This window comes from Microtus pennsylvanicus, chromosome 10, assembly GCF_037038515.1.
Source record: "Microtus pennsylvanicus isolate mMicPen1 chromosome 10, mMicPen1.hap1, whole genome shotgun sequence".
Taxonomy (NCBI): domain Eukaryota; kingdom Metazoa; phylum Chordata; class Mammalia; order Rodentia; family Cricetidae; genus Microtus; species Microtus pennsylvanicus.
This window is the reverse complement of record NC_134588.1, coordinates 62,884,552-63,172,909: the sequence shown is the minus strand read 5'-3', so window position 1 is coordinate 63,172,909 and position 288,358 is coordinate 62,884,552. Positions and strand designations below refer to the sequence as shown.

General features: G+C 40.4%; 1 protein-coding gene and 1 pseudogene across 6 annotated transcripts; one reads left to right on the top strand and one right to left on the bottom strand.

Annotated features, from left to right (window-relative positions):
* Positions 1–58,437: 58,437 nt before the first annotated feature.
* Cfap20dc (CFAP20 domain containing) lies at positions 58,438–283,961 on the top strand. 6 transcript variants are annotated; one of them, XM_075988575.1, is made up of 16 exons: positions 58,438–58,759; positions 63,349–63,438; positions 65,603–65,656; positions 74,304–74,376; positions 133,083–133,197; positions 146,063–146,219; positions 172,285–172,422; positions 189,051–189,187; positions 189,806–189,968; positions 191,303–191,377; positions 192,525–192,647; positions 197,054–197,385; positions 232,239–232,442; positions 242,844–242,905; positions 270,407–270,501; positions 283,490–283,961. In XM_075988575.1, the coding sequence occupies exons 2-16, from the start codon at positions 63,402–63,404 to the stop codon at positions 283,600–283,602; spliced, it is 1,878 nt and encodes a 625-aa protein (XP_075844690.1). In that variant the 5' UTR covers positions 58,438–58,759; positions 63,349–63,401; the 3' UTR covers positions 283,603–283,961. The 6 variants fall into 6 exon arrangements, with proteins under 6 accessions (XP_075844690.1, XP_075844688.1, XP_075844691.1 ...); XM_075988573.1 differs by having other exon boundaries at positions 65,563–65,656; XM_075988576.1 differs by lacking the exon at positions 65,603–65,656.
* LOC142858812 (proteasome subunit beta type-4 pseudogene) lies at positions 102,364–103,269 on the bottom strand (annotated as a pseudogene).
* Positions 283,962–288,358: the final 4,397 nt, after the last annotated feature.

Here is a 288,358-nt window from a genome sequence, read left to right as displayed (position 1 = left end):
CCTACATGGCTGCTCACAAACACCTGTAGCTCTGGTCCCAGGGGATCCAATGTTCTCAGTGGCTTCTGCAGACACTACAAACACATTGTGCACAGATATGCATTCCGGCAAAACATTTATAAACATAAAATAAAAATAAATAAAATCTTTAAAAAATATTACCTGTGAATTCATAACCCTTCTAAAATGCTATGATGCAAAATTGTCTTCTACACAAAAACATGAACCATGATTGTATCTAGACTATTGGGACTGACATGAAATTTACTCTTTTATTTATAAAAATAATATTAGTCAGAAGAAGAAATAGACATATTTACTTGGAGAATTAAGTGAGTAAATAGTCAATCATGGACTTTAATTATAATAAACATAATTATGTGTTTAAAAGCTACAGGATTCTGTTCAGATATTTTAATATGAAAGTAATTAATTACTGATGTCATACAAAATATTTTTAGCAAAAATAAAAGGGAGGGTTGGAACCATAGCTCCAGCAATGCATGAACTTCAGTCATGTGTGTGCTCTCCAAACCTCAATGTCTTCACCTGTAAATCTGCTTACAGGATGGCTATTGTGGATACTAAAAGTAAACATGATACATGCCGCCACATTCATAAAGTCCTTCACAGTATTAAGAACAGGGTAACAGGAATAGAGAGTTGGGAGACTGTCAGTTTATAAACAAGCTTTGGGTTTGAAGAGAGGACACAAGGATCAGTTGAAGATACTAGAAAGGAGATATTCTATGATACCTAAATATAAACATGCATAATAGAAATAAACTGAATCACCCTTAAAACAAAAAAAATTTAAAAGTTCTTTCCAAACTATCAACCAGAGTTCAATATCTTTCATGTTCTTCAGTCAAGCATCATATTTTTAATAATGAGTTGTTCGTACCAATCCACATCGCTTCCTTTCTGAAATCTATGATAGCCAGTTAGCAACATAGGATACCATCTACCATCTCTCTTCCGTCACTTCCTCATGGGTCCACTCTATGTTCTCATGTCACACCCTGATTCTAGGAATGCTCAGATGTTAGCTGTCTGCTCCTTCTCTGTTTTCTTACAAATTCTAAGCAAATTTTCCTTGGAAAACCGGATTGCTTGGGGAAAACCTAAGAACCTCACCGGTAAATGTTTACTCAAAACATTCTTTAAACGTAGTGCATTGCATTAATTTCCATCTCCGCGACTGCCAATCATTCTGCTTTCTGGCTGAGAACAACAAAAACACCCAGGTAAGAAAAGAAGGTAACACTACTTGGTGAATCATGGCAGAAGGAGCGGTAATTTGTTTTTCCTAGAGCTAATCTGTGTCTTCTAGGTAGTTAGAAGATAGAATATAAGTTCAAACTGCTTTTAGTTTTTATTCCAGGTGCATGTCCACACTTTCCCTCTGCTCAAGGAATCTAGAGGCATAATTATTTCTTGCAATAAATTCCTCATACTCAAAAATCTGACACATTATAAGTTTGCTAATGGTGTTGTTCACACAGACCTAAAACTCTCTGCTTTCTTTAGTCTCTAGGGGCAGAGTTTCCTTACAAAGATTTGAGAATCCGGTGGAACTTCATAGCTCTGCTTCTTCTTTTCAGCTCACATAATTCAGGAAATGAAAATGGAAGCTGTTCAAGCTGAAAATGAACATGTACTATAATTAGAGACCCAGGAAAAGCACTAACCTAGTTAAACACATGGCTTTTATTAGGAAAGATCAAGAATAAAAACATAAAGTTGTGTTGTGAATATTTCTGGCTCATTCTCAGAGATGCTGGCATGAAACTGAGATGAACTAAAATGGCAGCTTAGAGATGGAAATGAAGAGTTCGAGTTAGCAGTCGTGGGCTCTTTTCTGTAGGACAGTTTCACAAGATAGAGCTTGATTAAATGAACCAATGTCAGATCCAAAGAGCCAGTCCCGAGAGTCAGTCTTTTCATGTATAGTATATACTACATAAAAACGGTGTTGTCTACAAACACACCTACCTTCTCTTTTAAGAAAAAAAACAAAAACAACCTCTTTCTCCCAGGGCCATTTAGAACCTCTCTCAGGAGAGGACAATAGAATGCCAATTGATATTTCAATTAGAATGTTGAATAAGAATGCATTAACTGTGAATATGGGCATGGGAACCTGGCTCAAAAAAGACAGGCAGGGTCCTAAAGTACTCACCTGGTCCTTTATTGTTCATCTGCATAAGCGTGACTCTGGACAAACAGTTCTAACACTGTCTTTGCTGAGTGTCATCTGCACATTTACCTCACTTTTATCTCCAACAGTCTTGTTCTCAGCAAGCACTATACAATATTTTCTTTGGGTTTGAAAACTTTTTCCCAGAATACCTCATTCTAGTTTTGTTCTCATTAAGACTGGCCACCTTACCCTATATATGTATATCATACATAAAGTGCCTGAAAAAACATTATGTTTGCACTCAAACATCGACATATCTTCTGACTAACTACAATCTTAACTCATCAAGACCAGGGTGTGGATGTTTATTATTACTCCTGATTTATTATTATTATTATTTTATGTTATTTCTGATTCCTTAAATAGCATTTTGCACAATAGAGAAATAACTGATAATAAATGCCTTAACAATAAAACCACAGTCTGCTGTTCTCCAACGTGCTATTGGTAGAGTAGATATCCAAAAATATTCAATTTCAAAGAAATCTATTCTCACCCTCATAAACAAATAACACTAACTACTCAATCCAGTTTAAAATTAAAAGAAATGCTTACAAAATAGTAGGTTCTTAGCAAAGATCCACGGACATAAAAAAAAAAGTACGAAATGTGTTTCCTGCTCCTCAGAAATGGAAAGGAAATAGGAAGGAGAGCAGGATTGTGGGGAAGAGAGGGACGAGAAAGACAAGGGGGAGGAGGGGGACAACCAAGAGGAGGTAGAGGAGGAAGGGGAAAGTGGAGGACAAAGAAGAGGAGGAGGGAAGGATGAAAGCAAAAAAAGGAGGAAGAGGAATTGGAGGAAGTAAAAGACTCAAAAAGTCTTTTAAAGGTGTGTTATTTTTCTAACCAAATACCATAAATATAAATATAAATGCATTGCAATTTTTATACATGAAGTATAAATCAGATTGCAAGAAAATTGAATTTTACTTGAATAAGCTCAGTGGGAATTAATTTAATTCTTTCAGAGTATTATGATGGTATAATTTAAAATGTAACTATTAATGATTTATAACTTAGAATTAATGTTTTTTTTAAAGACTATTGTAACAAAGGTGTCTTTAAAATAGCAATATGTGTATAGTAAGGACAAGAAAGTGATAGAGAAGAAAATAACCAGCAAAAGTACATAAAAGCTTCCGGGTGATGGTTGTACACGCCTTTAATCCCAGCACTCGGGAGGCAGAGGCACTTGAGTCTCTGTGAGTTCAAGGCCAGCCTGGTCTACAGAGCAAGTTCCAGAACAGACTCCAAAGCTACAGAGAAACCCTGCCTTGAAAAACATATGTATGTATGTATGTGTGTGTGAATTAAATTTAGATTTATCTGTGTTTGTGAATATAAATATCAAGGGCTTAAGCATATTAGGAATATTTAAATTGGCAAAAATTGAATTAAAATCAATAACTTGATATAGTTAAACTCATCAACTAGTTAGGATTTTCTAAAACCCGAACACTTACAATAGTAAGTGTCACTTCACAGCACTTAATCCCAACATGCCTCCTGGCACTTTCTCAGTAGATAACTGAAGACACATCACTTCAGAGGTTACAGATTATCTTAGCTCAAAGACTTGGCCAGAGACAGAGAGAGGACTCGGATGGGAATCTCTCCAGCTCCAAAGACTCTCTTATTTCCACTCCACCAGTCTTTGATATAAGCACATGCTTTCTCCTCATCCCCAGCATCTTTGCCTACATACAGGGTTCTGTTTCCACTGCTGACCAGACCTCCTTGTTGGACTTCTCAAACCAAGCAGAATAATTAACTTTTTTGCATTGCATTAACATAACAAGAAAAGGGAATATCTTTGGGGCTGCATCAGGCAATGCCATGCCATTTCTCAGACCAATATTTGTCTATGACTAAGTTCCATTTTCATCTTGAAAACTTTATTATTGTGCTATTTATCTGGAGGAAGCACAAAAAAATTAAGTTTACAGGGCCAAGTTAAGCTGTGAAGTGTAAGATATAATAAGAAATGATATACTTGGAGTCAGATAAATCGTTTAGCTTTGAAACTAATGTATAGAAAATTGAGCTTAGTCCAGAGAAGATGTAGATAAAATGAGTTTCGAAGCAAATAATGTAATGTGGAAATACATTTTAAATGGAACAATGCTGGAGTTTAATGGATGAAAAACTGTTTTAAAATTGAAGGTGAAAAATTCTACTCTATGGAACAGGAATGGCCAAATAAATAAGTATGGGAGATGTCATGGAAGCTGAGGGTCAAATGACATTGACAGTTGTGGGTATGACAAAGGGACTTCTAAAATGCCATTCAGTAGTCACTTACCTACTTTCCTACAATCATTTCCAAATATAATTAGATTGTTAAATTGTTCCCTATTGTCATGAATCAGACAAGCTAAGTCAGAGTTGTGAGCTTTGTTAGATTCATCATATAAAAAAAGCCATTGATTTCAATAAGTTTTCTGTTTAACTAAAATAGTTAATAAGGGTCAACTCACAGAAAGATAAATAATATATTAAGTAATTTATAGTCTATAAATAGTACTTGTAGGCATCACAATAAAATAAAAACAGCCTTTGTCTACAGAAAGTGTTATGACTTTGGTTACATCATTTAAATATATAGGTTTATAACCACCTAACCCTTGATAAAGAATGCCAAGCAACTAAACAATGCTGAGAGCAGAGGAAACAGTCTTCCCCTGAACCTCCAATTGCTTGTTCAATACCAAGTGTTCAGTTCAAAGATGATATACATTCAAGTAACAATGTATGGATTGAGCATCCAGACTGGATTTATATAGCTAGGAAGATAAGTATATGTACACATATAAATAAACAATTTTTTAAAACAGGCCATGAACTTGAAAGAGAGTGGGGTGTGTGGGAGCAATTAGAGAGAAGAAAGAAAAGGGGAAATTGATGTAACTGCATCTTATTTTCAAATCTTAATATATATAAAGAGTTAATGAACTAAAAATGAAAATGAAAAGAAGTTGTTAGTTCCGTAATTATTTATTGATAATGCCCATGGTATTATGTAGAAAGAAGATAACATACAGCATGATCCTATTTCAATAGAAACAAACATTTGTGTTTATAGCCCTACTGCAATGGGCATACAAAACAAAAACAGGAAGCAGAGGGGCCAAATCAGGCTGCAAAGACACTGAGATGAGAAAATGCTAAATTTTGCAGGCATATGTGAGAAATTACATCATTTACATTTTAAATGCAAATTCATGTTATTTTTGTAATTTGAGAAGCAAATGCAATTTTTCTATTTTGTTCTGGAGACAGTCCTGCCATGAAGCCTAGGCTAGCTTAAAACTACATCAGTTTTTGGAGTACTGGGATACAGGCATGTACCATTATGCTTTATACCACATAAGATGAGGGAGGTCTAATTAGTGAGGAGGAAAATAGATAAGGAGAGAAGACGGGAGGACAAAATAACAGCAAGGATGTTTGAAAAAGTCATATGGGATCATGCTATTGACAATCTACCTAAAAATAACTATTATACGCTTAAGTCAGTGTATAAATATACATATATAAATTGAAATTTCCTCATCTGGACTGACAATGCTCTCTTTAAAAGCCAAAGATTACTTAACAAAAACCTCAACACCAGTGGTAAGAAGCCCAGTTGTTAGTCAGGATCATCCAAGAAAGTCCCAAAATATTACAGGCTATTGCTATTGCCCTTTACTGCTTTCCCCAAGGTGGAGGATAATTTTCTATTGCTGAAGACAACACGTACTTCAGACACAGAACCCAGAAGACTCTGAGCTAAAACTGACCTGAATTCCTCCTCTCTGGGGACCAGTTTTCAGAAGATGTCAAGCAAGGTTCCGAATGAGGGAGAGAACCAATAGTTACCTAGCTATGATGCCCGTGGACCACAACAATGGCCAGCATGGCACCATAACCCTAAGGGTGTAGTAGTTGTATGCATATCTTAGCAGTAACTAACAGCTCCCTAATTGGAGTTAAGACCTATACAGTAAGAGGGAAATCAAGTCTGTTGTTGAAACCTAGCCAACTGCCCAGGAATAGTGAGCTCATGGATCTTGGAGAAGAACCTAGAACCACCAGTTTACTAAACCAGCACAATTCCTGACCACATTCTAAATATTGGTCCTTATATTCATGGATAAGTGTAATCTTCATGACTCATTAAGGCGTGACTTCTCTTTGCAATACCCAGAGACCATTACAGAAACCTTTAACCAAACAAAATGTAGAGTTGTGGAGGTCAGTCCCAAAAGATATATTCACAACACAATTCCTCGGAGATCATTGCAGAAAAACAAGCAGAAAAATAGTAGGGGGAATAGGGAATTTACTGTCAGATTGTGTCCCACAGAAATGTTAGGAGCTCCACCCATAAAATCTCACCAACATGACTGCCTAAACGTGAGCTGAAATTTTTGAAATGAATGTTAACCCTCAAAACACGACCCAAATGTAAGAGCATCTAATCTTACAGAATCACACTTAAGCAATGTTTTAGCTAAGTTTGTGGCATACTGAACTCATTCTTGGTCTGTAAATCCAAACAAGTAGTCAAATTCAACATTCTGCTAAAATAGTCCCCAACATTGTCAAATTAACTGTCTAACCTGAGCTCTGAAACTCTCATGAAGGGCGAGATTACCCAGGAGTTTCTAAAACTCCAGGGGAGTGATTTAGAAGAGGTGGGGGAAGAGAAAGGTTAGAAAAACTCTTTTTTTTAATTGAGAAAAGGAAAAAAAAACAAGTTTCCGCCTCCTCCCAGCCTCCCATTTCCCTCCCCCTCCTCCCACTCTTCTCCCCCTCCCCCTACTCCTCTCCTTCTCCCTCTCCAGTCCAAAGAGCAGTCAGGGTTCCCTGCCCTGTGGTAAGTCCAAGGTCCTCCCCCCTCCGTCCATATCTTAATCCATAGAACAAGAAACCTAGAATTCCTCATTTGAATCATCTGAGGTACCCAGGAGCTCATATACTATAGGGAGCCACGGCCCTGTATTGACGTGATTAATTCAGCCATTTCAGGTGTACCCCAGTTAGCAAGAGGAAATTATTAGTCATGTTATCTATTTAAGTCCCTTAGAAAATCAACGCAAAGGTTACCAACCTTGTACAGAAATGTTGACTAGGTCTATAGGAAACACAGTTATACCTGAGAACTCCAATTCACGTGATTCAAGAAATCTGCTCCAAAGAAGTGTGTAACATTTTGGCCCCACTCCTTAATGCATTTAATGAAAATCTGGTGTTATGGAGAAAAAGCACAGTTTTTGCCAGGGAAGATGACAGGCATGGTGCATCAAAAATCTGAGGCTATCTAGGAGAGAAATACGCAGGTAAAGAAGCCAGAATTTATTGGCCAACCATGTCTTCTACAAACTATGAGGAGTCCCAGGTGTTGAGGTGGCAGGAAGAGCCTGAGGCAGAACAAAAAGCTACTGACAGAGGGGATGTTTACTTATTTTCCAGGGTAAGTAAAGGCTAAAATGTTGTGACCCATTAAACATGTTTTCATCTCTTCCAGAAGCACATCTTTGACTTTATGGACCACTTTCTTTCTCACCGAGGAGTCTAAAGTACCTCATTGTAGTGGCAGTTTGAGGATGGAAGCTAGCTGGACCCTTTGTTTCTCTTACCTGCCACTGTCACATCTTCAAAGTGGCATTCAAGCCACAGAGGAGCAGCTTTGAAACTGCTCTTCTCCCTGACATGAGAGCCGAGCTAGTGGAGACAGGGGGACTCTTCTCATCTACTTAAACAAATGCTCCAAAAGGGAATCTGCATTAAACAAATGCAGGCTGCTCTTCGCAGGCAGGCCGCTCCAGCTGTGCACTGGCACAGGTTCAACATGAAAAGCTCTGGCCCCTCCCCACAAAGACAGGAACCCAGCAGCAGCCTTTTGAAGAAGAAAGCCTCCATAGTCTGCCCAGCACTCGCTTGACTCTGCTTTAGCAGTGTTTACTAGACCAGGTGGGCCTGGGGTCTAGGGACAAAGGAGGCACAGCTTGAGGATGCTTCCACACAGTTAAAGCTGGCCTTCCCTTCACCTTCAAGGTACAAGAACAACATTCACAGAGTTGCACTCAGAAAACATAAACGTTGCATGAAAGGAAGAGTTCAAAGGGGAGAGATTCTCCAAGGGTGAGAAACAGAAGGAGAAGCAGAAACAAAAGGAGAAGGTGGAAGGGGAGGCTGCTAATTCAAAACACTGAGGAGGTTCAGAGCTAAGCTTGCATTTCGGTAGCTCCCACTGCTGGAGACCCTGCTCCTCCAGAACTCACACCCTGTTCCTGATGGTGACTGGCTTCCTCTTAGACTTACCAGTAAGAAGAAAAAGAAGCTACACTTGGGACAAACAAGCCAAAATAACATTAACAACTGAAATATGAACTGCTTTTGTGGTGGTCGGGTATTTTATTACATTGTTTTACAAAATCATGTTAAAAATAGTTTTTAAAAAGTTTTCCATATATATATATATATATATATATATATATATATATATATATATGTCAAAAAGTGCATTTCAAAGCTTTGGGTTTGTGTGAAGATGGTAAAACAGGGCCAGGTGAACCTGCAGAAGGGACGGGTTCAGACATGAAGCAGTAATGAGCTACTGAGAATGCAGGAGATGAAAGAGATTCTTTGGCACTCCGGAGGGGGGAAAAACAACTAATTTTCATAGTACATAATATGTTGCATCTTTTTATGTCACTTACAAAGGAAAAGTTCTTTGGTTCCTAGAGTAAGAGCTTCATCTAAAGCTAAGTTGGCTGACTCTGAAAAGCAATGATTATAGCAAGTGTAATTAAGATAATTACAAGAGAAATGGGTACAAGTCCTTATCAGGATGCAACTTTAAAATGCCATTTTTTTAGGGAAAATGGAGAAAATAGATGGTATTCAAGTATACACATTTAGGCCATTTAGACAAACAACTTTTATTGAGTAGAAGTTGGTTTGAATGTAGCAAGATGTTAACAGCCTCAGGAGAGTCATCAATATAGTCTTTCATGATGGATCAATTTGGAAGAAGCAGTTCTGAAATCCAGCTTAGTCTATGGTTTAGCTTTCCCATGAGAATGAATCACACAGAATTCACTATATGCACCCATAGTGGGCTTCTGCAGGCCTGGGCAATGAGTGTGAAGCTTAATTTATGGATATCTTTCCTTTATGGTAACAATGCTATTGCCAATGAAACTGAGATTGTATCCCCCAAGGCCCACACTCAGTAACTATGAAGGATCAGTAAGCCTTTTCCCACTCTATTGGATATATATTACAAAGCTTCTGTGAAAAAAAAGACATTCACATCTATCAGTTGGTCAGTTGGTTGGTTGGTTGGTTGGTTGGTTGGTCCGTCAGTTAGTTGGTCTGTTGTTTGGTCACTTGATGGGGTAACTTGGCTGTTTCTAACTCACTAGATTTCTCTGTTTAGGTTGGAACTGTGATGATCTTTGACTTGGTTAAGCCTAGAAAGCACTTTTTAGCAAATACATCTTTCTGACACAGTGGCTGGGAGATGTTGGCCATGAACTATGTTGACTTCAGGAACCTATAAGGTTAGCTGCAAATGGTCCAGACTCTGTCACTTGTACCTGTTCATTCCTTCTCGGGCCACCTCTTATTAGAATAGGCCTTTTTGTATAATCGTGTCATAGCATGGATATGAGAATGATCATTTTTGGCACCAAAGAGATTGGTTTTATAAAACTGTACTTCCATCCCAAAAGCTCTGCAAAGATTAATCTGGACCCTGTGGAAGTTGATGAAGTATCTTCATCTCTGAGTCCCCATCATTCTCTAAGGCAGCCCCAAGAAGAGTACATTTCCCACTTTTGACTACGCAGGAAGAGGAAAAAATAAAACAAAAGGAAAGGCGGTCTTGTAAAGAGTCTAAGTTCAGTTCGGATAAGATAAAAGTCCAGGGAGATTAGTGGAAAAAGGAATATTCTAGAAACTGAGACTGTCTGAAATAAGTTACTAGTAAAATCATATGCTTTTTTTCTGGCCATGGAGTAAGCTCACATGCCCCCTAAGATGTTACAGAGCAATAAAGAAGGTTGTAAAAGGTATGTGCAGCAAACTGGTAATGATCAGACAATCATCTCTCCTGCCACACACAGGGCTGTATTCCTGCTTCATTACACTGTGGACTTTTGAGGATTAAATTGCAACTAGCAGATAAATAGCATTAATCCCTTTTGACCACTAAAAGATAGATACTGGGCCCCCAAGTATCCATTTAAATGAAAACAAATGTACATGAATAAGCCAACCTGATGGAAAAGGTGATCAATGCTAGAAAGCCAAATGAAGTCAGATTTTCATGCTTCCTAAGTACCATAGGAGTCTCTGTCTATAGACAGGAACTCTTTATGCAGCCTTGATGGGACTTCTGATTGCTTCATGCAGACCGCATTACAGCTGCATTGTATATTATGCTGTGTTAGCGGCTCACACAGCGTGAGTCACAGGATCAGGAAGGAATGGTTTCTCCTGATCTCTGATTATTATAACTATTTCAGTCCCACGGAAAGGATGCAGAAATGAGGCATGATGATTATCTTATTATTTGATCTTCAAGTAAGCACAGCTATTTTCCTCTACTGCATGAAGTGGGCAGTACTGCCAGGGACTAAAGGAGCACATTTTTGCTTGTCTCTCTGACCTAACACAGTCTTCTTGATAGATACCAAGAAGAAAACTACTTCCTGACTCACAGTCTCTTTGACAATTCAGCCAAATAGGACTCTAATGCTCCAGTAGGTTATAATGATAGCATTTAATCTTATGCTTTTCCCACAGCTGTGGCACTCCTGGTGCCTATAGGTATCTTTTCTCTTCGGGCTCCTTTCGTTTACTAAAGGAAAGTTTCCAAACACTTTCCCTCTTTGCCATGTCCTACACCTTATCATTGTATTATATTTATAACACATTGTGACTGGATAAATTTATCCACTTTTTCATGGGCACAGTAGAAAGCACAGGTAGCTAGCTGGGCATGTGTCGGGTAATTGGAAGAAAGCAATGGTACAAAGGTAGCTCCAGGAGCTTCCCTACATTAGCCAGGAAACCCCTTCTGCTTGGAGTGCATGCCAGAAAGCTCCTCTCATCTCAAGTACCTTCTTGTCTCTCCTCCTCCCTTGGTGCTCCCATCTGGGACAATCCTATGCTTTAAAGGGATTTTTGTACACCACAACTGTCAACATCTGCTCACAACTTAGAAGCTATGTCATTCAACAGACACGTCTAATGAGTAAGAAACAGAAAGCTCACTCCAGAGAACATAAAATAATGAGAGATTGTAAAAACATACACAACTTCAAGAGGATCCCATAAGTACGAATGACACATACTTGAACCACTATTCCCGTTAGGGAGCTAAGGCGAAAGCAGTTTTAGCAAAGACTTTGCTAAATAGCATGAGGGCCAAAGTTTGGATATAGAGCCAGGACCCACATACAAATCCAAGCACAATGTCACACACCTGTAATTCTAGCACCGAAAAAATGGAACCGGAGGATGCCTGAGCTTTGCTAACCAGCCTGTCTCTGGAGAGCAATTGAGAAAGCCTTCTTGCCCTCCACACACGTGTGCCCTTGCAAACATGCTCACTCAAAACACATACGCAAGCACATAAACACAAGAAAAACAATAGCTAATGATAATGAACTTGAAGCAAAGGTGAAATGAATACACCCATCTACTGAAAACTATTCTTCTCTTATGGAAATGACAGCAAGAAGAGAATGAAGCGGATAGCTTTGATTACTTCCTTTAATTCACACTGAGATAATTCAACGTATGGTTAATAATAAGCATTACTTCTGTATTTTTTATCATTGCAAACCTTTGAAAAATACCTCTTTTTCTGTGGTAGCAAAAGGGATAGAAATTAGGAAGACATCGAAGACTGATTAAATGAAATGGACATGAAAGTCTATCTATGATAATCAGAATACAAAATAATATGTGGAATATACAGACAGTCCTTCTTTCAAGATCTTACAATACAGCTAGTGCAAACCGGCATTTGTTAATTTTCTGTTGCTGATAAATCACCATATCCAAGGCAATGTGCCGAAGAAGGGTTTATTTGAGCTTCAGTTCTAAAGGACTAGGGACCATAGTGTAAGGGACAATATAGCAACAGGCTGCAGACATGGAAGCTGGAACCAGAGGCTCAAGCTGATGGCTTACTTCTCGAGCTACAAACAGGAAGCAAAGACGAAGCGGTGATGGTGTGAGGCCTTGAAACTTCAAAGCCCATCCAGAGTGGCATACTTCCTCTAGCAAAACCACACTTTCTAAACCTCCTCACACGGTACCACCAACTGGGGATCAAGTGTTCAAATGCCAAGACCCGATCGGAATACTCTCAACGACCATTAAGTCTATCATTATTTTAAGAGCTAAAAATGAATTTTCAAGATAAGTCTTATTTTGTATTGAGCTTTTATTTCAGTTGGTAGAAATAAAACTGAAATGACAGTTGATAGACCAATTAGAAAATTAATAATGGAGCTGGGAGGTGGTGGTGCATGCCTTTAATACCAGCACTCAGGAGGCAGAGGCAAGTGCACCTCTGTGAGTTCAAGGTCAACCTGGTCTTCAGAGTGAGTTCCAGGACAGCCAGAGCCACACAGAGAAACCTTATCTTAAAAACAATAAAAAGAAAGAAAAAGGAAAGAAGGAAGGAAGGACGAAAGAAAGAAAGAAAGAAAGAAAATAATGTTTTGTCCACTAAGGAAAATAACTCATTACTTTAACCTCCAAAACTGTGTCTATAAACAAGAAAAGTAAAATGATTTTGCTTAAAACATAGAGCCTTTTAAAGTTACATTTGTTTCTAAAGTTAGCATGTAAGAGTCCTTAATAATGTAAAAATTGCTGAGTGTGTCTATTTGAGAGAAGCACAAACCCAAGGTAATTCTAGGTCTCAAGAAAGAAGACGAGGTCTATTGTGCTTTTTCCCTTTTCGTATTAGCTATAATTTTACCAGGTTTCATAGAATAAAATTTTTACATAGCTAAAATCTAAATGTAAAGTAGGTTCTTGTTAATTTCCTGCATTTTTACTATTCTTCATGAGATTTTGCTTATTTGGCAAGTTCAGCTGCTTGAGGCCAGTCCATGACAACAAGGATCTGGGAAGTCTCATTTGCTAAATATCCCCAGCACTTAGCAGAGTGCTTTGGCAAAAGGCATAGTGTTGCCCTTGGTTCTCTTTCTTACAACCCATCTCTGTTGTGAGTCCTACTTATAAAATACTTCCATAACGCTTCAACCACTTCACATGACATAATCATAGGAGACAGCTCCCTTGTGAGTCTCTTGTGCCTTTGGTGTATGAAGCCAGCGTTGACTGCTGTGTCATGAGCAATAAAGACCTTCATCTCTAAGTAAGAGTTTCATGACCAGCACCCAAGAGTCTATATCAGGCTAACTTCCTAGTTTGTAATTCATAGAGCAACATCCCCATCTCTCCTAGTTCCTCGTGGTCTTCCATGCGTCTTTGGCAGTATCACCCATCATTCTCACTGCATTCCCTCCTGCCGGGAGCTCCTGCCTCTTCTGTTTTATCTATAATTTTTCTGCATAGGACAGCAAGAGTGATGCACAGAAAGTACAGGTGATGAGACGTTTCCTTCACACCGTCGCTAACGGGCTCCTGTCTTCACCACACGTGGTGTCTGTCTCTACTCGGTTTCCATTCTCCTCACTGCTCCATGAGTGTTCTCGGCCTCAAATGTTCTGGAGGAACAGAGGTTACAAGATGCTTGTCTTGTTTGCTTGGAGTTTTCTTACAAGGACTCAGAAATCTCGTCACACAGCTTCATTCATGGGCTGTGTTCTGACAGTGCCTAATAAACTCTACATAATTGACTGAGTACAAACTTTCAGTCACTTCAGAGACAGACTTTTGTTCTGTCAGAATTATGTATTATTTAGTATGTAATGAATTAATAATCAATGTTAACTTATAGTGTGTTAGCTAATGACACTATTGATGCCTTAATACGCAAAGGATGAAGCAAGGGTTCCTGAGTTCATACATAGGGTCTATCTATAGTTTTCCTTTCTATTCCAGCTGTAACTTTATCTAGTTGAATTAAAATCCTACTTTTATAAAGGCGTAATTCCAGAAACTATATAAAAAGTAAGTGTGGGAAATTACATACCCTCTTTGATTCAGTTTTACAATAAAAAAAGAATTTCATGGAAAAGAAAGAGTTGTCTTCCTACTGATGGTTGAGTTGATTTTCAGAAGAATAAATAAATTGCCTAACAAGTATTTACATTACTGATATTTTCACTTACAATCTCAATGAAATTTCATTAATTTCTTTGAATTGCATACCAGTTTATTTTGATATTGTTGAGTGACTTTCTACAGAGACATGAATAAATGTCTATTTGCCCCAGATAAGGCACAAAATGCAAGCCAAAAAAAAAAAAGACAGACATTTACATCACTAGAATGCCTAGCCAATGAGTGTGACAACTCACCAAACTATGTCCCTTGTACAACTTGCAGTCACATCAAGGGCCAGGCAGTTCTTTTCCTCAATGATTGTTGTCTCACACATAACCTTGAACAGGGCCCTGATAAAGTGTGTAATTTTCGGAAGCTTCCTTAACTTTGTAAGTTGTGTTTATTTCAAGTTTTATGAACCCTCCTCCTTCCTCCCACACAGGATACTTCAGTTTAAAGGGAACTTGTGCAGCAGTTACCACAAAGGAAAACTTAACACGCTATTCATCACGGAGTCTATGTTTTCAACTTATAGCCTCACACACAGATGTTTCTCAAAAAATATAGTAACACTGGCGATAACTACTTTTACATCTCTGGGACAGAAACATGATAAAATCAGCATAAAAGGAGGAAATGTCTCAGAGATATTGGTTTCTTTAGTGTTGAATCTGCAGTGAGAAAGAACACCACAAAAGCCTGTGAAGGGGAAGCCATTCGCCTCAGGGCAGCCTGGAAGAAGGGACTCTCAAAGCCACACCTCCAATCCAGGTAGGATCCACCTCCCAAAGTTTCCATAAACTCCCTAAATAGCACCACCAGGTAGACACCAGGCGTGCCACACATGAGCCTGTGAGGAGTGGAGTCACCATATCTTCAAACCATGACACTCCAGTCTCTGAAAAATGGCTATTACCAACAGTCTCATCATAGTAACATAATTACTACAATTTTGTTGTATTTTCTTTTAGATTACTTCCTATGACTATTTTTCAGTTTAATTGTAATGAACAAGTCTATTTTCACTTGTTATATAAATATAATACACTCCCACTTTTAGCTATAGTTGTTTTCCAGCCAATATTTTTTGATAGCTGCCTCATTTTGTCAGCTAAATGTATTATAACTTACTCAAACGTTTTTCAATTATTGGTTACTTGGGTGATTTCCAACTGTTCAATAAAATTTAAAAGATTCAGAGAAGAGAAGGGGGTTAAAATACTAGTTTCCTTTTCTTTCTCCATTCTCTCTTCCCTCCCTCCTCTCTTCTAAACCAAAACAGAGCAAGTCTGACCCTTTTGGAGGAAAAGGAACTGAATTTTTCCACTCCTCATTTGCAAGAGAACACTCCTGAATAATTCATGAGTACATAAAGATGAAGGAGATATACAGCATCTAGCTGATTATTAACATAATACAGCCAAATGAAACATTATCCTAAAAAGTCACTTAATTGCAGCTGTGAAAATGAGACTTTGAACATTTTAGAAAGAAGTCATATTTGAGATGTAAATAAATACATTTCAAAATTATTTTAAGATGTTGCCTAGTGCAAATTCTTCCCTATAAATGGTAGTTATTGGAGGTTGATTTCCCACCAACAGCAATGGGAAATCAGCCCTTTCAATGTACTTAGTGAATAATCGAGAGAATAAAGCATCAAATTTCCAAAATTTCTACAAATAAGAGGTAACATAAAATCACCTAGATGTCTGTATATAAATGTTCGTTTTGCTTTTTCATCAGGTGCTGTAAGAAACAACTCAAATGGGATCCGGGAAACTGTGATAAATACTTCCAACATTTGACTATATAATCCCCAAATAAGTATACTTCTATCAAAAATGGAAATGATAAGCCAGTAGAAAGAAATAAGCAAAGACAAAACAAAACATTGGTTTCACTTGGAACCAAGAGTAAGAAGCAGGGAAGACAGAACATGGTATCAAAGTGCGTGAGCTGTTGGAAACCTCAGGGGGTATACCCAACGCCATCTGCTCTCAGGCCTTCCCCAGTGGACTTTTGTTCTGTTCCCTACTGGCTGCTCTCTAGGTCTAGGCATGTCCTGGGATTTCTGAATTTCCTGCTGCTTCCCAGAACCAATGACTTCTGATCATTAGCTCAGCTCTTTACTGTGGTGAAAATAATCCTCCCAGTGGCTTCCCAAGAAGGCAAGTGTGTTGAGTCCTGAATTTTTTCTTTCTCCTTCCCATTATCCTCCTCCATGACCAAAGGCAGGCTCCATGATTACATCCAGCTTTTACAGTGGAAATGGTCTGCTTCCTTCTTATATAACTGGACAATGAATTCAATAATACCTGTCACAACAGCTGTAGAAACTTTCAACACAAAATTGTTGCTATTAAACAACAAAAAATGAACAGGCTGTGTGGTGGTGGTGCACTTTTAATCCCAGCACTTGGGAGGCAGAGGCAGGGGATCTCAGTGGGTTCCAGGCCAGCCTGGTCTACAGAGCAAGTTCTAGGATAGCCAGGAATACACACCTGACTGAGAAACCCAGGCTCAGAACGAAGATAAATTGTCGCTATTCTCCAAGGCGTTTGCTGTCACAGTCCTTGTTATTTGTGTTTTGTCAATGGTGTTTGACCGTCACTCAGGATATAAAGTCAAGAGATGGGTTTAGAGTGCTGTTACTGCAAGCAGGTAAACAGCAGTTGCCTTTCTGGGTCTGTTTGGTGTCTGCGTGAATCTGAAAAGACAACTCTTGTCGTTGAGGCTTCAAACTTGATTAAAGGTGAAATAATTAGAGCTTCTTGCTCTGGCTGGAAAAGTCAGATCCTGCAAAAAGCTCTCAAGGGAAGAGCAGCCTTGAGAAACAGCATGCTCCAGAGAAGGAAAGGCCATAAAAATCCCTCAACAGTCCTTGCCATCGCCTCTTGGAAAAGCTGAGCAGCAAGTTCGATGAAGAGAGACAGAAATCAAATCCAGCTGCCGGCATGCTGCTCTCCAGAGGGAGCGATGCCCCCTTCTGTGGGACTCTCATAGCACACCAGACAACCAAATTTCTTCTCTTGGAAAGGTTAGTGGAGGAAGAAAATCAGCAAACGTTGCTGTTTAGAATCAACCTCGGCTCCTAGAGAAGTCTCAAGTAAAAAGTCAAGATCAAGTCAGTCAAAATTTGAGCATTGATGGAGAAGCCAGTTCCTAAAGCCCTGCCCTAGCAGAGAAGCCATTGGCTGCAAGGGGACAGGAAGGCAGTTTTTCTCAGGGATGTGTCCCTGCCAAGCTGTCTGTGCACCACTGCATGGTCTTCACCCACCCACACACTAGAAGTGCTACCTGGAATACAGTGGATTTGAAACGATAACAGAGAGAGATAGGGGTGCCATCTGGGTGGAGCTGGAGTTGGGGAATAAGAGGTATATATATTCAAAATGAATTGTATACATATATGAAATTCTCAACAAATATTAAAGATATATTAAAAACTGAGGAGACTACTGGAAATATCACAATATGGATAAGATATTACAATTTATCTTTGACTTACTGTAGATTTTCTTACCATGAAAATGGTATTATATTAATATAGGAAAATATATTTACTCTTCAGATATGTTGACTGAAGTATTTGGGGGATAAAGTGTTATGTCTCCAACTTATTTTAAATTGTTCTTAAGTCTGTGTGTATGTGTGTGTGTGTGTGTGTGTCCGTTTGTGTGTGTCTGTCTGTGTGCATGCCCACGTGTTCATTAAGAACGATAATGTGGCTGAATACTAAAATCGACCAAATATGGTGGCTCTCCTAGTGTACTTTAAAATGTTTACTGAAAACTTATTGTTATGCATATTTTTTTCTTTCATTACAGGATCATGTATTTCTCTTCAAACGCAGGACAGCTAATTAGAGCTGTGCTTTCAACCTACATAAATCGAATTGTAGTTATGAAGAGATCCATTACTGTAAGACAAAGTAAAATTACTTTCAAAACAATGAACACAGAGTTCTTCTGGATATATCTGTACGTGTTTGTCTCCTACAAGCCCCTCCTATGGACCCTTCCAAGACAACCCAGTTTGTTTTCACAACACAAATGACTCTTTCTTCCCACAGACACCCTCCATCCGCTTACATGCCATGTAATTAAATGTTATAATTGAAGCAAGTACAGCTGGCAGAAAGTTTGGGGACAGTGCAGCTAGCTGCCTTGTGGCAAGTGAATGACTGGGGTGGTGGGAATTTCAAAGGTCCTGGAGGTCCAGGAGAGAAGCTCCCAGTCCCAAGCTTTAGGTGTGCTTTATTTTCAATGAACTTGCCAGCAGCTGAGCTAGTAGATCATTTGAATGGAGTTTGGTCAGATGGTCTCTGTTGTAGTAAAGTGTGGGGTAAACAGGACTTAATATTGCTCATAAATTGTTGCATTTTGCCTACATTAACTTTCCTTGATTAGATTAAGTATTACCAAGGCTTTTTTTCTCTACTGAAATGGAATAAGGGGTTCGGACTTAGGCTCTGTCTTCTGCAGCAACGGCAGTCACTGCCTCAACAGCCCTTGCGAACCACTGGCTCTTATCATCTTCCAGCCCCTCTCCCATGATGGGCTCTGAGCCTTTGGGGTAAAGAGTGTGCTCTGTATGACCACAGTCATACGTGTTCCCCATACTTCTGTGGCCCTCTGTTCTAACCACGCCCACTGCAAAAAGCAGCTGTTGAGTGAGTGAGGGATGAGAACCACAATTAACTACCATTATGAAGGTAAGTATTTAGAAGGCAGTTTGATACCACAGTCATTTATTTAATTTTATCCAACATTAGAATCCAAGCAAAAGACTGAAGAAATGCTCAGTCTATAAAGTGCATGAGTATCTGAGTCTGATCACCAGAGCCTATCAAATGAAATCAAACAAAAGGCGAGTCAGATGTGTTCAGGAGTGCTTGTAATTCCAGTGTTAAGGGCAGTGACAGGTGGATCCCTTCAGCCCACTAAGTGAGTCGGTTGAGCTAAACCGTATCTGAGGTTGTCTGCTGGCCTCCAGCACAAACGCATGTCCATGTGTGCCACCACCAACGCATACCTCCCAGAGACACACAGACACACTCTTGAACATACATGCAAGAATCCAAACCAAGCCCATTGTAATTTTGTTCCGCCCTAAGCAGATTTTTAACAGAGGTGCCAAGATAATTTAATATCAAATTACAGTTTTCTCAGTAAATGGAACTGTAACTGGATATCTGCATAGATCACAAGACAAACTTGAACCTCCATTTTCTAACACACACAAAATCAAACTCAAAATGAATCATACATTTAAACTTAAAGGTCCAAACCATGAAGCTTGTTTTCAAAAAAAATGGGAGGAAAAGTCCAACCGATTGCAATTGCTGTAGAAAATGAAGCCTAAGCCGGAGGCTCTTTGATTTCATTTTACTTCTTTTCATTAGAGAAAAAGTCCACCCATCAAAAAAGAGAGAGAGAGAGAGATTTTGTAAATGAATCACAAAAATCTTCAGCAACAAAAGAAAAGTGATGAATTTAGACTCCATGAGAGGAAAAATTTCCTCTCTTCAAAATACATGACTAAGAATATGCAACTGTATGCCAGACTAAGAAAGTAGTCAAAAGAATGTCTCTAATGAGGTTCTTACGCCAAGAACATGTACTTACAGCTCTCTAAGAAGACTAGAAATCTGAGAAAATAAACTTGGTCACATTAACAAACTCTGTGAGACCTATGGCCTTCACCACTCACCCGAGTGCCTGCAGAGTGGTCCCAAGTTCAGTTATGGTTGGTATTTCTTACCTCTTGCTGCTGTGTCAAAGGCAAAATACAGCTTCATGAATATGTCTAAGTTTGTTGCATTTCCAGTCTCTCTCCCATCCTACAGTATGTAACAAATTTGGAAGCAGAGAACAGACCTCATGGAAGGATGCTAACCAGCCTCTTAGAACAGGTTCAACCCTGCTCTGTTAATCACACATACCAACTAAATGTTTACATGGCTGCCTGAAAGTAAAGCAAGGAAGGGGATCATAGTAGTCTCCGTGGTTCAGCAGGGAACAGAGTCAACTTAGTTGTCAAAATGTGTTATGATTTGAAAGTAAAATGTTGCCTGCAGGCTCGTGTGTTTGATCACTTGGCCTAGGCTTGTGGAGCTGTTTCTGGAGATTGTGGAAAATTCTAGACATGGGTGCTAGCTTGCAGAAGTATATCTGCAGGGCAAACCTAGAGAGTTATGATTGTCTGAGGTCTGACTGGAGGTCTCTGCTCTCTGATCAATTGTAGAGCTGTGAGCAGGTTGCCTCCCTTGCCACTGTGCGCTCCCTTCTCCAAGGCTTCCTTGCCGCGATGAACTGTATCTTCTCAAACAATGAGTCAGAATCAAGCCTTTCTCTTTTACCTTGCTTCTTGTGAGGTATTGGGCAACAGCAATAAAAAAGTGACTAATAGAAGATATAAGCACTGGATATAAAGTTAACTGCTGTTATAACTGTGTTAACAATGATGAACTGAAAAGCAGCTCTGTGGTGAGCTGGGATGCTGGGGGGAGACTGAGAAATAAACCAGAAATCAAACCTTGTAAAATGTACACTGATTCACAAAACTATATCAAACCCAACTATAATACACAATATATTTCATATCAGCTCGTTCGGGTTTCTATGTACAAACCAAACAACAAACAAGCAGAAACGTTCAAGAAGCCCTACTCTTCTTAGTTACCACGGTGATTTTCCTCAAACCATGACATGTTTCCCATGGGACTCCCTACCTCTGTCCTGCACAGTGTTCTTTGACACCTCAGGGCCCTGCCACAGCAGTTCTGTGTACTTGTAAATCTATACTCTGCTCCCTTCTACAACAAGCCCTTTGTGAATAAAGTGTCCCCTCTTTTTGGGTCTGCCTTCCTCCTTTAAAGCAACTGACTATCGCATCCATCCAAATAACAGCCTACAATCAACTACGCCATCGTTGGAAAGCCCTTTTTGGTCACCAGACCAAAGCCATGAGCCTCCTACTACAAGGGCTCTGGCATCATGTACTTTAGTTCCACTACGTACCCAAGTCCACCATTATAGTGCGCTTGCTTTTGCGGTTGTAAGGTAATGTCTGTTTGAAGTCCCTATGCTCTATTGTATGCCGGGTTAGAAGCTCAATTAGGGCACCAACCCAGTCTTTTGGTCTTGGTGTGACTTTGGCCATTGCAACATTTTGGTAAATGCTCACAGGTGAGGGATTAGATAAATAATACAGAAAAGATCAGTCTCCCATGTAGCAGATTTTGATAGTTCACACAATCATCCTGCCCTCAAGAAGGGGAGTGTAATACCTGCTGATCAAAAGCACCCATGTTGATTGGACAACCATTTTTGGTGCCATCTCCATTTTTCTCTAGGTACCGTCAGTGGTAAGGGAATCGAGCCAGTTTCACATTGCCATCCTCAGTAGCCCAAGGAGCTTCCTTAATCTTTCAAGGGCCTCAATTCAGGCACACCCAAGATCTATGGGTTTAGGTTTAGCAGGTGTAAAGCAGAATTGGAGATTTTATTAAAGATATTTTCATATTGTCTTTAAGTTTGACAGTTGAGAGAAAAAAGAGGTTTTCAGTAGAAAAACATTGCCAAGTGGGTGGTACAGGCTCCGCAGGAGAGAGTGACAATTATGCATCTTAGCATCGCTGATGTTTAAGGTTCTGGCTCGCAAGTTATAGTTCAAGGACTGCTAATGAACCCCTTCCCCCTATTCCTCGTCTCTCTTCTGATAAGTGAGAATATAGGAGGCTCCAGAGGTGCCAGGGTGGTTATAATCTGACCAAGTAAAAGCGGGAGCCACAAGGGATGGGAAATTTCTAGAAAATTTTCAGATTTACAGCTGGAAAGGGGGATAGCCCTAGAATCCATGCATAAAACATTTTCAAAAAACCACTTTAAATTCTTGGTTTTGGTCTCAAATGTGTTTACTCAGCCATCAGCGATTCCCTAAACTACAAAGCCGTGTATCTATTTTCCATCATCTCTGGACTTTTCAGATCTAATGTCCTCTATAACAAGCAAGTTCTTCTTATCCTCTAAATTCCCTCCTCATCCCCATCCCTGTGCATGATAGTAGTCTATATCCAGCTCCAGACTAAATCCTGGATAGCATGCCTGATTCTCCTTTCCAGTGTTCTGTACGTCTAAACTCAGCTTTACCCGTGTTCAGAACATTAGAGCGGCTCCCCTAATTCTTAATTCCCAAATTTGCATGTTACCTTTAGATAGACCATGATGTAACTGTGTAGCAGAGGTCCCAGGCTGAGGTGGAAAGTGAACTGAAGGTCTGGTGGCCATGGAAGTGCAGGGGACACCTCTCAAAAAGAAACGCCCAGGCTGCTGATAGCCAAACTCACAGCAAAATCTATATCTGCCTATTTCCTGGATTTTGTTTTTAATTTTTTTATACAATTCTAATTGCTAGAGGAAAGGAAGAGAGAAATTAAGATTTTTTTCTTTCCCTAGATCTGGTCCAAAGAGGGAATTACTCCCCGCTTTGCCAATTTCCATCTCCCTTTAACAACGTGGTGGTCCTCTGTCACCTCTTCTATTTTTTCTATCGTCCCCTCCCTTGCTATGCCAGCCATTCTGGAAACGTTGCTATATCTCAAAGATACGCATACTCACTGCAAAAATCTTTGTACTTCTTCCCTGTGCTCCAGGCATCCCCCAGAGTCTCCCTGCCTTAACCTTTACTATCTTCAGAGCACAGAGTAGCCAGTCGCACCTGTGCACAGCTGTAATCCCAGCACCGAGAACATGGGGGCAGGAAGACAAGCAGTTTCAGGGCAACCCAGCCAACGTAGTGAGATTCTGTCTTTTAAAAAAAATGATTAAAAATACATCCTTGCTGAAATGAAAGGCTCTTCCTCGTCAGGATCTCAGAGCTCCTATTACTCTGTCATTTACTATCATTTCTGTGCTCATAATGGCACTTATCGCTGAAGACATTGTGCTCCACGTTTATTCATTTATGTTTTTGACACTATATTGTGAACTCCTGGAGGTCTGCCCATGTGGCTGAGCATCTAGGCTCTCAATAATTACCCCACGAATGGATGAATAAATGAATGGATATGAGTGTCAGTGTCCAACTCTGTGGAATGATCTGGCAGCTTGGATTTTTCAAGTTCATTTGAATTTGAATAGGAAGTTAATAACTACGACTAAAAGGGATAGCAATGCAAAATACAATTTAGGAATGATTAGCTAAGAATGATTGCCAATCTCTACAAACCGCTTATGAAAAAATAAAAGCTTTATTGTTGTCATTTCCTAATTGATTTAAGAAATTTCGGGATCAGACAAATTATTTCTTTTACAGTTTCCCTTTAGCCTTCCTCTGGAAAGAGTGCAATCAACTTCTAATTCTGACAGCATTATAGCAATAATGCCGTGTGTCAATGAGGAAATGGCACCATTTATAAGGGGAAACAGCAACATTGAAAGCGGCAGTACTGTTAAATCATCCACTCTGTGATGATTGGGCAGGTAATACATGAGATGTGGACAGAAGATGGGTGTTAATTTCTCTCTCTGTTATCTTACCATTAGAGCAAGAGACGTATTAAATTTCCGAATTAAGCAATAAGAAGACAAAATAACACTGTGATTTCTCTTAGCTAATGCATACTTCGCTGTTAGACTTCCAGGGTACCGGGGAGAACTAGAATAATTACTGTGCATTCCCACGTCCGTTTCTTTAAAGGCAGCAGTCACGCTCCTCGCTCAGACTCTGCTCTGTCCTCTTCTACACCCAATCAACTGGAGTCCAGTGAATCTTATCTGCTAGGTACGTCTCAGAGTTTTCAGCTTGGGTCACTTGATAGTCACTGCCTATCTTCTTCGTAAATTACAAAAATAACTCCCTGAAAGTTCCCCCACATTCACCCTTCCTTCCTTCTGGTTCTGTCTATGCTGCACAGTATTGATATTCTACTATATACATCTGGTCTAGTAACACCCCCTGTTTCTTAAAAGCACACACTGGCCCCCTTTTGCTCTTAGGAAGATCCTGGTCTCTAGAGTGGATATGTGTATTTTGAATTACTCCCGACTTATTTCTTTAGACGAGAGCCATACTGACCTCTTGTTCCTCAAAAATGGCAAGAAATCCTTTTTAGGCATCTTTTGGTTTCAGATAAAAGACAGATTTTATTCTGAAAGTATTTCAGTCCCTTCAGACTCAAAGTCTTCCTGCCATCCTCCTAGCACTGAACACTTTCATCCCAACCCATGTTATAATTACCGATCAAATGTGCTCATAGGTGCAGTTCTTAGCATCTGAATCACAGCATCCATGTTCTGAAAGCAGGTACCTTCGTAGTATCACTCGCTGTTATTCCCCAGTAGTTAGGATAGAGTCTAGCATATAGTAGAAATTTAATAAATATTATGGCATGATTACATGAGAACATATATGTGGCAAATGACAGCAGAGAATTTAGGCTACATTTTAGAGAATTTTCTGAGCATCAACAAACATTGGGATGACATACAAGGAAAAAGCTAGAAAATCATGTCCTGTGTAAATACTTAAAAATGAAATATATTTCTATCTGTCTAGATCTTCACTGTTCAACACAATAGCTACATATGTCTGCTATTACTTTAGAATGTGATTATAGGAAGTTTCAAAAAAATCTGACTTTGGTCCCGGGAATGAGCTCAGCCATATCTCTAGCCCTTTAAATATTTTAAAGCCTTTTTATATCATCTTGATATCAGGAACTAGGGAAGGACTCATACAAGAGGAAACCCCATTCGTGTAAATGATTTTGTAAAGAACTTAGATGTCACAGTTTCTTCAGGTTAAGGAAATAAAACTTATTTCATCTATTTTCATCACAGCCTTGAAGGAAGCAAACAACATATCATGTTGACTCAAGATTAACGATGGAGATCACTGCAATGTGGTTTCTATTTTTGCAGCATTTGAGGTGGATATTAAAGTGTGCTATATGGGTGACACATCTATTTAGTCAAATTCAATTTGTGGGCTTTATATTCTTTCTATGGCCTTTGTTCGTCTTTGATTGTGCTTTCACTTAGAGATAGATATTTTCTGCTGCCATGTGTAGAATTGAATGTGCATAATCTCAAAAGCCTATTGTTCATTTAAATAGCAAAAAAAAAACACGGCTAGTCTTGAGACATGCATTACAGAGACTTAGTTAAAATACATAAATTGTTTCATTAATACTCTTAAATTGCATATTAGTTATTTGTTTAAATGACATTTTGACTACATTAACTTACACACATATTTACTTTACCTTTTTTTAACAGTATCACTGAAAAATTTAAGATGCATAGATCTCATCTTATGTTAACTTTCTATTAGTCCTAGGTGTTCTATAATTTGAATGTTTGATGTCTTATCTCAAATATATGTTGAAACTTAGTCCCCAGTCATAAGAAGTGGGGTGTTGTGGGAGCTGCGGGCCTCTTCCCACAGCCCGGCTCCTGGCTGCCTGCTAGCTTTACTCGAAATAACAACACACAAACTGTATTCTTTTAAACACTGCTTGGCCCATTATATCTAGCCTCTTCTTGGCTAACTCTCGCACCTGGACTAGCCCATTTCTAATAATGTGTGTAGAACCCCAAGGTGCGCTTACCGGGAAGATTCTAGCCTACATCCATCCTGGGTCAGAGCTGCATCACGTGTGCCCAGGAGAGGGGAGCATGGCCTCTGAGCTCACTTCCTCTTCCTCCCAACATTCTCTTCTGTTTACTCCTCCCACCTATGTTTTAACCTATGAGGCCAAGCAGTTTCTTTATTACTTAACCAATGACCTTCCTCCATCAGTGAGGCTTTATAAGTAGAGTTCTTTTTTATTTATTTATTTATTTATTTATTAAAGATTTCTGCCTCCTTCCCGCCTCCCATCCCCCCCCCCCATCAAGTCCCTCTCCCTCATCAGCCCAAAGAGCAATCAGGTTTCCCTGCCCTGTGGGAATTCCAAGGACCACCCACCTCCATCCAGGTCTAGTAAGGTGAGCATCCAAACTGCCTAGGCTCCCACAAAGCCAGTATGTGCAGTAGGCTCAAAACCCATTGCCATTGTTCTTGAGTTCTCAGTAGTCCTCATTGTCCGCTATGTTCAACATGGGATGTACTCACTCATATTTGGTTTCTAGTCATAAATAAAGGACATTGAGCCTATAATTCGTGATCCTAGAGAAGCTAAATAAGAAGGTGAACCCAAAGGAAAACATATAGACATCCTCCTGAATAATAACCTTCATCAGGCGATGAAAGGAGACAGAGACCCCCATTGGAGCACCGGACAGAAATCTCAAGATCCAAATCAGAAGCAGAAGGAGAGAGAGCACGAGCAAGGAACTCAGGACTGCGAGGGGTGCACCCACACACTGAGATAATGGGGATGTTCTATTGGGAACTCACCAAGACCAGCCGGCCTGGGTCTGAAAAAGCCTGGGATAAAACCGGACTCGCTGAACATAAGTAGAGTTCTTATAACATGAGGATCCCACTCCCATGGATGGAAGCAGTGCCTCATTAAAGGGTCACAGGCCAGTTAGGCCTTGCTTGCTCTTGTATTCATCCTGCCACATAAGGACACAAAACTCTTTCTCATCCAGAGGACTTCACGCTTTGGCAGTACAGCTATGAATCTGTGCCAGACACCAAATATGCTCGTGCCTTGACTTTGGATTTCTCAGCCTCCAAAATGTCAGGAAATAAGTTTCTGCTTACTTTAAACAACACCCTACATTTTGATACAGCAGCAGGTTTAAAGACACGCTAGGCGTAACATGACAGGGCAAACAGTGGGTGTGTGTGATATGTGGGAAGGAGTCGTGAAGGAACTTCTTGTGTTGACTCTGTGCTTCTGTTTCCCAGCACCTCCCAGACTCCCAGAGTCCCCTGTGCTGTTTTACTACCTAGACAAATATTTGTTCAATATATTGCCTCACCTGGCCACGCACTCTTTAAAAACTGAATTCCAAAGGCTTTCCTCGTGCTTTTATTTAACCAATATCCTGGTCTGCAAAGTTCAACTTTCTTATTTTTCTGAATTATAAATGATCAGTCTATTGATAGAAGGCTTAGAACAAATCTTGGTATAACAAGTCATTTCTACCTAAAGTAACTAGAAAACAAACACTGCAAGTGGCAACTGTGTTTAAGAATGAATGATACATGTAGTTTTATGAGTTTTCTTTGTATCTCTGAATACATACATGTGCATAAGTGCATGCATATGCATGCACAAACACATGTGTGAGACATTTTTAGGATAGCCATTGAAGTTTGGTCATTTCTACACATTCTTTTCCCTGAAGAAGACCCCAACAGAAGTGGCCACAGGATCCATCTTGATTTCTTAGCATCCAGTCTAGCACAGTGCTTGGCACACCATAAGTACTTAGCAAATCTTTTCATTTTTTTCATTAAATGAACATTGTTTTCTTTATTCTGACCATTTTCTGCCTCTAAGTTTCACATTTACTGTGGTGATTTAAAGGAAAATGGCCTCCATAGGCACACAGGGAATGGCACTATTTGGAGGTGTGGCCTTATGGGAAGGTGTGGTGTTGGAGGTCAGTGGGGGTCGGCTTTGAGATCTCATATGTTCAAACTAGACCCAGGGTGACATGCTCTTCCTGCTGCCTGCCAATCCAGATGTAGAACTCTCAGCTCCTTCTCCAGTGCCATGTCTTCCTGCACTCTGACCACTATGCTTCCCACCATGACAATAATGGACTAAACCTCTGAAACTGTAAACCAGCCCCAATTAAATGTTTTCCTTTTTAAGAGTTGCTGTGGTCATGGCGTCTCTTCATCGTAATAGAAACCATAACTAAAAGACTTAGTATAAGTTCAATTTATAGGATTGTACATAATGAACTATTGTCCAGGATTTTATTTAATACCATTTCATGAGTATGTATTCTTAGTAGATAAATCAAAGATAGAGTCTTTAACTTCCTTACACTGCTTAGGGTTAATATGTAAGCACTTCAAAATTCCAATATATAATGAGCCAACAAATTTTAATCCTTAAACCAAACACCATTTCATTATACACACACAGGACCAGACCATCAACTGATGTTAGCCTTTGAAGTCAACTTGGGTAACAGGGTAAGTTTATGAGTAAAATCATTATTCACACAACTTTGTGAATTTACTTCCCAAACCTAAGTTATTGTTAGGATAGGAGATGTCCAATGAAATACAAAAGCCATTTAAATGTGATTCATTTAAATGCGAATTCTATAGGTATAATTTAAAAATTACTTCAAAATGTGTACTGCAATTTTTTTCTTAAATGAGTGGACTTAGGTGAGTGGAGAAATAATTAGCTGCATAGAAATAATGAGATGTTACAAACCAGCTTCATGTTTGCAGCTTCAGCCAAGGGTTTGCTTCTATGTGAGGAGACTGAAAGAGAGGCAGTGGAGCGTGCCTACTGACTGCCAAAGCTCAACAGGAAACAGACTGGTAGCCTTGATACTTGGGAGCGCTCTGCAAGTGCCTTTGTTTCAACAAAAGTATCTGGTAATATAAACAGCTGAAGGACAAGGAAGCAAGCAGCCATGTTTGGATCCTTTTGCTAATAGGAAAGCAAAATGTACCACTGATCTGGGTCCAAGGTCTGAATGAAATCTGAACACTGACTCCTCAGGTATAAGCTGGAGCTTCAGCATCAGGAGTTTTAATTGGATGATTCTCACCATGGAGTCACCACCTCAAGCAGAGAGGCTACTTTGTTTCACAGCATGGTTTTCTTTGGCACTGGTATCCCAGACAGCCATATTCTCAGTACAATGGAGTTTAATCACAAAAGGTAAGCCTGCGTACTTTGTAAACATCAATAGTCAACCAACATTTGTACATATGAACTGCTAATTTGGCCATTGACACAACCATTACTATTTTCATCTCTAGTGGCCACAGACTGCCTTGTTGATAGTCTATAGGAAATGTGAATGGAAAATTACAATGCCGTTTCAGTACCTCAGTAACTAGCAGTGGGTTGTAGGCATCCCGGCAGTCGTCTCTAGACCTTGCATTTTTCCCATAAGCAAAGAAATCGCCAGCTGAAGCAGATTCAAACAGTTTATATCTATTATCCATGTAGTTGAATTCCTTTATTGTTAAGAACAACAATTTAAGAGCTTGCTGTAGTGTTGCATGCCTTTAATCCCAGGCAGAGGCAGGCAAATCTCTGAGTTAGATAGAGATCAGCTTGGTCTACAGAGCAAGTTCCAGGACAGCCCCAGCTATACAGAGAAACCCCTGTCTAGAAAAACAGCAACAACGAGAAGAAGTACAATTTACCTTGGCTCAAGTAATCAGTATTTGCAAAGAGGTCCCATACAAATTCAGAAACCTCGAAGCAACCTGTTGCTATCGAGCAAGGAAATGAGAGCTATAGAAAAAGAGACAGAGAAAAAACATGAGATTCTGTAGAGTGATGGTGAACATGGAAAAACTCTGAGAATCATAAGTTAGTTTAAGACACTTTATAAGCTAATCATATGTTGATTGTTTGATACTCCAACACACATTTGTAATAATATGTTTCCATAAGAAATGTGGCCCAAGGCTCCTACAATCCCTCTTTCCTCCTTCAGGAGGACTCCAAGAGCTCAGCCCAGTGCTTGGCTGTGGATCTCTGCATCTGCTTCTATCAGTTACTGGTTAAAAGCTATCTGATGGCAATTATGATAGTCACCAATGTGATTACTGTACATGGCCAGTTCTGAGAGGTGTAAGATGGTATCTCAGAGTTATATTGATTTGCATTTTTCTGATAATTAAGGATGTTGAACAATTCTTTAAGTGCATTTCAGCCATTTGAGATTCTTCTGTTGAGAATTATCTGTTTAGGTCTGTTGCCCATTTTCTAATTGGATTATTTAGTATTTTGATATTAAATTGATTATTTGATACTTTGGAGTTCAGCCTTCTGTCAGATGTGGGTTGGTAAACATCTTTTCCCATTAGGCTGCCATTTTGTCTTATGAGCCAGGGCGAGAGGATCAAAGCCATGGAGGGGCCCTGACAGGGGAATCCACAGAGAGAGCTAACCTGAGTGAGATCTTGGGAGCACATGGGCTCTGGACCAATATTTAAAGAACCTCCACAGGACAGATGTAGGCCCTCTGCCTGTGTGTGACAGTTATGTAGCTTGGTCTGTTTGTAAGGTTCCTAGTAATGAGATCAGGACCTGTCCCTGGCACTTAGTTGACTTTTGGGAACCTGTTCCCTATGCTGGATTACCTCACCCAGCCTTGATGCAAAGGGAGGAGCTTGGTCCTATCTCAACTCGATGTGCCATGCTTTGCTCAAGATCCTGGTAGGTCTGCCCCTTCTGGAGAGAGTGAGAGGAAGAGTGAATGAGGCAGGTATATGGGAGTCGGGGATAGGGAACAGGGGAGGAGAAGAAGGGGAAACTGTGGTCAGTTTGTAAAACAGAAAAACGTTAAATAAATAAAATAGAATTTAAAACAAATGTAACACAGATGATGTTCTAGAACAAATGCTGGATTAATTCAAAAAGGAAATAAAGGATAGAAGAGATAGTGTTTGCCAATTCTTTTTTAAATTAAAGAAATTTATTGATTCACACATTTGGTAATACTCTTGAAGGAGATAGTCAATTGAATACACAGTATGGGCTGCTAGGGGCTTTAACAGGATAGAAGATGCATAAGTATAAAAGTCATCTAATTATCCTGATGAGGGCAAGGATGTGGTCAAGGGAGGCCAATATGGGAGGAATAATTCAAAAACAGCTGTAATAAGTTACGAGACAGACAGTTTTTCTATGCAAAAGTAAATAAATAAAATAGCAGTTCTTGGGGCAGGAGAAAATATAAATTTAGTAAAACCAAGAAGAGAACAGATGAAACCTCACAAGCAATCTCAGGGCAGTGCTTATGAGTTCACATTAGGATTTTGTGTTAACCTGAAAACAACTGGAACCATTGAAGGGAAGGAGGGAAGGAGTAGTTCTCATTTGCGTTGGATCTCATTGGAAATCGCATCCAAACTGCAAGTGAAAAAGTTAGAGAAGGACGCATTAGAGGCATAGAATGGCAGTAAAATCATAATTCTACATAGAGATAGAAGGTTTTGTGGACATGAACATGACTATAAGGCCTTGAGAGTTGTTGTAGAAGTTAATAAAACAAAAACAAAGGAAGTAGTACAAAAAAATCAAGGAACTAAGAACTAGCTCTTTGAGAGGAGAAACAAGATCAACAGATCCTTAGCCCAACCCTCCAGAAAGAAAGAGGAGACCCAAATTAACAGAATCAGAGATGGTCAGGGAAAAGAACAAACTCACATATAGTCAAAGCACTATAAGAAATAATTTAAAAACTTTAGTTACAAAATAGTCTATGAATTTGAAGGGGAATGAGGAAGGTAGGAGAGTAGAGAGAGAATGTTGCAATAATCTCAAAAAATCCTATGTTCCATTAGGTTAAAAAAAAAAAAACCTAAAAGAAACTGATGGACTTGTAGATTCAGCGGAACCACCAAAGATAAACTAAGAAGATGTCAAGCAACAACAACAACAAAAACAAAAAAACAAAAAAAACCAGAACCAGATGGAGTCACAGAAAAATTCTACCGGACTCTCAAAGAAGAACTACAATGAATGCTTCTCAGTTGATCATTTGAAAGAAAAAACTAAAGAAGCTCTTCCAACTCCTTCTGCAAAACCAGCATTGTAAGAATACTAAAGCCAGATAAATACACAACAACAAAAGAGAAGTAAAATGAAAGTTTCTTTAAGTTCCAGAAAAGTAGTGGCATCACTCACCAAGGTGAGATTAGAGAGGAGGTCCTGCTTGGGCAGAGGATATAGTTTAATTTGGATGCATAACTTGCAAGTACCTAGGAAACATACAAAGACTGATATACTGGTAACCATCTGTGGCCGAGACTCATGAAAGATAATTTGGGCTTTAAATACAGGCTTTCAAACCACACGGATAGTAGTTGGAAGCCTAGAAGAGAACAAATTCCCCTCAGAAATGAAAGAGATGAAACATAGTTAGAATACTGAAGAGTTGGGAGAGAAGGGATGATGGCAGAATGGTTATAGAAAGAGAAATAATGCCACTGATGCGAAATAAAAGGATTTCACAGAAGAGAAATTGGTCAAGGATGCTCGACTAAGATGAGGACGTATCACTGTCTGCAAGAGTGAGCTCCTTGGCAGGAATTAGCCACTTTGGGAAGAAGGATATGGTGGAACAGTTCAGGACATGGTTGAACTGTAACAGCTTCGATGCAGAAGACAGGTGAGCAGATGATCCTTGACATATGTGTCTCTTAAGAGGCAAATAAGGGAAATGCACGTAATAAGGGTGACCCGGGATTCAGGTGGGGAAGGAGCTGTTTTATTTTGTGTGGTCCCTTGCCTGGGTTAAGCAGACAGCAAGGGGAAAAAAGGATTATTTGAAGAAAAAGGAAAGAATCTTGAGTAATCCAAAGACAAGAAGAGATAGAAAGAAAAGAGAGCATGGGTTTCAAAAAACAGGTAGAATGGACTGTATCCTTTATGGGGGGAGCAAAGAGAAGGAATGGGGTGAAGAAAAGGATGGATAATGCAATCTCTTTGCTGCTAGAGTCGGGAACATTTCCTCTCAGGCTTTCCGCAGTTTCTGCACTTCAACAGAGATGTGCTTTCAACTGAGAGGAGGCAGCATTGGTAAAGTGCCACAAGAGTTGATGAAACAAAAGCACAGAGATACTAATGCCGCCGGAGGAGTTGCTCACACAGGCATGGAGGACATCACAAACAATGGGACAACTGCAAAGGAAAAAAACAAGGCACGACTGGTCTTAATTCATACACAGAAAGTTGTTTATGAAATAGATATGTGGCCATGTTGTGATCCAAGAAGCTAAGAGAACAGCGTATTTATAACAGGATAGAGGGTATGATGAGCGTTGCTGGATGGTGCATGGCTTATGAGGAAAAAGCACAAAAAGGTGAAGAAGGAATGGATTGGAACTCTATTGTGGAGTGAGTAGCAAATGCCAGACCATTATTGACTCCGTGTTTATTGCTTGGGAAGAAAACTTACTTATTAAGGGATGAAATAGGGAACATGCACACTCACGGATACAGAAGAAAGTGATGCCCTTGCCTCCTCATCCACCATGGAAGGATGGAGATAGCTCCAGAACAGATCACCAAATGGTGTATCAGAAGCCTTCCATGTCCATGCAAGAAAGCTCATGCCACCACCCCCACCACCACCCCCACCTTACTTCTTATCTGGTCACATATCAGAGAAAACCTTACCCACAGCAGGTTACTTCCAAATGTCATTGACTAAATGGATGGAGATCCCATAACAAGTGCTAAAGTCTAACATTTATTTGCTTTGTTGTTATCACTATGTCTAGAGATTGGTTATGAACTGAAAACGTTCCTTGTATTCAGCAATAATCTGATCCAGGTATTATGTGGTCCACTGATTCTGACTGGAAGGGTTATCAGCTTTGAAATCTGTCAATATCAATCAGCCCTCATCCCCTCATCCATTATTCAGGACAAAGTCTGTTGTCCTTAAGTAAAAGGTTTTATATGTGTTCTGAGGGATTAACGAATGCCACATTCTAAATTCTACATTATTGCTGCATGATAATGCTCTTGTACACTGTAAAGATTTGTCACTGTTTTGGTTTAGTAAAATACTTATTGCACAGTAGCCAGGGAGGAAATATAGGTGGAGTGGCCAGGTTAAAAGAATTCTGGGAAGAGAAAAGGCAGAGACTCAGTCACCAGCCAGATGCAAAGGAAGCAAGAGGAGAATGCCTCACTGAAAAGATACTAACTAAGCCATGTGACTAAACATAGGCAAGAATCATGGGTTAATTTAAGTTGTAAGAGCTAGTTAATAATAAGTCTGAGATAATAGGGCAAATAGTTAATAATTAATATAAGCCTCTGTGGGTTTCTTTGGGACTGAATGGCTGTAGGACCAGGCAGGACAGAAACTTCCATCTACTCAGGATGATAGACACATTTAAAACTTAATTGATAAACACATTTCCACTCTTATTTCTAGGATTTTCTTAACATTGAATGTGCTTCATGTTAAAGGAGAGGTTTCAATACACAATATTCTATACTGGTGGCTTATTTATTGTGGCTAAGGGCCAGATCACAACTATAGCACGATCACACCACAAACAAAGGGAAATGTAGCAACAGAGCAAGCAAAGGTACACAGGACATGTGTCATTCATGACAAACAACAGAACAACTTGAGGGCATTAATATTCATCACAATGTTCCAGAGAGGAAAAGGAGAGAAAAGCCTGAACTTTACATTTGATCAGTCCCACAAGTGTAACAAAAATTAAAATGTATTGGTGACAGACTCATGAAAGCTAGATGGGAGGATAGAGAGGTGGTGGATGGATGAATAACAGGAGAGACAGACTGACAGACAAAATGACTAAATCAGAAACCAATTAATATCCACTAAAATGTGTTCATTAGAAGTGGAGAGACCTAGCCGGGCGGTGGTGGCGCACGCCTTTAATCCCAGCACTCAGGGAAGCAGAGGCAGGCTGATCTCTGTGAGTTCGAGAACAGCCTGATTTATAGAGTGAGTTCCAGGACAGCCCAAGATACACAGAGTATCCTGTCTCGAAAAACCAAGAAAAATAAAACTGTGGAGAGACCTAAGACTGCATTTGAATATTTAAATAACAACAGGAAAGCAAATGTACTTGTCTTCACTGAGGCTTAACACACTTTATATGTAAGCCAGACCTGGACTAAGAGAATGAAATTGGAGAATAATGAAGAGATAAACTAATCTGCTCAAAAACACATAAAAAGAAAGCCTGAGCTTAATAAAATCTCAGTATTTCATGCACTGTGAAAGACCGTGGTTAAAGTGTGCTGGGACTGCCGAAGAAGTTATTTTTAAAAACTACTTTCAAGTAGTAAAAACTTATAAACTAGACACAAAAGGAAAATGAAGAAAATGAAAGACTTGAATGTTTTTTATCGTAGCTGAACTCTTACTACTTATCACAAACATCTTAAGGATCACATTCAGATTTCCCCTCTACTCCTACAAGCTGTGTAACAAGAAGTTGCCCTACAACCCTACTGCCATTGGCAGGAGCCCGTCATTGACAGGACATGGCCATTACCGCCTCTAGATGATGGGCTAAGCTCCCAAATCATGTGATAAGTCCTTCTTCATTTAAATGTCTTCTGCCAGGTGTTTAGTCCCAACAATGAAACCATGGTTAATACACTAACCATGTCTAGCTGCTGTGTCTCCATCTTAGGAAAGATAGAGTTAGTCTATCCTACAGTGGGCTGGAGATGAGTCCTAGCGATCCTGTTTGTTTCTCATTTATACCATGTCTTTCATTATCAATGTCAGCTACACAGCAAAATCAGCTCCTTTCCTCAGTACTGGCCCCGCGGAAGATCCTAGGCCCCACTGGCTCCAGTCTGATCATGTGACTCTCTCTAACCAAATGACTGTGGAAAGCGTTGAGCCAGGTGTTGCCCTCACATTACCTCACAGACTGAAAGTCAACTGATGATACTGTTATCAGCAGAGAAAATGGATCTCTTTGGCAGTCAGTTTTGTTTGTCAACCTGATTGCATGGGAAAGTGCTTTAATAAATTAGTTAAGTTCACCTCTGGGGGAGTCTGTAAGGACTTTGCCAGGAAGGATTAGGTCATGAAGGCTCTGACCTAAACAATAGCTTAATCTATTGATTGATTCAAAAGTCTAACAGCCTGTTGGGACATGGTAGAAACTGAAGGATGGAGCCTGTTTAGAAGAGGTGAGTTGGGGGTGTAGCTTTGAGGAGTTTATCTGGTTCTAGCCTCAGGATGCCTTGCTCTACTTTCTCTTCACTGTGATAGAGGGCATTATGTTCTTGTTGTTGTAATTTTAAAAAAAAATGCCATGCAACAGAGCTCAGATGGAAAGGTTTTTTATTGGGGGAAAGTGAATGGGAAAAGGGGGAGGGTGGGGGGTGATTGGCCTCTGAGTATAGGAGAAGCAGAAGAGAGGGGAGAGAGGGAGAGAAGAGGGAGAGAGGAGGAGGGAGGGAGGGAGGTAAGGAGAGAGAGAGACAGAGAGGACAGAGACAAAGACAAAGAGACAGGCAGAGGAGCAGAAAGAAAGAAAGAAAGGAAGAAAGAGGAGGTGGGCACGATTCACCTTTTAAAAGGGAATGAGGCAAATGTACACAGGAGGTGCTCTTAGTGGTGTAGCTGAGGATGTATCCTGTCAGGACCTCAAGGGCAGGCCAGTACAGATGCCTTAATACTCTGGCCACCATGATGGTCCACCTTATCACATGTTCCATTTTAATACAGTCAAAGACTCTGAACGCAAGCCTTTAGGGCTTTTGTCACAATGATGCAGAAGTAGCCTGCTTGTAAAGGAAATGTACTTCCTCAGGACTACACCAACCTTGCAGTAACTCTGGCAGATATTAAAAGTGAAGCTACTTGGTTAATCTGTAAAGACAAATCTTCCTCCTGCTGAGGATGAGGAGTCCTTATCCACACTGCATTAAGAACATTTGGAAGTACAAAGAAGAAAAACAAAGCTGATATGATTAGAATGTTCTCACCAGAAAGATTTATTAATCTGCAAAGAGCTGGACTCATGATTAACACATAAACCACTAACCCCCATGATTTCAAACAGAGAGCCCATGAGTGTCGAAGCTATGATCTCAAAAGGATGTGGTTGCTCACTGGAAAGCTCTGAAATGCTTTCTTTCTGGGCATAAAAAGAAATTAAAAAGGAATTCATACAGAGACACAAAAATAGTATTATAATGTAATACATTGAATAATGTTTATATTAAAATAAACCAGCTTGCTAATATTGTCTGAGGTGGATGTGAACACCTAATGAGCTTGGGCAGCTACCCAAAAGGACCCATCCAGAGAACTCAACAATCCCTGTGAAGGCAAACACTCAGCATGGGCTTTCTTCAAAGGGTAAATAGAAAACAGCAAGGCCAGGAGCTAATCATACGGTTTTAGGGAAAAAATGCTACCTTTTTGTTAGCGCCTATTCAGAAAACACTAGTGATATTCCCATCAACTATGCTAAATGTGTAGCATTATAAGTTAACGGGTAATCACAATAATATATAACCAATCAAACAGTGATAACATAAAAATGGGTTAAATTTCTCTCACTGATTATGGAGCTGCCATTGAAATTCTGTATCTACTAGGCCAGCAGCACTGTTAATCCTTTACATTGTGCAGTAAATGAATGGAAACGTGCAAGAATGAGGTGAATTAACTGGCGAACTTTGGACGTTTTCACCTAAGTTTGACCTTCTATCTTAAACTCGTATGTGAAAAACATGGACTGTTAGCTTATTCTTGGAAAACATATTTAAGTCCTACAGATTAATTTTATAGTATTTTAAAGATTTTTTTAAAAAAATATGTTATGTCTGCATGAGTTTATCTGCAGTATAGGAGTGTTCATAGAGACCACAGGTTTGAAATCTCAGGAACTGGAGTTGCAGGCTGCTGGGAGCCACCTGATGCTGGTGCTGGGAGCCAGGTCCTCGGCAAGAGCAATGAGAGAGCTCTTAATCATTGAGCAATTTCACTTGCCCAAGGCTATTTTTAAAGTGTCGCTAAAATGCTTACACCTAAGCTATCCTTGCTAAAAGCAGGGTCTTTGAAAATCTAGAAAAGGTGTCCATTAAGAATGGGTCCAGCCCACAGAACCTGCAGTTTAGTGAAAAGAAGCTTTTGCACAAAGATAAAAGGTGCTCTCTTCTCTTGAAGATTTGATATGACTAAAAGGGATCAAGTCAGATTCCCTCACCTTCCCAGATAAATTATTTTTCCTGTTGCTATGGTGAAACACTTTGACAAATGAACTGGAGGAAGGAGGGGCTTATTTCGGCTCACAGTTCAACGATGATGGGGAATTAAGGCGCCGGAACGTGGAGCACCTGTCTATGTTGCATCATTGGTGAGAAAGAAGAGGCAATGAATGCTTATCCTTGGCTCCTTTTCTTCTTACACAGTCTGGGATCCTAACTCAGAGAATAGCGCCATTTGCCTAGATTTTCCTACCTCAAACAAGACAGCCAGGAAAAGCTCCCACTGGCATTCCCAGAGGCCCTTCTCCCAGGGGAATTCTAAAACTTAAGTTGAAAACCGAGATTACCCTTTAGATTCTCTGCACCTCAATGTTGTTAAATGTCCTAACAGATAACCTGTTACAATATTGGTTCATCCCATAAAACACAGGATAATTATAAAGAACAAGGCAGTAATTATCTTTCTTAATTTTTTATAGAGTAATTTCCCTATGGTTGGGATCTGTTCATAAAAGATTCTATTAATATAATTAGCAGCTGTGATAACCACTTAACACAATGTTTTTGTTAAAGATATTTTGTTAAGATCTCAAATTATTTTCAACCCATTTTTTCCCACTAATGTTTTCCCTCTGAAGGGTAGATAATGTAAAATAATTAGAAGGGGGGGTGTCAAGAAACATAATTTTACATGGCCACAAAGATTCTCTAGTCTAATCTAATGAAAAATTTCAAATTACAACATTATTACTGTAGATGTTATTTTTACTTCTTCTCTAGTTTCAGTGAAGATTATTTTTGTTTCTTTCCCCAACAATTTCCCAATGGCTATTGTGATCAACTGAAGTTTCTCATTGTAATTCTAAGAGTTGGGACATACCCAGAACAAGGAAAATGAGGAAAATCATCAGTGATGGGGAGAAAGGAATCTCTTTAATTGAAGAAAATGCAAAGTGAATTCAATTTGCACAATCGTGTTCTGATTTTCAGCCAAAGGACCATAGAAGTCTTTGTGTTTACTTTTCATTAGGAATGTATTCTGGCCACATTCTCTTCTGGCTCACTGGCAGTCAAGGAAGAAAGCTTGCTCCTCTTAGCCGCTAGATTCTGCAAGCTGAGGCTTGTTCTGTGCATTGAACTGAACAGAAGTAGACTGTGAGCCAGCTTTGAGTTTCAGCTTTTGAATAGTTATTCGTGGCAGAATTCTTGGGTGAGGTGGAGGAATTTGGACTAATAAAATAGCTATGGGAACAATAATAACTATCATTGATTGATATCCTACTATACAGCTAACACTTAATAGGTTCTCATAATTAATTTTTATGTCACAACAATCATTCTAAATCAGCAAAGAAGTTGATTATATAGGAAAGAAACTAAAGCTTGAAATTGTCAAATAACTTACTCGTATCCTAGAGAGGCACAAGTGTATTCTTTAGTGTTTGGGTGGAGTATTCTATAGATGTCTGTTTGGGCCTTTAGATTTAAGGCTTTATTTAACTTCAGTACGTCTGTTTACTTTTTGTCTTTGATGACATGCCTAGTGGTGAGAGTTGGATATTGAAATCTAATTACTGTGTTTGTGTTAATTGGTGGCTTTAGTGTTTGTTTTATGAAATTGGGTGCACCTGTGTTTGGTACATATGTTTGCAATTCTAATATCCTCGACAGATTATTTCTTTACAGACTATGAAGCAACCTTTTAAAACTTCTCCTGACTAATTTTGGTTTAAAATTTATTTTTGTCATACACTAGATTGTTGTGCCTGCTTGTTCCATTGACTTGGAGAACCTTCTTCCTTCCTTTCCCCATGAAATAGTGTCTCAGCTTCAACGGTAAAGTGTGCTTCTTAGCCACAATAGAAAGACAGACTCTTTGTTCTAATCCAGTCTTCTAGTTTGTGTCTTTTTATTGGGGAGTTGAGACCAATTCAGAGTAATTACTGAAACATGTGTACTGATTAAGTCATTTAGTTGATTCTGTGATGTTTTTCTTTCCAAGCTGTCCTGATAATGTTTAACCTCCCCCCTCCTGTGACCTCCTGGGTATGTTTATCCTTCTCTTCAGTACACAGTATTTCTTTCAGTATTCTCTGTGGAACTGGCTTAGTGGTTATATATTCCATTGCTCTTTTTTTTTAAAAAAAAATCATGGTAGTTTTTATTTCTCATTCAATTTTAATAAGTAGTTTAACAGATAACAATCTCGGTTGATTAGCATGAGCTTCCAGAACTTGGAATATGTCTTTACAATTCCTTCTGGATATTATTCTTACCAGCTAAAATGATGTCAAAGAGACCTAAGTCTTTAAACTTCTTATTTCTGAATTGAAATCTAGCATGGGATATGTTAAACATCTTTCCATTATGAGAAATGTGACAAAGTACCCAAGAAACATCAGCTTATAAGAAGAAAGGTTCTAGTTCATGGTCAGTTAGAGATAATGAGATGTTGATCTCTGTGTGGGCTACATCTATCAATTCTATACAGTTCTTTTTTGATTGTTTGTTTCCTTTTAAACGCTAGCCATGTTCTCTCTACCTACTCTCCTTGGTAGGGAACAAGAATGTGGAAAACACATTTTTTTTAAAAATTGTATCTTAATTCTAATTGCCTAATGTATATAAAGAAACTAAGTGATGTGGGATTTGCCTCTGTAGGTTGTGAATATATTTTATTACCATTGGTTAATAAAGAATCTGCTTCAGCCTATTGCAGGGCAGAATAAAGTCAAGTGGAAAATCTGAACAGAGAAATAGAGAGAAAGTAGGCAGAGTCAAGGAGTTGCCACATAGCTCCTGAAGGAGACAGACACCTGAAACTTACCCAGTAATCACAGCCTAATGGCAATATACAGGATAATAGAAATTGGTTAATTTAATATGTAAGAGCTAGCTAGGAATATACCTGAGCCATTGGCCAAGCAGTGTTGTAATTAGTATAGTTTCTGTATGATTATTCAGGTCTGGGCAGCTGGGAAAACTAAGGCATAGTCTCTACTCACAAAATGATACCCAACGTGGGACACAAATGCACAACCCTGAGATTAATAGTCTCATGCACTACTGACTGAGAGGTGGAATCAGGGAGATGCTGTGTAGCCACCAAAGGAGAAAGACGTCAGAACCTTATCAGTAGGCCACAGCCTCATGTGATACACAGAATAATAGAAATGGGTTAGTTTAAGATGTAAGAGATAGCTAGGAATACACCTAAGCCATGTCCAAAGAGTGTTGCAATTAATATAGTTTTTATGTGATTATTTGTGTCTGGGAAAATTAAGGTGCAGCCTCCACTTACACTAAGCATGGCTTCTTCCCCCAAAATGTGTACTGTTGCTTAAACACGGAGTCTTACACTGAAACAAGTAACTTAGAATTTACATTTCTTACATAGTAAGGAATTGAGCTAGATTTTACAACAAATAATCCTGGCTGAAAGAATTGTGCATCTGGATTGTATATGATAACTGGAACTTAATCACCTATGGTAATAGGAAAAAAATACTATGTGGATTATCATAAGGCCCACTTCAAAGTAATGTGATATTCATTGTAAATACTTAGCACCAGGTATGCATGAGTAGTTAACTTCAGTTGGAAAAAGTTAGTGAACGGCTAGCTACATTTTTCAAGTTCAGTTAGTGCTAAACTCAGTTAGCTTTTCCAGATTAAAATCAATGTATAAGTATTGCTAAAGACTCATTTTCTTTTTACCTTAAACTTGAACAGCTTCTTTCAAAGCTACTTTAAAAAAAATAAATGCTTAATGTAGTAGTAGGAGCAGTGGGCAGCGTCCCAGGCACCCGGCCGCCCGCACTGCTAGCTTTACCCGAAATAATTACACAGAAACGGTATTCTTTTAAACACTGCCTGACCCCATTAGTTCCAACCTCTTATTGGCTACCTCTTACATATCGATCTAACCCATTTCTATTAATCTGTGTAGCCCACGAGCTGGCTTACCAGGAATGATCTTAACCTGCATCTGTCAGGAGTGGCAGAATCATGGCGACTCCCTGACTCAGCTTCTTTCTCCCAGCATTCTGTTCTGTTTACTCCTCCCACCTATGTTTTAACCTATGAGGGCCAAGCAGTTTCTTTATTGCTTAACCAATGAAATCAACAGATTGATATATGACACTCCCACATCAGCTTAATTAATGTCATCCTATTTATAAATCATTCAGATCCATAGCAGAAACCATACATGGACAGAGATGTGGACCACTTAGAGACACGCATATAGAATGAGTACCCCACATAAAAGTTCACATCAAATTACCTGAAGCATTGGCAGGAAAACAAGCAGATCATAATCCTTTCCCCATCAGGGCTTTTGCCCTCTGGCTAGGAATGGATGGTGAAATTCCAGACCTTGCTATGTAACACAGGAGAGCAATTCCCTCTGTTTTAGGTCTTGCTATGGCTCAGCACATTTCTGCTGATACATCACACTCTCATGGTCAACAAACCAATCAGGTTGAACCGCATGAATTTCTTCTTTCTGTAGCTTCAAAATGGCGAATTTGCAGTATGATTCCATATGATATTTATATGTTCTATCCATAGTGTCAAAGAAATTTACTTTTAAAAATGTAAAAAAAAAAAACAACTGAGGTATAAGAAAGTTGGTGTCATGTAGTTAGTTTAAAACCAGAACTCAAGTTTTCCTAAGAGCCAGTGCTATAGTCTTATCATGGTATTAATGTACTTTATGGTAGAATGTCTTATGCTCCTCTGACCATTACTGTATTTTTAATTTTTCATTAATCAACCAATAGAATTAAGATATGATGTTTCGCATCAAAACCTAGATTTTCCTTTCTCTTTTAAAATGGGAAACTATTTGTGCTGGGTCTAGAAGCAGCATTAGGATGAAGAACATTGGTAATTGTGTGAGTACAAAGTGTCAAATGATGCAAAAATTTTTAATAATTAAGATAAACGCATTTTGATCCTTTATTTCAAGAACCAGAGTCAGTTCAGAAAAAGCTGTAGCACAAAACAACAGAGTTTTAAAAAAGAGAAGCCATTGTTGACCCCTGCTACTCAAACCTCCTTATCCTCCATTACTGTCTGGGAATTATGGGAATAATCATTTCTTATAAACTTTCTGCTGTGCCATCAGCTGCCCATCAACTCATACCACTGGTCAGGTTAATGAAAGGACACAGAATCAGATTGGGCAATACAGATACTTCTTTTTTTTCTTTATGTGTGCACTTCTTGTGTATATGTATAGGTTTTGGAGGCTCAAGATTAATATTTGGAATGTTATTCTTTGAAGCAGTGTCTCTCCACTGAACCCAGAATCTGCCAAGTCAGTTCGTCTTGTTAGCCAGTTTGCCCTGGTGTTCCCCTGTCTCTCCATTCTGATGTTAAAAGTTATAAGTGGACTGCTATACCCACTGAACATTTACATGAGTTCTTAGGATCCAAACTCTGGGCTTCTTGCTTATAGGATAAGAGCTCTTTAACCACTGAGGAACTTCCCTAGTCCTAAAATAAAGATTTTCTATATAATAACTTTATAAGAAGGCTTTTAATAACCTTTTCTACTTAGTAAAAATGGGGTTATATGTTCATAAGAATATATAGAGATACACAATATTTTTTTTAATCTTGGGTTCCATTATGTATACCGTGGCCCTGTCTAAAGACAAAGTGTAACTCAGTCGAGGCAGATTTAGCGGAGTATTTTAGATCTACATATACTTCCCAGGCAAAAGAGTTGCTGTGATTTGTATATGCAATGTCGTGCCATGGGTATCTGTACTGAAGACTAGGTCCCCAGCTGGTGATAATGTTTTGGAGATGAAAGACACTTTGTGGGGTGGGGCATGGCTATGGGAAGCAAGTCCCTGGGAGCCTGCCTTAGATGATACCTGGTTGTGGGCTCGCCCCCTGTCTTTGTTTCCAGATCTTCATGGGTTGAGTGACTTCTGTTACGTGCTCTACTCAACCGTGGGCCAAGGAGCAATGGAGCCAAAGATGCTGGACTGAAACTTCTGAAACCATAAACGAAAATAAATAACATTCCACTTCCTTTGCTACAGTGAGAAGATCTAACTAATCAGTCTCTTTTCCATTTGTTTCACTCGCCTGCCTTCACTTGCTTTTTTTGTTCTCATCTAAACATTACTCAGCTGTAGAACTTAGAATCAGACCTGTTTCTCTGCCTACCGCTGAGGGGATAAAATACGCATAAATATTCTCTATAAGCCTCTACCTTTTCTCTAAACAGCAGATTTAAAATGGTACTTCCTACTTGATATGTAACTAAAATGACTTGTTTGATTGGCAAATGAAATTACTCAAACAGAGGAACCTATGATTCTGTTCTTTTCAAACTTGTTTCACCTTCCTCTTCTCTGCATCTCAGTAAATGGAAATTTTGATATTAAATACAGAAAAGTTCTCTGTATTTAATTTTACCCCTTGCCTTGAGATCAATAAGTTCTATTGACTACCTTTTAAATACGGTCTACTCATTTTTCTCATCTCTACTGCTATCTCTATAGATTAAGTGTCCTTCCTCTTTCTAAATAAGCCAAAGCCTTTAGACTGGTCATTTGGTGCTAACTCCATTCCATTTAACATTTAGCAGACAAGCTTACATCGCTTTAAGAAACATAACAATGAATACTCTGTGGTGGATTCCTATAATCTCTTGACCCAAAAAGCTGAAGGAGGAATACTGTGAGCTCCAAGTAAGACTTGATTATATAGCAAAACTCTACCTTAAACAAAACCCAAATATCTGTGTGTACGTGTGCGTGTGTGTATGTGTGTGATTATTTCATATCTTCCTCTACTGTAAAACATTATTTTGCTGATGTTTTGTTTCAATTACATTAAAATCCTTTTTATCATAACCTAAAAGCCATATACTATGGTCCAAAATAATCCTACTCCAACAATACTGACTGCTATATTCTCAGGAATGCTATAGGCACACTCTCTCCTAAAGTTCTTTTCTTTTATATTTTCTTGACCTGAAATGTGCCTTCCGGTTTCTTAAAGGAATAGTTGTGTCCTACTTGTCAGATATTAGCTTTCTTTCAACTCCATACAGTCTTCTCTCATCAGCCTGTGCTCAAGTGTTCCCTTGGCCACTCTTTTTCATATTATCTCCATCTTGGAAAATTATCTTACTAATTCCTTCATTCTTCCACTTATATGGTATTCACTAATATATTCTGTGGAGGCCCAAAAATGTGAGCTTATTTTTCACCTTGTCTGAAGGTCAGAGAGTCTGAGGTTGCTCAAAATTGTAGACAACATGTGTGGCTACACATTCTGACCCAGGAGTGGTTACTTAATTCTTTTGACATTAAGATGGCCCCCATAGAAGTAGATCCACTCCATCCCGACAAAAGGTCAGGATATGCAAGCGTAATTCTGCTCCTTCTTCTGTAATATGAGGTTACCTGCAGAGTGGCTGCCTTCAGGACACTTGGTCTAGGGTGGCTCCACAGCCTAACCAACAGAATGTTAATGACCTGATGTCTCAAAGTGTTGAAGTAATTAACTGCTTGAGTTGTCCTTTGTATTATGTTAAAGAAGTCTTTTGTTGCCTTCTTCCCTGTTTATACTGGAGCATAAAAGTGTATGGAAAATTAAATGCGGACGATTTCAGTATTCACTGGGACTCCCTCCCGATACTATCCTATGTTTCTGTTTTATTATTTTCACTTGCATCTTCGTATTCTTTACTATTTTTTCTGATCCCCATACCCCTACCCTGGTAAGTGGTATTTTTGTAAGGCTGGTCCCCAACAATAGTCTTAGTAAGAAGAGATATTCAATAAATATTTATTGAGTGAAGGTCAAGATCCTTGAATGAGTAAGTGCCCATAAGCAACATTAAGCCCTTAGCTTTATATCATCAAAAGGCCTTCATAAACCACATTGTTCTTAGAAATAAATGAACTACCTGAATTAAAACTTAGCTTTGTTATTTAAACAGTAATTCCTATAAACTTGTTGCATAGCCAAATATTTCAGTTTGGAGAACACACAAATCTTTAGTGTAACACCAAACTGAAACAGTATATGGGTCCTGGAAAACAACCCTAGAAGACAAAGTTTAGAATTAAAGACAGCCATGTTAAACTATGAGTAAAGTAGCTGACAAAATGGGTCCCGAAAGAGATTCAGAGAGAGAGAGAGAGTGAGAGAGAAAGAGAGGCTCATGAGACTCCCCGAGGATAAAAAGATGTCTTTAAAGTGTTCCTCTGCTCATTCTTTCTTGTGTTTAGATAACATCAGCTTACATCCACATTTAAGTTCCCGAAGATGCGTACTCTTAGACTATCACATAACATGGCAACCATGGATGGAAATAAAGTGTAAAAAAAAAAATCTTTCATCATGCAGTCATCTAATTGTCATGATTCTTCTGCATAGGCAACAAAACCAAGCAGCCTTTTCAATGATTACTTCGCATCTCCTTACATTTTGCATGTGATTCTTTTAAGTGATATCATTTAAATGACATTTATCAAGTTTAAAGAGTAGTACAGGCATTGCCATGACTCAGCACTCAGACATGCCCTTTCACTACAAGATTCCTTGTGCCCATTTTAATTCATATTTTTCTATTCCAAATCCAGACAAGTCTTACTTTGCTTCCTGTCTTGAGAAAATGTTCCTGCCCTGGATATACTACATAAATTAAATTATATAGTATGAGTTCACAATCATCCAATATATGTTCCTTTCATTTAGCCTGTTGTTAGTGTCTAATCATTATGGAGAATTTATCAGCAGCTCATTCTTTGGGTTGATGAAAAATATTTCACTACAAATCTATCACAAATGTCTACTGAAGAGCTGGTGGACATTTAGAGTATTACTATACATTTTCAAATTATCTTTGTATGGAGTTGTTTGTATTTCTCTTGAGTAGATGCCTACAGGTAAATTGGATACCTTGCACTAATAGTTTTACATTTAACATTCTGAGTTAACTTTTCCCCCAAACACTATGAATACTGCTAAAGCACTTTATATTCTCAGTAGAAATATGCAAAAATTTGTGTTTTTCAGCATGTTTGTAGCTAATTTACAATAACTATTCCAGTGGGCATGGAATGGTTTTAAATTGTGGTTTTAATTTATATTTTTTATAATGACAAATGATATTGAGAATCTTTTCATCAGCTCAGTAGTCATTCTTGTTATTGCATGTGCTTCATTTCTCTTCCTCACCAACCCTTTATTTTGAGATAAGAGTCTATTCTGTAGTCTAGGTTGGTCTACAACTTACTCTGTAGTCCAGGGAAGCCTTGAATTTATGGCAATCCCAGCTCAGCCTACCAAGTGCTGAGATTACAAACATGAACCTAATGCCTGACCATCCAATTCTTCTTTGCTAAAACACCTGTTCATTTATTATTTTAGTTTATATATAAGACTGATTTTCATATATGTCTATAGGTGAAGTTAGAGGTTCCAGTGGTTTGGTATTCTATTGCTCCAACCTATTTATGGAAGAGATTAACACTTCTCTAATGAATTTCCCTGACATATTTGTTAAATGCCAATTTCTATAAAATTCATTTCCCCTCTCTTAATTTTATTTTGTTAAGCTCTCTTTATGCCAACAGCACACTTTCTTAATAACTATAAGTTTTGAAATTAAGAATGTAAAGTTTTCCAACTGTTTCTTTTCTAAATAGTTATTTTGTCTATTCTAGGTGCTTTGCATTTTCATATAACTGTAGGACATACTTTTAATCTATGCAAAATATAGCCAGAATTTCATAAAAATCCATAATTAAATTCTTACATCAGTTACTGGAGAGTTCTGTCATATCAATATTGAATCTCTCAATCTAAAAGCATGGAATCGTCTGAGAAAACTTTCACCTAAAATTGAGATGCTCCATAATTGCTATGAAGAAAGATTGAAATTTTACAGTGTAAAGTCCTTGCTTCTTTTGTTAATCATATTGCAGAAATATTCATTCTTTTAAACAGATATCTAATGAATCTTCTAATTTTTCCATTATATAGAAATACAATTGTAAATCTTTTCAGCTTGCTCACATCACTCTGGAGCTCATTAGCTTGTTTTTGGTAAGTCTTCATATACCACAAAATGTTCACTACAAAATACATTATATAATAGTTATTAGTAAATCCACAGTTGTGCAACCATCATCAGTATTTAATTTTGGAATCTCCTCATCACCAACCAAAGAATCTCTGCTCCCATGAGCAGCCATTGCCATCTTCTTCTACTCCCAGGCCATTACTGTCCTGATCTAATTTCTGCCTCTATAAGATTTATCTAGGCATGCCATATAAATAAAATTATATAACGTGATGGTGTTTTTCACTTATAATATTTTCAAGATCCATCTTGTTGTACTATATATCAATGCTTGATTTTTCTTCATGGCTGACTTTTTTATCATATAGATATCTTATTTGTCATTCCTCAAATATTTATTAGACATTTGTTGATACCCAAATTTTGATTTTTATGATTAATATGACTAGGTAGTCATATATATTTTTTATGTGGATACATGGTTTCAGTTGAATTGCTGAGTAGGGAATATTTTACATATAAAAAAGGAGAATGTAAATGAGGGTGACAAAATAACAGAGTGACAGATTATGTTATATTATTCTTAAATGTGTTTGGTGCTTTCCTTGAGAAACAAATAGACATCCCGCCCCAATGACCTCACCTTTTACCATGTGATTTATTTTGGTCATTAAAATACAATAAATAAACTCTTACAAATAAAAATTCCAGCCTGGGGCGGGTTACTTTTTTCAGAGTTGCTGACCAGAAAGGTCCCATAAACCACTGACCATTACAACCCATTATCACTCTTCTCAGTAACTCTTCAGAACTGAACAGCAGACCCTGTGTTTGAAGATAACACATACTTGCGTCACAGAATATGGAAAAATCAAGCTTATCAGGAGACTTTATCTATCCTGGCTAGCTCTCATATTGCTGAAAGGTTCTTTTGTCCACAAGAGGAAATAATCATCAACTGTCCACAGATGTGAATACTGTGAGCTACAACAATGACTGACTTGGTAAGACTTGCTCATTGATGCACTATGACATGAACAACACCAGAGTAATATTACTTTCTGATTGGATTTAAGTCCTACTCCAAAAGTTAAAATCTATTCCTGGCACCATTATCAAGCCAATACTCTATGGTTAGACAGGTCGTAGACCTCAGGAAATAATCTAATTTTATTATAGTAGTAACCTGACTCCCAAGGACTTATCATTATACCCACCAGACCAATGCATCTCTCAGTCTGAGTCTGAGAAGCTTTTATGTACAATAGATGGTTACTAACATAGTGAGCCACAACTGTCCAAGTCTCAGAGAATAAGAGACTGAGAAGTTCATCTCTATATGAAACATATATAGTACACTCCCTCCTCCCAAGATCCAGGGGTCACTGTGAAAGAGGAGGTAGAAAGATTGTAAGAGGCAGAAGCAATGAATGATGTCAAAGAAACAGTGTCCTCTGGACACAGCAGAACAGCTGCATAGGGGTTGTAAGAGCACAGACAAAACCTGTGCAAGCTCATGTCAAACAAAATCACAGAATTGAGATGAAAATTAGGCACATAATGCCAACCCTAGCTGTGGAGCTATTGGCAATTGTTAGCTGCTGGGGGAGAGAGAGAGTGTGTTTTCTCAAGAGCGTGACCCCCAGTAAGCTGACCATGTTCCAGAACACCTGGGCTGCATAAATTGGTTTTGTAGGATTCAAAGGCGGGGGGGGGACCCACAGAATTCGGTGAGTAGGAAGTGAAAGTGGAAAGTGAAAATGAACCAAATATGTTATATAATGCTGTGTGATGACTAATGAAATTTTTAAAATGAATTCAAGAAGCCACATATGTCAGTTTCAGAGAGAAGTGCTCAGATCCCATACAGGGTTTACTACTTTGCCAGTGTTGCATTACTCAGTATAGCAACATCCACGGGAAGGTCTGACCCAACAGCATAATGGAGACAGCATCAAGTAGGACTAAAGTTAACCAATGTAAGACATGTAACATCAGGAAATAAGCCTTCAGGATTAGAGCATCTGCATTCAGGGGATGTTTGTTCCTGCATCCCAGATGTCCTCAGCTGACTGAAACAATGGTTACAGTGATTACTGACCTTCTCTTCTTTAAATACATTTTAAAAGGCTGTGACATATAAATTAAAAACCATTTCCTTAGATTTAATTCAAAAGTCTAAAAAATTAGAAAAACTATTTTTCTCAGAAAAGGCTTGTCACAACTCTTATCTGTCCATCTAAGTCTACATAAGTTATCATTAACCTTCTTACATAAGATATATATGTTCCCAATATGTGAAAAAATGATGCTAGAGTCCTAATATTCAGCTACAGGACTTGTAATTCCAAGCATACACAAATGAATTTATACAAGATCACATACTTCTCTTTTATACTACACTCATTCGAATTTACATATGTCTCCAAATTAAAATAATCTGTTATGGATTAAAGAGCAAAAATGAATCCTTTGGGTTATTTCATTGGAATGATTTTAATATCACATTCTGGATGTTGTTTAGGTAGTGAAAAATCTTGTAAATTAAATCCATCCAAATCTCAGTATGGTCCAACTAACTACAATGATGTGAAACAAAAGAGAAAACAGGTTATCTACCACCTCAACAGCAGACAGAGGAGACAGGCTATCTACAACCTCCACAGGTGACAGAGGAGACAGGTTATCTATCACCTCAACAGGTAACAGAGGAGACAGGTTATCTACCACCTCAAAAGGAGACAGAGGATAAGACAAGTTATCTATCACCTCAACAACAGACAACAGAGAATACAGGTTATCTACCACCTCAACAACAGACGACAGAGAATACAGGTTATCTATCACCTCAACAGGTGACAGAGGAGACAGGTTATCTACCACCTCAAAAGGAGACAGAGGATAAGACAAGTTATCTATCACCTCAACAACAGACAACAGAGAATACAGGTTATCTACCACCTCAACAACAGACGACAGAGAATACAGGTTATCTACCACCTCAACAACAGACGACAGAGAATACAGGTTATCTACCACCTCAACAACAGACGACAGAGAATACAGGTTATCTACCACCTCAACAACAGACGACAGAGAATACAGGTTATCTACCACCTCGGCAGCAGACGACAGAGAATACGGGTTATCTACCACCAGAACAACAGACGACAGAGAATACAGGTTATCTACCACCTCGGCAGCAGATGACAGAGAATACAGGTTATCTACCACCACAACAACAGATGACAGAGAATACAGGTTATCTACCACCTCAACAACAGACGACAGAGAATACAGGTTATCTACCACCTCAACAACAGACGACAGAGAATACAGGTTATCTACCACCTCAACAACAGACGACAGAGAATACAGGTTATCTACCACCTCAACAACAGACGACAGAGAATACAGGTTATCTACCACCTCAACAACAGACGACAGAGAATACAGGTTATCTACCACCTCAACAACAGACGACAGAGAATACAGGTTATCTACCACCACAACAACAGACGACAGAGAATACAGGTTATCTACCACCTCAACAACAGACGACAGAGAATACAGGTTATCTACCACCACAACAACAGACAACGGAGAATACAGGTTATCTACCACCTCGGCAGCAGACAGAGGAGACAGGATATCTATCGCCACAACAGGAGATAGGTGATAGAGGGAAGTGGCTATTAGGACATGGATGGAAATAAAAAGCAAAGAAGTAAATTTTACAAAGTATAGGATTAACATTGTTTATGACAGAGGCTAGATGGCTTTATGCACTGTGAGGTTTACCCAGGATAGCATAGTATTAAAGTTACATACAGTTTTACAGTTCCAGCACTGGTTTTTGGGTCTGTATATAAACAAAAATGCTTTCTGGAAAGCTAATGAAGAATTTCTTAAACAAATAAAGAAGCAGAAAACAAATCTTCCAAAAATGCCTTTACAGATTTATATTTGTCTATTTGATATTTATCTTTAGCCTTAAATAAATTGTAATGGTATTGTTTAGAAAAATACAAGGATTGGAAATGTCTCAAACCAACTAACAAAGGTGATAAACAAAGAACTTAGGGAAAGGAGTGTAAAAGCTAGAGTCAGTTTTAAATAAGTAAATTCTAATCCCATATCAGGAGGGTAACAGATTGCCTAGGCATATTATACAGTGATTACATTTTTCTTCTGTAGAAATATGAACCCTGTTTCTAATGTCACCATTCTGTTGTCTAAACATAGCTAGCACTAATTTTAATTTAACTTAGTTCGTCATCCATGATTATCCATTCTGGAGATTATTTTTAGTCTTTTGCTCTCACTCGGAGAGCTGATAACACACTATTATAAGAGTAGGGCATGGAAGCGGCTATGTCGCCACCGGAGAACATCATCAATATTATGGAGTTCCATCCATGGGCTGAGCAAATGCAGCCCTTATTTGAATTTCTTGGAACCTGAACTATGGAATATTTTAAATAATCCTATTGTATTTTAGACACATAAAATAAAGGTATCTGATGACAGTAGTAGGTAAATAGGCCTTGGCACTGTCACAGTTTGTCCACTAGCCCTACCTTCTGCACACTCACCTGTACACACAGACAAACTTGACTCATTCTGTAAGACGCATTACTCCCATCAAGAAAGCCCAGTTGATACTTCTTATGGCAGTTTTTGAGAAATACCATTTTTTCCTCCAGCACTGGTTTATCTTGTACTGTATGATGTCCAGTAAAATGTATGTTATATTAGTATCTGCCTCTTAGTGTGGCTGGGGGTTTGCAAGAATGAATGAAAATAAGGAGCAGAGACTGGGCCCTAAGACAACCAAGTCCTTAGAGGGCATTAGCTTGTTGAATTACAGAGAAGCAGAACCAAAGGTGTTGACTGTGCGTCCTACAACTAACACAGTGTCTACATTCCGTGGCTTCTGATGCCCGCTGTTAGATGAAGGAAGCATTATTCATGCAGAAATCCTGATTCAGGAGGAGAGGAAAAATAAGAGTTTTAGAGGGAAGGGAGAAGTACCAGTTTGGGAACTGAAGAAAGATCAAAAGCAGAAGCACTGTGTGGATAAGGGGCTCTGGGCTCTATGCTCTGCACTTAGAAGGAACTTGTTGATGCTGAGTATTTTACTGGGAAGATGGTCATGGTGATAAAATATTCAAAGGCTTAACGTCATTGTTCAGTTTGGTAAATTAATGCACAATTTCATCTTGAAAGAGTAACAAGTTTATTGCCATAAGGTGTAAATATGATTAGAACATACTTTAAAATTTCCGAAGATATAGTTTTTAAAAGCACAGATGAGTTATCCCAGCTTCAAGACTGAAGAGCCCACGTCAGCACAGCCATGACTCACAAACGCTGCAAACCTGTCTACACAGTTAGCAGGTTGTTCAACAGTCTGAGAATTTTCCTCTGTGGCTAGGCCACTTAGGGTCTCCTCCCCCAGCAGCTCTTTATTCCTTGTTATACTACTGGGGATGGGAAGTTGAGCATCTCCCATGTTTCTATTTCTCACAGTCCTGTGACCTTCTGTTTGCCTTCCGGGGTCTCATATCATCAGCCCCCTCCCTTTTGGACGGGGTGTTTCAATTCAGAATAAACTTCCTTGAAATAGGAAGAATAGACTCCCCTTTGTAAAGGTGCAGGAGAAAGTGTTTCGCCCTTTCATCCATTAATAAAAACCCACCACCATAGCTATTGGCAATGCTGGTTTCATTAGACAAGTAAATTAAAATCTGCATGTAGCCTGGCTTTGGAAAACAAATGACATTATCTCTCAGCAGCCTTCTAGACTGCTGTAGCCAGAAGCGATGCTGAGAAAGGACCTGTTGTCTGACTTTGTATTACTCTAGGGTCAAAAACTTCTGAAAACGATTTCTGAGTCCCATAAACATTCCACTGCATCGGCTCATGCATAGGGTACCTCGGGAGCCAGACTATCCAGCATCATGGATGGCACTATAGGGAATTGGCCTTGTGACATGAGAGGAATGGAAGGTGCAGCCCCTCAAGAACACAGGGAACAGGCAGCCTATTGGGAAGTCAGGTTGGTCTAGTGTTGTGTGACTTTACATCAGTTCCAGGATGAAAGGCAGACAAACACATGATCCCACCATCTTTCTTACCTTAGCAGGGACACACTGGAATCAAGGAAGAGATGTTTGATTGTTAGTGTTTGAAGATGTTCTAAAACTCTTGAATGTCCCCCTCATTTTTCCTGGCTAAATGTAATATTTTAAAGAAAATTCTTGTAGTGGAAATTTATCTGATTTTGGCTGCTCAGTGTGGATTCTCCTTCAGTGTAAATGAGCCTAGAGTGTCCTCTCAATGTCCATATCCAGTCAATTCACTTAATCTCTTCTAAAATACATTTCGCAAGTATGTTCATTTCTTTAAACCTAAATGTCTGATATTTCACAAACTACTTTAAGAAAGTATTCATATTTTAACATTCAATACCTAGAATTGAATAATTTAACATTCAATACCTAGAATTCAATACCTAGAATGCTGTTACCCTAAGAACCATTAGGTAGCAGCTAGTCCTTGGGATTTCAAGTTTCTGCATAACTTTTAGAGTTTTTGGTCATCTTAAGTTAGGAAGCAGTCTCCATGAATCTCTGCAATCAGAAGCATTTGCACTAAAAATAGTGTAAGTGTCAAAAAACACATGACGTCATACCTTCTTGTTATCAATAGCCAAACAGATGCCTTGGGTGTCACTAAGTTTTCACAATAATAACTTGTTGAAGACTACAAAATAGACATAGTTCAAAAATTATTTTACCAAATCATCATGATTATAATTCATAAAGTCATTCACAATGTGGAAAATCTTAACTTCAAGTATTAAACATTTCAATGTCATTATGAAATACAACAAATTCTGAAAATCAAACCAATGTTTTTATTCTCCTCATGACAAATAAATTATGAACAACAGCTAAAATATAAACCATAACTAGATTGTGGTATATACATTATATTCTTGGTTCAAAAGAGTACTATTATTTATCAAACTGATAATCATAGACATCTAACTTAAATAACAACTTTGGCAAACAGAGACTCTGCCACCTTTAAAGGTGTTTCTAGTCTATTCGGTTTTAAAAATCATCCTATATCCTTTAATAATATTAATATACCACAAAATTACGTTCTTCATAGAACAAAAATGAACATTTTAAAGCTTGTAAAATGACAAATCCTTAATGTTGTCAAATTAAGTTAAGCAATTTAGTGCAATTACTAAATGTACTGACTTCTTAAAAGATTATCGCAATTAAAGAAACCATTTCACTGTCTTTTATAACACACATAAATAGCTTGTTTTAAGCCAAATTATCTGGGGAGTCTGGCTTCTTATCTTTCTCACAACTCTGGAGGTATAGTCAAATCCAAGATTTTGTACATAGCTAGCATTCATCTGAATTAAATAAGAGCAATTGCTATTATAAAATTGGATCTTGTCCCATCTCCATTTTAAGCTCATGTTCTTAAAGAACTATACATGATATTTCGCTTCATAGCCAGCCACCAGTGTGCGTGTGCATATGTGTATGTTAAGGGTAGCCCTCATCATATGTCAAGCTGATCTGAGTTTGGCAACTTTCAGATTTGCCCATTTCCTGAATAGGCCTAATTCAAACTTGCAAATGAAAATACAACTATTAGAGATTGTAATTTGCTAGGAGCTCAGAGGGCTAAAAGATAGGGTTTGGTCTTGCAGCAAATGATGCTACGTTCTTGAAGACTTAACCTGAAGAAATGAGAAAGGAAAAACAAAACCACATAGATAATACCACTCATGTTTGGCTCTGTAACTTTTTTTTTCATAAAAAGTGAAGCTATTATTCCACGAAGTAGCTCACTGGGTATATGTGCTTGTCACCTGTGGTCAGTCCCTGAGATCCATGTGGTTGAAGGAGAGAAATGACTCATGCAGGTCGTCCTATGACCTCCATGCAAGTGCGTGCGTCCATATGTACACAAAACACGTACAAGCAAATAAGTAGTTAATGAGTTTGATTTTTAATTGAGGTTATTAATTTACGGTTAAACAAGTAAACTCTTATCCATAAAGGCTTGCAGAGAACGGGAACATGTCAAACACAAACATTAACAACAACAAAATACTCAATATGGTTGAAACGAAAGCAGGCCTGTGCACAGGTGGGCTGCACCTGGAGAGCCAGGACAGAATCTGTATCATTAAAACGTGTATCAGAAAACGTGTATGGTTGCATTCAGTTTTTTTTCTTTATTTTGTGTACACCTACGTGTCTGTTATGTGTGGTAAGTGTATGAGTTCATATGGTGTGTGCACATGCGCACGTGTGTGTGTGGAAGCCAGTGGTTGAATCAAGTATCTTTCTCCACCACTCTCAATTTTATGATCTGACAGTGTTGTCACCAAACCTGGAGCTCACCAACTCCACCAGACTGGCTGGCCAATGAGTTTCAGAAATTAACCTGTCTTTATTCCCCTTTTGTCCAGATCTGGGACTACCGATGCACTGGCTTTGCATGGGCACTGAGAGCTGAACTCGGTTTTATTGCTTGCATAGCAAATACTTGACTGATTGGACCTTCTTCCCAATGTTAGTGTTTACATTTTATAAAGATATTCTGACAGCACCACATAGGGTTCTCAACAGAGAATTAATTAGGAGGGTGCTATCCTAGCTTAGGGGAAAGAAAATGATGGGTCAATCAGAGTAGAGACTAAGAAATATTTAGATAAAATATCTACATGTTGGCTGGATATAGAGAGTAATTGTCATATACTATTTTTTAATTGTCATATACTAGTACATAAAAGTTACCCCCCCCAATTCAGCAATTTGCAATATTCACCATAGAAAACCTATGGATAAGAAGTGCTCTCTGATTCAGATTGGCTACCGCCAATGCTGACTGAAGATGAATTATAAAAAAGGGGCTCTGTATCTGGATTTAGAGTCGTCTGAAGGACAGACCTCTGGGCATGTCTCTGAGGGTGTTTCCAGAGAAGTTTGATTAAAAAAGATGCATTCTGAACACATGTGGCACCATTGCAGGGGCTGGGATCCCAGACTAAATAAAATGGAGAAAGTGATCTCTTTGTTCTGACTGTGGGAGCAGTGTGACCCGCCACCTCGTGTTTCTGCCACCGCCCTTTCTTGCCACATGGGACTGTATCCTCTCAGACTGAGAGCCAAAAGAAAACTTACTTTTCTTAAGTTGCTTTTGTCCAGCATTTTGTCACCATAGTGAAATAAGTAACTAATACAGGCTTTGCCTGTCATCTCGTGTCTTCTCATTAGTGATGACAAAAACGAGGTACAGAGGAAAGGAAGGGCAGTGTGACTAAGGAGACAGGATTGGTGAGCTGAAGCCAAGAAATGACAATCGTCAAACGGATTCTCCCGGAGTATACCCTGTTGACAACTTCAATTTGTACTTACAACTTCCTAAACTACCAGAGAACGAATTTTTCTCATTTCCAAGGCACTTTTGTGATAACTTGTTCCATATCTACAGCAAGCTAAAATCCTCTTCCAGTCCTGTGCCCCCCTACCTGTGTTCACAGCATTCCGCCCAAGTTGTGATTATTTTCTCCTTCGTTTAATTACTGCCCATCTCATCCAATATGTAACCCCGGGGCAGGCGGGACCTCTTTCACAGCCAGCCTCTCTGCATGGTATCTGGAGCCCTGAAGACAGCACCTAGCTCAGCATACATGTGAGAAAAAAAACCTTAGCCTTTGAAAAGGCTCAGTGATCTTGCTTAAACATCATCATTTCCAAGGGCCCTTTCCAAACTAACATTCTGTTATTTCTCAAAGAACCCAAGTATAAGAGTGTATGAACCAAAGAGCACATGACCAAACAGCAGTTTACAAAGCATGAGGTAGAGCCTGCGGTAACCTTTTGCTTCTTTGACTGATGGGTTACTGCCTGCCACAGGTAGCGCCTTCCTCTGTTGCCTGGGCAACGCCTCAGCTTAGAGGGAGGTGAAGAACCCTGCAGGGCTCAGTGCGCAGGCGCCTCCGGGGAGCCAATGGGCGCGGCTGTCCAGCCCCGGAGCGGGCTGCGCGGTTTCCGCGGGTGCGGTCGTTTGTGTGCCCGGCGCCGGCGGGCGGTCACGTCGGTCACGCACGGTCGCTCCGTGGCGGAGCCGCACTCCGCGCTATTCCCCTGCCGCCGCGCCCGAAGCGGGGCCCGTGATGGCGCGGGTCGGCGGCCGGAGGAGCCGCTGACGGCGGGCGCGAGGCACCGAGGAGAGCCCGAGCCGGCGGGGCCCAGAGGCGGCCCTTCTCGCCCAGCTCCAGCCGGCCAAGTCTGTGCCCCCAAACCCCGGGCCCTCTGCGGGAATGTTCAAAAATGAGTACCAGGTAACCCAAAAGGGCTTCCTACCCGGGGTGAGCTGGCTTGCCTTCTGGGTTGTGAAGCCTCCACTCCCCGGCTGAAAAATAATTAGTGGCTTCGTCGTCTTGACCTTGAGCTGTTCGTGCTCCCTTCCCGCGCAGAGCTTTTTCGTGCAGAATCAGTGGAGCTGATTACAGAGCAGGTCATGACCCCCCCCCCCCCCCACACACACACACACACTCCAGGCATCCGGAATTGGAATCTGAGCACTGGACACAGCAATCCTGAGATTTCACAAGCACTCGGTGGTTTCACTGTTGATCCCTGGTATCCTAGAAGCTCTTTAGAAGAGTTAATGAATGGATTCCTTTAAAAGCAGGATTAAAGTTAAGCACTTGGGGTGTGTGCTGTTTTCTTTTTCCTATGACTCTCCAGCATTGGGGTACATGAGGATCAGTCGGGGAGTTCTAACAAAAAAAAAAAAGATTTCCTGACTCTTCTAGATCCTGGGAATGAAAATATGAAAATGTAGGTTTGCTTAGCCCGAGTCCGTTTTAAAGCAAGTCCCAAGCCAAGTCTGATTCAAGGATTACATTTGGAACACACTGTTTCTCAGTGTGCCTCAGACACCTTACTCCATGGATGGCATCCCTTCCTCAGCTCACTGAATGGCTTTCTGCCCCAGCTCTCCTGGCTTCATCTTGAAATCACCAGCATCTTTATAGGACTATTAGAGTGTTTAGTGCCCCCCCCCTCACCTTCAGGGTCCACCTCTTTGTGCCTTTATCCTTTTGACCAAACACAACTTGTTCTTAAAGCACTGTGGGCTTTTCCTTTGTCCCATTTTAGAAATTCATTTTATTGGTTAGAGTAAACTTAGTTTAATCTCCCTGCATGTAGATAAAGTATAATGTGATGAAATAACAGATGCCCACTGTTTTTAATTTGGAAAACACAGAAGAAGAAGCGGGGAGAAAAGATTTGCTGTTTCAGTAAGGTTCAGGGATTTCTTTTTAAAGGGGTTCGACCCCGAGTGACCGGGAGAAATAATTCTTGAGGAAAAGGGGCCACAGCCTAGTAATCTAAAAGGGTCATAAACTCCAAAAATCCAGTGGTGCCTCGGGACCACTCCCAAGGTCGTAATCCGCTAGTTCCTAAAACAGTACTGTGATAATCGCACTTGGAAAACCTGTTTTTCAAGATTACAGTCTGGCTTTGTCTTCAGCTAGTAGTTCCTGGTGCAGGGTCGCTGAACAGGCTAGTCCTAGATTTTTGATTCTCCTGCTGGAGGAGTCTGGATTTGTTCAGGTCTTTCAATACTATGTGTGATCCAAAGGTGACTGTCAGTTTACACTTCCAGCACCAGTCTGCACTTCCAGCAATGGAGTTTTTTCTTTACCCACATTTTCTTAAGCATAAATTGTTAGCAGTAATTTTTAATCTTGGTCATTTTTACAAGGATAAAATAAAATCTCAGAGTTTTGATTTACATTTCTCTGACGGTTAAAGGATGTTATGTTTAAACATTTTTTTAAATGTCTCTCAGTCATTTTTAGTTCGTCTGAGAGTTTTCAGTTTAGGTCTATAACAAATATTTTTATTGGATTAATTTTTAATAACTAATTTCCTGAGTTCTTCATATATTTTTAAAATGGGTTTATGATAAGTAAAAATCTTTCCCCACTCTATAGCCTTGTTATACAAAAGCTTCTCAATTCAGGAGATATAATTTATGGTTTCTCACAATGTTTGTGCCACTGAGGTTGTGTTTAAGATGTGGCAAAGTGTGCTTCAAAATTTTTTCTCTGTGAGGTTCAACATAATTTTTATATGCTGAGGCCTTTGGCTCATTTAAACTTGAGTTTTGTACATGGAGATGAATGTAGATCTATTTTCATTCTTCTACATGTTGGTGTCTAATGAGGCCAGCAATATTAGTTAAAATGCTTCCTTTTTCCATTTTCCTATCTGCAAGGCAGACTTAAAACTTAAGAGGAGGATAGCTTACAAACTTTTGGTTGGATGTCCAATGGTTAAAGCCCTAGTTATAATATTCTTATGGGAGATATTAAGCAGCTGGGTAAAATTCTTACAAAAAACAGTTTCCAATAGAAAGCTTAAACAGCTGCCTAACAGGTACTCAAGCAGGTAAAATATAAATCAACAGGTAAAGTATACAATAATCAACAAATACAGTCTATTAATTATAATTCAGCTATGGCAAGTGGGTATATTAAATGTAAAACTTATCCTACAACAGTTTTATTAAAAATGCTGTTTATGGCTAAACCTTCCCAGTTTTGCCAGTTAAGATATTAAACTCTTAATTTAAAACAGTAGCCTGTATCCAGCTCACCTCACCCAGAAATCCCACCTGTTCTGGAGCACAAATGCTAAACTGCCTTTGCAGTTTACAACACACGTAATTTCATGATTTGCTTTGGAGCTAAGGTGCAGACTAAACAACTATTTTAATCTTTGGGACACAAAACTCATTTTAATTAAAATATTAACCCCTCTTCACTTAAAAAGGGGGAAGATTGGGATTCCTGTCACTGTTGCTCAGAGACTAAAACTGATGGTATTTAATAACAACAATGTATGTCATTGTACTCTTAATGAAATTGATTTAATGATATTTGTAACTGCTTATAGATGTTGGGAAAAGTTTGACACATGCTATAAAATGTTTGGGTTTAATACATATGTTAAAAATTTTACATTTAAATCCCTTTTACACTGCCCTAATTTTTGGCAGACAACACACGTAATTTCATGTTGGAGTAGGCATTTAGGAAGAAGATATACCAAAGGCCAGACTAAAAGGTAAATACTGGGTTTAAAAAATACCCTTTCTTCTTATCTGGAGATGGAGTTATTGGTACCCAAAATTATATCTTTACTCAACCTATACGTAATATCTTTTATTTGAGGAGCTCCTCACAGTCTTTTCATTAATGATAGACGCAGGGGCTTAATGACGGGAGTTAGTGTGGACCCTCGCCTGAACAGCACACCATACAGAGGTTGTAAAAACCGGCTCAACATGGCATGGTGACAGGCACAAGGAGTGCCCTCCACATGGCCTAAGACAGGGTACCCTGTGGTCAAAGGCCTGCTTACTTTAGGTCTTGCAAGATACCTTTTATTTGAGGAGCTCCAAGGATGGGCGACTTATGGCAGGACATCCCCCAATCTAAGACAGGGTCCTGAAAACCCGAGGACGGGTAAGGGGGAAAAAACCTGGTCCCCACTCAACCTAAAAATCATAAGACACCCCTCTGTTCCCAGGAAAGGTAAATTGCTTCACCATTCAAGAGGAGGGTCTCTCCTTGTCCCAGTCCCTTCTCCTTTAGATCTGACACCATGGTTGGACTCTGACCTGGTGCCCTCCACTTAATAGCTGCCTGCCTTTATAAAAGGAAGGGGGATATGTCAGGAGCCGTTTTTCCCCAAAAAATTATTACAGGAACCGTCGCCCTGGGGAGTCTGCAGAGAACCCCACACCCCCAATTGTATTGAGAACCATTCTATTGACAGAGCCTACCCCACACCCAATTAGCTGTTAATAGAGAGCTATCTGGGAAAGCGGAACCCGCTCCACATTCCAAACTATCTAGAGAACTAGGTGTGTCAACTCCTGACTTCCTGGCCTTCGTGACCTGACTGAATGTAACCACCTGGCCTACATGACCAATGTGAATTACGTGGCAAAAGTCCAGGCCCCTGTGCCCCTCCCCGCCCCCCAAATTCCTTATCCTATATAAGCTGTAACCCTGTCTCTAATAAACTGAGGCTCTGACAAACCTAGCATGGCCTCCTTCCTCTCTCTTAGCCCATATCTTACAGATAGTACCTTTCCGGGACCCTGGAATAACTGATCAGCCAGGCAGGTTACACCCCTAGACTGAGTGACCCGCTGAGGCTGTTTACAGGTAACAATATTTCTATAGAAAAATATTCTTTTTATTCTTCCTATGTGTCTCCAAATTTATCATAGAGATGTTCATAAAGAACCCCTTTCCACATATACCCCAGTCCTTGGGTCTTTTCTGAACGAGTCTAAGCTGCTTTTCCCCTTTATTGAATAATCTTCAGTGGCTCTATTAAGCCCTTGCTGCATGCTAAGCCTGTATGATCCAACAACTCATTTGACAGATGGATAAATCAAGACATTAACTAACTCCCCAAATTCTGAAAAATTAAAAAAAAAAAAAGGTATTGGAGCCCCAATCAGTATGACTGCTAAGTTTGTAATCACACATGATGGTGAGATTTCAGCTTAGTTTACAGATCAAATTTAAGCCCTTTAGCCTGGTCTTTTCAGAATGCTTGCAGAACTGACCTGTCCCTGTCAAGTCAATGAGATATCTGGCACAATTATACTTACCATCTTTTTAAAAGTGAGTTCCTTAGTAACAGGGTGACCCAAATCACAATGGTTGTGGCTTATAGGCAGCCAGGGTATACAATAGGCACAATAAGAGGGGTAATGTTCTCCCAGATTCGTTTAACTGACAGATGGCTGGAATACTGGTTTTAGATTCTGTGGTAGATACGATTTCTCCCATGGTGTTGTATTTCACTCTGAATTTCTTTCCTTTTTGTTTTCTAGGGAGGTGCATTTGTTGAAATCTTTAGCGCCCAGGGGAAAAATCCTGGAGCAAAATGGAAGATCTTAGGCAGTCCATCTGTGATTTGGAAAGTAAGTGTTAGACGTTAAGTGTCAAATCCTGGGAAGGTTATAGAAAAAGGGGGCTTGATCAGACTTCAGAACTGATATTTTGTTCCTTCGCCCTCAAAGGCTTTGTGTTGTTGGCTTCAGCCTGCCCACCCCCGCCAGACACTACTCCTTAGCTGGTGAAGACTGCCAGGTGGTGTATAACTGCTGTGTGTGCCCTGAGTCCTGCCTTATCGTTGTTGGTGACTTTGATATCAGAGAACATCTCTCTAAGCCCTGGACCACTGAGTTTCTTGAGTTCATCATCTTTAAGGACATCTCCTCAGGCTGCTCCAGCCTTACCATCACTCTCAGACCCTTGCCCTCATCACCACAAACTGCAGGACCTCTGAAATTACCAAGTGAGAAACAGCGGTCTTCCCCTGACCACAGTTTTCGATGCTTAAGGTCACTTGCTCAGTTCCTCCCACTGTGTTTGTTCTTCGGACTGGTTGGGATCTTCAGGCCACAGACACTTCTTTTTCCCTGTTATGTTTAGTTTATTTTCTTTCTCTGAAGTCTCATCTCTTTCTCTTCAGTGCAGAAGCTGAAACATCTTTTCAATCACTGTCCAGTAAGGACCTCGAATGCCTTTGCTCTTTAGCCTATGGTGATGCTTGTCCAGCCAGCCCTTGTTGGACTCCTAGTCTTTCCTTGGCTTCTACCTGGGCTCCTCAGTACTTTTGGAGAAAATACCTAAAGTTTTCAGATCGATGACACTATAAACCCAACCCCAATAGTCCAGAAAATTATCTGTTCTTGTCAGTATCCAAAATGATCCTTTCTTGTTATCCGTTTCCAACCACCAAACTGCCTATGCTCATCCTCACCTAGGGCATGCCCTCCTCACTCACCAAAAGCTGACACCCCAACTTCCCGGGGAAACCAGGAGCCATCAGGCAGAAGCCAGTTCCACTAGCTGCCACCATACCTAAAAAACCTGTCTCCATTGTTATCTTTTTTCTCTCCTGTAGAAGCAAGAGATGAATGCCTTCAGGAGAAGAATAAGAATACCTGTAAATGAAGCTCAAAACTACTATTGAGTGCTTAATATTTGTGCAGCATAACATTAGACACACTACATAGTGTTATATAATGTGAAAACTTGGTGAGAGAGAGAGAGCTACATGCCCCTCTGATAGGTTAGAACATTAAGGTGTGGAAAGACAAGGACCCATAAGTGCTTTGTGACTGTGTTGAAGGGTTGGGTAGGCCTGACATGTATATATAAATAAAATAAATAATATACTTGGCACTTGTATGTTCATCGCAAATACATAGGGGGATGGTATTACCATGCACATTACATGGAATTACTTATTACAAAGTCTTATTTATTAAAAATGGAGTTGTTTTAATTTTATGTTTTCATATGTGTCATCTGTATGAGCATATACGGCATTGGGGGCTCCCATGAATGCAAGAGGACAGCCCCTGGTGCCCTGGGGTGGAGCCAAAGATGGTTGTGGTCTGTTCAGCATGGGTGCTAGGAACTGAACTTGAATCTTCTAGAAGAGCTATCAGTGCTCTTAACTGCTTAGCCATCTCTCCAGGCCCTGAACATACTAGGTAACCGTAATTGTTACATTTAATTCCTATTGATTTTAAATATATAGAGAATTTTCAAAGTCACAGCAGATATGAAATAATACACAATTAATTCCATTTGAGCTCTGGCCTGAAAGCAAAGACCTTCTACGAATTCAGCAGAAGTTAGATGCTTTCTTCTGCTGTGCAGGGAGCGGTGATCAGCCGTGCACTTAGATGGGGATGCATACAGGCAGCAAGAAGCAACTATACCCGCAACAAGTTAGCAGCTTTGGAATTCCTGAAGTTAGAAAACTTTTTTTTTGTTTTGTTTTGTTTTCATTTGGAGGAAACCTGTTTTCATATAATAAGAAACTAGCCACGTGGCTAGTTTTGTTTTTGTTTTCCATTCCCAGCAAGTGTCGGGATAAAAGCATCATTAGGGTTTGGATCTGCTTTTAAGTCTTTTGAAAAAAGGAAAAAGAAAGAAAAAAAATTTTCCCGGAAATTTGCAGTTCCAGTGTTATAAAAGAAAACAAATAAGATATGCTTCAATTACTGTTGTTTTCATTTTGTCCACAGGAGTTTGATAAAGAAGTTAAAAGTTTTGTGTTTATCCTAGAAGGCAGCAGCCAAACCAACAGGATTCAGTTACCGAAGGAGAATAAACAAATCCGTAAGTAAGACTTGTAATAATGGATTTCAGTGTTTGGGAGAATTGTGTCTTATATCTGAGAAGCAAGCATCTTAGTAGGACTTCTGTGGCTTCTACTAGTGTGAAATCATCTGATATTTTTAATATAGAAATCTAAGTGCCATGCACTTTAGAAAAATATCCTCCCTCTCTATCTTCTTTAAATTTAGAACTATTTTAAGTCCTAGAAGATTATTTTTGTAACCACTTATTTTAACAGTATTTGTTGAGCCCTAACTCTGTATGATGGATTTTACACAGTGCTTCTTTACAGAGAAGTAAAAAACATTGGGTTTTTATTAGAAAATCGGGTGGTTAAGGCAAAGTTTTGACATGAACTTAAGAATTATAAGTTATAAGAGCTTCATTTTTTAAACAACAAAAATTGTAAAAAAAATTACACAAGACATTATTATTATTAACAATAATTGATAAACATTTAGGAACATTAATATCTGATAAATATAGACATATTATTTAGCAGACAGCTACAGAATTGATTCCAGTGTGAAAATTAGCAATATTTTAAAGCAGACAGGACCTTAGAAGGTGACTTAAGGATGTGGTCAGGAAGAGCTGTTGTTGACTGAGATGAGGTTAGAATTTAAGGCTCTGTCTCCAGATTAAGCTTTCAATAAAGTGATTAATTTGGGCAATGTATAAATGTAATCAGGTTTTCCACTGACTATGTTTTATGGTTAAATACTAGATTTCTGATATTTTGTAAAAATAAATAGGCAGTTCCTTTCTCTACTTGTAATTTTCTTTGTCTTTATTCACTAAAAATATTTCTGGGTGGTTTGCAGATAAAGCTAAGAGATAGAGCATTACCTGGCAGGCTCACAGGGCTGGGTTCAATTCCTAGCAACATAAATGAAACGTATTAAAAAGAACGTGTATTGAGTACCTTCCGTGTGCCAGGCACTGTGGAAAGACCTGCTATCGGTACCTGATTTCTAATTTTAATTTCCCTTGTAAACTGTACAGATTCTAGACTTTATGTACCATTTCAAGCACTATCTAACATTTTAAATTTTAAGATATCAGTCAGACCATGAAAATTAGGGATGGAAGATGAGTTAATATAAAGTGTTTTGTCAGTGTTTCTTTATAAACTAAGAAATCTACCTTGAAAGAGAATCGATAATTATTATTAATTTTTAAAGTTAGCTTGCTGCCACAGGGAAGTATGGCTCCCTCATAGTTCCTAGTTAGGCATGTAACTGATAGCAGGATGTTTTCCTGTTTTTGTTTTTCATTTTCATATGCATTTGTATTTGTAAGTAAAGTGAACTAAAATAAGTCAGGAAAGCATATCTGAATTTGTAGTTTTTTTCTTCTGTTCATTTGGTTTAGGATATTGACTTTGTGAAACAGATACATTCCAGGGATGTGGCTGTTAAAAGCTGGCCAGTCGTTTTTGCCCTTATCGCTTGGCTTGTAACAACAGTCTGGCTGCCTTTTACTGCCCTCTGCGTCTATACCCATGTCATGATGTTGATGAAATCAGTCGGTCTGGCAGCCTTCTCCTTTGCCTCAGAGAAAGATCCCTCCTTCACCAAAGTGACTAACTACAAACTCCCCCTCCCCCTTCTCTACTTTTATATTCAGAGTTTTTGGTTTTTTTCTTAATTTCCTCAGAAACTGGGTTTAATGTGTTATAATTACCTCTTTAAATGTAACAATGATGACTTTTAATTAGAAAAAAAACAGAAGAATCTTCTAATGTGTTTCTTACACAATGCCCTGCAATTAAAAATTAATCTGGCTTTCCCTTAGCATGGGCAAGAGTATAACAAATGAAACAGTTTGTGTGGTCTCTCTGGCACTAATGCCTTTCAGATGAGCTCTTTGGATGTTTTGATAACGAAGTATGTACTTATTTCTACTTGTTTAAGATGACCTTCTGTGTGAGGTTGGTATGGTTAAACTGTAATTAAAAAGCATGTCTTGAATAGAGAAGAAGTGGCTTTCAATTAACATCTAAATTAAGTTCAATTATCATTATGTATTCCTATTTTAAGAGTTAATATATACTTTATGCAAACTTGACATTTGATAGTTCATTTTTATTTCTGACTATATTAGGTACTTACGAAGAAAGTTTTCTCATGAAATTATCTATGTTTGGCTGCTCCTAAATAATAATCTTTCTGAATTAAATTGTACTCAATGAGTCCTAAATAAATACATCAGTTGTGTTTTTAATTTGTTATTACATTTATTTATTCTTGTTGAGTGCATGCATGCACCATAGTGTGCATGGGGGTCAGAAGACAACATGTGGGTTCTGGAAATGAACTCAGGACAGCTTGGCAAGCAAATGCACTTACCTGCTGAGCCGTGCCCATGGCCCTGTGGTTTTTATTGTTGTTTCTTTATAACCTAATATAAGAAATCGACCTTGAAGGAGAATAATTATTGTTAAAATATTTTTTAATTAATTTGCTGCCAGAAGTAAATTTCCTCATAACTAATCGGTTTTCTATAACATGATAATAGGTTTCTCCACTTGCTCAGTAAGCCATATCAAGCGAATTGAAAAAAGTAAAAGAACAGATTTATTTGGGCAAAGCAGCTCCTGGTTGAGCCCTCCAGCCCCAGAGATTGGGCCAGAGAAGTCACACGCTCAAACTATAGCATGGAGCTAATATACTCTGTATGTAAGGGGTGATGATATGTTCACCACACACTGGGTTTGTGCCCAGGTGTGGTCAAAAACAGACTGCTTTAGTGTGGGGTCTTGGGCTACTGCCAACTTCAGGAGAGGAGTTGCCACAACTGCCAATAATGTGGAACTGAACTTTTTGGTCTTTTCTTTGTTGGAGGTTCTCTGAGGGGTTGGGGTTTGGAGAGAGAGGAGTGGGGCTTTCTGGATCAAGCAGGAGTGAACAATAACTTCTTTATAGTTCCCAAATGGTACATAAAGCCTGGAATCTGTACAGTTTACAAAGGAAATTAAAATTAGAAATCACGTCTTCCCACAGTCGAGTGCATAGAAGGCACTCAATATACACTATTTTTAGCATATTTTATTTATGTTGCTAGGAATTGAACCCAGGCCTGTGAGCCTGCTCGGTAAATAACAGCAGCGTCTAGTGCTGAAGCATGTGTGCTTCTCCAGGGTGTCAGTCATCTTTGTAACCCCTAACTTGGTGATGACATTCAGTTGATGTTCAGATAATTCTATTAAATTTGTCACAGGAGGAACTTTGACAATTCTGTTTCTAATCTCTAATTGTAGCCATCTGCCCTTGGTAATGACACTTTAGTGTGTCATTCACCAGTTAGATAAATGCCTGGCGCCCTTCAGTTTGGATGGTGTTGTATGGAGTTGCCCGTGTGGGAAGCGTCACTGTCATCCATAAATACCCAGCAGGGACTTGTGGGAAGCGTCACTGTCATCCATAAATACCCAGCAGGGACTTTCTGTTCCAGAGTCACATGGAAAGCCACTGGTTTCCCTGCTGCGTCCTCTGAATCAAAGAGTGTGTGTCCGGCCATCGGCATCCTCAAAACCCGAGTTCAGCTGCAGTAAAAGATGAGGATGGCTTTTTGTGGTCCCCCCAGGTCTCCTCATTGCTGCTTGCTATTCTTTTTAAATGATGTCTTGCTCTAGTTAAAATCCTTAAGTGTCTTTGCTCTCACCATTCTTTCTTAAGTTTTTTTTTTTAGTGATTTTATTGAGCTATACATTTTTTTCTTCTCCCCTTCCCTTCAACTCTCTCCCATGGTCCCCATGCTCCCAATTTACTCAGGAGATCTTGTCTTTTTCTACTTCCCATGTAGATTAGATCCATGTATATCTCTCTTAGGGTCTCATTGTTGTCTAGGTTCTCTGGAATTGTGATTTGTGGACTGGTTTTCTTTGCTTCATGTCTAAAAGCCACTTATGAGTAAGTACATGTGATGTGAGTCTTTCTGGGTCTGGGTTGCCTCATTCAATATGTTTCTAGATCCATCCATTTACCTAAAAATCTCAAGATGTCATTATTTTTTCTGCTGTGTAGTGCTCCATTGTGTAAATGTATCATATTTTCCTTATCCATTCTTTAGTCGAGGGCATTTAGGTTGTTTCCAGGTTCTGACTATGACAAAAAATGCTGCTATGAACATAGTTGAGCACATGTCCTTGTGGTACGATTGAGCATCTTTTGAGTATATATCCAAAAGTGGTATTACTGGGTATTGAGGTAGATTGTTTCCTAATTTTCTGAGAAATCACCTTACTGATATCCAAAGGAGTTGTACCAGCTTGCACACCCACCAGCAAAGCAGAAGTGTTCCCTTTACCCCACATCCTCTCTAACATATGTCATCTGTGTTTTTGATCTTGGCCATTCTTTCTATTAAAGTGCTCTTATCAGAGTGAGTAAGTCTTCTGTCTTCCTGTACCAATGGGTTCCTCAGCTCTCATCTTTACCTCTGGGAGCATCCGAGAGAACCAGTGCCTGTTTGATACACTTCTTTCACTAACCTCTTTGGAGATCTCAAACCTCCCTTCTTCATCCTACTGCATATCAGGTTGTTATCAGATACTTTTTGTTTTTCCTCTTCTGCTGCCACCTGAATGCTGCAGGGACCCTGGTCTTTATATTTAGCCCCACAGCTACATGTTCTCCCTGGTTATCAGCTTCTGGATCATGGATTTTTAATGCCATTTCTATCTTCAGTCTTGCACATCAAATGTTTACTAGTCTTTTTTCCTGAACCACCTAAGTGTAGTATATGTAAAGACAGCTCCCAGCTAAGGCTGCTTGGGATCCCCAACCCCTCGCCTTTAATGAGACCCAAATTCTTCATTAAAATCAACTTCTGTTGTCCTTTATTCTGAGTCCATTAAGAAGACATCAGTGGTACTGGGAAAATGATTGGAAGTTTGCCCCCTTCTTACCCTTCAGTACTGCTCACCCCACTCTCTCGGGCAGGGGTTACTGCAGTTACTTTGTGTAGGGCCTCCTACACAAAGTTGTTGTCTGTTGTCAAATTAGCAGCCAGAGTTGGAGTCTTCAGTGACAAGTGAAGCATGTTATCTTCTGAAGAAATGTCCTGTTTCTTAAAGTGAAAATAATTTCTCTCTGGGAATATAACTGTCTGGTTCCCTGTTAACTCTCTGGCTGTCTCTCTTGTTACCTTCCTCGGGCCTGCGTTCCACCCATTCAAGGCTGTTGATGATTTGAAACCCAGCATGCTCTCCTCTTCTCTAGCCTTTGCTAAGATGCCCCTTTGAATGAGGCCCACCTGGCGTGTACTTAAGTTACACTGGTGCTTCATGTTGTTCCCATTTTTTAGCCCCTTGACTTGTATCCTCCCCTGCTCCTGTACTGTGAACAGCACTGAACATGTGTGTAATTGTTTATCATTTTACTGTTTTTCCAACCATTCCAGAAAGGCGATTTCACTGATAGAAACTCTTCCTTTTGTCCTGTTCACCTGATGTACAATCAACTTAATCTGCCTTGAACAAGTGCATGAATGAGCGGCTTCGCACTGATTTTAGATTGGCCCCTGTCTTTCACATGGCCTTCAAGGCTCCATATCACTGCGTTTCCAGTCTATTCTTCTCCCTCTTCAGTGTCTTATACCAACTGGCTGAGCATTTTAAGGTTCATTTCTGCTGTTATGCCCTTCCCCATGGACATCCTTTATCCATTATAAGACAGAGTAATCCACCTATAGTCTGTTCCTCTCTCCTACACCTCTACCGCTCTCCCAGTGGAACCTTGCTTATCCCCTGAGCTCACCTCCTGCATTATTTCTTCAGGACTGCCTTTACTGATCATCTCCTGTCCCTCAAGCACCTGTTGTTAAATACTCTCATAGAACTTTGACCTTCTCTTTTGTAAGACCATATTGCGCATTCCAAGAGAGCATAGAGTATGATGGTCTTTCTTAAAAACAAACAAACAAAGAACCTTCAAGTCTTGTTCACAGAATGGATCAATAATCTTTGTTAAATGATAAGGCTAATTCATCAAAATAATTCTTGGAGGTACAGACAGAAATTATTAGCCCAGTTTTCAGTGTGAAAAAGAAACTAAGGATATGTTAAGGCTGTGAGTGAAGTCTTGGAGTAAGTTCATTCTGAGCTTTCTGGGCAGTGAGGAGAAATGATTGTCTATGGCCTCATCCCACTTCCTGGATGACGAAATCTAGATAAAATGTCCATGAGGTATGCAGTCTGTCCTTTGCTCTAATGAAACAACTCGAAAACCACTGGTTAAAACTAATGGTATTTTACAAGTTGAGTATATTTTTAAATATTTAAAGGAAAAAGAAATTGGGGCTTTGCTCCCTTAACAAGAAATTTCTGTATATTTAAGTACTTGATGGCCATTTTTTAAACTAATGAGGCCTATATTCAGTATTACTCGGAGTGACTTTAAATACAGTGCAGATAAGAAGAGTCAGTGTAAGTTCCCTAGACCAGGGAAACATACTGCAGTGGAGCTTATCCAGTGTTGCTGCCCTACAGAATCAGCTTGTGACATGCTGTAAAGCACTCTTAGCTTGGCCAGGTCCTCCCCCGTTTTGGAAAGTAGAGCCTCGGTGTGTGAGACTGTTAAATGTCAGAGTTCTTTTTGGTTTTGGTTTGCTTGAGGAAAGAGATCTTTCATTTCTAAAAATGATCTTTTACATGCACCTCTTTGTGCTTGAAGGAAATAATTCTGATTCAGTGATAGTTGCAGCATAGATCAGGGGCCTTTTAAAGGACGGGTTTCTCTTTATCTGGTGTTCTCCAGTCGCTATTTACAGCTGAGGGCACTGTGGACCAACAGTGCGAGAGACGAGAGGCTGCCTGATGGTGGCTTATCTGAGATGGCCTCATTTCACTTTGCTTTTGTGGGTTAGAACTCTGGTTGCCATACTGGATCTCTGTAACTGTGGTGGAACACTTTCCTAGAGAATTTTCTAGGGTAGAGCCTTTCCTCTCCCATTCCTGTTTTGCTTAATTTAGATTTCTTCCTGAACACATTTATAAGCTTGATAATTTGAAGGAGATTATCTTTGTATATTTGATGAAAACATTCGTAAGCATTACTAAACATATTTAGCCAAATATGTTTATTTATAGAAAAGTTTGGTATAAAACATAGAAATGACTTATAGTTCTCAGGAATGTTATAAAACTGCTTACTATAAAAATCACAAACCAGAAAGTCAAAAAACAAAAGTTATTGGGCAATTAAAACATTTAAATTTATTAAGTTTATTACTAGAATAAATAGAACATATCATCACCTCAAATCAGTTGCTTTTCTTGGAGTCTATGTCTGTGTATATGGGTGTGTGTGTGTGTGTGTGTGTGTGTGTGTGTGTGTGTGTGTGTGTATACTGGGAATTGAGCCCAGCATTCTGCACTCTAGGGAACTAGGGAAGCATTCTAGCCGTAGCTTAGGTGTGCTCTGAACTTGAGAATAAACCTTGAACTCCTGATCTTCCTATCCACTTTCTAAGTGCAGGATTGTAGGGAACCACCATCAGCTCTGACTCTTTCTTAAGGTCTTTTTTCTGTTTGTTTGTACTTTTGGATTTATAGGAGAAGGTCATAGACAAAGTTATGACATCTTTATTTCATACACAATGCCGAAAAACGTTCCTAACATGCATATTTTTGGAGGTGTGACCATTGTGAGTTTTTGTTGCTTTTTTTTTTTATTTCATCAAGGATTGAACCCAAAATCTCCTATATATGCCTTGCCTGGACTGTTCTACAATGCACCCATCCCAATACCCCAGGAGGGGGGGATACTACTAACACATCTGTTAAAGGCATCATAAATTGAGAGGTCAAAGTTCAAAACTTTAGAGGGAATGTCTTAAGTGACTGGATGTGGAGAAGCAGTTTGTTTAAGCAGGTGCAGAGTACAGCGATCAAAAGTGCCATGTGGTTTGGTTTTCCTCAATATTTTATCCATATGAAACCAGTGATAGGGAATAAAAGCTATCATTTCTTAGTGAGAATTAATTAAGAGCATACTAACGAAGGGATTGTAAATGAAATTACATTCCTCCAGCCTGCTAAGTGTGGACACTGTGAAGATTGCATGCCCAAGCTCTGCTTCAATGAGCCTTCAGTGAAATTTGTCATAATTAGAGTTGCTTTTCTTGAGCTGATCTTCTTTACTGAATTGTTTGGTAAGACTGTAAAACCTGTCAGAGAATAACGATAATTGCCACATGTGTTTATGAGCACCCTGATAGGAATGCATAGTTCAGTTCTCTCTCTCTCTCTCTCTCTCTCTCTCTCTCTCTCTCTCTCTCTCTCTCTCTCTCTTTCTCTCTCTCTTTCTGTGTGTGTGTGTGTGTAATGCAGTTCCATGCTCACAGTCTCTTATGGCATAACCAAACATAATCAAAGAGTGAATAAGATCCTTTTTCTGATTTTCATAAAGATTTCACCAGTGCCACAGACGAGCTTTAAAATGCAGCATTGGCTGCCGTTTGATCCCGCTGTCATCAGTGTCTCCACCTCTATAATCAGGTTATACATCATGGATCGCGCTGACCTGTGTCTTTCTGCTCCTTGAGTGCTGGGCTGCGGGTTGCAGGGGCGCTGACTGTTTGTTTGTGTGCATATATAAGGGGCCTGAACGTTTCATCTTATGTTTTTTCTCTCTTGTTCTAGTTGGACTGATCCAGAGGTTTCTTGTACTTCAGATTTACATACCCCTGGGACAGGACTTCTCCACTGAATTACTGTAAGATATATAGAACTTCTTCTGAATGTTTTATGTGTGTTGGACATTTGATCAATTGCAGCAGTGCTAACAGTCATTAATTGCAAGTGGCAAATTTTTCTTTTGCATTAAACAGTAGTGACTTATCAGGTTGACTTGAAGTAATTAAAATAACTAGTATTCCTTGGATATTGCTGCACTCTGGAATTTCCTGGGAGAAAGAAAATAGGTTTCATCTGTTTCAGAAGGTGCTGTAGATTATGATTTTACATTTTTCCTGTTTCTTTTCAGAACTACGTTGGTTTAAAATTGACTAAAAGACATATTAACACTACTGTAGTTTTGATATATTGGTTCCTTTTGTGTATGTAAAGATAGCGTACTGTATGTTTATTTTCAGTCGCCTTACCTGATTGTTTAGCAAAAGTTAAATTACTTTTATTCAGTAACATTTATAGTGTTATGTGAAATACTAGTAGTAATAAAAATAGCATTTAATTTGTTATTGCATACAAAATTGGGTATTTTCTAAGATTTCACTTCTAAATTTCTGTATTGTAAATAAGCCATTGCAAGGTTATTTTTGTTTGGTTTGGTTTTTAATTCAAAGCTGCACGTGGTTCAGGCTTAGGTATTGGTCTTCAATCCTGGACAAATGTGACTTGGTGGTAAAGACAGATGTGTTCCAGCTTTGTCAGCGTTCATTGTGATCTAAAGGAGAGAGAGCACATTCTTAGTAAATGGGACTTATTAATTTTTCTCTGCGTAAGCTGGGAAATTAGTGATTTTTTTAGGTTGTCAATGAGTCTGAATTTTAGCTTAGAAGGTTACAGCCTTGTTTTCTCAGATGAAACATAGATGGAATGCCATGCACTTTTGTTTTATTCAGCCGTAAACCCCTGTGAACTTGTAAGATCTTCTTTTATCATCTTCCATCTTTAAAACAGTTCTTAGAGAGAGAGCACCAAAGCATCATTTGATGCTCTTATGGACCACTTCCTGGTGTCTGCAGGAAAAAGCATTTTCAAAACTCCAAAGGCATTCTGAAGGTACAGAAACTGCTGGTGAAAGCTTCATTTTCAGCACAGGAGAATATGAGTTCTGAATTGAAAAGAAGGCAAATTGCATTTTAAACTTTAAAGCTCTTTACATAGAAATCCAATTTTCCTCCCCCTTTTAGCTGGATCTTGCCATGACCCACACTTTGAGCTTCTTCAAAGCAGCAGTAAAGGTTTTCCTAGTTAGCCTTAGGCTTGGGGCTGTGAGACCCTCTTTTTTCTTTACAAAATTAAGCTTTATTTGTGCCCAAACACTTGAGCATATCACTCTAGCCTAGGCAATATACTGTCTTTTTTTAAATTTATTTATTTATTAAAGATTTCTGCCTCCTCCCCACCACTGCCTCCCATTTCCCTCCCCCTCCCCCAATCAAGTCTCCCTCCCTCGTCAGCCCAAAGAGCAATCAGGATTCCCTGACCTGTAGGAAGTCCAAGGACCACCCACCTCCATCCAGGTCTAGTAAGGTGAGCATCCAAACTGCCTAGGCTCCCACAAAGCTAGTACATGCAGTAGGATCAAAAACCCATTGCCATTGTTCTTGAGTTCTCAGTAGTCCTCATTGTCTGCTATGTTCAGCGAGTCCGGTTTTATCCCATGATTTTTCAGACCCGGGCCAGCTGACCTTGGTGAGTTCCCGATAGAACTTCCCCATTGTCTCAGTGTGTGGGTGCACCCCTCGCGGTCCTGAGTTCTTTGCTCGTGCTCTCTCTCCATCTGCTCCTGATTTGGACCTTGAGATTTCAGTCCGGTACTCCAATGTTTGTCTCTGTCTCTGTCTTTTTTCATCGCCTGATGAAGGTTAATATTCAGGAGGGTGCCTATATGTTTTTCTTTGGGTTCACCTTCTTATTTAACTTCTCTAGTATCACGAATTATAGGCTCAATGTCCTTTATTTATGGCTAGAAATCAAATATGAGTGAGTACAAAATATGAGTGAGTACATCCCATGTTCCTCTTTTTGGGTCTGGCTTACCTCACTCAGGATAGTGTTTTCTATTTCAGTCCATTTGCATGCAAAATTCAAGAAGTCATTGTTTTTTACTGCTGAGTAGTACTCTAATATGTATATATTCCATACTTTCTTCATCCATTCTTCCATTGAAGGGCATCTAGGTTGTTTCCATGTTCTGGCTATTACAAACAATGCTGCTATGAACATAGTTGAGCATATACTTTTGTTGTATGATAGGGCATCTCTTGGGTATATTCCCAAGAGTGGTATTGCTGGGTCCAGGGGTAAGTTGATCCCGAATTTCCTGAGAAACTGCCACACTGCTTTCCAAAGTGGTTGCACGAGTTTGCATTCCCACCAGCAATGGATGAGGGTACCCCTTTCTCCACAGCCTCTCCAGCAAAGGCTATCATTGGTGTTTTTTATTTTAGCCATTCTGACAGGTGTAAGATGGTATCTTAAAGTTGTCTTGATTTGCATTTCCCTGATCGCTAAGGAAGTTGAGCATGATCTTAAGTGTCTTTTGGCCTTTTGAACTTCTTCCATTGAGAATTCTCTGTTCAGCTCAGTGCCCCATTTTTTAATTGGGTTAATTAGCCTTTTACTGTCTAGTTTCTTGAGTTCTTTATATATTTTGGAGATCAGACCTTTGTCAGTTGCGGGGTTGGTGAAGATCTTCTCCCAGTCAGTGGGTTGTTTTTTTGACTTAGTGACAGTCCTTTGCTTTACAGAAGCTTCTCAGTCTCAGGAGGTCCCATTTATTCAATGAGGCCCTTAATGTCTGTGCTGCTGGGGTTATACGTAGGAAGTGGTCTCCTGTGCCCATGTGTTGTAGAGGACTTCCCACTTTTTCTTCTATCAGGTTAGTGTGTTCGGACTGATATTAAGGTCTTTAATCCATTTGGACTTGAGTTTTGTGCATGGTGACAGATATGGATCTATTTTCATTCTTCTACAGGTTGGCATCCAGTTTTGCCAGCACAATTTGTTGAAGATGCTTTCTTTTTTCCATTGTATACTTTTAGCTCCTTTATCAAAAATCAGATGTTCATAGGTTTCTGGGTTAAAGTCAGGGTCTTCTATTCGATTCCATTGGTCAACTTCTCTGTTTTTATGCCAATACCAAGCTGTTTTCAATACTGTAGCTCTGTAATAGAGATTGAAGTCAGGGATAGTAATGTCTCCAGATGATCCTTTATTGTATAAGATTGTTTTGGCTCTCCTGGGTTTTTTGTTTTTCCATATAAAGTTGATTATTGTCTTCTCCAGATCTGTGAAGAATTTTGATGGGATTTTGATGGGGATTGCATTGAATCTATAGATTGCTTTTGGTAGGATTGCCATTTTTACTATGTTGATCCTCCCAATCCAACAGCAAGGGAGATCCTTCCATTTTCTGGTGTCCTCTTCAATTAATATACTGTCTTAATTAATTTAATGACAGTTAAAGCTTTGATTATTAAGAAGCCAAGAGGTATCCTTAACCTGCTCCTAGCAGGAGACAAGCCTATACCTAAGTAAACCCAACCGTTCTTTGTTCTGTATTGCTTGTGCTCTTGGCCCATTTAGTTATGGGAAACATTTTTGAAAGGTCTTGGCATTAATGATTAGATTGTGAATGTGGTTCACTGTAATCATTGATTCCCATGTTCTCATGTCTACATGGAAAATGAGTTGATTTTCTAAATGATTTTGGTTTTATAATGCTAGAAAAATAAATTCTTCTGGACAAAGGTAAAAATTATTAAATAACATGGATGAGACACGCTCTGCCAGTTTATCTTATATGAACTGAATCTGTTACTGATAGTCCAGGTAGTTCTGTTTCCTGCAGAAAGGACAGAGACCGTGTTTTCCGCAGAAGGAAGATGGAGTGATAGGTATGGATTTCGCTCTAATACATTTTCCCTGCATTAAAAGACAGGCCTTTCTTTAGTACCCTTCGTGTTGTACTGTTCCTAGCAGTGTAGCCCTAGGCGATTTTAAATAATACATTTCTCTAGCAAGCCCGGAAGGTCACCTAACAGAGCCATATCTGGCTTCTCAATATCTCTATTGTCAGAGTGGGGAAAGGCATTTTGTTCTCAAAGGTTCTTGCTGTACATCAAGAGGTTTTCATGAGTGGAGTCTTGCCAGCTAGTTTAAAAGTTTTGCAGTCATTTCCTCAGCCTCCTCTCATGCCTTTTATGCTTCCTAGATGATTTATCATGCCCAGGAACAGGTTATACAAAGTAGGTTGGGGGTGTTTTAGAACCAGCAGCTGCACAGCTTGAGGATCTAGTATTGCTGCCCCTTGGGCCTTTGAAATACCTTGAATTTGTGACTGCTATTTTTTCTACTTCAAAACACCATCATTGCTGTCCTGTCTGTCCTTGCTTTTCTCTGGACTTCCCAGCTTCTTCACTGTCTTAGTTAGGGTTTCTATTCCTATGAAGAGACACCATGACCTCGGCATTTCTTCTAAAAGAAAACATTGAATTTGGGCTGGCTAACAGTTTCAGAAGGTTAGTACACTGTCTTCATGGTGGCGTGCAGGCCTACATGGTGCTCTGTTTTGATCCATGGGCAACAGGAAGTGACCTGAGGGCCACATTGTACATGCTCAATGTCCACCTCCACACCTCACCCAACAGCGCTACACCCCCAGTAGTGCCATTCCCAAAGGGGCATTTTCTTTCAAGCAACAACACTCCCTCAACAGTGTGCACTGCACTTACTGTGAGCACACGTCTTAAAGAGCACACTGGAGTTTCCACAGAGGATGTGAGGATAAGCCCCAAAACCCATAAGGCTCTGCATGTCACAGTTTGTTCTTTTCTCCCACTACATACTCTGCTCTGATTGGGTTTCCTGTCAGGTACTGATGTCTTTCCATTCTTGTGCCTCTTACCCCTCTTAAAAAGCCAGGCAAAGTCCCTTCTTAGATTCCTGTGCACCATTAGTTTCTGTCCCCAACTCTCTCTAATGTTTCCTACTCTTGGGAATCTCTTCTTCCAACAGGCTGCTGCTTTGATCCTCCCCTCAAACTGAATGAGATCCTTCTCTTAAGCCCTTGCCTAGCACCTTGCTCGTTTCCTTTATGAAAACCCTAAAAGTGCATAATTACTGCCGAGAGAGAGAGAGAGAGAGAGAGAGAGAGAGAGAGAGAGATATCTAAGAAGACAAGACCTTGTCTGCTAGACTCGGCATGCTGTTCCAGCTCTTACCACAGGGTAACCTGACACATAGCAGGTTCTGAAATGTGGGTGAGTGCTCAAGATGATGGTGGAGTAACGACTGGCAGAGTCTGATCTCTGCCCTCATACATTGTATTCACTCAATTTCCATATGTGCTGTGGTGACACAAGAGCAAGACCTGTGGGCATGTGAGGTGGGAAGTGGACAGATCTGTGGTGGAACTCTGGGAGACTTGGGGTAACCGTATGACTGACTAATCTCTCCTCTGGGGTAAGGTACAGCGCAGATGCTCACCAAGAAAATTAGCATCAGTAGTAATCATTTCTACTTATTAAACATGATATATCTAGGCGTTCCATTATCATTCTGGATACTTTATTTCAGCTTAATAAATACAAAGCCTAAGCTGCTTGATAGGTCATAACTATTAGCTGTTTGGTCATTGATTAAGATGACATTTAAAAGATGTAGGGACTGGCCCGTGTTTATAGTCCTACTAACTCCTGAAGCCAGGATTCGGGTGTTTAGCTCATGGTGAGGGCCTTTGCTCCACATCTCCATCCCATGCCTCCTTATTTGCAGTCCAGATAGTTTTCTGACTGTTCCCATTTAGTGATAGTATATACACACACAGAAAATACTCCATCTGAATCTTAGCACAAGCTGAAGGTGTGAAGCCTTATTCATCTCAAGGGGCATCTCACAATAGTATACTCGGAGTTCCAAAAGGAAAAGGCTTTCTTGTTGGGTTGTTTTGCGTTTTATGCCTTTGAAACTAGTAAATTTAGTATTCTTTTTAAATGAGAGCCAAGAACTTAACCTATTTGTTGATTCTTTACTTTGGTTCTTGTGTAGGCCTCTATTTCTTTTGTACATCAAAGAATTATATTATTCAGAATCTTGTGCTTACAGCTAAGGTGGCTACACCATATCACAAGGTTCATATTTTATTGAGCATCTGGGGCAAGTAGAGTTTTCACAGTACTGACACTTAGATTTAGAAGGAAGTAGCAGAATCCTTCTTGATCTTTTCAGTACTGATGACATCCTACAGTTTTGGTGTTAGACTGTAAGACTCCCCTATTTTTTAACAAACATCATTTGATTTACACGTTTTGTTATTATACTTCCAAAGTGTTTCAGTTTAACTGAGCCTAACTGACTTGAGTTTCTAAAACTGACTTGGTTTTCTAAAACTGCTCCTTTTTGTTACTTTCCAAACTGTACGGTGGGGACGCAGTCATAGGTGCTTCAGCTCCTGGAGCAGGCACCTGGTACAAAGGAGGAGCACCCCGAACCTGGGGGATTCAGCTGCATCTTGAAATTGAAATCCATTTTTGCTGTATTTCATGCCACCAATCATACTGAATGATTTTGCTATATTTCATTTTTGACCAAAATTGCATTGATTTTAGCAGATACTGTCAAGCTGCATTCGTTATTTTCTCTATCCTGATTCTGTCATTATCTTGATGAGTTCTGAGAGGCATCTTGGACTGTTATGCTGCTGGTGAATTGACATTATTATTCTGTTTTCAGTCAGCTCAGTCAGTGCGTTTCCAACATGTGGGTTGAAAATTCTGGGAAAGCTCATATGGCAGCCAGTGTGCTGCTTGCAGCATTGGGATTCTCAAGCCAAAGGTCTTGAGGGCATTAGTGCTGCAAGGCTTCATACATCGGCCCCTTAGCTGACAAAGGTAAGAAGGAAACATTCTTTTTCTAAAGAGAAATCCCTAAAAGTGTGTGTAACCCTTACAGCTCCAGCACGCTTTGATTCTGCACTGCAACAGTCCGAAGCTGAAATTATACCAGAATAGATTTTAATGGTTTTGACCTGGAATTTGCCTGGAATTTATGTTTGTTCCAGAGTTGTTCTCTTGTTTCACCCACACCTGTTCCATGGCTTTTGGCATGGCATCTATCTTTCTATTACCATTCTTCTTCAGTAAGTTGTAATGTGAGCTGCTTCCTGTCAGAGTTAATTGCAGACAGTGTTTCTTTGTTTTTTCTAAGAAATGTTAGGGCCATGTAGACTTGGAAGCTTTCTTTTCCATCTCTGTATTGAAGAAAATTGAAACATTCTGACAAAGCTGTGCCCTCAGGGTAACTTAGTGAAAGTTCTCCTTGTAAGATCTCCCTGCCATCGACTTTGTGCCTGCCATTCCTACTCAGCCATGTCAGAAACAGCAGATCTTTGAAACCCTGAACCCCGAAAAGCACCCATAGCCTGTAGATGCACGCCTGTTTCTTTCATATACTAGCCATCTTCTTTGGCCTCTTAAAAGCCACCATGATTGAGAGAATCCCTGGTTTTGATAACTTCGGGTCAGAGTGACATTAGTGAGAGCTTTTGAGATTGTGCCCACTTAACGAAACTCAAGCCATTGTGGGAAATGAGCTTTCTTATCTTTTTGGTCATTTTGATGCTTTCCTTTGAAGAACATAATGGTCCCTGTTTCACTCCCAAGTTAGTTGTAAAAGGAGATGTTATCCAAACGCAAAGTATTATATTATTAAGTGAAATCCGTTTTTCCTTCTGTGAAATCTTTTATGTTACCCAGTGAATCCATCTATAAACTACCTGTCTAAAACTGGGAAGAAAATGGCCAGCAGCAGCTCCCTGTAGACAAGTCTATAGACTAGAGTAACCCACACTCCTGTCTCATTGTCATTTAGAATGCATCTCATGTCTCATCCCACCTTCTATTTTTTCTTTTTAAAATCATCAGTATTTAAATCTCATTATTTTAATTATATCCAATTAAATGTACTTGCATAATCAGTATACTTTGTTACATGCATTAGTAAAGAGAGCACTTTAAGATACTTTGCATACTGACTTTCTCAATGTATTGAATTTGCATACCTTAAAATAGGTTTCATGTAGAAGTTTTAGAAAACACATGTGACAGGTATATAAATTAGATGCCATATACTCTCCTTGTTAAACATGTTTGTAAAAGGTCTTTCCTCATGTCTTAATTTGGCTTTCTTCTTTAAATTGCTTCTGTAGCACCATTTCTGCAACCTAGATATTTGTTCAAAATGAAAATAAAATACCTACAAGAGAAAGATATGCGTATGTATATATTTGGAAGAATTCTTATTCTATAAAATCATAATAAAAGGGTACACATTTTTTGGCACTGGGTAGTTAATAATTGCTGTACCAGTCATCAGGGTCTAAGGCAGGGGCCTATATAGCTTTACCCCGAAATAATTACACAGAAACTGTATTCATTTAAACACTGCCTGGCCCATTATATGTATCCTCTTACTGGCTAACTCTCACATCTTGATTAACCCATTTCTATTAATATGTATCGCCACTTGACTGTGGCTTACCAGCACGAGTCTAACCAGCATCGTCTTGGACAGGAGAATCATGGCGTCTGCCACACTTCCCTTCTTCCCAGCACTATGGTGGGGCACTCATGAGCTTGAGAGTCACTGCCATTTATTAATGTGGTTCTGGCGGGTGCTGGATCCTCTGCATGGCAGCCTCATCTTGTGCAGTAAGGATAAGATTAATATCTATTTATTGAGGTAATTATGTGGTCAGTATTGATTTATAACTTCCAGATCTCCACAGATGAGAGTACAGTGATATTGGATTCTCAAGTTACTCATGTGGAACACTTTAAGCTGCCTTTGAACTTTACATGGCACTAGTCTCTGAAGAGAGACCCAAAGTAGTTATTCCTTAGAAGCTTTCATCATTGTTACCTCAGGCTCTTCAACTAGAAAGAAAGATTAGCAGGGACAAAGAGAGAGTGAACTTTCCTGCTTCAGTGAGGAAACTGTTTGGCTACCCACTGGTAGCCATAGAGCTCATATTACAGTCTTGGTACCAGCAGAGTCCTTGTGACCAAACCAAGTGTCAGACCACAGATAGGATCTGAGGGGACACAAGAGGAGACCTGATGTCACATGTGATATCAGAGTTTTGTCCTGTGCTACTTTTTGCTGCCCTTTATCTTCCCTCATAGGATAATTTAGGATGACATAGCGAGTAGCGGATCTCCCAAAGTCTCTCTTTATTTTGTCTACTTTCAGGAGAATGATTCTTCAGTGCCGTGACACATGTTCCATTTGTGTATTATTTATTTATAAACAGGAGACATGTCTTCACTTACTTGCATTTCAATCTGTCCTACAGTATTGTATATTTATTCTGATAGCTAATTTTAATTGTTCAAATAAAAGGAATTTGAAACTGCTACAAAATAAAGGTTATTGCATTTATATAGTTTTACTAATAAAATGTATAATATTTTCATTAATGGGATATTCTCATATATAACTATTATAACGTGAAGGTGTTCTTTATTAGCACATAAAGCAATATAGGATTCACTTGGCTCTGATTAAGTTGGCAAGTATGACATACAAAGAAAATTCCTACTATGGGGAAATATAACTTTAGAATTCTTGATTTTAGAAAATTTCCATTAACTGTGAATCTTTCAAAATAAATGTGTGTGTGTGTGTGTGTGTGTGTGTGTGTGTGTGTGTGTGTGTGCACATAAGTGTGGATGCCTTGAAGGCCGGGGACATCAGGTCTTCTAGAACTGAAGTTACAGGCAGTTGGGAGCCATTAGACATGAGTGCTTGGAATTGAATTCGGGTCCTCTGCAAGAGCGGTACCCTGTAGTGATCCATCTCTCCAGCCCCTCATAATAGGCATAATGATGTATAGATTGAAATACACTAGAATCTTTAGTTGAATGCATCTTAGAATAGTACTTATGTAACTTTTATGGCATTTATCTCAAAATGGCCTTCTTACTTCTATACCTCCACAACCAGATAGCTGGTTCCAATCAGAACATGGAATAATTGAAGGTCTGAGTATGGTGCATCCTGAGGAAGCTATCGTGAAACTGAAGTTTTGGGCCCCATTTATAAAAGATACTGCTCAGATATTGCAATAGATTGAAGTAGAGTTGGTTGGATTGTGTATTATTCACAGAGACTTTACACAGAGCCTGATCCATAGTGATCACTAGAGGATAGTCTCCTGTAGTTGTCATTTCTGAATCCCTGAACGTCTCTAGTTGTTTTCAGTCTGTTGTGTACTTTGGAGGTGGTGGTGGTGGGGAGAAGAGTGAATTAGAACGTGTTTCAAAATTGATGAGATTATAATATTCACACTTGGTGTTAAATTCACATAAATGAAGTTTTATATCTAGTTGAAAGAATGTTTAAAATGATATGGTATTGCTTTTTAAATGGGTCCATATTATTTCTGTTACTTCAGAAACAATAATCTACTTTCCATTATGAAATCTTACATACATTTTGAGATGATCATGTTTATGTGTTTTAGATGAAGACAGGCAACCAGTGCTGAACCAAAAAGGTTAAGATGCACAGGTATAGTTCAACCACTTATTTAAAGTTGGGTAGTAAAACCTAGTTAACTGAAAATAGCATTGCCAGTTCCGATTGCATACAAATTCTGTGTTTAAGTTAGCTGGATATCTACTTTACTTTTAAGATGACTGATATCTCAGTTTTAAGTTACAATGTTCGGTCTTGTGCAGTCTGAGCTCCATCCGAGTACCCTGCAGATTTGGATGTCAGTGGGCGTCATAGACTTTTCTGGGGCTGACTCCTCAGCCTGCTACATTCCCCTTTCTTGCTGTAGCCCCCTTGGTGCCAAATTCCTTATAGCTTTCATGTTGTTGGCTCAAGTGTCCATCCAGCGTAGTTTTAGTCCTTTACCTTTTACAGCGTATCTATTCTCTAAGGGCAAAGCAAGATGTAGATTATACTAGCTACTTTTCTATTGGCTTGATTGAGACCCCGATAAAAAGAAGAAAAATCATTGACTTTGGCTCATGGTTCAGAGGGGAGACAGTCTACCATGGCAGCAAAGGCACAGCAGTAGAGCACAAGACCAGATTGACAGTTAGGAAACAGAGTGAACAGGAGGAAGTGCGGCCAGGCCTTTAACCTCAAAACTTGCCCCAGCAATACACCTGACCTCCCCAAACGACGGCACCAACTGATGACCATGTGTTCAAACTTGAGCCTTTGCAGGATAGTTCTCATTCAGACCACACCATTGATCCTCTAGGAGTATTCCCTGTGTCCTGCAGTTGTAAGTTTCTGCTTCTTAGATGCCCCCATAGTGGTAGTCATGATGTCTTTGAAGGCAAGGACATCACACTCCTTTCCATAGCACCAAGAAGAACTGTATATGCATGGTAAGTTCTTAACAATACTGGCTAAATTGTGCTACAGTGAAAGGTTTTGATGTACTATATGTTGTCGTAATAGGGAGAAAAGAGGAGAAAGGATCACAGTGAGAAAGCAGGTGGGAATAATTAGAGCGGGGTTTTGTGTGGCTTTTCCTTCTCAATCCTTTGTTTCTGGAAACTAATGAGTGGGTTGTCATTCCTCCTTTCATTTGCCCTCCCATGTATCAGGCAAGTTTCTCCTAGTCACACTTCCCTGACAGGATGGCAGTTCTATCAGATGAGGCAAGTTTCATGTGGGTAAGGAGGAATGAACTTTCTCAAGACGGGCTGGAAAGTGGTCTTTAAGGCTGGAGTGAATCTTCTGAGCACCAACTGTGACTGAGATGAAAACTGTTTATAAGCCTATAATAGAACTCCCCAAAGACTACTTTAATTAAAACCGAGCAGTTTTCCCTGTTTATTGGAACACTTTAGTAATCTTACATTTTATATCTACTTCATACTTAAAAGGCTATTACAATAAACGCTTCAAAACAAGGGCAATGAATTCTCAGTGTAGTCGGAGGTGGGTCACATTTGTTAGCAGAAAATAGAAACAGCTATTCTGTTTCATATATATTCCCTTTCCCCCTGAGGTCAAGTGCTATTGATTTATAATAGGACAATAAATATCTGAGCATTATTAAAAGCAGTACACTAGTATTGATATGCCACAGTGCTTTCAAATAAATATACAAACAAAGCCATATATTTAGAAAGTAATATGTTAACATACAGTTTTCTTGAAAACTTAGCTGCTCAATTTTCAGTTATAGGTAATACATAAATCTTAACTAATTTTCCATTTTTGAATAGAAAAAAAAACTTCTGAGGCCCCCAAAAGGCCTATGACATTGCTCAGGTTTCTTTTATTTTTTTTCCAGCATGTGTGTGTGTGCGCGTGCGCACGTGCACGCACACACGCTCGCACACACATGCTCATGTGTGCATGTATATGGAGCATCTCTGTGTATGCGCTTGTATGTGTGTGTGGTTTGTGTGTGGATGTGTGGATGTGTACTTGTGTCCACACATGTGGAGGCCAGAACAAGAAATCAGATAGCTTTCTCTATCACCTTTAGTATGGAGACTGGGTCTCCCTCCCAGGAAGCCTCAAAGCTTACCTACCATTTCAGCTAAGCTATTGGCTAGAAAGCTCTCAGGATCCAGCCGTGGTTGCAGTGCTTTGACCATCAGTGCTGGGGTGCAAGTACAGCCACGCTAAGCTTGTTACCTGGGTGCTGGGAAACCAAGCTCAGGTCTGAATACTTCTAGAGTAAGCACTTGTTAACCCACTGAGCCGTCTCCTCAGCCCACATTCCTCAGGTATCTTAGTTGCAATGTCAGGACTAAAATCCCAGATTTCCCGATTCTCTAAGCCTCCTAGTCCCCCCCACACACACACACAGTGCTAGGGATTGAACTCAGGGCTTCCTGTATGCTAGACAAGTGTTTTCTCACTGAGTGAGACTCTCCAGCCTTTGCCTGGATGTCTGTGCTGTCTTTTTAATGCTTGAGCTGTAAAAAGAAGATGGCATCGGCTAATTTTATAATCATGGGTTTTGATGTATTTTTAAGAGAATTTATTTATCTAGCTGGTATGGATTATTGATTGCAAAGGGCTAATCTGTTACTACAATCCAGGTTTGTTTATTCTCTTACTCCTGCCTCTAAAACTTAACAGAAATATATTATTTGGATCTCAACTAGCAAGGAAAAAGAAAGTAAAGAAAAGAAAAAAAAACTTCATAACATTTTACAGAATCTTTTATTTGAAGGGTCAGAATTCTACCAAATCCTCTCAAGAAAAGTTGGCAAAATATCTGAACAGAGGTACCCAGCGCTCACCTGCTCTCAGGAAGAACCAAAGCTATAGGTATATAGCTGCATATGAATCATGAGCAATTACTAAAACTCAACAGTAAAGAAAAAATGAAAACATCTTAAGATCCAAAAACCTAGGACAAAACCCTAGTCAAAGAAATGAAATATACTGGACTTTACATCATCTCAGTAACTCCTCAGTGGGCTGCAGGGACTGTCGTGAGAAGGGCTGATGTTACATTTGGATAGCTCCAGCAGGACTGGCCAGCTGTGCATGCCTGAGTTGGTATGATGGTCAGCTGTCATCTTCTTTTCCCTTCACCCAGTCTTTAAGTCACAACAGCCCCCAGAGATGAATCCAGAGTGGATTGTGGCAGGACCCACAAAATTCCTTCGAGCTAAAGTGCTTATGAAGCAACTATGAAAATAGTTTTCTGATGTGGGATTCTCCTCTGTATGCTCTGAATATGTTTCATATCATTGGCTAATAAAGAAGCTGCTTTGGCCTTTGACAGGGCAGAACAGAGCTAGGTGGGAAAACTAAACTGAATGCAGGGAGAAAGTAGGCTGAGTCAGGCAGACACCATGTAACTGCTAAAGGAGAAAGACTCCAGAACCGTACCAGTAGGCCACAGCCTCTGGTGGTCATACATAGATTAATAGAAATGGGTTAATTTAAGAGGTAAGAGCTATCTAGGAATATGCATGCACACTTGGCCAAACAGTGCTGTAATATATAGTTTTTGTGTGATTATTTGTGTCTGGGCATCTGGGAAAGGAACACGCAATCTCCAATTACAGTGTTCTGGATGGAGTCACCAAAATGTGAGGAACTGATTAACGGATCACAACATTAGGAAAGTTGAGAGCCACTGAGCCAGATCAAACAACATAAAAGAATAAATAAAATTTAGAGTTGAAAAATAAGATATTACAATTAATACCACAAAATTATAAATTATTAACTTTGAAAACTTGGATATCAATTAATTTAAAAATGCAGAGAAAAACCAAGTTTCTTGACACATATGACCTATCAAATGAACATAAACGCGTAAAGAAAACAAAAATAATGAGTCTTAATCAGTAACAAAAAGCCTCAAAACCTGAAGCTAAGGACAAGATATTTTTAGGATTAAATTTTACCAAAGTTATTAAACTAACATCAAGGCTTCCCAAACCATTCCTCAAAATTAAGAACCCTTCCAGTCTCATTCTGTGAGGTCAGTGCGAACACTTGCAAACATTTCTGCTAAGACCAAGTACAAAACTAGGATGTCCAATGTCACTGTTTGAAGATAGAATTTCCAATGTAGATCAGACTAGCCTTGTACTTAAGTAGCACAAATGCATGCAAGATCCTCTTGCCTCACACTCTTGCCTTAGCGTCTTGAATTTTTAATTGCAGGAATGCACGACAATACCCAGCTTTATTTTTAGAGCCATTATGCTGGAAGGAATGAAAGGAACACAGATTGAAATGGGAGAAGCCAGATTATCCTTGTTTGCAGATTATTCCATCTATAAAAACATATAAAGATGGGATCTGTGTGCTCACACTCATACTTTCCCCCCTTCTCTTACACACACACACACACACACACACACACACACACACACACACACAGGCCAATTAATTTAGAAACAATATAAAATATACAACAACATTTAGCTTTTATATCAATAGTGAATTTCTTGAGAAAAAATATCAAGCTTAATAGCCAGAAAAATAAGTAGAAATATTTAAAAATAAGCTTAACTAACAAGTAATTGACCTTTACAATGAAAATTTTAATACATTGATAAAATATATTGAACATGACATTAAAATGTGGAAAGACATCCTATGTTCATGGATTGAGAGAATTAATATTGTCCATACTTCCCAGAGAGAACTACAGGTTTTCCCAGCAGATCAGCAATAATATTCCTCACAGCACTAGAGAAAAGCAATTGTGAAATGTGTATGAAAGGACTAAAGACCCTAAATCAACCAATACTATTATGAACAAAAAGAGTAAAACAATATCTTATATCAGGAGTCATTGAAAAGCCAAAGAAACTACAGCATCATATTGGCATAAAACCAGAAATATAGCCACATAGAAAAGACTTGTGGCCCCAGAAATCTGGCAAAACATCTACAGTCAGCTGAGATATATATATATATATATATATATATATATATATATATATATATATATATTACATATTTTTATGCCAAAAATATATGAGAGAAAGAAAAGTCCTCTTAAGAAGCCTTGCTGGTCAAATGATATGCACATGCAGAAAATAAAATGTATTCTCCTTCACCATACACAAAAATCCATGAAAATAGGTCAAAAGATTTAAAATAAGACCTAAAACTCCAAAAGCACTTGTGTTAGTTACTTTCTGTTCTTGTGATAAACACATAACCAAAAGCAACTTAACTTAGGGAAGAAAGGGTTTTTTTAGTGTATAGTTCCAGAATGATAGTGTGGTGGTTTGAATAAGAATGGCCTCCATAGGAAAATAGATTGGAATGCTTGGTTATTAGAGAGTGACACTACTTGAGAGGGATTAGCAGGTGTGACCTCGTTGGAGTAGGTTATAACTTGTTGAAGGACTTGTGTTACTGGGGTGGCCTTTGAGGTTTCAAAGGACCAAGCCATTCCCAGTGTCTCTTCCTGCTGCCTGCTGATTCCAGAGGTAGTCCTCTCAACTACTTACTTCTCCAGCACCGTGTCTACCGGTATGCTGCTGTGCTTCCCACCATTACAGTAATGAACTAAACCTCTGACTTTCTGGCAACAGGGTAGGGAAAGCTACCATTAGCCAGCAGAAGGCTGGGTGTGCCTGCTGAGCTAGCAGAAGGCTGTAGGGTACTGATTGGTTGGTTGTGGTTTTCCTAAGAACTGCCTGCTCAACTCTGTCCCATTCTAATGAGCCAACACTAAGGCCTGGTCTCTGTTAGGCTGCTAGGAAAACCTATTTTGGCTCTGGTCTTCCCCCTACCCTTGGTCCTTTCAGCAATAATAGACTAAATCTCTGAAACTATAAGTCAGCCTCAATTAAATGTTTTCCTTTGTAAGGTTTGCCATGGCCATGATGTCTCTTCACAGAAATAGAACAGAGACTAAGACAGATAATGTTCTTCAAGACTGGGAAGGCCAAGCTTGACAGCAGGGTCCAGAAGTCAGATGGTCCCATTTCATCTTTACACAGGAAACAGAGAAAGCACCGACAGTAGTGCACAGTTACAGATTTTGACTATGCAGAGCTCAGTCTGCACTGATTAATCGAGAAAGTTGGTATAGAATCACTGAGGTGGCCTTAGGATCCCAGGCAACGGAAATACATTATTGCTTAAGACAAGAACAGCGTGGAAGAGTCTAATAAAAACTTTTGGCTACTATTTTTCTCTGAATAATAGTAGAGGTTCTCAGAAGTATCTACACATGTTACTTGCAGGTGACTTCTTGTGTATTTACTAAGGAAAGACATTCATTTACATAAATTGTGCAACTTTCAAAAACATTAATTATTGATGTGGTACTATTTGCTATGGTATAGATATCCCATTCTATATAGAAACTATGGCTGTAGTCCAGAATTCTACATGTCAGTATGGGTTGAGTCCTAGTCTTTCTATGTCTTCTTCATCAATGACATTTTGTAAAATTCAGGCCAGTTGTTTTGTTCCTTACTTGGTCTGTCAGTTGTTGCCTTATGATTAGAATCCTCATGTGCATTTCTGGCAGGAATTGTAGGCAAGTGCTATGTGTGTCCTTCTCGGAGATTCCAGGAAGCATCTGAAATTCACATGGGATGACTCTTCAGCCTCTTAAAGTGTTATCCATCACATTGCCTCACAGTCAAGTTACTATGTGTTTAGCCATTGGGGGATATAGCTTGGGACTGTGTGAATGCCTTGCTTATCATTCACTAGTTTACCATGACTTTTGCTTAAAGTAATTTTACTATGAGGACTATAAAATAATATGAATTTTTAATTATCTTCTAATGACACAAATAAGAACCATGTATGGTTGACTATCTTGGCTGTCTGCCTAGCATATTTTGCCACATTGTTCTATCCCTAAATCCACCTGAATCTTGTTATGTAGCTTTCCCATCAGCAACTTGTGTGTCTAACAAAATTGGTCCTAGTACAAGTCCTAGAGTGGTGTTTGATCAGTCAGTTAACCCATCCCTTTCAGTCACATTCATTCTTGGCAGGTAGGAATCTAACGTATGCTCAGTCAGTTTGAGGAAGTCTTAGGGTTTTGTTTGGGATGATGGAGAAGGAGCCCCTGTTTGTAGCTGGACTCATTATTTGATAGGATAAAATCAATATGACATATCAGAAGGGGAATATTATAGAAAAAGTGGGTCAGTAACCACAGTTTTGATACCAGAAGTCAGTTGGTCTTGAAGTTGGGTGGTGTTCACTAATGTGAGCTGTTTTAACAGTTTTAGGTGAGCTAACTTGAGTTGGTTTAGTTCTATTGCTCCTAGTTACAAATAAGTACTAATAATTTTTACTTTGTATTAAAAACTGGTAAGAGGAATGGATGAGACCTAAGAAGTCAAAAAACTTAAGTCCATGGTTAAGTTAACTCAGAGGTTAAGAGCACTGACTGCTCTTCCAAAGGTCCTGAGTTCAATTCCCAGCAACCACATGGTGGTTCACAACCATCTATAATGAGATCTGGTGCCCTCTTCTGGAATGCAAGCATACATGGAAGGAATGTTGTATACATAATAAATAAATCTTTAAAAAAAAAACTTAAGTCCAGCCTCTTGTGTCCTTACCAGCTTGGTGATAGACACATGGCATCGGCTTTGAAGAAGTTACAGTGTCAGAAAGAAGGGTATCGATCCCATCCACTAAGACCTGGGAGTTCACTTTTAGTGGTGAAGTAGCTAAGCCTGGAGAAATGTTAGCTGCATTTGTAGTCATTTAGTTAACTCCATCAACGTGAGGGATAAAAACTGTGGGAAACCAAAGGCTGGTATGGTAGGGTCACCTGAACCTCACGGGAGTCTTTGCAGGTGAGTATGGAAGCTACTAGCATTAGAATGCTTTGATTGATTCGGGTATTCCCTTTCCCCCTTAGCTCTCTCTCTCTCCTTTTCTTCCTCTCCATTTTCTTTCCTTCCTCCCCAACTCTTTCTTCCTGTCTCTTTTCTTTTTTTATCTAGCCTTTTCTGTGTTTCCGGTTCACTTCAAGGCCCACCAACTTAGTGGTACACCACATGATTGAGAATATTGTACTTAAGATATTTAGCTTGTCCACCTATGCCCATTTGTATATGCATGGTTTTGGTAAACCTACCCCCGCAGGTAAGGAGAAGGTTTTGGGGTGTGAGTCAGAAAAAATTTTGAAGTTAGCTGATAAAACAACCATTAACAGGTGCCACCGCCAGCTGAAAGCCTCATAAGTAGGGAGCTTGGCTCATGATACCTTCTTCTCTTGGGACCGCTGCCTCTCAATATTAGCATGTTTTTCTCTCATTTGAATTCTTGCTAAGTTGCCAGCTGTCACAGTTAGGCCTTGAGATTTGGTGTAATCGTTCCCAGATTATTTTTTATTTCAGTGAGCCAGTGCATCACAGAGTGTGGTTCCTGCACCAACGGTTTTGGATTTGCGAGTTCCCAGACCCCCTCTCCAGATGACTCAGACAGAAAAAGAGGTCCCAGAACACTTATCGCAACAACTTGTCCAGAAGATGCTAATGTAACTGGAGCTAGAGAACAACTGTCATCTTGAGTTCGTGCAGAGCTATCTAGCATCCGTCTTCTTGCCAGCCTGCAGCCTTAACTACTGCCTGGTGTGTGAATTTAGAAACCCAGTCAGGCATTCTTCACAGCGCTTCTGAGCAAACCCTGGTGCCTGACTTCTAGAGTAGGTCAGACTTCCAACAGTACCGAGGTTGCTGCCCTCAGCTCTAGACCTACATCCCTAGAACAGACTCCATGTATCCAGCATTTTAAGACATTTTTTTCCCCTATCATCAGAGGTTTGGATGTAGAGGAGGCCACTTGTAATCTCTTTAGTATAATACTGTTTCGCACTTTTGTGAAGCGAGGCAAATGTGAACCAATTGCTGTAGGACTTGATAAGCTGTTGCCGGGAGCTGGCTCTTGCCCCCTCCCTCATCCCTCGCCATCTCCCTACTCTTCCTCTTTCACTTCTCCATTTTCTGCTTCTTCACCCTTCTGTCTCTTTCCTACTCTTTTCATTTCTTTATTGCTCTTTGCTGCCCCATCCTTTTTTTCTCTGCCCTCTCGTTTATTGGATTCTCTTGTTCGTTCCCCTCTCTCACTTGTACTCTAGGAGTAAACTTATTCTAGGGGAGAACAAGATTGCTCAAGGGCCCCGGGAGATGTGATATGACATGTTTACCACTCTGGATGCTAACTGCAGACATTTTTAGGCCTCCTAAAAGGAGTATCCAGATTCTGAAACCTTTCTCTTCTCTGCCCATTAAACAAGAAATCAACAATCAACTTTTCATGGCCATCAGTTCTCAGGCCCACGTGCCCCCCCCCATTTTAATCATTTAAATTATTGTATTGCTATGTTCTGCTAAATGTTTATCACCTCTCTCTTGGTGTGGTGGGATGGGAGTGGGGCTGTCGTGTATAGCACTTGCTTAGTTCTGTGGTATAAATACTCCCACCACAACTGAATTCAGGCTGTTATCTGGATACCACCCATAAGTGCCTGGATGAGGATGGTCACAGTGGACTCCCCTAAGTCAGTCAGACCTGTCTGTATACACTACGGTGCGGAAAGCTCCTCATTTGCACCGCTGACTCCATTAGCTCGCGTGTGTGGGGCTAGCTGTTAGTGTGTGCATGGCTGTAATTTGACACAGCAGATGTCTGTTCACACTCTCACAGACTCCTTCTTCAGGACCGCCATTGGAATAATTAACAGCAGCAGTGTATGATAATTGTCACAGCACCACCTTTTAGTCTGGTTAAGTAAAATCCAATTGCAAACACTGCCAAAGATATTTAAACCTTCCACTGATTTGCAAACTGTTACTCCCGCTCATGTGTCTGAGCTCAGTCAAAATACCACTTGAATTGACATAACTTTTTGGAATATAAATGTCACGAGATTTTAGTTAATATTCAGTTAAAAAGTAAAATATCACCCAGTTACCTCATTTCTTGTATTTACATTCTACATCATTTCGGTTGGCTTTTATTATTCTTAAGTAGCTTCACATTATTTTTTATGATACTTTGTTTCCAGCAACAGCTTTGCATACAGATGGAAATGTTGGAAATCTGGATGGGGCTGATTTTTTTTATTTTCATCCTGTTATGTGATTGATCTGGTCAGTGAACAAGAAATTTTTCAAGGCCATCCATCACTCCCGGCAGCTGCTGAGCTAACCCTTCTAACTCACTGCTTCCAGTCAGTCATGCAAGATTCGGGTTGTAAATATTGAATGCACAAATAACTGTTTAAATTTGCTCTCCTATCTGCTTTATCCAATTTCAGGCGATGAGCAAGCTGATATGTTGTTTGGTGGCAAGAAATAAAAAACAGTGAGTTCAGTGTTGTTCTTCCGTATGTCACAGACTTCATCCTGTTGACAAATATTTGGATCAAATTAATTCTTACTACCTTAAGCTAAATTATAATTAAGCCCACCAAGTGTGTAACTTATGTAGCATTTTTTTTTGGATTTTATAGTCGAACAGTAGGACTGTTAGTAAATTTAGCAATCTGTCATATATATAGTAGCCAATTGTTAAATACTTACGTCTGTGAATTTTGTTACCTTGTTACGGTAACAAAAGCGGTAGTATTTGGGAAATATTTGAGCAGGAAAGAAAAAACAGCAACTGGCTTGTCCTCACCATTATGGTGAGCATGTAGAATCCTGAGCGTGTGCAGGTGTCAGTGCTTCTGCTGGAGTTAGAACAAGCATGCACACTCCCACTAGTATTGATATGCATAATAGATAAAATGCCAACTGTCTGCTTGGACTCCTAAAAGTCTTTCTTGTATGGAATAAATTTATGTAAACTTCCCAAATCTCTGTCTTAAACTTACTATTCAAATTCATTATCCTGGGAACACGGTTTGAAGTAAAAGATGTGCATCTAAGCCTTCATTAGTAGCAAAAATGAACGGATTCCTGAAGAGCAAATGATTGCCTCCCTTCCTAGGCTTGTGGGGTGTTCAGCAGCATGCCATGCGGCAGGAGGATGGCAGCCTCACAGAGCAGCTGGAGCAGCTACTTCTCAGGGCAGCTAGGCAGGCTACTGGGATAGACTCATTCCCCTCTCTCTTGAACAGGATAGCCATGAACTCAGATACTCCGGCCAAGGAAATGCAAGTGAAACTTTCTGGGCAGGGCTCATTTCATTGGCCAGAAGTAGACTGCATGGCTATCTGTAGCCACAGCACAGTCAAGGAACGTGGGTTTGTTTAGCTGAGTTTATGACTGTCCTGACCAACTCTGCTGCTAGCCCCTTTCATCTGATTTTTGTTTTGATGATGGTTTTGGTTCTTTGTTCTTTCCTCATTTTTCCTTCAACTCTGACTACAATACAAGAAAGTGCATCCTACATACAAGGACCCAGGGTGATCTTTTGGAACATGGAGCCACACGCTAGGCGTCTGGTGCTATTCTAGAGGCAGCAACCTGCCTTGAGCTACTTGCCCCTAGATCGAGTCTACTTCTTTTCATTAAACTGTTGGTCCTGGGCTGTTCTTGGAACATAACACTTTCCTGAGGATAGAATACTTCTCTTTCTCAGTTCTTATCTAAGTCTTCATGAGGTTATACATGTTGTTTTCTATTAAAATATGGCCCACTCTGTAATTTCAAAATCAGTGTTCACCTGTCATTGTGTGCAAATAAACTAGACCAGCATTGCTTTATTAATGAGCCTTGTCGCTTACAAATGAGTACTACAAATTACTAATAAGTATTTATGGTGATGAAACTTGCTTTGTCTCAGTGGTCTCATCTCTCAAATCTTACTTCTTTTCTTTCTTAATCTGTTCCTGTCTTCCTCACTGTTGAGTGCTCCTAGCCCCAGGAAGGAAACCAGATTGTAAACGGTAGTGGCAGCATCGTCTGTTCTAGAGGTATGGTGAAACATGCAAAGCTGCTTTATTATTCCCTGCCCAGCATCTTTGATGTGACACTCTTAAGGTTTTTCATTCTGGCTCAAGCTGTCGTGTCCAACCAAATCCACTGCCCACTCTTTTCTTTGTCTGTTTTTGTTCCCTCAGGCCCAAATTGTCTGTAAGACTCCTGGGTTATTGGTAGGACCCACAAACCAATACATCCTTCCACTCTTTCAAGTTACTCCTTCTCTCACTTCTGTGCCTGTTCTTTCATATGCATCTGTGAAATCTCACTGTCTCTTTAAAACTGAGCTTCTCCCTGAACTGGCTTTTCCTATTTGAATTAGTGTCTACTGCATCTGCTGTGGTTTCTGTAACATTCCTTGTACATTCTGTAGTAGAATTTATTTGGTTGATTTGTAGTTGTGCAGGTTTACCTTTTCTAGTAGATCATGACTTCCACATAGACATGAGCTATGTTTTATTTTTCAGCTGTGGTGTCTAAGTTAGCATTTGGAAAAGAGTAGATATTCAGAATGTAGAGCATATTTTTTCTAACAAGAAAACAATTGTTTAAATTATCATTACTTATTCATTGAGTACTAGGATTATTTGATTATTAAATGTGACCCAGCGACACTATTTGTAGTTCATACTCACCAGTTACTCAACAGTGACCCACCCTGGTCGTTGTGGCATGCACTTTCATTGACCCACCATTGTGGTTTTCTCACACAGGCGTGTATCTTTTATTGATTCACACAAACGTGCACTAATGTCCCACAGTTCCGACAGGGGTTGATCCCAAGACTCCTTCGATGCCAAAATCTATGGATGGCTCTGTGTTTACATGCAACTTGTGCACACCTTCCCACATGTTGTTAGTCATCTATACATCACTCATAATAATATAGTGAAAAAGCCATGTAAATAGTTATGATATCCTAGTGTGTGTGTGTGATAAAGACACAATTCTCTGAAAGCACAGACAGTGTTGGTATTTGCTGGCACAAGGACAGGCCTGTCTCAGGTTTAACAGAGGTAGCAGTGATGAGAGGGAGCTCAGTGAGGCTATGGGTTTGCGCAGACTGCAGTGCTCAGGCCCTAGCTAAAGAGGTGGCAGGTCCTGCTTAGTTCCAGGTGCCTGGCACTGGAAGAACAGGCCCAGTTTTTTTGTTAAATCTTCCAGATATTCAACAGGTTTTAAAATGTTTCAGATCACTGAAAAAATATTCCCCAATGTTAAAAGATAAAAAAAAGGATATAATATTCATGAGATAGGGTGTGTGTGTGTGTGTGTGTGTGTGTGTGTGTGTGTGTGTGTGTATTGGAGAGTTTCACTGTATGTTGTCAGCTTGCAGTCCTGCTACTTAAGCATTATGTGTACTGAAATTACAGACATGCACCACCATACCAAGTATATGTTCCTGTGACACAAACTTCATATGAACATTTATAACTGTCTTCTTATACTAAGAGTCTCATATATTTTTTCATGCCTCAAGGAAGCATCAAGAGTTCAGGCTGGAATGAAATCTTTGTCTTTCTTGTGCTTGATGTGTGCCATAGAAAGACCTTTGCTTGTGTCATGCATTTGTGGAGTACCTGCTGTACATCAGAAACTGCTCCAGCTTGTTATGCTACATCAGGACACAAAGCGAAGATCCCTGCTCCCACAGAGTTCACGTTCTCTCTCCCTACAGCTTGAGTGCCTTGTCCTAAAGCTGCACAGCCATTTCATTCCAGGTTTTACATGAAAGTGTTGGCAGTAGAAGCCTTGCCATTCAGCTGCCTCAGGACCTTTATTAGGTAGGAACAGCCAGAGGCAGCAGCAGTAGGTATATTTAACGTAGAGACTGTGTCCGTTAACCCAGTGTGTCTGCTAAATGAGCTGCTTGTGTATTTAGTTTAAGCAAAAGCAATTTTAAAAAGAGCCCTTAGTAACTGAGGGAAATTAGAAAACCTTCATCTTGTTGCAGGTACAGCTTCTGTTCTGTTAGGCTCTGCTGTCTTCCTGGAGGTTAGTTTCGCATCTCTGCTGATATATAGCGTAGGGAGGATTGAATAATCTTTATTGCCACCAGGCATAGTTTGTCATGTAGTCAGATACATCAGTTCTTCCATTTTCAAGTCATGGGAGTAGATAGCAGATGTCTTTAGACTTTTGCGCCAACAAATTGTGCTTTCATCTCTGCGTGACTAGACATGTGACCACTATCAACACTGTGCTGTTATATGTAACTTATATCTTCAATGGCAATACCTGTGGGTTGCTTTGCCGCACATCTGTTGGTTTAGAAATATAAAGAGAAATAATCTAAATATAATCAAACTCTAAAAGCAACCTATGACTTGCTATTTGGAAACATAAGTTGCCAATATAGAGTCAACCTCTAAAGCCAGGTCAGGTCACAGAATAGCTATAAACACGAAAGTTTGCTGCCTAAAACATTTATATGGCAAGTGTTTGCTTCCTTTCTTATTAACTTAAAATCTGCGGCAACTGGTTTCCCTGCCTCTGCCAATTATATACGTTAAAGATTGAGGGGTGGATAGAACCTTCATCTGGCGATGGATGGAGATAGAGACAGAGACCCACATTGGAGCAATGGACTGAGCTCCCAAGGTCCAAATGAGGAACAGAAGGAGGGAGAACATGAGCAAGGAAGTCAAGACCGCAAGGGGGGCACCCACCCACTGAGATGGTGGGGCTGATCTAATAGGAGCTCACCAAGGCCAGCTGGACTGGGACTGAAAATGCATGGGATAAAACCGGACTCACTGAATATGTTGGACAATGAGGGCTGCTGAGAAGCCAAGGACAGTGGCACTGAGTTTTGACCCTACTGCATGTATTGGCTTTGTGGGAGCCTAGCATGTTTGGATGCTCACCTTCCTAGACCTGGATGGAGGGGGGAGGACCTTGGACTGCCCACAGGGTAGGGAACCCTGACTGCTCTTTGGACTGGAGAGGAAGGGGGAGGGGAGTGAGTTGTGGGGGGAGGGGGAGGGAAAAGGGAGGTGGGGAGTAGGCGGAAATTTTTAATTAAAAAAAATTAATAAAAAAAACCACACCAGAGCTCAGTTGAATGAATTAAAAGATATTATGCATACATTGATAAAGATTATAATTTAAGGCTATCATCTTAGTGGACAATTAAGTGAGAAACAGTGTAGTCACACTTATCACTGAAACAGAACTGAACACTTGAAATAAACATAATTTTGATCAAAAAAAAAGATTGAGGGGTGGGAAAGAAGCTAGGTTGTTCCAGTGCATAAAGTACATGTACACCATCAGACACCTGAGCGTCATGTCTGCAGTGGCTACAGTCTTTAAAGCTGTGATGCTTCCCTTTTTCTGTGTTGTTTTCTGTGTGGTTAAGCATCCATTCCCATTAATTACTCTGGAAACACTTGAAGAGAAGTCCTTTTGGTTTGGCATATGACTTTAGGAAAAATCAAACCACCCACGGCTTATACATCTGTGTTTAACTCAAATCCTAGGCAAGTGACTTAATTTTCAGAGCCCCTGGTTTCTACGCATGTTAAAGAAGATACCTACTTGATGTGGTGATTACTACCTAATGATTTAAAGAATGTTTTTAAACCAGGCAAATGCTAGCTCTTATTGTAAAATAGTCATGATGTTTTTTGTCACACCAACGTCCAGAAACAAATCTTGGGGGAGGGCAAAGGCAAAGAAAAATTGTGTCAGTCACTGAGTACATCAGATTCATGTACCAAGGAACAGAACATCAAACCCAGTGTTCTCTACAGAGTCAAACTGTGACTGTTTGTTATGGTGACCAGGATGCGTACCGTTGCATCTCTAAATTCACAGTTGTAGCATCATCAGTGGTAGTTCTTGAACATGTTACTAAAGTGATGGGTTTTAGAGGTTTTATTTTGAGTGATATTTTAAATTAATAAAGTTATTAATAAATATCAGTTCTTATTGGTTAAAGCCATTTTAGTTATGCTATCTAGAAGCACACATTTTCCCAGTGACTTTGTTTAGAAATGGCAGGTGTCGTCCTCACACCAGTGCCCCTTATCTCTTAGAAGGAAGGGAAGGGGAGAGGGTGAGCCAGCCAGCCCACGTCAGGAGTAATGAGGCACCTTGGCAAGCGAAAAAACCGAGTCCCTGGAAGTCATTCTGCAGGTTAACAGACCTGCCCTGTGGCCCCAACCCTAGTCTGTTGGGCTCTGACAATCCACATGTCTTAACTTTATTATTCTGGCTTTTAGGGAGATTATGATATGGCTGTCATGTAAAGGAACTTACCACTAAGCCTGCTGACCTTAATTCTGTGCTAGAAGAAGAGAACTTAGAAGTTGTCTTCTGGCCGGGCGGTGGTGGCACACGCCTATAATCCCAGCACTCGGGAGGCAGAGGCAGGTGGATCTCTGTGAGTTCGAGGCCAGCCTGGTCTACAAGAGCTAGTTCTAGGACAGGAACCAAAAAGCTACAGAGAAACCCTGTCTCGAAAAATCAAAAAAAAAAAGTTGTCTTCTGACCTCTGAGTGTGACCTCTGGTGCACGCTCATGCATGTGTGAACACACATACACACACACACACATATACACACATACACACAAACACAATTAATGCTGTATCCATAAAGATGGCGGTCTGTCAAATGCTACTGTAGTATATTGGGGATTCTAAAATGCCCATATTTAGTCTTGTCTAATAGTTGACCAAGCTTCGCCATTTTTTCTCTCCTTTCAAGCCACACAGAGTCCTTGGGAATCCCCTGACTGCTCTAGTCACGTCACATACACTGAAGCCAGCCATAGTCAAACATAGGCAGCTAATTCTTTGCTGTGTAGAGATTACAAAAGTCTTTTTCTGCAGGGGCTAAAGCTCTGAGCATCATGGCCACCATGAACTTTTTCTACTATAGTATCTCTTCTTGGGACCCATTATAGCTTACAGAGGTACTAGGTCAAATCTTGTGATTTTGCAGCGATAATCAAAGTTTGAGGACAAGAATTAAATACATAAATCACAATTCACAATGTGTGGTGTGTTTTTTGCTTTTTGGTTTTTTTTTTTTTGTTTGTTTGATTTTTTGAAACAGGATTTCTCTGTTTATCAGTCCTAGCTGTCCTAGAACTCACTTCATAGACCAGACTGGCCTCGAACTCACAGAGGTCCACCTGCCTCCACCTCCCGAGTGCTAAAATTAAAGGAGTGCACCACTACCACCTGCCAGTGTGTTATATTAACATTGTTTTAAATTTCCTAGGTCTCTTCTGTTTTCTGTTTTTCATACAACAAGCTTTAATTCTTTGAATTTTGTTTTTATAAAAGAAACTAACCAGGAACAAACCCGTTTGTTTGCAATATATATTTGCATATTAGTTTTTGAGTCATGAAAATGTTTTTAAATCATGTGGAATTAATAAAACAATTCTTTTTATACTTTAATTTAAATTCAGTTTTCTTCGTTATTTCCCTCATCAAATAGTCTTTGTCTCCATTTAACTCCATAAAAGATTTCATTTTATGGTTAAAGATGTAATCAGAACCTTCAGTTTACCTCAGAACTGGGTTATTTCCTTGTGTTTCTCACCTAAACCCCAACTAGGTGGCTCCTGAGCTGTGGCTCAGAAACTCTCCCTCAGGCCTTTCTTTTTTTTTTTTTAAACACTTCAAAGGACTGGTTTATTTTACAAAAGTCTACTTTGAGCCAGCTAATCCAAATACAGAAGGGTACAGCTTCAACTCGACGTTCATCTGTAGTTCATTCAAAGCCACTGATCATGTGGGCGATTTCCCAGTTAGTCTCTGCTGATAGCGGTCCTTCTATCTCAACACCTTTTTCAGTTACGGTGGCGATTTGAAACCGGTTGTACGAGCGGGCTTCTCGCTAGTACAACACTCGCATGCAGCGCTCTACGAGCTCCCGGGCCTCAGTCTGACTCAGCACAGGTTGTTTCTCTAGAACTTCTCGAAGCAGAGGCTGAGCCAAGTATGCACCATAACCTGTGGCTAGAGAAGGGGCTTCATAAGCCACACCAAGCATGTCCACATAACCACGGAAGCTTTCTCCATCAGCATAGCCTCCAATGACCATGGTGTTCCGCAGAGGATTCATCTTGGAGCGGCGGCTGTACATGGCCCTTGTCAACCAGGAATGAATAGCTCCAGGGCTATAGCTATGTCCATCTCCCAACAGCTCTTCATCAATCACCATCTGGCCGAGAACCTGCTTTAAATACTGGAAATCAGCGTAGTCTCCCGAAGCACCCAGCATAGTGCTGTCGTTGACTCGCATAATATGGGAGATATTGCGGAAACGAGCCAGGGAGCCGTAGGAGCCCAGCATGTCTGCAGCAATAACCACTCCGCCGTCGAACTTCACCCCTAGTACCGACGTCCCAGTCACCATGGGGTTCTGGGTCCGGGTGATTGGGCCCTCGCAGAGCGCGAAGGCCAGGTCCATGAGGGCGCAGGGAGTGGACGGCACGCGGTAAAACTGCCCCGGGGCCGGACCCCCGGCTCAGTGGCCAGCCCGTGACTCCCAGAACGCTTCCATCTTAGTCACTGCAGCTAAAGAAGTCCCTCAGGCCTTTCTTTACACAGCCACAGCTGCTCCCTTTGGCTCTGCCCACTCTTCTGACTCCATCTCTGTCAGTGTGAGTTTCTCCGCCCCCCTGGTTACTCTCTGACTCTCCAGGAGCCCAGACAACACTGTGTCCCCACTGTTTCAGGCCCTATCAGGCCCTGCAATGTTTCTAGTCTCCCTTCAGTCCTTCGCCAACATCCCTAAATGTTCTTCTGTCAGGCATCAGGGTCCCCAGAGCACCGTGGTGAGCACTGCATTTCCAGACTGTGTCATCAAGTCGCCTCTCCCTCAACTTAAAAGAGCAGCGTAGGTGTGTGTGCTCTTGTGTTTCTCATCCTCTCTGACTAGCTGCACGGTGTTGTTTTAAACCTTTACCCACACCACTGTACAAGCTGGCCAAAACAGGGAACTTACGCAAACACAACTCTAGCAATTTGGGGGAGGGGAAGGGCAAAGACAGAAAGTTCAAATGTACTTTTTCTATAGAAAATTTCCAAGTTGAAATGTATAGTTCTGGTGTTTCACATACAAAATACAGTTAGACGTAAGCCCCAGAAACCTGTTAAGATCTGTTAAGACCTCTCTGAGTTAGCTCTAGCAGTTACGGACCAATGAGAGGCCCACGTACTATCATTACCATCGTTACTCCTGGCTTAAAGCCATATCACTCAGCCTTTCCTCCTCCTGTGGAACAAGCTTAGTGGGCAGTAGTCACAGGAAATTGCTATGCTTCTTGAGCCTCCTTATTCCCAAGGGAAAGGTGAGTGTGCTATCTGCCTATTCCCGCAGCCCCATGAAGCAGGACAATCATTCCGCAGCCCCACCACACAGGAAAATCAGATGTGATAGGGAGTAGAGTCAAAGCAGGAACTCAGTTTATTACTGTGAGCAGCCACTTATAAAGATTAAGTGACACCCTGTGACGTAAGGGTATCTCCAGCCAATGAGAAGCAGCCAAATTCTCCCCCTGGCTAGAATGGTGTCTACCTAGTTTTTGCTGTCTCATCCTCGCTCCAACTCAAGCCAGGCTTTTCTCTGTCCTATAGGCCTTGAAGTCCAGGCCCTGAGATAATTTTGGCCCAAAGAAATCCCTGTCATGCTTCCTTTATTGACACTGACACTATTTTTATCCTAGCCGAAGTCCCTGAATCAGGTGTAAGGCAGCCTCTTCCTGATGTCTCTGGGCCATCTGTCAGTCTGTAATGTGATGGGATCTATGGGAGCTTTTCAGAGAGACACTTAGTCCTGTTCTTTATAGATCAGTAGTAAACAGTGTCAGACCAGCTTTTTGCTGTTATTGTTTCTTTGACATAGGATACAGTAGGCAGTGAGTAAATATGTTTATATAGCCTGACCTGAAAAACTTATTCAAGATATGTTATTAAGGTAAATATTTTTTTTTACATTAGAGCTTTTTTTTTTTCATTTGCTACAACTGGAAAAAAACACAGCTGTTTGTTGTTGTTTGGTTGTTAGTTTTAGTATAAACAACTAAGAACAGTTCTTAATAAGTGAAATTAATTTTCATAAATAAGTCTGAAAATGACACTCATTGCCTGGCAAGTAAAACAAAAGTTGGTGTTACTTGGGAAAGAACTAATATAAGTAAATATAATTTTAATTCATTTATATCCAACAGTTTAACATAAAAATATTAATTCCATTACTCCAGGTTGTTCAGGCAAACAGAACAGTATCTGTTGTATATTTATTATATGGCTTTGGCTCATAATCTTACAGGGTACGGTGACGGAGACAGAGGAGTCTCATAAGCCATTCAAAGCAAGCTGGAATGCCAGGAGAGCTGGTGATATAGTTCAGACTCAAAGACCCAGGAACTAGGAAAGCTGTCATTAGAAGCTTTTGTTCAGCCTCTGTTCCCATAGTTACTAGATGAAGGTTCTATGGTGACATTTAAGATACTCATCAATCTGACCACAAGGCAAAGCCCTTCAGGCCCCCTCTCCTCTATTGCTTAGGGTCTTAGCTGGGGTCGTCCTTGTGGATTCCTGGGTATTTCTCTAGTGCCAGGTTTCTTGTTGGTCCCATAATGGCTCCCTCAATCAAGATAACTCTTTCCTTGCTCCCCTTCTCTGTCCTTCCTCAATCACCACTCTCCTGTTCGCACAAGTTCTCTTCCCTCCTCCCCTTCTCCCCTCTTCTTCCCTTTCCACCCTCTTTTCTCCCCTCAACTTCATGCTCCCAATTTTGTCAGGTGATCTTTCCAGGTGGATCTATGCATGTTTTCCTCAAGGTTCACCTTGTTACTTAGCTTTTCTAGGATCATGAACTATAGGTTCAATATCCTTTGCTTTACAACTAGTATCCACTTATGAGTGAGTACATACCATGTTCATCTCTCAGGGTCTGGGTTACCCCACTCGGGATGATTTTTTTTTCTAGTTCCATCCATTTGCATGCAAATTTCAAGATGTCGTTTACCGCTGAGCAGTACTCCATTATGTAAATGTGCCACATTTTCTTTATCAATTCTTCGGTTGAGGGGTAGCTAGGTTGTTTCCAGGTTCTGGCTATTACAAATAATGCTATTATAAACATAGTTGAACAAATGTCTTTGTAGTATGATTGCACATCTTTTGGGTATATGCCAAAGAGTGGTATTGTTGGGTCCTGAGGTAATGGGAGCTAATGGGAGCTCACCAACTGCAGCCTGATAGGGAAGGAACCAGCATAGGTCCAAACTCGTCCCTCTGAATGTAGGTGACAGTTGTATGGCTGGGGCAGACTGCAGGGCCACTGGCAGTGGCACCAGGATTTATCCCTACTGCTTGTGCTGGCTTTGTGGGAACCTATTTTTGGATGGTTTGCTCAACCTACATATAGTAGGGAGGGCCCTGGACCTTTCCCAAAGCATTTTGCTTTACCCTCTCTGAGGTGTGGGTAGGGGGGTGGTATGGGGGGTAGGTAGATGGAATGGGAGGAGGAGAGGGAGTGGGAACTGGGATTGGTATGTAAAATGAAAAAAGATAGTTGTTTTCTTTTTAAAAAAAAGAAATTAGTTTTTTTTTAAAAAAAGCTTTAGTTCAAATATTGACTCCAAGTCCCAAGTTAGAAGAATGACGCCTACCCAAAAACAGGCAGAGAGTAGATTCTCCCCTCCTCCACTTCCATAGGCCTAGCTGAGGCCACCCACTTTCCAGAGGCAGTCTGTTCTACTCAGTCTGCCTATCCCAAACCAACTTCCATCTGCATTCCTAGAAGAAATGTTCAACTGAGTCTGTCATTGCACAGTCAGGATGATACAGAAAAGCAATGGTTACAGCTATAGTACATAATGGGATTTGACTTGAAGATGAACTTTATTAGATAGTCCTTTTTAATTTAAATTTATTATTTTGAGAATTGCATACTTGAGTAATATATTTCCATTTCCCTCCCTCCCCATGCTGCTGCCCTACCCAGGACACTTCTATTCCTTCTCAAATTCAAGACTTCTTCTTTAATTCTTAGTCACTTGCCTCTTTATACATCCACAATCACATTCACACTCAAAATCTACTGAACCCGTTTAGTGTTGCTTGTATATACTATGAGTTTAGGGTTGATGACTTGGGATTTGGTAACCTATCAGGCAGCTCCTCCCCAGAGAAAATTGATTCTCCCTTTCTCGGCAACCTTAGATTGCTTGTAGCTCATCGTCTAGGAGTGAGGCCCTGTGAACTTCCCCCTGCCTATGTTGGACTGTTCATTAGTGTTGCCATTATGCAGGTCTTATTTAAGCAACCATGGCATCGACATTTCCTGAAAACAGCCTGTGATGTCTAGAAGACACTGTCTAGCCACAGGTGTTCTGACTCTCTGGTTCTCACACTTCCCAGCTCCTCTCTCATGATTTTTCCTGAGCCTTACCTATAGGGGTTGCATTGCAAGTGTAGCACCTAGGTTTGGGCATCTCTTTGTTTGACAAGTTGTAGTTCTGTTATAGAGTCTACTATTGTATAAAGAAGTTTTTTTTGAAAAGGAATGAGAGCTGAACTTCTTCATAAATAAAAGGATGAGTGTTTTGAATGCAGCTAGATTATGGTGGTTTAGGAAAATACCAATAGTAGATTCCCCTAATGTTTTCTATTCAAAATCATTTAGCCTAATTTTAGAAATGTTCTAATTCCTTCTTGTTTTAAATACAATTTTCATTTTAATTTCTAGAATAATGTTTTAGTGGGAAATTACTGACAACAGTTTCTGCTGAATTACAGTTGAAAACATGAAGACTTGGTGTAGTTTTTTTGGGAAATTTTTCAGGTACAGATGAGTTTGCAGTCTAAAAAATAGATTTGATGGATAGAGAAAAATCTCTCCTGTGATGGCACAAAGGAAAGCAGGCTGCTTTGTGCAACTATATCTCCTAATATTCTCTTCAAAGTGGCTTCACGGGGCCGTGCAGTGAAGGTAGTAACCCTTTCTCAGTCCAGAGAAAAGAGATGTAGATTGTTCAGGCAGAAGGGTCTGGGAGCATGGAGGAAAATGTTTCAAAATAAAAAAAGGGACCATTTGGAAATGCAAAAGAAAATGGAGATCCTGGAGTGGATTGGATTCCTTTGCAGAGGTAGAGGCAGCCTGTCACCTCTCGTGGTACCAGAGCTCCACCTGCTGCCCAAGAAAGGCAAAGAGGCAGAGCTGCTGGCCACGAAGGACCTTCCCCATGCCACCATTACTGTTTAAGTTTTTAATCTTTTTGATCTCTACTCAAAGTCGTTGAAGCTGTTCTCGTTCTTTGCCTCCACTCATGCCTTCCCTTCTTGTCCTGATAAAAATTTCATGTTATCATTTCAAAAGCTGACAGTGTTTAAAAAAAACATAATTGGGAAATATATTTGCTGATTTGTTGAGGTGCCTAGAAATACATATGCATAAAGTACAATTTAGATAGATAGTACACCTGGATAAAATGCATATGGCAAAAACCAAAGACGGGAAAAGGAAGAAGGCTGTATTGCAGCCAAGGAGAACAGCTCTAGTTTTAAACACTTGAATTCTCTGACACTAATCTGCTTGCTGCCTTGGGCAAGTTACTTAACTTTCTATGTGAGCTGCAGTTTCTCAAAAAAAAAAAAAAAAAAAGCCCAGAGTGGATAATAGCACTGCTTTTTCTGCACTTCATAGAATTCTTATCAGATGAAAGACTGGGTGATGCTCCACTTTATCTAGCCACCACACTCTAGCCTCAGCCATGTGTAATGAAGTTTAGAAGCAGAAAAGCAGTACATGCTAAGAGAAGGGCCAGGCCACAATGGCCTGTTTGTATGTGTACACCTGTATAGCTGGGTGTGTCCATGTTTCTTCTCTCCATAAAGGGAAGTAAGAATGAATGTACTTGAAAATTCATCACACACATAACTGTAGAAGATGCCTCAGAAGTCCAGTAGCATTCTTAACCCAGAACTGAATATAATTAAGTCTAGATTTCAGTCTAACATACTACTAGGATCCTGCTTCACAGTGTATAGGGGCTTTAGCAAATATATTCTGAATCTCTGTCAGAGTGTTCTTTAAAAGAATTTATGTGTATATGTTTGTGCATGTGAATATATGTCCATGTATGCCATGTGTGTTCAGGTGCCTGCAGAGACCAGGAGACAGTGTCAGATTCCTGGATCTGAAGTTAAAGTAGATTGTATTTTATCCATTCCATTATGGGTGTAAGGAATCAAACGTGGGTTCTCTGAAAGAGCAGCCAATGCTGTTAATGTCTGAGCCATCCCTCCAGTCCAGACAGCTCTTTTTACAATTGATTGGTAGGGAAGTGTGTCATGTATAACCTGCCCAACAAGGTGAGTTATGCTACAGTAACAGGTTCTCTTTTACAGGATCATTGTCTCACTAAGAGCACTTAAAATGTGGACTGGAAAGGAAGCTTAAGGAAAGTTTTACTAGTACCTGAGGTTTGGGAATGTGAACAAGCTGTAAATCTTAGCAGCTATGGGGAGAAGGAGGCTAGAGAAGAGCAAGAGACTAAAATGTGCTATGTATAAGCACTCACACGGCAGGAAGGTAGATTACTTAAGCTCAGAGAAAGAATGCAAAAGACCAGAATGTCCAGGAAAGCAAAATCCCCCAGCTTATATTCTCCTAGAGAGACAAAAGGTTAAAAGGAAGTTTATTTGGAAAGCAAAACCCAAAGTCAGAGTTAAGAAGCAAATGCACAGACAGTACAGGAGTGCCCAGAAAGCTTGCTTGTGGAAGAGTGCCAAGGATAATAACTCAGGAGGAACATTTGAGCTGCGATCCACAAGTCAGAAAGAGGTCGTAGAAAAGCTGAGAAGAGCATCCTAGACAAGTGAGAGCTGCCCGTGCCCTGTGCAGGGCTTTGTTCCAGGAATCCCAGAGAGTCCTGTGTAATGCTAGGTGCAGTGACCCCACTCCTGCTTGTCGGGCAGATGTGACACTTTGTGTCCACATATAAAATCCCAGCTGCAGATCATCCTTGGGAAGAAGTGCAGTGGCCAAACAGTGGTCCTGCACCTCACATCTCCATGGCAGAGGCTGGCATCCTCTCTGGCAACAGAGCCATTTGAAAGCATTTCTACGTTGATTGACTTTGCCAGTACATATTTCTGTCTCTTTGGAGTTGTTCATTTCTTCAAATATCTCATCCTCCCAGGACCTCTCTGCAGAACCTGTTCACAGCTGCAGTACTGTTTTCAGGGCATTGTCAGCACACAGAATGCATTCCTTGTCCTCCTGGGTTTATTACATACTACCATTTGTGCCACAAACCCCTCTCAGCCACCTGGGAATTGTTTATGCAAATTACTTTTCTTTACTGTGATCTTTATCCTTTATCCATGGGATTATCTAGTTTTGAAACTGCTTTCTTTGTTGGAGGTCCTAGTTTTTCCTTTTCTGCTGTAGCCAGTGCTTCTGTCCTGTGCTTTTCTAATAAATAGATAAATCAATGACGTACTCTTTAATCATAGCCAAATAAAGCTATTGATGGTAAGCATTAATTTTTAAAATGCTTTTCTTGACCAGAAAAATTGCTGATATTTATGTTTACATAAACTATGAAAATTAATTTGCTTCCACTGTTGAAAAATAATCACTTGTGAAATGCAAAATAAGTTTTGTTTATTTCACTGACAGTCATAAGCAACTCAAACATTCCTTTCACACGTTCATTTTTATAGATTCATGATGGAATAGGAATTTATATTTCAGAATTTTATTTTTCTTGGGTAAAGTGGAAATATTTATAAAAATTTATTAATGAATCTTGAAAACTTTGGCCGTGAACTTGTGGCGTGTACATTGCATACTTCAGCAATTCTGAATACTTCTTAAAGACAGGAAATGAGGAATGCTGCATCTAGCAAAATTCTAGGAAGGATTTAAAATGTAATCATCATTAGCAAAGTTCTAAAAATGGCATGTTCTTCCTTAGTACATTAACTTCCTTGCTGTAATGTTGTGTGTTCGCCTTCTCTGTGTATGAGATACACCATTCTTCCTTCTATAGAGCTAAAGCCAGTTATGTGAGAATTACCCCAATTCTGTGTGATTTAGCCATCACCAGCTAACTTTTCCAGATAGTTCTCATTTTACTAAGAGGTTGATATGATGACCTAGGGTGTAAAGGTCACATATTCACACAAAAATAAATAAATGAAAGCAAAAGAGTACATCTACAGAAGAAAGACACAATATAAATTTCTCTTTCTGATCCAGTTGTTAAAGACTTTAAAATGTATGCAAACTATGTGCTGAAGTTTTATCCATATTTTCCTTTATTTATACATTTACATTTATTTTATAGTCAGTCTTGTTAAAATATAATATAGTAATCTTATCTTCTATTATGTTAGATGGGAAAGATGGTTGTAAAATATAAATAATGTAATTATTTTAAATGAGCACTCTCTGAAAGTTTTACTATAATCCTTGACAGAAATATCCCAACAGTTGGAACTACAGTGTTAATGTTCTCTTAGAAAATTATTATTTTTCTTCCTTCCAGGTTAATTTACAGTATAATTTTCAAATCTTACTATGATGGAAAGTGTTTTTAAATTATAAAAATATGATTTAATAAAAGAATCTAAAGATTAGAAATAAAGGCTCAATATTTTAGTGGTATGTTTCTTTTAAGTCTTAAGTGAGGGTACAAATATAGTATCTTGACTAATTAAACTACCATAACAAATTACCATCAGCTGATTAGCTTACCAACAGAAGAATTATATTTGTCACAGTTGAGATGAAAGCATGATTTGACATATGTCAGTTCATGAGAAAACATTAGAAATTGGTCCCATCTCACGCTTCCTGATTATGGAAACTTGTACCCAGCCTGGGGCCATGAGTAACTAGGATGGTAGATTCTCCTCTTCCTTCCATGGCACATGAAGTATGAACAAGAAATAATATTTGATGTTACATTAAGCCATGGTTTGTTAGTTATTATCACTATAGCCTAAACCATTGCCTCAGAGTTTCTAAAAATATGACTCTGCATTTGAATTGATCATGTTTTCATTTTAATTTGTTAGTTTCCCGGTTTTTATTACAAAAATTTTTATATTAAATACAATGCCACCAGAGACAGCCCTCATCATATTTGAAGAGGTTTGGTTTTGTTTTTTGATAGTCATCGAACACTTTTATAGAGACATTTTAGACGAGTAGACCAGGTGCTTTATTCACCCATCGCTCTCCTCTAAGACCTCTCCTCTCCCACTGTCCCCTTTTCTCCTCCACAGTTTTGCTTCTACTTTCATGTCACGTGTGTTTATGTGTCTGTACAAAACCTAGAATTAACAAATGAGAGAAAACATACAATATTAAATTTTTTGAGCCTGCCTTACTTTGCTTTATATGATAATTTCCAGTTGCATCCACTTTTGTACAAAAAATAATTTTACTCTTTTTTTATGGCTGAATAGAACTCTACTATATAGTGTGTATGCCACATTTTTTTATCCATCATCTGTTGATGGATACCTAAACTGATTCTTTAAGTAGGCTGATTTCATAAGTATTGTGATTAGGACTGTAGTAAGCTTGGATGCACAAGAATCTCTGTGGTTTGCTGACTTAGACTCCTTCAGGAATATAGCCACACATATGGGAGTACCTCCATTTGATTTTCATACTACCTGACTTACAGTTATAACCAATAGCTTATAAAGGCCCACCCCCAATCCTCCCCAGCATCTGGTATTTGTTTTCTTGAATTTAAGAGTTCTTGCATGTGCTCTGATTTCATTGAACATTCTTTTTTTTTTTTTTGAGTATGAAGTTTTATTGAAGGGGTGTAGGAGTAGGAAAGGAGGAGACAAAGAGAGAGAAAGGAGAGAAGAGGAGAGAGGGAGCGGGGAAGAGAGGCAGAGAGCTGCCTCTTCAGAACAGCAGGGGAAGAGCTCATTGTCTGGGTTTTCATGCAACTTGTTTTACTAGATCAATTGCTATGGAATTGGTCATTTTCAGTGGGGTGATTTTTCATGTTGTGTGTTTCTGCATTGTGACTTACACATTTGGAGTTAGTTCTTCAGTTGGATTTATTTTTTAAATATTTATTTGTGTGTTTCTGGGGTGTGTGTGTGTGTGTGTGTGTGTGATGTCATGTGTGTGGAGTCAGAGGACAACATGACTTCTCTCCTCCCACCATGTGGGTTCCAGGAATAGAACTTAAATCCTCGTGCTTGGCAGCAACTGCCTTTACCAAGGAGCCATCTCACCAGCCCTGAATTTCTTTTTAACCACCATTTTGTTTCAATTTAAATATTTCAACACTCAAATAGGACTATAAATATAGATGATATATAGTATATGCTATGTATATGATGTAAAAGAGGAATTCGATTTATTTCCTTTCTTTATAGAGGTTATGAAGAATGGTACAGTCATAGACAATGGGATAGAACAATTGAAGTCAAAAAAGAAAAGTTAGTACCTATTGCTACAGAACAAACACGGATCTTATTTTTCCTTTTATTAGAGCTGTATGGTAGAATGGAGGATTCTAAAGAGTCTTATACAATAAGTAAATGTTCATAAAAGGTAAGGAAGACATTTAAGGAAGGGGGGACGAGTATAAAGGTCATCATCTACTACTAGTGGAAATCATTGGCTTGACTGGAGAAAAAATAGCAAGTAGAAGAAGTGGTGGCTTAAACTAGAGAAATAGATACAGATTTTCTGTTTGTTCTGTAAGCAGTAGATTCATGGATTTTACAAGTTAGGAATGTAGTGTTTGTTTTGTTTCTCATAATAGCTTGCTGAGAAGAAGGAAAACAAGAAAAGGTAAGTTGAGGCTGTATAGTCTGGCAGGGAATGGTGAGTTCTGAATAGCAAGAGTAATGAAGAGGACAATTTCAGGCCCTCAGAGAAAATTTTCAAAGCTAATATAAGCAAAGGTAAGGAAAAGTTACAAGCAATCAAAAAAGGTATGGGGTAAGGCCACCATCCCAAGCACCTTCCCAAGTCGCTTTAAATCATGGGATTCCTTAAGATGTGGTGGTGATTGATGAGTGAGAACGCAGGTTCAGAGAAGTTCAGTAACAGCCTGGTACTGGACCACATTCCAGGGCTGTCTCTAGTTTCGATTTGTAGAGGTATGTGTGTGTGTGTGTGTGTGTGTGTGTGTAAGTTTCTAATTCTTTTTTCTTTGGAATTCTACCTCATATTATACTTTTATAAAGTGAAAAGCAATTCAAGAGTCTCTAAGTATAATTTGAAATTTCAAATTACTGTAAGCTAATTAAATTTTCAAGGCTTGTCCTACAGAGGTTGAAAATGCTTTTGTTTCTCTCTCTCTCTCTCTCTCCATGCAGTGAGGCTGCTTCTATCTTCACCATGTGTTGAGTCTGTCCCACTGTGTTTACACAGTCACTGATGCTGACCTGTGCTTGGATCAGGTGCTAGGAGAAAGGGTGTTGACCATCCTCAGACTCTCCTGTCAAACTCATTGAGAAGCCATACTCATAATCAGTCACTTAGTTCATAGTTCATTGACAGTGACTTGGGGATTTTCTGACAAATAGTACTGTCCATGTTTTTAAAGAAAGGAAGCAAATGACAGTTATTGATGGCTTACTCCACGTGACATTCTTTTAGGCTTCTCAGAATGGATGGGAGTATGTCAGTTGGGAAGATCTAAACTTGACAGGACAGAGTCCCATCTCCATTGTGTTCTGACAGAGGCACCCTTCTTTTCCTCAGCCAGATCAGGCTTACATACGTTTTTCATCCTTAATCCAAGGTATTAATAATGAGTCAAAGGATCATAGACACATGATAATAGTGTGGAGAAATAGCCTTGGGACACCCTGGAATTGTGCCTCATAGATGTTAAATTAAAAGTTGAATAGGGTATGTCAAAGTGCTTTAGAGACCTATGCTGCAGTCAGACTGCCTGCCTGATACTCATTACCTAAGTGATCCAAGTCTAGTGCCTCAGATTCCTAATCTATAGGAGTAATAATGTAGCTCCTATAGGCTTGAATATTAAAGGACATTAAATAAAGGTTTGCATACATATTAAATGATATTGATAAATCATGTAACAGGGAAAACCTTACTTTTTTGTTTTTACTTATATTTTTAATGAAGAAACCTTTGAATAAAGTAGCTTCTACAATGCTTATTTGTAATGGTGTTTACACCTGAGTTTTGTGTTTTGTCTAAATCCCTCCACCCCCTGACAGGGTCTCAGTGCATAGCCCAGGCTGGCCTCAGCCTGCTAAGAGGTAACAGTTTGGGCATGTAGCCCATGCTCTGCTTTGTGTAAATTCTTCAAACAGAAAAAACTTAAAGATAAACTATTAGTCCTGAAACTTAAGTTGAGTGTGGATTTTTAAAAGCTGTTTTTCTTCATTAAATTAGAATCCTTATAGTAAACCCACATTTCTTCTTGCTTACATAGTCAGGGTTAAGAGTGGGTTGGAAAACCGCACTGCGAAGACCTTCTACAGATAGAGCTGCCTTGGTGGCCAGAGCATACTGGTCATAAACCCACCCAGGTGCTGTCCTGCCCTACAGATGGCCTCCTAGACAATTTAATGTCACTTAGGTAGTTCCGGAAAAAAAAATGTGTAAATACATTATCCGGATGAGTTGTTTTGCATTGCCTGCAGCAACATGATGAGCCGAATGCCTTTGGTCAGAAGTTTCTCTCAGACATGGCTTACTCGGCCTTAGCACCTTGTTGGCTCAGAGGCTCTTCTGTCATCTGTGCGTGGGTACTACCAAGGGTCAAGGCCACATCTCAGAGGCTCTTCTGTCATCTGTGCATGGGTACTACTGAGAGTCAAGGCCATGTCTCACCATCTCGACTACACTTCTGTCATCTGTGCATGGGTACTACTGAGAGTCAAGGCCACGTCTCAGAGGCTCTTCTGTCATCTGTGCGTGGGTACTACTGAGGGTCAAGGCCATGTCTCACCATCTCGACTACACTTCTGTCATCTGTGCGTGGGTACTACTGAGAGTCAAGGCCACGTCTCACCATCTCGACTACACTTCTGTCATCTGTACGTGGGTACTACCAAGGGTCAAGGCCACATCTCAGAGGCTCTTCTGTCATCTGTGCTTGGGTACTACTGAGGGTCAAGGCCATGTCTCACCATCTCGACCACACTCACTCTACTTTGATTTCTGAACATCATTGCTTCCACTGCCGTCCGTCAGTGTTCATCCCAATAACTTCTGGGATTGCCTTTTCTCCAAGTCCTGAGGATTACTTGACTGTTGGCGGAAGCTAGTTCAGGAACAGGCATGTTCTAGACTCAGTGGTGAGAGACCTGTGGAGGAAACACATTCAGCTAGCCTAGGCACAGTGTATTGTGTTACATGTCATGCTTTCACCCAAGGCCATGGCACATGAGTGTGCCGCAGAGTTACCACCCTTCCTCATGGATGGCCTTGGAAGACTGCCAGTGAAGCCCTTTGTAGCAGAGCCCTCCAGACCACCACTCCCAGTCATTTGATGCTAGAACTTTGGATTGAACCTACTTTCTATCCAGGATTATGAGTTTTAAAAAAGACAGAGTTTTCTTCAAATGGACTTTTTTTCTAATATTGATTTTCCATAAAAGAACAAAAGAAAAACCCGAGGACAAGATATTAAATCTCACCTTTGTGAAGGCATTCCTCTAGGGAGCAAATATAATATGACTCAGAATATCAGGCATCTCAAGCAGGCCTTTGGCAAGATAGTTGGCTTTTTCTACAAGTGTCTGAACTGCTACCACTTAAGACGGGATCAATAGATTTTAGATGCCAAGCGGAAAGTGGAGTTGACACTCTTACGTAGAAGTTCCCAGCCTGGATTTCAGACTTCTCAGATTGAAAGCAGCCCTTTTCTGTACAAATCTGGGTTAGCAAAAGTAGCTGGATCCTTAGGAGCTTTGCATCTGTTTAAGAAAGTGCATAAGCACTCAGTTCTCAAAGTTTTGGAAAATGAACAGTACTGATCAGTTCTCATTGCTACACTGAAATAGCAAAGGTTAGTTTAACTTACAAAGAGTTTATAGGCATGTTCTAGTCTACCTCCAAACCCATTCTTCTTGGGTGTCAAGAGCTGCATCAAACAGAAGTTACTGTATGTGGTGTCATTTTACTCTTGGAAAGCATTTGCCTCAGCCATTTAATTGATCTTATTAAATTCCAAGGGTAACCTCTAACATGTTCACACCTGTGTTCCCAGAGAAGAAAGAGTACTAGGTAAACTCAGGTAGGTGAGTGTATCAAAGATAGGTCAGCAACTGGGCTGCTATTGTCTTCATCCAGAGGAACAATGATGCCATCCTGTCTGTTAGCTGTGACCAAGTGTCTTTGCGACTGACATTTCCTCCTGCCAACTTTTTAGCCCTCCATTCTTCTTGCTCCTCCCTGTTATTTCCTCATCTACTTCCAGAATTGGGGTATTTCCTTGGCATCCGTTTTTCAGCTAACACGCAAAATTTATCTTAATTTTGTCCATGCTTAGGTATGGAAGCAAAGTTGATGGAATGGACTTAAGTTGAGTTACCCACTTTTTGTGATCATCTTTAAAATAGGCAGTATACAAATGAAAACAGTGTATGCTTCTTATTAAAGGGCTGACCATAAAAGCAAGGAGCCCTAGCTGTTGGGTTTCCTCAACACTGACCCTGCTTCTTAGAAAAGTGCTCTGAGATCCAGAACCCTCTGATGCTCCTCTCTCAGAGCAGTGAGACACACATTTGGGAGTTCACATATAGTTGTGTGGAAATGTTGTTGCCATTGTATGTAGACCGTGCTTTGCAGGGTCAGCCCTCTCATCTTAAACAAGCCCCCATAGTCAAGTGTTCTATACTCCAGAGTACTTCCGGTCCCTTTGTTATTTTTCCTCCATTAAAAAAAATGTCAAAATGAGAATATTCTGGCACCAAGATCATCACAGACCCAAACAGATGGTGTTATGTTATTGCCATAGAAACGGCAGCAAAAGAAATAAGCATAAGGCTTGCCTTCAGTTATTCAGTTTTAGATTGCCAGTGCCACAGTAGACATTTTCCTTTGAAGTAGAAAAGGAGTGGAACAGCTGTTAATGCAAACTTTATATAAAGGCTTGGGTATTCTCTTAGATAAAACCATACTACAAAGGAAAAAATAAAAAATAAAGATCAAATAAGTTTTCTTAAGTGCTGCCTCAGAATTATACAGATTATAATTTTTCTTTAGATGCATGGTCTCTGTACAAAATGTCACAATTCTGACATTGGGAGATGGAGGCAGGAGGATCAGGAATGCAAGACCAGCCTTGGCCACATAGTGAATTCCAACTCAGGCTGGGCTCTAGGAGACCCTGCCCCAAAGAGAGAATCAGGAAACACTAGCACTGTGATGAATGAATGGCAGAAGCACTCACACAGAGGAAAAGGTTGGGAAATTTTATTATAAGAATACATCAGGTGTGAACCAGGAGTGCCATGTGGCACCAGTTGGTCCAGGAACACCAGTGAGACTGGCATGCATACAGGTAAGGCTATGTTCACCTACCTTACACTCTGCTGCCATCTTCCATTTGTCCTGAGCCTGGGAGGTGAGTCTCCTGCCTCTCCTCATGCTTTATTAGTCAGACAGACTCTAACCTCAGGACAGTGAGAAGTGCCAAGAGGCCAGAGGGAAGAAAAGAGAGAGCCATGGGCTTTTTTCTTGCTCTGTTTCTTCTTTCTCTGTTTTAGAATTTCTATTCTGATCCTTCTAATAAGAACTTACTGTGGTTCAAGTATCTCCTCTGCCCCTTTACACTTGGGGAATGGTAAGGACTTGACAGTTACTATTTTAGGGAGGCCTCACTATACTTCTTCATTCTGGCCAATCCTTCCCATACATCTACAACACATTATTTCATGATAGTCTCTTCATCTGAACTTTGGGAAGTTAATTCTGTTCTCACCAGGTCCTTGGCTTTGGGAATGAGGCCTGTTGAAGAGAGTAGGCAATTTATAGGCCTCTTTGAGCTAAAAATTTAGATTCTGTTCTGAAGACTGTGTGACGTCACTAAGTTATGTCATTCATCAAGTCCTCATTTAAGGTGACCATTCTATATGTCATTAAGTTAATCATTTGAGGGAAGCAGGAATAAGAAAAAAAAGGAAGACCAGCTGGGAAGCTCTGTAGGTTAGAAAACATGGCACCTAGCCTAAGACAAATGAGTGGATCAACTTGAAACTGGTGGATTTTTCATAAGTGATAGGTTTCTTATTTGAGTCACTGAGAAGCAGTGACAGCAGGTAATTAGGCATTTTTTGTTTAGTGCAATTCATTATCTGTAGTAGGAGTTGCGGGCTGCGTTCCTGGCACCCAGACGCCCGCACGGCTAGCTTTACCAGAAATAATTACACGGAAACTGTATTCTTTTAAACACTGCCTGGCCCATTAGGTCCAGCCTCTTATTGGCTAGCTCTTACATATTGATCTAACCCATTTCTAATAATCTGTGTGGCCCATGAGGTAGCTTACCAGGGAAGATCTTAACCTGCGGCCGTGTCGGGTGGGAGAATCATGGCGACTCCTGACTCAGCTTCTTTCTCCCAGCATTCTGTTCTGTTTACTCCGCCTACCTAAGGGTTGGCCTATCAATTGGGCCTAGGCAGTTTCTTTATTAATTAACCAATGAAAGCAACAGATTAGAAAGAAATCACTCCCGCATCATTTCCCCTTTTTCTGTTTAAACAAAAAAGAAAGGCTTTAACTTTAACATAGTAAAATTACATATAACAAAACAGTTATCAAGCAATAATTACAGTTGCAATATTTACATCTACTTTATCTTTTATCATAACAAAGGAAAACAATAACTATCTATCTATTCTTCAACTCCATCAAAGATTCCAGAAGGATATAATATTACCTAAGCAAACAAGAAATCCAAAACTCTAGAAATGACAGAGACATCTCGCTGCCTGGACAGTCATCCAAAGTTCCTCTGTACTGTTGGGGCATCCATCTTCGGCCTACAGGCCCATAGTTTCCAGCAGACATTTCCATGAAGCAGGAAAATTCCAAAGACAGTTCAGTCACTTTCTGCTGTGTCCTGCAGAATGTCTCGTAGACTCTTTCATGAATCAGGAACCCTGAAAAACCATCTCACCTTTAGGCAAGTTCAGCAGTCCTCTCTCTGCGGGTTCTCTGTGTCCAGCTTATGCAACAGTCCAGGCAAGAGCAGTTTCTTGCACAAATGACTATCAAACTCCATTAGGAGCCTCTTCAATGCCCATCTTCCTCTTGAAGTAGATTGGTGCTGCCAAGAGCAGACGTCTCATTATCATGAAAAGTGCTAAGTTATTAAAATATTTTAAATGCCATATTCTGCAGTCTTTGAAAGATATGAAGAATGCCTATCTAACTGAAATATATCTCTATACATCTAGAAAATCTAACTAACATGACTACAAGCTTGACTATTATTGATGATTATCCATTAACAACCTATATTTCCTAATTATACATTACATTTTAAAAATGAACTACACAATCATAATACCTTACTCAAGATCAGAAATACATATACATATAACAAAATTGACCTTAAACTTGTATCATAAGTCAAGATTTATACCAATGCAAATTATTCATATCTATATCATATCCCCCTTTAAATGTAAAAGAATGTTTGTAAACCATATTTGGGAACATGGGCGCAGCTTTTTCTCTCCAAACTGTTTCCTGCTGAATGGGGGCGCTGTTAATTAGGTCTTTCATGGTATAACCTGTGTGCTAGGTTCCTCTCAGTCGGCAGTTGAGTGAAGTAATTTTTTGAGGGTGTTCAGAGCAACCTTTCAGGAGGGCGTGGTCTATCATACCATATTGGGATGGAAGCAATCCACAGGGTGTCATCATCTGTGAAAACAAAAGAAGAATCTCTTTTCCAAAGTATCATATCCTTAGATCCAAATTCTGAAGTCAAGGTATTTTCAAAATATCTATTTTGGATTAGTTCAGCAGCATTTATAAACGAATATCTTTTAGCAGCTGTTGCTCCTTCCTCAGCATTCAAACAATTCAAACAGAGCATAATAGCATACAGTATCAAAATTCTCTGTGTATTTTCCATCTTTGTGAGCTTTATTTTAACCTCTGTTTTGTTTATTTTTACTTTTATTTTTTTGCTTTTTGAGACAGGTTCTTGGTATCTTTGACCTGGAATAACTCTGTAGACAAGGCTGTCCATGAACTCTCAGAGATCACCTGTCTCTGCCTCCCAGGCATTGGGATTAAAGCCGTGTGCTACCACACCTAGAAGTCACAGTGGTCAATCTCCCTCTGCCTCCCAAGTGTTGGGATTAAAGGTATGTACTACCACACCCAACAACTCTCTTCCTTTTTTTGTTTTTTACTTTAAGAACTTCAACTTTTAGCTTGTACATATTTTTAACACACTGTAAATCATTTAAAAGTTTTCTTTTTTCTTTAAATCTTTCTTTTAATGTATATGTCTCTTTTTTGACCACATGAGTCTTTAATTTACCAAGCAATATCAGTAGGACTAAAGCCGTGGCTTTGACGGCTGGATCCAGCCCATTTCTTAGCTTTCCAGCCTCATGGCTGAGGTACTGGCTGTATCCATGTTTACTGCCACAACTCTATGACATTTCAAGGTCCTTGCCAGCAAGTAAGTTGCAGCATTATGTCCACAGACAACACTCAAGTCCTCTCTCTGTAGTCGGCCCTCCTGCCTCAAACAGTCAGAGTTTGCCCTGGCAGGATGGCCTAGAAAGCCAGCATTTTAAAACAGCACAGCATTTTCCTGCTATGGCTGAAAACAAACAAGCATGCAGTCAGCTTTCCAATACCATTTAAGTGTTTAGTGGCAGGACCTCTTAATGAGCTGCAAAGTTTTGCAGCTAAAGCTGAGTCAGGAAGCCTCTCTTAGATGAGAGCACTTGCTTGCCTGTAGCAAGCAGAGTAGACCCGAGAAATTGTTGCTACCAAGAAAACATGCTTTACTCTTTCCCAAGCTTTCTCAGGCTTTCAGTGGATTCAGTTGCCCCACGTTGGGCGCCATTCTGTTGAAGGAGCTGCGGGTTGCATTCTGCCACCCAGTTCCTGCCACCGGCTAGCTTTACCTGAAATAACAACACACAAATTGTATTCTTTTAAACACTGCCTGGCCTATTAGTTTCAGCCTCTTAACCCATTTCTAATAATCTATGTAGCACCATGAGGTGTGCTTACCAGGAAAGATTCAGCATGTCTGACCTGGTGGCTGGCTGCATCGCATCTGGCTCTGAGAGGAGCTGCATGCTTTCTGAGCTCACTTCCTCTTCCTCCCAGCATTCTGTTCTGTTTACTCTGCCTATCTAAATTCTGCCCTATCAGATGGGCCAAGGCAGGTTTTTTTATTAGCCAATGACCTTCCTCCATCAATTATCTGTAGAAATACCCAGGAAAAAATGTCAAGAAGACAGTATGGAGTTTAAAAAATGAATTGTGTCTGGAGGTCTAAATCAATTTTTATCAACATGCAGATGATATTTAAAATATAGCAGAGTGGATATGGTTTCTATATTTTTTCTTTTTTAGTTTTGTTGTATTAAAGAGAACTTGGGAGCTCCTGGCAATTAAAAGCCTTTAGAAGATATTTGAATGCACACTTTTCAGGGTTTTATTGTTGTTGTTTCTTTTTTGTTTTTGTTTTGAAATAAAGTCCTTCGACATAGTTCTGGCTGTCCCAGAATTCACTGTGTAGACCAGGCAGACCTCAAATTCACAGAGATCCGCCTGCTTCTGCCTCCCTCTGACATGATGGGATTAAAGGCCTACACTTCCATGTCCTGCTTGAATTTATTCTTAAATTTCACCCATAGTGTTGTAAAAGTATTTTGGAAATCAAGTTTAGACAGAAGAGAAAACAATACTTTGGATATCAATTGTAAATACACTGTTTTATTTATGTCAACCACAGAGTACACTTGCTATCTCACTGAACATTTAGTTAAAGGAACAGTACTTTTTGCATAGTATAACTCGTGTAAACATTGTAGCTTTGTGTGGGGAAACTTGTGAATTGACTGAAGACTTAATTTATCTCCGCAGTTCAAACTTAAACCAATAGAATCCTGCTCAGCTAGTGAGTTTTTTTATTTTGTCTAACCTAATTGGGAAATGTTGTTTATATTGATAAGTTTCCAGCTTTATCCAAATTAAAAAGAAAGCTTTCTAATTTCACCTTTTATTTTCTAAAAATGTTGAAAAATAAAATAGCATAAAAATAACACTGATGTATCATTAATATAGCCTGTAATATCCAAAGCAGTCCATGGCCCTGCAGTAAGACAGGCTTTGAGTTTTTCTGTAGATCTCTACAAATGGTTATCTTCTGGCTCCAGGGACGTATAAATATTACCATCTGGCCTTCTGGTTTGTGCATTATTGCACTGAACTGTCACCCCTAGCATCCATTAGAATGATATTGACAAAATGTCCACTCCTATTGAACTAAGTACTCAATAAGCCTCTGTAAGTAAATTGTTGTGTTCCCAGCTCGAAGGCTAGTCTATTGATTCCCCACATGGCTTTGGCCCTGGTGGAGGATCCTTCCTACAGTTGCCTCCTGGAATCCACAAAGTCTTTTTAAAGTCTCAGATAGTAAAGAATCTTTTCAAACATTGCCTGTTAATATCCTGTATATCTTTAGTGTATTTTATTTCAAATGAATAGTTAAGCATTAATCATTGCTTTAGTTTTAAAGGCTTAACGCATTCCAATTCTTATTATATTGTGTGAAAACATATGCATGTCTTTAATAAGAAAAATTGCAATCGCTTTCCAGAAACCAGGTAGTAACATTTTTGTGAACAGCTCCAGAGATTACTTAATGTGTGTATGTCACGTCCCGAGCCCTTTCTGCTTTCTCCACAAATAGAGTCCTAGTGTTCATACTCTCTGGCACTTGGTTTGGTGGTGATAACAACGCTTTTTACCTCGCCTGTCTTGGAAATTTTTAACATTACCACACAGTAACCTGTCTCCTTCCTTTTAATAGCTGCCATATATTTCAGGAATATGGCATGGGTTAGCTCATTAGGTCTGTATGGTAGACCATTGTGCTTTCCCTCTGTTTGAAGTAAGTGTAACAATGAACATTCCCGTTTGTGTCTCTTTATATACTTGTGAAATATCATCCTTTTAAAGAGAGTGAGATTATCATGTAAAAATAAAACAAGAGAATGTATACGTTGTCTAAGGAGTCAAAATCATCTTCACTTACAGTAAGTAAGAAAGTAGAAATGAAAAAAAAAGAAATATCTGAACAGCAAATATTCAAGGTATTTAAGGACATTTGACAGGTTTCCCCTCATTGAATACTGTCATTTTTTCATTTTTGGGAAACAGAAAATTTTAGGTTTTCAAAACTCCTGATAATTGGAAATCTTAGTAATCAGAATTTATTCAGTACTTTATATAGACAATTGGGAAGAGAGCTGGTTTGTGATGTTTAAAAATGTTCTTTATCACTAAATATGTTTTTATTATACATTTTGAAGACTGATCTTTTAAGGTAGTACTATTCATTTAAACAGAATAGTCAATTAAATGGAGCAGGCAATGTTCTGATCCTGCATATGGACAAAAGGGTAGAAAGCTGGAAGGTTATGTTCCAAAATAAAGGCAAAGTTCAGTGACAAAGCATGTTTAGAAGGTAAGAGAGTATGTGGTGTAGATGTCTGTAATTTGAACTCTTTCATGTTAGAGATGGTTATTTTTTAAGTAATCAAATTACACTCAGCTCTAGCTTCTCTAAGGTGAATATTGTTTGAAAACAAAAGCTTTTGTAGAAAGAAGAAAAGCCAATAAATTAAAACTGACAAATAAGAAACAATGTCCTAGACTTGTAACACCTTGCACATTTTTTGGTGTGTTTATGCACACTTGTAAAGCACAGTGAATGCCATGCTAGTGTCTGTAGTTTCTGGTGAGAAATCAGCTATTATCTTAATGAGTATCCTTTTTGCACAGCGAACCACTTCTTTCTTCTGTCTTTGGCTCTCCATAGTGTGATTATGAGCCTTCTAGGTGTTGTTTTTAATTCATTATACATAGAGTTTTCAAGCTTCTTGTATGTACAATTAACATTTCCAATCCGTGATAAAGTTTCTGCCTGTTACTTCTCCACATAGTGTTTCTTTCCTGTGTCTCCTGCCCCTATCCTCACTGGTTGCATATCCCACTGATCTCTGAGGCCATGATTATTTTCTTCATGAGAGTGAAGTTAGATAAATCCTTCTGGTAGAAAGAGCAAAAACTATAACCACCTCAATACAGACAGATGAATTGTGTGTGATGAAGCCCAACATATATTCATAATTAAGATTCCACAAATTAGGATAAGAAGAACTCTAGGAAAGACTTTATATCATATTTAATAGTGGAAAATCAAATGATTTTCCTTATGGCTGTCAACTTGGCATACTTGGGAAGGAATAACCTCAATTGAAGAATTGCCTTTATCAGATTGCCCTGTAGGCATGTCTGTGGTGCATTTCTTCATTGCAGTGACGTAGGGGGCCCAGCCCACTGTAGGCTAAATCTGGACTGTATAAGATAGGTAGCTGAGCTCATCCCTCCATGGTTTGTGCTTCAAGCTCTTGCCTTAAATTCTTGCCTGAACTTCCCTTGATGGTGGAAACAAACAAACAGAAAAAGACAAGGCCCAAGGGCTACATTGTGTTCCAACAAAGCATACAAAGCAGAATTGTTTCTCTTTTCTATAAAGGAAAAAAATAAAGGAGTGTTCAGTGAGTTTAAACTTCAGTAGAAGGTATCCAGAGAAACCTAAGGATATAAAAGCCCTCATGGTAACTGCATGGAATTGAAATGACTGGATAAATATGAAATCATTTTGTACAGGCCTTTAAATTTCAATCCATAGCCATATTACTACAGCCCTAAACATGACGCCATGTATTTGAAGATTCTCTTCTGTATGCTGTGAATATCATTGGTTAATAAAGGAACTGCTTTGTGACTGCACAGGGAATAGGTAGGTGTGGAAAACTAAACTGAATGCTGGCAGAAAGGAGGCAGAGTTAGAGAGAAGCCATGGAGCTGCTGCCAGAGGCAGATGTGCTGAAACTTTGCTGGTGGGCCACGACCTCATGGCAATTCACAAATTAATAGAAATGGGTTAAATTAAGATGTAAGAGTTAGCAAATAAGAAGCTAGAGCTAATGGGCCAAGCAGTGATTTAAATAATATAGTTTCTGTGTGATTATTTCCGGGCTGGGAAGCCAGGAACCAACAAGCGGCCTTCCTTCCAACAATGCTATTTTGTAATCTCACTATACTTAGACCTAAAATGTGTATACAAATTGGTAATTTTTAGATCATAATAAATAAGAAAAATCAAAGACATAAAAACCATTTGGGGTTCAAGAACAAATGACTCTGATAAATGAATTCAGTCTTCAAAAGCCTGACATCAGTTCTGCAAGTTCATTTTAACCTGAAATGAGCATCCCCCAGTGCCTGGACTTGATTGTACATAGAGAAGAACAGTGCAAAGATAACGGAGTAGATGAGTTGATCTGCCCTTTTGGAAGGCTGCTACCATTTACTCAAATTCTTACTGAGCTTTCCAGTGTGAAAAAGATTGTCAATCAAAGATGATGATATAAAAATGAACTGAAGATTGAATTGAAAAGCAATTCTCTTTTCAAGTGGTTTGTAAATCTAGATGTTAAGTTTGGAATGAATGTCGCTAATGACCATAGCCAGGAGAGCTGCGTAACTGCTGATCACTGGAATATTATTACACATTAGGTTGATTTTCCTGTCAACTCCCCATTTTTTTCTCAACATGGTCTCATTATATATTTTATCTTACTGCTAACCCTTAACTATGAGTGCTTGCTTGAGGTTGTAGCAGTGTTTTAACTTATATATATTCTAATGCGTCTTTATGAACAAGAGGAGTAATGCCGCTGTTCCTTCTTTCTCTTTGTTGTGAGGTCACAGGAGGCTTTAAGTGGTGAAAATCAAGCCTGTATTACAAGTGAGGAGCTGCTTTACAAGCAGTCTTCTTAGAGCAACTAAATTGCCCCCAAAACAGCGCCTTCGCATAATGAAGCTTTGAAGTAGTCACACATAGGCATTTATATTCTTTCTCTCATGAATGACTAATTTTAATTTTTTTAAAGTAGCAACTCAGCTTGCTTTCGGAACCATTTAAGCTTAGCACATGATTTTGTTTTCCTCCAAAACCAACGGCTCTTGATTATGAGTTGGGGGAAGGTTTGCATATTGACTTTTGCAGACAGTGGAGAGCTCCTGTCACATTTAGAGGTCTAGTTCATAACCGGGCACATGACCTTTTGAAGATTTTCTCCAGTGTCATATCCACAGTGGCTAGATATACGTGATCTGCTTTGTGTGGCGTGAACCCGTTATAAACTCCATGAGGGTGACACTCATGCTGGGTGCCTGTTGTGTGCTTCCTGTTGAGCCTCACAGCCCAGAGTATTGCCTTTCTTAATACTTGTATTGAGGGCTCGGAAAGATCTACTGTGGCAGAGAAACAACCCCTTCATGTTTTCATACAGTTCTATCTAGAGTGTTCTTTTCCTCAGATGTGTGAGTGATTCCTATCTGCTCTTCATCACACTCTGTCTGATGTATGCCATCTTCTGAAAGAGGTCTGACCTAACTGACTGCTCAGAAATAATGGTTTCCACTCCTGCCGCTCTCTGTTGCCTTCTTTGTTCTCTCATAGCCTTTGTTAGGGATGACACACTATATCATTTCTTTTATTTCTTACTATTTCCCCATGCTTTCTGAGGATAGAGACACCGTGTTGTTCAGTGCTAGTCTCCTTATCTACTCTGTGTTTGGCACTCCGGAAGTGCTCAGTAAATAATTGAACAAACACATAATTTTGGTAAGGTTTTAAAAGAGGAAGCTCATCAATAAATTAAATTAAATTAATTGAAACCCCTGAACTGTCTTTGTAAGTATCGTCATAACCAAATGCAACACTCGGGGACATAAAGGGGACGCACTAGTGGCAACCTATAGTGACACCTGCACTGTTTTAGCAGAATAAAAGATGTCATGGCTTAAAGTCCAAAGTGTTTACACTTTTCATTACAGAAGAATGATAGAGGACTTTGTAGATGTGAATAAGCTACTTAAAGTTAATTATTAGAAAGCTTAAAATCCCCAGTCCACAGAGCTTACTAAATAATCCACAGATAGGCAACTCAGTGAAGGTTATGCCTTGGGAAGCTTCCTCTGTGTCAGGCCGCACCAGTCATTTCTCAGGTATTCTCTAATGCAGACCCAACAACAGTCTTAGAGATCCTGGCCACTCGCTGCATTTGACAAGTGAAGAAATTAAAGCATGGAGATTAAATGATTTTCCACTGTTGTCCAAATAATACATGGTAAAGCCTAGAAAAAAACCTAGAAAATCTTGCTTCAAAATGATTAAACAGAGTGAGTAGGCCATATTTCTATGTGTCTATTGTGTGTGTGTGTGTGTGTGTGTGTGTGTGTGTGTGTGCAAATGAGTGCATGTACGTAGAGGCCAGAGGTTGGTGATGGGTGTCTTCCTCCATCATTTTTACCTTATCTTTTGAGATAAGATCTCTCCAAACCCAGTGCTTACCAGTTGTCCTTAGTGGCTGGCCAGCAAGCTCCAGGGATCAGCTGATCTCTGCCCTCTCCCATGTGCTAGGATTATGGACACACAGCCACACATGCTGGGAATTTAAACTCATGCCCTCTGTTTGGCCAGCAAGCACATTAGTGACTAAGCCACCTTCATATCCCCCAGTATGACATGTTTCTGCTGCAGTTAGTTAGTAGTAGATAATTAAAAACTAACTAACTTCTAACTTGTACTTTTTGAAAACTGTAACCAACTTAAACCCATGTCAGTGACGGAGTCTTTCTCTCAAAATGAAAGGAACCTACCCTCTTATGCTTGAGCACGGGGAACTTGGTAAACTGCGGAGTCCCTCAGCATAGACATCTCTGTGGAAGTTAAAGTGAGTGCTTTCTCTAAACTCTATAATAATGCCAAACTCTATAACCTCTTTAAATGCAATTAAAACATGAGTGTCAAGTAGTAAAATTCAAACACATGAAACTGCATGCTACTCACTTTCAGAAGTACAAGATTTCCATCCTCTTATGGCCTATAAACTGGAGGCTAATCATCGATATAGATCAAAGGGGAAATGAAAAAAATAGTAATAGAAGTAAAAAATATACAATATAGTAAGTCAAAGAGAAATGCACTTCTTTTTAATCTGGAAATTTGGGATGTTATCTAAAAGGACATATCATTTCAAAACAAATTCTAATGGATGATTATAATTTTTGTTGGCAAAACAGAGAAGGGGATTTCTCAGAGAAGTACAGTTGCAAAACTATGAAAATAATAGCATGAATATATTTAATATGTAATAAGCATGCTACTTTTGTAATCATTGCTGCCCCTGCAATGTCCCTACCATGTCGTATTATCTGGACACTCCTCTGTTAAGCAGCTGCAATAGTGGTGGACAGTTTGGTGCAAACTTGCTCGAGATGGATACAGTTGGATGCTAAGATCCCCAGAGGTGTCCCTTCAACTTTGGAGCCTGGACATATGTGGCTGTGTTTTCTTTCTTCTGTTCCTTCAAGTAGTGTATTCTGTAGGTGTTATGATTGTTTCTTCAGAGTCTTCAATGTTGGCATTGATGATGCTTCCTTACCTGTATCTAGAGGCCCTGACAGTACAGTGTTAGCACTGAGCTTTCTTCCCTGGTTCTTACATTGGCTCTTACATTGAGCTTCCCTCCTTGGCTCTTACTCTCCTGATTCTGTAGTCCTGCTTAATAGAATCGCTTCTCAAGATACACATTCACACTTTCCTATTTCATATTCTGCTTTTGGAGATGTGATTCCAAAAGAGGGTGCACAGACAGCTGAATTTATGAGAATAGCCCAATAGATTATATTGTCAAAGTCTCACAAGAGTGAGAGACCTCAGCTAATATTTACTTATAAGTTGAAATGTAGTGAGCTGCAGGCAGGCCTGTTTTTCATCCTGCCCGGTTCCTGTATGGTTAGCTTTACATCTGAAATAGCAGCACACAAACTGTATTCATATAAACGCTGCCTGGCTTATTATATCCATTCTCTTCTTGGCTAATTCTCACATCTTGCTTAACCCATTTCTAATAATCTGTGTAGCACCACAAAGTGGTGGCTTACCGGGAAAGATTCAGCATGTCTGACCTGCATCTATCTCGGGCCGGAGCTTCATTGCATCTGGCTCAGAGAGGAGAGGCATGGCTATTGCCTCACTTCCTCCCAGTGTTTTGTTCTGTTTACTCCGCCTACCTAATTTGCTGTCCTATCAAGAGCCAAGGCAGTTTCTTTATTAACCAATGAAATCAACTCAAAACAGAAGACCCTCCCACATCATTGAAAGGTATAAGTCTTGATACAAAGAACTCTAGTCACTGCTCCAACTTTCCAGTCCTTTCTAAATGTACTTTACTTAGATTTAACAAATGAACTCTCCAAGCAGTACCCACGGGTGCATCTCTTGCCAAAGAGAGATGTTTGGGCAGTTTGCATGTTTATACTTATGTATTATAAAAGCTAGCTCCGATAAACTCATAGATTCTATTTTGCTTACCATAAGTGGTTCTAGAAAGATCAGAATATACTCTACAGGAGCAAACTTCAACTAGGACAGGTAACTTTGGCCTTTCTTCTTTTCTAGAATTCTATATTCGTAAAGCCAACAATTAGCTACCTGCTGCCTTCTCCCTTCCCCATACGCACCCACAATTTCAAAAACACAAATCCAAGTGTCCTGGTTAGTTTCATGTGAACATGACACAAACTAGAGTTATTTGGGAAGAGGAAAACTCAATTGAGAAAATACCCTCACCAAACTGGCCTGTGGGCAAGTCCCTGGGAGAATTTCTTAGTTAATGGCTGATGTGGGCAGGCCAGCTCATTGTGGGTAGGGCCACCTCTTCACAGGCAGTTCAGAGGTATATAAGAAAGTAGATTGAGCAAGCCAGGAGAAACCCTCTTCCAGTACCTGAGAACACTGTGCTCATACGCACACTCTCAACAGACAAAGACATTCATACATATAAATAAAAATAATGGCAATAAAAATAGACAAGACACTGTAACTGTTTTTGATTACTATCCCTAGCCAAGGGTAGAGTGCAGGCTCTTTACTAGCTCTCTGCTTTGAGCAATAAGCTTGTAAACTCCTCACCTTGGCATAATGGCCTTGTGTGACTGGCCCTTGCCTACGTCTTTTACCTCCTGCCCCTTTCTTCCTCTGAGATCCATACCATGTTATTGCTGTTGTCAGAAGTAGGCAAGAATCTTGCTTGTTTTCTGAATTACATTTTTGGTAACTTTCATTTCTTTTTTTTCTCTTTATACTTTTTCACTAGCAAAGAAGTTCCAAGAGACTGGGACCTTTGCCCTTCTCACCTTTTCATCACTGATGTATTCCTAGTACATCACCTGACGTAGTATTTTCTGAATGTGTTAATAAATACATGAATATTCTTGTCATCCTGTATGGCAGTTCAGCCGTAATGAGTCAGACAACTTCGTTGTTTTTCCCTTCAAGCAAAGCAGACCTTGGAACTGGGTCACTGAAGAATTTTTGGATAGCATGGCTCCTCTTTTTGCTCCTTCTCCTTTGTAGTCTTTGTCCTCTCCATCTCTTCCCCAGCTTACCAGAGACATCACTTCATAGTATCCCTGATGCTAACGTTTGGTCCACTCAACATACTCAGTCCTCTGCTGACAGAATAGCTCACACAGATAACTTGAGGGAGGACACTTAATTTGTGACTTCAGAAGGTCCTTCTACCATGGCAGGGACGATGTGGCAGAGCAGCAGCCCAGCTCACCTCATGGTGGGCCAGGAAGTGGAGGCTGCTGCATATCCATTTTCCTCAGCCTGGCTCCAGCCCACATTCATAGCTTTAATCTTAATTGATAACAGCTTGCAAACTTTTCTTGTTTTTAAGTTTAATGATCCTGTCATTTAGTGCAAGAGGAATAGATTTTTTTTCTTTTTTTGGTCTAAAGAGTATTCTGAAATCATCTCATAGTATTATTAATGCTAGCTATTTTCCTACATGATAGACTATTTTACAGCTAGCGGTGAGTGAGATTATAGGTATTTTGCAGGTAATAATGAGATTATAGCTATTTTATAGGTAATAATGAGATTAGAAAAGCAGGGAATAGGAAGCATAGAACTATAGAATTGAATATGTTGTATTTATGTTTGTTTGTTTTGTTTGTTTTGTTTTGTTTGAGACAGGGTCTCATTATGTAGCTCTGCCCAGGTTAGATTCTCTATGTAGATGAGGTTAGCATCAAACTCACATACATAAAATCTGCTTCTGCCTCCCAGGTGCTGGGATTAAAGGTGTGTCCTACCATGTCTGGCAAAAAGAGCTAGTTTGATTTTTAAAAAAATAATTATACTATAAATATTGATAATTATCCAAGAGTGGGCATGTAATACATCCATCGAGAAGTTGCTAACATAGGAGAAGCTATTTTTTTCAGATACAAAGGAAGGTTTTAAGAAAGCATCAGGCTGGCCGGCAGCACAGCAGCAGAGTCAGTGTGGATTTTCAGCCTGGGGTGCTTCCTTTGAGACAGAAAGGAAGGAGCACATAAAAATGAGCCCCTCTCCGTTTGAAGCAAACCTAATCTTTGTGATCATGGCTGTGATCTAAATCTATTAAAGATGTTCAGACTTGGTGTCCTTGGTATCAGTGTGGGGTGACCTGAATAGTGAGCAATAAACTTGTGTATTGAAATTCAAGCTGGAAGAAATGTGCCTGGGAAGTGAAAGCGACAGTTAGTGCTTCGTGTCTGTCTTCACGAAGACCAAGAGCCTATGTAAAATGACAGATGCACTTTTCGGGAGAGAAACCCATAATGTTTTCCTATTTAGTAGGTGACAGTATGTCCCAAGGTAACACAAGCTTCAGGGGCTGAAACAAGCATGGTTATTAAAGGCTAGCGGTTTCTCAGTTCATACAAATTGAATTTTTTCATAGGCTGGAGGACTGTGGAAATCTAGTGTAAAATGATGAAATAAATTAGCATATTAAGTGAATTTATACATTCAGGCCTGTGAGCACTTTGAATTTAAGAAAGAAATTTTATTACTTCTTGAAAGAAAATGACAACTCTTCAATTCTGTGTTCGAACTCCGTGTTGGAAAGGCCTTATTTGATGAATTATATCATTTTAATGATTATCCAAAGAAATGTATTTTAAATTCATGGGAATCTTTCTTCTTTCCTGTCTTTTTCCCCCAGAATTACTGACTTAGGAAACATCAAAAGAAGATTATATTTATCAACAGTCCATAAGGAACTGTCCTCAACCCCTCTTCATGCAAAAATCCCACTCTTCATGATCAAGCGTAAAATTGTAAGTATCACATGAATGTTGCCTAAAATAGGATTAAATTTAACTCCCAAGATACTCATTTTGGGTCCTCTCTATGTATAGGCCTTTTGTTAGGCACTGAGATGCTATTAAAAGTGAATAAAATGCCTCCCTGACCCTTGACACTTGCTGTGCAAAAGAGTATTATTTAAATACAGTGTTACCAAACCTGTGAAGGAGACACACTAGAGAGAGATGCTACCAACTCTGGAAAAGGGAAGGAAATTATTTTTTGACCAGCTGCAGGCTTCATGCAGGGACAGCAGCAGGTGGGCTTAGAAAGCTTGTAAACAGGGAAACATAGAAGACCCAGCACCTCCAGCAAAGGGACAGCTGGGCAAAAGCTTGGAGGCCGGAAGTGGTACAACTCTGAGGAGCACAGGCTAGCATCACTTTTGCCAGCTCTCAAACAGCTGAAGAAGCATGGTCGCACAACACAGCAGCCTGGCTCAGCGGAAGACGTGACCTGCTGGTGATGTCGGAAGGGTCTGCTTGGCTAACTGGTCTCTCTCAAGCTTGGTTCAGTCTGAGTTTTATTTTAATGGTACTCCTCTCAATACCCTGTTTGTGTACCACCTGTTCTAGGATATGCTTATTTCTTTGCTTTAAATTGACCCACTTTTTTTTAACTTCAATTTATTCTTAAAGAAATCTTCATATACGTTGTATAAATGGAAAAGTTAGTGCAATCTTCCAAAATAAAATATGAAGAGGACTGGGGAGATGGCTCAGTGGATAAAGTGCTCACTACTTAAACATAACGATTGGAGTTTAAGTCCCCCAAACCCAGGCTAAAGCTAAGCAGGTATAGCAACCACTTGGAATCCTAATCCTCAGAAGACAGAACAGAGGGTGGGGTCCCTGGGGCCAGCTGACTTGTTCATCAAGTGACCCTGTGCTGATAAATAAAGTGAAGAGCAATCAAGAAAGAACTAATGTTCACTTCAGGCCTCCACACACGTGCACGTGCACGTGCTCCTGCATGGACACTGGGATGGAGAAAAGAACCCTACTAAAGCTGTGATAGGCTGGGATGCAGCTGAGTGACAAGAGCGTGTTGTATGTCTCAGATTCTGAGTTTCACCCCTATCACCACAAAACACACACAAAGAAAGAAGAGCTTTTGGACTCAAAAAAGAAAACAGTTCTGTGGTTAGGAAATTGTTTTGGTAGTGAGGTCTACAACCACTGGAATGGGTAGAAAGTAAAAATAATGTGGCCATTTGCTGTAATTTGGGCTAGCACTTGTGAGGACTGGGTGGTAGCCATAGAAGAACGGATGTGAAGCAACCTGAGTTTCTTGTGTCTAAATGAGTTAAGACACATGTACATAGTAGATACAGTACATCCATACGTGGTGTCCTCTGCAGGAGTAAAAACAAAACCAGGGTGGAGACGCTTGCTGTTTTTAAGTGTGTGTGTGTGTGTGTGTGTGTGTGTGTGTGTGTGTGTGTGTGTGTGTGTAATTTAAACATGTAGTGCAAATACTTTGTACAGCTTAAAGACAGATCATTCTTGGACCTGTGTACATATGAGCAAAACTAAAGGAACTCAATAGGATGTGTGTGTATCTTATATATGTGATATATATATATGTACATATATACGTATATTAATGAACTAATATATTATTTGTGGTATATTATAGAAATAAATTTATATATTTATAAAAATATATTTATATGTAGACATAATATGTATGGTATATATGGGAATTAAGTAATTTGGGAGGGAGATACAGTAGTTGAGAAATGGAGGGGTTAGTAATGTAGATGGAGTGCTCATGTGTAAAATTCTCAAACATTAGTAAAGTTGATTATATTGCTGGTCTGGAAATTCTTGTGTTCTATATCTATAAAATGCAGACAATATGAAACATGTAGAGTATATATGCCACAAGGATGTTGGGATTTACATGTTGTAACAATAAAGCTTTTAGAAAGAGTGTCTGGCAGTACAGAGAGCCCTGGGTAAAGACCATACCTGCAGTTTGTACTTTTAAAGCTCATGGGGTTGGTCCTCTGGAAGGTGCTCATCATTGTCATTGAATTTCCCAACGCCCATAACTTCAAACCTCTGCCCTTCACTCACTTACTTGCCTGTCTTCTCCATCAGACTGTTAGCATGCCCTGTTGAGCTTTTAGCTCTCTAGTTCCTGTCAGTATCTGGTACACAGTAAGTACTCAAATACTGTCCAGACAAACTGGCAAGTCTTAATGTACCTTCTGATAAAATAGTGAGGGTTTTGAGAACAAATTATATAAGCTTTGTATTGTTCTTGGTGATTTCACAAGTGTCTCAGAGTATTCAAACAGATGCTAAGAACTCTTTCTCATGTCCCTCATTTTCCTCCAGATTCAACAATGATGAAGGAGAAAGCTGATGTACTCTCTTCCCGATGAGTGTCTGTTGAGTAGTGTTTTAAGGGCAGTTTCTATCCCAAGCAGTAGAGACGCTAAGCATAACCCACTCATCAGGGACACTATGCCCTTGGTCAATGTGATACCCGCCCTACTTATCTGGTTTGTGTTTTGACCAGGTCGTTCACATTTTTTCTATCCATTATCATTTGTATCTATCTTGACTGTAAGCCTCAACAGAGCTTGCTAAAAGCACTTCAGCTAACATTTAAAAACTTGAAGATCTCATACAAAATTCCTGACTTCTGACCTCGGTTTCCTAATCTGCGCCTACTACATCTTATGATCTTGAAGCCTTTTACTTAATAAGGTGCACACTGTGCCCTGAAACCCTTCTACTTTGCTTAGCTATCTGTCTGAGACTTCTAGGAATCCTGGTTCAGAATAGAATTGCTGAATTGTTCACTGTTCCTGTTCTGTAGCTAAGTACTTTAGGTACCAACAGGCAATAAAATAAAATTCTTATAGCCAAACAGATATGAATATTTATATATAGGCCACTTTCTGTTTCAATTATCTTTAAATGTTAGCCTTCCAAATTTATTTTCCATGGTATTCTTAATTATGAAGATTCACTTTAACCTTTCAGTTACTGAAATTTCTATGTTTAACTTGAGTTTTCAATGTCAAGAACAATTTAAAAAATGATAAACTATCACATTAAACACTGGAAGTACCCACTTAGTCAGGACTCACTGAAATCCATTTCATTTCTTCTTTACTACAACTTTTAATAGTTGGTGGTGGTCTATGATGCATATCAATGTTTTGCTACCAAAACGTGCTAAAATATATAGTAAATTTAATCACGTTTGAATAGGAAGTTAATTATGTGCTGCTGTTCCGAATGAGTCTTTCACTAGAGATAGAGCAGAACAATGTGATAAAGCAATCTCCTCCACTCAGATACCTAGTGTTTCACATTTAAATGGATAAAATCATTCTTTAGGACTTGTACATTATTTAACTAAACTCTAGTGGCATCTTTTATAGAATTTGATTACAAACTAGAGGTCTAGTTTATTGCCCCTAATATTACTCAAGAACCATCTTCCCCATTTTCCTCAAACATCATGCTTCCCTTTGAGCCAGTGATTTGGGGTATATACCCAAAGGCTGCTCAATCATACCACAAGGATATGTGCTTAGCTATGTTCATGGCAGCATTATTTGTCATAGCCAGAACCTGGAAACAACCTAAGTGCCCCTCAACCGAAGAATGGATAAGGAAAATGTGGTACATTAACACAATGGAGTACTACACAGCAGAGAAAAAATAATGACATCTTGAATTTTGCAGCAAAATGAATGGAGCTAGAAAACATCATACTGAGTGAGGTAACCCCTACCCAGAAAGACAATATAATATGTACTCATTCATAAGTGACTTTTAGACATAAAGCAAAGAAAAATCAGCCTATAATTCACAATCCCAGAGAACCTAGACAACAAAGAGGACCCTAAGAGAGACATACATGGATCTAATCTACATGGGAAGTAGAAAAAGAGAAAAATCTCCTGAGTAAAGTGGGAGCATGAGGATTATGGGAGAGGGTAGAAGGGGAATAGAAAGGAAGGGAGGGTAGCAAAGAAAAATATATAGCTCAATAAAAACAATAACAAATTTTTAAAAATCCAGAGTTCACTTCTTGTTGCCTTTGAATCGAGATTTGGAATTTTCACCTCCTTCTTCAGAACTGCCTGCCTATAGGCCATCGTGTCCAACCATGATGACAATGGACTAAACCTCTGAAATTGTAAGCCAGCCAATTAAATGCTTTCCTTCATAAGAGTTGCCATGGTCACAGTTTCTCTTCACAGCAACAGAAACCCTAGCTAAGAATAAAAATTGGTACCGGGACTGGGACGTTACTGTGATAGGCCTGACCATGCTTTTGGTTGAAGGAATAAGGACCTTGGGACTGTGGGTTAGAAAAGCAGTTGAATGCTTTAAGTGCTGCCTAATGAGCCATACTAGTAGGAGCATGGAAGACAGTGGTGCTGAAAGTAATTTGATGAACTGTGGGACCTTGCTCAGGAGATTACAAAGGAGTATGTGGACTGGAGATAGTTCTTGTGATATTTTGGTGAAAAAAAGTGGCTGATTTTCTTCTTTGTCCAAAGAGTCTGCCTGAGGCTAAATTAAAGACTTTTAAATTAAAAATGTACAAATTGAGAAGAAAAAAACACCAGGAAGTAAATAAAGCTAAATCCTATGTGCTTGGAGATAAACAGATTAAGAAATGGAATAAAGGAAGTGATGACCTCAGGACAAGATCCCACCCAGCCAAGTTTCCAATTTCTGAAAAGGAATTAAAGAAAAGTTTAGAGGCTGGTGGAGGTAGTACCAGCCTTTAATCCCAGCACTGGGAAGACGGAGACAGGTAAGTCTCTGAGTTTGAGGCCAACCTGGTGAACAGAGCAATTTCCAGAACAGCCATGCTTAGGCAGTGAAGGCAACCATGAGAAACAGAAAACTGGTAAAGACGTATAGAAAGGCAAGCTTAATCTATAGAGCACGTTTTAAGACAGCCTGGTTTAGGCAGTGAAGGTAGCCACCATAAGCAGAAAGTCAGTGAAGATGTAATTGAACAAGGGAGCCATGTTCCAGGCCCAGCAATCAGCAGAACTTGGCAACTTTGGCCACGTTGTTCTGGCTTTAGAGTCAAAAAGTAACTAAGGAAAATAGCTGAGTACTTACCTTGAATGCAGGAAACCCTGGGCTCAGTGCCCATAACTGCATGAAGCTGGGCATGCTAATGCACACCAAGAATCCAGGCTGCCAGGGGGTAAAGGAAGATCAGAAGTTCAGATTCCTAAGTGCCTACATAGTAAGTTTGAGGTCAGCCCTACCTGTATAAGACCTTGTCTCAAAGAGAGAGAATGGAGGAGAAAAGAAAAATAGGAATATAATCAGAGGTTTCTCTCCCACCTGCCAGTTCCCTAATAACTGCTCAGAGGCTTAATATTACTTATCAATGCTTGACCAATGGCTCAAGCTTTTTATTAGCTAGCTTTTACATTTAAATTAACTAGTATTTTTTAAAACCTGTGCTTTGCTATGTGGTTTGTGACTTGTTACCTTATTTTTTTACATGTCTTCCTTTATTGGCAGCTGGCTTGTATCTCCCAGACTCCACCCTTCTTCTCCTCTATCTCTTTTTGGATTTCCTGCCTGGCTCTATCCTGTCTTACCATATACCATAGTGCCTTTATTCATAAGCCAATGAGAACAACACATAGTCACAGCATACAGAAAGACCATCCCATAGCATGTGAGAACCAACATTGGATATGTCATTGAGCAAATCTGCAATCCAACCAATGTAATCTTCAGGCCACATACTGTATACGTGCTAGAAAAATGCTCTGTTCTCAGAATTCAGACTGGCACAGCAAAAGACCATTTTCAAAAGACCTATGCTATAGATGACTAGGAGCCTATGGAAGCAAAGTTCTTTCTCTGCACAGCTTGTGAACCCAGAGAAAGTTGCATGTGACTCTGACCTGATGTCTGTGCCAGAGAATACCTAGAAATAGAAGGGAGGTGAGGAATAAGAATAGAGGGGAACAAAGACCATGCAGTGGTCCACAGTTGGAAATCTACTCTTAGACTTATATTGAAATAAACCACACAAAAATTGGTCCTGTACCTCTGCTCATGCAAGGGACAAGCCCAATTGCATGTGCACCCACATTAGGGGCTACACAGTGATGCACTTGCATGTAATCTCACACAAGGATCTGGACAGGGACAGGTCCTGAACCTCTATGTTCATACAGGTAATAAAAAAATGCTCAAACTAAAAGTAGCCTCTCCCGGAATTCAGATTCTTCCACACATTTTTGGAAGAAGTACAGCCAGAGCTCCTCAAACTGTTCCATTAAATAGAAAGGAAAACTTACTACCAAACTAGTTTTTATAAAACTAGTATTACCCATACCAAAAGCAGATAAGGATACAACAGCAAATATCATTATAAGCTCAGATAAACTCAGAACTTCTCAATAAAACACGTGCAGGTGGAATTCCAACTACTCATCAATAAGATCATTCACTGTGACTGGGCTTCCTTCCAGGAAAGCAAGAGAGGTAAGGCCTGTGTCTTAGTAAGGGTCGCTGCTGCGATAAAACACCATGACCAAAAGCAGCTTGGGGGAAAAAGGGTTTATTTCATCTTACAACTTGTAGTCTATCATTCAGAGAAGTCAGTGCAGAAACTCAGGGCAGGAAACTGGAGGCAGGAACTGATGCTGAGGCCATGAAGGAGTACTGTTTACTGACTTTCTCTTCAAGGGTTGCTCAGCCTGCTTTCTTATAGAACCCAGGCCCTCACACATCAATCATCAGTCAAGAAAATGCACCGCAGGCCCGTCTGATGGGGCAGTTTTCTCCTTTGAAGTTCCCTCTCCAAAAGTGACTTTAGCTTGTGTCAACGTGATATAAAACTAGCCGTCACAACATACCAATCAGTAGATGCAGAAAAGACCTTTGACAGAATGATTCGTCTCTACAGCATGAAAGTCTTAAAGAAACTAGGAAGAACATACATAAATAAAATAAGGACTATATATGACAAACCCATAGCCAACATTATTATAAGTGAAAGAAAAACTTTGAAGTTCCACCAAAATTAGAAATGGAACAAGATTGTCCTCTTCCTCTGCTCTTGCTCTGTATTGTACTTGAAGGATTAGAGTGATAAGGGAAAGGAAAAAAAGAAATACAAAACAAAATTCAAACTATCTTTTTGCATATAATATAATCCTATTTGTAAGAAACCCTAAGGAGTCCACCAGAAAACTTAAAACTCATAAACACATTCAGCAAAGTAACAGAATATAAAATAGGCATACAAATACCATAAGTTTCCTGTATGCTAAACATAACAAGAAACAAATCAAGAAAAGAGTCCTATTCACAATCATTTTTTAAACATACCTAGAAGTCAGGGTACATTGCTCACTGGTCGAGGTCACAGTCTGCCATAAGCCTAGAAGTTTTTTCTATAAGCTTAGCAGTATGAAACTCCCTTCCTCTCCAGCATGGCTTCCTGCTCTCTACCTGACCTTTTCTGGAGAATGTCCCTGGGCCAGAAGAACTGACCTTATCTAAAAGCTGTCTCTAACCAGATGTCTGTCTCTAAAACCAGATGCCTGATTTATCTGTAGCTCAAACACTGAGAAGGATCACTGCTAGAAGACTGTCTTGTTGCACATACTGGAGACTTTTGATAGGAGCACGCCTCTTAATGCAAATTAGGTGATGCCCCTGCCACTGTCCCCAACCTTTAGAGTCCCCTTTCTTCCTGGAATAAAGAGGTGTTGTAATATTTAACCATCTCCCCAGAGAGCTGTCTCCTATAGCTCGCAAACTGTGGCATCCTGCTCACTCGTTCCATCCCCTCTAATGGAACAAACAGCACCTGGAAATAAACCTCACCTAGGAAGTGAAAGCTTCCTCTACAATGAAAATTCTAAACCACTGAAGAAATCAAAGAAGATGCTAGAATATGGAAAAACCTCTCATTATTCTGGATCAGCTGAATTAATACAGTGAAAATGTTGTAGCACTAAAAGCAGTCTATTTGATTCAGTAGACTCCTTGTCTATTCCAATGATATCATCCCATAAAATAAAACTCATAAGAATCACACGGAAGCAAAAAAGTTTCAGGATATCCAAAGCAAGCCTGAGTAAGAAAAGCAATGCTGGCCATGTTACAATGCCCAACATCAGGTCACACATCAGAGCTATAGTAACAAAAGCAGCATGGAATCAGGGGCCCAAATTAAACCCTCTAAGCTACAGACATCTGATTTTCAAGAGAAATGTGAAAAACATGCATTGGAGAATAGTGGTTTCTTTAACAAATGGTGGCCAAAAAAAAAAAAAACCCAGAATATCTACATGTCAAAGAGTAAAACTAGGCCTGTATTGCTCATTCTCTATAAAAATTGGTTCAGAATGCATCAAAGAACTTAATGTAAGACTGCAGTCCATGAACCTTGCTATAGGAAGATACTTCAATACATAGGCATGAGCATGGACTTTCTGAAAAGAACCCAGGGAGCCAAGGTCATAAAGACTGGCAGATGGGCTTGGGTGAAATTAAAAGGATCTGCAGCGCAGGTGAAATATTTGTATGGGAAGTCCACAGAGTAGAAGAAAATCTTTCCTATCATCTTGTTACCGTGTGGCTCGGCATTTGGAGGGCACCCACTGGTGTGTCTAGGTTCCTAAGTCCAGGTCTAAGAGTTGTACCAGAAACACAGTGTAATTGAAATATAAAGTTTCTTAAGAGAGATAATAAGCCAGGTGGTGGTGGTGCACGCCTTTAATCCCAGCAGGCTGAAGGCAGAGACTGGTGAATCTCTGTGAGTTCAAGGCCAGCCTGGTCAATAGTAAGAGCTCCGAGCTCCACGATAGCCAGGACTGTTACACAGAGAAATCCTCTCTCAAAACAAAAAACGAAGGAAGGGACGGAGGGAGAGGGAGGAAGAGGGAGGGAGGGAGGGAGGGAGGGAGGAAGGAAGAGGGAGGGAGGGAGGGAGGGAGGAAGGAAGAAGGAAGGAAGGAAGGAAGGAAGGAAGGAAGGAAGGAAGGAAGGAAGGAAGGAAGGAAGGAAAGTAGCGACTCTGAAGAAAGGGAGTGATCCACTGAGCTTGGAAAAGACGTATCGTGACTTTAATGATCATGCACAGAGCACCCTCTTTCTCTCGTGCCTGTGTCCTGGCTCCTCCAGCTGTTTGTTCCATGTAGACTCAGTGGGAAAGGCTTTCCAGCCCTTCACTAACTGGCCCCTTTGGTTTATTGATACTGCTGCTGCTCTCTCCAGTCCCTAGTCCCGGCAGTCTGACAGAGGATTAGTACCTAGAATATGTAAAGATCACAGGTCCTCCTCAGGCTTGCACAGCCTCCTCCCACGCCCAGTGGTTAATCATGGTGACCTTTACCTAGGAGATCAGTAAAGTGCAGTTAACAGCATCTATTTGAGAGTGTTTCCATACATTATTCAATCTTGGGGCTCTGGCCTGCTCAGTGTTTTCAGTGGTAGACTAAGAATTTGAATGTATTATTTGGAGGTGGAGCTGTGGAATGTATGTCAGCAGGGGAGAGCCCTGGCTGAAGGAAGTGAGTCTCCTCCGAGAGCCCTGGCCCCTTCTTGTCTCCTCTCTTCCTCCACATCGTCCTTCCCCATCCGGTTTCTGCTTTGTAACGGATCCAGCAGATATGATGCTTCTTATAATATGAACCAAGATAATTATCCTTTTTTCTCAAGTATTTGCTACAGAAAAAAATATTACTGGCATAATATGACAATTCTAAATGTGTACACACTTAAATAAGAAAGCTTGAAAGTGTATGAAAAACTAAGAGAGCTCAATGGGGAAAGGCAAATACAGTGTAGTGAAATTTCAAGAGTCCTCCGTTTGAAACTGTCGGGAAACGAGGAAGACTGTGCTGTGGAAGCGCGGTCAATCAGCCTGCACTGTTCGGCATTTGTGGAAACTTTATCTAATGACTGCAGAGTATATCATTTTCAAGTGGACACTGAGCATTCACTGAGATGGCGAAGACGAGGGAAGCTCTTTCTGTTGCCTGTGTATTAAACCTCACATTACAAACACTTGAGGTCAGTAATTCTTCCCTGCTTCATTAAAGCTATACATAGAAATAGAGTAATTAAAGATCAAGGAAATGTCGAAAATCATAAGGACTTTAATAATGGATGATACCTCCATGAATAATGAAAATATATTTTATAAAGATCAACTATAATTCATATAATCCACTTGTTAGTAGTAAAGTTTATCCTTTTTCTCCAAACTTCATAGCATATATCATAATATTTATATAAATATCAAGTTGTTTGTTGAAGCTTATGAAAATTATAACCTTTATAAAATCTGTTAAACCACAATATACATGTATATATTTCTATTTTCTATAGCCAAGGTGGATTTTTGAAAGGTTTCCCCATTTTTCTCAGGATTCACCTTCTAGATGGTAGACCATTGGAATAAATGTACCAATTATCAGACATTTGTTTAATTATTAAGAAATGAGAGTGTGTGTGGACATGAGTGCATTTATATCTTGATATATTCGTGTACATACACATTATTATTATTATTATTTGAAGACTTTGCAAACAAGCACTAGTCAAGGAGAGGGAATGAGGGCATCATGCCTGCCCTGGACACAGGCTGCTTTCGTGGGACTCCGTTAGAAGGAGGTGGGCTCTAATTCCCTAGCAGAGTGCAGATACTCAGGGAGAGAGCAACAGAGCCTTCAGGTGAGAACACAACCATGTTCAGCTGTGTTCTCTACATGGTAAACTTCTTATTGAAAACCAAATGTGAGTGACATCTTCAAACTTTTCCAAGAAGTAGAGGACTTAAGAGTCATTATTTTAAAAAGGGAAGATTATACAACCAGAAATTAATTCAAAATATAAAAGGGGGGAAGGTGTATGGTAGAAGGGAGGGCTGTCACAAAGAACCGTTTAGCTCCATTGGGTATAATATTACAGTCCTATTAATACAATCTCAGAATATGGAATGCTAGGAAAAAGAGAGTAAACAAAAGATGATAACCCAGGGAGGATGACGGTTAGAAAGCATGACATGTAAGGGAACCAGAAATCTCATCTGACATGGGGCCAGGGGGTGGGTTGGTATCTAAAACAGGCGAAATTAAATAAATTACATAGAGAAGAGAATCAATTAACTGACTTACCAGGATGATCGGGTAGAACCTTGACAGCACTGTGCTTTCATTTGCATGTATGACCCCCTCTGTGGTAACTGTTTAGTAGAAGCCACATGTCTGCTTCTCATGTGTATTTATATCTCCACAAGTGAGGCCAGTGCCAGCACTTAATATGGACTGCATGTGTGGGGGAAGAATCAGTGACATTTTTGGTGACTTGAACTAGTTAACTAGAACTGGGGCATGTTAAGTCTTTCAGGGAAAGAAACAATACTTATAGAATAGTGCTTATATGATGTACTAATGGATAAAGAAAACCCACACCTCCATTCCCTGTGATCTGGACTTGCCCAGACCATCACGTTCTACCTGGTGGACCTATCTCTTGGATTCAGCCTCCTAACCGGCCTTCTCACTTTACCCTTGTTTGACTACAGATACAAGACTATTCTCTGTCTCAGTGATCTTTATTCTGACACAGCCCCACCTTATCCCCAAAGGCCTCCTCTGTCACTCAGAATATTCCTATATCAAGGGTGACCCAAACTTATCTTCCCAGTGCTCTGCATTTTCACATTATTATGTCCAGAACTTCAGAAGCATTTACCTTGTAGAGACTCTGCTAAGCCTTTAAGACATGTTCTGAGAGGCTTGATGCCCTACCCAACACCACGCCCCAAAGTCCCACAATCCAGCTGATTATCATTATCCAGCTATACCTAACCCCACTTCCTCCCTAGTGAGCTCCAGGCTCTATACTCCCCAAGGGACCATAGTATTCTCATGGCCTAGGAATGTAACTTTACTGTTGAGTCACCTACAAAAATATAATCTTTTTGGTGTAGTTGGTAAACCATTCCAGTCTCTATCTGACCTGCTACTGAGACATCATAGGCTCAGCTCCATATTAAAATCAGCACGCTCCTAGAAAAAGCCATATTTATAAACTGTGCTTCTAAAAATAATCAATGACCCCAATATTTAATAAAGAAGTAAATGGAATTTTAATACTACTTTTGTTTTAATTTCAATTTTTTTTCTATTTTTATTCTGCAATATTAAATATGTTTTAATTTCTCACTATTGTTTGCTTTTTTTCTCTCTCCTTACTCAGTCAGACCATAGCATTCATTTGATGAGGTACTAAGGGATCTAATTGTTTAATAGGCTGGAATTAGTACCTGCAAGAGTACTTCAAAATTGGCACACACACAGCATAATTACAAATCCTTTAGAAGGATCTATTTCTGTACAATAGGTTAATTGGTTGTAAGTAGATAGTACTGGGTACCATTTAACCAAGATTCTAATTTAATCCCTTCCTTTTAAAAATAAAGTAGCTAATTGTAGTCAAATTAATCTCCTTGAAAAAAACAACGGGCTCCTTGTCTCTGATGTTCAAGCATTAAGTGTCATAAAGCACCTGCCTTTAACTTCATACTAGCATGGTTCCCACAGACAAAAGATCTACTTTCCAGAGCAGCTCTGGTGTCTCATGATAGGGACATAATAGTCAGCTACCTGATGTATATTTCAGATAATGGTGATTCGTGGAGGAAAATCAAGGCCACTTTTAAGGAAACTTAAGTCAAACAGAAAGAGCACACTGGAGCCAAGTCGGAGGATTCGGATAACGGCCTCAACTCTGGCCATGAGTCTCTGCCTCTGCACCTTAGAAGGTCCTAACTTGTATCTGCTTCCCTTGTTCTTAGTGGTGCAATCTGTGCATTGACTTGGTCGCATTCACCAGTGAGATATTCAAGGGAGCAGTTTTCCAGTCGTTGGATGGAATTATTGTCTCTGCTAACTGTAAGCTACGGAAGATCTTCACTTTAAAATCAAAGCCTCGAGAAACTGCTGATAAAGATGGTAAGCTTTGTTTTCTAGTTTTGAGGACCCTTCTTTGAGAGAAATGTAAAGTAAGAAACTTAAATGTTAATTTAGAATGCAAATGTAAGTTATAGACATAAACGTTTTTTGAATTGAGAACAGTTTTGGTATTAACTACACTGATTTGAGTTGCCACCATCAGTATATGAGGTTCCCCTTTCCCTACACCTTGGCAGTATTTCTGAGATGAGAGAATCTCTATAGTTTTAATTTTCTTATAGCTAGGGATGTTGAACATTTTTTTCACGTTTATTACCCTTTCTTACTCCCTTTGAAAACCATCTGTTTCATCAGCTTACTTAGTAATTGCGTTGTTTTGATTTGGATTAGTGGCTCTTTTGATATTATAGATACTAATTTTTGTCAAATACTGACCCATGCTATAGTTTTTGTCTTCACTCAGCTCATTGTTTGCTTTGTAGTGCAAAGGCTTTTTAATTTCATTTAATCCTAATTCTTTTTTCTTGCTATTGCTTCCTCGACTACAGGAGTCTTTTTTAGGAAATCCTTGCTGATACCTGTATTTTTATGTTTTTCCAACTTTCTCCTCTAATGGCATTACATTGAATTCTTCTATAAAATTTTGTATATAGTTTAAGGATCCAGTTTCACTTTTTCTGTTTGTTTGTTTGTTCACTTTAATTTCAAGATACTTTTGTTTTTAAAACAGTTTTTTGTTTATGATAGTACTTGCCTTCTGAACTGAGATTTAATTGAGAATAGAATTCTCTTTAGGTAGCTGAAAAAGTAGAGGAATTTTTTTTATAGAAGCTGGGTGCTATACAGTATATCAAGGATATTCAGAAAAGCAAGCTTGTATTCTATAGCTATGAATAAGTCAAGCTTGCTCCTACCACCAGGTTGTTCTCCTCACAGATCTGCAGACTCCCTAAGTGACACCACAGTTCTGAACTCTAGATTCTAGGATGTATTATAGCAGCCCCCGTTTACTTTCCTGCCACCCTCCCCAGACATAGATTTCTTCTTCTTGCTTCTCTCTATTGAGTAAAGCATGTTGTCATGGCTACTAATCTGTGGAGCCCAGGTTACATGCTACTAGGGAGGCTGGTGAAAGCACGGGTCTGGTTTCTGTTTTGCAAAGCAGGATTTATTGTATGGGGGAGCCACCAAATCAAGGACATACAAATGACAGACTTCATAGTGTCCTCATTCTCTTCTAACTCTGCATGAGTTTCATGGTGTGATTTGACAGCAATGGTAATTTCCTATTGAATGCATTAGAAATGGAAAAAAAGCTGCTCTTCCTCACACTGTTTGTCTAAAAACTAGAATAAGTGCATTATTCTTAATTTAATTAATATATTTTATAGATTACTCAGCTGTCTAGTGATTACATATGAAAACACAGTCTTGTTACAATGGTTATAAACACCCCAAAATATTGAAAGAATACTAATGCTTTCCTTTTATTTTCACCTGGAGTAATTTTATTAAAAATCAGTTCTTCTAGAAGCTAGAAGCAGAACTGCACAGAGATGTCAAAGGTGGATTTTTAGAGCTTTGTCTGTGACTTTTTGCCTGTGTTCCCCTGGATATGGGTCATTCACACTGTGCCTTTTTGATAAAACATAGTAATGCATGCTGAAAGTTTCCCAGAGATCACAAGTCGATGAGTGCACCTTTTCGTAGTATCTATCACTTACAGGCTACAGTTGAAGATGCTGCAAAAAGCAAAACCTTCTAATAAAATGCTACAATGTGTAGAGAAAATTATATGTTCTCTGTATCAGATCATAGTAAATTAATCATAGCCTAATAAATATAAATGCAAAGAAAAAGTGAATAGAGCTTAGCAAGTGAAATATATGTTTTATTCTCTGATCCCTCTTTAAGCTCCCATCAAAATTATGATCCAGAAATGTTTTAAAGGGTATAAATTCACAAGGATGCAGTGTGGGAGGAGAAAAGAACAACAGACCAAAGGTGCCTCTATATTTTCAAGCTAAAGGTGTGTCTTCAGAGAACAAATAAAGCTGAAGCCTTTGAGCCCACCCAGAACTTGGCCTGAAGCTTGGGAGTTTGTGCTGTCATGGCTGTCATAGGATGAGGGATCCAACTAAAGGCAGGGAGAATGGTGACAGTGGTTCAGGTGGCTTTCAGTGTGTTCCTTCTCTGCCCACATAGAACCACATGGCAGATGTGTTCTCTGAAGAAACTGAGCCAGATAACTTTTGAATTCAGCTGCATTAGGCACATGACACTAACAGGAAGAAGGAATTACTTATGGCTAGGGATGTTTTATCTCAGTTAATAAAAGATGCATCTATAAAAGAGTAATTTGTTCTTACCTCACTTCAATAATTTTATTGAAGCATAGGTATTCTATTGTCAACTTTTTGTATGCCTATAGAAAGCATGTCCAGTCCTAAATATATCCTTTGTATAGTTATAGCAATGAGGACGTATTACTGTGTTTCTATAATCAAGAAATTTGAGCAATCCAATCAAAAATTTGAGCATTAAAAATATCCTGGAAATGCTACTGTCCTCACATGATTGTGTCTGTCTCCCTCCTTGATTTGTCAGATTAATTATGCCTGTTTGTGAACTCAATAAAGCTGGGATCACACGGTGCCTGTACTTCTGTTGTTTGTGAATCTATCTGTGTCAAGGCTACTTATCACTACTGTGCCCTGTGACGTTCACAGAATCACACTTTATCGTTGTTGGGCTGTTATGACTAACACTGCTGGGAGCAGTCTCCTCTGGGGCTCGTAGGCGGGACTTTTTTCCCTTAGCATTTGCCTGGAGCTGAGTGACTACACACTTTTTATTCTTGAGTTATGTGTATTGATTTTAGAATTTCATTTGAATTTTTTATAGCTTCCATGATTCTGAAAGAATTTTCCATCTTGTTATCAAAGTTGTCCGTTACATTAATCAAAACTGTTTTTAAATTCATGTCTCATAATTCCAATATCTAAATCCATTGGTGGGTTTATTAAATTAAATTTTGAGTATACAGATATAATGTATTTATTGTGGAATTTTTGTACCTGGATATGATTGTGCTCTCTCCTTACACATGCCACACTCCGCCTTTCTCACCCACATGTCTGCCTCACCTTTACCAGTCCTCTTAGCCATCAGATAGCCCCCCTTCAGCTTTGAGACCACATATATTCCGTCTCTCTCCCCTCCCATTTAAAATCGCTTTCTCCTTTGTCATGGACCCTTTGTAGTTTCCTCTCCCCCTCTCTCTCTCTTCTCTGTCTTCTCTCTGTGTTCTCTCTGTCTCTCTGTCTCTCTGTCTCTATTTCTCTCTCTCTCTCTCTCTCTCTCTCTCACACACACACACACACACACACACACTTGAATTTAATGAGTTCACATATGACAGAAAACAAGCAGCATTTGTAATTCTGGGTCTGGCTTATTTTATTTATAACATAATGTCTTCCAATTCCACTTATATTTCTATAAATCTCATGTTTTAACGTTACCTTTATAGTTGATTAAAATTCTGTTTCATGAATATACTATGTATTCTTTATCCATTCACCTGTCTATGGACTTCTAGGTTGGTTCTGTTCCATAGCTATTGTGAGGAGTACAGAAAAATAAACATAGACATGGAAGTATCCCTGTGACATTTTGAATTCAGGTGCTTTAGGTAAATATCTGGGAGTGGTATAGCTGAGTGGCAGGGCACTTCTAATATTAGTGTTTTGAGAAACTGCTGCACTTACTTCAATATTGACCGCACCATTTTTAGAATCATGTTTACATTTTGACTTTTTGCCTGCATATGTGAATATGCACCATGTGCATGTCTAGTACCCCTTAAGGCCAGAATGGATTCCTTGGGACTGGAGTTAGGGTAGCTTTTAACTGTCTTGTTGATTCTTAGAATTGAACCCAGTATCTCTGCAAGAGCAACAAATACTCTTTTTAATTAATTAAATTTTTCCCATCCTGGTCACATTTTCTCCTTGTCCCTCTCCTGCCAGCTCTCCCAACTGTCCCCCTGCCCCCACACACACATCCATCCATTCCTCCTCCTTAGTCTTCAGAAAAGGATAGGCCTCCCATCGTTATCAACCAGCCATGGCATATCAAGCTGCAGTAAGACTAGGCACCATCTCTCTTATTAAGGCTGGACAAGGCAATCCAGTACAAGGGAAGGGACCCACAAGCAGGCAACAGAAAGCAGGCAGCAGAGTCAGAGACAGCCCGTGGTCCCTCTCTTAGGAGCCCTACAAGAAAGCCAAGCTGCACAACTGTAATATATGTGCAGAAGGCCTAGGTCGGTCCCATTTAGGCTTCCTGGTTGTCAGTTCAGTCTCTGTGAGTCCCTATGAGTCCAAGTTAGTTGATTTGTTTTCTTGTGGTGTCCTTGGCCCTCTGACTCCCATACTCCTTCCTCCCCCTCTTCCACAAGATTCCCCAAGGTCTGCCTAATGTTTGGCTGTGGGTTTCTTCATCTGTTACCATCAGTTTCTGGTAATAACTTCTGACATTAGAAGTCTCTCTAATGACAGTTGGGCTATGCAACGATCTATAAGTATAGCAGAAATCATTAGGAATTGTTTCATTGACTTTTTTGCCAGTCATGTTTGGTTGTGTCTTAGGTCTCAGCCTCTGAGTTCTGACTCTCCAAGCAGTGTCAGGAGTATGCTCCCTCTCATGGGTATGGGTCTCAAGTTGGATCCACTGGGTGGCCACTCCCATAATTTCTGCACCACCTTCACCTCAGAATATCTTGTAGGCAGGGCAAATTTTAGGTCCCAGTCCCTCCACTGGAAGTCTTGCTGGTTACAGGAGATGTCTGGTTTAGGCGCTGTATCTCCCATTGCTCAAAATCTTAGTAGGGGTCACCGTCGTAGATGCCTGGGAGTTTCCATTGCACTAGGTTTTTAGCTTGTCTCAGAGATGCTCTTGATTCCAGTTGTCTTTCCCAGCATTCTCCCTGCATGCTCCCGCTACCTGATCCTCCTGTTCCCATGCTCACTATCCATCTATACCCCTCCCCTCATCCACCTGTGATATCTATTTCCCCTTGATGTATATACTTCAGGATTCATATATACATGAGATTCATGTATTCCCCTAGAGCCTGCCTTGTTATTTAGCTTCTTTGAGTATATGGATTGTGGCATGTACCGGCACAAAATAAAGGCAATGCAGATATCAGAGAATATTTACCAGTTTATTGTTAAACTTACTGAACCAAAGTTCCAGCATAGCACAGGTAGCGAGGAACAAAAGGGCCGAGCCGCCTCTCCGCGCACCCTTTATTGGCAGGGATTCGCCTGAGGCAAACCCCGCCCTCTAAAGGGAGCTGATTTAACCCCTTTATCTCCCCCTTTTGTCTAAATAAGACACAACTAAACCAAATATAACTATAACAATAATAACAAATGATAAATATAACAAACAATATTGAGAGCAAAAGTTTTGCTAAAGAGTAACTACAATTAAATAATCTTCAACTCCATCAAAGATCTGAGAAGGGAGTAAATATTACTTAACAAAAAAGAGATATCCAAAATGTGCAACAAATGACAGAGACAACTGACTGCCTGGGCAATCACCCAAAATCTCGTTTGCAATGTTGAGTCAACCAACTTTGGCTAAGGCCTAACATAACTGACATACCATTCTCAAATGCAAGGAACTTTCTTAGGATTATCCTACCCTGTCTTGGCAAGATAAGACAATCCTGTTTATATCTTAGTCAGTAGTTGAGGTATGGGTTTTTCTTAACCCAAAGGCCAGTTCTGCCAGGAAGACAAGCTCCCAGTGGAGTGTCTTTGGTGCTCAACGTTCTCTCGGGAGTAGAGTGGTGTTGCCAGGAGTAAATTGTGTCTCAATGGCACAGAATTCTAGGTTAGATTAAAGGCCATTTTCTACAGCTCTTCAAAGAGGCTGAAGATTATACTATCTATACTGAAAATAATCTCTATGTATCTAAAAAACCTGATTAACCTAAAAATAATATGACAAACATGTAATTCTCAATACCTATCTAATTTGAAAACTAAGGGAATAAACAATTGTGCAATGTATGAAGACAATGATCTTCACCTGTAAACAATGTCATTACTTATCAAATGTAAACAATGTTATTACATAAATAGTACCAGAGGTAGAAATGTACATTGTGATATGATAGATGTATCCATACAATATAAGCATACTCTTATACCAAAATAGAGGTAGGAACACTCACATTCAATATTCAATATATCAATATACAAGAAACAGTACCAACATAATTTTCTAAAAACAGTAAGTCACAAATACCAATCATCCCATCAACCCAGTTAATCCCCCTCTTTTTTTTTATATATATATATATCCCTAATTTCATACAATATCTCCCCATCCCCTCACCCCTAAACCAACCACTAAAAGATGTCTCTAACCCTGTGGGCAAACTCTGTTGGGAGAGGGGACGTCGTCCTCTTAGATTGCTTCTAGCTGACATGGGGGCGACGTTCTTCTTAGGGGCCCCTGTGAAAGCAAACGATGGTAAAATTCCCAAATTAACCTTTGACTTAAGAAGACTATAACTAGTCTCTGTGTGTTTCGAGAAGGTCCGGCCAGAGCGTTGTCAAAAATGTGCATCATATGAAATTGTCTCTTGCAATTGGTACCAAAAACAGATCCAAAATTAGTGCTTAAAAAAAAAATTTATGACGTCATAAAAACCAGATTGAGTTGATGTTGTGGGGCCCCATCTTCATCCTGGAAACTTTAAAAATTACTGTAGGAAAATATGTTGCTTGTTATGGGAAATTTAAACATTAACAACAAGGACTTATACTGACATATAAAGAAAGACACAGATGTGAGGGAAGGCAAAGAAAGTTTATCAAGTATAAAATTATTCTTATTCTGTCCCATTTCATGGCTCCTGACCTGAGACAGAAACTTTGAAATATCTCTTATCAACAGGCTTGGAATTGAAGAAGGACTGAGCCATAGTCCAACTCCAAAACCAGCTCTACACATTTATAAAGAAGTGTTCAATAAAACATATAAATATACATAAATATATATAAAACCAATACTTACGATACGTATAAAGAATTTTATTGTTGATGTTTAATGGGTCGTATCTATTTTCCATCCATCAGTAATTAAATATTCAGGGTCCCTCAAATTCTTTGGAGATGAATATTTTCCTGTGGAGATAAGAAAAGAACCCTGCCCCCATCCTATTAGTAAACCTTACCATCTGTATGTCGGTCATCCTTGTGAATGAATTGTTATTTATCTTTTCCAAGTGACTTCTCTTCCTCAAACCGAACCTTTATTAATTTTGACGGTATCCATAATTTTTCCTCACCTGTGGAGATAAGAGCAAAACCCCTTCCCCAACGCAGCACATCTCCTGGCTTCCATTGTGAGGTCAGTACATCCTTGAAATAAACTGGTTGATTTAGTTTAGCAGACTTTTCCATTATCCAATGTCTTTCTGCAGCCGTCGTTCCCTTCTCGTTAGCGTTGAGAAAATTCAAGGTTAACAAAGCATTATGTAACCTATTTCTAGGGGTGTTTTCCACCCCTTTCTGTTTGTTCAACATATCCTTTATAGTTTGATTTGATCTTTCTATGACTGCTTGACCTGTAGGATTGTATGGTATACCTGTAACATGCTTGATATTGTAATGATCAAAAAACCGTTTCATCTTCCTAGAGACATAAGCAGGACCGTTATCTGTCTTTATTTGTGTAGGTATACCCATGATAGCCATGACTTCTAATAAATGAGTGATTACTGAATCAGCTTTTTCTGAACTTAAAGCAGTTGCCCACTGAAAGCCTGAATAAGTGTCGATGGTGTGATGAACATACTTCAATTTGCCAAATTCTGGAAAGTGGAACACATCCATCTGCCAGATTTTATTTCTATGAGTGCTCTTTGGATTAACTCCTGCTGGCAGTGGCGTTTGGTTATAGAAAGAGCAGGTAGGGCATTTCTTTATAATCTCCTTAGCTTGTTGCCATGTAATAGAAAACTCTTTCTTCAAACCTTTGCTATTAACATGATGTTTTTTATGAAATTTAGAGGCTTGAAGCACATTACCAATCAATAATTGATCAATTTTTGCATTACCTTGTGCTAGAGGACCTGGCAGACCCGTATGGGATCGGATGTGTGTTATGTACATAGGGCAAAGCCTGTTCCTGATCAAATCTTGAACCTGGATAAACAATGAGGTTAGTTCTGTATCATCAGGTATAAATTTAGCAGTTTCAATATGTAAAATAACTCTTTCTGCATATTGTGAATCAGTAACTATATTAATAGGTTCTTTAAAATCTCTTAGTACCATAAGAATGGCATATAATTTTGCCTTCTGGACAGAATCATAAGGACTTTGTTCCACCTTACCCAAGTCTTCTGATTTGTAACCTGCCTTTCCTGATTTATTGGCATCAGTATAGAATGTACGGGCTCCAGTTATTGGAGCATCACGGACTATTCGAGGAAGGATCCAAGAAGTTCTCTTTATGAAGTTGAGCCGCTTGCTTTTTGGATAGTTGTTATTAATGTCTCCCAAAAAATTAGCACAAGCTCTTTGCCATGGTTCATTATCTTCCCATAATTTCTTTAGTTCATCAGCAGTGAAAGGCACTATAATTTCTGCTGGGTCTATGCCTGCTAGTTGACGAAGTCTCAGCTTGCCTTTTATAATTAACTCAGAGACTTTTTCCACATAAGTTTTTAGTTTCTTACTTGGTTTATGTGGTAAAAAGATCCATTCCAAGATAATATCATCTCTCTGCATTAAAATTCCTGTAGGAGAAATTTTTGATGGTAATATGACGAGAATACAATCGAGCTCTGGATTCACTCTGTCCACATGTGCCTGTTGTAATTTCTCCTCAATCATTGTCAGTTCCTTTTCTGCTTCAGCTGTTAATTTTCTGGGACTGTTTAAATCTTTATCACCATCCAAATCTTTATTAGATCAGGTGTTATCCCAATAGTTGGTCGTAAACTGGAAATGTCTCCTAACAGTCTTTGAAAGTCATTAAGAGTCCGTAAGCGATCTCTCCGAATTTGTGCCTTTTGTGTCTTAATTTTTTGCAAACCTATTCTATAACCTAAATAATTAACAGAATCTCCCTTCTGAATCTTTTTAGGAGCAATTTGCAATCCCCATTTAGGTAACAGTATCTGTATTTCTTCAAACAGCCTGTTTAAGGTATCTATGTTTGAATCAGATAACAATATGTCGTCCATGTAATGGTATACAATAGATTTGGGAAATTTCTTGCGTATTATTTGTAATGGTTGGTTCACAAAATATTGGCACAGGGAGGGGCTATTTAACATACCCTGGGGGAGGACGGTCCAGTGGTACCTCCTCGAAGGTTGAGAATTGTTATAAGTAGGCACTGTGAAGGCAAATTTTTCTCTATCTTCTTTTTGCAAAGGTATAGTGAAAAAACAATCCTTCAAATCAATAACTATGAGAGGCCATCCTTTTGGTAATAAAGAGGGCAACGGAATTCCAGATTGCAGAGGGCCCATAGGTTGAATAACCTTGTTGATGGCCCTGAGATCTGTCACCATTCTCCATTTACCTGATTTTTTCTTAACCACAAATACAGGAGAATTCCAAGGGCTGGTAGATTCTTCTATGTGTCCAGCATCTAGTTGCTCTTGTACCAGCTGTTCTAAAGCCTGTAGCTTTTCCTCAGCTAAAGGCCATTGCTTTGTCCATATTGGTTTCTCAGTCAACCATTTTAGAGGCAAGGCTGTTGGTATTTCTGAAGGGACATCAATTGCTTGTTCCTGCACAGCCCTAATGGCCGGTTTTGTCCTTTTGTAATAACTTTTAATATTCCTTTCAGAAATATGGGCTCTAGAAGTAGCAGGAATGTTAATTTGAGTATTCCATTGTTGTAATAGGTCACGACCCCATAAATTCATTGCAATATTGGCTACATAAGGCCTTAATTTTCCTATTTGTCCCTCAGGCCCTATACATTCAACCCATCTCGTGCTCTGCCTTACTCGAGATAGGGTTCCAATTCCCAGGAGCTGAACATTTACATTCTGAAGAGGCCAATATGGATGCCAAGATTCTGGGGTAATGATACTTACATCAGCACCTGTGTCCAGTAGGCCAGTAATAAAAATGCCATTTACACACACTCTCAGCTTAGGTCTTTGATCATTTATAGAAGTTTGCCAAAACACACGTAACTCATCTTTCTGATTACTATTGCTTGTAACAGTAGGCATGTGGCTTTTTAATTGTCCTGACAAGGCATGTTCTCTGCAGAAACTGGGAATGTCTGAACCATGTTTGCCATGGGGGCCTGAGAGGCCCCCCCCTCTCACGTTTCCCGTCTGTATCAGGTTGCCTTGTCTATCTCTTGTAGACCTGCATTCATTGGTCCAATGTCTGCCCTTCCCACATCTTCTACATAAACCTGAAGGCTGATTCCTTCTATTCCTGTTATTTCTAGAAGACGCATTATTATTATTTCTGAAAACCCGTTGTTTACAATTCCTTTTCATATGACCCATTTTGCCACAATTAAAACATTTGGTATTCTGGTGTCTCCTTTTACCATTGGAAATTGCTTCTTCTACCCATGCTTCAGTGCCATAGTCAAATGTGTCAACATCTAGTGTATGCAAGACCCATTCTTCCAAGGACGCTGATCTGAACATTAAAGGCCTCAAGATCCTTTTGTATTCCACATTAGCATTTTCATAGGCCAAAGACTTAATTATTATACGTCTTGCTTCTGGGTCAGGTATCCCCATTTGTACAGCTTTAGTTAATCTTTGTAAAAAGTCACTAAAGGGTTCTCTCTGACCCTGTTTAACTGTGACAAATGATTCCATTCTCTGTCCTGGGTCTTGTACTCTGTCCCAAGCCCTTAAGGCTGCTGTAGTACACATAGAAAGTATGTTTTCATCCAAATTAGCTTGTTCCTGAGGGTCTGAAAAGAGCCCTTCACCTAGAATTTTATCTAGGGAAACGTCAATTCCCTTCGCCTTTTCCTGCTGTTCTAAAAGTCTAGCCTCTTGCCTGAATAAGCATTTTCATTTTAAGTGCGGTCCACTCTCAAGGACCGCGGAGCTCAGCTGGAGCCAGTCCAAGGGGGTTGCTTTGCTTGTTGTGGCCCAAGATTTTAGCATCTCTTTAACAAAAGGGGAGTGCATCCCAAAAGACATGATGGCCTGTTTAATTTCTTTGAGATCATTCATACGGACAGGCTCCCATGTATCTTCCTTGATGACCCTAGGGTTTCTGGAACCAACCACCTTTTCTGTTGTTATTACAGGAAAGGCATGTAGAGCTGTAGGTAGAGCTTTGTGAAAATTGTCCCGGAGGGATTTATCCACAGATGTAGTTAAAATTTGCCTTTCTACCCTTTGCTCTTCTTCTTCAGAATTTAGAAATTCTCAATCTTTTCAATTCTATTCACCATTGCTTTTTGTAATGTCTGAATCTCCTGCCCAGAATTATGTTCTAAAGCCTTCATTGAGGATTCTAGAGTATGAAATTTGTCCAGTAGAGATAACTTGTCATCTTTGGACATAATTTTTATGGCATAAACCGTGCCTTCTTGTATTGACAATCTTTCCGCCAATCTGTCATAAGCTTTAGACAAAATTCGATTGTCACATTCAGCAGTTTTGATTCTCTCAATTAACGTTTCAGTTCCTACAGAAAGGGACTGCTGAAACTTACGATCTAATTCAGCTGTTCCTTCTTCCATAGTAATGAATTTCTCCTTAACATCAGAAAGGGACTGCTGAAACTTACGATCTAATTCAGCTGTTCCTTCTTCCATAGTAATGAATTTCTCCTTAACATCAACCTGTACTTTTTTTAGATTTTGCTCAGTTAACCGAGTCATGTTAAACAAAGATTTGTTTTCTTCCTGGAGAACTTCAAACTGATTCTTGAGAAGATTGTTGTCACTCTCAATAGTTTTCAAACGTTCAACCTCTGCCTTAAGAGATTTGATCATTTTCCTATTATCAAACCAAATAGTGCTAAGGAAAATTAAGAATCCCAGGAATATCCATATATGTGGTGTGGTAGATACCTCTTGTAAGATCTCCCAAATGGTGCATTCAAAAGAACTATTGAAATAGGCTGCGGTCACGTTGTCAGACATTATTTAGAAAAGAAAAAGTTCTCTTACCTGTAATAACTGGTTCCTGCCAGTGGTGGCGAAAGAGCCCAGTTGAATCCACGTGTCCTAAATCTGAAATAAAAGGACTCAAAAACAAAATTGAAACAGACACCAAGCTGATAAGTATTTTTTGCCGGGGCTCTCAGGCCGCTGTCACGTGACCTGAGCGCTGGCGGCGGTGGGGGTGGGAGGGGGAGCAGACACAGGCAGCGCGCGCGCCGGCGGGCGGTTGCGCACGGGAAATCTGGCCGGGGCGGCTCGGAACAGAGGCTTAGGCGCTGTTAAAAAGGCTCTGTCGAATCAAACTCACTGCTTGATACTCTAACAAGCAGCAGGGAAAATCGAGTCGCTCAGAATCTCAGCCGTTTCAGCGTGCGCCCAGAGAGACCGCTGCAGCGGCTCGGGGTGCAAGAGACTCCAATTCGGGGCCGGTTCTCGGCAAAGCCCCACGGGGGAGGCGCCAGATGTACCGGCACAAAATAAAGGCAATGCAGATATCAGAGAATATTTACCAGTTTATTGTTAAACTTACTGAACCAAAGTTCCAGCGTAGCACAGGTAGCGAGGAACAAAAGGGCCGAGCCGCCTCTCCGCGCACCCTTTATTGGCAGGGATTCGCCTGAGGCAAACCCCGCCCTCTAAAGGGAGCTGATTTAACCCCTTTAGTGGCATGATTATTATTTATTTCATGGCTAATATCCACCTGTAAGTGGGTACATACCCATGTTTGTCTTTCTGGGGTTGTGGGCACCTGCTTGGTCTCTGGAATTCCTAGTATGGAGTGGCCTCCAGTGTAGCACATTTCCTGCCAAGGTAGTGTGCTGGGATCAAGAGTCCAGAGGAGGGGCTACTTTTGCGGGGATGTTGGACTGGCTTTAAGGGGTGTTAGCAGGAGGTGCTCAGTGTCTTACCTTGGATTCCTGTATCTGCCAAAGTTATGGGCTGGAGTATAGAGCCCAGAGGAAGGGGTGCAGTCTGGAGTTGTTGGGTGAGGTCTAAGGAATGTTAGTAGGAAGTGAGCGATGTCTAGAATCCCTAGGAGCACCCTGGCCTTCAGGAAGGTAGCTGAAGTTGTGGGCTGAGATATAGAGCTCAAGAAAGGGTGTGCTGTTGGGGGTTGGCTGCACCAGTTTGCATTCCTATCATTGAGTATCATCAAAGTTCCTCTTTCTCTACATCCTCGCCAGCATTTGTAGTCATTTGTATTCTTTGTGTCGTTCATAGTGGAATGTGATGGAATCTCATTGTAGTTTTAATATGTATTTCTCTGATGACTTAGGTGCAGAAGTTGTGTTGTCAATGTAACCCTGGGTCTAGGAATACCACAATAAATTGTTCTTTGTATTCTGACCATTGTGACATTTATATTGTCTGCCTCTGCTTCAGAGAGAAACTCCTTTGATGAAGAGTGACAGCTACCCTTATCTGTGGGTATAAGGATGAGTATTTAGAATGGAGCTAGGAATTGGGCAGATTTAGAAAAGTGTTAGCTGAAAGTTCTCCTTTAAGATCCATGAGCCCACTAGCCTCATATAGTTGGGTAAGTTTCTATTATCAGACACAATTGCTCTCCTGTTGAGTGGCCTTTAAGGACAATTAGACCTCTGTTGGTTGCTACCAAAATGTTAGGGCCACTACTGCACCTTTAGAAATATCATGTCATGCTGCTCTTTGTTGTGGTTCATGAGCATCACTGGCAGGTAGGACTATCAGTTGATTCCATCCCATGGTGGTGTAGTACTATCAAATCTAGTCCTCAGAAAGGAAATGTCACGTCCTGTCCTCTGGGTCCTGGGTCTGAAGTGTATGGTGTCTTCAGCAATAAGACTTACCATTGCCCTCTGAGAGCCTACCATGAACAATGGCCATAGCCTATATTATTTTGGGAGTCTCTTGAACAAACCTGACCAACAACTTGAAATGGGGTTTTTCATGACTAGCACTGGGGTTTTTGTTAGATAGTGTATGACTCTTGGGTATCACATTTTCAGTCCAAGTGATAAACACACACACCGACACACACACTTATATGCATGCTTACACTTATATGTATTATACGTAATTTTAGGTAAATAAAAATAGTATGATTCTTTGTCTTTGTCAGCACCCCCCTCATTATTTGACTTCCCTCTCCTTTCCCCAGATAACTTCCCATTTTCCTTCATATCATTCTGCCATACTATTCCCATCTTTAGTGCTCCCCTCATAATACCTTTTGACTTTAAGATTTCTGTGGTTATTCTGGGGTATATACTCATATCTTAAGATTTAGAGATTGAAACAGAACATGCAGCTTTTGTATTTCTGGATCTGAGTCACCTCGATATAATCTTTTTAGTTCCATCAATTTACCTGCAAATTTCATGGCTTTCACTTTCATTACAGCTGCACAGTATTCCATAGTCTGTATGTACCACATTTTCATTATTCATTCATCAGCTGAAGGCTTTTTAGTTCATTTTCTTTTCTAGCTGTAGTGAATAGAATGGCTGTGAGCATGGCTGAGCAAGTATCTAGGAAGTAGGATGCCAACTCTTTTGGGCATATGCCAACAAGTGGTATAGCTGGTTCATATGGTAGATTTATTATTAACTTTCTAAGAATTATCCAGACTGATTTCTTTGAATATGAACAGAAGTTTCACAAAAATTGAAGTAAAAATGGCTAGGAATATCTAAGACACACACACACAAACATTCATCCATTATCTTTAGCAATTAGGGAAATTTATATCAAAACTGTTGGTAGATGTTTCTTTTCTGCCAGCAGCTTCTAAATAAACACACTGGGGCTAATATTAATTACAAATACTCAGCCAATAGCTCAGGCTTGTTACTAATTCTTACATTTATGTTAACCCATATTTCTTAGCTATGCTTTAGCACATGACTTGGTACCTTTTGTCAGTACGACAAGTCCATCTTGCTTCTCTTTGCACCTTGCCCTTCTTCCATCCAGCATTCTTGGTTTGGTTATACTTCCTGCCTGGCTACTGGCGAGTCGGTTCTTTATTAACCAATGAGAGTAATATATATTCACAGTGTACAGGATTATTCTACAAGATTTTCCCATTTTTGTCTAATTAAAAAGGAAGGTTTTAACCTTAACATAGTAAAACAGTTAATAAGTAAGAATTACAGTTACAATATCCAGTTCATTTGTATTTGGCAAATTTAGAGAAAATACTGTACTATTTATCTTATTCTCATGGCTCTAAAATTTTATACTTAATTTACCTTTTATAATAACTAAGGAAAACTTTAATTATGACTATCTAGTCTTCATCTCCGTCAAAGACCCCGGAAGTGTAAAATGTTACCTAATGACAGAGATATCTTGCTGCCTAGACAATCACCCTAGGGTCTTCTGTAATATTGGTGCATCCAACTTTGACCTTCAGTATATCTGACAGATATTTTGAAAAACAAGGAATTTTTAAGGACCGTTGTACCTTGTCTTGGCAATGTTTGGCACTCACTTTCTTTTATGCCCTGCTTATTCAATTTGGACAGCATACTTTCAACAGTTGAGGCAGTGGCAGTTTCTTTGCCCAGATGGCTGACTTCTGCAATTTAAAAAAAACAAATTTACATGGAGTTTCTTTGATTCCCATTGTCTTCTCTAAAGGAGATTGATGCTACCAGGCATATGTGTCTTTCTGTCAAGAAAAACTTTTTGTTTACAATAGAAATGCCATATTCCGTAGGTCTTTGAATATTCTATAAATGTCTGAAGACCATCTACTATCTAAATATATCTTTTTATAACCTTGAAAACATACCTAACATGACTATAAGTCTATTATAAATGACTATTAATCTGTATTTCTTAATTATTCATTACATTTTAAATGAACTGTATAAACACAATATCTTAAACAAGAGTAGAAACACACATACAGCATAATGAAGTTAACCTTAAATTTGTATCAAAAAACCAAAAGTTATATCAGTGAAAAGTATTTTGAAATTAATGGTATTTTTTGGATTAAAGTAGATTCAATAATCTACCCTTTTATCTCATTTGATAAAATATATATGATATATATACCTTATATATGATAATTTCTATATCATATTCCTTTTTTCCTTTAGAAAGATATATTTGAATTTAACACTTTTATTTAGCTTCTTTTTTACTCTGACCAATAACAACTTGTAACCAGTCCTTTAAATGATCTATAACACCCTATAAGTCATTTTTTGAGAATATTGGTGTCATTCTATAGGCTACTTCCTATTGTTTGGAGGCACTGGTATCTTTGGGAGAACCTGGAGAAAATCAGGATAATTGTTAAGTCTTGGTTGGAGTAATCTATGAGGCTGAATCTCTCATCCAGCAGCCTTGAAGCTGTTCTGGATGCAGAATTCAGAGGAAATTGCAACAGAGATACTCTTAATTGCTGGACCGTCTGGGCCATTCATTTTTATTGGTGTTGGTCTCCTTGTTCTGAAATTATGTAATCTTTTAAAGAATACAAGTATGGAATATGTGGTGTGCACAAGTCAGTTAAGGATGATTTTTTGTTTTGTTTGAACAGATAAAATATACATTACATGTCTTATAGTTCTTTTAAGGCTTTTTTTATGTCTGTAGACAAGATTTCAGGGGGACTTCCTCAATAAAACCTGATTTTCTTTAACCTGGAATAAATCCACAACTTCTCATTTCCTGTGGAAATAAAAGCATAACCTCTCCCACAATGCAACATACCTTTTGACTTAAATTCTGAAATCAAGATATTTTTAAAATATAGAGATTGGTTTAATTTAGCAGCTTAATCCAATATCTCTTAGCAGTCAAAAATTTAAAGACAACACAATAACATACACAATGCAGACTCTGTATATTTCCCGACGAGACATGACCCTTTTTCTAATTACTTTGCCTCCCTTCTTAAGGACTTCATTATTTTAAAAGTATATATTTCTTTTTGTGATTGTCTTTACCTTCTCTTTTCTCTTCCAAGCCTGTGTATATTTTTAAACATACTGTAACCTGTATAGAGGGCTTTTTTTCCCATCTGAATCTCTCTTTATTGCATATCTGTAATCTTTTTCTGACCACATGAGCCTTTAAACTGCTAAGCGGAGTGGTTAGGACCAAAGCCTCTGCTTTGTCAGCTGGCTTCTGTAGATGTTAACTCGATTCGTGAAATGACCAGACTAGCTTAAAGATAAACAATTGTCTTTTTACTTATTATAAGGGGAAACTCACGCCACAAGAATGTAAAGTCCAAGTTCTGCTGTATTCTGCAGGAATCACCCAGAGAGAGTGAGCACCTGGTACATCCCAGTTTTTCTTCCTGGGCTTCAGGTAGCCACACCTTAACTAGGTTCCACTTCTTAAAGATGATTGGTTAACAAAGCTTCCCCCATCAGGCTCCACCTTGTTTGGTTCCCTGTGAGCCTAGTTTCGTGGCGGAGGTACTGGCACAAGAGCCACATTTACTGAACCAATTCTGGGGAGTTTTGGGATCCATGTTACCACCAAATAGTGTGCCACCTGCTGCTCATAAACCCCATTAAAGTGTTTGGTAGCAGGCCCTCTTAAAAAGCCATGTGGTCTTAAAAAGCCATGTCTTTGCTTTCTACTAGCAAACAGAGCCCAACCAAGGAAAAGCAGTTATCAAAAAGCCAAGTTTGCCTCCCTTTTGTGTGTTTAGAGCCTTTCTTTAAGCTTTGTCAGGTCTGGAAATTCCGGCCCCATATTAGAACACCATTTGTTGGTGAATGTTTCTTTCCTGCCAGCAGCTCCAAAATAAATACACTGAGGCTTATATTAATTACAGATGCTCAGCCAATAGCTCAGACTTGTTACTAGCTAACTCTTACAATTGTGTTAATACATATTTCTTAGCTATGCTTTGCCACATGTCTTGGTACCTTTCCTCAGTACGACATGTCCATCTTGCTTCTCTGCACTTCATCTGCTCATGACTCCCTGACTCTGCCCTTCTTCCTCCCAACATTCGCTGGTTGGCTGTCCCACCATACTTCCTGCATGACTTCCAGCCAGTCAGTTCTTTATTAACCAATGAGAGAAATATGTATTCATGGTGTACATAAGGGTTATTCCACAGCACAAAACAACTCTGAGATTTTATCCTACCCCAGTAAGAATAGCTTAGAACAAAACAATTGTCAGCAAATGCTGGAGAAGATGTTGGGAGAAGTGTGAGCTCACACCACGATTGCTGTTGCCCATCCCCTCACTCCACCACCCTTTCCCTCCAAATGGCCCTTTTCTGCTTTACTGCCATGAGTATTGCCCTACAAGTTCCTTCCCTTAAGATCTCTTCTCCTCCTTGTGTGGCCCCTTTTATAATTCTGCCCCACAAACAAAACATATAATACAAATTTAAATCTAGCATCTTCATGAGAAAAGCATAGCATTTGTCTTTCTTTACATATCAATTAACAGTTCTGTTTTCTCCTGAAAATGTCATGAATTCAGTTTTCTTTACATTGAGTAAAATTCCTTTGTGTGTAATGTGCCATCTTGCTTGGTTCACTCAGCTGTTGATGCTCATCTGATCTATTCAGTTCTTAGCTGTGATGAACAGTCCATCACCAGAGATAACTGGGCAAGCATATCTGTGGTAGAAGTTAGGGTCTTTGAGTGTATGACCCAAGAGTGATATACCTGGGTCATATGTCAGTTCTAATTTTAGTTTCTTGAGACATCACTATAATGATTTCTTTTTCTTTTTTTTTTTTTTTTACTATAATGATTTCTATGGAGACTGCCCTGGCTGACGTTGTGGAACATCAGCAGAAATTGAGTGTTTTTCTTCACCACAGCCGTGCCAGCATTTGTTATGCTTCATTTTAATTTCATATTCACGGTGGCTAAGAATGCTGAACATTTTCAAATATTTATTGGCCATTGCATTTATCCTTTTGACTGTTTGTTCAGTTTTCTAGCTCATTTATTAATTAGAAGATTTTTTTTTCTGGCACTGATTTTCTCCACATTGGGAAAGTGTTCCTCTTGAACAACCTTCACTGCATCCCAGTCCTCACACACACTGTGCCATGATTTCTATATGGGTCTATGGATTTTTTTAATTTTGTCCCTGGTTTTTTTGGTGACCACATATTTGTGTAGTTTCTCTGGTTTCTAAAGCTATTACTTTATTTTTTATCTGTTGTGATAAGATATGAGGAGTCATTTATCTATGTGTGTATGTATGTGTGCATGTGTGTGTTTGATAAGGCTTGCTTTATTACCTATAATGTGAATAATTTTAGAAATATTACTAGAGCTGCTGAGAAGAATGTACATTTGGTATCTGTTGGATAAGATATTTATTAAATCTGGTGAGCTGAAATTTCTATGTTGATGACGTATCTAAAGACAGAAATGGGTTAATGAAGTCACCTAGTCACATAATTACTAAGTCAGGACCTGGGTGACCTTATCTGCCCATCAGTATTTCATTTTCGAAATTAGGAGCCCTAAAATTCAGTCCATGTATATTTATAAGTATTACATCTCTTGATTTTATTACCTTCATTAATTTTAATGACCTCCCTCATCTCTTCTTACTATTGGTCTGAAATCTGCTCTAGCATAGCAGATGCTATGAATGCTACAATAGCTAACATCTTATTGGCTTGTATTTATTTGTTTGACAACCTAACTTCCATGCTTTGACTCTTTTGTACTGGCTAGTTATATGTCAACATGACACAAGCTAGAGTCATCAGAGAGGAAGGGGGCTCAATTGAGAAAATCCTCCTAAAATCTAGCTGCAGGCAAGTTTGACAGGCATTTTCTTAATTAGTGATTTATGGGGGAGGGACCAGCCCACTATGGGTGATTTCACCTCTAGGCTGTTGGTCCTGGGTTCTATAAGAAAGCCAACTGAGCTAACTGTAAGGAACAAGCTGTGGTACACAACACCTCCCCCACAACATAGCCTCTGCATCAGCTTCTGCCTCCCGGTCCCTGCTGTGTTTGAGTTCCTGTTTTGACTTCCTTTAGTGATGAACAGCTATATAAAGGTGTAAGCCAAATAAACCATTTCATTCCTACTTGTTTTGGTCATGTTGTTTCATCACAGCAATCATAACCATAAGTCAGTCATTTTGCCAGTGGCATATGACACTTGGAGACAATAAATGGTAAGATCTTATTTTTGGTCAGTTATCTCATCTGCAACTTCTAAATGCTGAATGGCGCCTCTTTGCGCTCAAGTTTTCTCTGGGGAGGAGTTTGAAAATCCTTGGCGTTTCCTTGTTTGCTTTTCTGGTTGATTGGATTATTGTATCTTCTTTACTTTTTTCCTTCTTGATATTATAAAACTACTGTGTTGAACAGCTTAGATCCTTTTTATCTCCTTTGATCATCTATTCATCATGAAATTTATTCTTCCCATCCTTCCATGGTTAAGACTGTCTTTCTTAGCCAGGCAATTGTGGCCCACGCATTTAATCTCAGCACTCAGGAGACAGAGGCAGGCAGATCTCTGTGAGTTCAAGGCCAGCCTGGTCTACAAGAGCTAATTTCCAGGACAGGCTCCAAAGTTACAGAGAAACCCTGTCTCGAAAAACCAAACAAACAAACAAACAAACAAAAAAGACTGCCTTCCTTCTCTGCTTCTCTGTGTATGATATTCCTTTTAAGGACTTTCTGCAGCGCATGCTTAGGGGTCCTGAATTGCTTTAGCTTGTACTTGACTGGCAGTACACATATTTCTCTATAAATTTTAAAAGATAGCTTTGCTGGATATAACAATCTTTGTTTACAATTATGTACTTTCATGTTGTAGTAGGAGCGGTGAGGCTGCGTCCCCAGCACCCGGCCGCCCGCATGGCTAGCTTATGCCCCGAAATAATTACACGGAAACTGTATTCTTTTAAACACTGCCTGGCCCATTAGTTCTAGCCTCTTATTGGCTAGCTCTTACATATTGACCTAACCCATTTCTAATATCCCTGTAACACCACGAGGTGTCTTACCAGGGAAGATCTTAACCTGCGTCTGTGTCCGGTAGGAGAATCATGGAGACTCCTCAATCTGCTTCTTTCTCCCAGCATTCTGTTCAGTCTACTCTGCCTACCTAATTTTCTGTCTTCTTAAAGGGCCAAGGCAGTCTCTTTATTTAACCAATGAAATCAACACAAAACAGCAGACTCCCACATAACTCTCAGGGCTTAAAACGTATCATTTAATGCTTTGTAGGCTTTGAGAGTTGCTGATGAGAGATTGGATGTTGTAGTGCTGAGTTTTCTCTACAGTTGAAGTGACATTTTCCTTACAACTTACAGCATGTCCCTTGCATTCTGTTTTTGATGTCTTGACTGTGATGTGAGGTAGAAGGTTCTTCTCTGGTGATACTCACTTAAATTTATAAATGCCTCCTGTGTGGATGTCCATTCCTGTCTTGGATTTTGGAAATTTTCTGCTATCATTTCAGTGTCTAATAAGTTAGATTTTTGTGTCAACTCCTTCCCCATGTATTCTTAGGTTTGGTGTCTTAAACATATCCCAAAGTTCTAGAAAGATTATTCAATGATCTTTCTTGTAATGTTGTATAAATTTATGTATGTTGAACATGTTGCTGCCTCAGCCTTGTTTTGATATTCTTTATTTTACTAGTCTTTTTTCATGATAGTTTTCAGGATGGGGGTTGTTTATTTGTTTGACTGGGCCTTTTATGTTTAGCATCCTCTAATAGGTAGTTTTAAGAATTTTCAATTCCATGCTGAATTTTTACTCATTTTTTTTTAAAATTCCTGGTCCAAATGGTTGTTTCATCTACTTTACTGACTTCTTTGTCTGGGTCCTAAATTTCCTTTCTTCATCTGTGTACTCGTTAATGTCCTCTACGTATCATTGATCCTTTTGAAAAGTAACTCTACAGCCTTTGTCTTGTATTTTAGGTATCTCATTATCTTGGGTTTCTGGTGTTGGGGATCTGTGAATTTGTTGAGGTGACATAGTGGCTTGCCTTCTTATGTTTATTGTGTGTGCGCAAGTGTGTGTGTGTGTGTGTGTGTGTGTGTGTGTGTGTGTGTGTTGCACCTCTGTTGGTATGGATATGTCCTCCAGGTTTTTTTTTCCATTTTCACTCTTTTTGTTTCCACATTTCATTTTCTGAGTCTTCCGGTGAGTTGTCTTAACTGAGTTTGTGTTCCTCATCACTCTCTGAAAGGGAAATTGAGTGTAAAATATAGACAATGATTTGACGGAAGCCCTGTGGTTGACTTGCAGTAGAAGACACTAGTGTTTCAACACAGTCCAGAGATAGTGGGCACAGTGATTCAGAGTGAGAAAATATAGATTATAGGCTTGAGGGGGCTGTTTGTTTCATTTTGTTTTGTAGTTTATACTTTGTTAGGACTAAAGGTATTAATAATTAAATAAAAAGGGGTAAGAGCCAGGTGTGGTGGCATGCACCTTTAATCCCAGCAATTGGGAGGCAGAGGAAGGTCTGTACCAAGATTTTTTTCTTTGGGGCCACCAGCTAGCCCCTAAATCATGACATAGAAACTTATTCTTAGTCATAAATGCTTCACCTAGCTTAGGCTCATTTCTGGCTAGCTCTTTTAACTTAAATTAACCTGTTTCTCTTGATCTACCTTTTGCCTCGGGGCTTTTCCCCTTCTCACTCTCTTTCTGTAAGTCTTACTTTCACTGCCTCTTGTGTGTGGTTGGCTTCTGGCTCCTGGCTCCTGTCCTGAGCATCTCCCCTCATTCTATCCTCTCTTTTCTCATTCTTGTCTTCTTCTCTCAAGCTTATTTTTTTCCCTTTTTTATTCTCTCTGCCTGCCAGCCCCTCTTCTCCTTTCTTCTGCCTAGCTATTGGCTGTTCAGCTCTTTATTAGGTCAGTCAGGTGACTTAAGACAAATGCAACATGTCTTTACATAAAGAAATACACATCCTTACATCTTTAAACAAATACAGCACAAACAGATGTAACACACCTTTACACAGTTACAATAATATTCCACAGCATAAACAAATGTAACACATCTTTGCCAAGTTGAAATAATGTCCCACAACAGACCCCTGAGTTTGATGATAGCAGAGCAAGTACAAGGACAGCAAGGACTACAAAGAGAAACCCTGTCTTGAAAAGCCAAATGAAAAGGGGGGCATGAAGTATAAATAAGAGGTAGAATATATGGATGGGAACTAAGAAACAATAAAGAATATGTTACAGATTAATTATAGAACAAATAAGGATAGTTATAGGGGCCTCTTTGGGTAAAATACAAGCTAAAACAAAAGAACTAAACATTTGAAGTACAAAAAAGTGTCAGGAGGGCTGGGTGGTGGTGGCGCACGCTTTTAATCCCAGCACTCAGGAGGCAGAGCAGGAGGATCTCTATGAGTTCGAGGCCAGCCTGGTCTATAAGAGCTAGTTCCAGAACAGGCTGCAAAACTACAGAGAAACTCTGTCTCCAAAAAACAAAACAAAACCAAAAGAAAAGTGTCAGTATGAGCTGGAGAGATGGCCCAGCAGTTAAAAGTACTAGCTGCTCTTACAGAAGAGCAGAGTTCAGTTCCCAGCACCCACATGGTGGTTCACAAGCATTCCTGTCCAGGGGTTCCAACCTTCTTCTGGCCTCCACAGGCACTACATGCATGTGGTGCACAGTCATACATGCAGGCAATGTAGCTATGCACATGAAATAGAGCCTTTCTAAAGATGTCAATTAAAAAAATAAAGTCAGAAGGTACTATTGTTTTAGGGTAGAGCCCCAGAGACCACACAGTACAGCCAAAGTCCAAAATGAGTAAGAGTCTGTATTAAGTTGGCCTGGGCCTGCCTGGAAACACTTCTCACAGAGCAGTCTCCAATGCACTTTACAGTGAGTTTTTAAAAGTAAAGAATACAGAAACCCTGCATCCTGGTTGGCAGTTGCAGGGGACAAGCAAACAGATTAACAAAAGCCAAAAACATTTTTGTTTTTGACCCTGAGTTTTTAGAACAGGGTTTGGTACTTTGCCGCAGGAATTTTCACAGTGGAGCTAGAAAGAAAAGTGTGGGGGGGGGGGAGTCAGTTTCAGGCTAAATCAAAGATGACTCCAGTGAAGCTTTTCCCTGCCATGCTATAACATTGTCAGTGTTTCTTCTCATGTGACTTCACCCCCTGTCTTTTATAGTAGCTCTGTTAATAGGCAAGGGCTACTAGCCTCAGTAAGTCAAATGACTTAAGTTATATCTCCTCCTCCCTGCTCAGAAGATCTTCTGTGTAAGACTTCACAGAAATCACCCCTATCCGGTGCCTGTCCTTGCCTGACAGCTCCAGTCCCATCTTGCTGTGCTAGGGATCATAGCTTTCCCTGGGGATCGTGGCTAGGCCTCTGGGGAGATCTGGATGATTCTCTTCTTTATTTTGAGTGTATGTTTCCTGGTATTCACCTCCCCAGAAGGATCTCAGATGTTTTTGTCCCGTGGTTCTTGCACAAGGAAGCTTGCGTTTGCTGGCCAGCCTGCGTAAGGCTCCGTGCCCTTCTTGAGTTCCCATGTAGCAGTGCCAGATTAGGAATGATCTCAGCTCATGCTCCCAGCCAGCACTTATACAGCTGCCTTCACAGCCAGCACCACGCTAGGCTTTCCTGCCCTCAACACATGAGCTGTCTGTCATTTCTGTAGTTTTGGAAGTTGCTTGCTCCTCACTTCAATTTACTCAGATAATGTGGTATCCTTCTCGGGTCTCTGATGGAGATCAAAGACTAGATATTTATACTCTTCTTTGTTACCAGATTCAGAAAATAAACTTACATAAGAGATACAGGGCAAACTTTGGTTAGAATGTAAAATAAAATGGAAAAATAAATATATTTTTTAAAAGAGAGATATAAAGTTTATAATGTTGAGAAATATAAAAATTTAAATTGTTTATCTAAGATGTTTTTAAGTCTAAAAACATATTTTCTGATGGTAATACAAATTATGAAAGAAAATAATTTAGTTTAAAACTTTGGACTAAGATAGGATAGATAATACAGGGTTGTTTTTTTTTTTTTTTTTGCCAAAGACATAGGAACTAAACATTGTGAATGTAATTCTTACTTGATAATTGTTCTTATGGTATATAGTTAGAGTTAAAACCTTTCCTTTTTATTTAGACAAAAGAGGGAAATGTGGATATTTTTACACTGTGAAAATGTGTCTTTGCTAAGGCACCTTCTGATTGGTTTAATAAAGAGCTGAATGGACAATAGCTAGGCAGGAAGAGGCATAGGCAGGACATCAGGGACAGAGAGGGCTCAGGAAAGGTAAAGAAGCTAGGAGATACAGAGCAAGCAGGATATGCAGGAGAGGTAACAGCCATGAGCCGCATGGCAGAATATGCATGGATATAAATGGGTTAACTTAAGATATAAGAACTACTTAGAAGCAAGCCTAAGCCATGGGCCAGGCTTTCATAATTCATAAGAAGTCTCCATGTCATAATTTGGGAGTTAGTGGGAAGAGAAAGACTCATTACAGGCTACATCTCTGCTGGCCACTTGATCCTTTCCTGATCACCCTTCTCATGACATCCATGTTAAGTCAGGACAAGTAAATGGCCTGAGCACTTCTGTGCAGAGGACTTGATAGCTCTCCCCTCAGCTTACTTTCTTTCTCTGTTTTCCTGCTATTGTTTGTGTGCTTCTGATGTTCTCTGGCTCTTTGATTCGTAAGAACCATGACTAGTTGGGACTCTTCTCCATGGGTCACAAAGAGGCAGTTTCTAATCTCCCTCTTACCCAGAAATGCCATGTTCTTTCTACAGGCATCACTGCAGAAAGTTGAATAAGTTGTTCCAAGTTGTACTCTAAAATGGTTTTGCCTTACTTGGTTTCATTATAGAGTTTGCTCAATTATCAGAAATGGCTTGTTTGGAGCATGGGTGTTCTTATTTCAAATTGGATATGGTATTCCCTTTTTGACAGATGAACCCACAGATATGATTCCACGAAGCTGTCAACTTGCAACAGATGTTCCTCATGTGACACAGCTGCTGAACATGACAAAAGTCTGCCAAACTGAAATAAAATTTGGAGGTCACCGTCTACGATCAGCAGAATCGGGTATGCACTGAGGTTCCCATAAGCATATGTGTGCCCGTCCCCTGGCAGGTGTCTTCCTCTAAAGATGTCGCTAACCCTCACTCCTCCACAGTTCTGCTCATCTCACTGCCAGCCCAGGCTGACAACTAAAATGAAGAACTTGGCATGTGAGCATTTGACCCCCACAAAACATTCTCTACTTCAGCACTGTGATTTACTGGGGGAGAGGAAAAGGTAGGGAGAGACATGAAACAGTGCTTTTCTGTAGTATGGTTATTCCTCTGTGGAAAATGTTCCTTTACTCAAGTACTACAATATAAACCAAGCAATGCTGCTCTCTGCAGAAACTGTAGGGAGTGACGGAACTGCAGCCAACTGGATGGTCATTGTCAGTTTGAAAAAGGAAACTTCAGTTTAGTTATGGACAGTGCTGCCCTACCTGAGTATGTCTGAAAGTCTAAAGACATTTTTCGAAACCTGTAAGCTGAACAGAATATTCTGAGGCCTCCAGTATTGCACCTGTATACCGACCTCATATCAGTTGGACCAAATCAATGAGATACCTTAATATCAAACCCAATATAACTCAACTCCCTAGATGTTCGAACCCCTAAAACATTTTAAAGTTTATACATTTTACAGTACAAAACATTTTTTCCCAATGGTTGGACTCTCCCGTTGAGATTTTTGGTTAATTTGGCTGGCTAATCTGATTTGGTTTTGGTTTTCTTTTTTTTCCCCTCCACTAGTAATTGCAATGTGCAGCCAACATTAAGAGCACTATAGCACTCCCCCTGGGAAGGTCATATGGGTCACATAACACTCAGATACAGGGAGGTAATTCAAAGGAAGCTAGTCATCTGTAAAGCAGGTCCTGAAAGTGTCCTGTGCATATTCGTGTGTTTATAATGTGTATTTATAATAATAAGAGATTTATGGAAGTATGCTAGTGAGGGGAAAGCAAATTCTTGGACCATTTTTCCTAGGATCAATATAAGGAATGGCTTGAGTGATGAAGGCTGTGTTGGAACTACACCATGGGGGCGTTTCTCGTCCCTCAATAAGGAGACGGTAACATTATAGGAAGCTGAATTTAACAGCAGTATTCCACACTGGCAGGACCTGGGATAGTAGAAAGCAGTGGCACTGAGAGAAGCTGAGGGGGGAGGTGGCAGAATTTTTGGCTTCACAGATGACAAGTATGGCCAAGAAAGTTGTCAAAGCTTGAAAGGAGGTCAAACAGGAACAATTTTTTTTTCGTTTTATTTTATTTTATTTTGGTTTTTCTTGACAGGGCTTCTCTGTAGCTTTGGAAGCTGTCCTGGAACTAGCTCTTGTAGACCAAGCTGGCCTCGAACTCACAGAGATCCACCTGCCTTTACCTCCTGAGTGCTGGGATTAAAGGTGTGTGCATCACCACAGCTGGGCCGGAAAGCATGAACTCTTTATCACCTGTAATTTCTCTGTTAATCTTAATCATTAATTACATGCCACATACCGCAAGTTAAACATCCCTAAAGAGCTGGACCTCTTTTGTCCTCTTTTCAGTACAGAAGAAGTCTGTATGTAAGTAGACACTATACTATTCGCCCTTGATTGCATCATTCCCAAACTAAAACAGCAGAGCGAGAGAATGTATGATGCAAACCTTACCTGTTTCATAATCACCAGTTTGAGTAGGACTTTTGCTAGCAATGAGGCAAACAATGAAAGCGTATTTGTTATATATACTATATCTAGACATAAAGAGAAATAAAAAGATTTCATGCAAGCCATGTTTGTTTAAGGAGCCATGGAAAAATATAAAAGCATAAAAGTAAGTTCATTACCTTTCAGGTGACAGTTTATTCTTAAGATTTGCCACAGAATGCAGGAAGAGTATTTCAATAACAAATACTATATCTGCACCTAATATAGTATGGTAATTTTCAATAATAGTAATGACTAAGCTTTGTAACATGATGGTGATATGATTACAAATTGTCTTTTTAAACCCATGTTTTTTCAATTGAATGGTTTTTTTTTAGTTTGATACCAAGTTTTCTTTTCAATTTCATCTTGCATTACAATCACAGTTCTTGTCCCCACCTCTCCTCCTGACCTTCCCTCAACCCCCCCCACCCAGCCCCCATCTACTCCTCCCAACAGGCAAGGTTCCCATGGGGAGTCTGCAAGTCTGCCACATTAAGGTAGGACAGGACCAAGCCCCTCTCCACTGCATTAAAGCCGAGTCTGGCATTCCACCATAGGGAATGGGCTCCAACAAGCTAGCTCGTGCATCAGGGACAGATCCTGGTCCTACTGACAGGGGCATCTCAGATAGTCCAAGCTTCACCACTGTCTCCCACATACGGAGATCCTAGTTAGGTCCCATGGAGGCTACACAGCTCTTGGTCTAGAGTTCGTGAGTTTCCACAAGCTTGGTTCAGCTGTCTCTGTAGATTTTTCTATCATGATTTTGACTTCCCTTGCTCATATATTTTCCTCCTCCCTCTCTTCAATTAGATTCCCGAAGCTTGGCCTGGTGCTTGGTTGTGGGTCTCTTCATCTGGTTCCATCAGTTACTGGATGAAGGTTCTATAGTGATAGTTGGGGTGTTCACCAATCTGATTACAGGGGAGGGCCCCCTCCACAATTGCTAGTAATCTTAGCTGGGGTCATCCTTGTGGATTCTTGAGAATTTCCCTAGCACTAGGTTTCTCCCTAAATCCATAGTGGCTCTCTCACAGTGACATCACGAAATTTGCAGGCAAATTGGTGGAATTAGAAAAACAAAATCATCCTGAGTAAGGGAACCCAGACTCAGAAAGAAAAACACGGTAGGTACTCACCCACAGTGGATATTAGACATAAAGCAAAGGATAACCAGACTACAATCAACAGTTCCAGGGAAGCTAGGTTACAAGGAAAACCCTAAGAGGGATGCATGGATCGCCCTGGGAAGGGGAATTAGATGAGATCTCCTGTGTAAACTGGGGGCGGAGATTGGGAGGAGGTGAGAAAAAGGAAGAGGATGGGAGATGGAAACATGAGGGAATGGGATGGTCAAGGGAAGAGAGGGACCGAGTGGGAGAGCAATGAAAGAGAGATATTAATAGAGAGAACCAACTGGTTGTTTTATTAACTGTGTTTACAATAAATACAAGTGAATGTACAATATCATTGTCATCTTATTTAAAGCTCTCAGAGGTACTTTAAGTGAATAAGAGTTAATAAATACTAATCACATCAGTGTTACAACTAAACAGAAACATTTTCATAAACTATATTCAAGCCCAACTTACAGAGGAGAATACTGGTATTTCTCTTGCAAATTGGTAAGTGGACTTTTGATGTAATAGTAATCAATTCAATATGCATCATGTATACAGAAAATTACTAATTACCAAAATCCATGTGCGCATTTCTTTTTCTTTGTGACTACCAATTATACTCATTGTAACCCATTATGATTGTGCCTTTTAGGCCAGTCTCATTGCACATGCGTGATAGGCAAGATGACATGAACAAACGTGGTACTGGGTGGTTCTCTTTCTGAAAATATACTTCCGTAGCCGATTTTCGTATATGTGAACTTTAAATCTTACTAAAAGAGAATATATTAATAACTTTTGCTCTTTTTCAAGTGTTTGGTTTGAATGGTATTTCTAAGATTTATACCCAAGAGCAGAGTGTTGTAAGTGTGGATAAGCCAGCAGATGCGTCTTTATTTGAACTATTTGTTTTTTGCTGCCTTCTAGAAAGTGAACTCGCACAATGAAATTTGAATTGCATGAGAAAATGACTGTGTGCTCATATAATTGGCTGTGTAGTATTCATGTAAATTTTGGTATTTTATCATAAATGCACATATTGAGAGATCCCAATGAGGCTTCTAGAGAACTAACCATTTCCTGTGGACTTTCACACCACTAAAAAAAGAAACCTTGGAGTTTTTAAAAGTTTTAGACTGTTTTATTGAATGCTATATAGCTTAATTAAAAGCATTGAATGGAATTAATAGAATCACTGTTTCTAAGAAGCCAGTGTTTCCAAAAAGCTTCGCATTCCCACTATACTCTTTGTCAATTCCCAGTGCACATTAGTGCTGTGCAATCTGATAATCTTACTTTCATTAATGGAACCCCAGTTTAATTGAACCAGAGAATGTGGTCTGGTTTTTGAAATGAAGCATTCAGCATTAATGATAAGATACAGTGCCCCACTGAACACAAATCAAAAGTGAAAGGTGGTTTTCCCTATTATCCAGTTTTTCACAACAGCCATCTAACTAGGTTTTCAATTTCTTAAAAATAAGAGGAAACTGACATCCCTACCTCCTATCACAGCTGTAGACTTGTGAATTAATCCATCTGGAACACAAGAGAAAGAGGGCGGGATGGAGGGAGAGGGTGTAGGAAGGAAGAGGATGAATCATCAAACTGTCTTTCCACCTGGTTAAATCTGTATTTTATTTCTTGTTTAAAGTCCATATTATGAAAGCTAGATTCAAATCAAAAATCACTTTTCATTGTGAAACAAAAAATCTAAAAGGAAAGTGAATTTGTGTATGCTGTCATGAGAGCCAAGGCACCTCCCATAATTCATGAGTCAGTTGAATTAATATTGTGAAAATAGCTATATTGCCAAAACCAAACTGAAGATTCAGTGCAAATCTTATGAAAGGTCCAGTAACAGTCTTCATATGAATACAGAAAAAAATGAATCCTAAATTTTATTATCAAAGGACAACAGACCCCAGATGCCAAAACAGTGTTAAGCAAAAAGACCAATGGTGGTGATATCAATTTTCCCGATTCAGATTATACTATGGAGCCATAATAACAAAAGGAACCTGGTACTGCACAAAAGTAGGTCAGTAGGTCAACAGAGTGGAGTAAAGGACCAAATGAAAACCACAAAACTACAACTACCTAATTTTTGTTAGAAAGATGTCAAAAACATACAGGGATAAAAGACAATCCTTTCAACAAATGGTGTGGGAAAAGCTGGATACTGAGAAATAGAAGAATGGCTCTGTCTGCGATAGTCAGGATTGTGACCGCAGAGTTTTGTCAGCTGGTGACCAATGGAAGCCTAGGTCAGACTGCAGTGTGGTCCCATTGCTGGAAGAGAAAACATGGGGAGCTAGGTAGGACACATACAGAAGCTTTAAATAAGCTTCATGGCTACTCTGGAAGCAGAACTAATGTAGATATGGGCAGGAGGAGAAGCCTGCTTTCTCAAGACACGTTTTATTAGAGCGTTTTAATTTTCTAATTATATCAATGATTTATATTAATAATATATTATGTTAGCCCAATTACTGAACATTTGTCAGTCCTTTCTACATTGCGAGTCTTAAAATTTCTTTAGAATTGATATAGAATTAAAATATATTTCTCTACCAAATACTAATATTTTCACAAATAAGATATAATGGAAGCTGGAATATGATGGCACTCTTGGGATCCGAGCACTCAGGAGGCTGAGACAGGACTTTAAATTTGAGTGCAGCCTTGGCTACATAGCAAGACCCTGACTCAAAAAAATGTGTATGCAAATACATAATAGTTAATATATGTTGGATATCTTGAAAAAGTTGTTGGTTTATATAGAATTACAAAGAAATTAAAATTTATTGGCAAATTATAACATCTAGTAAATGTTGAGCTACTTTTTATTTGTTGTATAAAAATATCTAGTTATTCATCGTTGTGAATTTTAAACTACATCATTTTATTATTATTTTAAATAATTTTCAAATTTAAATATATTTTGATCGTATTCTTCCCCTCCCCCAAGTTACTCAATAACGTCTCCTGTACCCTACCCACCTAACTTTTAAGTTTTCTCAAAAAACAAACAAAAACCCAACCACAACAACACCCCCCCCAAAAAAAAGAAACACTAAAGTGTAACCAAATAAAAGCACACAGACACACACACACACAAAAAAAAACACTTGTGACCAGGAGGTGGTGGTGCACTCCTTTAATCCCAGCACTCGGGAGCCAGAGGTAGGTGGATCTCTATGAGTTTATGATCAGTCTGGTCTGCAAAGTGAGTTCCAGGACAGCCAGGGCAGCAGGGCAGCAAAATCCTATCTCAAAAAAAAAAAAAACAACAAACTGTGGAGTCCATTAATTGGTCAGCTACATCTGAGCATGAGGCCGGTCCTGGAGAGGTTGATAGACCCAGTGACTCTGCACTGGAGAAAACTGATTTTCCCTCTGCTGGGACAGTCATTTCTGACAGGAATGGCGGAACTCATAAAGCCAGCACAGCTGCATGACCAAGACCTAGCAAAGCTGAACCACATGACAGCCACAGTACCACTTTTGGTTTTAGCCTCCGTGTGTCGCTTGCTTGGGGAACTTTTAATATTTGTACAATTTGGGGATATTGGATTGATGGAAATTTTCTTATGAAACATTTAAGCCATCTCCTAGAAGTATTGCTTCTAAGCTTCCCTAGGAAAGTCCTAAGCATCCTACCCCTCCTGCTATTAGGGAGCTATCCTTATCTATTGAAGGTCTTCCTTGTGCCTTTGAGGTTGTGACATACATACAGAAGGCAGAGGTCTCTTTATGAGATATTCATAAAACATCTACCCTTATAAGATAATCAAAACAGAGCAAACTTAAAAAGATCAACAAGATTCGGTGGCCTAGAGGATTTGGCCACAGATCAGATTGTAAGCCTCTTCCCACTGTACACTCAGGCGACTACATGGCGTGGACAGCAAAAAATAACGTTTTTTTTTTAATATAGCCGAAGTTACGTCTGCTATACACAGGGACTTACGTTGATGGGGACAAAATAGTCGTATGACAAACGTGAGTGACTATTGACCTGTAATTTTAATATCTATATAACTTAAAGACTAAGGCTTTATATATTAAAATATTAGATAATCTTTAAACAACTGTACAGCAAATGAGGACAATGACCTCAAAATGTAAACAGTGTATAAGTATCTTGACCAGAGGTGGAAATGTATAGTGCAGTATGATAAATATATATTAAAATTTTATCAACATACCAAGTGTCTTAAGCAGAGGTAGAAACATACAAGCATATAATATGACAAAATAACTTTGCATAGGTATACAAATATTGTAAACAGAAATAGGAGCATATTCAATATAACAAATATAATTTGAATTTATATCAATATAAGAATTCATACCAATGTAAATTGCCTATAAATAATAGCTCACACGTATTCACTCTATTACTATTATTATTAGTGTGAGTAAGCTCACACTAATCTTGAGCACAAATGTAGACAATTACAGTAAAGTAGTCCCACACTAGCTCAGAATGGAGTATAATAAGAGGTTTTTGTTTAGGGTAGACTCACAGAACAACAGTCCTCTGCACAAGCAGAAAACAGGAACCGAATCTAGCAGCCAAGAGAAAGACTGCGCCTGTTTTCACATCTGTTTTTATAGTACCCAAGGCCTTGCCCAAAGTGGTCCAGCATCTCCAAGCCCATTGGCTGAAGAAGTTCCCACCGCACACTTGTTCATTCACTTAGTAATCCCATAGAAACACTAAACAGATGCCGTAATACATATGCAGAGGACCTGGTGCAGATCTGTGCACACCCTGGGTCTGCTGCTTCAGCGGTTGTAAATTCATATGACCTTTGCTCATATTGGTTTAAAAGGCCTTCTTTTCTCAGTGTCCTCCATCCCCTCTTGCTTTTACACTTTCTTCCTTCTTTTCCCCAGGGTTCCCTGAGTTCTTAGGGGAGAGAGTTGATGGAGACAACCCATTTAGGTTGAGTGTTCCCAGGTCTCTTACTCTCCGTGTAATGTCAGGCTGGAGGTCTCTGCATTTGTTCCCATCTGCAGGAGGAAGGTTCTTTGCTGATGGTGGAACAAGGCATTGATCTATTGAGTACAGCAGAATATCATTAGGAGTCATTTTGTCAGTCCTTTTTTTTTAGGCCAGTATTGTTTGGTTTTGCTTTAGATCCGTGGGCTCTCAAGTCTCGGGTTCCTGGTAACCCAGGCAGTGTCAGGTATGGTTTCATCTCATGAGAGGGTCTTAAGTCAGATCAGGTATTGGTTGCTAACTCCCACAGCTTTGTGCCACCATTACTCTAGCTGTCTTATAGGCAGTACACCATTGTAGATAAAAGGTTTATGGCTGGCTTGGTGTTTGTTTCTCTCTTGAGAGCATATGGAACATATTCCTGTAACAGATGCACTGTAATGTAGAGGTGAACGAAGCCTATATGTAAGTACCAGCTTGGCATCTCCATCTTCAGTGAGTTATGTAAATAGTGTCTTTAGTAATGGGGTCCTAGTATCAGTTTGTGGAAAGCAACCTATAGTCTTGGCAACAACATAGGTTATTTTTGGGATTTCCATGGGGCCTCATTGGCCAACAACTCAATTAGATGTAACCCAAGCCCAGTACTGGAAGCTTTGGTGACAAGAGATGGTCAGTTGGGACTGTCTCCCCTGTTATTTGGCAATTTCATTTAGATCACCTTTATGTGTGTGTGTATGTGTGTGTGTATCTATATATTAGGAAGTTCCTACTGTATTAGATTTCCATACTACACTTCAAATGTCCCTTAATTTTTGCCGCCTTTCCATATATTCTCTCCCTCAATACTCTCCACCCCCACTTAATCTTCCAGTTCTGGCCTCCACCTCCATATCCATCCACAGCTATCTCTTTTGTCTCCCTTTCTTAATGAGAGATATCTTTCGCTCTAGTCCCTTTTTACTTGCCTTCTGTGGTTCTATGGATTGTAGCTTGACTATCATTGACTGCATGTTGTAATGGGAGCGGCAGAGCTGCTTCCCACCACCTAGCTAGCTTTACCCAAAATAATTACACAGAAACTGTATTCTTTTAAACACTGCTTGGCCCATTAGTTTTAACCTCTTATTGGCTAGCTCTTAGATATTGATCTAACCCATTTCTAATATTCTGTGTAGCACCACGAGCTGGTGGCTTACCAGGGAAGATCTTAACCTGCATCTGTCTGGAGTGGGAGAATCATGGCGACTGCCTGACTCAGCTTCTTTCTCCCAGCATTCTGTTCTGTCTATTCCGCCTACCTAACTTTCTGTCCTATCAAAGGGCCAAGGCAGTCTATTTAACCAATGAAATTAACACAAAACTCTCCCCCATCAACTGCATAGCTAATATCCACATATAAGTGACTATATTCATCTTTCTTAGTCCAAGGTGCCTCATTTAGGATGAATTTTCCTAGTTCTATCCATTTGCCTGCAGATTTCATGGTGTCATTTTTTAACATAATACTCCATTGTGGAAATGTGTACAACATTTCTTTTTCCATTATCCTGTTGAGAAACATCTAAGTTGTTTCTAGTTTCTGGCTTTTATGAATATTTTCAGATGCACTGTAACTAATGACTGCTCTCTATCTGCATCAGCGTCCTCCAGTAACCCCCAAGGCTCCGATCCTGCTACATTGCTTTGTCTTACTGTTTGCGCATTTATCACCAGCTGGTATTTTTTTTGTTCACTTTTATTAGTTATTTTCCCCCAAACCTATAAATATCCTGGACTAGCAAGATGGCTCAATAAATAAGATATGTGCTACCCAGGCCTGATAACCTGAGTTCTTTCCCTGAACTTCACATGGTAGAAGGAGAGAACTGGCTTCTACAGGTTGTTCTCTGACTTCCACAGGCACACTATATGTGGGCACACCTATATACACTCACATACACATGGATAGAGAGACGGTAGATAGATAGATAGATAGATAGATAGATAGATAGATAGATAGATAGATAGATAGATAGATAGATAGACAGACAGACAGACAGGTAGGTGCTGCTGGGGGACATTACAGCGATCCCTTTATGGTTGTATTCCCTACCACCTAACTTAGTACTTAGCACCTTAATACTTAGAACTTACAAGGAACAGAGGAAACAATTGTTGACTAAGTGATCAAATGAATGAATAAAATGATGCTAACCAGATGATTTAAACACTGTGGATATTTACCAACAACTCATCATGGTCATAATCAAAGTTAACATTTAGTGATCTGTCACTGTGTCCCCAACACTGAAACTCAATTTGAAAACTGTCTCCCACAAGTTTGCCCTAATTCCAACCCAAATCCTGGACTAAATAAACTGTGCTTGCTATCTTTCTCAAAGTAAAACCATTTTCCTAAGCCTAAGGAACAAAAGCTAGGCTAGTGCTTGCCCTTCAATAAATCAAGACCTTGCGGAGACAGCTAGTATCTTGCATATGGCCTTGTATCTCATGGATCTGGCCCAGCTTCATACACAAACCGTTTAAGGTCCTACTCCAGTTCAGCACAGAAAGATGCAATCTAATTGTGGTTTTTAATATTGTTGCATTTCAAAAGTGTCATAAACTTTCTGAATTAATGAGATAAGACTACATACTGATTTTAATTATTTGCAAAAGTTGAAGTTAGATAGTAGTCTCCCAGGGCCTTTCTGCTTGAGGCATTTACCTGTCTGCTTTTCTTTTCATCATACTCCCATGACTGGTAGACCAACAGTTCTCCAAGGGTCTAAGAACAGCACTGGATTGGATACTTTGCAGTGGGCAAAGTGTTTATCTGGTTACCCCACAAGTGCCTTTTGGAATTCCTTACTTGCCAGACTTTAAAGCCACTTCAGTTTGTCCTTCTCCTAATCTCTCCCCCAGCTTTTCTCCCTTTGAAATAGGACATTAAAGTCATATGTTAGCTGCTTAGTTCCTCATAGACCTCATTAATCCCATTGACATGTGTTGCATTATAATATTCATGAAGTTTTGGTACCTATCAATATAATCATTAATCATCCATTTTTGAGATAATAACAAATGTTTTTAGTTAGATGGATTTAACTGACCCATTGTTAAATGCGGGCAACATTGTGTATAATTTAAAAGGGGGGGGCAAATGAATAGAAACATGGTTTTTGAGCCCCCCCCCCATTCCCACCACTCAAACTCTGAGCATAGCTTAGTTTCGTCTATGGAGATAGAATAAGAGTATCACACATAGAGAAGGACTTAGAACTGTATAGGTATCCATCATCCTTTAGGTCTCAAAGAGATTCCCTTGATCCCAAAGATTGGATACCAACACCAACTGAGCAGTTAAAACCTTTTATATTTTTCCTTTGCAACCCCTTACTATAATCATAATTGTTGAATTGTTTATTAATTTATTGAGACTATAAGCTCATTGAATGAGCTAGCGTTCTGTCTTATTCCTGTCTCACTCATGGCCAAGGGTTAGCATCTCACCAGGACTAAAGAATGGATGAAGAACAGAATAAATAACAGGAAATAGATTGTGTAAGCTTTGAGTGCTGTTCAAGATGGAAGGTACTAGCAATCTACCGAGCAGCTACTCCTTCCAAGGCACCACATGAAGTTTGCAACATGTGTAGTTTCATTTAATCTTAACAGAAAATGCCATGACTTAAGTATGTTGTTTCCCCAAACTTATGAATGAAGAAATAAGGCTTAGAAAGGTCAGATGCATTCTCCACCATACTAGAATAAGCCTTTGCTCATGTTTCGTTACATACTGTAAAACAACACAATGTGCTAAAAATAAAGATAACCCGAACTCTGGACCCGGGCTCCAGATTTCCTTCTGAGCTGACTGTGAAATGATAGACCTGGCCCTCAGTGCTGAGAGCTGAAATGCACCAGCTCTGTCTGGTTAAGCTTTGAAAACCTTGCAAGCTTAAATGACTGTAATAATTAGAATATTGTATCCTGAGACAAAACAAAATGAATGTTTATTTTCTCTAAAATACAATTAGAGAGTACACCCTCAGGTTGTACAGTCTAACTACAAAGACATGCACCCCTCTGTAAAATAGCAAAATAATTAATGCTAAATCCCTGACTTATACGAAGTTCACTTTCCACAAACTCAAGCAAATGAAACGCCTCCAGCATGATTTTAATCTGATCTTGATATTTAACCTTGCTTTATGCAGATTGATAATCAATTTTAAAAATAGCTACTTTTAAAATTCAAAGCACATGCATTTCTGCTTATGGCTTCCTTCTATTGAGATTTTTCTTGTTAAAGACGCTTTGTTCCTTCTACTTTTTATTTTAGAAACCGAAAACCTAAATTACTTTGCCTTGTAGATTTAAATTAGGAACCTAGACTAACAAATATGTAACATAATGCACATTAAAGGAGAATTATCTTTGACAGTTAATATGATTCTAAGCAGGGAATTATTTGGACAAAAAAGATTTACAAAACTGGTATGTTCATTGTGGTATCAAGCTTAAAAATATCTTAAATTATGGTGTATTTTGTACTCTTTATAGGTACAAATGTAATTTTTTAAAACAAACTTAAATTTAAATATACTGTGATAGATTATTCTATAATGAAGCCTTATAATAAGTCTTCTTCTGAGATCCAGAATATTATATAGTAACAGGGCAAGACAGTACAGAGGCTACTCCATTTTGTATTCTTGCTGAGGCCATTTCAGGTTTAACTGGAATTTGATATTCTCAATGGAGAACCTCATGGAAAATGACCCAGCTCTATTCTAGAAACCCAAGGTCAGGATGTCCTAGCTAACTTTTCTCAGATCGTGTTAAACTGCCTGTTTGTACAGAACACCTTCCAGCTAACTGCTTGCCTTGGCTCCTTTTAAAACTGCTTGCTTCAAATTGCTTGCTTCTGGGAAGTATTTTCGCCCCCGCCACCCACGCAGCTGCCAAGTGAGATGCCAGGACATGGTTTCTGTCTTTAAAAGGCCCATGTTCTCAATACTCATGGCCACACCTAGACCCCCCCAACACTTGGGTGTGGTCCCAGCCAGGTGGAATAAAGACTGTCAATTGGCTATAAACTATGTCTGAGTAGTCATCTCTGGCAGGCTACCCATAACACTAATTTTCTGTGATTTAAGATGACAGCATTTCAGGTTTAGTGGTATCTTTAATGATCTCTTCGTGTCCACCACTGAGTAAAAGACTCCTTTAAGAACATGAGTGCTCTGAAGAAAAGGGGAGTCACTTTAACTGGGAGCAGAGAGGGAGGTTAATGTACAAAGAGAGGGACGGAGGATAGATAGTAACACTAATGATATTTGAAAAAGCCATCGAGGAACATTATTTTAAAAGCATACTTTAAAATACAATATGTGTCTTTGCCTTTGTGTGTGTGTGTGTGTGTGTGTGTGTGTGTGTGTGTGTGTGTGTAGTGTACAGAGTTTAAATGAAGTTGCACCACTTGAGGTGATAATACTCTCAAGGTGACCCAGAGACTATCTAATAAAATACACTGTATCAAGCATGGGAAACCTTCTTCTGAGTCATTCATTGGTTATGGGAGAGTACAGGAGACTCCAGAACAAGATAGTCCATTGCCATCACCCTTAACTGGGGGCTTATTACTGCAGACACCACACTCTTCAGACACAGGACTTGGAGGATTCAAGCTAGAACTCACTTGACAGTTTCCACCTAATGACTAGGTCTCATAGTATCAGAGGGTGCTGTAAAAGCTTTCCATAGAGAAAAGTAATCAATAGATCTGCCTGGCTGTATAACCTATGAACTAAAATGACTAGCCTGGCTAGATATCCCCAACAGTGAAATAGTGGTAAATATTTTAGGGATAATCAACAGCTTTCTAATTGCATTTAAGGTTCTCTCAATAGGAGTGAATTTATGCCTGATTACTACAAACCTAGCCAGCTACCTAGAGAAGCACTACTGCCGTCTCTCTAAACTAATAAAATTTCCAAGTTGTATTCTAATAATACTTATCCTCATGCCAACAGATAAGTGTATCATTCGTCATCAAAGAAGATTATTTTTGTATCAGGTAGAGAATATTAGAGACCCACAACTGGTGAAAACACAAAGAGTAAAATAGCCACGAGGTGCTACCCCAAATTGATAAATCTGTAACATCCCATACACCTAAGACTCATGAAACATTGGGGTGCAGGGGGCTGCAATTGCCACAGGACCAGGTTGCCCTGCTGTTAGACAATGTCTTCTAGGTATGATGAAGAAGCTATACCCATACCTATGAATTTTCAACAATACGGTTGCATAGGAAAGACTGGCAACAGCAATTGACATGCCATTGTGGCTAGGGGAACTTCACTGAGTCCCATTCCTACATAAAGAGCCACTGACTGTGACCGCTGAGGGAGAGAATCAGTTTTCTCTAGGGAAAAGCTCCCTGGTGAGTTATCTAATCCCAAGTCTCAGGCTGAAACGCATGCCATACTAAATAGACTCAATAGGTCTTGTTTGTGTATGCATGTGCACCTGCATAAGTGTGTATATATATAACAATAATAGAAGGAATCATGAATTTGAATGGAAGTGGGTATGAGCCATGGAGTTGGAGAAGGAAGGTGGTGTTAAAATCATATAAATATAGTGCTCACATTAAAAATTCTCAAAAAATGAAAAAATTTAATGAAAAAGTATAAGTATGAATAGTTGATATGTCCATTTTTTTATTGTGGCTGGAGCTTTGTCGGTGTGATTGCTAAACTCCCCAATCCTTGTTTTACTCTTACATTGCATCCATAACTTTGGTGAAATTAAGTCATTGTCTCCCATTTACCAAACTAGGTTTGGCAGACAGGTCCATAGAATAGAAATAAATGGTCTTTCACTGAAAAGAACTTAAACTGGTCAGAATGAAACTGAACTTCGATGAAGAGTATGAGGAGAAAGCAGAAGAAGGACATTGCCTTGTGAAGAAGAACTTTTAACTGGGCAGTCTCAGGGCAGGGAAGGCGCCGTGAGAGTGCAGATCCAGAGGCCCACACTGTACCCCACTGAGCTTCTCCGTACTCTGCAGCAGCCATTTCCTCAGGGAAGCCGACCTTAGAAAACAATGGTTCTTCTAGGATGTGTTCTACTTGACCATCAAAAATACAAATGACGTTTTTATATATATTGTATATTTTATACATAAAAATATATTTATGTATATATTGTATATAAAATCCATATACAGATCTGTAATGGATTTTACAAATAGGCTAGAATGAGAAACTGACTATGTTCTGTTGATTCAAGTGGACATTTATAAATGGATGGAAAGCTATACATGCACACCTAATGTCTGTTTGATAGTAGGAAGGTGGGAGGTTGTCGTGAGAGCCCTGCTGACATTCAGGGCCTCACCACTCAGGCCCACTGTTAATCCTTGCATCCTCCTTGGGGGTTGGCACGTAAACCCCAGGTGGGTCTTTCTTTTTCTTTTAATTCTAATCATAATTAGAACTATCTGAGAGTTTTAATCCAGCTTCCCTTTGTACTCTTTATAGCCTTTGTATAATAAATTCATTTTCCTTAGCAAAATGTATTAGATGCCCACTCTATATCAAGATGTCAAAAGCAAGCCACCACTGACTTTGCATCTGTTAGAACACACACTACCCGGGATGCTATCCAGATGCAGAAAGGTGAATTTCCAGCAAGTTCTGTGATGAGGGAAATTACCTTCCTGAGGAAGATCCAGAGCCGTGACTGAAGAAGTGGTATCTAAAACATAAAGACAGAGAGGAAGGACATGCCTCCTCACCCTAGGGATGAAATGCAGCGATGCCTCAGGAAGAATGAGAAAGCTAGAGTCTAGAGAGAGTAGCAAACAAAGGTATAAGACCAAGGAGATGTCAAGGCAGGTGTTCACAGGTGATGAGGGCTGAGAGCAACTGGCGAGCCTCTGAGCAGCTGAAGTAAAGTGACTGAAGGAGCCAGTACCTTTCTGCAAGACCTCTGGCTGCTTTTTGGAGAAAGGATGATACGGAACACTGAAACAGCCACAGGAGAACCTAGAGTAATTTGTATACTCACAATTATTTGAGAAATACTATGTACACATTTTTAAAAAATAATAAAAATATTTTAGAGATATAATTTAAATAAAAACATTTTAAGAGAATACCAAAATATATATTGTTTTCTTTTTAGGTCAGCAATTTAAGTAAAATTATTACACAGCTAAACAAAAATTGTGTGCTTTCTCGGGCATTTTCCTGGAGATTATCAATCACACAAGTGGCTAATACAGTGCTTGCTCTGGTGGAATGTGATCCCACACAGAGTTCACGGGGCAGTGGGAATGAGGCAGATGCTCTTAAAGCAACTTTTGTAATAACAAGTACAGGATGCCATACCAGAAGGAAGTGCCCAAGTTAAGGCTAGAGGCAGGGATCAGACCCACTGGAAGGAGAGACTGGAGTCTTATGGGAAGCCTTAAAATGCTAAAAGCATATTCCAAATGTGATAGGCAGCCATGTAACCCTGAAGGTTTTCATCAGGAAGTAAACAAAGGAGGGTTACTTAGAGGATGGCGAATATTTCCTTCTTGGCATACAGCTGCGAATGTTTCCTTCTTGGCATACAGCTAAATTACTTCCTTGCAGTTTCTCTTCAGGGCTGAGTGACTGAATTTGGGAAGTGGGAAATCAGGAGTGCCAGCTACTTCCCAGCTGCTAAAACTCCCTTATCCTTTGCTCTCTTGCCCTATCAGAAACACCCTGTAGATTCTGTGCCTCTACAATACACTGTTTCATTTTGAATAGGTGTTGATTCAAATCCTGTGACATCTGAACTGCACTTTGATGATGTTTGTTACTTCACCCATTAATGGATTGACTTTCTCTAACAAACAGATCAGTTCATCAACAGAGGGGCAGGCAGCATTCGGAAAAGTAAAAGTCAAGATGTTTGCCATATTGCCTTTGGGTCCAGGGTCCTTGGACCACCTCCACTCTCTGGCAGACGGAATAACCTGAGGCTCTCCAGTGAGGTGGGTGAAAGATTCGAAGAGCTTATCCAAGCAAGGGCAGGGGATGGTACGGTATGGGCTGGGGGAAGGAAGGGAAGAGATAGCTGACTATGTGTGCTCAAAGTAGGCTTACATAAATTTGCAGCAGGAATTTTGGATCTTAAAAAGTCTCAAAGTTGTTTCTTTTCTGTCATGTCAACATAATTAAAATTTTTGAGAAATCTTTTCATTAAACATGTTTTTTTGCAAGCAAATATATATGAACATATTTTGCCTTCTCTGTCAAAAGAAATGTTGGATGTAGACCAGTACCCATACAACACGGATTCTCAAATGGTCTGCTTTTTATTTTGAACGTCCTTCACATGTCTGAGATGGAGGATGAATCTTACTCATCTCTATCTGTTGCAATTTTGATTTTTGTGTCTGGGAGACCTGCTTGCCTGCTATTCCCTCTCATGTTATTTTTCTCCTCCATTTCTACTTTTCTCTAATTTTCCTTCCTATCATTTTTTTCACTGCAATTACTCTGTTTTTTCTCACATATTTGTCCAAGTTTTTTTCCTGTATAGACTTTTATAGAAATTAAAAGTAATTCCTTTATTTTTAAACATACATATTGATTCATTTTCCTTACAGACAGTTAGATCCATTGGGTACAAAAATAGCCAATTGTGCCATCAGCCTACAGTAGAGAAGCATGTTAACACCCCACAAGTGCCCGCATTGCAGATACCTGAGTCTGAGCAGCAAGGAGAGAAAGGAAATGCTCACCAAATGAAGCCAACCACACCTGTTCCTGGTAAGCAAGAGTCATGTAGACAGTAAGAACCAGTGGAAAATTGAGAGGTGTTCTTATTGTGATAATCAAGCCGTATTCAGGACAGGGCTAGGTCCAGAAAAGGACCATTTAAAAATGAAATGGGTGGTGGGAATTGAAATATATTTGGAAGGATTGTACATGCATTATTTGTCTTCTCTGTCCTTTTGTTTATTCTCCTATTTCAAATAGCTGTGGTGTCCTGGTTTTGCTTTCTGATAAAGATGCCAAAGTAAAATAGCATCTCATTATCATTGTATTTTGGAAACTCAATGGTTATTTTAAGTTTTCTTACATTAATTTCTGTTTCTGTTTGCAAGAACTTTATTTTCTGTGCTCTTTATTTTCTTTCATTGATGTAAAAAGTGGCTCTGTAGGAAGAGAGCCTCTCTTTTGTCCCATTTCAGATTGCAAGCCCAAGTCTAGCAGATAAGTAAAGTTGATCTGAAGCCCGTATTTATTAGAAAATGGAGACCAGAGCCTGACTTTGAATTGTTTTATAACTTTCTGCCTTTCTTGGTCTAACTCTAGTGTCTAAGGAAAGGGAGAATTGATTTTACTTAAGTTAGAAATGAATGATGACCACACTACACACACTATCATCCACGGAGATAACAAATGGCATGAGAACATGAGCAGCATAGACATGTAGTCCCGGTTCTACCAGTGATTGTCTCTGAAGCCCGGTTCAAAGTTCTTCGCCCGTGGAACCTCGGTTTCCTCCACTATAAAACAAGCCAAGCATTGCGCCAGTGGGAGGTGCCTCAGAAGGTTGCTGTAAGGAGCCAATGACATAACCCAGTGAAGTGTATGATATTGCTCTGAGAAATGAAGGATTTAGGAAATATTAGCTGCTACTATAACTATTATTTAAATGTCAAATTATACTTCAGAATTCTTCTCCAGGTTTGATCTCAGCTCAGCAGTTATCTTTAGAAAACTCCTTATTCTGCTACATTTCCTCTTTATAGGAAAAGGAATTTTCTCTCAGTTTCATTTTTTATGTTTTTTAATATAGCATGTTGCATGGATAGCACAATCCACACTTCTTTCGCCCTCTATTCTTTGGATAAAATTCATCACTTATATAGAAAGTCCAATGTTGAAATAGGCATTAACGCTTATTTTCTGTAAAGGACTAAGTTGTGTCTTTTATATAGCCACAAATTATGTCAAAATGATATTCTCATTATAGTGATAAATATATTTACTGGAGTATTTGAATGAATATAGTGCTTTCTGTTCTGGCTTTTGTTCTCTGGTATGGAAATTTACCAACCAGTCTACCTATTCTGTACCCAATCCCCCTCAACAAGCATCAGCAGGGCAGAGCAACAACAGGAAAGCTCGCTTGAAAAGTGCCAGCGGAGAAGAGGCAGAGGCGCACCGTGGTACGACGGTATTCAGTACTATCTCAGAGCTGCGTATTATTCAGGGCAGTGGGATCTCTCTGCAGGTTGTAAATTTCAAAGGATTATGAGCCAATTCATTTAAAATATAAATGTCTGTTCTGTGGGGATTATGGAAATGAAATTTTCTGCAGAAGTACTGCTCTAGAGTCTGCCCTAACAGAGACAAGTTGGATTCAATAGACAGGAGCTCAAAACTCTCCCTGTCCGCAGGCTCAAGGAAGCTTAAATTACTGCTGCTGTTGTTCCTATAAGGGACCCAAAAGTGTCTGAGGAAATTCCTGCCTGAAGTCTTTACATAAATCGAACTTTATTATCATTTTTCATATTTAATTTATGTCTTTTCTTTTAAAGCAGGCTTTTGTTGCACTGCTGTTTCTCCCTTCGGAGTTTTGCATATGATGTGAAACAGCTTCCAGTGTGAACACTTCCACACTTAAGCATTAGATAAACGGAAGTGGCTGCCGCCGCTAGCCTTTAAAAATGGAATTTAAGACGTGTTTATATAGATTTTCAATGCATATGTTAGTCTTTCCCTTTAAAGATGGGATTTGAGGCATGTTTATATAGGTTTTTGATGTATATATTAGTCTATCTTGAATCCAGCCCAAGGGTGTCAGGAATAAATCTGTTAGTACAATTTTGCAAAATGTTAAGATTCAGGCTTCCAGGTTTTGTGGTGTTTTTATCAAGGGTGGGTAAGGAAAGTACTTCTGCAGTAATGCCACGTCCATCTTCCGAGGGACACGAAGGAAAGAGCTTGTTTGAAAAGAATTGCAATTTAATTCCCTAATGGAATCCATTTGTCGTGGAATCCAAGAATAATATATAAGATGCCTTTAAAATTAAGTGAGTTTGGGAATTTTTTATTACATACTGTAAAATTTAAATCTACAATGTCCTCGTACAAATATCAAAGCATTTTTATGGTAAAGATCTACAAAAATGCAACAAAGCTTTTCTTAAAACATCCAACTATCTGAAGAAAATAAACATAAGCCATAGTAATGACTCTCATTTGCTTTAGATAATTAAATGAAAAAATATACAAAATTAATACCACCTGTCCAGAACAACTTTTCATAAATATCAACAGAATTATACAATGGAAATATTTCTTCCAATAAAGGTAGTTCCTCAAGAAATAGCAGGAATGAAGAGGAAGTAGCCACTGCCCTCAGCATCTTCAGCCAGCCAATGGCAGAACCAGTGAGCTCCAGCACTCCAGAACCCCAGGCTCCTGACCAACCAGGTTAGCATCCTTAGCAGTCACAGAGTTTTCCTGGGGATGTTGAGGAGTCACACCAGTGTTGTCACCACTACCAGGAAAGGTGGGGTCCCTGTCAAGGTTCATAGTTTTCATTAATAAAAGAATTTAAGGATGGGCTCAAAGGGAAAGTTGGAAACAATTTTATTAGACTTTGAAAGAAAAACCCCAAGGCAAGCAAGCTGTAAATCTCAGCAGCATCTCTGAGGGAAAGAAATGTCAAAAACAGAAGGAAAAAAGCCTTGAAGTTTGAGTTAAGCCACCATGGAGGTCAGCCAAGTGGTAGACAAGCAGCCTCATAGTGTTAGGGAGTGGGAATTCTGGGAAGGAAAAGTACAGTAGCTCATTAAATGGTTAATTATTCCACCTGTCTTTATCATGATTTAATGTGAACTCATCTCCATAGGGGTGGGTGGTCTTTCCTTCCTGATAGTTGAACTCTTAGCCAGATGAGTGAGCTGCCCGTTTGGTTTAACTTTTCGTATTAAGGATAGCTCGGAATGCCAGACCTTTAACCAGGCCAGAAAAATAGCTTTCCAGAATTGGTCTCCACAGAGCTCTGGATTTAAGCTCCTGTAACCCAAATATTTCAAACTCAGTCATTTCAAAAAGTGATGATACAATCATTAGCTGAAATTTATCATAATTTGTAAATCTAACTTTTCAGCTTCAATTTTATGTCAAATTTTAATGGATGAAAGAGTACTTTAATACCCAGTGCTCCCATTCAAACATAAAACTTGAAAACTTTGAAGCCTTGCCCTGACACTGAGCCCTCCCCAAAGCCCATCATCTATTGTTACCTCCCCATCCTCTCTATAAATGGGGATCACAGCGCCCATCAACATATCTTGCCTAGCAGGTGTTTGCTACTTTTACAAAGGCAAATTGTTTTTGAGTAAGGGAAAAAGGAAAATAAATGAAAATTGTTTGTAGTTTGTCAGTCTTATTTATGCAGTGTTGAAACCTTCATTAAAATGTTAGGCGCAATTAGTGTCTCTAGCATAAATCTGACTGTGTAGAAGAACTAATTAGATGTTTAGGTGATCATTCTTGCATTTATCTTGTTTGCTGCAATATTGTGATTACACGGTAATTTACATATTTCTCTAAGAAAGCACACCAAATTATTCATTACAATTGATATGGAAATACTTGAGGTAAAAGTACAGATCTCTGGAAAGCTGGTGACAGTGAGGTAGTTAGTATACCTCGGTGTAAAACACTCTCTCACTTCGACATTTTGGCAATTAATAATGTTTGGCAAGTAGGTCATGAGAAATTGTCTAACTGAATAGTGAAGATTCCCAGAATTCTTTCTGTTCCCTTGCTTTACACATCCATGTATATTACAGCACATTGGCTTTTATAACCAATTTCAGCCTTTAGGCTCTGCTCGTGGAAGTTTTATAAAACACCAGGTGTATGTGTATATAAAAAAGACATACAAATCAAGCATATGTAATAATTTCAGAAGATATTTATTTTCAAATAATTTCTCAATACATATATATGTAAGCATATATATATAATTTTACCATTTGTTAAAGTGGAAAGGAAATTCAAATTCACACTAATGTGATGGGTGGTGGTCAAATATATATTTTAAAACAGAGTGTCATCAGCATTTTTCAGTGCTGACTGATATTTTTGTGTTTATAATTGTCAATGTTGGAAGTGCTACTTCACATAAATATATGAGATGTATATAGAGAGGAGACAAAGGACTGACCAAATTTAAGACAACATGGTCCTTATTCAGGAGAAAACCTGCAAAAGGGTCCCTAGTGTAAGACTCAGATCCTGCCTACAGGGTGGGTAGTTGCCGGACAACAAGGGACGGAGATTGAAGTGTTTGCTTTCTTAGCCTGCAGTTAGCCACTGCTGCGGACAGTTGGGAGGTATCGTGTCCAGTGGGATAAAGAGTGCCAAGCCACTAACAGACCATCTCTTATGGTCAGTTTTCTCGGATCAATAGGTCAGGCAAGCAAGAATCTAAAAACCAAGTTGGAACCAAATCATTTTAGTTCTGGGAATTGTGGTTGTTTAACCACAATGGAGGCACTTTACAAATGACATGGTCACAGCTAGCAGCATGAAAGGGCTAGTTCATAAATTACTGGAAACTCTGACCCAATCCTGGGCCACATTTCATTCAGTGATTTTTTTTTGTTGTTATTGTTAAACTCAAGCCAGCAGCTCAGACAGTAAGTTTTTTTAATTAAACATTCTGAGGACAGACATGCTGGCACATGTCTGTAGAATTACTAGCCCTCGGGGAGAGGGGGCTATAGTGTCCCACACCTTTAACCCTAGCGCTTGGGAGGTAAAGGTAGGCAAATCCCCGTGAGATCAAGTCCAGCCTAGTGTACAGAATGAGTACCCAGGAGAGTTGGGGTTATACAGAAGATCCTTGTCTCAAAAAATAATTAAAAAATAAAAGAAAAAAATGGAATAAAAATTTTAACACAATATAATCCAAAACATACCAACCTAATACTTAATGTTGAGGAATGACAGTAGGAAAATTAAAATCTCTCCTTTATATAATTAGACTGTCATTTCTGTACAAGAACAGCAAACTAGCCGGGCAGTGATGGTGCAAACCTCTAATCCCAGCATTCAGGAGGCAGAGGTGGACAGATCTCTGTGAGTTGAAGTCCAGCCTGGTCTACAGACCTCGTTCTAGGATAGCCAGGGCTACACAGAGAAGCCCTGTCTCAAAAAAACAAACAAAAACCCAGAATTTTATTTTATGATCAGTAAAAACGCTACAATTCCCAGCAGTCTCAAATCCAGGGGTTTTAAACAGTATTTGCTTGAACTGCAGCATGTCTTGGTTTGGTGGTATGTGTAGTGCATGTGGCATGTATTCAGCATTGGATTCAATAAAGTCACACCCTGAAACATGGGTGAAGATTATCAAAAAACACCTGGGATTCATTGTGTTGTGTTTCGAATTAGTTTGTGACATTTTGTCTATTCAAAATTTTTTATTGTTAACCAAAATTTTTGCAAACCCAAAGTAATTTATACAACCCAGGTTGAAGACCTGTTTCAGAGTAACACTAGATTTATAAAATTCCACTGTGTGCCTAGCTCCATGCAGTAGGATTTGCTGCCCCAAATAGGAGTGTCTAGTCAGTTTGTTCATCTCACCTGCCCACCCTGACTCACACCACCTGTACCTCTGGGCAGGGATGAGATAAAGTGGCTTCAGGCTCTTCTGGCCATGGACCTGAAAATACAAGTCTTGCTCTACCATATTTTATCAACCCCTTTACCTCCCAGTCACTTTTGTGCAGCAAGTCCATGGTAAGTAACTGATGAGTGCAGTCTTGAACTATTTTCCATTTGTGACACCAATGTCATTTTGTAAGAGGTTTCTGGATCTTGCTTTTACAGCGTAGGCTTTATAGTTGGCAAGTCTTACATGTCCTGCGGTTACTTTCATTGTGGTCTTAGTTGTAATAGATTAAAGGGTCCAACATGAATTATTCCATCTACATCAGAGCTGTGCAGAACAGGTGCAAGGCCCAATACTGAAACAATTTGGGGGGGGGGGAGTACATTCAAGGAAATGGGCTTTCTTCTGTAGTCTTCCCGAAGAAAGGAAGCAATGGTGCCTTTAACTGCATTTACAATAAACATTGTCTTCTCATATTGCCTAGATCAGTTATAAAACCTACTTCAGTGTAGTATAAAAATGAAAGATTTTTTAAACATTTGATAAAAATTTCATCAGCCATATGCAGAATTTTTAAAGAAAAAAATAATAAAAAAATTTTATCAAAGCTTCTAAAATTAAATATAAAATTGTATTTCACCTTGAGAAACCATCACTCAGATTAACAGTATTTCTGTACATATAGAGTTGCTTGCAATGTCTGTGAATTAGTTCAATCAGCAAGAGGCAGAGAAATAACCGTCAGTCATCATTCCATGGTTTCCTTGATTCGTAACCCACACAATGACCAGATGGTCTGGTTAAAAAAGCTTGTTACGTACTGTACTCTCTTCCTGCGGTAAAAAGGGAGGTATTAGTAACTCAAATCCTTTTAAATTTGGACAACTTCCCTCACTGGATGTCAAGTTAATGAGGTTTTGCTATAAAGAACTTGCTGCGAGACAGGTGATAATTATTTCAGACTTACAAATTTCCTGGCCAGGGTTTCAGCTCAAATGGAGAGCAAGTGCAGATGACTTGCCTGTGGCTGTGGGCACTGTTCTGTGGGTAACTGTTTAGCAAGACACAAGATGGTGGGGGAAATGCCTCCCCTGGCTTCTGTCTTCTCTGATAAACCTCCGTTTCACAAAGTGTTACCCTTACCACCTAAACAAACCTTTATTGGAACCCAAGTCTGACTGTTCCCTTCTTTCCCCAATGTCAGATGAGTGGATATTTCCTGAAAGCACTTCTCTGACTTCTGATCCAGCATGTAGCAGTCAGTCTTCGCTCCTGGATGGGGACTCATGCATTGCTTCACACCTGTGGCTAGAAACCAGCAAGGACAGTGAACCTGACCAGGCAGAGGAAACCCGGATGGCTCCCAAGGACATTTTCACCTTTTCATCGAGACCACGATCAGCACCTCATGGGAAGAGTCATGCTATGTCCCCAGAGGGGTACCCGTTCGTTCCGGACCCTAAGGAGGACAGCAGCGTGAGCAGGAGAGACACCAAGCTGGAAGACGATTTTGACGGCACTGACAGCAGCGAAGAGGTACACAGCTTGAGGAGGAAAATGGGCTTAAGGCGCAGTGTCCTATTCGTGCCAGTAGCGTTAAAGCGAGTTGGAGTGAAAGAGTGGGAATCAATTGCTATTTATAAAAACGCAGCAGATTGCTATGTCAGTCAACAGTTCCATCGGGTTGTTATGGTAACTCATAATTTCAGGATTTTTATTATTAACAGCCAATTCCATGTTTAATTATGGAAGCCAGTTTTTCAGTTGTTTATGTTTTTTCATTTTAATCTTTGCCTCACATAATTAGAAATAATTTATAGTTGATAGCAAGACCACTGAAAAGCTGAGACACCAGTGATCAGGGTCTCTGGAGAGGCTGTGCTGTGGTTGCTAAGCATTCAGAACTGACACTTTTCTGGCTCCTTCCTCCCCTGCCATCTTTTCACCTTAGACCTATTAGGACTCATTATTTTCCATATGGTCCCAGAATTTCGAGAGTTGTGCCAATTAAAGTTTAGATAATGAATCATGAATTAGTACTGGGACTCTCCTTACAGGAGGTGTTTTCTGGAATTATTTAGAATATAAATATATTGTAAGTTAGTAAACTGATAAAAGTTTTCTTATAAATTTGTTGAAACTCAATCTGAATATGGCTTAGAAGTATTTGTTTAAAAACTAATTACTACAGCTTTATTTGGGGGTATGTAATTCATCTATGTGTGTGCATACGTAGTTTGTGTGTGTTAGATGCACTTGTGTAAAATGCATGTGGAGTCCTTGGGTGTCATTTCCACCACCTTCTTTCTTTCTTAAGTATGGTCTGTTACTGCCCCCAAGTTCACTAATTAGGTTATGTTGACAGGCTTAGCTAAGCCTTCCCATGAGCAACCTTGCCCCGCTTTATCTGTGAGTGCTAGGGATCAAATTTGAGACTTCCTGCTTGTCAGGTAGGCACTGTACGCTCTTCGTATCATTATGTTTATATTTATATTTTTAGGGTTTACTTTTCATTTTTGAAACAGGGTTTCTCTTTGTAAGAGTCCTGGCTGTCCAGGAACTTTCTCGGTAGACCAGGCTGGCCTTGAACTCAGAGAGATCCGCCTGCCTCTGACTCCCAAGTGCTTGGATTAAAGGCGTGTGCCACCGTACACAGCTCTTTTATCTTTATTCTTAACAATGGTAATTCGTGTGTGTTGAAGAAACATTTTAAAAGTACCATAGTCAAGTTAAAATTTAAGAAAAGATGTGCAAATTATATGACATAGAAATAATTAGAAATCTCTTATACGTGCTTACAAAGTTTTCATAATAACTATAACTGAATGAGAATGCCCTGTGGACAGTGCATTGTAGATCAGGCCAGTGCTTCTATGTGCAGAGCCAACCAAGAATATGAGGACCTTGCTTAGAGCTTTTACAGTAATTATGGGGCTTATATATTCTAATGAATTTTGTCAACAAAATATATGTAGAATCCTTTTTATATAATATTCTGGCTTTTGCATGTGCTAAATATAGTGCATTTTCATGCCACCATGTTAAATGTTGGACATTTAAATATTATACATACCTATGTCTTTCTTCCCTAAATCATCAAGCTGTAAAAAAATTATAAGATAGATTCTTGTCTTCATTATCTAGTAGGGCTTCTATCCCATGTCATCACTTCTAAGTTTGGCCACGTGTTCTGCTTATTCTTACCATTATGCTTCCAAGGGATAGACTTACGTCTTTCCAAGGAGCACATGGCGCCATCTTCCTTCTCTAACCCAAAAGACTTTAATAGTGGAAGTGTCCTGACAGGTGGGAAATAGCAGTTCTCTGGGAAACAATGAAAACGGTTTTATGAGGAACGACCCCGGGAAGAGCACGTCATGAGGAACTTAGCTATTCTGTCCGTCTCAAGCAATCACATTTTAAAGGGAAATTCAGACTTCCAGTTCTGTAGGTTTAAATTTGATTCCACTTCATGTGCATTCTTTTTCTTCTACCTCTTCTACTTCTGATGCCCTTCCATTTTTACTATACAAAATGTATTTATTGATAACTCTATCAAATGGAAAATAAATTCATTTTGCTTTTCCCCCACACTCTGACTGCTTAGCCATCTGCTCGTCCTGTACCCTGCCTGTCTGTGTGGCCCGGAGCATGTGGCTAGAGTCTGTGGTGGGACCATCTCAGTGCTCACTCCTGCCTGGTTCACTGTTATTCAGAGCCTCCAAAGGCCAACAGAGAAGCCTTGCCATATTATGGACTCAGAGACACTAATAAGACACAACCCAAGATAATAAAATGTTAACAAAAGCTGAACTACATTCACTTACATAAGTTTTGTTACAGAATTGATTTCCTTTTTTGTTTGGTTGTTTAATGGGGGGAGGGTGTCATGCTTTTTTAAGGGATAGCTTCTCTCATTTATTGATTTCTAAGCCTTGGGAAACTGAGTTATATTTTTTAGTATTTATTTTATATAAATCTCCAAGTTTGAAGAAAGATTAGTCTAGATAATTGAAGCATCCTTAATATTAGCTACAGTGTTTTAGAATGTTACATCCTTAGAATAACATTATTATAGTTAAGGAAAACATCTTATTGTACAAATAAATGATAATTATTTATTGTACTTGAAACTTATGCTCAGTAATTTAAAAACTTTCTATAATGCTTGATAAGCGAGTGATACTTAAAAAGAAACTAGTTTAAAGTGAGTAACATATAAACCAGGTAGAATCAAATTATGCTCTTATGATAGAAGAAAAGTACACATTCTGTAGTAAAGACTACTCCAAGGAAAGCTCCAGTGATATATTGTCTTTATAGTTTAAGGTGATACTACCTTAATTAATTCACATCTGAGATCACAGTTTGAGTCGCAGAAGTATGAATTTTTAAAATATTCTCTTATACTATCTGCTTGGTGTATATTTTATTCCCCAGGCTGTCATATATACTAATAGCTGGTGCTCAGTTAATTTTGAAATTGTACCTTTTATTTGAAAAGCACATTACAGAAATATATTTCATGACAAGCTATAAAACTGAAAGTACCATGTAAAATGAATTATCTTCGAAAAGCAATTAAAACAGAAGGCTTTGTCTACTGCCACATCATCTAGAAGAGGCCATTCGGTGTTTCATCATTATCCCCAGCATGGCTAGTGGATGCACTTGGTGTGCAAGTTGAACTAGCTTTAAATTTGTTTCACTATTCCCCAATTTAATTTTATCTAGAGCTATAGTACTGTTACTTTCCAGCACCCCAGTGGAGCCTTTGTGGCATGTACGTACAGGAGAGGATGGCTTCAGACTCACACACTCATCCTCTACAACAGTTCAGATTGGAACATTTGGCTCTCAAAATAGCCATCTGAGATGCAAAGTAATATAGACTGACTACTGTCATACTCAGATTAGATGGGAAACTTTTCATAAATTCTTTCCATCCTTTGAATGGAAGCCTGCAAGGGACAATTATGTAAACTACAATGTTAATTACCTGCATTTCTTCTTTCCTGATATTGTTACTTTTAAGTATTTTTTTACATTCAGTAAAGCTATTTTGCTTTATGCTTTCTCCTAATAGAATGTATTACTGGGTTATACTATAAATTATTCACCTCTACATTCCTTTGATTAGCTCTTTCACACATCTGTATACATATAATGGAAAGTATGTTTGATCCACATATGACATTTTATGTTTCTGTATAGTATTAGGAAAATGGAGGGATTTTAAATATATTGCCTCACATTTTATCCCTGTATTTTGTGAATTACAATGTAATGTCCTCTCCAGTCCTGTGTGACTAATTCTTTCGGCCTGTTCGATTCAGTATGCCTTTATTATTATCCACTGAGATAGTTCTGAAAAGGCCACAGGCCTCGTGGTCCCTCCTACTAGACTCTGCGTCATTGTACAGGAGGTGACAGAGACATAAATTACTCCTCTGCTTAAAGCCCAACATTGCGTCATTTTGGGTAGAAGCCACATGTCTTGCAGATCAATGTTCAGTTTTGAACAGGACTTTCAGTAAGAACTCTTTAATATCAAATCCACCTCATTGGAAAATATACTCTATCTTGAACAATTACGAGAACCTTATTACTTCTTCAAATATTCATGAGCTCATACTTCCCTGCCCTGTGCACTCACTGCCTCACAGCAGAATTATGATACTGGAAGAGAGATGATTTGCTCACCGAGTATCAGACATGGCGAAGGCCGGGTCCTTGCTGAGAATGTCCATGTCTTCCTTTCAGTTTCTTTACAGTGGAGTAAAATGAAAGAGAAGACACTGTTCCCACTTTTTTTGTCATCCTCAGAAAACTGTATTTTTACTTTGACAGATTCCCGTAATAGCCAAGAAGTCGAAATCCTTTTTGGAGATGGTTGTTAGGAAGACATTTAAGAAACATTGGAATGGCCAGTCTTGTTCATGAAAGAAGAAATTGGGTTTTCATTTTTGTAACTATATAGCTATAATTTGTCCAGGTAACTATGCTCTTTCCTCAACAACATAAGTATTATCTATACTATCTCAGCTGTTTGCCAGCTCTGTTGTCTAGCTGAAGGGGTTGTCAATTAGCACATTTAAAATTTTGGCCAAATGAAAACCTCCACTCACCAGATTGCAATTCAAGATTGCCATCAAAGGTGAGCTTGGAATATTTCAGATTTTTTTTACAGAATTTTTAAGAATGTCATAGACTTCTTTTCTTTAGGTAAATACAATCATCCATTTTTACAAAGGCTAGCATGAGTTCTGGCCTGACTCATTCAACATAAAAGTTGTGATTCAAAGAGCCTGGGTCCCATCTGCTCTAAGTCAGTGGCCCTCAAGAGTCATTAAAATTATCTTTTCAAAATTACAGCTCATCTAGGGCCATCCGTTCTGTGCATGCAGAAATGATTGTCCAAATGCCCATCTGCACATCCTTCTAAGAAATGTGGCTCAACAAAGGAAGTGCGGGTTCCTCGGGGAAATCATCCCCTTCAGCATACATATGCTGTACTACAGTTAATCAGGCACGCTCTATTGATGTTCCTGGCACTGGGGTTTGATTGAATATTTAACAAACAAATGTTTCTAAGCCCAAGTACAGGTGCTTCAAGATCTTTAGGGTTTTTAAAATGTATGTATTAAGTTAAATCAAAATCGTTGTGTATTTGTTCTTCCGAGAAAGAGATGAGCCAAGATGGAATGGGAAAATCATAGATGCCTCTTTGCTGCTCTGACAAAGTTCATTCAGCTGCTGTGTGAGTTTTCAGTAGCTCCCTGATCAATCAATGGGAGAATGTGGCTATTCAGTTCATTCTTAGGAAGCCAACTTCTCATGCATGTAACAAATGCATAGAACTCACCCAGAAATTAACTCACAAGCAGATTGAGCCCTCACGTATGTGAAATCAATGAATGACATCTATATCTTATAAAAGAGGCAGAAGTATTAATGAAGAAAAGATCAGGGTGCTCTCAAGTGCCTATCTCTTGGTGAAGAATGTAGAATTTTCCTCTAAATGAGAAACTAAACCAGATCACATCAAACTATTAATTAAACTTAAGCTTCTGTCTTATCCTTCTCAATCATCTCAGTTCCCTTTCTGAATCTGGTATAAACTACAATTAATGGTTCAGGGAGAGGCAGTGGGAATGTATCTATGGCTCCCTGTACAGATTCCCTAGTTTGTATGTCCTTTCTTTATATTTAAAATAGCACAGAAGTACATTACCATGGAAGTATACTCACTGGGGTATACGACTTCCTCTTGGCTGATAACCACACCAGGATATAACTTAAGAAAAGTGTGAGCTGAACGCCTAGATACATGCTTGTAAGTAATTTCATGTTTATCAACTCTGCCTATGCCAAACAAAGGGACAGGTTTTCCTGAAGTAACTACTGGAAGCAAAAGAAGTTTGTACCTTGATGCACTGTGGATGGAGAAATAGATTTCCTACCAAGTGAATTCGTTTGTTCAGAGACTTCTAAATGAATCTGGGATTGAGTCACTTTTTAAATTTTCACAAGAGAGTATCTGAGCTCTGGAGGGATCCTCTTCATTGCCTCTTACCTTATAAGTAGTATTGTTTTTGCTACTGTCTTCTCTCTTCATTACAGGTTTTAAATTTTATTCATTTAACTGAATGTAAAGCCTGTAACAGAGTAATGGTGTACCGTGTGATGCTTCAATTCATTATATGTCTTATTATTTAAATCAGGTTAAACATATCTTCAACAATTTATTTATTCATGGCAGATGCCCTAAATCCTTATCTCTAGGTTTCTGGAATATACCGTGCATCATTGATGTTCATAGTTACCCTATGGTGCTGCGCCCTGCCCTGTTGTCTCGTGACTATTTCTTTCTGTAGGAAGCTGTTGGGATTACCTGACAGTGCTGCTATCAAGCTTGGTCTTAAAGCCTCTGCCAATAAGGCTTGCTGGTTGATAGTAAAGATGACAACAGAGGGCCTGTCTCTCAGGGACATATCTTGCTGGTACTAACAGACCTAATTTTTGTTTATACAAGTTTTACAAATAACAGAGGAACATATCAGAGTTCTACAGATAGTAAAGAAAGGGCAGTAGCTATCTCTGTCCATGCCTCAGTCACAGGAGACCCTGATTTTTTCTGGAAGCCACTTCTTGAGCATGCTCCTCCTTCCCAACACTGGGCACTGTGAGGATGTTCACACTGTTGAAGAACATGCCTTTGGATCAAAAAGCTAGAAAGAATGCCAGAGACACTGGAGCAATGCCCAGTCTCCTCAATTACGAATGGATGAGTGGTGGTAACACTTCATTTTCATAAAGATACAAAAAGGGTCTGTTTGGTCTAGTCTAAAACAGAAGGGAAATAGAAGTCAGCAGTTATCTCCTGGCTTAGTTCTAAGACAGCCCTGATGGATTCAGCACTGCCAGACAGCTAGCCAGACAACCAGCCTGCCTGCCTGCCTGCCTGCCTGCCTTCCTTCCTTCCTTCCTTCCTTCCTTCCTTCCTTCCTTCCTTCCTTCCTTCCTTCCTTCTTTCCTTCCTGTCTTTCTTCCTCACTAAAAATTTGGTCTGAGTGCTATACAGTGTTATCTCCTCTCCAAACACAAAATAAAACAAAGCAAAACATTTTCTTCTCTCTAACTGATACAAACAAGTGACAGTGAGATTTCTGTGATCCACACAGCCTACATTCATCCCATGTTTATACACACACACAAGACTGGGGTGTAGTTCAGTGGTTAGGTGCTTGACTAATGTACCCCAGGCCCTGAAATAACAGCCATGGTATATAGGTACATATGTCAAAGGCAGGATGTAGGGGCTTTTGCAAGCAGCATTAATTCAGTAAATATTTATTAGGCTCCTGCTACATGCACAGCATTTTGTAGGCACCACAGGGAATACATGAATAAGAAAAACCACATGGAGTCCTTGTAACAGACCCTATAGTTGTTATAAGTCTGGTAGCCTCCGCCCGTAAGGTGCAGACTCCAACACAGAAATCAGTCTAGCCTTTCCATCATCACTTCATTGACATGGGCACCTCTGCATTTTCTACTCTAGGCCTCCATTTTCACTGCACTTGAATATGCTAGGATCAGAGCCTGGGCTCTGAGAGCCTCAACAGCCAGGCTTACTCACCATTCCTCAGTAGCCCGATCAAATGAGTAATAGTGAGAAAACAGAGGGAGGAGATTTATTCAGTGTGTCTACACTGGGAAGAAGCTCAAATCCATAAATCTAGTGACCTCCCTAAGTCCATCTTCGGGGTCCTGACATGAGGTTTAGATTTAAACAGAGACGAGAGGGATACGTAACTCAGTAGTCCCGGTAGAAATGTGGACTGCCCACCACCCGTGGCTCAGGTCTTCTCGTAAGGTGCTCTGACAAGGAGTCAGAATTGTCTGAAATCTCTTCTTGGGAGACAAGTTCTTCTCTGACTGGCACTTAGTCTTTCCTTACTTCCAGCATGAGATTGCTGAGGAAATCCAGTATCTGGGGCACCACTGTTTGAATAGTCTAATGACCAAAGGGAGGGCACAAGAGTCTGCCCATAGAATGTTCTCTCTCCTGCCAGGACAGTTACACTGTCTCAGCCCTCCACAGCAGTGCTAGTCCCATTCCTTCTGGCCTGTGTCCTCGTGATATTCTGTTTCAAATCACATAATTCTTCATTGCCTCCTGAATAAAATCTCCAGATGGGAGGCACTTGGTCTACCATTATGTTCCCGCCATCCATGTTGACTACCTCAAGACTCTACACATGATGCCCACGAAAGGAAGTGAGCAAGACAAGAGCAGATTCCTTCTGGTTAAAAGCTCTGCTAACTCTGCTGTTCCATGCTCAGCCTAGAGCATGCTTGCTTCCTCACCATCACGTCCTGCATTCTCAAGGGGAAATTTCACCTTCCTGAAAGGATCATTACTCTTGAACAGTGTAGAAAACTAAACAGCCCAACTCTGTCACCAAACATTTTGTTTTAAGATACCAAAATTTGGTAGTGACGGCGCATTTGGTTCTGTTTGGCTATGAATGGAATGTCAAGGAATAGTTTGCTGAAAGTACACATTTGGTGTCAGGGTATAGATCTTCGGGAAACACCTCATTTCTTCCAAGTGTTATTTCCCCCCTGATATTAGCTTATTTAACACTCACTTGCTTACTGTATGTAAATATAAATGAGTCAAATTTGAAAAACCCACCATAATTACATACAATGATGTAGTTGCTTCTTAAAATATTATTTATATCATGCCTTAGTTAAGAGTTTCTATTGCTGGGATGAAATGCCAAGATTAAAAAGCAAGTTGGAAGAAAAGAGGAGCTGATGCAGAGGCCATGGAGGGGTACTGCTTACTGGCATGCTCATCAAGGCTTGCTCAGCCTGTTTGCTTATAAAACCCAGGACTACCATCCCAGGGATGGCCCCAACCACCATAGGCTGGGCCTCCCCTACCAATCACTAATTAAGAAAATGCCATACAGGGTTGCCTACAGCTTCTTCTTATGGAGGTATTTTATTAATTGAGGTTCCCTCCTTCCAGGTGACATAAAACTATCCAGCACATAGCATGAAATTTTTACGGTGTGCTATGCTGTAATTCATAGCACGAAAATAGCCCTGTATTGCTCCTTTCCATTATTTATTATTTTCATGGCCATTGATTTTATATATGTAATTTCTCTTCTCTCAGATCTTAACATTTTTTAGGTTTGCTTTCCCATGGATAAATCACAGAACTAGACATATGTAAAATTTTTCTAGCATTCCCTTTCAGCCTTCCAAGCAATTATATTGAAAAGGATGTTGGTATTTTCCTGGAAAAATACACTTTTCATTGAAATGTTCACATTAAAAAAAGCACTTTATAAAACACACTTCATTATCTACTGCTCTTAAACAATAAAATTACCCGGCAGCACAGGCAAAAAGTGCCTCCCTAAGCCCACATGTCCTTAGACTACCATTTCCTCTGTTAAATAAGCTAAATTCCATAAGCTTTGCTTTTCTCTCTTCCCACAGTTAGCTTAGCATATAGACGAAGTATACCGTTCTCAGATGCTTTCGGCAATTCATGGATCCTATTTTAGATGTTCTTTGAAGCAAATATGTGAATATTTTTTAAATGTACTCTAATTACTTACTTGGGGGTAGAAAAATATGCCTTATTCAGACTACTTACCATATAGAAAGCCATTTTAAAAAATGATTTATACCTATTTGTAATTTATATAGCTATTTTACTTGCTCACAGTTTTCATATTAAAGTAATATATAGTGCCTTATTCATTGATTTATTAACTTGTTAAAAAAACTTGTAGTATATATCTTATTCACAAGTTTCTGCCCAAAATGATTTCCACTTTATTCCACAATGTAGGGTAACCAGCATACCCAGGTTGTTCTCCAGTCCTGGGAACCATGCCTCTGTGTTCACCCACTTAGCGAGCCTGGTAGATATGTGGAAGATATCTAGAAAGGGCCTCTCTGGAAGCAGGAGCACCAGAAAGCAAGAGTTCCATGGTGAGGCTAATAGAAAGAAATAACTTATTTTAAAGTTATTTAAAGTTATTGAGCATGCTGATCAAGGAAGGCTCTAGAGAAGAAAATAACTCATCTAATGTATATATAAAAATCAATCTAATAGATAGCTTATAGAAACAAAGTCTTCAAAATTGGGAGCTCACCAAGGCCAGTTGGACTGTGACTGAAAAAGCATGGGGTAAAACCTGACTCTCTGAACATGGCGGACAATGAGGGCCGATGAGAAGCCAAGGACAATGAAATGGCACGGGGTTTTGATCCTACTTCATGTTCTGGCTTTGTGGGAGCCGAACCAGTTTGGATGTTCACCTTCCTAGACCTGGATGGAGTGGGGAGGAGCTTGGATTTTCCACGGGGCAGGGAACCCTGACTGCTCTTCAGACTGGAGAGGGAGGAGGAGAAAAGTGGGGCGAGGGGGAGAGGGGCGGGAGGAGGGGGAGGGAAATGGGAGGCTGGGAGGAGGCGGAAATTTTTTTTTCTTTTCAATAAATAAATAAAGTACTCTATGGCCATCTGTTGCTTGAGAAACCAGTAGCTTCCCAAACCAGGAAGCTAGAAGCCTTAGAACGGGAGGCAACAATGATGCATCCCCTGCCTAAGACTGAAGGCCTAGGAGACTCAGTCATTGCTGCCAGTCCATACTGAAAGGCTTAAGAATCTTGTCTGATGCCCTTGGGTCATAGCAACAACAGAGTGCAAACCACTGCCTTTCACTGTGTTCTCTCTAGGACAGCGTCTTGCTGGGTAACATTACTAATTTCCTCACATACACACACACTATAAATTACTGCTGTAAATGCCTTTAGAGACACAGCTAGAACGTGCTTTAACACTTTTCTAGCCATTTCTCAATCCAGTTTCGTTGTCAGCCAAGACTAGCCATCACAAATGGATCTGTTATTTGTCTCATACCCTGCTAGCCGCAAAGGAAGGAAGGAAGATGTTCTTAGAAAATTCTAGATCTCCTGATCAAAGCAGAGGAACCTTCTGTTCCACCACATGCCAGCTTCAGCAAGCAAAACTTTCCTAAGCTAAGTCTGGGGAGGGGGGACAGCTGAAATGGATTCCAGAGGAGTCTGCATGCGGCTTGGCTGTGGTTTCTGTGTGGGCAGGACTTCCCGCGAGGTTAGTACTTCCTGCAAGGTTAGGAATTCCCGTGAGGTTAGGACTTCCCGCGAGGTTGTGCTTTGGTGCACTTCTTGCACATTTACAGCGGTATTTAATCTTCATCATGTGGGTGATCAGTAATGTATTTTCTTTCCCATTCAGATGCTTTAGTTCACTTACTACAGCTGTTAAAGAGTATGCTGCACATCCCGGGGTAATAGAATGCCTCATGTTTTTAATGAGAAAGGTAATTATGTGGTTCTCATCATAATAGTTATTTTTTATTTGCCAGTTACTTCCTCTAATTTGAGTGATCAGTGTCTGCAAATTATAAACGAGGACCTGATTTTTGAGCCAAAAGCTTGCCCGTTAAATTGACAGATTTTCAATAACAATCTACATTAGGAGCCATAAAAGCATCATTGCTCTCTTCACGTTCTGGTCTCTGTGCAGCAGTTTCACAAATAATAGATGATACGTGTGAAGGTTAAGAGTAAATCCGTGTCCTAGCTAAAGCCCGAAACTAGTTACGACTGGCCACACTCGCGTCCAGAAGATTGATGCTTCCCTTTCCACGTTAGTGCTTTTCGGTCTGCACTTTCTCATAGAATGCTCTCAGAAACCGGACAATACATGAGATGCTACAGAACAAACCCCACTTTCAAACATCAAAATGTGTGTCTATCATGTCCAAAAAGCAGTCTTTGTCTGTTACAGTACAGGACTTAGGCTCATTTGCGCTCTAAGCCTTTTGTAATAAGTAACTACCTAGTACAAGTCTCGGGCCGCCACCTCTTTATCATCAGTAAAGTGGAAGTAGCATCTGAGCATGTCCATATGTCCAACACTGCACCACAACCTTGTGCACCAAGGTTTTCATTTGATTTTCACAAAGGCCCCAAGAGACAAGGACTCTCATCGTGCCGCTGCTCAGATGGGAAGAGTCAGGTGGAAGCGGTTACACTGTCCAGGGACAACAGCTGCTGTAGTTGGGATTGGAGCATGAACTCTCTGTGTAACCCCAGAATCCCTGTCCATATGCAGCACTCCATGAGAATAACTGTGTGCCACTTCCTTCTAATGCTGGTAACCTCTCTTCAAATAGTACCCAAATGGGGACTGAAATCTGTGTTCACACAGAAAGAGCAATTCACCTGTGTTGTGACCAGTTAGAGTGAAAGTCACCTGTGACCTTCCCACTTTTTTAAACTAGAAATACTCTTAAAACAATCAAAAAAACATTAATTATTTAACCTAGTTATAACTGTAGTTATTTGGCTCTGCTAATGAACTGGAATTCTGGCTGGTCATGTGGGTCCTCTGTAGTGCTGCTTTTCTTGGCCATAGCCAGTGCCAAGCTACCAGGAACCAAGCCTCGTCAAGTCTTTGGGAGGCACCCCTCTTGGTTTTCCCCCCAAAAGTCTGTCAGTCTGTATATCCAAAAAGTAGCTCACGTCTTATCAGAACACAAAAGTAAGCCTGTAAAGGCACAAATGGACTTTAAGTTCCCTGCCTCTCTACAGGGTTTCACATCATAGAAGGGAGTGACAAAAAGAATAAAGGAACAAAAGTTTGGAGAGAAAGCTAGTGACATACTCTGTATGTTCTCCTCACTTAAGAGGCACCTGAGTTAAGGCAGTCCCCAGAAACCCTCTGGATTATTCACAGTTTCAAAGCCCAAGTCCAACACACTTCTTCTCCCGTGAAGTGTCTTTATTGCCTTTGCCCCTGGGAAGACTGACATAACAGAATTTCCAGAGCAATGAGCATGGAAGGGAACTTTGTCTTTGGTGAGGACTAAAGGCACCGCATTGTGGCTTTCCATTCATGCAAAGAAGTTTGGCCTCAGCACCAAAATTCAGACTTCGTGCAGGAAAGATGGCTCAGCCACTGGGGACTTGTGTACTCTTGCTGAAGACCTGAGTTCTGTTTTCCTCCAGATCCGGAGCTCCTCAGCCTCCTTCAGTGCACACGCCCACACGCTGGCACAGAATTAAATGGTTTGAAAGCTCAAACTAGTCCAGTTTTATCTCTGCCAACCTTGTAATCACTGAGACCCATGGGTCACATGCAGATGTGACCAACCATCTTGCTTTAATAGGACATAAAATTATTGAAGGCACCGACTTCTTTGCTCATGTTCTCCCTCCTTCTGCTCCTCGTTGGGACCTTGGGAGCTCAGTCCAGTGCTCCAGTGTGGGTCTCTGTCTCTATCTCCATCCATCACCAGATGAAGGTTCTATGATGATATGCAAGATATTCGTCAGTATTGCTATAGGATAGGGTCATTTCAGGTTCCCTATCCCCAGCTGCCCAAGGAATTAACTGGGGACCTCGGCTTGGGCACCTGGGAGCCACTCTAGGTTCAAGTCTCTTGCCAACCCTAAGGTGGCTCCCTTAACTAAGAATTGTGCTTCCGTGCTCCCCTATCCAACCTTCCTTTATCCCAATCCTCCTTTTCCCCCAAGTTCCCCCCTTCCTCCCCTTTTCCCTTTTCTCTCCCCATCTCCCCTTACCCCCATCCCACCCCACCCCCAAGATCTCAATTTTCTCCCCGGCAACTTTGTCTACTTCCCATAGCCAAGAGGATAACTATATTTTACGGAGGGGGGAGGACCTAGAACTTACCACAGGGCAGGGAACCCTGACTGCTCTTTGGACTGGAGAGGGAGGGGGAAAGGAGTGGGGGGAGGGGGAAAAGGGTGGGAGGAGGGGGAGAAGGGTGGGAGGAGGGGGAGGGAAATGGGAGGCTGGGAGGAGGTGGAAACTTGTTTTTTTTCTCATTTTCTCAATAAAAAAAAAGATTTAAAAAAAATTATTGAAGGCAAAAGGAAGTCTGAAGAGTGAAATTGCAGCAGGAATGGAGTGTTGTTCTTCAGAGACATGCTTGAAGCAGAAGTCCACACTCACTGCTTTACAGTGGCTTCTAGATGTTTGTAACTAAGAACCTGTGAAAGTTGCCTCAAGTGCTATCTATGCCTCCACCACAAAGGAATTCCCCCAGAGACCCAGAGAAATAGCTTTCCCTCAATGTGACTACTTTATTGTTTTCACACAACAGAATTCATCCCTTAAAATGTTCAATTCATCATATTTTAGCATATTATCAAGAGGCAGCCATCGCCACTGTCATTTCAAAAGAAAGCCAGTCCCCACTAACAGCCATTGCCACTGCCCTCACCATGTTCTAGACAGCTACTGGTCTCCCTGACTGTTCTAGACATGTCATACAGATGGCGCCATCTTCTGTGGCCTTCTAGGTCTAAATCCTTTGTGGAATATACATATGAATATATGTGTGTGAATATATGTGTGTGAATATATATATGTCAAAGCACCAATTCATTCTTTATTAGGATTTTCTAGAGGAAAAGAACTGATAAAATAAATGAGTGTGTGTGTGTGTATGTGTGTGTGTGTGTGTGTGTGTGTGATGTATTAGAGAGTCTTATAGGCTGTGGTCCAGCTAAACCAGTGGAAAACCCAAAAATCCAGTTGTTGTTCAGTTCATGAGGCTGGATGTATATGCTGGAATATTGTCACTATATGCTAGAATCCCAAAGAAGCAGGTTCTAATGCCAGTGGATGAATTAACTTGCCAGTGAGAATAAAAGAAAGCAGGCAAAGAGCAAGAGCTCCCTTCTTCCGTGTGTTTTATTTAGGCCTTCATCTGGTGTGGCACAGACTAAAGATGACTCTTCCCACCCTGACAGATCCAGATGAAAAGTGGATCTTCCCACTTCACTGATTTAATTAAGGAAAATCCCTCCTTGGTTTTTAGTTAATTCCAGATATAGTCAAGTTGACAACCAAGAATAGCGATCACACTGTACCTGAATCTTTTATGTGGTTTTTGCCTTATTTCTTGTTTTGTCTACTGAGGGGGTTTGGACTGATTCTTTTTGGGGCTATTACAAATGAGGACACCATGAACCTTCATAGCCAAGTTTTTTTTTTCCTGTAGGCATGTGTATTTGGTATTCTTGAGTACACACGTAAAGGAGATAGATTGCAGGAAACTGCTCTTAGGGAGAGCTGCCAAGCTGTCCCAAAGTGTCCTCTTTGTTTTGCATTCCCAGAAGCAGTGTCTGAGGGGTCTACTCTCTGTATATGCTAATCAGCCTTTCTTCTGCTCTGTCTTTTGTGTGTAAGACATCCTAGTGGCTGTGAAGAGGTAGCTCACTGATTTGGATTTGAATTTCTGTAATGACTAATGATTTTGAACAGCACTTCATGTGCTTATTATCCATTTATATATCTCTTTGTAATAAATGTCTGCTCAAGTCGGTTGCCTATTTTTAATTAGATTATCTTAACATTATTCTTTTGTAAGAATTTTTAATAAGGTTTGAAAGAAACTTCCTTACCAAATATATGATTTAAAATATTTACTTCCACTCTGTGGGTTGCCTTTTCATTTCCTCATGGTGTCTTTTGAATCATGAACATTTTAAGTTTTGATGAGCCTGTTGTTTTCTTCCATTGATGTGTATTTGGCAGTACATCTAAAAATCCAATGCCTGACCCAAAGCCACAAATATTTATACTGAATATTTCTTCTGACACTTATGTAGTTCTGACCCTCCAGTTATCTCTGTGACTATGTAGTGTAGGGCTGTTGTCTACCTACATTATTTAACATGGAAATTTAGTGTTCTAGCATATTTTTTGAAAAATAATTTTTCCCAGTATAATGATATATGAAATATATATAAAATGCATGTATATTATCTCTTCCAGTAATATGTTAACTCTATTAGTCTAATTCTTGTATAAGCTTCAAAATCAAGAAGTGTGCTTTCTCCAATTCGCTCTGCCCTTTCCTCGTTCTTGCTGTGCTGGATCCCTTGCATTTCTACATGACTTTGGGGCTGTCTATTTTGGCATAAAAGGCAGCTGGGATCTTGGTGGGGATTTATAAAGCAGGCCCATCTGTTGCAGGCTTGTTGGGATAATTCTGTGGACCTCTGGAGGGTGGACTGCTATGAGAAGTCTTCTGTCATTGGCACTGGACTTTGATTAGACTAGTGAGAGGCCGGTTCCGTCTTTCTCCTCTTTCTCCTCTTACCTCTCTTGGCTTATGATGTAAGAGAACTTAGTCCGCCGCATGTTCCCAGCCATGTACCTCTAAAACCCCACCAAAGACCTAAATCAGGAAGTCTGCCCGTCTTAGACTGAAACCTCAAAAATCATCAACCAAATAAACCTCTCTTGATGAGCTTATTATCTCAAATATAGCAGTGTGTGATGGGGATCAGACTAACGTGGGATGACGTCAGATCTCCAGATCATATTAAGCCTTAAAACTCATGACATATCTTTCTGTTTTTTAGTCATTCAAAGTTTCCTTTCAGAGGTGCTTCATCATTTCATATACAAATTTTGGCTTCTTTTGTTAATTTATTTACAAATATTTGATCATTTCCATGAATTGTTTTCTTGATTTCATTTTTATATGTCTATTGCTAATAGATAGAAGTACAGTTGATTTGTATCTTATAATCTTGGTGAACTTTTCTGATTGTTTGTAGATTTCTATACATAGGCTCATGTCACTGTAGAAAGATAGTTTTACTTCTGTGTGCTCTTATTTCTTTTTCTTCTTTATCACCTTCATAAACTGCCATTAATGGAAATTTTTTAACTTCATTTATTTTTTACTTTGTCTATTGTAGTCTTGCTATTGAAGTCTAACGCAATCAAATGCCCATACTTGATGCCAAATATAATCTTAAGAATTATACAGGTATCACTGTTAGGCTAGCACTCTCAAGCATGTCATCGTAAATGGTGTTACTACCACCTTTGCTGAACACCTAAAACAGAGCACCTCCAAAGCAATAGGATATTGCTGTGTGGTTCACCTCTGGATGAGAGCATCTGCTAAGTGTATAAGGTCAGGAATTCTCAGTGCTAGAGATTCTCTATTCGATAGGTCATAGCTATTGAAAAATAACACCTTGTAGAGCAATCTATGCAAAGAGAATAGGAAAAAAGTGTATTCAAGTGGTGGGGCTGAGCAGCAGCCCGGGTCCTTCAGTGATTATTTGGGTGGTCATATTTGAGCTGTGCTCATAAATTTACTGAGATGCCAAATATGTAAGTAACCTGGGAATAGTGCTGCCAGAATCAGAAACATTGGATGCAAAACTTTGAGAACAAAGCTGGGTTGTGTGGTCAAAGAACAAGTAGAAGAAGATGTGGTCAGAGAGGTACATGGGGCCCAGGCCTTATTGTTAAAGGAGAGCATCCTCTATGCCATGGTCAGTAGTAAGTATTTGGTGGCGGGGGAGGGACTTTAAGTAGCCATTGAGATGATTGCTTCTTATTTGTCAAGAGTGGATGCAGCAGGCCAGAGTGGGATGAGGTGTTTAGCTGCTGGTTCTGAGACAAGATGAAGGGGAGCTGGAAACAAATGTTTAAGGTGTGGAGCTAAAATGATATGTGGAAGCTGAACTAGGCAGAATTAAGGATGGCCCTGGGTCCAGAAGCTGAGAACCTGGACAGACAGTAATATTGTTCCAGTTATGAAACTCAGCCATTAATTTAGCCTCAAGGTCCTACAACCTGGAGTTGCGGGTGGACACCCCATTGAAAACCTGGGCTCTTACCAAGTGGGAAGCCACTTCATGGCAAAGGAAAATTAAAGGCTCTTCAACTAGGAGGGCCGCAGCTGTCTGTGGGCCCCGACCTGGGAAGGTACTCCTCCTAGGAATGCTTACTGAAATTGATTTGCTGAGTGCTTGGTAAACTTCTCCTTTACAATGTTTTATTCATATTTTAATAGAGTCTCTTATTGTGAAGCTCCAATATTTTTAATTAAGAAGTGCAGCCCTGAGGGTAATATTGCAGCCGTGTAGATAGCTGGTAATTAAACTTCTGTGCATAGACAACTGTGTTCTAACCATTGTGAACGAACCACTTTTAACCCGCGATGGCATTCTGTGCATCTTTAAACAAACAACCAAAATAGACTTATCTAGTGGACATGGTGGCTCCGGATGTAGTGCGTGAGCTGCAGACATAGCACAGGGCACTATACCGCTAAGAGAAGGTAGAAGTTACTGAAAACTGATCATTTTTGTAAGAAAGACAAAAGGACCACCTTTACAACTTCTTATTTTCCTTAGGGGAAAGAAAAGACCTGCCTTCTGAAGAAGGAATTATACAGCGACTCATATTTTTGACTTTTGATTTAATCATCACATCTCCATTTTTTTTATCTCAAAACGCAATTATATAAGAATACTTTTAAAAGGTGTTTTAGGCTTTGTTTAATCTGGGAATTTTTTTTTCAGTTAGCTGCCACACCGTGAGGTGTAAAGGGTTTAGTCTCACTGCCTTCCTGGTGTGTCTGTCTCAGCCCAGCTTTAGAACAGGGAGTAGCTATTGCCATGTTTGCTAAAGAGTAATAAAAGTCTATGTAAATTTTGCTCTCCAAACTTAGAGAAAACTGAATTTTCAAATAATTTTAAAGTTTGAAAGGCCTTGTTCCATTTATATAAAGTTCCACATCCTCAGAGGGAAGCCATCTGTCTCTCTGGATTTTCACTGGAGCATGCCGCTTGCAGCTGTCTCTCCAGCAATACTCCATTGTTTAGAGAATTCAGAAATGTGCTTTTGAGTCCTTAGTTACAACAATATTGCTTTGTTCCAAGCACCTGTTTCAAGATCCGGTTGCCTGCATATCGGACATATGTTCACCTCCCTGGCCCAATTGTACAGGTTCTCTGAGAGGTAATTCCCCACGTTTGACAGTTCCATCACAGCTGCCCGCCCACTGGCTTCATGCTGCCCTGGAGGCCTCTGCCAACAGGCTTCCCCGAACAGAGCACTCCATAAGTCAGGAGCCATGAGCACAGTGGCCCAGAGCACTAACTAGCACCAGACAGACCTACAAGAGCCCAATTGCAGCTCTCTTCCCTTTTTGACGTTGGACTTGTCACTGTGACTTCAGCCCCAGTGACCTCATCTAAAGACCGGGTATGGGAGGAGAGACAGTGCTTGCTCAGAGCGTTATTTTGACTGTGGAATAAAATAGTGTGTAGAATATCTGTCCTGTAACCCAAAGGGTCATTATACAAGGAGAACGGGGCAGTTACTTACTGCTCAGTAGTGCGGAAACCACTATTTCTGGCATTCTAAGGCGAACGAAACCTTTGGAAATTAACAGACTTCCCAAAATTAAGTGTAATGACTGTTGGTAAATGGTTACTATACAGGCATGTACTCCTTTGTCCCATAGTTGATTAAGCACTACATAGAGTGAGTTCATGTGTCCCTTCTGTGAAGTATTTAGAAACAGGAGTGTATATCTTATACAGAAACCACCTTCTGTGCACCTACCCTGGTCCCAGAACCAATCTGCATGTGGCATAGCTTCCAGGTTGATGGACAAAATTAAATGGAGGCAAAACTAACAGCCTTTGGTAACCCCGAGTGCTAAATTACATTGAACATTCCCACCAATTAAAAGCTTTGGGGAAACAGTCTGATATTTGATGTTTTCTCAGAATTGTGCTCTCTCCTGTCTCCACAAAGACAAGGTCTTTACCTAAGTTTCATCCAAGTTTATTGCTGAAACCAAAGACTCCAAGAATAAGTAGCTTTTATGCCGTCAGTAAACATACCTGAATTAGCAGCGGAGCCTGCTTCTAGACACTCTGCTCTCTAGAGTGAGTATTGAACCCCAGATCCTGCTATTGCTACAAAATGACTTGTTCCTTGCAATTTATGACACTCAGTGTCCAGTTGTCTAGAGCAGAAGTTTATGAAAAACGAAGAGTTGAGGGATAGTCTAAACGGTGGGTAGCATCATGGTAGACTAGAAGTCATTAGGACGCTGGTATCTATGTCACTGAGCAGTCTGACATGTGGACAGTACACCTACTGCTGTCACAGAAGCAATTTCAGATTTTCAGAAGTCGAAATTGGGACTGAAGAGATGAAGGGGGCAAAGAGCTTGCCATGAAAGCCTAAGGACCGGAGTTTGGATTCCCAGCACCTGTGTAAATGTCGGGTAGCTAGGGGCCCATCTGAAATCCCAGCACGACAAGGAGACAGAAGATCTCTAGCGTACACTGGCTAGTTAGATTAGTTGGATCAGGGAGTTATAAGTTCAATAGCTAAAGATCTGCCTAGTATATAAGGTGGAGAACAATCAAGAAAGAATTTGATGTTAGTTTCTACTTCCACATGAAAGTGCATACATGTGTAGAAGCGCACATGCTCTCTCTCTTTCTCTTTTTCACACAGGCGTGCACGCACGCACGCGCGCACACACACACACACACACACAAGAAAAAGAAAAACATTAAAGAAATTGTAAGTAGACATTGACCAAACTGACAGAATTAACTCAAGTGTGAGTTGCTACAAATGTCTGGACTCCAGCCAAATTCACTGGGACAGCTGCCTGTCTGTTCTACAACATGCTAATGCTAAGGCAAGTGTCATACTCAAGAAATTTGTCTTCTCTAATGTCTTGGTTTTGTATGTCAAGTAAGATCAATTCTACTTGCCATTTTCCTGTGTTATATAGAGGACCTGGCCAGCAGGGTCTCCAAAATATTCTGAAGCCTGAAGTTTCTGGGAGCTCTTTCTGTAGCCTTTCCTATGGAGTGTTTTCTAATTTATCCTTTCTTACACCGTACTAATGTTTTTCATCAGACAGAAACAAAGAAGCCCATGTTCACACTAAGTTACAAGGCAGTATCACACCCTGAAGTTTCAGAAAGCCAGGTGCCCGTCCCCCAGAGTGAGCCGCTCCCTCCAGTTAGAGCGAAAACAGTTCCCTAACAATTCAGGGGGCAGCTGGACTCCTGTTGGCAGCAAGCACACAGGTGTCGGTGGTTTGTCATCTCGTTCCTTTTATTTATTTATTTAAGAAACTATCTTTTCTCATTTTCTATGCCAAATCCATTTCCCACTCCCTCCCCTCCTCCTGCTCATTCCACTCCCCCCCCTTCCCATCCCTTATCCCACCCCCATCCACCCCTCCTCAGAGAAGAGTAGCTTCCCATGGGGAGTCAATAAAGTCTAGCACATTGCTCTGAGGCAGGACCAAGGCCCTCCCCCCTGTATCTAGGCTGAGCAAGGTATCCCTCTAGAAAGAATGGGTTCCAAAAAGCCAGAACAAGCAGTAGGATCTCACTGCCAGTGGCCCCAAAGTCCACCCCAGCCATACAACTGTCACCCACATTCGGAGGGCCTGCTTTGGTCCTATGCTGGTTCCCTCGCTGTCAAACCGGAATTGGAAGGCTTCCATTCACTCAGGTAAGCTGTTTCAGTGGGTGTCCCCATCATGGTCTTGACCTCTTTGCTGGTGTTCTTGCTCCTATCTCTTTTTCAGCTGGACTGTGGGAGCTCAGCGCAGTGCTTCGCTGTGGGTCTCTGCCTCTGTTTCCATCAGTTTATGGATGTAGGTTCTATAGTGACATTTAAGATAGTCATCAACCTGAATACAGGGCAAGGCCAGTTCAGGCACCCTCTCCACTGTTGCTTAGGGTCTTAGCTAGGATCATCCTTGTGCATTCCTGGGAATTTCTCTGGTGCCAGGTTTCTTGCTAGCCCCATAATGGCTCCCTCAATCAAGATATCTTTCCTTGTTCTCTGTCTCTGTCCTTTTCCCATCTTGACTATTCTGTTCCCTCTAGTTCTCCTCCCCCTCTCCTCCTCCCCTCCTCCCTTTCCGTCATCTCATTGCTTAATCCCATTGGGCCTTTCCATCTTCATACCCCCAAAATTTCAGATTGTTTGCTCTGCTATTTTTATTTCTATAATACTCAGTAACCTTAATTACTTAAGTAACTCAGTCTCTGAAAAAATAATTTAAACTATCATTTATTGAAATCTATGTTGCTTGTCCCATGTCCAAGGCTACTGTTACCTTGAAGATGTCATATCCTTGAATGTGACACCTCTTCAGCTTGACTCTGCCACATTCCTATTAATGTATATTTCATTGTTAAGCTCAAGAAGTACCCTTGAACTCAGAAGGTAGATGCTGAAAAATTGGAAATCAGTTTTCAACTCACCATAAGTTTAATAAAAAAAGAATCCAGCTAAAACTGCCAGAGTTCATTCAGAAAATCAGCTAGTCAGCTATCAAGGCAAAATGTATAAAGGTGTATTTCTATGTAGATCATGGATTAAGGGCATTCTCTACAAACATAACACATCAATACATAAATCGTTTAAAGATTGGTTTGTGGCCCACCTTCCCAAAGTACAGATATATGGGTTGTGCTGAATATTACCTATCTCCTCACAAGGAATTAAACTGAGTCTGATTACTCTAGAATTCTCCTCCTGAGACACTGTAGGGGATGGGTGTGTTTGATGTGCAGGGTGCTGAACCCTCTGTGGCAGACATTTAGCACCACTGCCTCTGATTAGATCTGTGACTGCCATTGGCATAAGACACAGTCTAGACTCTGAGAAGTTGGTCCTTTTGAATGACTGACTCCTGGTTTATGTCCTGTGCGCTGATAGCACATCTTCTACCCTTGGCAAAATGCTCCAGGTTATAGCATGGCTTGGTCTTTAAGTTTTAATTTCCCCCTTGTGTGGTAGACACATGCTGCAGGGTACTGTAAATTGTGGATGAGCAGGGTGCCGGAGTATGTACCACTTTACTGCTCCTGTTTGTTCCCCTGCCTGCTCCTCATTTGTAATATTAGCGCTGTGTCCCCAGTGAATCAGATCAAATTCTTACAGGGATGCTTAGCTCACTGGTGAAGAGATGCCCCAGGATGCTAGTGTATCAGTTACTATTTAAAATGACAGTTCAAGAACCAGATACTCTTGAAAGAAGTAACAGAAGGGAAATGAATCCTCAAATTAAAATTGCAATTAAAGTTTAAAGTTAGCTTGTAAGAATAGGCTTATTCTATTCTTGCTGTCATGAAGGACCCCAAGACAGTTTCCAAAACTGTACTTACATCTGTAAAACTCAAAAGTAAATTTACGTGTAAAAGCACCTCTCTCTCTCTCTCTCTCTCTCTCTCTCTCTCTCTCTCTCTCTCTCTCTTTCAACTTAGACTGATGCTCATTTTCTTCTGTAGCATGGCCCAAGTAAGTTGTCAGGGATTTCCAAGCAATCTGGTCCTCACAGATCCTTTGTGAACTTTAGATTCAGTCATTGTGGTTGGTCATGTAGCAGTGTGGGCACTGTAAGTATATGTTTTGTTCATAATCTGAACAAATTCAAATAACCCTCATCCAGATTAAGAAAGAAAAACAATAACCATACCTCAGAGATCCTATGTGTTCTCTCAGTTACTGCCCATTTCTGTCACTATCACTTTACTGTAGTAATAGGAGCAGCGGGGCTGCGTTCCCAGCACCCCGGCTGCCCGGCTAGCTCAGTCAGTAGAGCATGAGACTCTTAATCTCAGGGTCGTGGGTTCGAGTCCCACATTGGGCACCACTCTGTAGTAATAGGAGCAGTGGGGCTGCGTTCCCAGCACCCCAGCCGCCTGGCTAGCTTATTCCCCGAAATAATTACACAGACACTGTATTCTTTTAATCACTGCTTGGCCCATTTCTATCTAGCCTCTTCTAGGCTAATTCTCACATATTAATTTAGCCCATTTCTAATCATCTGTGTTGCACCCCAAGGTGCGCTTACCGGGAAGATTCTAGCCTACGTCCATCCTGGGTCGGAGCTGAATCGCGTGTGTCTGCCCAGGAGAGGAGAGGATGGCGTCTCTGAGCTCACTTCCTCTTCCTCCCAGCATTCTGTTCTGTTTACTCCACCCACCTATGTTCTAAGCTATGAGCCCAAGCAGTTTGTTTATTACTTAACCAATGAGATCAACAGATTGATATATGACACTCCCACATCACTTTACAACTGTCCCTAGGATCAGTTTTACCTCTGTATTTTCTTTAAAGCCTTCTTTCTTTGCATTTTGCTGGTGAGAGCCAATAAAGAAACCATTTCATGGCTGCATAGTTGTTCCCTGTGTGAATGTAACATCACTAATTATCAGTTTTACTAGGCAAAGGGATAACTAATTTTTATTTTATTTTTTATTTTATTTTATTTGGGAAATGTTAATAATATATTTTTGGTAAAACTTTAGACTTTTAATAAAACTTGGATGAAACACAGGAAATACTTTCATACTACAGAGTTTCAATTAATCATAGCTATTCTTATCTCTGTTACTTTGGGTCAGTATTACTTCACTTCTAAAATAGTAATATGGAAGTGTTACTTTCTCGTCTACTGAAAGGGTTCTTGTGAACATGATCTGCATACTTCTGGCTTGCCTCACATTTTGTTTGTTTGTTTGTTTGTTTGTTTTGTTTGAGGGTTGGAATATATTGCGGTGCCACCCTTTGTAAAGGCCCCAATTAAACATCATCTTCCCTATGAAGTTGACCTGAATTTCAAGCTCCGATGTCACTATGTGTAGTATTCCCTAACAACCACCATCTCTTTCGAGTGGACAAGTATGAAGATACACTCAGCATAGCTTGAAACTGTACCAATATGGTTTGGGTTTGGTAGCAGACTTTACTTTTCTCCTCTGCTGGGGATAGAACTCAGGGACTCATCCATATGAGACAGGCGCTCTAGCATGGCACGCCAACTGTAGCTCCTGACTGACCTCCCATGATTTTCCTGCTGTGTGGTCACAATGGGGACTCATCTAAATGGCATCATACAGATTTATAAATTCCGGGGCAGGAAGAACTGCCAAGTGTTCTCTGAGCTCTGTTCCCCAGCTGTAAAGAAATGGTGAGATTCTTGGTCTCAGTTCTCTCCACATGGTAAACTGAGGCTGAATCCTCCCTTACCCCCAATTTTGCAGCCAGATGTTTAATCCCTTAAGCTATTGCATGCTAAAATCTTGAAAAGAGAATCTGGGTAAAGGACATCAAGTTAAAAGGTTGTTTCCTGTGCCATATTTTATCTTTCTCCTGGAGCTAATTTTTCTTTTGACTTGACATGAAGGCCCCAGGTGGTTATCAATGTGACCCTTCATCATTCTCTGCTGTATAGCTGTCTCATCCCAGCAATCCCATTTGCTTTGTTAACTGTAAGGCTCATGAGAGCAACGGGCATTCATTAATGCATTAGCTCTTAACCTGTGTTCAAGACTGCTTTGGGAGTCAGTTGACCCACTCATGGGCATTCCCTAAGATTATCAGAAAACACATATGTTTACATTAAGATCCATAACTAGCAAAATTATAGTTGTGAAGTACCACTGAAAATAATTTTATGGTTGGGGTTCACCACAGCATGAGGAACTGCATTAAAGGGTCACAGCAATAACGAGGTTGCCTTAATGCCTTTGCAGCTAGTATCTAAGACAGATCACTGAAATTAACCACCTGGAAGACTTAGTGAGCAAAGGGCTTACCAGGAGCAGAGCACAACTGATTGGACAGCCTTCAGCCCATGCCTCATTCCCAGCAAAGCTGATCAGCAGCACCTCCCTGTCTTACAAGGATTTTTGAAGACAAAATTAGGTTGCGGTTACCATGTTGAGCCCTTCAGAAGTTGGGCAGTTCAGTTAGACTCTTGTGTGTGGATCCCCTTGATCTGAAAACCATATGATAGGCCTCTTTTCAAAATAATAAAGAAAATAACAATTTCGCCTTCCTGGTGGTTTTGAAATGATTTAAGAGATTTCAAATCAAAACTGTCTTGGAGAAGTAAGTTAATTACCTGTTTGCCACAAGTTGCTCTACTGTGACCCTAGGAGAAGCTCGCTCCTTCCTTCTCTATGCCCCTTCCAAATGCCTGTCTGAATGCTGGTTATTCTGTATGAAATAGAATCATGAAAATACGTGAAAGAGCCTGGCATGGAAAAGAGTCTTAGTGAGCATTTGTGGAAGGAATCATTGCAGGTTACTGTGGTAGCCCAGCCAGGTATTCCTCAGCCCGTGCTTCACTACTGCCCATGGTGGAAGGATCTTTCTAAAGACCACCAGTTCCACTACAGCAAACTTAATTAGCTATCAGATGTCACTTTGGACTTGAATGTGGCATCCTCTAATTCAGCTGGATGACAATCAGCCCTCGCGTGCTGCATCTCTCAAGTATCCCAGTCCTCTCAGGTCTGCCACCATTGTGTGACCTTTCCTCCCCTCTAAAAATAAGCAAATGAAGAAGAAGAAGAAAAACACAAGTCCAATTTATATTGCCTATATACTCACTGGAGTGTGGTTAAACTCTCAGTAGCCAGCTCCTTAAAGAAAGCTGAGTCTTTCCCTACCTTGGGCTCTGATAGAAGCCGTTGATTATGGAGAGCTACACGTCAGCATCCTTATTACAATTTTTTTTATTTTTTTTATTTTTAATTTATTTATTTATTAAGGATTTCTGCCTCCTCTCCACCACCACCTCCCATTTCCCTCCCCCTCCCTCGATCAAGTCACCCTCCCTCATCTGCTCAAAGAGCAATCAGGGTTCCCTGACCTGTGGGAAGCCCAAGGACCGCCCACCTCTATCCAGGTCTCATAAGGTGAGCATCCAAACTGCCTAGGCTCCCCCAAAGCCAGTACATGCAGTAGGATCAAAAACCCTCTGCGATTGTTCTTGAGTTCTCAGTATTCCTCATTGTCCTCTATGTTCAGCTAGTCCAAATTTATCCCATGCTTTTTCAGACCCAAATTCGGGATCAACCTTATTACAATTTTTAAGAGTTTTCTTTGAGAGTCTCCTGTATAGGCTGTTACTTTGAGGAGTGGGGGTAGGGATTATAACTAAAGTCTTCTATGTCCCTTTTTCTCGACTTTAAGTCTGCAGTCATCAATGCCACTGAAAATGAGCTTCCTTGCTAGCAGGAGCACAGATCATAAATTTCCAAATGATTTCTGGCAACAGCATGGTCCATGGGTGTCCGCAGGGTCAGCACGTGCCACAGACCTCAGGGTGGTCTCCAGGGACAGTACGGACCCCAGACATCAGCACAGCCCTCTGCTGCAGCATAGGCCATAGACCCAAATGTCCCTCAGCAGCAGCATGGCCCATGGACATCAGTGTGGCTTCCGGTGGCACTGCAGACCCCGGATATCTGCATGGGCTTCAGTGGTAACACATAGCCTTCTCTTACACCTGCCATCAATGTCATCGCTAGTTCCACCTCTGTCCACCAAGCCCGCAGCTCTCCATGCCTCCATCTTTCCCGCTCTCCATTGCATATTCTTTCCTCTTAGTGGCATTGGACACTGCAGTGTGTCACACAGTACATCCTTTGGCCCAAATAGCTTTGCACGCGAATGTTCATGGCAACAAGTTGCTGGTCTAGTTTAAGGCGATTTCTGGCAAACCATAAATACTAGACCATCACAAGGGCATGTCTCAGATATCCTGTGGTCGCCCAGAGTCAGGGTGATCTTCTTGCTGGGCAAGGGGGTCAGGGCCAGGTTCTATTTGAGCTCCAGGCTGCCGCATACTTTCCCGCCCTCAGTTTCCCCAAGGATCACTGGACTCTACCTTTGTGCTTTTAGCCTTCAAGCAGCACCACTGCCCCAAACTGTCTAGCAGCAGGACAAGCATTGAGGGCTGAATCCACAGCAGCTCTAAGCTGTGGGCCACCTGACCCTATTCAGTGATGACGTGATTCTGTAGGACCTGCTCCTCCACACCCTCCAGTAGCTCGTAGGTGGAGTAGAGAATGGAGTGAAAACTCAAAGCTCTTAGTCTGGGCTTGGATGACAAGAGTTTGTCAGCCTGAGTAGAAGCCCAGCACAGGGCTTCTGCTGCCTGCACAGGGCTCCAATTTTTAAATCTCAGCCACCTTAATTTCTATTTTTATATGTTTTATATCACACACATTTTAATATAGATGTAGGTGGAGGCACATGCATTAGCTATGACTATAACATATAGACAAGATGCTCGGTGGTAGTGGTACACGCCTTTAATCCCAGCACTCGGGAGGCAGAGGCAGGTGGATCTTTGTGAGTTCGAAGCCAGCCTGGTCTACAAGAGCTAGTTCCAGGACAGGAACCAAAAGCTACAGAGAAACCCTGTCTCAAAATACTAACAAAACGAAACAACATATGGACAAGATAATCGGCTTATAAAGAAAGGAGGGTTTATTTTGGGCTCACAATTGGAAGGTTTCAGTCCTGTTGTTTGGGCGCCTGTGGAGTGACGGCACATATGACAAACAGCAGCATATGATAAAACTAGTCACCTCGTGCCCAGGTGGTGAAAAAGAAAAGAAGAGGAAGATACAGGGTACACCCCAAAATCCCCTTTAACAGCATAACCAGTGACCTAAGACCACCCACCAGCCCCCCTCTCAAAAGTTACACTTCCAGGGATAGAAGATGGCTTCCTGGGGAAAGGTCCTTGCTGCACAAATCTAGATGCCTGAGGTCAATTCCTAGAATCCACATTTAGATAGAAGGAGAAACCCTTTCCACATGTCCTCCAGCCTCCACACATGCACCATGGCACACATGCACAGGCATGCACATGTACACACACAGACAAGCAAAAAGAGAGAGCATTCTGTTCCCCTCCTTGTAAGACCCTATGCCAAGTCCTTAGCACATGAGCTTTTGACAGATATGTGAGAGCCAACACACACTGTTTTCTCTAAGTATAGATAGCGCTAGCATGCTGTCACTGTTCATGCCGTGCTAAGCGTCTGCTGTCTACTAGCAAGTCTATCACACATGCCACGAGGCTACTGTGGCCTCTATGGATGAAGAAACTAAGGCATGAAGAGATAGATGCTGTCCTCGGTCATGGCTGGAAATGGTAAAGCTAGGACCTGGCTTTAGATCTGCCTAATAGAATCATCACCTCCAGCTCTTATTTTCTTCTCAACACACAGTTATTCGTTCAGTCACAGTACTGGCCTATGAATTCTATGGATTGGATACATGGATCCGTCATACTAACGACATCAATTTCTTCTAATGGACATATTCAAGTGTCATTCTCCATTGTAAAAAGCACATATTGGCAGTGACAAGATAAGCTAAACGTCATGGTGTGACACACTGGGATGTTCCTTTCTATAACTCGAAGGACAGGACAAGTCACTTGTTCACCATTGTACCTGAAGTTAGGCAGGGATTCGTATCACCTCTGGTTACTAAACTGTTTTAGTTGAGGTCATTAATATGCCATAACAATCACCTGTTTAAAATAGACAACACAGGAGTTTTAATTCATTCTCTAACCGCCATAGTGACCCTAATTTCAGAGCATTTCCAGCACCCTCAGGGGAAGTTATATACCTCAAAGTTGCTTGCACACCTTTTCCCAAGCCTCTGACATCTTAATCTACTTCCCATGTCTGTTTGCCTACTCTAGACTTGTCAGATAATGAATAACATGCTATGTGGCCTTTGCCTGTGGCTGTTTTCCTGTAGTATAATCCTTTCGAGGGCCATCTAGATGGTGGACTGTAACAAACCTTATTAACCTTTGCGACTGTGTTACATCATATGAAATGGATAAACAAAATTCCATTGGTTAGTTGATAGATATTTGGCTGTTTTCACCTTTTGGCAATTTGAAATAATGCTGCTATGAACATTTGTGTACACATATTTGGGTTTCTCTGCGTGTTTTTTTGATTGGTTGTTTGGGATGTGTGTATGTGGAAGATAATACGGATTTTTGGTTCCTGTTATATATGTTCAGGAGAGTATTTCTAGGTCTCATAAACACTCTACGTTAAGCATTTTGAAAAACTGCAAAACTTTTTTCTAGACTAGCTTCTCCACTTCATAGACTGACCCAGCAGTGGATCAAAGGTCTCATTTTTCCATAGTTGCCAACATTTGTTGTCTATCTTTTTTCACATAACCAATGAAACTAAGGGAAAAGTCACTGTAGCTCTGAGTTGCATGTATCTCCTGATGATGCTGATCATATTGCCATGCTTTATTGTGACCTCGACTACTTCTTCTGACTTTGAAATATTACCTTTTTAGTGGTTTTTCAGTGAAATGTAGATGTTGTACCTCTTATGACATTTTCTCCCAAAGCTGCTTAAAAACTCATTAATGTAATACTACATTCTAACAACAGAAATAATCCATCAAGAATACATAATAACTGTAAATATGTAGAGGCCAAATCTGAGACTTCTTAACTTCATAAAACAAACTCTAGTGTGAATAGAGGGTGGGCTAGGTCAATATCTAGGAATAGTGATGACTCTGGGCGCCCCTCTCATCTTTAGACAGGCGATGAAAACTAAAACTCAGCCAAGGAACCTCAGGTGAACCATGACATAGAGAAAATGGACCTAACATACCTGTAGAATATGCACTCTTCTCAGAAGCCCATGAACTTTTTTATAAAATAGACCACATTCTAGGCCACAAAGCAAGTCCAAACAAATTCAAAAGAATTAAAATGATCCCTTACATAGTATCAGATCGCAACAGAATAAAACTAGAACTGAATAACAAGAGAAACTACACAAAAACTTGGAGACAGACTGGTGAACTCTTGAATGACCCTGTGAGTCATTGAAGGAAACACTGGGAGTTTTGAAATTCTTAAAATCAAATGAAAATTGAAACACAACTACACTGGTATCCTTGCAATGTAATTAAGTTAGTTCTAAGAGGAAAGTATATAGAAATCTGAACAATCTCAAATAAATAATCTAATGATGCACATTGGGGACCTAGGAAAGTGAAAAGCAGCAAAGAAACCATTCAGCAGAGTGAAGAGACAGCCTATAAAATAGAGGAAATGTAGTTGCCAATTGTACATCAATCATGATATTAACATCTAGAATATATAAAGACTTACAAAAACTTAAATATCAGAAAAAAAAAAACAAATCATCCATTCAGCAAATGAGCTGAGAAACTGAACAGATGATGCTCAAAAGAACAACCAAAAATAGCCAATAACTATTTGACAGATGTTTGACACCTTTAGCCATCACAAAATTGCAAATTAAAACTTCTTTGAGAAACCATCCATTTTACCCTATCAGAAAATAAGCAATGACCCTTACACACTGCGAGCAGAAGTGTAAGCCAGTCAAGCCCTATGGAATTAGTATGGAAGTTCCTTCAAACACTGAAATCTATCCTAGGTCCTAAATGTAATCCCCAAAAAATATCCAAAAGATTCTCAGTCAGCATAGAGATTGTACATGCCTGTCTATTGCTGCTATATTCACAAAAGTCTGGGTACCCATCAAAGATGAATGGGTAAAGAAAAGATTTACACACACTAAAATTTTATTCAGCCTTAGAAAAAGATAAATGAAACCATCACACTCACAAGGAAATGGATAGAACTAGAATCATTATGTTAAGCAAAATAAATAGGACAGAAAGACAAATATTACATGTATACTCTCATATAAAGACTTAGGAGGGTGTGGGATTGGAAGATAAAAGAGAACTATGGGAGGGAGAAGGAAGGAAAACAAGAGAAAGTAATGTAATATATATGCCATGAAAAAGAGGTGCTGTATTTGGGGCAGAAATTTTATATAATTTTAACATGTGTGAGCAAAGTGAAAAGCATGATAATAAGTATGACCAAGAAAATACCTTTAATAATGATCAGAGAACGATGCTGCCGTCAGTATGTAAAGGTGTTTTATGAATCAATAAGAAAACTGTAATATGAGTCTTTAATCTGACCAGGTATATACATAGCAAAGTATATACAAAGCATTTACATGATACTTTTAAAAGTAATTACATATATGGAGAGAGGGTTCTTGTGGTACAAGGCTTCTGGACCTATGAATAAAATTTGCTTGGAAAAACTCCTTTTTCAGCCCTACACTCTGAGGTAATGTCTGTCTTTGATGTTTAGGTATGTTGCTTGTATGCAGCAGAAGGATGGATCCTGGTTTTGTATCCATTCAGTTAGTCAGTGTCTTTTTGTTTGCCAGCTGAGTCCATTGATTTTGAGAGATATTGATGACCAATGATTGTTAATTCTTGTTATCTTACTGTTGTTTTTATGGTGGTGGTGGTGGTGGTGTGTGTATGTATGTGTGTGTGAGAGAGAGAGAGAGAGAGAGACAGAGACAGAGACAGAGACAGAGAGAGAGTTTCATTTCTTTCCATTTTGTTGGTATGAGATTATTTTTTGCATGTGTTTTTGTGGGTGTAGTTGACTTTCTTTGGTTTGGATTCTCATCTAACACCTTCTGTAGGGCTGGATTTGTCAATAGGTATTGTTTAAATTTGACTTTATCATGAAATATCATGTTTTCTCCATCTATAGTGATTGAAAGTGTTGCTGGGTATAGTAGTCTGGGCTGGCATCCATGGTCTCTTAGAGTCTGTAGGACATTTGTCCAGGTCTTTCTGGCTTTTAGCATCTTTATTGATAAGCCAGGTGTAGATCTAATAAGTTGGCCTTTTCCTTTGCAGCTTTTAATATTCTTTTTTGTTCTGTATGTCTAGAATTTTTATTTTTGTGTCTTTTTTGGTTCAATCTATCTGCTGTTCTGTATCTTTCTTGTGCTTTTATAGGTATCTCCTTTAAGTTAGAAAAATTTTCTTCTATGATTTTGTTAAAATTAGTTTCTGGGCCTTTGAGCTGAGATTATTCTCCTTTTTTCCTATTATTCTTAGATTTGGTCTTTTCATGGTGTTCCAGATTTCCTGGATGTTTTTTGTTAGGAATATTTTAGATTTAATACTTTCTTTGACTGATGAAAATATTTCTTCTATCGTATCTTCAGTGCCTGAGATTCTCTCTTCCATCATATGCATTCTGTTGGTTACGCTTGCATCTGTAGTTCCTGTTCACTTACCTGGATTTTCCATTTCTAGAATTCTCTGTTTGTGTTTTCTTTATTGCTTCTATTTCTATTTCCAGACTTTGAACAGTTTCCTTGTCTGTTGTTTGTTTGGGTTTTTTTCCTTAGCTTTCTTGGTATTCTTTAAGGGATTTATTGATTTCCTCCAATTTTTTGTTTATCTCTTCTTCAATTTCTTTAAGGGATTTCTTCATTTCCTCTTTAAGGACGGCTTTCATCTTCATAAAGTTGGTTTTAAGGTCATCTTTTTGTGCTTCAGATGCATTGGAATAATCAGGTCTTTCTGGCATAGGGTAGCTGGGCTCAGGTGGTGACATCTTGCCCTAGCTATTGTTGGTTGTGTTTCTACAATGGAGTCTGGACATCTGGGTTTGGGGTGATTATAGGCTTGGGTATTGCTTTCTGAGTTCGTCTAAATTTGGACAGGTGTTTTCTTCCTTAATTTCTACTTCTTTGATCTTCTGATCTTTGTGGCCTGGGGTTCTAGCTGGTGTGATACAGTCCGGTAGGGGGTCTCTGCTTCAGATTGCCTATGTGTGTTTCTGACTTACTTGACTTGCACCTCTTATTCTGACTGCCATAGCCTACTCTGTGGCAGGTGTTCTGACTGGCATGGCCTGTTCCTGGGCAGCAGAAATCCACCCTACTTGAGGCACAGAGCTGGAGAGGATGGCAGTGGGGGCAGACAGGGGCACAGTGGAATGGGTTTTGGGGAACACCATCTAAAGAATAAGGCAGTTCTGCTAGCAGATGTCACTCACCTGCTCCTCTGATAGGTTTGGCCTACTCCTAGGCAGTGGAAGTCCTTTGGAGTTAGTGGTGAGGTTGGAGGGAGGGCAATAGAATGGGTCTCTGGGGACAGAATCTAGGGAGTCGGGCAGTTCTGCTGACAGGCAGGTCCCTCACTGCTCTTACTAGTGTGGCCTGTGCCTGAGCACTGGACATCTGCCCGGTCAGGCACATACATGGTGGGGGTGGGAGTAAGTGAGTGTTTGGGAACCGAATCTAGGATTTGGGGCAGTCTGCCGGGCAGGCAGGTCACTCCTAAAAATGTAATTTTTAAAAATTAAAGAAGAAATAATATTTATTTGTGTTAGCATCTGGAGGCTTACAGTAATAATCGTGAATCACCTACTTTCTGTTCTGCATCAGTAAGATGTCAGGTATGGATTCAAAGCCTTTCTGGATCGCAGACCTTACATTTTCCCACCTCTCATTCATTACCTTCCATGTATCTGTAATTTGACTAAATTTGGTCTTAGTAGTCAACGCTGCTGAAATTGTCCATAACCGTATGAGCCAGGCATCTGTCTAGAAAGGGTGCTTCTCTTTTCAAAGCTCCTTTTAAGAAGGCTGTGGTGACTCAGCCTGCAACCTCAGCACTCAAGAGGCTGGAGTACAATTACTGTGACTTCAAGGCCAGCCTGGGCTACCAGGAAACACTTTTTCCAAAGTGCATCAGTAGTTCATCCATAAGTTAATTAAAAACTGCTTTGAGTTTGGGCCCTGTAGTTAAGCACCCACAAACCCTCACCATGGGACTCCAGCCTGAGTCAGACAGTCATGGCAGTGACCTGTGCTAACTAGTCAGTGGCAAGGGCAGTTAGCTAGACAACTACCATTGGAACAAATGCTAACAGTCAAGACTTTTACATTCTCTGACACATAATAGAAGAGGTGCCCCATTTGTCACTGTCAAAAAAGGCCTCCCCAAGGAAGACTGGCATCAGTTAGCAAGATGGACAACCAGCAGGAGCTAGCATGAAAGAGGAACCAAGGCAGATGCAAGTTTGATGCTTTGGGGTTTATTCATGAAGGCAGTGTGCAGAAAGCTTGCATTGAGTAGGGAGGGTAACCTCTCATGAAGGTGTGAAGAGCATTTGGTCCTCTCCCAGAGGGGAGCCATTGCAGGTAGGGCTGCAGTCAAACTTGCCGGGAGCCCATAGAATTGAAAGCAAGTAACTCTTTGTCTTATCTCTGTCTCTCCGTCAGGAATACAACTGGAGGAACTATCAGCCCAGCCGGATGAGCGAATGTGAGCTGCAGATGCTAGCAAGCCTCCGGCGGCAGCAAAACGAGGAACTAGAAGACCCTGGAGCTCCTCATGGCCTGAGCGCATCCCAGGTGGACAACTGTAATGTTAGCATCAGTACCAGCAGTGATGACACAACCACGTGGAACTCCTGTCTGCCACCTGTGAGTCCTGCCCTTTGCAGCTCTTCCCTTGACTTGAAAAGCAGCAGGCCCATTTCTAGCAAAGCCCAGCCTTACCCAGGGAAACTAGAGCTGAAATGAGGCACCCACCGTGAGAAGCATGCAGAGCTCATTCTGAGACAGTCTTTTGGGGGGGGGATGCCATCTTGTCTTCCACTGTCTTAGACACCCTTGGAAATGGGTGTATAATGATTGTCTTAGCTCTCCTGTGTTCTGCTCAATAGATGAGAACCAGGGCATTTATAAGCACAAATGTCTGTTTTATTCAGTTCTAAAGTCTGGAAAGCCCAGGGTCAAAGGAGCTGCATTTGGCAAAGGCTTCTTCAGGCATCATCCCTGAAGCAGGATGAATGGGGAGAATGGGGTGGGGATGGGCGTGGGAAACAAACTAGTGGGAAGGAACTCCATGCATCTTTTTATTATGAACTCACTCCCACAATAATAGGATGAATTCATTCACGAACACAGAATCTTCACCCTCTAACCACTTCTTAAATACCCCACCTCTCTTTTCCTTCATGTAGGCAATTAAGTTTCTGATGTGTGGACTTTGGAGGGGAGGGATCCTCAGATCACAGAAGTCTATAAAATCAGGCAGTGAAATGGGCTCTGACAGGCCCTACTCCTGGCACAAACCTTTTGCCACATGAAAGAGACTTAGTATTTTCAATGAAATACTTATTAAATGAATGAACAAAAGGGAAAGGCTATAGCTGCGCTAAATACTGTTCACTTATGAAGACACTCAAGGACCCTCTGTAGAAGTCACTAGATGCTTTACTGACTCCTCTGTGTTTGAGGGGCCATGATGGGAGCTACAGATACGCTTTTCAAAGGTTGAATCCCCATGCTTTTCCATGTTAGAACACATTAATATGTTCATCACCCTCACCATGGCCTAGCAGAGAGTGAAATATAAAATAACTTTTACTATAGCTTATACATAGCTATATAAAGCCAGGAATGTAGTGCAGTGGTCATGTCATTGCCTAGCATGTATGACATCCTGGCTTCCGTCCCCAGCACTGAAACAGTTCAATAAACAAAAGCCGACTCTTCTTCCTGTCTGCAGTTCCAACTAGAATAGCAAGAGAATATCTCTGAGTTCTGCGGTGCCAACATAGGTTCCTGATCCTCTCTTGCCTGCTTCCTTAGGTGCCAACTGGGAAAAATAAAAGGTCCTATAGTAAAAACTTAAATTAGGGGCTAAGAGGCAGCTCATCATTTAAAAGTACTCACTGCTCTTGTAGAGGACCTGAATTTGGTTTCCAGCATCCATATGGTGCCTCACAGCCATCTGTAACTCCAGTCCAGGGGAGTTTATGTCCTTTTCCAGCCTACACAGGACCAGACACACATGTGGTACACACACAAACACATAGACAAAAAAATTCCAAGCACAAAAAGTAAAAATTAATAAATCTTTAAAATTTTTAAATTATGCTTTAAAACCACATAAATGTTAACTTCAAATGTGGTGGGCAGAAGTTTTATATATTTAACAAATACTGATTTTAAAATCACTTTCATCATAAAGCCAGTTTTTTCCATGTCTCTTTGTAGGCCTCCCACGTTCAGCATTCCCTCAGCTCATAGTCACGTGTGCTACCTGAGTCTTTCCCACTGCCATTAGTGTCTTACTTCCCAGTGAGAACGCTGCAGCTCTGTCTGTCTTTCTGGTAATTCTTGGTATGTGAGTTGCTTATCAAATAGGTTACACAGACATCAACAGAAGATGAGGCCCCTGTGAGAGAATGTGCAAGTCATCCTGGAAGGTGAAATCAAAGAGACTCCAGGAGATGCAAAGGGGGAAATCATTGCCGATGTTCACTTAGTGCCTTTTATCTCCCTCTCCTCTGCCCCCAGCTTTCTCTTGTTTAATTTGATTTCCTTAGACACAGCCATGATACACACAACTCTTCAAACAGCCTTGGTGCCGGGCAGTATCCACCACCCAGAAAAATACCTATGTCCCCATGCCTTGCCCACAGAACAACGCAACGAAGTGAAACTCGTAAGGGTTGATTGCAGACAGAAGTGAAGCAGGGCTTTCCTTACAGGATGCTCTGCAGCCGTCACTGAGCCACGGTTAGAAAGAGAATGGTGGCCTCCAGATGGAGCTCACTTTGTCAGGAAGGGGCTCGGAGACCAGCAGTACAGAGGGCAAGCTGAGGAATGATTATTTATGGACTGAGAAGTCTGAACTCTTGGTTGCCCTGGATACCGGGTTCTCATCACTGTCCTGTTCTGGCAAGAACTGAAGTCTCCTGCATGACAAGTATGGCTGTAAAAGCACACGACCAAAAATAACACCATTAGTAATGAACCTAATAACCCCTCTGTTCCACCAAATGAGAAACTGAAAAGTCTGTTTTTTTAGACAGAAAAATTTGAAAATCCTACCTTTAGTATTCATAGGATATGTTTATTATTTCATCAACTTCAGTTTGCTCCAATATTGGAACTATCAACAAATGGGAAATTGCATTCCGTAATGAAATCTGCACCCTACTGCTCATGTGGAGTTTAAATAGAGCAATTTACAAGTATTGTTTCAGCCTCTCCGAGAGCTCATGCTTTTCTCCTCAGAAAAGGTGTGGAGATGGTGAGAAGCAAAAGGAAAGGGCTCCTGGTATCACCCCTAGGATGTCCTGCCCTGCTTTTGTCTCAGTGAATGGCGCTACCCTCCAGGGTCCCTCAAGCCAGAGGACTGGAAGCCATCACCTCTCCTCCACATTTTCATTTCCCCATGTCCATATTGGTCTTCAGATCCTAAGGCTCTTCATTTTGTTTCCTTTTTAATTTTTATTTTTTCTTTTAGATTTCTCTATTCTGTTTTATGTGTATTAAGTGTTTGCCCTGCATATGGCTGCTCACCCTGTGCATTCCTGATGCCCTCAAAGGTCAAAAGAGGATGTCCCATCCAGCGGAACTGGAGTTATGTATGGATGGTATGAACCACCATGTGAGGGCTGAGAACTAACCAACCCAGGTCCTCTGCAAGAGTACCCAGTGTTCTTAACTGATGCGCCCTTGCTCCACCTCCTTGCTTCTTAACCACCCCACCCGCCACCACCGCGCCGTCTGACACACAGACGTGGCATGGTGTTGTCCATCTGAATTTCTTCCGCAGTACATCCTCATCCCGTTGCCTCTGGTCTAAGTACTACAGGCTGTGGGTTAGGATTCCTGGTTCTGAAGTCATAGTGTCCTGAATCAAAGCCAACTGGTGGTGAACTTGAAACATAATAAGCACTTAGTAAAAACCTTGGTTTTCAGAGATGGTTTAGGTGTTAAGAACACTTGCTGCTCTTGCAGAGGGCCAGGATTCTGTTCCCTACACCCATGTCAGGTAGCTCACAGCATCCATAACCCCAGCTCTAGAGTATCCATTGCCCTTTTCTGGTCTCCATAGATATCCACACATATGGCCCATACTCACACAGACGTACACACATAAATGAAGTACATCGTTTTTTTAATTTAGTTCTCATTTTTCACACTAGACCTTGGTAAAGCCCAGGTCTGCTCTGCTCTCTTCCCTATGTAAAGCCCTTCAGTGGTTCCCATGGCCTCTTGAGTGTAACATCTCAGTCTGACCCAGAGGGCCGCTGCACTCTGAGAAGGAACCCATCGCAGTCTGACCCAGAGGGCCTCTGAGCTCTGAGAAGGTCCCCCATCGCAGTCTGACCCAGAGGGCCGCTGCACTCTGAGAAGGAACCCATCGCAGTCTGACCCAGAGGGCCTCTGAGCTCTGAGAAGGTCCCCCATCGCAGTCTGACCCAGAGGGCCGCTGCACTCTGAGAAGGGCCCACATCTCAGACTGACCCAGAGAAACACTGCACTCTGAGAAGGCCCCCCATCGCAGTCTGACCCAGAGGGCCGCTGCGCTCTGAGAAGGCCCCCCATGGCAGCCTCACCTTGCAGTCCTCCCCACCCTTCACTCATGCTCTCGAGCCAGCTGTAGTTCCGTAGCTGCACCGTGTGAGTATTTGTGCGCCTTGCACCAGGTTATCCCTCAGCTCCAGACTATGTGAGGCTCTGCTCTAGACCTCATGAGGAGGCTTACTCTATGCCCTAAAACCGGGAACCTAACTCCCAGCCCGAATTTGCTGGAGGGTGCACACCCCACGGCACAGGCGTGGAGGGTGGAGGACAGCTTGCTAGGGTTAGATTTTTTCCACCATGGCAGTCCCAGAGATTCAACCCAAGTTCTCAGGCTCATGGCAAGCACCTTTACCTGCTGAGCCGGCCCCTAAAGAATTTATTTTTAAAGTGTTTTACAATTCACCGCAAAAGTAGAACTTATAGGAATATCAGGTAAATGTCCCTACCCTCACATACATTCAGCATCCTGCATTCTCAATAGGTTCGACTATCGCATTTAGAACCATTAAATAACCATCGTTACCAGTGTCCTCAGTCCTGGATAGAAGACCCATAAAGAGAACCCAGCATCAGGCAGCACAGCTGGTTGTCATTCATTGATTAAATGAAGCAATCAGTAACATGCATACTAAATAATTCCTTTTTATTCCAAAGTAAACTGGTTTTCATCAGCTCCAAAATAAACATCAGCTTTGTTTTGCTTAAGTAAGTCTTGAGTGGCACATGCAACATTTTATGTTAAATATTGATACTAAACATTCAGTATACACCGTGAGAAGCTCTCCCTCTGAGCCAGGCTTCATGAGCAGTTTGTGGGCCCAGGAGACTTAGTGAGGCCACATCCAGTGTCTGTCCTTACAGGAGGACCTCACAGATGCTGCAGTGTGGCGGCAGAGAGGGGGCACGGAGACAGGGAAGTCTTTAGCAACAACGACTGTGTTTGCCACAAGCCCTGATTCCCCAGCATCAGTACAGTTCCGAGTAGTGTGTACCATTTAAAAGGTGTTTAGATGTAATAAATAAGCCATTTAAAAGTGTAATTAAATGTAACCATATTTCTCTTCGCAAATTGGCTTTTGTGGGCTTCTTAAGCTAAGTAAATCAAGCCTACTGAGAAATCCATTGGCCTTTGACAGCCAAATTTTTCAAAGTTTCTAACTTAAACCCAAATTCAATTAAAACAATACTTTACAACTTCTGTGGAAACCTGGCTATAAGTAATGTTTTTGGAGGCATTCTGAAGGAGTAGCCCTCCTGAGATTTGTTCAAAAACTGGGTTTTGTGCAGCCTTGGGAAAGGAACTAAGACTTAGTTACAATAAATTTTGAATGAATGTGTTTCTGATTTTGATTGGCAATAGCATGAAAACATTCTATTCGTGGTGTGTGAGTGTGTGTGTGTGTGTGTGTGTGTGTGTGTGTGTGCTCATGTGCATGTGTACACACACATGAATATAGTTTCATATGATAGTCAAAAGAATTTGAAGTATTCTGGGCCCAAACCCCATGTTTGTCATTTACTAGCATTGTAAAATTGATTCACAAAAGAGCTTTTCCCATATTGCCTTCTGCCAGCAAATGAGCCAAGTTCCTACTGGAACCTGCTGCTCCCTGAAGGTATTTCTTCAAGTTTTCTAGAGCGCTTCCCCCTTTTCATGGCTACTAGAACTATACAGACAGACTGGGACTGGCAGGTGGACCAGGGCCTGGCAGGTGGACCGGGGCCGTGCAAATGGACCAGGGACAGGTGAACCAGGACTGGCAGATGAACCAGAGCTGGCAGGTGGACCAGGGCCATACAGATAGATCGGGCCATGCTGGTGGACCAGGGGCAGGTGGACTGGGGCTGGCAGGTGAACCATGGCAGGTGAACCAGGCCATGCAGGTGGACCAGGGACAGGTGAACCGGAGCTGGCAGGTGGACTGGGGCCGGCAGGTAGACTGGGGCCTTGCAGGTGAACGGGGGCCATACAGATGGACCGGGCCATGCAGGTGGACCAGGGGCAGGTGAACCGGGGCTGGCAGGTGGACTGGATCTATATAAGCAAAGATGCTCTGTGCTTGTTTGGTGGCACTTCCATACTGACATCCACATAGCACCCCCCACAGAGCATTGCTGACAGTCTTTGGTGGTTTCCTTTTTGAGCACTTCATTTCTGTCCCTGCATGAATCTAGAGTCAAGAAAAGCACACCTAATGTGAATGCTGTTCTATGAATTGATGCCTCAAAGCTATTATTCCTTCAAATTAAAAATCCTCATACCATAACCTAATATAATATATAATATAAGCCTTCCCAACTTGGAAAAAGGGAGTGAGGGGGATTTAAACACTCATCTTATGCATCCATCAATGTGGCATATTGCAGCACATAATATTTGGAGAAAAATGAGGCAAAATTCACTTAATAAAATCCCGAGCATATGGTGAGATTCTCAGACAAGTTATTTATGGCCTTGATTAACCTTGCAATATTATTGCCATTTTGAATAGATTTTACATAACAACATAAAGATATTGTCTGTACCTCTCAGCATAGCAGGATTATCTTATCTCTTGTTCTTTTATTTGGCCTTCCCTGCTCTCCCTCACCTCAACATTCCCAGCAAATTGATCCTAGGAAGTCAAAGCCTCTGGGTGGTGGTGATTTCATGAGTGCCTCTTCCCTGGCACTAGGGCATAGCAACAGCACCACCCAAAGGACAAAGTCTGCCATCGCCAGACTCTTCCATGTATCTGTGTTTCCACATGAACCCAGACTTCTGTGCATACAAAACAGGCATTGTAGGTGTTTCAAACCTGGTAGGTCTTAATCTCTTCTAACCTACAGACCCATTATTTCCTCGGCTCTTTGGGAATATGCTGGGTTTGTTTTCTGGGCAAGCTAGGAAGGTGGGGATGGGCTGTGCTGAGCTGTAGATAAAATCAGATGAAGGTATAGAAATGATACATGAAACCGATATTAGAATCACAGTAATTGCTGTGCTGTCAGAAGAAAATATGGGAAGGTGTGAGTTGTTCTGTGGACAGTGACTGTGAAAGTCACCTCGGCAATATAAACATTATTTTCAGAGTGCTTGCTGTCTGTTAGAGCTTACAACAGTTCCAAGTTTAGCAGTGTGGTAAAAACTTACTGTCTTTAATTTTAAGTATATAGTGACATGACATGAGAGTCAAATCAAGTGAGTTTAATTTATAATAATTGGACAGTCTCATATACTCCATAAAAATGTATCTTGGGGTGCCTTTTTTTCCCTTCCATATACTGAGTGGATCCTGTCGTATTTTTATTCAGAACATTGTATTCCATATTCTGCATGAATTCCCAAGCTGCATTAAATAATACAAACAAACTAGCATTGAAATGGGATGCTATGGAATCTCACTGAATGGGTATAGCTTCTGGCTCCACTGTTTCCTGGCAGACATGATTCTGGATTAATACTAGTATCTGAATGTCCTCTTCTAACAAATGGAGTTAATTATATATAGTTCACAGGCTTCCTGTGGGACCCGAATGAGATACTCTCTCTCCAGAATTAGCATGGGGGTAAACGCACAGTAAACATAAGTCACTGCTGTTGCTGTTGTAGCTATTTTGTAGACACTGGTAAGGTGCTACCATTATTGGTATTGTTGTAGTTACTTGTAGGCATCAGTAAAGGTCTTTTGCATCTGCTTACGATATTGTATAGATAAGGCTGAATTCCAAAATTCACTTTCTATCACAGGAACAGTCATAGGATGTTAACCTTTCTAAAAATAAATTCCCTAATGCATATGTAGAGAAACAGTCACTACCCACCAAGATCCATGGCTGAGGATCTATAACAAAAGACAGTTTGGTTAAAGAAAAGCATGCAAATTAATTCCATATACGTTTTTCATAACACAAGAACCCTCAAAAATAAATGAAGACCGAAAGAAACGGTTAAACATGTACTTTCCAAGAGAAATGCTAAATGCATATTGTCATGCTAGATTTGACAGAGTGGAAACTCATGGAGAAATATGATTTTATAAAGGTGATCGAATCTATTAGTAATATACTGGGAGAATTTAGCAAGGCCTTTGGATGAGTCTCTTCCCTGTGTAACATGAGGGGCTGGCTTGTTTGTGTTTTCTGTCCTCCCACCAGGTCCCCCACAACTGTTTAGCCCCCCAAAAAATCATACATAGGTCTCCATAAATTATAAGCTGATTGGCCCATTAGCTCTAGCCTCTCACTGGCTAACTCTCACATCTTGATTAACCCATTTTTCTGATCTATGTTAGCCATGTGGCTCAGTACCTTTTTTCAGTGGGGCAAATCACATCCTGCTGCTTCGGTGGTCTGGGCAGGAGTGGGAGGAATCAACTTCCTCCTTCCCAGAATTCTCCTGTTCTCATTACATCATTTCTACTTCCTGTCTGGTTTTCCTGCATATATTTCCTGCCTGGCCAATCAGCATTTATTTAAAACATGATTGACAGCATACAGACAATTCTCCCGTGTTCCTGAATCTTTAAAAATGAGGCTTCTCCAGTCACATAGTCTAGTCACATAGGCTGTTATAACTTGGTTCAGGGACGGATACAAAGTCCTGCCTACATTTTATTAGCTGCATGAGATGTTGCTTCTTCTGTTTCTCAAATGCAAGATAGCACATGTGGGGTGTGAGACTTAAACCCCATAATACCCACTGGTGACAATCGCCTTCAGACAGACAGCCACTGGGCCTCCCACGTCTTCACGTCACCAGTTTTCACTCCTCCGAAAAGCTTCTGCTGTGCACTGCTACTGGCTGTGCCCTTGTATCACTGAATCTATTTTACATTATCTAAACATGAGCAAAGATGGGAAGGAGCCAGTCCACCTGGTTCACAGAGATACGTCACAAACCCAGTAGGCACTTGCCAAGGGAGAAAAGGCAGCATCTGGAGGAAGGGTGTGGCATGAGTGTACGTGGAATTGATGGTTATAGAATTCAGGAGTGGACATTCGCCTGAATACCAGAGCTGTGATGCTCAGAAAGTTTTGGAAATGCCTATGAAAATAAATAAGTAGAAGTCTATTTGGTGGAGGCCCCCGTGCTGCTGAACTACTGAGTGAATACCAATGAACTTATTATTGGGAATAATTTTCTATACCACTGTGGGTTGATCCAGAGAAGCAACCCATTAGGCCTTTTGCTTGCTAATTTCTCTTGCTATGAAGTAATGAAGCCTATATCATCAACTAAATTTCTCTTGCAAATTGCTGGACATTTGATTTCTCTGGTGAGATCAGGTATGCTTTGTGCCATGCTTTCTTTCTGCCGTTCTCCTAGCTGCTGTTTCTTGTTACTGAAAACAAGATACATGATGTCATTCAGTTACCAAAGTTTCTGGGTGCACGGAAATTCACAGCGCATCACAGGTGGCAGGGTCAAGTGATGGGATTATCATACAGGGTGTTTGACACCAATTAACGGAATACTTGCAAGAAAGTGTTTATAGACAAAGGGAATTTATGCTTATGAATTCTCATCACCTGCGTGATTAATAATTTAGGACCCCTTAAAATAAGAACTATGTGGAGAATAAGGAAGGTAGTCTCTTTATGTACAGCCACATTGCTAACCTCGGCTGTGGGTCAGCACTCAGTGTGGGCAAGAAAGCCTTAACACCAACCTCTCTGGGGACAGAAGTAACATTTTTAATGCAATTTTAAAATGTATGCCAAATTCCAACTTGTAATAAAATAAGAATGCCAAAATAAATTAATCTTTGTCATTATTAGCAACATACATAAGGAGAATATTTAGAATTATGTACAAAACGAAGTTTGTATTAGCTGTAACCAACTCTCCACCCCCCCTTATAAGCCAAAGAAGAAAGATCCATATTTCTTCACTAATTTGTTTTGTTTGAGTTGTTTTTCTTTTCTGCTTTGTGTTTGTTTGTTTGCTTTCAGTTGTGTTTCAAATAATAATGAAAGGGGTATTGTGGGAGGAAATTTGAGAGTGCACACTTTTCTTTCTCAGCATATTTTGGTCAGTGCTTTACAGTTGTGGGGAATGACCCCTAGGCCTAGGAATCACATGAGTGATTCCAGCATGGTGGTGCATAAATGTGTTTTCTTTGTCCTTAGTTAGTGCTTGTCCTTCCAGCAGAGCGTTTGTTCCTCGGAAGATCTTGTTTGCTTTTGCTGTCTCTGGAAATGGCATCAGGATAAAGACTCCACAAGGAGAACTCCAGTGTGTGGCCTTTATTCACATCATAGATGCCATTGAACCTTATCACCAGCTATTAAAATAGCCCGCATTTTATCGTTTACTTCCCCCTATGGTATGCTGGGTCTCTTGCGGCCTCTGCCTATGCCGTGAAGCAAAGCTCTTTTCTGTAAATGGAATACCAAAAAGTGAGATATCAAAACTGAGAATTGTTGATATGAAAATATCTAAATGAGAAGTGGTGTGTATGAAGATCATGGTGCTGACTGGGGCCCCCCTCACCAGTGTTTTGTCTCTTCCAGCCTGTCAACCAGGGTCATCACTATCAGAAAGAAATGAATCAACCTTCTCCATCGAACCCTCGGTAAGAATCATCAATAACCTGCATGGTTTTGATGTAAAACTTTTTACTTAGAAAACTGTATGTTTTTCTTGGTTACATAAAATTTATTTGCCAAAATTTTGTTGGTAGTGATTGTTGTTGTGTTCTATTTGTCTGTGGTTGCTTGGCTTGGTTTGTTTTTGAGATAGTCTCACATGAAGTAGCTGTCCTGAAACTTGCTGTGTAGATCAAGCTGGTCTTGAACCACCTGCTGCTGGTGCTTTTGAAATTTTGCTTCATCTGCTTTTCTTATTCAAACTATGTAGAGGTGGTAGCAATGTGTTCAAATACCCAGCTGCAGGGTTTTGAGCAAGTCACCTAACAAAGGCCATCTGGGCACAATGAAAAATAGATGAATGATTCTTAACATACTTGTTAGCAAATGGCAAGGTCTCTATGAGCAGTAACTTACTCAAGATTTTCATAAATATGCCATTTTATAGGAATTTGATGACCAGTGCGCATGGAGTATGAGTACTTTATATGCCTTTAAATTTATCAAGATGCCTTATTCAAGTTCAAATGACAATTTACTTTTTTCATAAACTCATAATTTTGTAACATCAAAATATTTGATACTTCAAAATATTATTGTTATCTGAATCACTTGTCAACATAATTTTAGGCTAATTAGGAATAAACAAGTCTGAATTTGAGCTTTAAAAACACATGTGATAGCCAGTCCTTGAGAGGCTAAGACAGGAGGATTGCTGCAAAGTTGAGGGCAGTCTGGACTGCATGGTGAGTTCCAGACTAACCTGGGCTACAGAATAAGATCATGCCTCAAAAAAATGCACATAGTATTTTAATACTATTTCTTTCTCATGCATATTTATAGAAGCTAGTTTGTCCAGATAAATCATTACTTCGTTACTGTTTGCTGTGCACTAGGGGGTTGTTGGAAGTCAGTAAATCTTGACTTCCACTAACTGTCCCAGTTATAGGATTGCATCGCTAATCCATTTGTGAGTTGCCCTGTGGAGTGGGCTGACATCAAGGAGAGCACAGCTCTGCTTCACAGTGTGGTCTGTTACATGATGTTTGAGTTACAACTGCAGTGACTTGGAGCAAAGACAATTTTGCTGGTATTGTGAGAACTGGAAAGGGAGAGAGAGAAACAGGAGGGATTTGTTCAATTAGAACACCATGCTTGCATACTAGATGAGAAAGACAGTCAGGGTCTCTTCTCCATCCCTGTTTGCAGCCTCCTTCCTGCTCCGTTCTCTCTAAACACTATCTCTCTTTGCTTCTCATTCCAAATATGGCTGTTTGATAGCTCTTCAGTTTATATATTATAGTTCAATCTACATATGGAGGCTAACAAGCTATGTCTGAATCTCAATTTCTAGTTTCTAGTTTCTACTATCAATGTGATTGGCTTAGAGTGAGTAGACCAAGTCTCTACTCCTGCTCCAGTCCACAAGGAATAGTGAACTAAGTCATGGAAGAGTACTAACAAGGCTCCTGGGAGGCCATCTGCATGTCTTCAGGACTTTCATTAGAGCTGGGAGTGTTTATGACAGAGCAGAAATTAGCTCTCATCCTTGTGTTCCTCGTCCATGCACCTGATGTGAACCTTGAAGAATTGTCATTGTCACAAACAATGAATTTAAAGATGAGATTAGAATTTCAGTGTTTACAAAAATGCATTTTCATATTCATTCATAGACACACACACATACATACATACATACATATATCATGTCACTTACAACCTTGCCTGATAAGTGTCTTTTCTATATGAAAAAAAAAAACAGGAAATCCAACTTTACTCCTAATTATAGGAACTTGAGAATTTGTAAGGTATCTTAGAAAGCAGAGCATTGACTTCAAAGGAAGTCGTCATTCGCCCACTAACCAGCAGTTATCTCAGGCAAGTCTTTCATGCTTTCTGGACTTCCCGTCATAATACAAATCCCTCATATGTAAAAGAAAGAATCGGAGTTTCCTGCCATCAGAGGTTAGGTCCAGCCTTAGGATTCTGTGACTTCCACGAGACTCATTTCCACTCTGAAGGGTCACATGGTTTGCTTTTATTTCACTAAGCTGAAGAGCAAAGAGTCATAAGCACTGGGTGAGTGATTGGCATGTTGATGGGGCACTATATGACTCTAACTATCCCTTTTCCAGGTTGATTTCAAAAGATAGAATTTTTAAAACTTTCACCAACAGAACAGACGCTGTTTTTCTAAAACCAAGTGTTCATTCACTTAGGAAAAACTAGTTTACATTTCTTCATAGTGAAACTTAAAGGAAAAAACTATAAAGACGAAAAGTTGTTTTCAACCCCATTTGCTATCAGATAATCCATAGTTTCCTAGACAATTATTATAAACTTCAAAAAACCTGCAGCTTATGTGGCCTGGCTCCTGACTCATAAATTCAGCAGCCCAGAGAGTCAACAGAAAGGCATTACTGGACCATAAACATAGAAGATGGTAAAATTCTGAGATCAGCATTATTGCCATTGAAAGTGGGATGAACTGATTCATGTGATACATGGGATTTAATTTCAATTGAAAGCTAGCCTTGTGGTTCAGATTTTCATTTATTGTGTTTCTCATAAATAATACCCCATACTTTACATCTCAAAATATAGGACTTGAAAGTTAAGTTAGATGGGCAGATAATTAATATGAAAGAGATGCGAAAAGTTATCTCTAATTTCACCCTCTTGGACAAGAGAACGTCAAGCCCAAGTCCTAGATGGGAGGTTCTGCCTGTGGAGTCTGAGCAGTGGCTATAAAAGCAGGCATCCATGTCATCACAATCCCTGCAAGGGCGTCGTAGCAAAGACAGGAAATGTGTGCATGTATGTCTACTTAGAGCACAGCAGGATGTGACCCCGTGACGGTGACCACATTAACTCCAGTGAAATGCCGCAACCACTTCAGGCTTCTATGAACCTAAGCCTTTTGAACTACATATGCTCATATGCACATATATATGGATTTAGAGGCAACTTTCAATTAGCTTCATTAATGTAACAGAAAAGTCAGCTCCTCAGGGTCTTCCATTTACATTTTGTTCTGCAAAGATTTTCATTTCTGAAACATAATTGCTCTCTTCATTTTGTGTGTGCAGGATTAATATTAGAGATAATATACATCCCACAAAATAAGCAGATTCAGGTGATAGAAAGTTGGCTCCAGGTTGGAAATAGCTAAAACACTGAATATATTCATAGCTTGTTTTCTTCACAGTGAAATCATTCACTACACTCGCAGGGCAGTGCTTGACATTGGATCGAGGTGGGATGCAATGGTAATCATTTTCCTGAGAAGATTACAGTCTAGGAAGTGAAATGTATATGGTTCACCTCATCACATACCCTGGCATGTCTCGATTTGCACACAGCCATTTTCCCATTCATCCTTAGGCAGGGGGTGGCATTTTCCATTATTTTTTCCTAATGCACCAACTAATATTTAGGCAGCATCTCAGACGCTGGGGCCCTTTCCTTCCAGTCCACTGATGCTACTTCACGGGGCACTGACAGCTTTTACAAGGTGCAGAAATGGCTAACATTATCTAATACAATTTAGAGGAGTGTGGGGCGGGAGGAAACAATTTCACAGTTCATTCATGTTGAGAAATGTTTGCTAGCATGTAGACTTGCATGCTGCCAAACAGAGCAAAATGGATCCTGTTTGCAGCCTCAGGTCATTTATTAGAAAATGCCATCTATGGGTTCGTGGGTTGAGAGCTGTCCCTCAGGCACAGATATTTATATGTCTGTGCAGATTCTTCAGAATAGGAGATGGTGTTTTTGCTCAAGAATGTATTTTATGAAAGAAGCTGTGATTATGTTCTGGTTGTGTGTTCATGCGGATAGAGTTGACTGTCGTCTTTCCTGTTGAATAGGAAAGCTGCTTGTTATTTTATGACCTAGTGGAAATTTAGGGAGAGGAAGGAATGGAGTCGAAGGCTTCATAAGGTTTTAAATGTTTATGGAAATAAACAATATCAAAAACAGTTCTAGAAACTCCAGATGCTACAGTTCTGTAGTGTTTGCTTTGTGGTTTATCACTATCTGTAGATTGGTTGTTGTTTGGGGGGCAGGGATTGTTGTTTAATGTCATTGTGGATTATGTTAGGGTCTAATCTTTTACTGCTCTGCCACATTTTTGTGTGATATAGACATACTTATAGCTGCAATTATCTGATAAATCTCTGAAGACTCTGACAAATGATTAATAACCAATGACCTCAGTTCCTGCTGGCTCAGCTTGCCCAGTGCAAGCCAATTTATCTCTAGACACACATATGTTTTGAATAAAAGAGAAAGGGGCAAAACCCTGACCCTGTGGGATGGCACATTTAATTCAAGAATCTTCTTCCCCACCCTACCCTTCTCATGAAGAGATTCTTGAGACCACTGCTCTGCTATGAAAACAGACTTTTAAGATATCTGTGCCCTTTTCCTCTTGGATCTCTGTCAGAGTGCAGACCACAGAAGGCCTCTGCACTGCCCCAGAGACAAGTTTCCCAGAAACATCCTTGAGAATCACCCTGTTTTTCATATCTAGGCACCCTTCATCCTGGACAGTAACCCACCCAACTCAGAACCACCTCTCCCTCAAGGTTGTAGGGGATTCAGCAGTTCAGCAGAACCATGAATGAACAGAGCGCCATCCAGTGGACCCCTGCCCCATCATGTCTTCCTCCACTGCCTTTAACTCTTGCTGAGATGCCCCTCCCACTTTCAGTCCTGCTTCCCAAAACTTCTCCCTGGCAATTTTGCTCTCATCTCCCAGTCTAACTAGCCAGCACAGCTGCCCACCTCTGCCCACCTCCCCAGGGTGGCTTTATCTTTGCTTACTTCTCTGTTCTTTCCCAGACCTGCCTCTCTGAGCCCCAGGTAAGCCCACTCTGCACTGCCTGTGGCTGTAACTCTATCTTTCTTGGACTGCTGACACTCAGCCCTCTCTGGGTGTGTGGGTGTGTGTTGGGGGAGGTAAAGACTGGGAAATATTAGCAGACATTTTACTTTATTATATTATATTTACTTATATTATATTTACTTATATTATATATTATACTTATATCATTCTCAGAAGTTTTGAATTTATGAAACCCTGGTTCCTGGGGGCTTCAGAACAATAGAGTGCATCTCCCCGCAATCCCTGCACCTTCCCAAAACTTCTGTGTCTGAGTTGGCACAAGCCTAAATAATCTTGGCTTCTCTAACTGGAAGAGTGCAGTGCTCTGAGATTACTCAGGCCTCCCTAATCACTGCTTTGTGTCCAGGTAGTGAACTTGCACCCCTTGTGGCCCACAGTCCAGTGGAAAGATGGTAATTACCAAAGCATCTGTTTACAGTTCTAACAGTTGAATACTTTCCATTTTTAACTAAAGATTCTGATTTTTAGAATAATAAAACCCTTTAGCAATTCTAAGTGGTAATTCTAGTTTACAACATCTCTGTTCTGCTAGAGGTGAAGGGGCAGAACAGGAGAGAACACAGGCCAAGATCTCAGGGAGTGACATGTACCCCAAGAAATGGAAGACCACGATTACCGTCAAGTGTCCATAGGCACTGCCCACTGCCTTGTCAACCATTTTGTAATCCAGTGCAGAAGAGCTGCCTTGTTGTTTAAATAAGCAACCCTAACAGCATCAAAAGTGTACTTTCAGCCCTTAGCTTCAGTGTTGCTTGACGGTTCTGAAGCCCTTGCCCGTGCCCTGAATGCGTCCTCCATGAGCCTGAGGATTTCCACTCCGCGTATCATGCAGGCAGGCAGTGTGCAGATGAGGGCGGGACAGGACTGAGGGGGAGAGGGATGCGTACCAAGCCTGGCACGGGGCGGGCAGGGCTGAAGGGGAGAGGGATGCGTACCAATCCCAGCACAGGGAAGACCACAGGCTTACAAAACTGGAGTGCGTGCACAGACTCCACTTCTATAAGAAGTTGCTCATTTCTTCCCTTTATTTCTTTTTGGTTTTCTTATTAATGAAAAATGTTATGCTTTTAAATTGATTGAAGTTAAAATGCATAATTTCTCATTTTATCAATATATTATGTTTACTGGCTTTTATAGTTTAATATTATGATGTTCATTACACATAAAAACCCACTCAGTATAATAAATACCGTGTGAGTCAAATGCTTGGCCTGTTTCAAATGACTCCAAGGTGAAAAGCAAACACCTCCTAGCTGATTTGATTGAGCTGATGCAAACATTATTGTTCTGTTGACTCTTTTTTGCCCGTTGGTTTTTAAAAGGTTTTATATCCCTTGCCATCCATTAACGTGAATCAGATACAATTTGGTGCTTGGGACAAGAAAATGCTATTGGGTGTTGGGTGTGTATACTCATGGGAGAAAAATCATGTATTCTCTTAAGCACACTTATTAGGAAGCATTTCTCATATTTTGCTATGAACGACTTATTTGCTCTTGATTTTTGAGTTTACAATAGTGATTTTGAATTATCACTTAGATACATAGCTCAGTAACGAGTGAAGGCAAATGGTGAACTGTTATTATCCCTTACTGAACATAATTAAAAGCTAGATCTAATATAGCCTCGTGATTTTTAGTTCATATGTGTGGCAGGTACGCATTATGGTAATAACGCTTCCTGTTGTGGATGTACTCAACCCTCAACTATAAATGGTCCTTCTCCTAAGGAGGTTAGAAATTTACTCCTTGGCCACTAGAGTTCAAAGAAATTTCTATCGTGGTCTAGTCAGTGTTTTGACTTGGTAAAGAGTACACTCTCTTTGTTCCCCCCACCCCCACTCTTTAACAGCACCCTTACTGAGAACACAAACTTCCTTTGTTCTGCAAATACTATTAGTCCATATTAGGAATCCAGAAAAGGTTCTGATTTTTGCCTCCTGGACTCCTAGAAGAAGTGGAAAACAAAGGAGGACAGCTGTCCATGTGACCATCTCTACATCCATGTAACAGTCTCTACATCCATGTGACAGTCTCTGCATCCATGTGACAGCCTCTGCATCCATGTGACAGTCTCTACATCCATGTTGACAGTCTCTGCATCCATGTGACAGTCTCTGCATCCATGTGACAGTCTCTACATCCATGTGACAGTCTCCATGTCCATGTGACAGTCTCTGCATCCATGTGACAGTCTCTACATCCATGTGACAGTCTCTGCATCCATGTGACAGCCTCTGCATCCATGTGACAGTCTCTACATCCATGTGACAGTCTCTACATCCATGTGACAGCCTCTGCATCCATGTGACAGTCTCTACATCCATGTTGACAGTCTCTGCATCCATGTGACAGTCTCTGCATCCATGTGACAGTCTCTACATCCATGTGACAGTCTCCATGTCCATGTGACAGTCTCTGCATCCATGTGACAGTCTCTACATCGATGTGACAGCATCTACATCCATGTGACAGTCTCTACATCCATGTGACAGTCTCTACATCCTTGTGACAGTCTCCATGTCCATGTGACAGTCTCTGCATCCATGTGACAGTCTCTACATCCATGTGACAGCATCTACATCCATGTGACAGTCTCTACATCCATGTGACAGTCTCTGCATCCATGTGACAGTCTCTACATCCATGTGACAGTCTCTACGTCCATGTGACAGTCTCTACGTCCATGTGACAGTCTCTACGTCCATGTGACAGTCTCTACGTCCATGTGACAGTCTCCATGTCCATGTGACAGTCTCTGCATCCATGTGACAGTCTCTACATCGATGTGACAGCATCTACATCCATGTGACAGTCTCTACATCCATGTGACAGTCTCTACATCCTTGTGACAGTCTCCATGTCCATGTGACAGTCTCTGCATCCATGTGACAGTCTCTGCATCCATGTGACAGTCTCTACATCCATGTGACAGCATCTACGTCCATGTGACAGTCTCTACGTCCATGTGACAGTCTCTACGTCCATGTGACAGTCTCTACATCCATGTGACAGTCTCCATGTCCATGTGACAGTCTCTGCATCCATGTGACAGTCTCTACATCCATGTGACAGTCTCTGCATCCATGTGACAGTCTCTACATCCATGTGACAGTCTCTACATCCATGTGACAGTCTCCATGTCCATGTGACAATCTCTACATCCATGTGACAGTCTCTACATCCATGTGACAGTCTCCATGTCCATGTGACAGTCTCTGCATCCATGTGACAGTCTCTACATCCATGTGACAGTCTCTGCATCCATGTGACAGTCTCTACATCCATGTGACAGCATCTACATCCATGTGACAGTCTCTACATCCATGTGACAGTCTCTGCATCCATGTGACAGTCTCTACATCCATGTGACAGCATCTACATCCATGTGACAGCATCTACATCCATGTGACAGTCTCTGCATCCATGTGACAGTCTCTACATCCATGTGACAGCATCTACATCCATGTGACAGTCTCTACATCCATGTGACAGTCTCTACATCCATGTGACAGTCTCTGCATCCATGTGACAGTCTCTACATCCATGTGACAGTCTCTACATCCATGTGACCGTCTCTGCATCCATGTGACAGTCTCTACGTCCATGTGACAGTCTCTGCATCCATGTGACAGTCTCTGCATCCATGTGACAGTCTCTACATCCATGTGACAGCATCTACATCCATGTGACAGCATCTACACCCATGCAACAGTATCTACGTCTGCTAGTGAATTTCCAGGTTCCAGCACTAGCCACAAAGCGGTGGCAAGGCACAAAGTAAATGAAGACCTAATGTATTAGGGGAGGAATGGACCTGTCACTTAGAGGGATTGTGAGGCAGAGAGCAGATTAGCTGATCACTCATAGTCAGAAGGCAGCTCGGTGAAAAATGTGCAGGAAGCGATAAGTGCGGGTTTGTGCTGATTTAATGATATTCTTAAACTACAATAGCATTCTGCTGGGGCGATATAATAAAGCACTTGCCTTGCATTTTTAAATCATCAACATATGTCTAGTTTGACCTTAAAAAACACTCCAGGCTATTCTCTGGTAAGCGTATAGCTTCTGAGAGAGGAAAAAGCACTGTCTAAGATGCCATGGTGGTGGCCTCCCAGCGAGCCGACCTGGCCTTTCCTAAGCTGGCACTTGCATGGCTTCCCTCCAACATCTCTCTGTAGTGCCTACTTTTCCTTCCAACCCTAACTTTGTGTTTTAAGTTTACCAAAGCCCTGTGTGGGTCTTGAGGAGTCTCAGTCACAAAAGTCTGCCTCCTAACAGTTATGTGTGGTAACACGCTCCTCTGTCCTCACCAGCTTTCATTGTCGCTTCTCAGCTTTATACTGAGGTGATGATTTTTGAATAAGCTTACTATTTTGCCATGGATGGTGGATGAAAGGGGGTTAGTTTGAGTTGCTCACTTAATCATAGCAAGGAAATGAATTGCTTTTATTTTGTGTCATTGCAGATATTCATCAGAAAAAAATTAACGAAACTCATATTTTGTACAAATACACGTGAGATATAAATAGCACACATGTAACTAGCTTGACAAGGGTGGACTTGCATTGCCAAGAACTGTCGTAATGAAATGTCACTGGTGCCTTTAAACAGTGTTTGCTCTCATATCTTAGCATTCATGCCTAACAGGAGGGAGGTGTGGCTTATTTTATATTATCTCCTCTTGGTTTGCCAGTGAGGCTTTATGTAATGAAACTTGAAAGGACCTAATACTTGAAAGGATCTAAACACTTGTGCCTAAGCCCAGTGCAAATACTCAGTAGCCAGGGCCTGACTCCTAGATAATGACAGTTCAAATTTGGTGTGTGTGTGTGTGTGTGTGTGTGTGTGTGTGTGTGTGTGTGTACGTGTATGCGTGTACACACTTACCAGGATTCAGCATGGATGTAGACTTTTCCTATGCTGAAATTAACACTCCCAAGTTAGGGGAAATAAAGGAGCCACTGGAAGAAACAAACCAAGGAGGAAAGTCTGAGCTGTGCCTGGCGAAGGTGGTTTGCGCGGTTCTAGCATCCTTGTGTGGTCTTTGTCTGCAGCAGTGCCTGGTGCTCTTTGTCAAGTGTTTCCAGCCCTTCAGTCTTCTAGGCACATATTTGGTTGGACTCACACTCCCTCTTCCTTTGGCCTACAGCCAACCACCCCACTCATTATAGCCAATAAATTAGTGACAAAATTGCCTCAGCTATGTTTGACGTTGGCACATAGAACAAGTAACCACTTTTTTTTTGTTACTTTTGTTTTTTTGTTGTTACTTTTTTTTTTTGTTACTTTTTTTGTTTTTGTTTTTGTTTTTTTTGTTACTTTTGGAGGGAGCCTAATGCTCTGGTTAAAGCCCAGTCTGGCAGGAAGTGAGGGTTTGTCCTTGTGAAATTATTTAACCTCTCCAGGTTTCACCGGTTGCCCAAAAGCCGGCACTTGCTTCCTACTTCCGGGTTTGCTGTGAAAGTTTAGTGAGATAGTTCACAGGCCTCTTAATAATATCTTCATAAGAAATGGTGAGAGCAGGGAATAGAAAGCAAAATCAGAGCACGGGGGAACCCAAACATCACAGGGAGGTTCAAGAGGTTATCAAGGTGACTTAACCCAGGCAAGCAGGCTCGGCACACCACAGGGCATTCCCTTCTGTCATCACTGAAGTCCAGCCCTAGAAGCCTTGATGTCGAGCTGGCATGAGCTTCCGTCATACTTCTCTCCCAGAGCGTTACACTGAACCCTGCCCGTCCACGCGGCCATTCCTTAGTAGCACATCTAGATTGTTCTGCTCACACCTCCAGTCGCTGTGTTCTAGTCCTTCATTCCCAGAGCTGGCACAGTCCTACACCTTCCTTGGCACCTGTCGGGCTCACCCCGGCTGTCCTCGCAGCTGAACAAGGTAATTTGGATGTAATCCAAACCATGTGGATTGCAGCTACCTTGTGCCAGAACAAGGCCTCATGGTGCATGGTAACCACGTTCACGTTTTCAGTTCCCCTGTGTTACTAACGTTCAGTGTTGAGTCCCCTAAGCCTCTCACCATCATTCCCTAGGACTGTTGCTGTTGCTGCAGACTATCAGGGAGTCGCTATGCAACACTGTGGTTTCTTTACCACAGCCCTTCCCCGTGGGTGAGAGTGACCTTTGTAAACATAGATCTGAGTCCACACCTCCTATTACGGCCTTTCACTCCCAGGATATGGACTGCAAGATTGAGTGGCCTGGCCCCCGCTGTTGGTGCAACCTTAGTTTATACTGTTTTCTTATAGGGGTTTGCACGCAGGCCACACTGGCCTCCTCCTCGCTGCTCAGACTACCTGTGTTGTGCCCTTCCCTCTTCACTGTATTCAACTTGCTTAGTTCATAGCCTTCCGCCCACCGTGCTGCCTCTCAGCATGTGCAGCCTGAACTCCATAGCAACTCTGCGTTCTTTGTGGCTCCCTGGTTGCTGCTCGTCCCACCATCTGTATTGTACGCTTCAGAAGGACAGTGCTGAAGAGCAGATTTGTAACCTCGGGGGGGGGGGGGAGAGAATTCCTCAACAGATCTCCAATTCCACAAGCTATAAAGGGAAAACATTGATAAATTCTATTATATTAAAATTGGGAACTTATTGAAGGACACAACTTTGAGTAAAAGACACACCACAAAATAGGATATATTTGCCATACAAGGGCTTGTGTCCACAGTATATGAACAAAACACAAATTAGTAGAGAAAGATAGAGACAGACCAAAAGAAAGGTAACGTGTCCAAGACTGATGAGGGGAATGTGAGTACCCTGCTTGGAATGCTATGTACACACTGCCATGGGGTGCAAATACACGGATGGGTAGATGGGAATATGCCATGTAAAGGCCACAGTGGGTACACAGAGCTATGAATACCTGCAGGAGGGGAATGAATACCCTACCGAAGGGACATGAATGTGCTGCTGATGGATGCATGGATGCACTGTATAGGAGTGTAAACTGCCGGGTGACTTCACTGTCTGGGGTGCACAGATGCACTGTGTAGGGGTGTAAACTGCTTGGTGACTTCACTGTCTGGGGTGCACAGATGCACTGTGAAGGGGTGTAAACTGCCGGGTGACTTCACTGTCTGGGGTGCACAGATGCACTGTGAAGGGGTGTAAACTGCCGGGTGACTTCACTGTCTGGGGTGCACAGATGCACTGTGTAGGGGTGTAAACTGCCGGGTGACTTCACTGTCTGGGGTGCACAGATGCACTGTGTAGGGGTGTAAACTGCCGGTGACTTCACTGTCTGGGGTGCACAGATGCACTGTGTAGGGGTGTAAACTGCTGGGTGACTTCACTGTCTGGGGTGCACAGATGCACTGTGTAGGGGTGTAAACTGTGGTGACTGCACTGTCTGGGGTGCACAGATGCACTGTGTAGGGGTGTAAACTGTGGTGACTTCACTGTCTGGGGTGCACAGATGCACTGTGTAGGGGTGTAAACTGTGGTGACTTCACTGTCTGGGGTGCACAGATGCACTGTGTAGGGGTGTAAACTGCCGGGTGACTTCACTGTCTGAGATGCACAGATGCACTGTGTAGGGGTGTAAACTGCCGGGTGACTTCACTGTCTGAGATGCACAGATGCACTGTGTAGGGGTGTAAACTGCCGGGTGACTTCACTGTCTGGGGTGCACAGATGCACTGTGTAGGGGTGTAAACTGCCGGTGACTTCACTGTCTGGGGTGCACAGATGCACTGTGTAGGGGTGTAAACTGCCGGTGACTTCACTGTCTGGGGTGCACAGATGCACTGTGTAGGGGTGTAAACTGCCGGTGACTTCACTGTCTGGGGTGCACAGATGCACTGTATAGGGGTGTAAACTGCCGGGTGACTTCACTGTCTGGGGTGCACAGATATACTGCCATGGGGGGGGGTGTAAGTTGATATAACAGCTTTGGAAAACTGTTTCTTACGAGCTAAATATATTGTGGCCTTTTCTCTAGCAATAACACTCTTTCTTACATGGCCAGTACAAAGCATGCAGGTATGTATTAAAAGTCACATGTAAATGCTTGAGGGTCCCTCCACCCCCCCCCCCCAAGCTATTAAGGTTAGATTTTTTTAAGTTGAATTATGGAATCAAATCTTATCTTAATTTTTCTTTTCTGAAGCAAAGCCTCTTGCAACCCAGCTGCCATTCTCCCCAGCCCCTTGGGGGAATTCCTTGCTAACTTAACTTGGTAGACACAGTCATCTCCAGTAACAGCAAAAGTCTAACAGGCCTTCCAAACTTGCCCGTAAAACCCCTGGGTCTCCTCCTCCTCGTTAGGCTTCTCTGCAAGCCTTTGTCTCTGGTTGTTCAGTGTGCCGCTCATTACTGAGGAATCCCATGTGCACTGTCAGTAAACTGCCATGTCCCCATGACTACTGTCAGCTGGTCTGCAAAGCCCAGCGACAGCGCTCACATAAACACACCCATAAGAGCCACAAGCTGGAAAGAAGTGGCTTGTATGCTGGGAGAAATAAATAAATACGTGCTGCATTCGCGAAACAGAATACTAACTACACTCAAAAGCATGGGTGAATTTGGCAACAGCAGAGTACATACTGGATGGTTCAAACTGGCATTTTGAGCTGTAGTATCGCCATCTGGTGGCCTTCAAGGAAAAAATCCATTGACTAGGAGAAGCAAGAGGAACTTCTCTTTCCGCCCCAAGTAGTGGCTAGAGCTCCCTTCAGGATGGTCCCTGAATTGTGCATTTATTACTTGTACACTTTTTTGTGCAAAGTTCACTAATAAGCGTGAGTGCAATTCCGGGTCTGCTGCAGTCGCATGCTCTTCCTGATGCTGCAGCTTCTCTGACTTTCTGTTTCACAGCTTTCTGCAGAGTGAGAACGGCATGAAGGCTGGATAGCTGCTGCGGTAACACTGAATAATTGCAGTGACTAAGCTAGCCTGGCCACTGGAAAGAGTTATTACCCTCCCTGGGAAGCCTAATTGACTCGCAGGAATGGCCCATGCCCATGCCACAAGATTTTTCCTCCACAAATGTTTTTTTGAAAATAGCATTTTCCCATCATATCTGTTTAAAAGTCCATTTGTCACCCACGTTGGCATCCTGTCACAATATTGTTCATTAACTGGAATGTTGCAATTAACACACTCTGCAACTGCTGGGGGGGGGGGTTAATGTCGTCAGTGGAATATCCCATCAGCCTTTTCAGCTCTTTGTGTGCAGCCAGTGGGGGGGGGGCGGGGTGGAAGGAGACGCAGGGGGCAGATTGTCATTCCCCTCACAGAGCCTTTCTTTTCAGCATACCCTTGTTTTATCTGTGTACTCAAAATAAAGGTATGACCAAAATTTCAAAAGAAAAATGGAAATCACTATGCAAATCTGGTTTCTGGTAAACCAACACATTTAATGTTGAAAATGATGCCTGTGGTCATCCTTCACCAAAAGCCCAGAAGGCTGAATTACAGCACTAAATTAACCCCACCCACTCCCTATGGTTTTTGAAATGTCACGGGAGGTTTTAAATGAATTTTTATTATTGCATTCTAATCTTAGGGTAATTAATTCTCTAGTTCGGGTTAGAAGAGCTGCAGTTTTCTGCTCTTAACAAAGGCTGAGTTGGGATGCACTGGCATGCCCTGCTTGGAAGACTCTGAGAGATGCCTCTCAGAGCCCCTTCACTCTGACGCTCCTTCTGGAATTTCAAGTAACAGCTACTCAGACTTCCTCAGTGTGGTAGATTTTCCTGTGTGACACTGTGTGGCAGGAGTTGACTTTGTCAGTGTGTCTTCTCTGGTTTTTTCGAGATGGGGTTCCCCTGTGTAGCCCTGGCTACAGGGAACACACTCTAGAAACCAGGCTGGTCTCCAGTTGTCTCTGCCCTCTGATTTCTGGATTGAAGGTGTGTCACCACCGCCCAGCTCCTACCTCTTTTTTTAAAAATATGGAATAGCCAGGTTTGTCGTGCTCAGAGCATAAAACGGTATGAGAGAGTTTTCAGTTTACCCTTACTTGACTTTGAATATTTAGGGAAAAGTCTCAGTTTGCAGATTTCGCTAATGGCACTACAATGTCAGTCTTCTCTGTTTAACATTCAGCTTTGTTAATCAAGAAAACCATAGATTGGCTCTTTGCATGCTGATTAAATTGATTACAGCTGTGGGCCTCGATAGCGCTTTTTTTTTTCCAAGTGTCTCTAATTAATCAGACAATGCTTGATTGGGCTTTTCTGTTTTGAGGAGATAAACTGGCTTCCTCAAGAATTTTCACCCCGAATCATTCTCCATTGCACAGTTAAAAAAAAAAAAAGTGAGTCACCACCTGGGTGACTTTCTGGTTTCCTTTTTGCCTTCAGCAACTGAAAAAACCAAAAAGAGGAGAATGAAGAAGAAAAAAAGAGAGAGGAAGGGGAAGTTGGGAAGAGGGAAAAAGACAAATTAAAATCTAATATTAAACTAACATTCATTTGAACTCAATTTTGGAAATAAAGTCTGTTTCCCCCTGGAAGCTGTTGGGGTGGCCTGACCTCCACAGAAGAGGGGCTCTGTCAATGTGTGTCCTTTGAACTGTCAGGTGTAACTCTGTGTGTCATATTCTCTGTCATCTGTGCCCTTTAAACTGCAGGTGTAGCACTATGCATTGTTTTCTTTAGATTCCACTTTCATGAATGTGTTTTTATGTGATCACCCACTTTAAGTCATATCTGTAGGTGAAACACCTGTCATTCTGCAGATACAAATTTGGCCGTGTCTGGAAGATTGTCAACGCTGAAGAAGACCTGAGACGCTCTGCTTTCATCCTCAGAGCCCATCCACCCAGTGAGGAAGGCCACTAGGACCTTGGCTGAGGTGGTGGGAGACAGTGAGAAAAGCAACCTGTGTTCCTGTCCCTTCCCCATCGGTAGAGGAGTCTGTAAAGCCCCGTGGCCAATAAGCACTAGTCACCTTAGTCACTGAATTCAGATGTTTTTAGACACTTCAGAAGTCGTCTTGGTGATCTCATCATGTTGGAAGATCCTAAGAGAGAGAATCTAACTTTACCATAGCAAGTGCCTAGGGCTAAGGATGGGACTGAACGGCAGAGTGTAGTCAATTTTCTTTGGACTGCCAGCTCCCGAATAACAGCATGGAGACTTTTTATTAATTGTGAAAGCTTGGCCTTAGCATAGGCTTGTCTCCAACTAGCTCTTAAAACTTAATTTAACCCATGTATATTAATATACATTTTGTCATGTGGCTCATTATGTCTTCTCAATACCGCATGACTGACTTCCTCTGCATCTGGCTGGCAAATCTCCCGCCTCTGATTCCTTCCTAGAGTTCCTATCTCTGCCCAGAAGTCCCACCTATCCTCCCTGCCTAGCTATTGGCCATTCAGCTCTCGGTTAAACCAATCCGAAGGTGCCTTAGGCAAGCGAGGAAGATCAGAGACGCGTCTTCACAGTGTACAAAAGTATTACCCCCAACAGCAGAGTACATGCCGAGAGAGAGAAAAACCCTGGTCCTTTCCCCATAACAGCAACAACAACAATACCTGAAGTGGAAAAACAATACAACTAAAGTAAAAAGGTAGAAAGTGAGAAAACTGTCTTAGACCTTCACCCCAACCCTTTATGTCTGCTACTAGGCGTAATGGTGAGTCACGCTTTCTTAGACCCCTAACATCTAGACACTTTCTGTGCATACGTTAGAAACGCAGTTTACATGTGGTTTTGTTTGTGGAAAGGGAGTAAGCCTAGCCTCTACTGCTTCCTTTGTAGGCTTTCAGCCAGTAGGTCCTGGGCATCTTTATGAATTTGTACACACAAACTGACTTAGTTTCCATGAGTCTCTGGAAATCCCTTCGTTGCTGAACTGTGTCTGGGCATCTAGGTGGTTTCCACGTAGTTGTTAAGTTGTTATCGCCAAGGGTGCCAGAGCCAACTCGTTCTTCACTTTCTGAAGGCCACGGTGAATTTCTCGTTGGAGAATTACTCAGGCAAAAGGGAAATTTGATAAACATTGCCAAATTGCTTACCAGCTGACCAGTTTACTTCTGTCAGCAGTCGAAGGACTTTTCCCTCTTGTTTGTTGTTTGTGACAGGGTTTTCTATCAAAAAAAGGGGGGCAGGCAATCTTTGAACTCATTACGTGGGTGAGGATTACCCTGAATCCCTTCTTCCTGCCTTTACCTCGCCAGTACTTGCATTATAGCACATGCCAACAAGCTCACTTTTAGTCTCAAAAGGCATTAAAACTTTTGCCTCACTGTTACTGGGATATCATTATTTTAATTTCCATTTCTCTGTGTATAATACCAAACATTTTCCCATGCATTGAAGAACATGGCATGTCTTTTTCTCTGACTATCTATTTGTATGTTTGTGGGATCATACCTTAATTTGTTCAGCATCCCTATGTATCCAACACAGTGTTGATCACATGAACACTCAATGCCTATTTACATGTAACTTAAAAAATAAAGCACAAAAATAATCCAAATGTGCAAGAGTATAAAATCCTAATCACCCTGGCCAGAAATGTTGAAGATCACTGAAGAACCATTTAAACACGATGTCTTCTAGTGAGATTTTTGTACAATGTTCAGGGCAGGAAAGATTCCACCACCCTCTGGTTCTCTGACTACGGCTTGTGAATCACACTGACCAATGAGAGGTTAATATAAAGGCATACACATTCCCTTTGATGTTACTATTTCAAGTTCTGCGTGTCCGTGGAGGCTTTCATGGAGGGGAAATAGAGATCCAAGGGAGGCTTAGACCCTGAAGCTCTGTATCCCTTAAACAGATAGGTGATGTATACAAACACAGCGTGAAAAGAAATGCAGAGAGGACTTGGGATGTAGGCAGTAAACAGTGGGAGATGATAAGGATGTGTATAAGAGAAACTACCAGAAAAAGCGAGTTCTTTTCGTATGGCTTATACAGAGTGATCTTTCTGTCAGGCTCCTATCTTTGATGATAAGTGTTCTATTCTCCCGACTACAACAAAAGTATCTTTAAAGAAGATATATGTCCTTCTTCTAGGAAGGCAGAATCAGACAGCTTCACCTTAGAAGAGTCAGCACGGTAGAGCCATGCCTGTGCGCAGACAGTTCTGATTCTGTTGAACTGTGCCATAATGTTTAATATTGTCAAAGGAGAGTTCTGTGTTTCTCCTGTCTCTGTAACCTAATATTTGAATAACACCGTTATTTATTTCCAAATGTACAGCAACCAAGTCCTAGTTGATATTTACTGTCCTTCTCTTATCCCCCATCAGTTCATTCTCTGCACATCTACAGTGCATTCTTGCTAAAATGCAAAGCCACGCTTCCTCCAAACTGGCAGCTTTTGCTTGACTCCCAAGGGCCTTCATAACTTACTTTGCCACCATGTATGAAACGTGTACACACACACACCCATGGTTCATCATTTCATGTGACCATAAGTGTTCCAGTCTCCCTTGCGTTTCCCCATGACATTGCATGCTGTTTTTTCACCTGTTTTCTGCCTTGGTGCCTCATTCTTATCCTTAAGGAATAAATACCCGTCTCATAACTGTTGGTATAAAGCCTCCCAGAAACCCAGCTGTGAGGCTCGCTGGGTGAGTTCTCTCACTCTAACTACTCCCACGAGGGAATTCCTCAAGAGCAAGCGCCATGCCTTATAGCTGGTATTCAGGAGCACAATAGACATCTTGTAAGTGTAAAATTAGAAAATGGCTATGCTTAAAAGAGTGGAGAGAGTAAAAGGAAGGGTCAGCCTTTTTCAGTGGTGTCTCAAGTCCATAGAACATTAATGTTCATGTGTCATGGTTATATTTGATGCCTCATGCCATGATAAGTGATTCTAGACTTTAATTATCTGCCATGTTAAATGAGACCATATATATTATTAATAAGTTATTATTAATATATCTAATTATTTTATGTATATATATTCCTACATTGATAATGTCCTTTATCCTACATATGATACTGTCAAGCTAGAATGATATTCAGTTCCACAGAAAACATGTGAAGTTTGTATGAATGAGTATAAATAGCTTAGTGCTTTGTGATGTCTTGGAACATAAAGAACTTGGTAGAACCTGGTTCTGTGCGGTTTATAGGTTTTCAAACAAAAGACATGGAGAGGGCAAGCTATTATATAGAGATGACAGGAAAAGAGAACAACATCTGATCTTATGAACACTTATTTGTCTCCAGATAATACTCCGTTCAAAAGCTGCTGGAACTTAGAATCAAATTTGGTGAAGTTGCAGGAATCAACATGAAAAAATTGGTAACATTTTTACACAACCATAATGAACTTGATAAAAAGGAAATTTTCAAGGCTATTCTTTGTAGCTATATACTAAAATAAATATTTAGGAAGAAATTTAAGCAAAAAAAGTAAAAGATCTCTGAACTGAAAATATACTATTATATTTATAATACTATTATATTATATACTATATACAATTATAAACTATTGATGAAAGAACCTCTAGGAGACATTAAAACAATGAAAAAAGATATTGTCATCCTCTTGGATTTGAAAGAATCAACATCATAAAATTATCATACACACCAAAGCAGTCTATTGAATCAGTAAAATTCCCATTGAAATGAAAAGTATCAACTCACTCCCAAGGCCAGGTTCTCACACAAAGGATATTTATTTGCCCCAGAGGGACAGAGGTCAGGAATGAGAGCAAGCGTGCCCATGAGATTGTGTCAAATTAAACAGCTTCTGTGTAATGAACAGAATAAAGAGAGCCTAGTGAAGGGAGAGGTGGCAGGATCGACACAGAACTCAAACCTTAAAACACCAAAAATCCCATTATAATTAAGAATAAATTGCCAAATGAATTAAATATTTCTCAGAAACAGCACAAACAGTCAATGAATATGTATATAAAAAATACAAAATCTTTAGTCATCAGGGAAATGCAAGTCAAAACTACACTGGGATTCCATCTCACTGTCAATCAGATGGTTGTTATCAAGAACACACACACACACACACACGCACACTGGCTTTCCGTGATGTAGAAGAATGTGGGAGAAGATGGGGTAGAAGAACAGAACCTCTAGTGCATTGTGGGATACAATATGAATTAGTGAGGCCATCATGAAAATCAGCGTAGAGACTTCAAGAAAGCAGAACTGTCTGAACATCCTGTTGTGACACTACTGAATAATTTAAATTCCTGAGGGCATTTAAGTCAACATTCAACAGGCTTGCCTGCACACCCATGTTTGCTGTGGCACTAGTCACAAAAGCCGCTTTGTAGTATTAGCCTAGATCATAGTGAATGAATAATAAGTAAATATGTATAGTTACACAATGGACTTTTATCCAGTCACAAAGAACAACAAGATACTATCACTGAAGGAAAGCGGGCGAAACTTACAAATCACTGTAAGCAAATAAGTCAGACTCAGAAGAACAACTCCCATATTCTCCCCATATGCAGAATCTAGGCTGTGTATATAGGTATGCATGCAAAAATATACACACACATATATACACACATGACATGAGAAATCACAAGGAGGTGAGAGTGGAGGAGGGACAAGAGGGTGAGCATGGGTAAATCACACGATGTCCATGTATGAAAATGTCATGGTTGAAACCCATCATTTTGTACAAGAACTAGATGCTAATAAGAATGCTCTTCTCAATAATTAGCAGAGAATTGGAAAGCCAAACCACAGAGAAATACTCTCTCCTTGTTAGAATGACTGTCATCAGAAAGTCAGAAAAATGAAGGCTGTCAATGATGCATATGCCACGTTGTTGTTGGGAAGGCAAATTAGTAGAACCATTATGGAAAGCAGTATGGGGACTCCTTAAAAACTAAAAATGGAAGGAGCATGATTTTTCAGGGTTTTTTCTACTTAAATTTTTAAGAATATCATATATGAATACTGTATTTATATCATTTCTATCCTTTTCTCTTCACCCTCCAACTCTTTCCATGCCCCCTCCCACTCTATCTTAATTAATGGCCTCTTTTTTTAATTGTTATTACTTTGTTACCCTAACACATTGAGTCCGTTTAATGTTGCTTATATCTCCATGTGTTCAGAGCTGACCATGTGGGCTTGGATAACCTACCAGGGAGTTTTCCCTGTGGAACCCTGATTCTCCTTCTCCCAGCAGCTCTTCTCCCAGTAGAGTCTTGTGAGATGTTCATCCTGTTTATGCAAACATATTTCTGAAAATTTGTAAGTGCAGTTTCCCAGTCACCTAGCCAGTGTCCTGGTCCTCTGGCTCTTGTGGTCTTTCTTCCCTACTCACTGTGTTCTCTGAGCCATAGATTTAGGGGTTGCATTATAGATGTATCAACTGGAAAGAAGTATTCCAGGGATACTTCTTCCATGCATATTGACCAGTTCTGGATCTCTACAGTAGTCTCTACATGATGCAAAAAGAAGCTTCTATGATGAAAGGTGAGAGCTACACTCTGTTAGTGAAGGTATTTAGAATACCATGGGAAATTATACTGATTTAATGTGAGTAGTAAGTTCTCCTCTGTAGCCACCAATAGTTAGTTAGGTTTACAGTACCAGGTATGATTCTTTCCTTGAGCAGACCTAAGTCCAATTAGACAGCTAATGATTGCCTCCAAACTGTGAGTGCCATTGTTAGGCCATTGGGGTTATCTTTCTGTTCTGGTCATTGATGTTTCATGGTCTTTATAGCTAAGGAGGACTACTGATGGCCATTCTCCCCTGGCTTGCATAGATGCACACTTGCAATGCCAGTGCTGGAGAGGCAGAAACAAGCAGGTCCCTCAGGCTGACACCCGTTCTGGGTACTGTTTGTCGCTGTGATGAAACATAGACCAGAACTACCTTGGGAAGGAAGGGGTTTGTTTAGCTTACACATCTCGATCAATATCGAGAAGTCAAAACAGGAACCTGGAGGCAGGAGCTGAAGCAGACAGAGGCCATGGAGGGGGGCTGCTCTCTGACTTGCTTCCTATGACTTGCTCAGTCTGCTTCTTTATACCATCCAAGACCACCTGCCCAGGGATGGCACCACCCACAATGGGCTGCTCTCTCCCACATCAGCCATTAATCAACAACCTGTACCACAAGTGGGAACCATCAAGAAAAGTTGCTTACTGGCTTGCTCTCCATGGTTTGCTTCCATGGCTTACTCAGTATGCTTTCTTATTTCAACACAGGCCCACCTGCCCAGCAAGGGATGGTACTGCCTACAATGGCCTGAGTCCTCCAATGTCAATCATTAATCCAGAAAATGTCCTTACAGACATGAGCCACAGACTAATCTGATGGAAGCAATGCTTCAACTGAGGAGTTCCTGACCCTAGATTGAGTGAAGTTGACAGTGACCTAACCAGTACCGCACCCTGTAAAAGAATCTGAGCTGGAAGTCCGCATTCGTTGGGTATTTTTTGCTTGCACAGGAGGTGTGGACATTTAAAGGAGTTGATCATGAGTTAAGATAATAGATTAGCACTAAGCACATACAAAGAGGTCAACTTATAAGGTGCAGTTACTTGGCCACTGGCTGCTATTTAACAAGTTACAAGCAAAAAGGAATGCTCTTGAAAAAAATACTATTAAGAATAAAGTATTTTTTTAGGTTTAGGGTGTAGCTCAATGGCAGAGACCTGAATAGAATGCACAGGGCACTGGGTTGATTCTCCTATTAAAGGAAATATAGGAGGAGAAGGAAGAGGGTCACCTAAGCAAGTAAATGTCATAAGCTGGAGCAGCATTTCTCACAGTGTGCTGTGTGGTCCCAAGAGACATAAATGGGCACACAGCTACATCCTCTCCTTCCACTTGAGAGATTCGTGGTATTTTAAAAGACTCTGAAAGGTACTTCAAGAAAAAGTCCTGGTTGATTTTATGTAGCCCATGTTTAGTTAATATGTAAACCTCTTTTTAAATTACAGTTCATAAATGACTTGCCTGGGAAAAAGTCAAACAAAAGAGTTACTTTAATTAAAATTTTAATTGCATGATATATTAGTTACTTTTCTGTTGCTATGATAGAACATCATGACCAGGGCAGCTTACAGAAGAAAGGGTTTATCTGGGGCTTGCAGAGGAATCAGAGTCCACCATGGTCACCATGGGAAAGAGTGGCACCAGGCAGGCATGGGGAGTGGAGCAGCAGCTGAGAACTCAGGGCTCACATCTCAGACCACAAAACGGAAGCACAAAGAGCAAAGTCAGAATGGTGATAGGCTTCAAACTCTCAAACCCACCCTTAGCATACATCCTTCAGCAAGGCCACACCTTCTAAACCTCCCCAGATAATGCCGCTAACTGAGGACCCAGAGCCATAGCCTGTGGGGAGCATCTCGTTCAAATTACCACAATGTAATCTAAACCAGTGTTAAAATAATACAGATTGGCACTAGAATCCTAGTCACTGAGAAAGCTAATGTTGTGTGTACCTTACTCCAGAATAGACACCTGCGACAAATAACAGGAAGGAAATATGGTTGCACGTCTATAAAATGTGGTTGTAGGGAAAGGCTTTCTAACTATGACTCTAAATATGGATGCCAAAAAGTGATACATTTGACTACATGAAAATAAAATACATTTATATAAAGGGGAGAAAAGCCAAAGCAAAGACAAATGGCCAAACAAAAATAGAGAAACTATAAGGTGAAAAAGACACGAATGTATGGGTAGATTGATACATATATGATGCATACATGCAACCACATGCATATATATGTATACATCAGATGGCCTTAACTATGAAAATGCAATCAAATCCACCTATACTGAGAATTAAGACATATCAAAGCTCCCTTATGAGAGCAGTGCTCACAGATCACATGGAGAAAACTTACAACTCCACTTGATGTCCATATTCTTGCTCTGGGGAAACTGTCTCTCTCACGCATTGCTGATGAGAAAGCAGATGGGTATTGTGGGAATTTGTCAATGTCTAACAACACCAAGCTTGCCTTTTTCCAAGAATCTCACTGGTGGGAACTTACCTTGGAGACACACCTCCAAGTCGGTAGAAGAGAGGTATTCCCAAAGATTCTTCCCTCAAGTGCTCCTTGCAACTACAGGCACTGAAACCGTGCCCAAATGTAGGCTGGGGCTGGCATAAATGGCAGTAAACCCACGTGACGGTGCACTGTGCAGCTGTTACAAAGCCTAAGGAAGAGCTATATAAACATGTGGGGGAATTTCCAGGATACATCACCAGCTCAAAAATAAAACAGAAAGAAACTACAAAAGAATTAACTATAGCATGCTACTTTTGCTGGAGAATGAGGGGATTTTTTTAAGGAATATATGTTTATAGATATACATACTTATTGCTATAATAATTTTTAAAAAGGTCTTGAATTTGGAGGAGAGTAGGGTTGAACATATGGGAGGATTTGGAGGAAGAAAGGGGAGGGGGAAATGTTGTAATAAATTATAATCTCAATTTTTTAAAAAGGGGGAGAAGGTATGCTTGGCCTTTCTTTTGCAAGCAAAACATTACTCCTGGCAGAGTGGGTAGAGCTAGACCAGAGAGGAGAGCAGAGTGGGTGGGGCTAGACCAGAGAGGAGAACAGAGTGGGTGGGGCTAGACCAGAGAGGAGAGCAGAGTGGGTGGGGCTAGACCAGAGAAGAGAGCAGAGTGGGTGGGGCTAGACCAGAGAAGAGAGCAGAGTGGGTGGGGCTAGACCAGAGAAGAGAACAGAGTGGGTGGGGCTAGACCAGAGAGGAGAGCGGAGTGGGTGGGGCTAAGAGAGAGAGGAGAGCAGAGTGGGTGGGGCTAGACCAGAGAAGAGAGCAGAGTGGGTGGGGCTAGACAAGAGAGGAGAGTCGGCAGAGATGGATATAAGGATCTGACTTTATCAGAACATGGTGTTCTGTGTGTTTTGATTTTAAAGTTAATGTTTTGTTATTCAACAATATTTTTTAAAATTAATATAACTCAAGGAAAATGGAGGGGGAAATCCTGACAACGTAATATGAACAGAAGCAGACAATTTGCTTTCTCATGAATAATACAACCACGCTGAAGAGGACCAGAGAAGGCTAGCTCAAGAAAATTTTGAGCATGATATTTTGACTAAAGGAAAAAAAACCCTGAAAGTATAGACCCCTAGAGAGCAGGTGGGTGTTAGGCTAGGATATTAGTTTGTCTTCTGTTGTTTTATCAGTTTTCACATGACCTGTGTTTGTTTCAGTTAGCGTGGTGGTTACTTTTTGTGTGTCTGTAACCCGATCCCCTGAGGAAAATGAGAGCAGGCTGCTCTTTGTCAGGAGAGAGTTACCAATGAGAAAATACAGAGAAGACAGTGGGCACATGATGCAGGAATCAGTCCGTGCTTCTGGTTAGAGACGAGTAGCCGTCAAAGAGTAGCCGTCAAATGTTTCTAGTAAAGAACCAGATAGTGAACATTTAACCCTGTCATAGTAGACAGAAGCAGCCGCAGACATCCCTGGAATGCAAGCATGGCAGTAATCTAATGAAGCCTCGTTTGTGGACACTGAACTTTGAATTTCAGATAATTTTCATATGCTGTGAAACATATCTATTTAGTCTTTGAAAATATAAATGGCTAAATTAGTTTTCATACTATACAAAATCAGATGTGAAATAGACTTGGCCCATGGGCCACAGTTTACAACATGATCGGCGGACCAGTTGATTAATAATGTAATGAAGTGGTTTCTAAAAATCTTAAAATGAGATATAGAAATCTTTGTAGTCCTTTTGTTATTTCTTTTTAAATTTGATATTATTTTTTAACCACAAAAAGGACCATATATTGTCCACACCTACAGTAGAAAGGGAATAACATCAAGTCACTGGTCCAGCATTCAAATGGGGACCACAATTCACATTACCTAAATCTCCTAGACCAGGAGTAAGACACACACACACACACTGTGGAGAATCCCTAGTCAGAATCAGAAATGGGAAGAGGGTCTTCAGATGATACCATTCTCCTGCTCACCTGTTTTTTAACACTTTTATTAAGAAATGAGGTCCCACTGGGCAGTGGTGGTGCGCACCTTTAATCCCAGCACTCAGGAGGCAGAGACAGGCAGATCTCTGATTTGAGGGCCAGCCTGGTCTACAAGAGCTAGTTCCAGGAGAAGTTCCAAAGCTACACAGAGAAACCCTGTCTCAAGAAAGAAAGAAAGAAAGAAAGAAAGAAAGAAAGAAAGGAAGGAAGGAAGGAAGGAAGGAAGGAAGGAAGGAAGGAAGGAAGGAAGGAAGGAAGAAAACGGAAAAAAAAGTAATGAGATCCCTGGGCTGGTAATTTGTATATGACCTTATGATTTTCTACAGTATGGGAATTTTTTGGTCTGCTATAATTAAATAGAGTAAATAAAAGGTACTTATGAGAAAATGTCCCATTAGCTTGAGTGTCTCTGACAAATCCTCTTGGTGTCCATATTGTGTCACTATGAAATTTGGTTGCGCAGCTTGCTCACCTCCCTCACTTCAGCCACCAAAATCTAGGAAGAGCTGTAAACGGTGACTGAAGGTCTTTTACGATATTGCAGTGGGAACTGAGGAATTTTTACATTAAAATACCTCTGCACCAGGAGAATAGTACCTTGTAACTATGCAATCAACTGAGTATTCTGCATCTCTTACCAGTTTAACTCTGGCAAGACCACATCTCCACCCTGATTTATCAGCGTAGGTAAGGCCACATCTGTGTTTAATTTTCCATACACTTTTGTACCCAATACAACAGGGGGAAGACGACCAAAGACTGCTTTAAGATGATACAAACAGTTAATTTGCTTCAATACTTTGAGGCATCAAGTCCTTAGCATTCTGTTGTTTAGGCAGTGAACCCACCCTAGACCAAGTATCCTGAAGGCAGCCACTCCCAAGGTCAAAGCCCCTATTTCAAAAGAAGGATCAGAAGTATTTGCTTGCATATCCTGACCATCTGTCAGGGTGGAGTGGACCTAGCTGTATGTACCATCTTAATGTCAAGAGAACAACTACATCCTATTCGAGATGTGCAGCCCTGATTGTTGTTAACAATTGAACAACTTCAAATCCTCTGACCTTCAGACAAGGTGGAAATAGGCTCACATTTTTGGACCTCCACAATATACACACAAATAATTTTTTAAAGTAAACATACTACATTTTCTTTGCAATAATAATAAACTTGTAATCGTGTTTATCACTTTTACTTTTGAGATTATAATGCAACTCATTTCCCGCTTCCCTGCCTACCTACAAGCCTTCCCATATACCTCTCCTTGCTTCCCTGCTCTCTTTCAAATTCATTTCAATTCCCTTTTTTCAAGTGTTACATGCATATATGTGTTTGCATATAGATTCCTAAATATAACCTATTTAGTCTACATAATGTTACTTGTATGTATGTTTTCAGTGCTAACTGTTTGGTATTGGATACCCAATTGATATGAATAGAAATGGTTATCAGTTTAGCTTGTGGAAGTAATCAAGCAACTCATTGGTTAAGTGATCAACTCCTTATTAACCTCATCACAAAACTGAATGTTAATTTCTCAACATTCTTCTTCCTGGAACATGAAGGAAGACAAAGTAAACCCTAGAGAAATGAAAGCCAAGGGGAAACTTCAAGTCCGTGTGTGGGGTTGTGGCTGTGCTGCTCACCTGCTCTCCTTTCTCCGTAGAGATTGGTTGGACATGCTGAGCCCACCAATTGTCCCTCCCAGTCAGCAGCCGACAGAGCAGCCCCAGGAGTCCTCTGCAAGTGTGAGCGTGCAAGGTAAGGATACAAGAAATGCTGTGCAGAAAAACATAAAGGTGATGTGCTACAAATTAAGAACATAGGTTACTCGGAGATGTCACTGCCTTCACACTGACCTCACAGACTTGCGCATCCAAACCTAGATCACCTGCGCCGCATCTTTTAGGAAGTTCTTCACTAAGTAGGTTGCAGAGAGGAATAGCCCCATTCTTCTGAAAGTTCACCCCAGGGCAGGACACAGTTGTGTGTCTTTGATGCCTACATCAGCCCCATCTGATTTCCAGCTATACCACTTCCTGCTACGTGACCACTGTGAATTTTAGTTGCCTGCTCCACAGTGTGCACAAAGCCCCACATGCTACTTTCTTGTAAAGATTCAGTGAGGTGCAATATTTGAAGCACTTAGAACAGTGACTGCCGAATCCCTGCAGCTGATCTGATAGTAATGCAGTCCAGGGCTCTCGGGACACTGGGGTACAGCCATGTGCTGTGTGGTGGTGTTTGGGTCAGGACCTCACACATATGACAGTAGTCTGCACAGGTTATAATGGAGCTAGGAAATTCCTCCTTCCTGGTTCCCTGTCATCCATCACCATCACAAATCACAGCAAGACACATTGCCTGTCTTTGTGGATTGCTAATATAAATAACCTGCTGGACCACAAGTAGGTAAAAGTATAGCACATTCTCAGTTTTTTGAGCAACTGCCATACTGATTTCCAACGTGGCTGTACAAGTTTGCACTTCTACCTGTAATGGAGGAGTTCCCCATACACCACATCCTCTCCAACATAAGCTGTCATCAGTGTTTTTGATCTTGGCCATTCTGACAGGTGTAAGATGTTTTCTCAAAGTTGTTTTGATTTGCATTTCCCTGGTGGCTAAGAATGTTGAGCAATTCCTTAAATGTCTTTCGGCCATTTGAGATTCTTCTGTTCAGAATTCTCTGCTTAGGTCTCTACCCCATTTTTGAATTGGATTATTTGGTATTTTGATGTCTAGTTTCTTGAGTTCTTGTAATGTTTAGGAGATCAGCCCTCTGTCAGATGTGGGATTGGTGAAGATCTTTTCCCATTCTGTAGGCTGTCGTTTTGTCTTATTCACTGTGCCCTTTGCCTTGCAGAAGCTTCTCAGTTTCAGGTAGTTTTTGGAGCCTATTCCCTATAGTGGGATGTCATTCTCAGCCTCAGTGCAGAGGGGAGGGGCTTGGCCCTGCCTCAGTTGATGTGTCCATGGAAGGCCTTGCCCTTTCTGAGGAGTGGATAGGGGGAGAGGAGGGAGGTGGGGGAATTGGGAGGAGGAAAGGAAGGGGGAACTGTGCTTGGTATGCATAATAAATAGAAAATTTAAAATAAAAAAAGGAAAAAGAAATATTTTTCTCAAAAGAAAAAGTATGGCCCGTATACACACAATACACACTGCACAACTATCAACTGTTAGTGATATGTATTTTCTGTACTGTGCTTTCATCGTTGTTTTAGAATGTGCTCCTACCTACTAAACTTTTTACTGTAAAACAGCATGCCATGCTACGCCAGCAGCTTCATCTGTCTTCCGTGTCCTGCTTCTTGATCCCATCGGGAGACACATGAAGTAATGGAGCGGTACCATCTTAGCTTACGTAACTTAGCACACTCTATGACACTCCCACAACAAAATCCCTGCGTTTTTCTGTATCACTGCATGACCCCATTGTGGAATGACTTTGTCTGTACACATTTTCCTTAATGTAGAGAAGCAGACTTTCACTAAAGTGAGGCCATGGCATAGCTACAAACAGTGCAGTCTTCAATAGAAACCTGGAATGAAAATTCCCTCAGCATTCATTCTCTGTGATGGGGAAGTTGTGAAGATGAACCAGGGGGTTTTAGTTAGGAACAGGGAGCCTGGATGTCAGGAATAGTTGAAAGAGGAACACTAGAGAATCTCTGGGCTGGAGAAGAAAGTCATCTGCTTAGCGTGAGGATACACACCTGCAATCAAAGCTCTTGAGAAGCACAGATGGACAATCAGGAGTTGGAAGTCATCCTCAGCTGGTACTGCATGAGACTGTCTCCAAACAGAAGCAAACAGAAAGAATCTCCCGTGAAAACAGTGGATAAGATGGCGGGGGTGGGAGGGAACTCTAGTTCACTCGAGTGCATAATTGGAGTGATAAATGACCTCCAACTGGACTCTCTGGGGCAATTTTCAGAGTTGAATTTTGAAGATGGAAGAACAGTACACCTAACTTTTTTTTTAAGTGAAACTAATATAAATCGCTCCAACAAAAGTGCCGAGTCGCCTGTCCCCTGCTGCCCAGCTGCCCCAGGGAGGAAGTGGAGCATCAGTTTTTCTTCAGGTGTGGAGGATTCAATGTGAGAGCTCATACATCTGACTTGTACTTTCTGGCTGCCCGAGGGATGGAGATGTCTCTGTGATTTACTGTCTGAAATAGATTGTGCCCCTCAAATTGGGAAACTTTTTAGAGGTGTACATTCATAATTACTTATGACAGAAAAATAGGATCTTGGCTGTCAGGAGGAGACCTTGCTGTGAGGGCACAAATAATACGTTATGTTAAGTGTCCAAAATAAACCACAGGAACCAGGAGCATGGTCCTTGAGCAAAGGCATGAGGTATATGTATTAGTGATGAGTGGCCAGAAGGGTGTCTTCAGGTCACCGCAACACAGCTCAGTCTGGCAGGGAGAGCTACGTGATGCTGAAAGTAAACAGAACTAAGGACAAATTTCACAGACTCAGGGAGCTGTAGCAACATGCTGGCTCGGGTTAACCAGATCAAGGGCGAGTACTCCTGCCTGTCACCCTCGGTGTTCATCACCCACTGCCCTTCTTCTTGGAAGCTAATGTTTCCTGTTTGTTCACCATTGCCATCTGTGCTATGCTTGACTGGTTTGTAGCTAGTTAATACCATCAAAACTACTGTTTCCCATTTGTTTAATCTCTCCTTGGTAACAGTGAGATTTTAGGCAGTCTAGCACAACCTGTACTTCACTGGTGCACTGAGATAGGGTTTCCATCCAGTCTTAAAAACATTTGCCATCCTGAGTGAGGTAAGCCAGACCCAAAAAGAGGAACATGGGATGTACTCACTCATATTTGGTTTCTAGCCATAAACCAAGGACATTGAGCCTATAATTAGTGATCCTAGAGAAGCTAAATAAGGAGAACCAAAGAAAAACATATAGGCATCCTTCTGAATATTAACCTTCAGCAAGCGATGAAAGGAGACAGAGACAGAGACCCACTTTGGAGCACAGGACTGAAATCTCAAGGTCCAAATCAGGAGCAGAAGGAGAGAGAGCACGAGCAAGAAACTCAGGACCGTGAGGGGTGCACCCACACACTGAGACAATGGGGATGTTCTACTGGGAATTCACCAAGACCAGCTGGCCTGGGTCTGGAAAAGCCTGGGATAAAACCGGACTCTCTGAACATAGCGGACAATGAGGACTACTGAGAACTCAAGAACAATGGCAATGGGTTTCTGATCCTACTGCACGCACTGGCTTTGTGGGAGCCTAGGCAGTTTGGATGCTCAACTTACTAGACCTGGATGGAGGTGGGGGTTCCTTGGACTTCCCACAGGACAGGGAACCCTGATTGCTTTTCGGGCTGGGGGGGGGGCTTAGTTGGGGGAGGGGGAGGGAAATGGGAGGCGGTGGCGGGGAAGAGACAGAAATCTTTAATAAATAAATAAATTTTTTAAAAAAAGGAAAAAAAATAAATAAAACATTTGCCAAAGAAAAATAATGTTCAGGCTCCCGGTTCATCTCACTAGAAGAAGGAGGCCTGGCAGCGGTCATGGGGAGTTCATCCTGGGTTTCCGTTGCCATTCAAATGCAGTCATTGCACCTAGCCCTCATACCACCATCACAGAGCAGATATCAAGGAAAAGACTTTTTATCTCTTGAGAGTTCCTGGTCTATCAGGAAAAAAAAAATGAACCATCTCCAGGGCTAAATCAGGGCTATATTTTTAAGGACACACAGAGAGAATAAGGCTCCTGGCTACTGTGTCAGCCTTGGACCTGCCCCTTCTTACTCAAAATGGCGAACCACAGTTGATGAGATCCAGGGCAAGGCTGGGCCCGAGGACCAGATTGCTACAGCCAGGTCTCTGCATGTAACCCGCTACTTTATGGCCTGCCCAGAATCTTACAGTGATGCCAGTGTTCTATTCAGTCTGCTCGTTCTCTCTCTCTCTCTCTCTCTCTCTCTCTCTCTCTCTCTCTGTCCCTCCTTCCCTCCCTCTATCAAATCTTGATTTGTTTAATCATTTCTTCTTTTTCTTTCCAAGTGGCCTCAGTATGTATGAGCGGAGACTACCAGTTTGCTGACCTGAGGACCCAGGTCCCTGTGCGGTTCCTGGCATGTACTGGGGGCTACATATGCTCTGTAGAGCAGTTCACAGAAATGTAAACCTGGGTTTGCTTCCTCATCCCACGTTTTATACAGCTGGAAGACTTCTGAAATTCAAGCATGAAATGATGACCTTGACACTTTATGTGTAAGTGGTGAAAACTCCCTTCAAAAGAAATCTTGCACAGAACACCAGTGTAGAAAAGAGGTCAGGGGAGACCGAGTGTCTCGGAGTCCTGCCCTGGGACTCTGACCAATCAGCAAACTGGTTCGGTCAGTCCTTTGTTTGCTGTAACAGGTAATTGGCTTACCAAAAATCAAATTTCCGGTCACAGCCTGTGGGCTTCCTCCACCTCAGCTTCTCTGTGATGAACCCCTATATAATTTATAAGTGTGTGTTTTGGTTTTTGGTTGTTTGTTTACTTAAAGTTGGAACCACGGAGAAAAGGGATCATTCATCTTGACACTTCTGAGACAAAAATGACAGCTAATGCGTGATCTTTTTGTGTTCTGGGCCTTTGTGTATAGCCTCTAAAGTATGGTACTTTTATCACCCCCGTCTTCCACATAGTCCTCTGGGCTGTGCAGCAATGCACTGAACCACCTCATCTCCTGCCCCAAAGGAGCAGCCGGAGGTAGCCAGCATGATGACCTGACTAATATGTAATCTTAGAAAACTTACCCAAGCCATATAAAAGGAAATACATGAGTTACATCTGGCCCTGGAACCCCAGGATCCTTTCCCTGCCTTATTCAGGAGGAGTCAGTCCCATGCAGTTCTGCCAGCCTGACCATCTCCAGTATATAAACACCGCCTTAAGTGACCCATGCACCCAGCAAAGCCAGGGCTGTGTTCACAGATTTCTGTTCTGATCCTGCCACCGACTGTAGGCGAACTGTCTGGCTCTTCAGAGTTCCTCCTAGGCTATAGAACGCGTGTGGATTATCAATTACCACAAGCACAAGTGCCCTTAACACTTCCTAAAACAGTGTTCTCTCGGAGCCTGTGTGAAATGTAAAGTGGGAAGTGAAGATTTCAGAACTTACTCAAAAATACTACTGAGCTGACCTTTGGAAAATGAGCCGCACTTTGCGGGAAGAATGGCTGTCAATTTGTTTTTGACATTTGTTCCTTTACAGGTATGACCCTTAAATTATTCATGCCTACCAGCCCCGACATGGAATAATAATCAGTTCCTTCTTCAGCCTGTAGACCTCTCCACTGTTCACGTAAACCAGGAGGAAGAAAGGCCTTCCACGGGGTTCGGGGCATAGTCAGAGTCTCAAAAAATAACAGTCCTGCTCGTTCTTACGGCAGCGTCTCACAGACGGCTTCTTTAAACACAGTCATCTCCCACAAGACACAGATAGGCAGCAAATGCTTTTTGTATGCAACATCCAAATTACTGGTAAAGAATTCACAGAATTCTCAGGACTCCTATGGCCAGCCGGTCAGAACGGGGAGCTGGCTGCCTGCTCCCCATCGATAGACATGCTCTTTCTTACTTCTGTTTACAGCTACACCGCGGCTTCACACTTAGCAGGCTGGGTCTCAGAGTTCCGCCTCACCGAGCGTCCGTGGTACCTGGTGCCTACAGCAATGTCCAGGACATAGTAAACAGTCCAGAAAGTTCTGCTAAGTAGATGAGTGTTGACAGAGGGAAATGTGAGCTAGCCTGTGGGTTTTCTTAGGATTTATTTACAATGCAAAGCAGATTACAGATGCCGTGGTTGGTGGCACACCGAATAATCACAGCAGTGATCAGGCGCTTTATAACAAAACCCCTGTCTTCTTTCTTAAATGTTAATTGACTTTATTTTCAGTTCCAGAATCACAAACATATTCTGTCGGGGGAGGGGGCAGTAATAGTCTTTGTTTTTTATAGGTTCTTTGAGAATTTTATGAGTTTTGATCACACCCACCCTCCCTCCCACAGGTCCTCCCAATTCCACCGCCCCACTTCCCTTCCCACCCAAATTGTGTCTTTTTATTCGCACCAAGGCCAGTTCGTGCCGCGCAGATATTCTTAGACATGTGCCCTTCCACTGAAATGTAGTTGGCTTGTCGGGGCAGCACTCTTTGAAAAAGCCAGGAAACAAAGGAATCACCGGGCTATGTCAGAAGCTTAGTGAGGTGCTGCTGGTTTCCCTGATTGACATGGAAAGTTTCTGTGTGTTACCCCAACACTGTCCAGGAGGACACTGTGTCCTACGTGACAGCGGGGTTAGGAGCAGCCTGTCCCCCACACCCAAGTGTGAAGGAGCACAGGGTCACAGGTTTGACCATCTGCAGCTTAACCCACACTGTAGTCCCCCCACAGCATTCCTGGTGAGGTTAGGGAAAGAGCCACTCCGATAGCTTTTAATCTCGTGAACTCCTTCCTGTGAGGCGTTCTGGATTCAATATTCTCTTCATGATTATGGTGAGTAGGGTCAGAGGTCACCCTTGGGTATTATACCTCAGGCGCCATCTATCTTGTTTATTGAGACATGTTTTTCAGCTTGCCACATAGCCTAACCTGGCCAGCAGGTTCCAGGGTCTGCTTGTCTTCCCCTCCCACACACTGAAATGACAGGTTCTAGGGATGAAATTTGGACTTCACACTTACCAGACAAGCATTTTACCAGCTGAGTGCGCCCTCCAATTCTCAATAGTCCTCTTAGTACTCAAGTTAGATCCCCCCAGCTCAACTCCCAACTTTAGGTTTTTTATGACATTCTAAAAGACAGTGTCTCCATCATTTCTGTGAGGCAACCGATTACTATTTGTTCCCAACTTAAGCATGAGGTAGAGAGATGGTTTCTCTTAAATCTCTTTCAGGGGTCAGGGCTGTCTCCTCTGTAGATCCCAGAGGTTCTGGTCCAGCAGCTCACTACTGTAATGGGGCGCCCTCCTTCCAGGAAGATGGCTCCGTTCTCTAATAGAAACATAAACACATTGCCGAATCCAAAACTCTCTAGTCTTCTAAAACCATCCCTGCTATGGGGTACCACATGTGCTCCAGAGAGGATCAAGGCCCAGCATGGAAGTCCAGCTGCCCTTGCAGGGAGGAGAATGCACAGTTGGTTTGGTGCGGGCACCTGACCAGTCACACTCATGTGAAGCCATAGTCTCTGTAGGCTGCAGTGGTCTGGCTAAGAGCCTCCCTCACATGTGACAACCCACCTTTGGAATTATGATAGAGAAAAGCTGGAAGGAATAAAGTTGCAATAAGCCCTAATTGAGCATCCCGGTTCCTCAGTACGGCCTTTAAATGACATCTTTCAAATAAAGCAGTTTCACTTGACTACACGAAGGCTATTTGGTCCCCAGTGGCACCTGACCTGTAATCATGGCATGTGGTCTGCCTTCCAAAAACAATACAACTTCCTAGTAGATGGGCCTTCTCATCATTTCCACTCCACCCTTGGCCTTCAGTCTCCTCCACTTTGACGGCATCAGTCTGCTGAAGATCAAAAGTGAGTGGTTCACAGTAGGATCTCCAAGATAGGCGCTAATGTGGTTGAACATCCCCCCCCCCAATCCCTCCACCCCAAAGTATGCTGATAGAAAGACTGTCCAGGCAGCTGGTGTTCAGCAGAGCCTTATCTCAGATGTCATCTTTATTGATTCTCAGGCGGACTGCTCCACACAGTGACCACCCCACTGGTGAATCACTTAAACAATAGTATATTAGTATGCACATAAAAGTACAGTCAGTCATTCCTTGCTATCTGTAGGAGGGAAATGCATACCTTTTTAATTCTAGAGGCAACATCAGAAAATCGAAAATCAAGTCGAGTGTCTTGATTCTGAGATTGTAAACCTGATAAAGCGGTGCTCTTCATTCATTGTCAAGCATTAAGCCTTAACTTGCACATACAGGTTTTCTATTATCCACAGTTAAAATGCATTAAATATAGATAATTAAACAGTCTTATTAATTGGCTCTCAAAGGTGAACTCGAGGGGTCATTTACCCGAGCTGATCTGACTGAGGGAGGGCATCAAATATTGCTACTTCGGTCTGACTCTGCCGGGTTTTCTTCTGTTATTGCTGCTAACCAATTTCAAAGTAGATGAGGCTGAAAGTTTGTAAATAGATTAGTATCGGAAAGGTAATTTTATTTCAGTAGAAATGGCTTTGTTATAGGGAGAAGAGTAAAAATGTAATTTGGATGCCTGTCCAGATGCTCTGAACCTGGAGCAGAAAATGGGTTTATTTGTTAATTTGTCCTTTTGGAGTTTCTATATCCAGTCTTTAAATAGAGCAATTTAGCATTTTAAGGGAAAAAAATTTAAAACTCTGCAGTATCCGAGAATATAATTGAAAATTACCCGATACCCACGCAGGATAATTACCTTTCAAAACATTCCCAACACTTGACATCATGGTGGCAATTGCTTAATGATATTATAATTTCATTACACAGAGATTCCTATGGCAAAATGATTAAGTTGGAGGCCTCAGAAATTAAATTACAATAAAAATAAAACCTTTTATGCAAGCTTAAAGTACTTATTTCAATGTAAAATTATACATAAGCTCGCCCAATTTTTGTACAAATACCATTGTTGGTAGTTTTAAAATTCATCCCTTTAAGCCTTGGTACTAAAACTCTCAAGATTGTGTGAGGCCCATGATTCTAATGCATGAAGCTCCCACTCCGTGGGTGTATGTGTCAAGATGAGTACGTTTGTACAGCAGTAAGTGTTTTGGCCTCTCTTTCTGCTCTGTGTGGGTAGAGCTCTGCTAATGAACCAGACCTTCCTTGATCCCTCTGCAGTGACCCAGGCGATAAACTTTGAAGCCCATTTCCTATGGTGGGATGCCTTGTTCAGCCTTGATGAAGGGAGAGGGGCTTAGTCCTGCCTCAACTTTGTTGGCTCCTCCATGGGAGGCCTTACCCTCCCTGAGAAGTGGATGGAGGGGTAGTGGGGAGAAAAGGTGGAGGAGAGGAAGGGGCACTGTGGTTGGTATGTAAAATGAATAAAATATTTAAAATAAAAAGGGAAATGTGATATGGAAATAGTGTTGTAGAAGCTTCCTAAATATGTATATTTATTCACACAAAAAGAGAAAAAAAGAAAGACAGACCCCGAGCTGGTCGTCAGATGTATCCCAATGTAACAGCACTAGCTTACATTGTCATTGTTTTTAGTGCAGGCACAGAATACACTGAACAACTACACAGGCCACTGTTCTTTTGAGTTCAAGGTTGGTCTAATCAATGCATTAGTAAAAACCAAAAATTAAATGGCAAATCTGCAAGCACTTATGATTCATCATTAACCTTGTGGCTTATGACTTTCATATTGTATTTAATAGAAAAATTAGTTTTCTTCTTTGATGCAAACGATTTTTGGCCTAAGGATTTAATCAAAGATGAATTTGTCTTTGTGTCCTATATAAACTCGTTGGGAACTTCTGATTTCATCCACACCCACTGTACTGATTTTCCCTATCGGTGGTAAAGATCAAGCAGATACAATTTGGAGGACCAATTAAGCTATAAGGAATCCACTCCTTGCATGGCCACCTCAGATAGCCTGTGTTCCCTGTAATGATGAGTGTCTTAGTTATGGTTCTGTTGCTGTGATAAAGACCATGACCAGTGAAATCAAGGTTCCAAAAGGCAAATGGACTCAGCAAATCACCATTTAGGCAGCCATCCCTATCACCAGGGATGCTGGAATTTGGAAATCATGGGTACTTTTAGCCCTTCTGGAGAAGCAACACCCAGTTAACTCCTTATTAACCTTCTGCAGCTGCCTTGTTTGTATGGGTAAGTCCCATCCATTGGAACACAACTTTCAGCCTCTCCACAAGAAGGAAATGGGACAGAAGCAGAGCCTCAGAGGCAACAAAAGAAATAAAGAGAAGACAACACTCCTTCGGAGATCCTGTTCATTAAAAATTGTGCCAAGAGCCGGGCGGTGGTGGTGCATGCCTTTAATCCCAGAACTCTGGAGGCAGAGGCAGGCAGATCTCTGTGAGTTTGAGGCCAACCTGGTCTACAAGAGCTAGTTCCAGGACAGGAACCAAAAGCTACAGAGAAACCCTGTCTCGAAAAATCCAAAAAAAAAAAATTGTGCCAAGTACCCAGGTTGGCTACCACCATTAATCCAATGTGATTGATAACAAAGTTCTGTGGCACTTCAAGAATGTAAACCCTGGTAGTCCAAGGTTACCGAAGATCATCAGAGGATGTGGTCCTTTGTGCTGTGTAGATTCACCTACAAAATCCTATACAAGTTTAGCTCTTGCCTTCGCCCTCCCAAAACACATTTCCATCTACCGTCAGTTCTAATGCTAAGAGAAAACCTCCTTGTTCTGAGCCAAAATAGAAGCCAGAAGCCTTCTTGAAATCCTCTAAACGACTCATGCCTGTACCACCCTCCTCTTTAAATAAGAAGGGCTAATGCTCCTTTACCAAGCTTGCTCTTTCCTTTGGGTCTATGGAACTCATTATCCCTGGCTCCCAATAGACTCTGTCGTATTCACCAGTGGGTTCTGAAATATGAAAAGTCAAATTTCTTCTGCTTATAAATTTAATATTTGAAAATGTAGGACACCTTTACATTTTTCTAGTCCATCTCATGTTTAAATTCCCAATTAAATGTGTGATTCAACACCCTTCACAGAAACATCAAGCATAGTGTTAAAAGCTAAATTTGGGCACATTAAGATTTTAAAGAGTTTATATGAGCAGAGGGAACTCAAGCGCTGGCCACCACCAATCTGCAGCCCAGGGGGATCAAGTGAGGGCAAGAGAATGAAGAAGCTTTGACATGTGTCCTGGGAAGCCAGACCAGAAAGGTAACCATGGTTGACTTAAGGGAAAGGCAATTCAAAGATGATTAGATAGGGATCAAGTCCTGTTTGTTTATACACTGAGATGGGGCTTAAGAGGTAGGAACCCAGGGCACAGGAACAAACTCAGACAAATGGCCTATCAGTTAATTTGCAAAGGTATATAGAAGGGACACTGAGCTTATGCCTCATCACTTGACTCTGTCCCAAGCTCTGCCTCTGAATCACTACCAGGCAACCTCAGGCCAGCTGTTTCCTTTTGCAGGCCGTGGCTTCCTCATCTGCAAAATGGAAACCCTAATGGACACCTGCCTATTCTACCCTGTCATGATTGTTTATGGAGCTTTTATTTCTGCCTTCAACAAACAATTTTAGGGTCTGGGAAAATAGCTCAGTCAGTAAAGTGCCTGCCACACAAGCACAAAGACCTGAGTTCAGATCCCAACGCTCACATAAAAGACAAGAATGGGAGTTCACACCTCTGATCCCAGCACTGGGAGCATGGAGATGAATGGATCCGTGAAGCTCATTGGTCAGTCAGTCTAGCCAATCAGTGACGTTCTGTGAAGGACAGAAAACAGATGAGCATGACATCAGGCATTCATCTTTAGCCTCCATTTAGTGCGCACGCACTCACTCTTGCACACACTCATGAACCGTGCATGGTTTTTACTGAACCTTTGTCATTTACAGATCTTTTTCTCATGCTCACTGCCAAAGCCTTTTGGAAGTCAATCTTGATGAATCCGTGGCCCACATGTCTTTGATTCTTAGTGGGCTAAGCAAATAAAGAGAAAAATGTCTTAACCAACTCCTCTTCTCTGAGCCTGACCTCATCCTTTGTACTCAGAAGTGAAGACACAATCTTTGTGAAGGAAACAGGACTCTCTTCCAAATACCAAAGTCTTTTACACTACTGGGCACACAAAGGAGCTCAGAAAGTGTTCTTGTAGAACACTTTGAGTTGCGTACTACTTCATGGAAGCTACTAATGATTTAGTAAATGTGTGTTCCCTCTACTCAAGCCATCATCTATATCCCCGTCAAGCTTGTGCCTTCCTACCATAAAGAAAGCGACAGCCCACCTGACCTGTTTTCTGTGTATGGTTCTTAGCTTTGCAAATGGTGTCATTTAAATGCATAGTTGTCTGGTGGCCTTTTTGGTACAGAATGAATAAAGACTCTCTGTTTTGACCTGGATTCACATGGCTCTGCATTAGACACAGCTCTGGCACATGTAGAAATTTAAAACTGTGGTTGGTACTTGAGATTTTGATATCACCTAGTATTTCCTGATCCTACTGCATGGGACCCTTTGGTCATTTGATTCTGCCATTTTACTCTTTTTTTTTTCTTCAGACTCTTCTCTATACCATTTTGATTTTGCTTTGTGGTTTTATTTTCATTTTATTTTATGTGTAAGAGTTTTATCTGTGTATATAACTGTGTACCATGTGTACAGTGCCCAAGGAGGCCATAAATAGGTGTTGGGAACCCTGGGACTTGTGTTACTATTGAAAATTCAAGCTGTCATACAGGTGCTGGTAATCAAACCTGAAGCCTCTGAAAAAGCAGTCAGCGTTCTTAACCACTGAGTCATCTCTCCAGCCGCCTGTTTGCTTTGCTTTTTATACTTCACTGTAGAGCCCCTAGCATTTCTTCTCAAATGTACACTGCTCGTGCGAATCCAAGTTTTTACCCTCTTCTTCCTTCCCAGCCTAGCCCTTGCCTACATAGAGAAAGTTTCTTGAAAGGTGGTGACCGCTGCCTTGACTCCCTTCTGGGGTGGCACTTTAGGAATTCTGCTGCAGGCCAAGAACTAATGTGTTTCCGGTTCCCCTGGCCCACAGGTGAAGAGGACCTGAGTGCAGAGGAAGACGAGGAGGTGCTGACTCTGTTGTATGACCCATGTCTCAACTGCTACTTTGACCCCCAGACTGGGAAATACTATGAGTTGGTGTAGCTACCGCCCCCAGAGCAGAAAGTAACCATAGCGGATGGAACACCACAGCGTGACAACCACAGTGGGAATGTGACCTGTATGTCGCATGGTTGGGCCCAAGGAGTCAAAGGATTGGAGAGAAGGAGTTCTTGGTAAACAAGATCCAATGTTGAGAACGCCTGCATTCTCTTTGTAGCTGCGTGTGAGACTTTGAAACTTGCGAAGGAATTCATAAAGACCCCAGATCTTAGGTTTTGAATTTGCTCTTAGTTGTTCATCCCCATCCTCTGAGTCTCATTATGTTACATACGCAAGTTAAAAATCAATTGTTCAGATTTTTCCAGTGTTAATCTGTAATAAATGACGGCTTGATACACTTACAGAGAGTGTATCCTTGTTTAAAAGGTGTCTGAAACCTTTTTATATCCTGTTTGTATTAAAAATAAAGTACAGTGGTCAAAAGACCACTTCCTTTTTTTCACACGGTTGCCTTTATCCAATTATTCTTAGACACCTCCCCATTCTCCTCGGAAACATGAGCTAGTCATATTTTGTGATCAGGGTGTGTGGGTGTGGCCATGTCTCCAGCCTAGCACCTCCCACGTTTGCGGAGACCACAGCACTGTGCATCATTAGACTGCTCGGCGCTGTGCTTGCTTTTGCTCCTCTTTGACCACTTACCTTTGAATTCTAATACCCGTGCTCTATGGATCGAGGTCTAACAAGGAGTTGCCATCTGAACCCCCTTTCATACCTCACTGCTTCTGTGGCCTGTGCCTAGAGAACCCTTGGTGGTTTTCTTTCGTCTTTAAGGCTCTGTTTGCAGCCCAAAGCAAGAAGTGTGCATGTCCTGCATTCAGATAGATGGCCTTGAATTGGGTGCCAAGTACATTAAGACTGAGCTGCAGAAGTTTCTATTAACAGGCGTGTTTTGTTTTGTTTTTTTATAGAGGTTTTTAATAAGAAAAGGTACTGTTAGAAATGAAAAGTTATTGGTGTGTAGTTGTATTTAACAGCAGTGCTCTGATTTCATTTAATATTGCTTGAGAGAGGAAATAAGAACTTTTTTCCATAAGCAGGTTGGGCTGTGTCCAAAGGATCATACATTATTTAAAGCCATGTTTGTGCTTGATAAGCTTTTAATCCCTTTTCTCAAATTATACCTTTGTTATGAATGTCTCTCAAATATCTTCATGTTTACAAAATGAAAATGAATGAAACAAGGCTTCATGGAGCGTGCAAAAGATTTAGAGTTGTTTTGGCTGAGTCGTTTTATTTTTTGAGATAGGATCTCACCATGTAGCCCTCTGGCTGGCTTGGAACTTAGATCAGACTAGCCTCAAACTAGCCTCCAGAATGCTGGGATTGATGGTATGAACCACCATACTCACATAAATTGGGGTTATCTTGATTAAGAGCCTCAAGACTGAAATGGGGGTTAAAAAGCCTTGACCTGCTTGAAATCGTCTTGAGGCCGGTCAGAGTGGACCATGTCATTCAAAAGCTTGTGTTAGTTAGGACTTGCAGGTACATCACAACATGAGCTGCTTGTTAGGGAAGAGGGTAAGGATGCAAGAATAGAATGTCTCCTGTATCCCGAAATGGGGTGCTTCCAGGTTTCCAGGCAGATTTAAGATGGGACCCCAAGAATAGTGGAACAGTGTACTGGGAATCTTTCACATTAATCATAGTTAGCGTCTCCTTCTCTTTTACGCTGCAGGTCCTTCCCTCAGTTGTAACATGGGAAACTCGATGGGCTCACAGCCCTTTTAAGTCAAGGATCAGCATTGCTCAGTATGCCTGCCAAGGAAGAGAACTTCATTCCAGATCAGTAAACACAGTGGGGGTGGAGAAGAAGTACATGCTCAAAGCAGGGAGGCGCTAGAGATGCAGGATTGTCATTTATTTTTATAGAAAGGTTCCCATTTGGGGAGTGTGGTAGGAGAGAGAGAGTGTGTATGTATCTGTATGTCTGGGGGGGGGATTGTTTAGCACCTGAATTTTCTTAGGAAGAATTTAAAAAGTAGATCTGTTAACCCTAGATAGGAAAGGCACTGACAAACCAAAGACAGGATTCCAGCAAAGTCCAGTTTAATGAACCAATAAAATAAGTGGGGTCCTTACAGGTACATGGGTGACCCAGAGACTGCTATACCACCAGGAAGTCCCCTGAGCAACTTACTGGCAGCTACACCACTGAAGAGTCCCACCCACAGCAGGGTAACACAGAAAACATTGCACTACTATAGACCCTGTGGCCACTTGCAGGGAGCTATGCTGCTCAGACTACCTATCTGCCGTCGGCTCTGCACGCCCAGTGTAACTGGGCAAGGGCAGGGCCTCGGGAAGGCTGGGAGCTAAGCCTTCCCTCTTCCTCTCCAAGGAGACCTTAACTGGCCTGATTTCCTGAAGTTCTGATCACAGATTCTCCTGATAGAGGCAGGGATCCGGGTCCAATGGGCATCCACTGGGATTTCCATGTTCCTCTGGCCCAGAATAAGAAACTGGACAGAGACATATTGGTAGTAGCAGAAGAATAAATTATTTACTGAAGGAGGAAAGCAGTCCCCCAGCTAGAAGTGGGCCCGAGCTGGGGAAAGGCCAAAGGCTCAGTGTTCCCAATGGTCAAGACCTTTATAGGTCATTGTATAAATGGCTGGTTTTGCTCCTACTCTGTCTGCTATTCAGCTGCCGTGGTGGGTGGGGTTTTCTCTCTGTGTCATGGCTTTTCTTTTTTTTTTTAATGTATTTATTTATTTATTAAAGATTTCTGTCTCTTCCCCGCCACCGCCTCCCATTTCTCTTCCCCTCCCCCAATCAAGGCCCCCTCCCTCGTCAACCCAAAGAGCAATCAGGGTTCCCTGACCTGTGGGAAGTCCAAGGACCACCCACCTCCATCCAGGTCTAGTATGGTGAGCATCCAAACTGCCTAGGCTCCCACAAAGCCAGTATGTGCAGTAGGATCAAAAACCCATTGCCATTGTTCTTGAGTTCTCAGTAGTTCTCATTGTCTGCTATGGTCAGCGAGTCCAGTTTTATCCCATGCTTTTTCAGACCCAGGCCAGCTAACCTTAGTGAGTTCCCAATAGAACATCCCCATTGTCTCAGTGTGTGGGTGCACCCCTCGCGGTCCTGAGTTCCTTGCTCATGCTCCGTCTCCTTCTGCTCCTGATTTGGACCTTTATATGCTAATCTGGTTCTCACTCTCCACCCGACTTTCCTGCCGCACTTGACTCAAGACAGCCAATGCTCATGTCCAACACAGAAGCAGCCACACAAAGGCTGGCAGAGGTTAGAATGGATGTTGCGGCTTGGTTTTTATAGTGGCTAGATATTTCACAGGCTCCTGGCCAGCCCACAAGTTCATTCTTCAGACTCACTTTTCATCCAAAACCAGGAATACTGAAACCTCCATATTCCCCAGCTGAGACCTCCATTGCCCACGCTGAAGAAACACTGCCCCATTTTCAATTATGCACAGATATAACTGTAGGTAACACAGTTAACTTCTAACAAAGGATAAATCTCAGTGAAGGTCCATTCATCATGGATATTGCACCTTTACATCTTAATGAATACTTCGCTTCTGGTTTGTGTGGTTTTAATATAATTTAGAATCACATTAAGTCAAAATAATTTGACTTATAAGAATTAAATTGCCAATAAACATGGGCCAGAGATAACACTAATTTTTACTGCTGGCATATTCTTCTGTAGTTAATCACCTGTAATTCCGTGAAGCGGTGCAGAAGTGAAGTGTGGGAAATGGTATTGATTGGTTTTTATCAGCTCAACCCATCATTGTCATTGTTTCTGCTGAACTTGGCAAGATCCACGCATATGAGCTTGCCTCCAATAGTAATAAGTATTGTCAATACTTTAACCTGTAGATCAGAAATGATCTCTAATTTGCCATAGTGGATACTTCCAAAAGCACTGAGGAACTGCTCTTCTTGGGACTTCAATTTTTGAAAATCATCTGGGAGAATTTAGCCCAAGAAGTCCAGAGGGGGAAATTACTTTTGTTAATTTCTGATAATATGCCATTATGAAATATAATTTCTATTAAGAGAGTTTCCATGATCTATCAGTAAGTCAAGGGATGGAATTAAAACTGCCCTCAGCTTTGCTTTGTATCTTAATTAAAGAATATCAAGCAAATCTCACCATTTGCTTTTTGTACTGTATCTGTCAGCTTCGCCTCACCGAGATGACATACATGATCGTGGCTGCGCAGTGGACAAGGGAGGGTTTGTTTGACACGCATTTTTGAAAGTTAAAGGTCCTTTCACACAGTTCCCACTCTGCGGCATGAGATGCTCTCTCGGCTTCAAAGCCTCACAATGAAGAACACAATGTCAAGAGCAAACAATTACACCTCACAACAGGAGCAGACAGTGGGTGTTGGCCAACCTCGCCCTCTTGTGGACAGGCCTCAAATGGCCTAAGGAGCTTCCACAAGGCTGCAGGTCTTCAAGATGGCTTAGCACTTCCCAGTAGAACCACCCCAGAGATACCAAGCCTCTCTACACAGTAAGCCGCTTGGGGACACCCAACCGACATCTCAGCCATAGGATGTATGCTCTACAAAACCGAATCATACATCTAAATCCATGCTAGGATTTTTCTTACAAACTTTTCAGCCAACCCCACCAAAGAAAACTTCCTTTTGTCATTGGATCTTCCTTGTTACTTTTAGTAAGTATACTATCCTTCCCCCAATACTTGACTTTTTTTTTTACTTTTGACATAGAAATAATTCTAGAAAATCACGAAA

Excerpts from the sequence above, each read along its gene's own strand:
- Cfap20dc (XM_075988573.1), top strand. The coding sequence starts at position 58,739 with ATGTTCAAAAATGAGTACCAG. Across the intron at positions 58,760-63,348 it reads TGTTCAAAAATGAGTACCAG|GGAGGTGCATTTGTTGAAAT; the intron begins GTAACCCAAAAG and ends TTTGTTTTCTAG. Across the intron at positions 189,969-191,302 it reads GCCAACCACACCTGTTCCTG|CATCAGCAGGGCAGAGCAAC; the intron begins GTAAGCAAGAGT and ends CCCCTCAACAAG.